This window comes from Rhineura floridana, chromosome 1 (assembly GCF_030035675.1).
Source record: "Rhineura floridana isolate rRhiFlo1 chromosome 1, rRhiFlo1.hap2, whole genome shotgun sequence".
Lineage (NCBI taxonomy): Eukaryota > Metazoa > Chordata > Lepidosauria > Squamata > Rhineuridae > Rhineura > Rhineura floridana.
The window spans coordinates 321,397,210-321,681,031 of record NC_084480.1 but is presented as its reverse complement, the minus strand read 5'-3'; the positions used below and the strand labels follow the sequence as shown (position 1 = coordinate 321,681,031).

General features: G+C 48.4%; 8 protein-coding genes across 15 annotated transcripts in view; 5 read left to right on the top strand and 3 right to left on the bottom strand.

The window, feature by feature from the left end:
- The first annotated feature begins 414 nt into the window (after positions 1 to 414).
- SCRT1 (scratch family transcriptional repressor 1) lies at positions 415 to 2,757 on the top strand. Its single transcript, XM_061612268.1, has 2 exons — positions 415 to 529; positions 1,964 to 2,757. Exons 1-2 carry the CDS (start codon positions 415 to 417, stop codon positions 2,755 to 2,757), a joined length of 909 nt encoding a protein of 302 aa, XP_061468252.1.
- A 58,088-nt stretch (positions 2,758 to 60,845) lies between these two features.
- Positions 60,846 to 87,546, top strand: LOC133377705 (cytochrome P450 11B, mitochondrial-like). The gene is made up of 9 exons (XM_061612254.1): positions 60,846 to 61,105; positions 66,404 to 66,559; positions 67,268 to 67,467; positions 69,022 to 69,225; positions 70,125 to 70,279; positions 78,726 to 78,892; positions 80,833 to 80,911; positions 86,450 to 86,641; positions 87,163 to 87,546. The coding sequence occupies exons 1-9, from the start codon at positions 60,846 to 60,848 to the stop codon at positions 87,274 to 87,276; spliced, it is 1,527 nt and encodes a 508-aa protein (XP_061468238.1). The 3' UTR covers positions 87,277 to 87,546.
- Positions 87,547 to 88,819: 1,273 nt separating this feature from the next.
- Positions 88,820 to 120,347, bottom strand: LOC133375508 (TBC1 domain family member 20-like). 2 transcript variants are annotated; one of them, XM_061607170.1, is made up of 8 exons: positions 120,156 to 120,347; positions 115,261 to 115,449; positions 112,850 to 112,930; positions 96,527 to 96,713; positions 95,170 to 95,271; positions 93,652 to 93,793; positions 93,112 to 93,296; positions 88,820 to 92,280 (listed from the first exon to the last, which is right to left on the bottom strand). In XM_061607170.1, the coding sequence occupies exons 1-8, from the start codon at positions 120,235 to 120,237 to the stop codon at positions 92,022 to 92,024; spliced, it is 1,227 nt and encodes a 408-aa protein (XP_061463154.1). In that variant the 5' UTR covers positions 120,238 to 120,347; the 3' UTR covers positions 88,820 to 92,021. The 2 variants fall into 2 exon arrangements, with proteins under 2 accessions (XP_061463154.1, XP_061463155.1); XM_061607171.1 differs by lacking the exon at positions 115,261 to 115,449 and having other exon boundaries at positions 120,156 to 120,298.
- A 9,244-nt stretch (positions 120,348 to 129,591) lies between these two features.
- Positions 129,592 to 168,584, top strand: DGAT1 (diacylglycerol O-acyltransferase 1). The gene is made up of 17 exons (XM_061607169.1): positions 129,592 to 129,963; positions 144,743 to 144,830; positions 151,209 to 151,249; positions 153,007 to 153,092; positions 153,865 to 153,917; positions 154,210 to 154,315; positions 155,813 to 155,932; positions 156,897 to 156,971; positions 157,262 to 157,365; positions 158,055 to 158,093; positions 158,630 to 158,671; positions 161,909 to 161,953; positions 162,673 to 162,785; positions 163,305 to 163,370; positions 164,967 to 165,054; positions 166,365 to 166,427; positions 167,314 to 168,584. Exons 1-17 carry the CDS (start codon positions 129,701 to 129,703, stop codon positions 167,458 to 167,460), a joined length of 1,539 nt encoding a protein of 512 aa, XP_061463153.1. The 5' UTR covers positions 129,592 to 129,700; the 3' UTR covers positions 167,461 to 168,584.
- Positions 168,585 to 179,990: 11,406 nt separating this feature from the next.
- Positions 179,991 to 221,015, top strand: LOC133375506 (casein kinase II subunit alpha-like). Of its 3 annotated transcripts, XM_061607168.1 has the most exons (15): positions 180,189 to 180,273; positions 180,939 to 181,091; positions 185,283 to 185,520; positions 203,423 to 203,558; positions 203,982 to 204,093; positions 207,245 to 207,346; positions 211,230 to 211,280; positions 212,411 to 212,470; positions 214,442 to 214,525; positions 216,312 to 216,422; positions 216,727 to 216,828; positions 218,944 to 219,044; positions 219,475 to 219,623; positions 220,302 to 220,391; positions 220,509 to 221,015. In XM_061607168.1, exons 4-15 carry the CDS (start codon positions 203,458 to 203,460, stop codon positions 220,622 to 220,624), a joined length of 1,179 nt encoding a protein of 392 aa, XP_061463152.1. In that variant the 5' UTR covers positions 180,189 to 180,273; positions 180,939 to 181,091; positions 185,283 to 185,520; positions 203,423 to 203,457; the 3' UTR covers positions 220,625 to 221,015. The 3 variants fall into 3 exon arrangements, with proteins under 3 accessions (XP_061463150.1, XP_061463151.1, XP_061463152.1); XM_061607167.1 differs by lacking the exon at positions 180,939 to 181,091 and having other exon boundaries at positions 180,183 to 180,273; XM_061607166.1 differs by lacking the exons at positions 180,939 to 181,091; positions 185,283 to 185,520 and having other exon boundaries at positions 179,991 to 180,273.
- Positions 221,016 to 223,642: 2,627 nt separating this feature from the next.
- Positions 223,643 to 232,579, bottom strand: LOC133375503 (fucolectin-like). 5 transcript variants are annotated; one of them, XM_061607162.1, is made up of 5 exons: positions 231,428 to 231,470; positions 230,099 to 230,228; positions 227,220 to 227,311; positions 225,627 to 225,921; positions 223,643 to 224,280 (listed from the first exon to the last, which is right to left on the bottom strand). In XM_061607162.1, exons 3-5 carry the CDS (start codon positions 227,308 to 227,310, stop codon positions 224,070 to 224,072), a joined length of 597 nt encoding a protein of 198 aa, XP_061463146.1. In that variant the 5' UTR covers position 227,311; positions 230,099 to 230,228; positions 231,428 to 231,470; the 3' UTR covers positions 223,643 to 224,069. The 5 variants fall into 5 exon arrangements, with proteins under 5 accessions (XP_061463146.1, XP_061463144.1, XP_061463142.1 ...); XM_061607160.1 differs by lacking the exons at positions 230,099 to 230,228; positions 231,428 to 231,470 and adding an exon at positions 232,404 to 232,579; XM_061607158.1 differs by lacking the exons at positions 230,099 to 230,228; positions 231,428 to 231,470 and adding an exon at positions 232,285 to 232,342.
- A 29,506-nt stretch (positions 232,580 to 262,085) lies between these two features.
- Positions 262,086 to 268,226, top strand: LOC133375505 (fucolectin-like). The gene is made up of 4 exons (XM_061607165.1): positions 262,086 to 262,186; positions 262,519 to 262,610; positions 265,815 to 266,109; positions 268,067 to 268,226. Exons 2-4 carry the CDS (start codon positions 262,520 to 262,522, stop codon positions 268,224 to 268,226), a joined length of 546 nt encoding a protein of 181 aa, XP_061463149.1. The 5' UTR covers positions 262,086 to 262,186; position 262,519.
- A 14,753-nt stretch (positions 268,227 to 282,979) lies between these two features.
- LOC133375504 (fucolectin-like) overlaps positions 282,980 to 283,822 on the bottom strand; it is a 7,623-nt gene continuing 6,780 nt past the window's right edge. The window contains exons 3-4 of the mRNA XM_061607163.1: positions 283,628 to 283,822; positions 282,980 to 283,211 (exon numbers count right to left, since the gene is read on the bottom strand). The exon at positions 283,628 to 283,822 is cut by the window's right edge and continues 100 nt beyond it. Coding sequence (XP_061463147.1) covers positions 283,052 to 283,211; positions 283,628 to 283,822 — 355 coding nt within the window. The 3' untranslated portion in view covers positions 282,980 to 283,051. The remainder of the gene's footprint in view (positions 283,212 to 283,627) is intronic.

Below are 283,822 nucleotides of genomic sequence, written 5' to 3'. Positions count from 1 at the left end.
GGAGGGCAAGCGAGAGGCCTGCCAAGGCGCAGCCTCCCCGCGCACAAAAGCCGCCGCCGCCGCCGCCGCCGCCGCCGCCGCTGGGGGAACAAGGACTCGCGCGGCGCAACAGCCCCGGCTGGAGACCTCCGCGGCAGGCGCCGCTCCATTCAGGGGTTTGGAACGAGCGAGCAAAAAATACCACAAAGCCATAACTGCGCGCCGCGATCGCCTCTCTTGGCTCGGGCCCAGGTTTGCGGTTGTGTTTAGGTTTTAACCCAAATTGACACCCCCCCAATTTTTTATTTTTGTACGTTTTTCCTTCCTTTTTGCTGTTCCTTGGCTGTCTTCTCTCCTTCCTGCCCCCCCGCCCCGTTTGAACCCATCGCCTGAAGCTGCGGGGGCTTCGTCACATTCCGGGGGAGTTCAGAAACCATGCCAAGATCTTTCCTGGTTAAAAAGGTCAAACTTGACGATTTCTCTTCGGCGGATCTAGAGAACTCCTACAGCAGATCGCGGTCGGACTTCAACTCCCGGATCCATGACAAGGGTAAGGACACGGGGGGCTGTTAGGGGGTGGAGGGAGAGGACCCTGACCTCAAACCTAGCGATGAAGGGAGAAAGAAAGAGGAAGGGGGGAGGGATTGCCTAGACAAGGATGGGGGCTCGAGGGGGGGCGGCCAACGGGGCTTCAGCCGTGCCAGTCCGCAGCAAGTCGGGGCAGCATCCCCGGGGGTCCCCGCCACGAGCGCTGGCCGGGCACCGGGGGAGGCCGAGGGCCGCGGCGCGAGCCAGTCCCGGTATGCGGCGCCTTTCCTGGAATGCCGTTGCAGCACCAGCGGAGGCCGCGGCAGCAGAGAGAGCCATCTTGCGTGGGTCTGGCGCCTCTCTCGGTGCCGCGTTGACGGACTGACTCGGCACATTTCAATGCAAGCCAGCGCCAGCTAAAATTAGACCTTGCCGGGACTGAGGCGGGTGGGCGAGCCATTTCCATGATGGCGGGGGGAGAAGGGGGAATGAGAGGCGATGGGGAGCAGAAGGGGCGAGGCACCCCGTTGGGTTGCAGGGCAGCCCTTCCTCGCGAGGGTGGCCCCCTTTTGTCTCGCGCTCCTCAAGTTCAAGGGCAACCGAGCCCCCGCCACCATCCCTCGGGCTCCCCTAGGGACTCTCCATACCCCTCCCGTGTGTGCCTCCCCTGCAATCTGAGGGGGTGTTTCCCATCCTTCGGCCTGGGCTCCCGGTGACCCCCCGCCCCGCTTTTGTTCCGCGCACTAGTACGTCTGCAGCGTGTTGCATAACCGCCAGAATTCTGCTGAAGTGGTTCGAGAGAGGAAGCGGGGGGAAGGAAGGGGAAATTAGCTTCCCAGTCCGCAACTCCCCCCCCCTTTCTCATTTGGTCTCCTGCAGTGCTGACCTTGAGGGAACAGGATATGGGGGGTGTAGATAAAAAGGGTGCCCCTCTCGTCCCCACCTCTCTCCTCCCCCCGCCTCATTCCGTCAGGCAGTTGTCTGACCAAGACAGCCGCAGGCAAAAGGGCCAGGAAATCGCCCTGATGGAGCGGTTGATGAGGGGAGGGAGGCTCCTCGAGCGCCGCGGAGATTAGCATGACAGAGGAGCCGCCTGGCCTGGGGGGGAAAGGAGGGGGGGCCTTCTCCGGGCTCCAGCTTGTTGCATCTATTAGCTGGAGAGCTCTCGAGCGGAGCCTCCAAAGCCCGTCCATTCTCGGCTCCCTCTGCTCCGGGGGCGTCGCTGCTCAGGACACCCCCGCTCATCCCGGCCCTGCTCTTCCTCCTGACTCATCCCCTCTCTGTGTCACTCTATCCACGCGTCCCCCCCCCCCCGCGCACACCATCCATCTCCGTCGCTCCCTGCCCTTTCCAACTCGACCCCCGCATGCCTTTCCCCTCCCTCCCTCCCTCCGTCCCTCCCTCCCGTCTATTCCGTCCACCTCGCCATCCGACCCCCTCCCCCTCCCCCCCGCAGGCGGATACATCAGCGAGTACATCACGCCGTCGTCGGTGTACGAGGGCGAGCGCGACAGCGGCCTCAAGGTGCCCTCGCCGACGGGTGTCATCTACCCGGGCAGCCACAGCGACTACGGTGCGCCGGACTCGGACCAGCCCGACAGCCCGCACTCGGAGTTGGCCGGCGGCTACATCAACGGCGACGCGGCGGTGAGCGAAGGCTACGCCGTCGACGCCTTCTTCATCACCGACGGCCGCTCGCGCCGCAAGGCGGCGGTGGTGGGCGGCGGGGCAGCGGGGTCTCGCCTGGGCCAGCCGCAGCAACAGCAGCAGCAACAGCAGCAGCAGCAGCAGCGCCACACATGCAGCGAGTGCGGCAAGACGTACGCCACCTCGTCCAACCTGAGCCGCCACAAGCAGACGCACCGCAGCCTGGACAGCAAGATGGCCAAGAAGTGTCCGACGTGCGGGAAGGTGTACGTCTCCATGCCGGCCATGGCCATGCACCTCCTGACGCACGACCTCAAGCACAAGTGCGACGTGTGCGGCAAGGCCTTCAGCCGGCCCTGGCTGCTGCAGGGCCACATGCGCTCGCACACGGGCGAGAAGCCCTTCGGCTGCGCGCACTGCGGCAAGGCCTTCGCCGACCGCTCCAACCTGCGCGCCCACATGCAGACTCACTCCGCCTTCAAGCACTTCAAGTGCAAACGCTGCAACAAGACCTTCGCGCTCAAGTCCTACCTGAACAAGCACTACGAGTCGGCCTGCTTCAAGGGCGCCGTCCCGCCGCCCCTCAGCCCGCTGGAAGCCTGAGGCGCCCCCGGCCCGGCTCTGGCGCGCCTCCCAAGCAGAGCACAGCCCCGGAGCCCCCGGACGGACGGACGGATCGCTGGTTCGACGGCTGCAGTTGGAGGGTGGAAGAGGCCTTGCTCGAGGGGGTGCCCCTCCTCCCGCACCCCTCACTCCCAGCTGGGCTCTAGGGCTTCCCCCGGGCCCACCTCAGCCCCCCCGCAGCCCCTTCCAGCCCCCCCGCAGCCCCTTCCCCCTCCTTTGGGCTCTTGGTTTAAAAAACAACAAGGCGACGAGAGGCGCGCGAAACTCCGCAGCCCGCGAGCCCGAAAGGGTTCCACCTGGACAGGTAAACAAGCCGAAAGGCAAACCCCGCCCTGCCCCCTCCCACTCAACCTATGATGATGATGACGACGACGATGAATGATTCATTCACGAATTTCGTCAGGCGAAGGATACTCTTTTTTATTCTTTGATTTGCAAGATGGCTTGCACTTTCTCAAAAGTGTCCATTTCTATTTTCTGAAGTGTTTGCTTTGCTATATATTTATTTCACGGGTTGTTTTTTAAGGAAGAGAAAAGAATATGTAGAAGTATATATTTCACTTGGGGGCTTTCTTATTTATTTATTTATTTGTTTGTTTGTTTGTTTGTTGGAGGGGGGAGCGCCCCCCTTCGTTAAGACGTTTATGTTGCACTTGATTTTTGTTTGTTGAAACGAGCCAACTCTTTGCACCGCTGTTGACTTCCAATCTGTTCGTTTGTTGCCAAGACTTCTTTACTATGCCAAAGTCTACGTCACTTTCTGAGGGGGGGGGAACGAGGAAACAAACACGAGGAAAAAGGATTGAACTTTTTGTCTTTTTGCTTTCTTTGCTTTTTGGGGGGAAGGGGTTGGGGGGTTGGAAGTGGGATGTTGTTGCCATCCTTTCTAACACAGGATTTTTTGCATGCAAGAACAAAAATGTATTTAAAATCTATGCCAATTTGATGATGCTTTTTTAAATTATTATTATGGATTTTCATTTATAAAACAATTTTACGTCACTTTTTTCTTTGCCAAACTTTTAGATAATAATAGTCTATTTGAGGGCAATATTCTCCTACTGAACTAATAGAAGCAATAATTAACGTAATGCATGTTATTTTTAAGACAATAGTATTACTGAGGAATCAGGTACCTTTTAATCCAATATTCTTCATAGCAACGGATATCAGGGACTTTGCCAATGTAGTAAGCTAGAGTTCACACGGCGAATCTTCCTTCTCTTCTCATGAATGCACACTGCCTGCCTTCTGCGACTTACTTCCGAGTAGCTTAGTCACCTCTCCAGGCTTGTAGCGCTTGCCTTGCCTGGAGAACTACGAGCAATTAATTCCCCCCTCCCTTTTTTTCTAGCGAATCTCCCACGGACTGTCCACTTGGGCTCCACGGAAAAGCCCCCATCCTGTGCACGTGTGCGGGAGGGGATCTTCTTCACACGCCCCTGGCCAGCCCTAAGACATTCCCCTTCCTCCAGCAGGATCCTCTGCCGTGTCTGACGCACGGGGAGGCGTCCTGGAACTCACCTGTGGGATTGCCGGGTCTCCTGCCCCCCCAAACAACAACCCCCTCTCCTCCTCCCGCACACCAGCCACAGTTTGGATCTCTGGCACAGCGAGACCATCCATCCCCGCTGCAGATATATTCCAAGTCGCCCATCTGGGGAGGAGGGGCAGAGTAGCCCCCCCTCCATCAAGGCCATTGCCTTCTGTTAGGGAAACAAACAATGGAAGCCACGTGGACAGCCCCCCTTCTCTTTACCTGTAAGGCACCTTCTCCCCGCCCCCTTTAGGTCTTTCCATTTTATGAATAACTTAAGAGAAATAAACAGCACAAAAGAATTAAAAAAAAAAACCTTAATAGAATTCAGGTAGAAGGAACTTGTATTCTTAGCTAGGACCTCCTGTTTTTGTACTTAAGATAATTAATGATGCTACTAGAACGACGACTTCTGATGCTACTGACGCTCCCTCTGCTAATAACTGATTTAAAAGGGAAACGGCGATTGCTGTATATTGCGAGAAGCTTTGTAAATACCGTTTGGAAATTTACATGAATTTTTACAAGCTGTAAAGAATTGTAAGCCTGTTTGTGGGGGGAGAGAGAGAGAGAGAGAGAGAGAGAGAGAGAGAGTTTTCCCTGGGAGAAAAGACGTAATAATACTAATGACGAGAATCATTTTGAGCCAGTATTTGAATGATGTACCAGTAAAGCACAATTAGCACAGTCCTGGAGCACTTCACAATAATAATAATAATGATGATAATGATAATAATAAAAAGAGAGAGAGAAAAAGAACGCCTTGCAATAGATCCTTTTGTATGTCGCTGATTTCTTTCTAACTTCCCATCTTTCCAAACTGCGGTCAAGGCGCCTGGAAGGGAACCTGCTGGGGCGGGGAGGGAGACTATACTTCACCCCCACCCCGCCGCCCTCTTGCCGCAGAGACTGACCCCGCCCCGCCCTCCGGGATCTCAAACTCTTCGCCTTCTCCCCATGTAGTTCAGTTAGAACAGGAGAATCGTCTGTCGAAGCCGGAAAAGAAACTGCAGCCTCCTGCTTACTTAGTGGGAGAAGAAAATGCTCTCTGCACATGCGCTGGGCACCATCCTCTCTGTTATTTCACGCGCTCCGGAGCTGAGCTGAGCCCTGCGCCCTGAAAACAAGGTCCAATGGAGGGGGGTGCATGTGCCTGATGAAGCTCTGCCTCCCCCCCTTCCCTGGGCTCGGCCCAACAGGCTCGCGTGGTACTGGTTCTGATACTGGAGGAGGGCGAAAGGCGTTGCAGGGGGGATTCCTCGCCGGTTGACCCTTGCCGCCTCCAACCAGCTCCTTGCATCAGTTCAAGGCAGCCGAGCTGAGCAGCGCTCTCAGAGAGCCCAGCGGCTCCTGATCTTCTCTAGCCCCCTCCCCACTTTGCATGCGCCTCACGTCCAAGCTCCCTCCCCCCCTCCTCTGATTAAAGGCGTCAGGGAGGAGGTACAAAGGGAAGCCCTGTCCCCTCTCGTCCTCGTTAACCCGGGGCCGAAAAGCGATTTCCCACAAGGCCGGAGGGGAGGGGAGAGGCAGGCGGGGGCCTCCGGCAGCCCCCTCCCCTCTCCTCCCCTCCAGCGCTGCTGCTGCTGCCGCCCCTCCGGAAGAGAGGGCTGCCTGCTGGGGCTTGCCGTGCCCTGGGACAGCTGGAAGGAAAGCGCTTCATCCCCAACCTGTGTTGTCCTCCTGGAGTGCGCACGCAAGAAGAAAGTGAAGGAGAGGAAGGCCCGCGCTCTGCCCACGTCCTCTGAAAGAGGCGCTGCCGCCAGCTTGGAGTTTCCACCTCTTTCCCTGCATTCCACCATGCTGCAGCCTGTCTCTCTGGGGGTTGGCTCGTCTCCCTCTCTGCACGCCTCTCTGCGTATGTGCCTCTCTGTGGGTATGTGTCTATGTGGTCAGATGCTCTAACCACTGAACTACAGCCCTTTTCACTCTTGCCTGTACTACAACAATCAGAGGTGGGCCAAAACACACCCTTCCACTGATTATCAGAGGGCATAAGCTCCGAACGGGTTCTCCTGGGGAATCAGGAAAGACGATCCCTGGCTGTTGGATCAGGCCAAAGGGGGCCCATCTAGTCCAGCATCCTGCTCCCACTTTTGGTTGTCCACTGTGAGAAACAGGATGGGCTTCCTTTGGCTTGATACAGCAGTCAGGGGTTGTGTCATCTTCTTAACCCCTTGAAGTATAGTTTCCAAATCTTGTGAAGTATTGGTTCTCCTCTATTTGGCACTGGTTAGGTGTCATCTTCAGTACTGCATCCAGTTCTGGACACAGCACTTTAAGAAGGATGCAGACAAACTGGAATGGGTTCAGAGGAGGGCGGCAAGGATGATCAGGGGATTGGAAACAGTCCTGTGAGGAGAGACTAAAAGAACTGAACATGTTTAGCCTGGAGAAGAGAAGACAGAGGGGAGATATGATAGCGCTCTTCAAGTACTTGAAACGCTGCCACACAGAGGAGGGCCAGGATCTCTTCTCGATCGTCCCAGAGTGCAGGACACGGAATGGGCTCAAGTTACAGGAAGGCAGATTTCAGCTGAACGTCAGAAAATATATCCTGTTAGAGCAGTACGACAATGGAACCAATGACCCAGGGAGGTGGCGGCTCTCCAATTCTGGAGGCATTCAAGAGGCAGCTGGACAGCCACCTGTGTTGCAGAGTAGCAAAATTAGGCACTTGAGCATCTGAGTGAGCTTTGTGTGTTTGAATCCTTGCTCAATATTACACCTTCCCTGGAATTAGTCAGACTGAGACTTTAAGCTTCAAAATAAGAAACAACTACTTTATTCTGGAAATACATACTTGATAGGAAAGAGTTCTACATCTAGCTAACTAGCTAAGTTGGAGACGCAAACACTATGCCTAGTGTTTGCCCTCATGCTGGGAGGAGACAGACAAAGAGAAGATGTCTGCTCTCCCTCTCAAGAGAACGAAGAAGCAGCTGGAAGATGTAGTCAACATCCCGAGAGTATCAGTCTAACAGTCTAAGAGTCAGTAGGGGATCAAAGGATAGGTATAGCCTAGGAATCAGGAGGTCTCCTCTCTATCTACCCTTTTTAACCCCATGCAGCCCACACCCACCAGTTGGAGTTGAACCACATATTCCAACAACCTGTTGGGTATGCTTTAAGTTGGATTCCTGCATTGAGCAGGGGGTTGGACTCAATGGCCTTATAGGCCCCTTCCAACTCTACGATTCTATGATTCTAAATGAAACTACCATCCTACTGTGCAGATTCCCAGTTGTTTCAATGGGCCTTGCAAGATCTTTTGCCTTAGGCGACTGCACCCTCTGTCTCCCACTTTGCCATCCTCCCATCCACTTATTAGCAACAGGGCACAACCCAATTGTGGGGTGGAGGTGGTTCTTGACAGATGCTCTTGGAGGTCACTGATTCATAGGGTCGCCAGAAGTCGTAATTGACTTGAAGGCACATAACAACAACAACAACAATGGGCTTTCACAGGATCATATCCATCACCCTTCCATTCAGTCCCCCTTAATGTCATCCCAAATGTCATCCCTAAGCTGGACACTTTGGCTCAGGCCAGCCTCTGGCTACAATTAGACACACACATACACCATTCACCCAGCATATATGGCAAGATCCCCCAAGGCTTCTCCATCGCTCTCCTCTTGTTTGCACATCTTGGAGCAACCTGGGCGGCTCTCCTGTGCTCCCTCATGGTCTCAGCTCTGATTTAATTCGATGGAGCTCGCATAGGAGACCTTTCCTGCGCACTGGTGTCTCTGGGTCACCAGGGCAAGTTCTTTTCATTCATTACCTTTGAATAATTCTGTAATATGGCTTTTAAAAGAGTTTATCTCAGCCTTTGACCACCTGGTGCCCTCCAGAGGTTTCGGTCTACAACTCTCATCAGCTGACTGAGCTGGCTGGGGGTGATGGGAGCTGTAGTCCAAAAGAACAAGGGGGGCAGCAGGTTAGGGAAGGTTGCTTCAGCTGATGCCCTTATATTCATTTATGTTCCCAAAATGTGCTATTGGCTGCCACCCTAAGACTTTCTGCATAAAGAGGGGCATATATTTAAATTCCTCTCTGTCTTTGTGTGTTCCTCACTGCCAAATGGGAAGAGCAAGTTTGATACCACCTTTTTTTTATATACATCTGAAGTCTAAACTCCAAATGCACTGAAAGAACTCAAAGGAAGATATCTGACTCTGAATGTTCCTAGTCCACAGAAACCATGGCTATGGGGAGTTCTGTCTAGGGTGCTGCTAGACACTGAAAAGGCTCAGAGCAGAAGCCTGTGACACAAATTTGCTTCTGGGGGAATGCTGATGGCGGTTGATTCGGGTCTCACTGGCACGGCGCTTTGCAAGCACACTCAGCCATCTTGTAAACAGAGTTGTGTTTTTTTTTAAAAAAAAAAGTTAAGGGGGAGACAGAAGATCCAAGGGCCCATACAAGATATCTGGAGCTTGGACCCATCATACATATGCAGAGTAATTTGGTGTTCTGAGATGCATCTACTAGTGTGTGTATTTGTTGGACGTGGGGCAAGAGCAACTCCTGCTTTGTTCTTTTGTTGATGTTCCAGAAGGGAGATAGAGTGAGGGTCCTCCAGATGGCTAGACTTGACTACCTTTACCTGTGCTCTTCTCTACCAGCTTCCTTCCGTTGTAAACTGGTAACTCTCAGGGATGCTGACCACACCTTCTAACTCCTCTTCCTGCTTCTTCTCCAACTCTTAAGAGACATCCTTGCATTTGTCTCTCACCTGTGGCATGAGGGCAAAGGCCACGGGTCCTTGCACCTCCAACGTATCTAGTTAGTTAGTGTTATGGAAATATGTATATATATACGCAGAGCTCCTCAGTGTCTGAGCTGCGTGTGTGCCAGTGTGTGTATTTACCTAAGCAGCAGGCTTTTACCCTGCATTGAGATCACTGAGACTTAAATGTAAATGTACTGACTTCAAGTCGATTCCAACTTATGGCGACCCTATGAATAGGGTTTTCATGAGGCTGAGAGGTAGTGACTGGCCCAAGGTCACCCAGTGAGCTTCATGGCTGTGTGGGGATTCAAACCCTGATCTCCCAGGTCGTAGTCCAACACCTTAACCATTACATCACACTGGCTGTCACGGAGACTTGACTTTGTAAAATAAGAAAAGCTACTTTATTTATAGAAATACATAGTAGATAGGAAAGGCATACCTAGTTCTAACTGTTGGAAGTGGGGCAAGAGCAATTCCTGTTTTGTTCTTTTGTGTGTATTCCAGAAGGGAGATAGAGTCAGGGTCCTCCAGCTGGCTAGGCTTGCCTGCCTTGACCTGTGCTATGCTCTGACTAACTTCCTTCCCTTGTAAACTGATGTGCTCAGGGAAGCTGACCTGCACCTCCTTCCTTTGTCTTCTTCTTGGACTGTCCAAGGAGAGAGGAGACGTCTCTGTCTTTGCTCTCTCTCCTGAGCCATGAGGACAACACCGAAGTCTGGACATTGCGCCTCCAACTTAGTTACAACTAGGTATGCCTTTCCTGTCTACTATGTATTTCCATAATAAAGTAGCTTTTCTTATTTTACTAAGTCTCAAGTCTCAGTGATCCTAATGCAGGGTAAAAGCCTGCCATTTAGGTAAATGCACACTCTGGCACATGCGCATCTCAGACCTTGACAATCTCAGCTCATTTATACAAATTTACATAACAGTATTCACCTAAGAAGCAGGATTTTACCCCACATTCAAATCACTAAGACTTGAGACTTAGTACAGTAAGAAAAGAGGAAAACAGGAAGGAGGGTCAGAAGTGAGGTCAGCTTCCCAGAGCACATCAGTTTACAACGGGAGCAAGTTCGGTAGAGAAGAGCACAGGTAAAAATAGGCAAGCCTAGCCAGCTGGAGGACCCTTACTCAATTGTCCTTCTGGAATGCCAACACAAGACCCCAAACAGGAGTTGCTTTTGCCCCACTTCCAACAAGACGCTCATGCCTTTCCCGAAAAATGTCACTGAGCTCCAACAAGGATGCATCCTAGTACCAGGTAACAAAGGTAATATACCCATGGAGGCAATCCTGACTTCCAGTGGTTGGACTAAATTAGTTCCTTCCTTGCTAGAGGAAATGCCAGTGAAAGTCTGCCTATCTAAAGGTCACACCAAGGTCTTCTCTGGCTTCACTCTGTTAGAGCTGCTGAAATGTGTATTTGGGCAAAAGTTAGGTACAGAGATGTGTGTGTTTTCACTTGGGGATCTGTGATTAAGTGGGTGCTGGAGAGAGAAACTGAACCCCCTGGAGGATAGGAGGGAAGCTGAAAGATGGCCATGCATTTGTTGCTTCGTTTAGAAGCCCCAGGCAAACCCAGCCACCAGCTGCAGTTACTGGCTGTGCATTCCGTTTTGCCCTCTTTTTTTTGCATGTGACTCGCAATACTGATTTGCTATACCTGGGTTTGACCTGTTGTGTGGAAACCTGGTAGAATCCCATCCTCTACATGCGAGGCATGATTCCCTCACATTCTTCCGGGTTTGGGATCAACACCAACAGGCTCCCCAGAGAGGAAAGGCCCAGCTGGTTAAGGCATCTTGAAAGGAACTTACTTGTTCTGGGTCACCCTTCGCTGACTTGTGCCCTCCAGGCGTTTTGGATGACAACTCCCATCAGACCCAGTCAGCATGGCCGTATGATGCTGCGGCTGATGGAGCTGGAGTCCAAAACGTCTGGAGGGCACCAGGTTGGTGAAGGCTGCTCTAGGAGGGCAAGTAAACTGCCCAGAGAGCTTTGGCTTTGGGACGCTATATAAATGTAATAAATAATAACAGTAATAATGAGTGGAAGCTTGGGGGGGGATTCACCTGCATTTCAGGTGACAAAGGTCCTACGACAGAGTTGCCCTGACAATATTCAAATGCTTAAAACACCACAAGTGACATGAAGGTTCAGACCAGCAAGGGGGGGGGAATGAATGTCCACTTCTGATGTCTTTCTCACCACCCCTCACCCCGCCCATCCTAAGCACGTTGAAATATGTGGTTCAACTTGAACTGGTGGGTCGGGGCTGCATGGGGTTAAAAAGGGCAAATAGAGAGACCTACTGATTCCTAGGCTATACCTATCCTTTGATCTCCTGGTCACTCTTCCTTCCTGTGTAAACTGTTATTCTTAGGATGCTGACCCCTTTGGGATTCTTTTTTGTTCTCTTGAGAGAGAGAGAAGACATCTTCTCTGTGTCTGACTCTCTTCACACAACATGAGGGCAAAAACTAGGCTTGGAGTTTGCATTACCAACTTAGCTAGATGTAGAACTCTTTCCTATCAAGTATGTACTTCCAGAATAAAGTAAAAAAAATAAATGTACTGCCTTCAAGTCGATTCCGACTTATGGCGACCCTCTGAATAGGGTTTTCATGAGGCTGAGAGGCAGTGACTGGCCCAAGGTCACCCAGTGAGCTTCATGGCTATGTGGGGATTCGAGTCCAACACCTTAACCACTACACCACACTGTAGTATTCACAGAAAGAATAAAGTAGTTCTTTCTTATTTTGAACCTTAAAGCCTCAGTCTGACTAATTCCAGGGAAGGTGTGATATTGAGCAAGGATTCAGACACACAAAGCTCACTTAGGTACAATAAATAAATACAATGCAATAAAGCATTTGTGGCTGCAAAGCACCAGAAGAACATGAATTTGGCCCAGAGCTGACTCTGAGTGAAGACTTAGGCCCAGAACTTGCAGCAGTGCCAGGACTCCAGGTTTGGAAGAGAGGAAGCCTTGAATTAGGTCGAGCCCATTTTGGCAAGTACTGAGCTGCTACAAGCTAGCGTGTCAGGAACGAGGAACACCAACACACATTTCCCCCACAGGCCTGAGCCCCAGCACCTCTTGACTAAGAAATGAAGCGCTACCTCCCCTGGGATACCCAGTATTGGGATGGAAAAGAGTGAAAGTGGTCCAACTGGGGTCCAAGCCAGCAGCAACACTGCACTCAAACAGGACTTTTTGCATTTTGGGGATGAGGGGCATTTGGATGTGGTATTAACTGGGCTGCAATGAATATGCAGATTGTAAAGACATGACTGTGAATGCTGAAGAAGCCAGACTCCCAGCAAGCAGACTATGTTGTGAAACGTGCAAAGCCAAGACAGGTTCTCGCTCCAGCTAGAGCTGACTGACTGACTGGACTGCCTTCAAGTCAATCCGACTTATGGCTACCCTACGAATAAGCTGTTCATGGTAAGCGGTATTCAGAGGGGGTTTCCCATTGTCTCTCTCTGAGGCTAGTCCTCCCCAGCTGGCTTGGGCCTGCTCAGCTTGCCACAGCTGCACAAGCCAGCCCCTTCCTCGTCCTCAACTGCCAGCTGGGGGGCAACTGGGCTCCTGGGGACTCTGCAGCTTGCCCACGGCTGCACAGGTGGCAGGGCACATCACCCCTGGGCCACTCCCTGTGGGGTGATCTTTAGCTGGCCCTTGACACCCAGGAGACATGAGCAGGGATTTGAACTCACAGACTCAACTCCCAGCCTGGGTCTCCTCCCCACTGGGCTATACCAGCTCCAGCTAGAGCTACTGACCAAAAACATTATTTGTAGAAAAGATTGGGCGGGCTGTGACTGGGTGGAGGGAGAGGCTCCCAGTGGCTGTTTGGCTCCCTCTATGGCCAGCCCGGTGTCTCTTTATGGGGGTGTGGCAGAGAGACCCTCTTTGAGTCTCAGGGTCTGCAAGACTGCTGGTGGAGAGAAACTAGAGGTGGGGAGAGTGGGGGTGTTAAAGGGGCCGACAACAAGTTGTGCAAGGAGAGAGAGGGGAGGAGCATTCCTGCCACATCAGACACTGGCACCAGATGAAGTATGAGGCGCAGGACAGAGCTCTTTCTTTCTGCAGGGGCCTCCAGCTCTAGAAGCCCCCCTCTGCAGGCGGCCACCTCGCCAAGACTGCCTTCCTCTCCTGCAAGTCGTGGGCACGGACGGGCCCCTGGCAAAGGCGCCACTCGGGGATTCCGGTCACACTGGACCACGCGGCCCCCGCCTCCTTCCACGCGTGTCCGGGTCCCGTCCCCTTCCCAAACCGCGCCGGCTCCTCGCCTGCTCCCGCCGGGCTGCCGTACCAGGGAAGCCGGCCTCTGGCTCTCGCTCCCCGCGGTCGGCCCGGAGCTGTCGGTGCCAGTTTGGGCGGGGGGGGGGAAGAGAGAAGGCTTGTGCGCGCGGAGGAGCCCCCCCCGCCGCAAAAGTCTAGCCCGCGCCCTTGGCCAAGCGCGGCCCGTGCGCGGCCCGCAGCCAGAAGCCTCAGGCGGCGCGGGAGGACAGAGCCTTCCAAGGCGACCCCCCGCCGGCTCCTAGGTGCGCTGAGTCAGGAGCCAAGGGGGGAGGGGTCGGCTTCGTCCGGACTGCAGGAGGAGGGGGCGGGGCGGGAGAGGAGCCGGGAAGAAGCCAATCGGCGAAGAGGGCTCCCCCTCCCCTGCCCGCGCGCTGGAAGGCTGCCCAGCACTGCAGGGCCGCCACTCTGGGTCGCAGCGCAGCCGGCCTTGCGCCAGCGAGTTTCGGTGCGGGGGGGGGAGCTGCACCGAAGGGAGGTGGCGGGGGGGGGGACGCTGCGTCTCTGGTTCTGCCACCGCCGCAGGGCTTCAGCCCAAGCAGGTCACCCCCCCCAAGTGAGGCAGCCTGAAGAGCCCCTCGCCGCTGTCCAGAGAACAAGGCGGCGGCAGCGTGGGGGTGTCACGTGCTTAGCAGCCCCCGACTCCAAGTCCCAGCATGCTTTGCCCTCCCGCGGCTCTGAAGAGGGGCGACCCTTTCCTGAGTCATCTGCGCTCGACCCAACGGGTTGCGCAGATCCTCCCTCTCCAAGCGCGCAGCGGGAGGAATCTGGGGCAGAGGAGGGCGCTCGGAAGGCATTGCCACGGGGTCCATCTTGTCATGCAAGGGGCCTGCACCTGGAAGCCTCTCGACCCCGGACGAGCCCGGACATTTGGGATGCGGTGAAAGCTAAAAACAGGAGAGGGAATGCAGCCTTGCAAATGCGTTTACACAAGTAACGAGCCTAACGAAATTCTTACTAGCCTGCCCACCCACCAGAAATACATAAAAAACAAAATCATCATCATCTGTACAAATTTAAGTCCAGAACTTATAAAGACTGGTTAAAAACACAACTGTTTTGGTATATTTGGGGATTGTTTTTATTTTTGTTTTGTAGAAACTTAAAGATTGTATTTTAAAAAAACCCTGCATAATACACAATAAAAACTGAAAACACTGAATCCTCTAATGCCAGAACTTTAAAGGCACAGAAGAATTGTTCTGGGATTAGACAGGACTGAAAAGAAAATATTTGCCATCTCATTTTTATATTTTGTAGCAAAAGAGCAATGTTTTCACCTTCTGCCTCCATCATCTACCTAGAATCCAACCTCAATTTGTGTTCCTAGTTCCTGGATTAAATGTTATGTGTTCACTGGTGTCCACTGGGTGTCTACTGGGTGCCACACAACTACGGGGCTGAGTATAGGAACCTTGTTTATGCCTTCTCCCACAACAACAGACATCCCTAGGAGTCAATCAGCATGGCAGGGGAGTGTGTTAGCTGATGAAAAGATTCTTCTCCGTGGCTAACTCGCCTCCTTCCACTCTGGCTCCAGTCGGCAAGAAAGGAAAAGGAAGCCTGTGAGAAGACACGCCCCCTTCATGCTGATTGGCTCACAGGATGTTGGAGACAGAGGGGCCCTGCTGGGACCCGGCTCCCAAACATGTAAGGGCTCTAAGCCCACCCCAGGTCCTGGACGACTACACCCCACAGGTGCCAGGGAGGCAAGAAAGAGGAGGGACGCCCTCTGCAGATGCCCAGACGCCGGGCCGTCTCTTATTCCGATGGCATCTGCCGCGGGGCTGAAACCTGGGTTGGAACAGAGATTCGGTGCCCAGACACCGGCCGTGATTTAAAGGGGAGCACCTCCAGTCCCGGGGAGTCCCGTTGGCGTATCTCTCGCTTCCAGCGGGGAGCTGCGTTAGAACTATTTCGGCCTTTTCTCGGGCAATCGGTTTCCCAGGCCCCGAAACACAGCCCGGCCTCTCTCGGCAGCCTCTCCCCCGGCCCCCGTGCCCTCTCCCCCTCCAATGCACGCAGCCGCATCCCGCCGGTGCCGCCCTCAGCCCCATTCCAGCCCTGAGCGAGGCTCTTCTTGCAAGGGAGGGGGCGAGGGGTCAAAGAGAGAGCAGCCCGCCCTAACCCACCCCAACCCACCCCGGTTTGGACTGGAAATGAGTCTTTCTGAACTTTCTGGCCTGCCCAGGAGCCCAGGACCGGAAAGGGCCTCCTCTCCTCCGCGACCGCCGTCGGCTTGGGCAACTGGGGAGACTGGAGAGCTGCAGGGAGATCCTAATAATCTCAAAACACGGTAGGGGGCGCTCACGCCGCGAAAAAGTTGGAAACGGAGTGCGCTCTTTCAGAGTTTCAGGGATCCGGTAAAGGGCACCCTGCCACCAGAGTCACCCTGTTGTTGTTGTTGATATGTGCCTTCAAGTTGAATATGACTTATGGCGACCCTATGAATCAGCGACCTCCAAGAGCATCTGTCACGAACCACCCTGCTCAGATCTTGTATGTTCAGGTCTGTGGCTTCCTTTATGGAATCAATCCATCTCTTGTTTGGCCTTCCTCTTTTTCTACTCCCTTCTGTTTTTCCCAGCATTATTGTCTTTTCTAGTGAATCATGTCTTCTCATGATATGTCCAAAGTATGATAACCTCAGTTTCATCATTTTAGCTTCTGGTTTAATTTGTTCTAACACCCAATTATTTGTCTTTTTTGCAGTCCATGGTATGCGCAAAGCTCTCCTCCAGCACCACATTTCAAATGAGTTGATTTTTCTCTTATCGGTTTTTTTCACTGTCCAACTTTCACATCCATACATAGAGATCGGGAATGCCATGGTCTGAATGATCCTGACTTTAGTGTTCAGTGATACATCTTTGCATTTGAGAACCTTCTCTAGTTCTCTCACAGCTGCCCTCCCCAGTCCTAGCCTTCTTCTGATTTCTTGACTATTGTCTCCATTTTGGTTAATGACTGTGCTGAGGTATTGATAATCCTTGACACGTTCAATGTCCTCATTGTCAACTTTAAAGTTACATAAATCTTCTGTTGTCATTACTTTAGTCTTCTTGACGTTCAGCTGTAGTCCTGCTCTTGTGCTTTCCCCTTTTATCTTTCATTGAGATTTTTAATGTTCTAATATAATTATATGTTTTTATTCTGTACATCGCCCAGAGTGGCTGGACAACCAGCCAGATGGGCGACTAATAAATCTAATAAATAAATAAATAAAAATCAGCATTCATTTCAAATCATTACTGCTTTCAGAGTCACCCTAGGGGGTGCAGTTTTGCAAACTCTCCCTTGGAAGGGCAATTGGTTAAAAAGCCTACCCTACCCTCCTGCAAAACTTTCTCCAAGAGGTGGACAATTAAGAACATGTATTTATTTATTAAGTTTCTATTCTCCCCCCCAAAATGGATCCCAGGGGCTGCAAACAGCCAAGCAGTAAAACAACACAATTAAAATAAAATAAAAACCTATTTCAAACTTTTACAAACAGAAAGAATGTCTAAAACAAACAAGCCAGTCACATAAGCTCACAATTTATAATTTAAAGGTTGCCAGGAACCATCACTTTCAGCTCTTATCTGATTTAATGCTTACTTGTTGGAGAATTAGCTATTATATATATATATATTGTGGATTTTATTGCTGTTAGCCACCTCGGATATTTTTTCATGGAAAGTCAAAATATCAATATAACCAATATAAATAAATAAAACAGCAGAGACAAAAACATGCAGTCACCAGAGGGAGAAAATAAAATTGGATTCAACTGATGCTAAAATAGGTCTGGGATGTTTTTTTTCAATATAAATTGTGGGGTTTTTACCTGGCCTGGTGCTGAAAAGGTATCAAGGCAAGCCTCACTGCTTAGAGGATTCTGGCATGGGGGTAGTCCTCCAGTAAGCAACCTCTCTCACCAGTGAGCTACTACCTACCTCACTTCAGACGCCCCCCCTCCCAAGAGAAGAACCCCCAAACTGTGCAGGGCTTTAATGGTAAGTACCAGCAATTTAAGTCATGCCCAGAAACAGACCAGAAACCAGTGGCGCTGCTGAAGCCAGAGCACCACCCTGATCCTCAAGCTGATGGGAACTGTAGTCCAAAACATCTGGGGGGCACCAGGCTGGTGAAGGTTGGTTTAAGCACTGGCAAAATAAAATACATTCCCTAAAGATGGTCCAGGTTTGGAGCCCGGCCACCATGAACTGACCTTTCTGAGAAGCCTTCAAAGTCTGCCTCGTGTTAGAAGTGTGACAAGAACAACTCTCATTTGGTCCTCTTTGCATGGGGAGAGAGAAAAAGAGATAGTCCTCCTAGCTGGCTAGACTGTCACTGACCTGTGCTCATCCTTTCTGGCTGTCTTCCTTCTGTGTAAACTGATACATCTCAGGGAGCCATTCTCACCTCTGACTCACCTTCCTGTTCCTCTCTTCTCTGCAGACCACTGGAGAAGACGGAGCCCTGTTCTCTTTGTCTCTTCTCCTCTAGTATGAGGGGCAATGTCCAGGCATGGCCACTGCATCCTCCAAGTTAGTTAGCTAAATAGAAGTATTACCTTTACTATCCAGTATGTATTGCCATTAATAAAGTAGTCTTTTCTTATTTTGAAACTAAGTCTAAGTCTCAGTGATTCAGAACAAGGTAAAAGCTTGCTTTCTCTCAGGGAAAATCATGTGCAGAGAGCACAGAGCAAGCTAGTCTAAGCTACACTCTGCTAATATGCTAATTTACTAATACTCTGACTGGTCTACCAACCATTAGAGAGCTAACACCTTGCATATAACCCGTTGTAATAATCTAATCTGGAAGTTGCCAAGGCATGGATAATTGTGGCCAGCTGAACTCTGTCTGTCCAGAAAGGACTGCAAGCTAGATGCTGTACCAGCTAGACCTGGTGGAAGATATTCTGTGTCTCAGAGCTCACTTGGGCTTCCAGTAACACAGCTGGATATATCAGCACCTCCAGACTGTGAGCCTGATGCTTTAGGTGTAGGGAGAGTAAGGCAACCCTTTTGGAACAGACTAAATATTCATACCTAGTTTTTTCTTGTTGTTGTTATGTGCCTTCAAGTTAATTACAACTTATGGAGATCCTATGAATCAGCGACCTCCAATAGCATCTGTCATGAACCACCCTGTTCAGATCTTGCAAGTTCAGGTCTGGCTTCCTTTATGGAGTCAATCCATCTCTTGTTTGGCCTTCCTTTTTCTTCTCCCTGCTGTTTTTCCCAGCATTATTGTCTTTTCTAGTGAATCATGTCTTCTCATGATGTGTCCAAAGTATGATAACCTCAGTTTCATCATTTTAGCTTCTGGTTTAATTTGTTCTAACACCCAATTATTTGTCTTTTTCGCAGTCCATGGTATGTGCAAAGCTCTCCTCCAACACCAGATTTCAAATGAGTTGATTTTTCTCTTATCCACTTTTTTCACTGTCCAACTTTCACATCCATACATAGAGATCGGGAATACCATGGTCTGAATGATCCCGACTTTAGTGTTCAGTGATACATCTTTGCTTTGAGGACCTTCTCTAGTTCTCTCACAGCTGTCCTACCCAGTCCTAGCCTTCTTCTGATTTCTTGACTATTGTCTCCATTTTGGTTAATGACTGTGCCGAGGTCTTGATAATCCTTGCTTAGCTAGCTTACCTAGTTTAGCTACCAACAAAACCTCCATCTTGTCAGAACTGAACTTCAGTTTATTAGCCCTCATCCAGTTTTTGCCACTTGGGGATGTTCTGTGGCAGCTAGCTGGGCAGAAGGTTTCCTCTGTCTGTCCTGAGCTGCTGTTGAACCCAAATGAAATGTACTGAGGGGGGCATGAAGGAACTTGGTGCTTCTACACAGGAAACGGACTCTGGCAGAGGAGCTGTCCCCTCGAGCCAGTGCTGACTTCATTGGATGCTGAATCTGCCTTTGCTCAGACAAGCTGCATGGAATCTGAATCTTCCTCCTCTTCCCTCCAGATTCAACATCCCATGCCTCAGCTGGACAGGAGCATCAGTAGTTTAGGAATGTCCTGGTTGTATGGGAATTCTGTAGGATGACAGCAGTTTGCACTGTATGTAACAGGAATGATGGCATGTCTCCTAATACTTGCTTTATGATGGTGATGGCGGCGGCGGTGATGATTCCTAACCACCAGAAAGCTGCAATGTGAAACTGGTTTGTACAGTTTGGCCATTGGCGATATTCAACACAAGTAAGGCACATTTTGTTCTCGGATCAGCTTGAGATCCCCAGTGAAACTGATGGACTGGTTTTTTTTTTGGTTTTTTTTTCAATTAATTTTTATTAAGTTTCAAAAACCAAAACAATACAAAAAGGAAAAACACAAATCAACAACTAACACAATAAAAAAAGAAAAAATATATAAAAATATTGACTTCCGATTTGTCGTAGTTCAGCCATAAATCTATAATATATAACAAGCCTGACTCTAAATAGATTATAAAATCACCTTCCTCCAGCGGTTATCTTAATTGGTTTCAAATCTCATTAATATCATATCATTTTATTCTTCCACAAAAAGTCAAAGAGAAGTTTCCAATCCTTGAAATATATGTCCATCAATTTTTTTTCTAGATAAACATGTCAATTAATCCAACTCATCAAGTCTACTAAGTCCAGTAATTTCAAATCGCTCTTCTTCCATTATCCGTATTAGTTCCATCTTCCAACTTTACGCACCCAATAATCTTGCTGTCATAGTCATATAATAAGAGTCTGATAGGAATTTCCTTTATCATAGATATTTTCTTGCCCTCAATTCCGAACGTATCACTGAAGTATTGTTGCAAAGCCACATCTCTGTTCCTCTTTTTTACATGATACATTAGCACATCTCTTGAAGATTTTTCCATTGACACAAAGCAGGGATTAATTCTGTTAACTTTCTCCATTTCAAATTCCATCAAATCCTTCCAGTCCAGGAATTTTTTTGAACCGATAATATCTTTATCTCCAATCTCTTCAATTCCTTCAGGGACAGCGCTGAGTTCCAAACCGTAATATTTGTCTCCAGGATCCATCACAGCCAGGAAATCCAAATCTTTTTCCATGTCCATATTTAATCCAATCTCCATAGTTTGAACCTTGCCTTTAATTTCTCTTTCATCCTTTTTTGATTTTCCAGATCTATCTTTGTTCTCCTTTTTCATAGAATCCTGAATTTCTTTCAGCTCCTGTCTCATTTCTTCAAATTCAATTCTCAACGCTTGTCTATTATTTCTCAGTTCTTGTTTTATTGACTTAATTCCATTCATTATTTTCTGAAACATGTCTAAAGATAAAGTTCCTTCTTGTACATCCATAATCTTCTTAATTGTCATTCTTAAAGCCAAAGGAACAAAACTCCTTCAATTTTCAATGTCCCAAGCAAAAAGCAGTTTATTTCTTTATCCAGTTACAAAGGAGTTAATCTTTCAAACCAACTTACGTCACACTCTAGACAGCCCTTATCTCTTATATGCCCAGAAGTGCAAAAACAGCTTTAGTTCACAGCGTACAAATAACTAGTAGCAGAAAGAATGAACAGATTCGTCAAAAAAAAAAAACCCCAAAAAACCAAGTAGATCAAAAAGTAGTCCCAGACATATATCACACCAAAGTCTTATAAATCAAAAATCTCTTCCAATCAGAAACCCCTCATCCGTTGAAATCTTTATAAAGCTTTTTTCCATGTCAGCTTTTTGCAATAACAAAAAGATAGGCTATTTTTATTTTCCTCCCCCTTAATTCCGTGAGTAAAAAAGAAGGAAAGTTTTGGCTCACCCAGGTTATCTTAATTGCTGAGTCTTTGACAAATCTCTTTAGCTGTATAGATAAGAAAGTGATAAGCATAGACAGGAGAATTCTTGCCTGTTAATCCGTTCTTTAAAGAAAAAAAATGGGTCACTTTTTCAGCTGAGCCGGCTATAAATCCTTGCTCTGTCCGAGCAGCTGGAAGACCTTCTTTCTCAGACAATTCTGACGAATTCCAGTCTCCAACAATCACAACAAAGCTGTGTGGGAAATCTCACGTTTCTTCCTTATCCGGAAGAAATTATCCCCAGTCAAAAAAAAAACTTTCTGACTGGATTTATTACTGAAAAAGTTTCATCCAAGACGGTGGCCCGTCTCAGAGCTGCACAGGTGGAGGGATCCTCCTGGGAAGTCTAAACTGATGGACTGTTGATTCACAACAAGCAAAAGACAGTCCTTCTTCACATAATGCGTGTGGAGTTCAAGTGTCACAAGAAGTGGGGATGGCCACTAGTTTAAATGGATTTTAAAAGGGGGATTAGCCAAATTCATGGAGGAGGAGGCAACAGCTATCAATGGCTGTTATCTGGCTATGTTTAACCACCATCACGGTGGAAGAGGTCTATTGTTTATGGACTTTCCTTTGGGGCAGCTGGCTGGCTGGCTGGCCTGTGCTGGGAGCAGAGATCCCAGGCTGTGTGGATTTTTGGTCTAATCCAGCTGCAAGGCTCTTGAGATGTTCTATTTTTATGTTCATGGGCAATGCTGGGCCTGTGCAAGGTCACATTCATGGACTCCATAGTACTCAAGAACAGTGAATAGGGCCTGTCTCTTAAGAACCTCCTGAATGTATCCAGTGATAACACAACCTCCTCCTGGCCTTCTTTGCATAGCTGATTGAAATGCAACAAGCCTCTGTGAGAGCTCTTGGCATGGACAGTTACACACACACACACACACACACACCACCACCAACAACAACAACAACAAAACTTTATTGCATATGGCCATAGGCCTTTGCAAAATACGACATAACACAAATACACATTGAAAAGCTAAAAAGTTTGTACAAATTTAAAATGGAGGAGACAAGATGGCGGCATAGGAAGGGAGCTATCTCGGGAGCTCTGTATCTAAATCTCCTAAAACCTCCAGCTAGCACTAATATTCTTTGCTGGTCGAAGATAAACAAACAGTGTCTTTCTTACCTCATCTCCACGTCTCGTTAAGGCCTCATCAAGGCACTCCGTTCGAATGCTGGTCGACTTTGAGCCATAACATGTAAGCAACCCAGCCAGCCAGCAGTTTTAATTAACTGTACTACCCTATTTGTTTTCAGTGGAATTCCAGGCTTTGGCTACTCCCCGTACAGGTTTTATCTTCCCTCCTTTGCAGAAGTTCAAAGACTGGTAGGATGGAGGGGTTGCATATTTTTTTCATGTAATCTGCAAAGTCAAGCTATCAGCCCTGGCAGCTTGCCACAATTGGAGCCTTGAGAAGGAGTTAGGAGGAAGCTAGCCTTAATTCCAACTTCTCTACTGTGGCTGGCTCTCAGTGAACAGGTGGCGCACATTAACTCTGCCGGGAGAAACTTCAGCTTGTATTTGTTCCCACATTTGTGCCCATACTTCTCTGCAAAGAGTTCTCCCCCTCTTTCTGAGGTGACTCTTTTGGAACCATGGTGCTTACCAGAAAGAGATACAGAGAGCTAGGGATCGTCCCCTGTACTGAGGAGGCTCCTTTAAAGCCTTGTGCTCACCAAACTAAAATCACAGAGTTTTTTTCTTTTACTTCAGGAGACTCTGTCTCTGAATCAAGGGAAGAGTCCTTGAAACTATTGCCTTCTCCAAACTTCCAGCTGGATTGGTCCCTGGACCTTAAATACAACCTGGTTGGCCCAAAGGAAGACTCTCCCCTGATGAATCTAGCCGCAGAGCTGGAGGCGGCAAATTTTACCATCTCTTCGCAGACTGGAATTGGGCCAGATCCAGAGGGCTCCCTGAGTAGCAGCCCCATAGTAGACTCAGACACTGCTGATCCCCAGAGAACCCATATGATTCCCTCTGATGCTCCCCCTGTGTCCCAAAGCACCAAGATACCTACTGAAGGATGGTTTCTTGCGATACTGGAGGATTTAGATCGAGTAAAAACCTTCCTGTTGCAGTGTAACAGCCTCCTGACCACATTAGTGGAATTTTTAAAGAAGAACCCCGGGCCAGCATCTGCCAGCCTGAGTTTGGGTAGTGAGAGCTGCCAGACAAATAAGCCTATTTTATCTCATGGAAGGCTACCTTGCCCCACACAATCCATCAAGAGAGGGCGAGGCCAGCGTGGGGGTACTCGCAAGAAAAGCAAAAACATCAAAAAATACAAACCCCCCCGCTTTAAGAAGATGAGGTTTAACAGACTCTTTAATATACTCGATGAACCACAGTCCTATACTCCAGCACCAGAAGCAAGCAGGGGAGCTAAGCTTAGGGTCCCTACCAGTAACCCTACGCCATCTTGTGTTCAGATAAGCTCCCCCTCTTCTCCATCTTTACCGTCGCAACCATCTCAGGACATGCCCCATGTTCTACCGGCCCAAGATCCGAGGCCTATTTCTTTTCCATCAGTGCAACCCTTACAGGACCAGAAATGTATTGCCCATTGGAACTTGGTGCTGAATAGATGTAAGCTGGTTTTGCTGAACTACCCCAAACCTGCAAGGATAGTATCGCAATCCAAGCGTAAATTCCATCTTTTGAACATAATGGAGCCAGCCCTGTCAGGCCAGATACAGCCTTCTGACATTGTTCGCGTGGACTATATGAGCCTCGCAAGCCTTGCACTTGCCTCCAGAAATGCCCTCGTGACCCGGGGGATTATGATTCAAAGATTCTTTGAGAATGTGGCGCCCTTAGTGGCGCTTAGCCCCCCTTGGGAGGATGAATTGGGTACTAATCCCTCTGTTCTTATCGATCGGATAGACCCGGACCCCACCATCGCCTCCGGGCCTTCCCTTCAATGTGTGACCAACTCTCCACCTATGTACAGGGAGGCGTGCCCAAATACTGAACTGATAGTCCCCTTTGTTGATGAAGAAAAACTCCTGGTGGAATCTTTCCGAGCCTTACCTGCTGAAGAACAATCTGAAATTCTGCGCAAGCTGGACCTTTTAAAAACGCACTTAGAAAATCTGCAGGTGAAACAACTTAGCCCCTTATGTAAAAAGGAAGCCCTCCAGAGCCATCCGGTTGCTATATCAGCGCAAGGGGATCCTGAGAAGATCCAGAGCCGAATGGGGCACTCATGTATCCATCAGATCACTGTGGAGCTTAACCAATGCGAAAACTCACTTGGCATTAACAATCTCTCAACCCTCCCTGGAGCTAGCGACAAACTAAGCCCACTTACTGGCCCTTCATGGATTGACATGCGCTTTTTAGAGCCAGGGGAAATGGGCTCCCCTGGGAAAGGAATGGCCTGTTTGGATTTGCCTTCCATCCATTCTGGACTAATTATCTCCAACGTAAGTAGTGTAAGTCCACTCCTAGATACTATCACCTTCTCAGGGGAAGCTTCGGAACGTCTAGGAAAGTGCTCTCTATCCAAAGATACTGGAAAGCATCTTTGACGGGAAACGAGTTTCCATAATCCTTCAAGAGTTGGCCCCAGCAAAAGCAAGCAAGTGCACCCTCTTTTCTTCAAGGACGCCAATTTTTCACACCCGACCCTGGGAACCTTGTTATAGGCCAACCAGACCAACAGGTTAATTATAAACCTCTCACCAGTAAGGGGATATCGCTCAGTAAGGCACATAGTGCACGGATTCTGACACCGCCCCCGCCTCTTACCAGAAGGGCTGCCCAGCGGCCAGGTTACGCCGGGCAAATCCTATAAAATTCTTATCCTGGAACATTGCAGGGTGGGCTAACAAACTAGTGGACCAAGATTTCACCCTTTACCTGCAGTCTTTTGATATTATATGTCTCCAGGAGACCTGGCTCCTGGAAACTAACTCCCTTTTACTGCAGGGTTTTAGGATCTGGGAACAGCCTGCTGTGAAATCCTCTAATCGAGGCCGTGGCTCCGGAGGTCTTGCTATTCTGATTTCTTCATCCCTGGAGGTTAAGGCCTTAGAGGCCCGTGGGCCCACACCAAGCGTGTGCCAGGCCCTGGTGTTGCAGGGACCTATGGTGCCTCCCTTGGTCTGTGTCAATGTGTATATACCCCCATATTCTTCTAGAGCCGATTTGTGGCACTGGCCTGAGCTGGAGTTATTTGTGGAAAATCTTTCAGCGGAGTATCCTGCCCACTCGCAACTTATTTGCGGGGACTTTAATGCCAGAATGGGGAGCAGCTATCCCAGGATGGGCAAAGATCTTGGGTTTGACCCAGATGAATTGACGAGTTTCCCCCGTTTGTCTCGAGACCTGTCAATTAATAAGTATGGGCACACCCTTTTTTCTTTAATTTTTAAACTCCAACTGGTGTGCCTTAATGGATCTTTCCTTGACCATTCTAAGGGCTATTATACGTACATCTCTGGGAGGGGAGCCAGTGTTGTAGGTTACATCCTTGGCTCATCCTCCCTTGTCCCTTTTATCCAGGAGATGCTTTTAGAGGACAGGGCGGATAGCGACCATCTTCCACTAAGACTTATTCTCCACTTCCAGGATTACCGTCCTTCTGTACTGACAGACTCCCAAATGCTAGGTCACCTACAGGGGGTTAGACGTCTTAAATGGTCCCAGGAAATGGACGCCAACATAGGCCAGGTGTTGGCGTCAGAAAAACTTCTTCATCTTCGTCAGCTGGCCATTGAATCCCTGGGGTCTATTCTCTCAATCTACCAAGAAATAGTTCACACGATAAGACCCCTTGTCTCTGCCACTTCAGCTGCCAAACCTCCCGGTAACTGCCGGTCATGGTTTGACAGTGAATGCAGAGCAAAGAAAAAGGAGCTTCGGCAGCTGACTAGGAGGTTATTACAGGTGGGATCCCGTGAGCCTATTTTCCATCTGCAATCCCGCCGAAGAGAATATAAAATCCTTCTCAGGAAAAAAAAAGGGCTTTTTATGTGGATAATTGGAAAGCTCTAGGACTTGCACTGAGCGAACGGAATGATCCCAAATTCTGGGAATTGATTCAGGGAGGTCTAACCCCTAATAATTTCTGGGTAGCACCCCCAATCCCTCCTGATACCTGGGTCTCCCATTTCTCCAATATTTTTGGTGGCAGTAAAAGTCCATTTCCTGACCCATTGGGGAATCTTTCTGTGCTTCCTACACTTCCCCCTTGGCCCCCGGTTTCCACCTCGGAAATATTAGAGCTAATTGTACAGCTCCGCCCTCGCAAGGCCCCTGGCGGAGACATGATCCCTCCAGAGGTCTTTTTGACTGATGCCAACTGGTGGGCTCCAGTATTAGCCATACTGTTTACGCATATAAACTCAACTGGTGACTTTCCCCCAAGCTGGCGATCTAGCATTATTGTTCCCATTTTCAAAAAAGGCAATGCCTCAGATCCTTAGAACTACAGACCAATTAGTCTTCTGGACATTGCCTCCAAATTGTATGGACGGTACCTTCTAAACAAGCTCCTTGAGTGGGAGGGTAGTAATTCTATCCTCTATGAGGAGCAGGCAGGGTTTAGAAAGGGCAGAAGTACTGTCGACCAGGCCTTGGTTTTGCAGCATCTCATCAATAAAACAATCAGGGGTCCAAACAAATCTTTATGTGCAGCCTTCGTAGACTTTACCTCAGCCTTTGACCTTATAGATAGGGAACTACTTTGGCAAAAACTGGCTGAGACCAATATTGATAGGAGACTGTTGTTCCTGATTCGGACCCTTCATCAGGACAACACCCTACAGGTTCATTTAGGCCTGCAGGGCACTCTTTCCCAGGAGGTTAAGATTGCTAGAGGGGTAAAGCAGGGTTGCATCCTGGCCCCCTTCCTGTTTAATTTGTTTGTCAACGATATTGTCCCTGTAATGGCCTCTCCCTCCTTTTTTCCTCCCTCGGTTGGTAATCGTAAGACCCCATTACTCCTTTATGCCGATGACTTAGTATTGCTATCTCTAAACAAAATTGGCCTTCAAAGGATGTTAAACCATCTAGGTGCCTATTGCGTGGCCCAACGTTTAACACCCAACCACACCAAAACTAAGATCCTGGTCTTTGGCAGGAAGAAAAAAATTTCCAACTGGACCTTGAATGGGCACCTCTTGGAACAAGTTCACCTATTTAAATACTTGGGCATCTGTTTCACTGAGAACCTTTCTTGGAAGGCCCACATAAATCAACCAAACTGGTAGGTGCCAGATCCATAGCACAACTCACAAAGTTCTTCTATGCTAGAGGGGGCTAATTGGTTTATCCCATGATCAAGGTCTTTACTGCTAAAATTACAGCCGCTATACTTTATGGGGCAGAACTTTGGGGGGAAACTGCTAAGAGGGAGATAGAGACCCTACAAAACAAGTTTCTGAGGCAGACATTGGGCCTCCCCCCTGGAACACTGGCAGTTCATCTCAGAGCGGAGTTTCGTCTTTCCTCGCTCGCAGCCAGAATTGATCTTGCCTATTTCAGGTACTGGCGCAGAGTCTTTAGGATGGCCGATCACTCCCTCACCAAATCATGCTGGTTAGAACAACTTACAAAGGGGGGGTGGGCCTTTGGCTGCCAGGCAAAGCTAGAGATGTACAACCTCACCATTGGGGAATATTTAAGTCTAAGCCCCCGAGCCCTTAGGAATTGGGTCTTTGATCAGGATGCAAGACAGGATCGGGCATCCATCGTAGCCGCCCCATTTTCTAGCTGGTATCCCTTATTGCATGTTAATCACGCCAAACCACATTATTTTGAGAGGCTAACATTTGCCCCTGTCCGTAGAGCCTTTTCGGAACTAAGGTTTCAGCTGATGCCCTCTGCCTATTTAGACGGGATATTCTTGGGCATTCCAATTGACGAACGGAGATGTATCTTGGGGTGCAATTTAGTGGAAGACATTGTTCATTATTTGTTAAATTGCCCATTGTATGATGAGCCTAGACAGAAATTCTTGGCCCATCATATTTACACCTCGTTGGATAAATCCACCCAGGAACAGGTCGTGGAGCTTTTATGTGATAATCAGAATCACGTGACGTTAGCCGTAGCCAACTTTGCGTTGGCTGCCAGGACGCTGCGGGCGACCCATATTCAGAAATATAAAATCTCCTGAGCACTTTCTTATTTCTGTACTTTGGCTCATTTTATTTGCATGTTGTTTTAACTGTAACTGTTACTATTAAATTGTCGACATTGCAGCCGATCCTGTGTTGGTGGCCAAGAAGTCGCATGTGGCTCATATGCAGAATTTTAATATTCTTTGAGTATTTCTGCACTTCTGTATCTTGGCCTATTTTAATTCTATGCTGTTTTAATTGTTAAAATTGTCGTATTTTGCAATGGTCTATGGCTGAATGCAATAATTTTTTTCTTCTACAAATTTAAAATGATTACAAGATGTTATAAGTCTTAATGTGGTTTGCCCATAATTTCCTTGCAGCAAAGGCGAAGTTGGCTGCTGCAACTGTTGTTTGTTTACTGCTATCGGCCAGTAATTCAACAACCATATCTCGGGGGCTTTTCCCTGCGCGCATAAGCAAGCGGATATGGTAAGCTAGGAATTTCCTTCTTGGGTCCTCATATAGGGGGCAGAATAGCAAGTAGTGGGTGATGTCCTCTAACTGGTTGCATCCAAAGATGCATCTCCGCACTTCCGGGAAGGGTGACTTAGCCTGTGCCTGCTTTTGAGACGGGCTCCTGCCTCAAAAGAAGCTTATTCAGATATATCAGTCAGTTTTTTCTTTTTTTTTTGACTGATTAAACTTCTCCCGGGTAGGGAGAAACGAAGAGATTAACCTCAAAGCCTATTTTTGTTGGGACGACCAGATCTCATTAATTTATGGGACGAGGTCCAGCCGACGAAGGTGGGACGGATTTTCAACAGCAAGCTCTATCTGTTAAAGCGAACGTTCATCTTATCTTCTAAGAGAGAACGCACTAACAGGCAAGCACCCTTCTTTCTATATTTTTCTTTTACTTGACTTAAATTGTTGCTGTTTAAAAGAGATTTGCCAGATTGATCGGTTTTTGACATCTCACTGGGGAGCCGTAACTTCTCTCTGCTACGCACTAATTAATAGCTTATCTCTGTTTTTGTTGCAAAAAGCTGTCCTGGATTTGCATTCTAAAGATACACACAGAAGAGGGATTTCTATTCCAGATTTTTATTTTGAAAAATATTATACTGTTTTGAGACTACTCTCTTTTTGGTCTATTTTATTTTGACGAATCTGTTTCTTGACGATTGCCATTAATTGCTTCGATCCTGGGAACTGCATTTTGTTTACTTAACTATTGGAGAGATAAGGCTGTCTGCTCTGTTTATACTGTGATGTCACCAAGTTTGGAGTATTAACCCAATTGTTGCTGAAATAAGAAGTGGTTTTCCTATATTTTTCTTTTAAAATGGCAATTAAGAAAGTGGCTGAGAATCTGGAAATAACTATGTTTCAGAGAATAATGAATGAGATTGAGATAACGAAAATTGAATTGAGTAAAATGAAGCAGGAGATTAAAGATATAAGGGTCCCTGTGAGAGAGGTGACCCTGGAAGGGGTCCCTGTGAGAGAGGAGACCCCGGAGATTGGAATAGGGGTCCCTGTGAGAGAGGAGACCCTGGAGACTGGAATAGGGGTCCCTGTGAGAGAGGAGATCCCGGAGATTGGAACAAACGTGGAACAGGAACAAGATTTGGAGTCTATGGACTTTAGAAATAAAATCTATTGTTTGGAACTCAATGTTATCTCTGAAGAAATTAATGAAGATTCTAGAGATAAAGTTATCAATGGCATGGATTATCTTCTGGACTGGAATGATGTGATGGAGCCCAATATAGAGAAAATCTATGGAATTAACTGCAGCCATGTGACAATGGAAAAACTTTTAAGAGATGACCCAGTGTATTTTGAAAAAAAGAACAGAGATATGATTTTACAGCAGTATTTCAGCAACTTATTCAGAATGGATGGCAAGAAAATATTTGGGATAGAGGTAATTCCCATCAGACTCTTATTATATGACTATGGCTTTGACAGCAAGATTATTATGGAATACTGATAATGGAAGATTGGATATTGAAATTACTGGACTTAACAAGACTACTGAAGATGGAAGATGGAAAATGGAACTAATAGAGATAATAGAACAATGGCTACTGAAATTACTGAACCTAACAGATTCTGATGTGATGGATTAATTGAAATGTTTATTTTGACTATGGTTATGACAATAAGATTATCATAATTAGTAATGAGATGGATTAATCGATATGCTTATCTGGAAAAAAAAAATTGATAGATATATTTCTTAAAGAATTGAAACCTCTCTTTGACTTTTTGTGGAAAGAATAAAGTAATGTTTATGAGATTTGATGATTAAGTAAGATAACTACTGGAGGAAAGTGATTTTATAATATGACTTAAGAGACAGGATTGCTATATATTATAGACTTATAACTGATTTGATCTTTGACAAATGGGAAGTCAATATTTTACTCTTTATTTTTTATTTTTGTTTTTTTTTTTTTCTTCTTTTCTTTTTTTCTTTTTGTTTAACTATTTTTGATTTTGTTTTTTGTCTTTGAATGTTTTATGATTTTGTCTTGTATGTTTTATGAAAATCTGAATAAAAATTATTGAAAAAAAAAAAACAAAGATGCATCTCCGCTCCTTAACTGGGATTCCCAGGTATCTCCCGTCCAGATAGGCTGAGGGCATCAGTTGGAACCTGACTTCCGTGAACGCCCTGAGCAGATGGGCTTGCTTCAGGACTTCAAAATAAAAGGGTCTAGTGTGGTTGAGTTTGACTAGGGTGAACCAGGGAGAGAAAGGGGCTACTGCAATTACTGCCCGATCCTGGCTCGCGTCGTGATCGAAGACCCAGTTTCTGAGCGCGTGCGGGCTGAGGCTCAGATATTCCCCCATAGAGAGGTTATAGGTCTCTAGTTTTGCTTGGATCATGTGTGCCCGTCCCCTGGTCTTATGTTGCTCTGTCCAACAAAGTTTGGGTATGGAGCATTCATAGAACCTAAGTAGTTTCTGCCAGAATCTGAAATGTGCTAGGTCTATTCTTGCTGCGAGGGAGGGTAAGCCAAGCTCCGCTCTCAGACGGGCTGCCGGGACCCCCTGAGGCAAACCCAAGATCTGCCGTAAGAACTTATTTTGGAGGACTTCCACTGCCTGCTTTACCGACTCCCCCCACAGTTCGGCCCCATAGAGGATTTGGGGTAGGATTTTTGCCATGTAGACTTTAAGCACGGGGTTAATTAGTTGCCCACCTCCGGTATAAAAGAAACGTCTAATTTGGCCGATTGATCTGGAGCAAGAGAGTTTAGTTGCCACCAGGTGGTGTTTCCATGAAAGTTTCTCGCTGAGATGCACGCCCAGGTATTTGAATGCTCTTTACAGAAATTCCCCAGCCTGGTGAGCATCCTTTTTAGACCGATTTTATTCACAGTGAGTAAAACCAGATCGTCGGCGTAAAGCAGGGACGAGATCTTACGATTCCCAGCTGATGGTGGGAAAAAGGAAGGGGAAGCCAACTCTGGAATAATGTCATTGATATAAAAATTGAATAAAAAGGGGGCCAAAATGCAGCCTTGCTTTACTCCTCTCGTGATCTGGATTGGTCGAGATAGAGTGCCCTGTGGGCCTAACTGTACCTGCATGGTGTTGACCTGGTGGAGAGACTGGATAAGCCAGAGCAGCCTTTTGTCAATATTAGTCTGGCTCAGTTTGCACCACAGTAAGTCCCTATCTATTAGGTCGAAGGCTGCGGTGAAGGCTATGAAGGCCACAAAAAGGGACTTGTTAGGGCCCATGACAGTCTTTTGCCGTAAGTGGTGTAGGACATACACATGATCAATGGTGCTCCTGCCCTTCCTAAACCCAGCTTGCACACGCACACGCACACACGCACGCACACACAGGCTTTTGTCAAAATCACTGCCAGTCTCCAAGGCCTGGAAAACCTTTGGTCATCTGCAAGCACAAAGTGCATTTCTGTATTTATTTATTCTTACATTTATATCCCACCTTTCCTCCAGGGACTTCAAGGGGGTGTACAAACATGGTTCTCTCCCTCCCCATTCATAGTTTTGCACCCCTTCAAAGGCAATTCTGGAAAGCTATAAATTGTTATTAGTTTTCGTTTCTCTGGTCTCTAAGGCTTTATCATTGGACAACAAGGCTGCTTGTTGATGGTAAACACCCTATTTACTTCATCTGGCTTATCCTCATAACACCTCTGTGTGGTATTCCCAGTTTACAAAGAAGGAATAGGGATTTGCCCAAGAGCTTTGAAGCTGAACTGAAACTATGCAACACGCTAGTTCTCAAGAATCCCACTAGAATTCCAGCAGTTTATTGATTAGTGTCTACTCCACAACACCTCAAAAGACTTGGAGCACATAATGATTAAAAACAAAATATAAAAGCAAAATCAAGAAGGCCTCCTTCATTACCTCAGAAATTGTGCTGGTCTCTTAGCTGGGCAAGTACAAAACGCAGAGGCACCTTATGAGTTTAGACACTTCTCAGATATTGTTTTTGAGGATGCCCATAGATGTTCCATGGGGGCTTCACCACAGTTTATGTGATTCAAAGATTGCTGCTTACAAACTTTTCAAAACAAATACCAGCAACCACTTAAAACATGGGATGTGAACAATTTACCAGAAGTATAACTCCCTCAAGTACAACCAAGGAGATTTCTGCCTGCGGGTTTTACATTCCACTGGGTGATCAGTATCTGGTTTCTTAAAAAGACATTTGGAAATTCTCAGTGAATAAACAGTGCCAATTTTTGACGGATATCTAGGAAGTACTAGTTCAATGTGGTTTTCTGGTTGCTGTGATGTGCCTTCAAGTCGATTACGACTTATGGCGACCCTATGAATCAGTGACCTCCAAGAGCATCTGTCATGAACCACCCTGTTCAGATCTTGTAAGCTCAGGTCTGTGGCTTCCTTCATGGCATCAATCCATCTCTTTAAAGATACACAAATGTTCACAGAAATGACAATATTAATATAAATTGTCAATGCAATCTCCACTTACTCTGTCTGAAGGGCAGCAGGAAACAGCAGTGGCCAGGAGGACTTGAAAGCCCCTTTTCCCACAGAAGATGTTCCACTGATGTGGTGGCAGCAGCATATTCCCCCCCCCCCACAGTGTAATTGGTGTACAGGAACCTGGAAAGTCATGAAGGGTGGCAATTATGCATTGTCTGCCTGCTTTACACATCAGTCATTATGAATTAAAGAAGCCAAGAGGCTTCCTTCCCTCCAGGGGAAAGGGCCGTAACAGTGGTAGAGAACATCAGAAGAGCCTGCTGGATCAGGCCAATGGGCCATCTAGTCCAGCATCCTATTCTCACAGTGGCCAACCAGAAGCCTCTTCTGGGAAGCCCACAAGCCGGACCAGAGTGCAAAAAGCATTCTTCCTTCCTCCAGTTTCCAGCAACTGGTATTCAAAAGCCTACTGCCCTCATCTATCGAGGCAGAGCATAGCCATCATGGCTAGTAGCTATTGATAGCTTTATCCTCCATGAATTTACCTAATCCTCTTTTAAAGCCATCAAAGCTGGTGGCCAAAAACGTCTCCTCTGGCTGCAAATTCCATAGTTTAACTATGCACTATATGAAGAAGTCCTTTCTTTTGTCGGTCCTGAATCTTCCACATTCAGCGTCATTGGATGTCCACGAGTTCTAGTGCTATGAGAGGGAGAGAAAAATGGTTCTCTGTCTACCTTCTTCATGCCACGTATAATTTTAAAGATTTCTATCATGTCACTAGGGTTGCCAGGTTCATGGCCTGATCCTGTATCTTTAGGAGAAGAAAAAGTCAGCCAAGTGCAGGTGTTCTTGCAACCCTGTAATGGGAAAAACCACAAGGTGGAATTCTCCCTTCTCAATGCACAACTTTTAAAGACAAAAAAGACCTCTTGGAGGCCAGGCCTGGCAACCAAGAGGTCTTCTCTATCTTTAAAGGTTGTGCAGGGGGAAGGGACAATTCCACCTTGTGGTTTTTCCCATTACAGGGTTGCAAGAACACCTGCACTTGGCTGACTTTCTCTTCTCCTAAAGCGCAAGTGGCCTCGGTGGCAAGGAATGCGTTCTACCACCTTCGGTTGGTAGCCCAGCTACGCCCCTATCTGGACAGGGATGACCTCGCCTCAGTTGTTCATGCTCTGGTAACTTCTAGGTTGGATTACTGTAATGCGCTCTACATAGGGCTGCCCTTGAAGACAGTTCGGAAGCTTCAGCTAGTGCAAAACGCAGCAGCCAGACTGCTGACGAGGACCAGCCGGTCAGCGCATATAACACCTGTTCTGGCCCGTTTGCACTGGCTACCTATTTGCTTCCGAGCCAGATTCAAGGTGCTGGTTTTGACCTATAAAGCCTTACACGGTGTGGGACCGCAGTATCTTGTGGAACGCCTCTCCCGCTATGAACCGACCCGGTCACTTCGCTCAGCGTCTAAGGCCCTCCTCCGGGTACCAACCCATCGGGAAGCCCGGAGGACAGTTACTCGATCTAGGGCCTTTTCTGTAGTGGCCCCCGAATTGTGGAACAGCCTCCCCAAAGAAATACGCCTGGCGCCGACGCTTCTATCTTTTCGGCGCCAGGTTAAGACCTGGCTATGCTCCCAGGCATTTTAAAGTGTTTAATGTTACAATTCTAAATCTTTTTTTGTTTGCTGTTTATGTTTACTGTTGGTAGGTTGATTTTATTGTGATATTCTGTATTTTAATCTTTTGTACACCGCCCAGAGAGCCACTCGCTATGGGCGGTTTAAAAATGAAACAAATAAATAAATAAAATAAATAAATACAGGATCACGCCATGAACCTGGCAACCCTGCATGTCACCTATGACTCACCTTTTCTCTAAACTAAAAAGCCCCAAATGTTGCAACTCTTCCTCATAGGGGAGTCGCTCCATCCCCTTGATCATTTTGGTTGCCCTTTTCTGAACCTTTTCCAGTTCTACCAGCTCTATTAGTTAGTCAGCTGGAAGTAGAGCCTTTCTTATCAAGTATGCCTTTCTGTCCCTGAATTAGCCTTTTCTTATTTTACCAAGTCTAAGGCCTAAGGGACTCACAGCAAGGTAAAAGCTTGCTTTCTCTAGGGTAAACCACACACACTCATGCTGCACAAAGACCCTGAGCAAGCTACACTCAGCTAAACTCTGCTAAATTTTACCAGTACTCCAATTTTATCCACTACGATTCCAAGGTCTCATTCTGGTTCGTCTCTGCCAGTTCAGATCCCATGAATGCATATGTAAAATTAAGGTTTCTTGCCCCAACATGCGTCAGTGTACACTTGTTCACACTGAATTGCATTGACCATTTTACAGTTTATTCACTCGGCTCATTCACATGGGAGCTAAACTTCGCAGTAAAGACACAGCTTTTGCCATCCCAATAGATTTGCAAGGTTCACACTTCCTACCTTCAAATCCACTGTTTTACTTTCACACAAGTAGGCATTCCTCTGGAAAGGTTTGGTATTGCTGTTTCCTTGTGGTCCCATCCCTAAGTTTACATATTTACTCCCTCTGGAGTATTGATATTGCTAATGGAGAAGGGGAGAGTTTTTTTGCCATTTCATTGTTTCTTGTCAATTGCACACCTCTCCTGGCACTGGGAGAGTGTTGGGGTGCAATTGACATGAAACCAAATGAAACTGATTAGAGGCAGGAGTGAGCAAAAGGCAAAGTAGGCAGCAGCTGCAGCAGCTTTTGCAGGAGGCAGAGAGAGAAAGAGCAAGTGATATGGCATAAGAGAGCCCACCCACTAAAAAAACATCAAGGCAGAGAGCCTATGTGGAGGAACGTAGTGAAGCTGATATGGTTTTCCCTTTCCTTTTCACATTAGAATTAAATTGGGTTGATATGGGAAAACTGTGATAGCTGCTGATTGCCTGCAACGTCATGTGAACCATGCAAATTAAACAGGGATGCAGGTAGCACCAATCTCACAGTAAATTGCCGTGTGAACCAGCCCTCAGTTGGAGACGTCCTTTTGGGACTCTTCACAATCCCCTTGTGTTTTAACGACTCTGAACAATTTAGTATAACCAGCAAACTTGGTCCCCTCACTGCTCACTCCTAACTCTGGATCATTTATGAACAAGTTAAAAAGCACAGGTCCCTATACCCATCCTTGGAGGTCTCCACTTTCTACAGCCCTCCAAGTGGGAGAACTGTCCATTTATTCCTATTCTCTGCTGTCTATTTCCTAGACAGTTCCTGATCTGCAAGGCCTCTCCTCTTATTCCATGACTGCTAAGCTTACTCAGGAGTCTTTGGTGAGGCACCTTCTTGGAAGCTTTTTGAAAGTCCAAGTGCACTGTGTCACCCAGATCACCTCTGTTGTGCAGAGCATCCGCTTTGCATTCCGAAGGTCCAAGTCTCAACCCCCAACGGCATCTCCAGGTAGGGCCTGGGATGTCTCCAGCCTAAAACCTTGGGGAGCAGCTGCCAGCACTGTAGACAATACTGGGCTAGATGGACCACCGGTCTGACTTCATATATGGCAGCTTCCTATAATCCTTCTGGGCTCAATTCACAGAGCTGTTTCTGGCCTTTAAAGCCTCACATGGCTTAGGGCCAGGCTACCTCAGGGGCTGCTTGGGGCTATATAGGCCTGCTGGGATTGGGGCATTGTCAGAGGCCTTGCTCTGAGATTTGATGGGTGGGCACAAGAGACAGGGCCTCCTCTGTGATGGTGCTGTGGCTCTGGATCCCCCCAAATCCATCAGGTTCCCTCTTTGCCCAGCTGACAAGGAAGAAAAACACTTGTATATCCATGGACTTCTTATGTATAACACCTAGTCCTATTGCAGTGTCTACCCTCCCACTACTGCTGCTAGGCTTTGGTTGTTTATTTATTTATTTAAAATGTTTCTGTCCCGCCCTTCTACCCTATAATAGGGCACTCAGGGCGGCTTACAAAAATAAAATCAAACATGTACATAATAAAATTGTAAACAGTAAAATCACAAAAAGATTAAAATAAATTAAAATAAATTAAAATACAATACACACACACACATACATATATATAGGGATATATATATATGGTTAAGGTTTTAAGTGTTAGCAATAGTTACATTATATGTTCTTGCTTTGAGAAATGTTGTTGTTAGTTGCACATGCACATCTATTATTATATTCCAGTTTTATGATGTGCTGCTCTGGGCACCTTTAGCAGAAGAGCAATTACTGTTGCTGCTGCTGTTGCCACCCTAGACTCCTTCAGGAGGAAGAGTGGGAAATAAACCCAATAAATAAATAAATAAGCAATCCCCTACTGATAGCTTCCCATAACAACACCAAAATAACCCTTCCACATCCCCAAAGCAAGGGGTAGTGAAGGATGATTTGTTTCTGCGCCTGGCGCAGGACTGTAGCTGTCAGCTCACCAGGAAAAACCACCTGGCCTGTTCCTGTGACCTAAACATCCAGGAACCTGAAAGTGACACTTCTTGGGGTCTGGAAACCAGCATTTAATTGCTGGCATCTGCAGATCAAGAGGCTGTTGAAAGACACAACTGCAAGGGTTGGCTGGAAAGCTGGCGGCCCAGCTGCTGTTCCAGGAGGCCCCAAGAGTTCCACTGCAGCTGCCCACATGGCCTGGACCATGACTTCTCCGGCCGCTGTTCACTTGTGGCTATTGCCTTTGCCACCGAGATTGGTCCGCTCACTGTGGGTGAGATTTTCCCCAAAAGGGACACTTGTTCATCAGGGAGAGGAAGGAGGATGGGAGAGAGCTGTCCTTATTCAGGGAATGAGGGATGCCCCCCAACCTCCCTGGCCTTGCCTAAGTGCCGAGATCACGTGCTCCTTCAACATCCCAAGCTTTGGGAAAGGCCACAGCTCAATGGGAGAGAATCTGCCTGGCAGGCTGTAGGCCCCTGGTTCAATCCCTGGTAACATCTCCAGGGAGGGCTGGGAGAGTTCCCGCCTGAAACCCTGGACAGCCACTTCTGCCAGTCAGAGTAGACAATACTGAGCTAGGTGGAGCAATGGTCCAGCTCAGCATAAGGCAGCTTCCTCTGTCCCTAAGCTGAAGAAAGCATAAGTAGAGGCAGGCAGGCAGCATCCTCCCAGGTCAGGCCAATGGTTCATCCAGGGCAGCCTGGTCTACCTGACGGGCATCAGCTCCCCATGGTGCTGGGCAGGGGGCATTCCTAGCCATACTTGGAGATGCTGGGGTTAGACCTGGGACTGTCTGCATGCAAAACAGAAGCTATGGACCTTCCCTGAAGCGATCTCCCCTGGCTCCTTCCCAGGCTGTCAGGCCCTGAGCCCATCTGCTCCAAGGTACAAGCGGGGAGACTTGATTCTCCCAGGGAATTTCTCCTGCAGGGTCTTTTTGTTCCTTGGCTCAGTAAATTTCCTCATAAACAGATATTGGTGAACCAGCCTGCCCGTGGGTGCCTCACAGTAAGCAAGCCTTCCCCTACCTGGTGCCCGCCAGGTATTTTGGCCAACACCACCCATCAGCCCCAGCATCATGTGGCTGCAGTCCAAACCACCTGGGAGGCACCAGGTTGGCAAAGGCTGTATTAGGCACAGTGGCTGCACAGCCAAACACAGGTCGACAAACAGGCTTCTTCAGTGGCCTCCTGACTAATATAGCCCAGTGGGGAGGAGAGCCTGGCTGGGAGTCCAGAGTCTGTGAGTTGAAATCCCCGCTCGTGTCTGCTGGGTGTCAAGGGCCAGCTAAAGATCACCCCCACAGGGAGTGGCTCAGGGGTTACGTGCCCTGCCATCTGTGCAGCCATGGGCAAGCTGCAGAGTCCCAAGGAGCCCAGTTGCCCCCCAGCTGGCAGTTGCGGACAAGGAAGGGGCTGGCTTGTGCAGCTGTGGCAAGCTGAGCAGGCCCTAGCCAGCTGGGGAGGACTAGCCTCAGAGGGAGGCAATGGGAAACCCCCTCTGAATACCGCTTACCATGAAATCCCTATTCAGAGGGTAGCCGTAAGTCAGGATCAACTTGAAGGCAGTCCATTTCCTTTTTTTTTTCTCATAAAGAGCCAAAGATATAAGTATGTTAAGCCAAAAATTACTAAAGGTGAGTGTCTCTGGATGTTTAAAACAACAACAAAACAGCTGATTATTGGAAGAGAATAGTGTAAACCCACTTACCCTTATATATTAGTTTCATTGATAAGGGCTGATACATTGGCAATTAAAAAAGTCAAAATCTCTGCATAAAAATAATTTAAAACTAGAATGTAATAAAATACACTAATAACAATAATTAATAAAGCAAAGATTTTTGTCATTGGTACATACCATTTTCTCCTGTTAGTACATTTAAAAATAATAACAAGGTATCACCAAGATTATGTATCCATCCCACTGTTATTGTCACTGCTGGGCCTAAAGATGTGTCACAGCTGTGGAATTTACTCCTCCAGCCTCTTGGCACACGACATACCTCAGCCGGAGTTGCTCAACAATTTATGTTAACCCTTGATAATCCACCAGAGACACTTCACCATAAAGAAGATAACATGACAATTAATACTACATATGAACCAATAAAATAGCTAAAGAAAAATAATTCAATGTACATATTTCAAAATTACAAATCACAAAAATGGAACCTCATACTCTGCAAAGAATAGGTAAAATAGAAACCCAGAACCATTGTTGCAGCACAGGGGTCCAGTTCAGGTCTTCATTTAGTCCATTTGGTACCATTCTCTTCAAACAGGATATCCAGAAAAGTCTCTTTCTTTTCAGTCTGGCTTCCAGTTGCCTTCCTTCTAAAATAACTTTCTCAAGGGTCCAAAATCTTACATCCTTTTCAATATGTCCACAAAGTATATAATGTTTTACTATAGGGGCATGTAATCTTCTATTTTTAATACAACTCTTATGCTCACTAATTGTCATTTTGATTTTTCTTGTCATTCCTACATATATACGATTACAAGGGCATTGTATAGCATATACAGCCCCCTTGGTGTTACAGTTGTAAAATCCTCTGAGGACATACCTCTTATTATCCACCTGATTGATAAACTGTTTGAGTTTAACACAATTAAAACAAGTCATCTTCATTCATCATTGGCAATCACTCGTGACCGAGTAAAATTGTCTTCCAAGATAAGGTCTTTAACAGTGGGTCCATAAGTGACTGTGGAGGCCAATTCTGGATCCACACAGCCTCCCACAGTGAGCACATAGGTTTCCAGAAGTAAGATGGTCTCGATGAGGTTTTGTTTGACATGCCTTCCTCTTAGCTTGTTTGTCCCATTCTTCAAAGTCCACAGCACCTTTGATAATAGCCAACCTCCATTTGGGACGTTCATGGGCCAAGACTTCCCAGTTCTCGATGCTCATGTTGCATTTTTTAAAATTAGCTTTGAGAACATCTTTAAACCTCTTTTGCTGTCCACCGATATTCCATTTTCCATCCTTAAGTTGGGAGTAATGTAGCTGCTTTGAAAGATGGTGATCAGGCATTCAAACAACATGCAAAGCTGATGTTGAAGGATCATTGTTTCAACACTGGTAGTCTTTGTTCTTCCAAAACACTAACATTAGTCCGTCAGTCTTCCCAAGTAATTTGCAGAATTTTCCGGAGGCAGCGTTGGTGGAATCTTTCAAGACGTTGGGAGTGGCGTTTATAAATGTTCCATGTTTCACAGGCATACAGTAAGGTCAGTAGTACCATGGCTTTGTAAATAAGCATTTTGGTCTCCCTGCGAATGTCTCGATCCTCGAACGCTCTACACTTCATTCGGGAGAACGTGGCACTTGCAGAACTCAGATGATGTTGAATGTCAGCATTGATGTCAGCTTTTACAGAGAGATGGCTGCCAAGATAGGGGAAGTGATCAACGTTCTCCAGTGTCACACTGATGGTGCTACAGAGGGACTAGTTCGCACCTGTTGATGAAGCACTTTGGTTTTTTTAATATTAAGTGAGAGCCCAAGCTTTCTATATGCTTCTGCAAAGACATTTAGGATAGTTTGAAGATCTTTCTCCAAATGTGCAGAGACTACATTATCATCGGCATATTGAAGTTCTACAACAGAGGTTGACATTACCTTACTTTTTGCTTTCAGCCTACTGAGATTAAAAAGCTTTCCATCTGTTTGATATATGATTTCCACACCAGTAGGAAGTTTCCCCTCAATAAGGTGTAGAATCATAAGATAGCAAATAAGGTAGGAGCAATGACACATCCCTGTTTTACACCTGATCCAACTCTGAATGGATCACTCTGAAAGCCATTGTTATCCCAAATTGTCGCTGTCATGTTGTCATGAAGGAGTCGCAAAATATTCACAAATTTAATCAGGCATCCAGTTTTCAGAAGGATGGTCCAGAGCAGTGGCGTCACTGGGGTTGGTGTCACCCAGTGCGGTAACTCCTGGTGTCACCCCCATGGACCTCCTCCCGTACCAGACCATACAGAATCGTTAGTAATGTTTTTTGTACTAATGTTACTCTTAAATCGTAATTCCCGTATATCACTGACTGTAATGGCAATAGTAGTGACATAAATAACTAGCAAAATTAAAATTACACCTTTAAATTACAATATCATATGCACAGCCTAAATGTATTTACATTTATACATACTGCCTAATTGTTTTAAAAATAGGATTGGAGAGGGAGGGAAAGATTTACAACACAAACCCAATTCTTTGTTATGTTTACTCAGAAGTCCCATTAATTTACAGCACAATCCTAACCACGTCTACTCAAAAGTAAGTCCTAATGAATTCAATGGGGTTTAATCCAGGTACATGGGATCAGCATTCCTTTACTCACAGAAAAGAAAGTATTGGATTAAAGCTTTCATATTGGAAAGGTTTCCAAAGCACTGCCCTCTCCAACAGCCCAGGGTCTGACTGCGTGCTACACACAAGAGAAAAAAAACCTTTAACCCATATTCTTACTTACTCAAACTGAAGACCTCAAAACCACCATTTTGACGTTGTAATGAAGCCTAAACACTGCCTGGGTCAACAAATCACAAGCCTGGCTCCCCTTATTGGCCACAATCCTGAAAGGGTGGGATTAGAGGCCAGAGCTTGGAAAAGTTATTTTTTTTGAACTATAACTCCCATCAGCCCAATCCAGTGGCCATGCTGGCTGGGGCTGATGGGAGCTGTAGTTAAAAAAAGTAATATTCCAAGCTCTGGCTAAAAGCTGCTATACATATCGGTTAAGAAACAGATTAAACAGTCGCGGGGGGGGGGCTGATGTTTTGGTGTACATCTCGGGAACCAGACGACCTAGAAACTTAGTTGTTTTTAATTGAAGCTGAGAGTCCGGAGATTAGCTGGAGACCCATAGGGGACCCCAGAAAACTAGAAACTCCAGCCAAAAATCAGACACCTGGTAACCCTACTCCATCTTGCACCCCCGGATTAACTGCACCCCAACTCCCCCTTGGTATGCCACTGGCGCTGCCTCTGTAAACCCGCTGCAGTGCTTGCCTGGGCTGGAGGTTTGAATCTCCCGCTTTTTGGCTGCAGAGCAGTTTTTCCCCCATCCTGCCTGGGAAGCCACTCAGGCACGCAGCCCAAGAGCAGGCAGGGGATTCAAACCTCCCACCTAAAATTCACAGCTAATGAGCGGACAGGACAGGCAGGATGTGGGGAAAAACTGCTCTGCAGCTGAAGAGCGGGAGATTCCCCAAGAGGGAAGTGGCTGGCGAGATGGCTGCTGCAGGGCTGAAGATAGAGAAAAAACCCCACCGCAGCCCAGCTTCTCTATAACGCCAAGCGCGGGGCCTGGGTCAACTGCCCCGCTTCCCGGTGCCTAGGCTGACCTCGTCAGCCACAACAGAGTTACGATTAAGGAGGCTGTGCTTGAAAATGCTCTTTCCAGCGCAGCGCAATAAACTCTTTATCCTTAAGAAGTTTGGTACCATCCACTGAATGTAAGGGATTTGTACAGTAATTTGTTGGTCCATAAATGGCCTTTGTGGCGTTAAAAAAGCCCAGTGCATCGTGAGCATCTGCAAAGTGCTGGATTTCTTGAGCTTTCTTTATCCACCAGGTGTTCTTAAGTTCTTTAGTTCTTCATTGGACCTCAGCCTTTGCACTGGCATAGATGTTTTTCTTAGCAGCACAGTTAATGACTTTGTGCCATATCCGGAAGGCTTTCCTTTTCTTGTCAATATGTTCAATCTCACTATCATTCTCATCAAACCAGTCCTGATGTTTCTTAGTTTGGTATTCAGTAGTTTGTTCACATGCTGCAATAATGGATGTCTTCAGTTTAGCCCACTCACCACTATAGTGAGGGGTAAAACAAGTACTGCACTGATTACAAGGGAAGTTTCCAGTGGCTTTATTTAATGTAATTGCACCCATATTTTTAACCATCCTTTTTTCCATGTCACTATGGACTAAAAGATCTTTCAAGTTAAAAGCACGTTTAAATACAAATAAGGGTTTCTGTTTGCATCTAGGAATATCAGACAGTAAGTGCCAATATGTCAATATAATTTGTTGGATTTGTCCATTGTACCCATCAAATGTTAAAGTGTATTATCATCCTGGTTTCAATCCTATTGTTTTCCTTAGATTTCAGCAGCTCCTCTCCTAGTTTTGTATCTTGCTTGTTTCAGAATTTTTTTGGGATATCCCTTTTCTTGCAATTGCTTCATTAATATTCTAGCTTGTTTTTCAAAGTCTACCAAAGTACGGCAGTTTCTTCATAGCTTTATCATTTGTGAATATGGCAAATTAATTTTGATATATTTAGGGTGGAAACTATCAAACATCAAGGAGTTTCATCAGTTGGTTTCCTGAATGTATCTGTATATAACGATGTTTTATTTTTTATATCTAGGAAATTTATCCTTGATGTATCATAGTTCAACTCAAATTTAATGGAATGATGCTTGTTGTTTATATAGTCTTTAAATTTCAAGATTTTCCACTGATCCCTCCCAAATTAAAAAACATCATCCAAATATCTTTGTATGTGCTTATATACTTCAAGAATTTATTGTTCACATTAGAAAAAGAGGAAGACCAAACAAGAGACGGATTGATTCCATAAAGGAAGCCACAGACCCGAACTTACAAGATCTGAACAGAGTGGTTTACAACAGATGCTAGTGGGGGGTCACTGATTCATAGGGTTGCCATAAGTTGAAATTGACTTGAAGGCACATAACAACAACAATTTGCTCAAACCAGTCCATAAATAGGTTTGCCAGTTTGGGGGCAAATTGCCAGTAGTATTGAGTTTGAAATAAAAAGAATTTTTTCTTTAATGCCACTTCTGCCAGAGAATGGATAAAACTAGTTGGTGGACTTCTACAATTTCCCCTCCTATTTAGAGTTGATTCAGTTACTCCCGTAGCTTGTCCTTGGGGTATATTTGTACACAGTGCTGCTATATCCATAGTGACAAGCAAAGTGTCCTTCTCCAAGGTGTCGCCAAATATTTTTTAAAAATTCCCTGTGTCTTTTATATAAGACTGTATTTCTGGAATGATGGTGCATGTATTCAGACACAGATTCCAGAACTGATCCACATCCTGCTATAATAGGTCTACCTGGCACTGATACCTTTTTGTATTTTTGGTATTCTGTCTTCTGCTTCTAATAAAAAGTCATGAGGTTTTTTTCATCAGTGTAGCCTTCCAACAAACCCTCATCCACAATTTTTACTACATTTTTTCTTATCACCCAGGTGGATCCTCATTGTATGGAACATAATGAGCCCTTTGCCCAAGCCATCTATAAGCTACTGTCAAGTAGCCAAGACAACCAGGGCACCTCCCTTGTCTGCTGGCTTAAAGATTATATCCTGCCTTTTGTTTAAGTTATCGAGGACTTGTCTTGATAAATTATTCCAAACTTAAATGGATATAGCTGCAGAATCCTATGGTTTTTATATTTTGTTTTTTGTATTTTACCTGAAATGGACATTGATTCAATGCCACATGCAGTATTGTAGCAGTGATTTTATGTTGATTTAACAATTTATGTGTATTAAATGTTTATATTTCATTTTGTGTTTTATATTTGCACCTTAATTCCTTTTTGAGCATTGTGTGTTTTCTGCTAAGGTAGACATTCACTTTCCAGTCCTTGCTGTTAGGCGCAGGGGCTCCAGGAAGGAGCTGGTGATCCAGGCAGTCCATGGTTTGCATCTCACCTCTGCCATGAATCCACTACAGACACCTTAGACAAGTCCCTCATTCTCAGCCACCCATCTCCTGCCTCCAGTAGGGGACAGCAATTCTGGCAATAGGGCTGCTGGAAAGCTTGTGGAGATAACATGTTGTTACATGTGGTTCATCCCACTTCCACGTGGGGAGACATCGCAGTGGCTGTGTTGCTCCCTCGGGTTTTCCTTTCCTTTGGAAGGAGGTCACTGGGGGTGGTGAGGGGACTGCATTGAGAGAGATGGTCTCTGTATTGACCCATATGAGCAGAAAAGGACAGTCGCGTTTCGGGTTTTTCAGAGCTCCCAGGAAATCCTCTGGCTCTGTCCGTTGCCTCGGCCTGTCTCCGGAAAGGAACAGCTTTTGTCTCCCAAGGCCTGATGAGATCACCTCCCACGGGAGGAAGGCAGCTAACCCTGACCGCCAAAGGACTCTCTTCTCCTGCCTTTGGGAGAGCCCATCCATTGAGGGGCATCTCCCTAACAAAAGCCAAGCCGCAGCCATCCACACGATCACCTGCCGTCCTGGCTGCATTAACCCTCTCCTGACCAAACCCCAGAAGGCTATTAAGGTGGCATTCAAAGCACCCCCCTCCAAACCGTGTCCCAAACACTCTGCACTATATCTCTGCTCACTTTGGTGCGATGCCTTCTGGCCGATGGACACTCGGCTGCAATTCTGCCTTCCCCAAGGGAGCTCCACCAGTTCCCAATTGCTGGGACTTAGATGCCGCTCTTGAGCTCAGGGCCCCCTTGAGGCCTCCCCAGAAGAGGCACCTGGTTGCCACTCCGAGTACAGGGTGCTGGGTCCCTTGGGGGCTCTTCTGAAACTCCGGGGCTGAGTTGTGGCCTCTCCAAGGGGCCCTGTCGCAAATGGTGCCTCGCTGCCGCCTGCAACCTCAAGGGAGGAAAACCCAGAGGAAGTCTTGCTTGCACCTCGGACCGAAGCCCACACACCTTCACAGGTATCCGTGCACGTCTGAATGTCTTGTATCGGGACTGTGTCTGCGCATACGGCCGCGTGGTGGGGGGAGCTTGCTTCTGCCCTAGAATGGAGGCATCCCCCCCAGCAGCCCGCTGAAGCCCCCTGTAATCTGATCCCCGCTCCCCACACACACACACACCCCGCCAGTCTGTCTGACGCTCACCAGCTGCCGGACGTCCCTCCTTAGCGGCAAACGGGATCAGGCGGCTCCCTTCGCCTCCACCGCAGACGTTGCCGAGCGGCCCCAACCCTCGCTCGCTCGCCTGCCCCCCCCCCAAGCTCGAGGCGGCGGAGGCTGCAGCGGAGGAGAGAAGACCGGCTTTCCTGGCCGTGCGTGGCCCAGCCTGGGAGTGTGGGGTGGACTGAATGAACAGCATACGTTGGCAAACCACGCTGCTGTTCTCAGTACACTATCTCTCAAGACATTGCGATCTGACCAGTGGAAAAACAGGATGTGGTTAACTTTATGGCTGTAAACGATACTGACATCTGTAGTGGTTAAATAACTGCCTGCATATTGCCACGTAGATAATGCTGTTGTACTTTGTATGTACGTGATGTTATACAATAGTTAAAGGTCATAGGCTGTTTATGGAGACAAAATAATCCACGCCTCCAGGCGGAGGTAAAATAAAAGCGGAGACCAGAATTACGAGGGGGGCTCCGAAATTGAACTCTGGTCTCACCGTGTCTCACTGTGTCGTGATATCTACATCTGGTGACCCCGACGTGATTCAGAACAAACACCCTCGTACCCACTGGCAGGATCAGCCAACGGTGCACCTCAGCGTACAGCTCCCATTCGTGAGTATGGGGGGGGAATTGTCAGCTCAGCAGAAGGTTCATGCACAAGAGCTACAAAAAATTTTAAAACAGGATACCTCAGCTTTTGTAAGTCGTTCTCACATTGAATCATTGTTAAAAACAATTCAATGTCAATGTCCATGGTATCCAGAGCAAGGATCGCTACGTCAGTCAGATTGGATAAAGATAGGGAGAAAATTACATGAAGAACCAAGAGCACCTATTCACCATCTCTTATTATGGCAAAAGTGTGCTGAGGCCATTAGTCATTTAGGGATAAAAGAGACATCGCTGTTTGCCAATTCTGACCAGAAAACTCCTCTTTATCCCCAACTTTCTTTACCTACACCTGAAAAGGATATTGAGAAATTTGTAAATGCTCCTCCATATAGCCCTCCAGTCCAACAAGAACAGGTTACTGGGAAGGTTAAAGCAGCCATAGCTCAGGCTGCAGCCTCAGGATTATTATCTATGGAAGAAATGGGAGACTGGGAGGGTACAATTTCAGCTTTTCCCGTTACATATCAGCCAGATCCTAATAATGCTAATAATCGCATAGCAACTTGGACAGCTCTTCCGTTTTCTGTTATTAGAGAAATAAATAAGGCAGTAAGAGAATATGGGATTACGGCTAATTATGTACAAGGGATGTTGGAAGGAGTAGCTACTGGATATAACATGATCCCTCAAGATTGGAAGGATCTCTTTAGGATGATTTTGACTCCTTCGCAATATGTAGTTTGGGACCAAGAATTTAGACATGCTGCTATAGCAGCTGGGGATGCTAATATCATTCCCGAGCAAATTTATGGGTCAGGTAATTTTGCTACCATAGCACAACAAGGGGTATTGCCTGAAGCCGCATTTCATCGAACTGCTGAGTGTATACAGAAAGCATTTAAAAAGGTGCCTGCTGGGAAAGAACCCTTACGTTCTTTTACGAATGTACGGCAGCAAGCAACAGAGCCCTATTTTCAGTTTGTTGACCGTTTGAAAGAGGCTCTGACACGGCAGGTTGATAACCCTCAGGCACAAGGGGAATTATTGTTAAAATTAGCTTACGAGAATTCTAACACAGACTGTAAAAAGATTTTGAAAAACATTATTCATAGACCTCAATATGAATTGGGAGACATGATTCAAGCTTGTGCAGAGGTAGGTACACATGTTCATGCCATGACATTGTTAGCTGGGGCATTAAGACAGGGTAACAAACCTACAGGCAATTGTTTTAATTGTCAAAAGCCTGGTCATTTCAGAAGGGAATGTCGGGCTCCTGGCGGAGGAGCATTTAAAGGTGGGGGCACTGTTACAAACCGGCCAAAGAAGATCTGTCCGAAATGTAAAAAGGGTTATCATTGGGCTAATCAGTGTCGTTCAGCTCCCACTACCAATACCAATGTGTCTTCCCGTCCTATTGAGGGAAACTGAACTTGGGGCAGGCTTCCAGCCCCGAATCTCAAGGAAGTGTACCCACCCCTGCTACTCAAGGAAGCGCTGGAATTGATTTAATACATGCAGAGTCAAAAGATGTTCCTTTGCCTGGAGCAGTTCTTTTAATGCCTACCACACTCACTGGCCCTTTACCAGAAGGCACCGTAGGCCTTGTACTACCGCGATCCTCTGCTTCCAAGAATAATATAATGGTGGTACCTGGTGTTATTGATTCTGATTATCAGGGAATTATTTATATTCAGTATTGGAGTCACCTTCCCCTTCAGTTGAAGAAGGGAGATTCTTTTGCGCAACTATTGTTATTGCCATATCGTCTTTTCACATCGAACACTTCCTCCCAAAAACGTACTGGTGGATTCGGATCTACAAGGACGAAATCGCCGAGTGTGAGTATTTCAGGTAATCCTTTCCATCCACAGGTAGCTGCAGTACTGGCAGAAGTGACCAGGGAGAAACCGGTTCGTAAGTATTGTTTAAACAATGTTATTTTTGAAGGTATTATAGATTCTGGGGCAGATGTCACAGTAATTGCTGAACATAACTGGCCATCCTCTTGGCCAGTAGAAGTGGCCCCTTCTGTGTGGGGAGTGGGCGGAGCTCAGGATTCAAAACGGAGTAAGGATTGGATACAAGTTGTTGCTCTTGATGGTGATCGTATAGCCCACATTCGCCCTTGTATTTTGGACATTTCAGTAAATCTGTGGGGAAGGGATTTACTGGAGCAATTCCAGACCACCATTGTTATTAATGATTAGCCAACAAAAGGCAGCTCTTCCTTTACAATGGAAGACAGACATACCCATTTGGGTAGAACAATGGCCCTTACCCAAAGAAAAATTAGAAGCTCTGCACCAACTGGTAAAGGAGCAACTGGAAGCTGATCAGGCTCTTCGTGCCCTCCTTTGCACACCCATAGAAAGTCATGCCCTTCATCATCAAAATGCTAAAGCACTCCAGAAGCAATTCCATCTTACTGCCCAGGAAGCCTCTGCCATTATTCAACAATGTCCCCAATGCACACAGTTAACTCTATCCCCAGAACCAGGAGTGAACCCACGAGGTCTCATAGTTAACCAGTTGTGGCAAATGGATGTTACACATTTTCCTACTTTCTCCCCATGGAAGTATTTGCATGTTACAGTAGATACATATTCCGGATACATATGGGTAACTCCTCAGAAAGGGGAAAAAACTAAGAATGTTATTAATCATGTCATTCGTTCTATTGCCATCATGGGCCAACCTCAGACGATAAAAACTGATAATGGCCCTGCATATGTTTCACAGCAATTTGCACAGTTTTGCACTAAGTGGTCCATTACACATTTGTTTGGTATTCCTTATAATTCTACAGGTCAAGCTGTCGTCGAACGTACCAATCGTACCCTTAAAGAGCATTTGCTTAAACAAAAACAAAAAGGAGGAGTACCACTGGGATTGGCCACCAAAGAGGAGTGGCTGGCACAAGTGTTGTTTACCATTAATCATTTAAATTTGTCTCAATCTCCCAATACTCATTTTTCCTTTTCTACTCGAGCGCAGCGGCATTTTCAGCAGTCGGAGTCTCTACCTGCCCCGCGGGTGCAGTTTCGGCAACTACCAAATCCAGAGTGGAAAGGCCCAGTTCCGCTTATAACGTGGGGTCGAGGTTACGCGGCTGTGTCTACGCCTGACGGTCCTGTGTGGGTACCTGCTAGGTGTATCCGGCCCTGGAAAGACGATGTCCTGGCACGATAATCTTAAGAATCCCATCCCTAATTTTTCTCTGCAACTTCAGGATACTGGGATGTCTTCCAGGAAGCGTGGTCGGAATGTTCCGCAACCTCCCGTGACTTGGGGCCAAATAAAGAACTTAGCAACACAAGCAGAAAAAGCAATGGAACAAGCCGGGGTGGACAAGACAACTGAGAATACCATTCTTGCTTTAATTGCGTCTTTAAATACAAATTCTATTTTTGTACTTTGCATTTGTTGGATTTTAGGAAGCGCCGGGGCTGACAGGTTGGGGCAGGAGTTGGGGATGCGGTTTCAACACAATATCTGGGTTCAGTTAGCAAGAATGACAAATGTGAGTGACTTTTGCATGACTGAACATGTACAGGAAATGGGTATGTTGGGAACATGTTTAATACCCGTATGCAAAGCACCTGGGGATATTGGGAACATTACAGGACTTGGGCGGTTCATGAATACTTCAGAGATTAAATATCATACTGTTTCGAATTGGGGAACTCCAACCTTCCAGCTGCCTGTTAATGCTTTTCAATTATTTACATCACATGTTGCAAATTCCATTAATAATACGTGTGCTCGGATGGTTAATTGTAGTCGACATAAGGTGCAGAAGGGATGTCTAAAGGTTGGGAGACCCACATGGAATTGTACACAGCACATTAACATATCCAGTATGTACGGACACATTCCTTTACCAGGTGGATGGTTTTGGACATGTGGAGAAACCACTTTTAATTATGTTCCCGCTAATATTTCTGATACCATCTGTTGCCTGAGTCGACTGGTTCCCATTTTCCTTCATAAAAGGGAGTTGCTAGCCCAACGTAGGAAAAGAGAAGCTGTTGCCATGCCGGCTGATTGTAATGACAAGGTGGAATTGCTTAATAAAGCAGAAAGTGTATCACTAGCCATCTCCCTTGTTGGACTTCCTGCATTGGCAGTAAGTAACAGCAATCAATTACATAAATTAGCCTGTAATTATGTTAAGATGATAAATGCCACCTCTCGAGCCATTGCTTTGTTAAATGAAGAGCAGGGTATATTAAGACAAGCTATCTTGGATAATCGTGCAGCTATAGATTACCTGCTATTACAACATCAGTTGGGGTGCGAAACTATAAAGAATATGTGCTGTTTTAATTTAACTGACAACAGTTTTGAAATCAGAGCACAGGTAAAAAACTTGAAGGATCTAGCTAATAACATTTTGCAGGACGCCCCTACAACTTGGTGGCAGTGGCTTTGGAGTTGGCTGCCCACTGGATGGCTAAGTCAGATTCTTAGATATGCTATTCTTTTACTCATTTTAAGTATAGGCTTATGCTGTTTTTTACAATACCTTTTCCAGACGTGTACACCTGTTGCTCCGCGACCATTACGTAGCAATTACTTTTTGCTAAAAAATAAAAAAGGGGGAGATGTGGGGTGGACTGAATGAACAGCATACGTTGGCAAACCACGCTGCTGTTCTCAGTACACTATCTCTCAAGACATTGCGATCTGACCAGTGGAAAAACAGGATGTGGTTAACTTTATGGCTGTAAACGATACTGACATCTGTAGTGGTTAAATAACTGCCTGCATATTGCCACGTAGATAATGCTGTTGTACTTTGTATGTACGTGATGTTATACAATAGTTAAAGGTCATAGGCTGTTTATGGAGACAAAATAATCCACGCCTCCAGGCGGAGGTAAAATAAAAGCGGAGACCAGAATTACGAGGGGGGCTCCGAAATTGAACTCTGGTCTCACCGTGTCTCACTGTGTCGTGATATCTACATGGGAGAGCCCAGCCGCCCCACCCCGCGAGAGAGGCACCGCCGGGACGCGCCCGGACGGGGCGGCCAAGGAGGCGAGCGCATCCCAAGAAGAAATGGCGCTGCCGGGCTCCTGCCCAGGCGCTCCCCCTTCTGGCAGAGCAGGAGATGACACCTCTTTTCAGACAAGGACCCCCGGGGTCTCTCGCTCTCCCCACCGGTCGTTGCCACTTTTTAAAAAAAAAAACTGGCTCAGCTCCTAAACCGAGGAGCAGATATAATTTAGCGAGTGAAGCTTTGGCTTATTCCTCCATCATCTTAATCCCAGAGGAAGCTTCGCTTGCTGAATTTCTGCACGTGGGGGCACAACAGGGCTCGAGCAGAGAAATCTTAGAAGCCTGTACAATTTGAGAAAGGGCATGGCTGTGACCATTATGCCGCGTCCCCGGCTGCTGAGTTAGTCTACACAACGGGTCCCAGCGAGAAAACGTGCAGGGGCTCAAGGTCATTGATGTCGAACTGCAACGACGCATCTGGCCACTAGGTGGGGGTGGCGTCCAGTAAAAAGGCTCGGAAGACTCGAGTGTGAAAACTGACGAGGCGGCGGAACTGGGGCGCGGCGGGCGCGGCGGGGCGGGGGGTCAGAGGACAGAGTCGAGTCGCCAATTTGTGTGTTTACTGGCCCTGCTCTTGTACTTTCAACAGGAGCCAGCTACATACATAGCCGAAACTTTTTCTAGCAGGGAGATGTAGTGATGGGGCAAGATCCCCCCCCCGCCCATTTAACTTCTGCGAGTTGGGCCCGTGTCTGCTGACGTGAGCAAAACCAGGATAGCCTTGCTCGCCTCACACTCTGTGCCTCCCCCGAGAAAGAGAAGGCCGCCTGAGCAGTCTTTGCTTTGTTGCTCTTGGTGTTATTAACATCTATAGCCCACCTTTCCTCCAAGGAGCTCAGTGTGGCAAACATGGTTCTCCCTCGCCTCCTTTTATCCTGACAACAACCCTGTGAAGTAGGTTAGGCTGAGAGAGTGACTGGCCCAAGGCCACCCAGTGACCTTCATGGGCTGAGTGGGGATTTGAACCCTGGTCTCTCAGGCCCCAGGCCAACACTCATGTGGCCCCCAGAAGGGAATGTGTCCCTTGGGCTTAAAAACATTCCCCATCCAAGCTCCAAGTCAAGAAGGCTTATTTTATAGTTCCTCCTTCCCACTCCAATGCCTCTCAAAGTATATTATTAATTAATTACATTTCTATTCTGCCCTTCCTCGCAGAAGGAGACCAGGGCAGCAAACAAAACGACAAAACACTAAAAATATCTTTAAAACATCTCAAAACCAAAACATCTTTAAAAAAGCTTTTACAAAATCTTTAAAAATGCAGTTCCAAAACAGACGCAGACTGGGATAAGGTCTTGACTTAAAAGGCTTGTTTCTTCCCCACTTCACTGGTTCCCTCTTCTGCCAATCTCAGCTGCTGGGTTTTTTCCCCCAATCCCTCCTCCCTGCTCCTTTTACACTAATGTCTCCTCCCCTCTCTGTTCCCACATTGTTGGTGGTGATATTATTATTACAAAATTATTATTATTAACCTTTTCACTCTCTTTCTTGGGGTCCATTTGACCTCTTTTTCTGTCTGTGAAGGAGGGTTAAGGCCCACATATCAAGCCCCACTGAAATCTTTCACTGAAATTGTGCTCCACCCCCAGCTAAATGAATAGGTCAGTGTGTCTTGCATCAATTAGTGGGCAATTCTTGGATTTCCATCTCTCTCTCCCTCCTCCCCCCCCCCCGTCCTGGGCCTGTCCCAGTGTGCATCACCTCTGTCCCAACCCACAAGGGCCTCCGTCCAAGGCCATCCTGATCTCATTCATCACAGCCAGGATGTTGGGCAAAAGCTTTTTTAAACTCCCTTATCTGACAGCAGCATCAGTCACAGATGTCTCTTGTCCGCCCTGGCTCCAGCTCTCTCAGGACCTTGATGTTCTGAAAGCTCAAGGGTGGGACAAACTGAATTAATTCCACATGCTCCATGGCTGGCTTCTGGAGTGAGCATCAAAACACCCACATGCTCAGGGATGGAGGTGTTGTGAGGAGGTGGTTCTCAAGTCCAGGAATTACAAACTGCCTTGTGATCTGGTTGAACAAAGGGTGGAGTAGAAATAATAATGACATGTTTAAAGGCAAGGAAGCCTTTAAAGTCAAAGGCAAGGAAAATTGGGGTCAGTGGCTTGCTTTGGACAGGGTTGCACTCTCCTTGAAGGCTATATAGTGTGGGGACACTCCTAGATCCAAATGACTGAACAAATTACTGTGGTGCACACTACATTAATCTAACCAAAGGTCCCCGGTTCAATTGCCCAGCAGGCATCTCTGGGTTGGGCTGAAAGAGAAGCCAGTTCTGAAATGCTGGAAAGCCACTGCCTGAAACCCTGGTCAGCTACTGCCGGTCAGTGTAGACAATACTGGGCTAGATGGACCAACAGTCTGACTCATTATAAGGCAACGTCCTTCTTATGTTCTGTTGGACAGTTCTGAAACTGCAGGTGGTGCTTCCAGAACCCTGTGTGGGTCACTGAGGTGAGGCCATATGATGCCAGCGTTGAACGTTTCGCTCTGGCTGCCTCTGGCTGCCCATATGTGAGTGAGCTCCGTTCAAGCCATTGACTTTCACATATAAATGACTGAATGACTTGGGATGCAGCTACTTGAGGGAGCACCTCCCACCCTCATATGAATAAGGGGCCCACCTCAAGGGGCAAAAACCCAGAGGAAGTCTTACTCGCCCCTTGGACTGAAGTCCACACACCTGCACAGGTATCTGTGGACATCTGAGCCCAAGCCCATGGTTTGCCCCCCTCATGGCCACAGGGCAGCAACCCAGGACAGCCTTCCCTGCTGGGGAAAACCCCCCCCATTGATATGATTGGCATCATCATTGTTTAGCTTCTGGCTCTAACTAAAACCACTTTTATTCGCTTGTAAATATGCCGCATACCCTGTATCGTTGTATTTTATGATTTGTTTTATTTTATGCAGTTTTAATATTTTGTAACCCTTCCAGGGAGCATGGAAATGATGGCAAAGGGGAGGCCAGAGGTGCCATGAATCCATCTGCTCCACTATGTTGAAGGGAAGCACAAGATGGTCTGCCACAACAGGCAGCCGAGCCGGCCTTTCTTGTAACCCAGCTGTTGGAAAGAACTGGCAGCAGACTCACAACAGCTCGGCTAGGAATAGATCAGAGGGAAAATGGCCTCAGTCCTTGCCCTCTCTGGCTTTAGGGATATTTTTAGCCCAGGGGGAAGTTCAGATGTCACACGTCACTCGGAGTCCTCACGATGAAGATGACGACTGGATCTCATCCCACAGCTCCTCCCCCCCTTAGTCCTGAGTCCCTCCTGGGACTGGCCTTCATTGCTCTGGGAAGAAGCTGTCAAATTAATCAAATTAATGCTGGTGGCTGGGTGAATAGGAGTCCAGAGTAGGAGCTTGGGAAGGTGCAGGGGCCTCCTCTGCCAACAGTTCTCCCTTGAGAAAGACACTAAGGGTGCATATTCAGAGTGGCGTCAAGTAGATGAGTGACTCCTGAATATCCACACAGATATGGAGGGCCGGGATCTCTTCCTGATTGTCCCAGAGTGCAGGACATGGAATAATGGGCTCAAGCTGCAGGAAGCCAGATTTTGACTGGACATCAGGAAAAACTTCCTGACTGTTAGAGCCATACGACAATGGAGCCAATGACCTAGAGAGGTAGTGGGCTCTCTGACACTGGAGGCATTCAAGAGGCAGCTTGTTGGGGATGCTTTCATTTGGAATCCTGTATGGAGCAGGAGGTTGGACTTGATGGCCTTACAGGCCCCTTCCAACTCTATGATTCTATTCCTGTGGCCACTCTGTGATCCAGTCAGAGTTGGCTCCTTTCAACATGGTGTGCATGAAATGGGGATTTTCTTCCATGTTGTTGTAGAAATGGGGCAGATGTGTTGTACGTACTCTAGCCGAGGGATGGGGAACTTCTGGCCTTCCAGATGTTGTTCTACCATTATTTGTTATTCTTTAAACTATTAATATGCTGCTTAATCGCCAAAGTTTCAAAGCATTGTTGGATTACAATCCCAGCAGCCCCAGCCAATGTGGCCAATGGAGCTGGAGGCCAGCAATGCCAGGAGGTCCGACAGAGGTTCTCCAGTGCTGTTCTTGGCAAAAGTAATGCAGAGTTGCAGATGTGGTGCACCAGACGAGTCCTCAGGCTGAGCTACCGGTTGCTGCTTCCCAATCACTTTTGGATCAGAACCCACCTCTTTTAACTCTCCTTCCCCTGCCCCCTGCTCAGTTTTATCCATAGTGCTTCAGAAAGCATTGTCTCTTCATTTTAGGTAACTGGCAAGTTAAGGCAAGATACTTCTGCAAGGCCTGAGGGTGCCAAATCCGAACCGAGCAAATGGTAAGACCTCCACTCCTCCTCAGCACAGAATAAGTCGACCATCAGCCTTCCAAAGCATGAGGCAAATGCAGATCCCACTTTTAAGACCCAGCAGTTAATGGCTACACTGGTGTGTTCAAGGCCTAGGAAATGAATAGCTGCAGAAGCAGTTATGCAGAAACTTTGAAACGTCTGTGGGGAGCCCTAGAGAAAGGGTGGGATAATAAATAAATACATGAATATTTATTTATTTATTTATTGCATTTGTATACCGCCCCATAGCCAAAGCTCTCTGGGCAGTTTACAACAATTAAAAACATACATACACATTTAAAAACACATTTTTTAAAAAGTAATTTAAAAACACATGCTAAAATGCCTGGGAGAAGAGGAAAGTCTTGACCTGGCACCAAAAGGATAACAGTGTTGGCGCCAGGCACACCTCGTCAAAAAGATCATTCCATAATTTGGGGGCCACCACTGAGAAGGCCCTCTCCCTTGCTGCCAGACTCCCAGCTTCCCTCCGAGTAGGCACCCGGAGGAGGGCATTAGATGTTGAGCATAGTGTACGGGTGGGTTTGTGTTGGGAGAGGCGTACCATCAGGTATTGTGGTCCTAAGCCTTGTAAATAAACACAAAAATAAACAGTACATACCCACACATGCAGGCACAAGGAGTTGCCTTCCTTGAATCCGACAGTTGGTGACCTGGACCAGTATTGTTTACTCGGACAGGCAGCAGCTCGCCGAGGTCTCCTGCAGAGGGAGGTGTCAGGCACATGTGCTGCGTCGCCACCGGACATTCTTCCCCCTCTCCCACAATACTTGGACCCAGTGGGGTCATCCAGTTCAGGGCGATTCAGGATGGACAAGAGGAAGTCCTCCTTCACTCCGCTCAGAGTCTGGAATTCAGTGTCATATGCTGAAATGCAGGAACCTCTGGAGCTGCATTATACAGAGTCAGATTGTTGGTCCATCTAGCCCAGTAGTGTCTACACTGACTGGCAGTGGCTCTCCGGTTTTCAGGCCGGAGACTTTCTCGGACCCTGCTGGGAGATGCCAGGGATTGAACCTGGGGCCTTCTGCATGCAAAGCAGATGCTCTCATAGAATCATAGACAAGTAGAGTTGGAACGGGTCTGTAAGTCCATTTAGTCCAATCCTCTGCTCAATAAAGCAGTGACCACAGTGCTATTAAATTAAACATACATGTAACTGGCCAATTGCCAAGAAAATCCAACACGGTCACATTTGACTTCAAAAGAGGAAACTTCACAAAAATGAGGGGATTGGTAAAAAGAAAGCTGAAAAACAAAGTCCAGAGGGTCACATCACTCGAAAATGCTTGGAAGTTGTTTAAAAACACTATATTAGAAGCTCAACTGGAGTGCATTCCGCAGATCAGAAAAGGTACCGCCAGGGCCAAGAAGATGCCAGCATGGTTAACGAGCAAAGTCAAGGAAGCTCTTTGAGGCAAAAAGTCTTCCTTCAGAAAATGGAAGTCTTGTCCAAATGAAGAAAATAAAAAAGAACACAAACTCTGGCAAAAGAAATGCAAGAAGACAATAAGGGATGCTAAAAAAGAATTTGAGGAGCACATTGCTAAGAACATAAAAACCAACAACAAAAAATTCCATAAATACATTCAAAGCAGGAGACCATCTAGGGAGGCGATTGGACCCTTGGATGATAAGGGAGTCAAAGGTGTACTAAAGAACGATAAGGAGATTGCAGAGAAGCTAAATGAATTCTTTGCATCTGTCTTCACAGTGGAAGATATAGGGCAGATTCCTGAACCTGAGCTAACATTTGCAGGAAGGGATTCTGAGGAACTGAGACAAATAGTGGTAACGAGAGAGGAAGTTCTAAGCTTAATGGACAATATAAAAACTGACAAATCACCGGGCCCGGATGGCATCCACCCGAGAGTTCTCAAAGAACTCAAATGTGAAATTGGTGATCTGCTAACTAAAATATGTAACTTGTCCCTTGGGTCCTCCTCCGTGCCTGAGGACTGGAAAGTGGCAAATGTAATGCCAATCTTCAAAAAGGGATCCAGAGGGGATCCCGGAAATTACAGGCCAGTTAACTTAACTTCTGTCCCTGGAAAACTGGTAGAAAGTATGATTAAAGCTAGATTAACTAAGCACATAGAAGAACAAGCCTTGCTGAAGCAGAGCCAGCATGGCTTCTGCAAGGGAAAGTCCTGTCTCAGTAACCTCTTAGAATTCTTTGAGAGTGTCAACAAGCATATAGATAGAGGTGATCCAGTGGACATAGTGTACTTAGACTTTCAAAAAGCGTTTGACAAGGTACCTCACCAAAGACTTCTGAGGAAGCTTAGCAGTCATGGAATAAGAGGAGAGGTCCTCTTGTGGATAAGGAATTGGTTAAGAAGCAGAAAGCAGAGAGTAGGAATCAACGGACAGTTCTCCCAATGGAGGGCTGTAGAAAGTGGAGTCCCTCAAGGATCGGTATTGGGACCTGTACTTTTCAACTTGTTCATTAATGACCTAGAATTAGGAGTGAGCAGTGAAGTGGCCAAGTTTGCTGACGACACTAAATTGTTCAGGGTTGTTAAAACAAAAAGAGATTGCGAAGAGCTCCAAAAAGACCTCTCCAAACTGAGTGAATGGGCGGAAAAATGGCAAATGCAATTCAGTATAAACAAGTGTAAAATTATGCATATTGGAGCAAAAAATCTGAATTTCACATATATGCTCATGGGGTCTGAACTGGCGGTGACCGACCAGGAGAGAGACCTCAGGGTTGTAGTGGCCAGCACGATGAAAATGTCGACCCAGTGTGCGGCAGCTGTGAAAAAGGCAAATTCCATGCTAGCGATAATTAGGAAAGGTATTGAAAATAAAACAGCCGATATCATAATGCCGTTGTATAAATCTATGGTGCGGCCGCATTTGGAATACTGTGTACAGTTCTGGTCGCCTCATCTCAAAAAGGATATGATAGAGTTGGAAAAGGTTCAGAAGAGGGCAACCAGAATGATCAAGGGGATGGAGCGACTCCCTTACGAGGAAAGGTTGCAGCATTTGGGGCTTTTTAGTTTAGAGAAAAGGCGGGTCAGAGGAGACATGATAGAAGTGTATAAAATTATGCATGGCATTGAGAAAGTGGATAGAGAAAAGTTCTTCTCCCTCTCTCATAACACTAGAACTCATGGACATTCAAAGAAGCTGAATGTTGGAAGATTCAGGACAGACAAAAGGAAGTACTTCTTTACTCAGCACGTAGTTAAACTATGGAATTTGCTCCCACAAGATGCAGTAATGGCCACCAGCTTGGACGGCTTTAAAAGAAGATTAGACAAATTCATGGAGGACAGGGCTATCAATGGCTACTAGCCGTGATGGCTGTGCTGTGCCACCCTAGTCAGAGGCAGCATGCTTCTGAAAACCAGTTGCCGGAAGCCTCAGGAGGGGAGAGTGTTCTTGCACTCTGGTCCTGCTTGCGGGCTTCCCCCAGGCACCTGGTTGGCCACTGTGAGAACAGGATGCTGGACTAGATGGGCCACTGGCCTGATCCAGCAGGCTCTTTTTATGTTCTTATGTTCTTATCCCTGACAGATGGCTGTCCAGCTGCCTCTTGAATGCCTCCAGTGTTGGAGAGCCCACTTCCTCTCTAGGTCATTGGTTCCATTGTCATATGGCTCTAACAGTTAGGATGTTTTTCCTGATGTCCAGCTGAAATCTGGCTTCCTGCAAAGTGAGCCCATTATTCCGTGTCCTGCACTCTGGGACGATTGAGAAGAGATCCTGTTCCTCCCTTGTGTGGCAACCTTTCAAGGGCTTGAAGAGTGCTATCCTATCTCCCCTCAGTCTTCTCTGCTGTGCCACTGAGTGACAGCCGTTCCCCAATTGCCCGACTGCAGTGAGGCAAGTTCTTTCCAGGCAGTTTGAATCACTTCCTGCTCCCACACTCCCACCTTTGGGTCTCTGTCTTAGGGGCGGCGGGAGCAGCAGCAACAGCTGAGATATGGGCCAGAGATTGGAAGGCCACCTCTCAGAGATGCTATAGTCCTGGTTTCCTGCTCTGGCAGGGGGTTGGGCTAGATAGCCTTTGAAGCCCCTTCCAACTCTGTGGCTCTGTGTACCAGGTTGGTGCATGGGCAGTCCTGATGGGAATGCCATTTCCTGTGCTGCTGGGAGGAGGGGGCTGTCCTTGGCTGGGGGCGGCTCTGGCAGGGATATAAGACCTGTCGCTGTCCTCCTCAGGGAGAGGCCTTGAAGGGGAAGCAGCAGAGGCAGGCAGTGTGGGGGTGCGGTGTGGGGGTGCTGTGACAGCAGGGAGGGGAGATGGGAGCCTGCAGTCGGATGAGCCCTCGGTCGGCTCGCTGTCGCATTTTTCGTTCCTTCTGCGCAGGGCGGCCTTGCCACTCGGTGGCCCCTGCTGTGGCTACAAAGCCCCCCCTCTCCAAAGCGCTGCCGTTTGAGGCCATTCCGCGCAGTGGCCACAATGCCTGGCTCAACCTCTACCAGTTCTGGAGGACCAACAGCTTCCCAAATTTTCACCACATCATGCAAAAGAACTTTCAGAACCTGGGACCCATCTATAGGTGAGTCCCCCCCCATCCACACTTTGCGACTGACCTCACAGAGACCGCACCCCCCTCCAGACAGCCCCTCATTTGCAGGACGGATTCAAGCGCATGCCGTAAACTTAAGGTTTGTGCAATTCAAGCCTATTAAAAGTGTTCTGGAGTGTCAGCCCTAGCACAACAAATCCACCATTTTAAAAAGCTGACAGACCTTTGGCAGGGAATGTGGGGGGGCACAGTGGGGAGGAGAACCTGCCTGAGAGTCCAGAGTCTGTGAGTTGAAATCCCCACTCGTGTCTCCTGGGTGTCAAGGGCCAGCTAAAGATCACCCCACAGGGAGTGGCTCAGGGGTGATGTGCCCTGCCACCTGTGCAGCCGTGATCAAGCTGCAGAGTCCCAAGGAGCCCAACTGCCCCCCAGCTGACAGTTGCGGACAAGGAAGGGGTGGCTTGTGCAGCTGTGGCAAGCTGAGCAGGCCCTGGCCAGCTGGGGAGGACTAGCCTCAGAGGGAGGCAATGGGAAACCCCCTCTGAACATCGCTTACCATGAAATCCGTATTCATAGGGTCGCCATAAGTCGGGATTGACTTGAAGGCAGGCCATGTCCATTTTCAGTGGGGACATGCACTGAAAAGTGTGAGATGAACTCATGATTAATGGGAAGGTGTGTAGACACCCCACAGGCAGGGCGAATGAGTGCACATTGTCACACTACCTCCCTGCAACCAAGTCAGAAGGAATGCTTAATCAAGACCAGACCTAGTCTAGCCGCCAGCTAAGCTTTGTGCAAGCAAGTCAGGATGCATGCTCAATGAACAGGTTGTCAGGGAGAGCCCACAAGGCTGCCTGCTGAACAGTGGGGTGTGCGTGTGTGACTCGGTAGTCCATTTGGCTTGCACCCAGAGTCTGATCTGGGGGGAATTTCTCCAGACTGTTTTAGCAAGATACACCCTGAAGTGGTGTGTGTGTGTGTACTGGCCCACACTATGTGTCTTGGCTTGCTTGCTTGAGACATCACAGTATGGTCCAGGGTGCATGGGTTGATCTGTGTAGAGTTCTCCCTGTCCTTCCAGCTAGATAGCCCCATTTCTGAGATAGAGGGATGGTCTGGATGATCCCTTGTGTGACCCTAGTGTTTCATTTGTACAATGAGAGGTGCTGGAGAGGCGTTGGGGCTACTTGTTGGTCGAGGAAAAGATACACAGCATAATCTCAGAATTGCTCTCCTCTCCAGCCAGAAGGTGCAGAAAAATAAAACAGAAATTTAAGAAACATTTTGCATTCAGTTGCATTGTGTGGTGTTGCTGGAAGACCTCCATTTCAATATCAGTAGAGCTGCCCCAAAGACATATCGCTGCCTGAGGCAGGTAAACCAAACGGCACACAACTTCAGGCTCAGTGTGTGTGTCTGTGTGTGCGTGTGCACGGACATACACATATGCTCATGTGAATGGTGTCCTTGTACCACAGAAAAGCTGGATAGAAATGTAAATGTACTACTCTCAAGTTGATTCTTACAAGATCTGAGCAGGGTGGTTCATGACAGATGCTCTTGGAGGTCACTGATTCATAGGGTCGCCATAAGTCGTAGTCGACTTGGAGGCACATAACAACAACATGAACAGGGTTTTCATGAGGCTGAGAGGCAGTGACTGATGATGCCTAAGAATGATGCCCCCCCATTCCTCCTATGTATGTTTTGTTGTTGTTATGTGACTCCAAGTGGACTACGACTTATGGCGACCCTATGAATCAGTGACCTCCAAGAGCATCTGTCATGAACCACCCTGTTCAGATCTTGTAAGTTCAGGTCTGTGGCTTCCTTTATGGAATCAATCCATCTCTTGTTTGGCCTTCCTCTTTTTCTACTCCCTTCTGTTTTCCCCAGCATTATGGTCTTCTCTAGTGAATCATGTCTTCTCATGATGTGTCCAAAGTATGATGACCTCAGTTTCATCATTTTAACTTCTAGTGACAGTTCTGGTTTAACTTGTTCTAACACCCAATTATTTGTCTTTTTCGTGCTCTATGGTATGCACAAAGCTCTCCTCCAGCACCACATTTGAAATGAGTTGATTTTTCTCTTATCTGCCTTTTTCACTGTCCAACTTTCACATCCATACATAGAGATCGGGAATACCATGGTCTGAATGATCCTGACTTTGGTGTTCAGTGATATGTCTTTGCATTTGAGGATCTTCTCTCATAGCTGCCCTCCCCAGTCCTAGCCTTCTTCTGATTTCTTGACTATTGTCTCCATTTTGGTTAATGACTGTGCCGAGGTATCGATAATCCTTCACAATGTCCATGTCCTCGTTGTCAACTTTAAAGTTACATAAATCTTCTGTTGTCGTTACTTTAGTCTTTTTGACGTTCAGCTGTAGTCCTGCTTTTGTGCTTTCCTCTTTAACTTTCATCAGCATTCGTTTCAACTCATTACTGGTTTCTGCTAGTAGTATGGTATCGTCTGCATATCTTAAATTGTTGATATTTCTCCCTCCAATTTTCACACCTCCTTCATCTTGGTCCAATCCCACTTTCCATATAAGTTCTGCGTATAGACTGAACAAACAGGGTGATAAAATACACCCCTGTCTCACACCCTTTCCAATTGGGAACCAATTGGTTTCTCCATATTCTGTCCTTACAGTAGCCTCTTGTGCAGAGTATAGGTTGCACATCAGGACAATCAGATGCTGTGGCACCCCCATTTCTTTTAAAGCATTCCATAGTTTTTATATTTACTTGAAAGTAAGTCCCCCTGTGTTCAGTGTAAAAGAAGTCAGACCAGAGGAGTGCCTGCTGGGATTCTGTAGACAACTCAACTTACTAACAGCTGATATTTGAGGTTCAAGAAGACCAGGAGGCACAGAAAGACAAGACAGAGATGCTTAAAGGGTTAAAACATCCTTCTTCAACCTGGTGCCCTCCAGATGTTTGGGGCTACAACTCCCATCAGCCCCAACCAGCATGGCCATGTGGTGCCAGCGCTGATAGGAGTTGTTGTCCAACACACCTGGATGGCATCAGGTTGGGGAAGGCTGCCTTCAACGATGGACCAAGTGAGGACTACTCAGAAGCAGGTGCAGACAGAGATCATGGTTTCGTTTTGATGCAGCATAGAAGACTGCAGTGGAGGCTGATCCATTCGGGCGAACAGGGCACTGCCTGCCCAACCAACCCTCTATCTGCCTTCAGCCAGCCCCCACCAGCCTGCCTTCCTACTTTCAACCAGTCCAGGGGGGCAGCTTTGGCTCCCTCCTCCTGAGTCTTAGCGTTGCCTTTGTTTGTTGTTGTTGTTATGTGCCTCCAAGTCAACTACGACTTATGACTACCCTATGAATCAGTGACCTCCAAGAGCATCTGTCGTGAACCACCCTGCTCAGATCTTGTAAGTTCAGGTCTGTGGCTTCCTTGATGGAATCAATCCATCTCTTGTTTGGCCTTCCTCTTTTTCTACTCCCTGCTGTTTTCCCCAGCATTATGGTCTTTTCTAGTGAATCATGTCTTCTTATGATGTGTCCAAAGTATGATAACCTCAGTTTCATCATTTTAGCTTCTAGTGATAGCTCTGGTTTAATTTGTTCTAACACCCAATATTGGTCTTTTTTGCAGTCCATGGTATGCACAAAGCTCTCCTCCAACACCAGGGAGGAAGAGGGTGGGGACAACACTAGCATGATTCGGCTCCGCCTCTCATTGGCTCTGGATCCGCCTATACTGGGCTCCCTGCCTTCCACCCCGCCAGTTCCAATGGGCACTAGCCTCCACTGGCAGACTGAGATTTTAAAAGTTAGGGAACAAACAAACAAACTGTAAAGGAAAGTGAACATTGTGAGTAATAGGCTCAGGGCCTGAGACTGATCCTGTATCTTTAGGAGAAGAGCAAGTCAGCCAAGTGCAGGTGTTCTTGCAACTCAGTAATGGGAAAAACCACAAGGTGGAATTCTCCCTTTCCCCTGCACAACTTTTAAAGATACAGAAGACTTCTTGGAGTCTGGGCCTGGCAACCAAGAGGTCTTCTGTATCTTTAAAAGTTGTGCAGGGGAAAGGGAGAATTCCACCTTGTGGTTTTTCCCATCACAGTGTTGCAAGAACACCTGCTCTTGGCTGACTTGCTCTTCTCCTAAAGATACAGGATCAGTCTCAGGCCATGGACCTGGCAACCCTACAAACAGCAGAGGGCCTGGAATGGGGTGGGATTCTTCCTTTCAACCAGGAACATTGGGCAGCATCCAACATATTGCACAAGAATTTCCGTTTGTGCAGTGGAACTTTCCCCCTCCCTGCATGTGCCATGAGCCCTCTCAAAATCTGCTGCGGAGGGATGGGGGGGAACCCCAGATCAGACTTAGGGGGAGGAGGGGGGAGTTCCATTGTGCAAACAAAAATCCTTACATCGATGGAAGGAGGCTAGTTGGAGACCGCTCAGTTTGTCCAACCTTGAGGACAGCTTTTACAGCAGTGCAGGCTCCACTGTCTGTAGACTGCTGTCTCCTTGATCCTGTCTCCACAGGCTGCTCCTGGGGGGAAGGGATCAGGACAGCCAGTGCTCACAGCACAGGGGCAGGTGACCAAGCCATCATGGCAGATGAACCCGACGTCAGTCAGGTTTGGTATCCTAGAGGCCAAAGCCAGCATTCCCTCCAGAATCTATTAATCTGAAACAAATAAATGTTTGCTTGTTTTAGACAATGTTCTAGTGATTTTTTTCTAGGAAAATTCAGATAATAAAGTAATAAAAACAAAATAAAAATACACAATTGGTAGCAAGGACAGGAACAAGAACGATAAACTGGCAGCATATTAGTCAGTGGAAGAAAAATATAGCACCGGTAAAAATATCAGCATAAAAAGTGTGCCCCCCCAAAAAAAGCATTCCCCACCCCCAAAAGAAAAAGAAGAAGCTAGCAACTTCACAAAAAGGCTTCTCTCAAAAGCTGCATTGGAGGAAGGCAGCTGAAAGGATAGGAGGGCAGAGCTTCACTTGGGAGGTGACTTCATCACTTCAGCTGTATTAATGCACACATAGTAGCTTGTACATTCGACAGTGAGTTCAAAAACCCACTGACCTTGCGTGCACGTGTGTGTGAGCCTCCTGTTGAGGGCAGAGGTTTGCTCAAGGGTGTGCGCATGAAAGTGAGAGAAATGTTCTGTTTAAGATTATTCCACAGGTTTCAAGGCTGAGTCTTGGCACTGGAGTTTGGTTCCTTTCAGGGTTGAGCCCCATCCCTGGAATATGGCCTGCGGCATTTGGGATTTCTCACATTTTGGGCTTTCTTGTGTCTCAAGGGCCTGACTCTGTCCCATTTGGCAGGGAGACAGTGGGCACCTATGACTCCGTCCATCTGCTTCTGCCCCGCGATGCTGCCCTGCTCTTCCAGTCGGAGGGGATCTTCCCACGGCGAATGGGCATTAACTCGTGGATCGCCCACCGTACACTGCGGAGCCAGAAATGCGGCATCTTCCTATTGTAAGTGAGTCTAACCAGGGTGGGACGGTGGGCTGCCACTTGTGCCCATGTCATCGGTTAACTTTAATCCAAGGGGACAGGTCACAACTTTCCCCAACCTGGTGCCCTCCAGAAGTTTCGGACTATTGATGTTTGGTCTCCACCAAAGCCTGGCCCTCCAGCTGTTGTTAGACTCCAGCGCCCATCCTGGCTGACCCATTGGCTGTGCTGACTGGGGCTGATGAGTCCCCCAACATCTTCAGAGGCCCACAAGTTCCAAACCCCTGCTATTGGCATGTGGTGGGGGTGGAGGTGGGCATGGAGGACATATGAAGGGGATGTTGAGGTCTGAGGCAAGCATGGAATGGGAGAAGTGGCTGAGTCGAGGCGGGTGGACATTGGGGTGCCTGGAAGGAAGAGGGAGCCAAGGGAGTGGCTGGCAAAGGGTCATAGAATCATAGAATAGCAGAGTTGGAAGGGGCCTATAAGGCCATCGAGTCCAACCCCCTGCTCAAGGCAGGAATCCAAATCAAAGCATTCCCAACAGATGGCTCTCCAGCTGCCTCTTGAATGCGTCCAGTGTCGGAGAGCCCACTACCTCTCTAGGTCATTGGTTCCATTGTCGTATGGTTCTAACAATCAGAAAGTTTTTCCTGATGTCCAAGGTGAAGGGTGGAGCTCCAGGTGGTGACAGCATCTCCCTCCTCGCCGTGGGGTCTTCCCATGCAGGAACGGGGAAGAGTGGCGTGCAGACCGGCTCATCCTCAACAAGGAAGTGATTAGTCCCGTGGGCACCCGCAAGTTCCTCCCCTTCCTCAACACGGTGGCTGAGGACTTTGCTGAATTCATACACCGGCTGATCCGGAAGAATGCCCGGCGTTCACTCACAGTTGACCTTTACCACGACCTCTTCCGCTTCACACTGGAAGGTATGGGCAGTTCTGAGATGGGCTCTTCTCTTCCCCCCCCCCAGCATGCTCCACATGTATCCATCCCCTACCCTCAATCAATTAATCAAACAATTGCTCTCTCAGCCAGCAAGTCAAAGCTACTTCTTCAGCAACTTCTCAGCCAAGCCAGGCAGGACCCTTTCCCTTTTCTGGGCATTACCACTGTGGCTTGGGACCACAAGAGCGTGAATGGCCCACTGGGTAGCCCTGAATTCCTCCTGTTCCTCAGAAGGGGCCACCCACACCAAGACCATGGAGAAGGCCCCAGGGTAGGCTGTGAGGTTTCAAGGACTTCATAGAACCATAGAATAGTAGAGTTGGAAGGGGCCTATAAGGCCATCAAGTCCACCTCCCTGGGACTTTCCATTTCCCAGTTTGCACCTGGCTTAGGGCAAAACCAGATGTGACATGACGTCCATTTAATGTGCATCTCTTTTTTTGTGTTATAGTAGCCCAAAGGGGGAGTTTAACCCTTTATCCCCGATGGGATCATGACAAAAATGGACTCTCCTGCCCTGCCCCCCCCCATAGCACTCGGAGGAGGAAAGTCCTGTCAGTGCCACTGGTGGGGTTTTCTCCCAATGAAATTGCAGCATCATTTTACGTATGTGTGTGTGTTGCTGCTTTGAGAAATGGCATGTGTGGTTGTGTGTGACCCACAAAATGCCCAGCCCTTCTCCTCTCACGTAGCAGCAAAGACTTTTGCTGCTCCTCCTTTTGCATTGAGCAGGGGGTTGGACTTGATGGCCTTATAGACCCCTTCCAACTCTACTATTCTATGATTCTATGATTCCCCTCCATCCACACACCCCTTTTTGAATCTGTGTTGGCAACTGGGGGAGCCGGGTTTGGCCAAGGGATGATGAGTATGATGATTTAAACTGACTATCCGCCCTTCACCAGAAGGTCCCAGGGTTTCAGGCAGGAGTCCCTTCATGCGCTACCTGGAGATGCTGCTGGGGGCTGAACCTGGGCCCTTCTGCATGCAAAGCAGCTGTTCTAACTTCCCCATTAGACTTGGGGTGTGGAATCTCAGGTATGGGGGCCTTCCCTCGGGCCATGCTCTCTCCTCAACCACTCCCCTTCTCCCCAGGCCACGCCCCTCACTGGCTGGGATGTGTCCTTCACCTCTGAGCTTGCCTGGACAGAGAGGGGTGTGTGAGCGTATAGAGAAGCTAACCTGCTGTACAAAGGCGACATTCACATGCCTTGCTCTGCTCACTTTTGTCTCTGACCCTGCCCATTACTGCCATGCGGCCCCTGGAAGATGACCTAGAAGGAAACGTGGCCCTCAGAGTGAAAGATGTTCTGCACCCTTGCCTTAGGCTGAGCTTCAGGTGATCTCCTGTACAGGAATCAGTGTGTGAAGTGGCCCAAGGAGAGATTGGGAGCTGTGTTTATGGGTGGAGAGACTTTTTCTTTTCTCCCTTCTTCTGGGGCCAGAGTGTGGCTGGAACCCCCAGCACATGCACACGCATGCACACACAGCAATGCCTGCACCCCTGACCTCTCCTCCTCCTCCAACCCTGGCAGCCAGTAGCTACACCTTGTATGGAGAGCGCCTGGGCCTGCTGGATGAGAATCCCAATCCGGAGTCCCAGCACTTCATCGACGCCGTGGAAAAGATGCTGCGGACCACCCTGCCCCTCCTCTTCATCCCATCCGCTCTCATGCGCTGGGTGAACAACAAGCTCTGGCAAGAACACATGGATGCCTGGGATGCCATCTTTAAGCACGGTCAGCCCCAGAGCCTCCCACCCTGGGAAAAGTGGAAAGGGGAGGCAATGGGGCAGGGCATCCCCCCTCTTCTACCAGGGTGCAATGGGGGTGCTGGGTGGCAGTACAGCTTGGAGGGGGTGGCAAGGGGTGCATTGTTTTGTAGCATTTAACGTTAAGCTAGAATTAAGTACATGCATAAAAGTGAGTCATGGGCTAAAGTGAATCGACCTTAGACAAACCAGTCAGGGGCTGAGAGTGGGTAGTGGGCAAGAGGCTGGTGCCGGCGGAGGTCCAGAGGCCGGCCAGGTTCTCCAGAAGCCTTGCTCAAGAGGAGGTCCTAAGCTGAGTGGCTTGATTCATGCAAAGGGGGAAGTTGTTCTTGGCACAGAGCAGGGCAAGCCAACGTGGTGCCCTCCAGTGTGGGTATATGTGTGTGTGTGGGAGGTTGCAGTTCACTTGCCTTCCACTGTATCAGTCACGGCCTTGGGAATTCTGGGGTCCCAGTGTGCTATGTTCTTGGGTGCCCTACGGTGCCTGGATCAGCGGAGGCTTGTCCATTAGGGCAAATGGAGCACTGACCCACCAGCCTCACTCTGCCCTTGGCCCGCTCCCACCTGCCCGCTTTCTTACCTACAACCCAAACAGGGGGCAGCCCTGCCTGCCATCCTCCGCCTCCTCGTTGCCCTTGTAGAACTCAGCAGGGAGGAAGAGGATGTGAACAAGAGCAGCATTTGTTAGCTCTGCTGTTATTGGCTCTGGCTCCACTTGCTGCTGGGCCCCCTGCCTTCCGCCCCACCAGTCCCAATGGGCATCAGCCCCCTCTGGCCTGGATACGTGCCTGGCTCTAAGGCTGAGAGGGAGGCACTTTTCACTGTGGGTGGGACGGGTTCTCACTCCTCTCTCCTGGCTTCTCCCAGCTGACAAGTGCATCCAGAACATCTACCAGGAGTTCTGCCTGGGGCAGCCCCGCAAGTATTCAGGGATCATGGCGGAGCTGCTGCTGCAAGGAGAAATGTCCCTCGACTCCATCAAGGCCAATATGATAGAACTGACGGCAGGCGGTGTTGACACGGTGAGTGTGTGCCATAGGATCAGGCTTGCCGAGTAGATAAGTTGGGATATAGGAACCTGGGAAGCCGCCTTATACCAACTCATGCCAGTGGTCCATCAAACTCAGTACTGTCTACACTGGCTGGCAGCCGCTCTCTGGGGTTTCAGAAACAGGCGACATCCCCAGCCCTACCTGGAGAGGCTGCTATTGGGGGCTGAACATGTCTCCTCCCTGCACGCAAAGTGGGTGCTCTGCCGCGGAGGAGTGGCCCTTCTCCTGCACAGCCAGGGCCCTGGGTTGCCTTCCCACAATGCATCTCTTCCTTCAACCAGGACTTAGTCATGTGCAGGAGAGCCTCCGGCTACAATCCTGAACCCACTTCCAGGGGAGTAAGGCCCAGTGAGCACAGTGAGACTGAACTTCTGTTCTGAGCAAACACAGAACCGTAGAATCGTAGAGTCAGAAGGGGCCTGTAAGGCCATCCAGTCCAACCCCCTGCTCAGTGCAGGAATCCAAATCAAAGCATTCCCGACAGATGGCTGTCCAGCTGTCTCTTGAAGGCCTCCAGTGTCGGAGAGCCCACTGCCTCTCTAGGTAATTGGTTCCATTGTCGTATGGCTGTAACAGTAAGGAAGTTTTTCCTGAAGTCAGGTCAAAATCTGGCTTCCTGCAACTTGAGCCCATTATTCCGTGTCCTGCACTCTGGGACGATTGAGAAGAGATCCCGGCCCTCCTCTGTGTGGCAGCCCTTCAAGTACTTGAAGAGTGCTACCCTATCTCCCCTCAGTCTTCTCTTCTCCAGGCTAAACATGCCCAGTTCTTTCAGTCTCTCCTCATAGGGCATGCTTACCGTTGGCACTGCCTGAAGCCTACTGCCAATTTGGTGCATGCGCTATATGTTTTCTCCCAATATCTTGCTCTGTTACTCCATAAAATAACTTTTCTTAGCATTTGGGGTTTTAAGATTCTGAACAGTTATTTTGGGACTAGCTTCTGTCTTGTGTAAATAACCTAGGAACCCTTTTAATAAAACACACAGGAAAAAACTAAAAAACAATCTTTTAAGATTGATCATTGGGGCTTGCACAGCCCTGTGCCTGGAAGCCCTGACAATGTGTCCATGTGAAAAATGACCTTCTGATGGCATTGTGATGTCACATGATTGACAGATGGGCAGCTCCAGCCACCTGTCAAACCTGGTCCATTTTAAGGGGCTTTGAATGCAGGATTTCCAGACCTCCATGAGCTTCCAAACCTTGGAAAGAAACTTGGCTTTGGTGCTTGGCTATCGGGTGCTTCTTTCTCAACTCAAGGGCTGACTCACACGGAGGTTTAATATGAGTCTGATGCATCCCTGTTTAATTTGCATGGTTCACATGACATTGCAGGCAATCAGCAGCTAGAACACAGTTTTCCCGTTTAACTCCGTAGTAATCCAATCCTTTTTTAATCCGAAAAGGGAAGGAAAAAACATCTCCACTTTGTATCTCTAGTGCTTGCAGACGCTGTGCTCTGATGCTTTTGGGTGGGTGTGTCAATCATCTCCCTCTCCACGCCCACTCCCTCCTTCTCCTGCTGGACTGTAGCAGTGAAAATACAAATAATCTCACTTCAGGATTTGGTTTTTTAAATTAAATTTACTTTGGAACAAACTGAGCATGCTCTGTTGCCAAGGTAACCAGAGGAAGTGGTATTTTGGCCTTAAGAGGGCATGGTCATTGGGAAGCTGTTGGATTGATCCTTTTCCTTCAGTGTGAATGGAAAACAGCGATTGGAAGGTAGGAAGTATGAACCTTGCAAATCTAATGTGATGGCAAAAGCTTCGTCTTTAATACGAGGTTTAGCTCCCGTGTGAATCAGCCCTAAGTCCATCCAGTGTCTGCCTGTGGCAAATGACAGTGGGAGGAATGAGGTGACTGGGAAGGTGACCAGAGTGGTGGTGGAAGAGGTCATTTCGCAGCAAGTCCAGCCAGACACAGCTTAAGAGTTCATTACTGAGCCTGTTCTGGGGCAATGATGACAGCATAGAAATGTTGCTTTTCCACTTCCACTGTGTCCGGTCAACGCTGTCCAGTGGCGTTATTTAGTGTTGTGAAAGATCTTTTCCAACTTTGTCCTCAAAACTACACAGAGGAGGCCAGAGAAGCCCACTGTGACCTGCTTGTGAACCACTTTGCAGCTAAGGTCACTCTGCCCTGTTCTGACCTGGATTCCCATTTGCATGAGTGGTTCTGAAGGAAGGAAGACAGGGGCTTTTCTCGGCTTTTATTTAGGAGAAGGGGCGTAGCTCAGTGGTGGCGCATCTGCTTTGCATGCACAAGGGCACAGGTTCAATTCCTCCAAGTAGCCCTGGGAAAGACTCCCTGCCTGAAACCTTGGAGAGTTGCTGCCAGTCAGTGTAGGCAATACTGACCTGGATGGACCAATCATCTGACTTAATATAAGGCAGTGTCCTGTGTTTCTAAGATACCTTCCAGCTTGCTGGCCCTGAGGAGGGGAGCGAAATCCTTGCAGTCCGGTGGACAGGTGGGTGCTCTGTGTCCTCCCCACCCACGCTGGCTGGTGAAATCAGCAGGGTCAGTTTTGTGCATGTGGTCCAGGGAATGAATTAATTTATGTCTTCTCTTTGGCATGGAAGGAGGCGGTGATGCAGCCTGTACTGAAAACATAATATTTGGACCCCTGTGATCTGAACATCTGTTCCTCAGTGTCCAATATTCCTTTTGGGGGGAAGCTTTGCAAGTGGCTGTGACCACAGCTTGGTCTACAACTCCCATCAGCCTCAGCCAGCATGGCCACTGGATGGGCTGATGGGGGTTGTAGTTCAAAAAAGTAACTTTCCTAAGCTCTGGCTGTGATGATGCACTTCAAGGTTTTTTGGATGAAACTGGTTCTCTAGAGCCCTTCCAATCTGGATTTCAGTCTGTTTTGGCATGCTGTTGGGCACCCTAGTGGACGACCGGTTCTGGAAGATGGACAAAACCCTGCTGGTTCTACTAAACCTGTCAGCAGTGGTCAGTAGCTCTCCTTGTGGGTCACCTTATTTATTATTTATTTATTTATTTAAAATATTTCTATCCCGCCCTCCAACCCACAATACGGCACTCAGGGCGGCTTACAAAAATAAAATCAAACACGTACATAATAAAACTGTAAACAATAAAATCACAAAAACATTAAAATACATTAAAATACATAATACAATTAAAATACATTAAAAAAATGGAAATGGACTGCCTCCAAGTTGATTCTGACTCATGCTGACCCTATGAAGAGGGTTTTCATGGTAAGTGGTCTTCAGAGGAGGTTTCCCATTGCCTCCCTCTGAGGCTGCTGAGAGGCAGTGACTGGCCCAAGGTCTCCCAGTGAGCTTCATGGCTGTGTGGGGATTCGAACCCTGGTCTCCCAGGCCGTAGTCCAACACTCTAACCCAGCCTTTCCCAACCAGTGTGCCTCCAGATGTTGTTGGACCACAATTCCCATCTTTCCTGACCATTAGCAATGCTGGCTGAGGCTGATGGGAGTTGTGGTCCAACAACATCTGGAGGCACACTGGTTGGGAAAGGCTGCTCTAACCACTACACCACACTGGCAGCTCCTCTTGATGGCCTGTGACCTATGGGATTCCTCAAGGCTCCATTCTGTCTCCCACGCTATTCAGCGCTTACATGAAACCAGTGGGTGAGATCATCTGGCAATTTAGGTTGAGGAGTCATTCGTATACTGATCACACCGCACTTCATCTCTCTTTTTTATCTAGGGAGGCAGGTGAAAGGCTGAACCACTGTTTGGTAGCCATAAAGGACTGGATGAGATGTAACAAGCTGGAACTTAATACAGACAAATCAGAAGTAGTGTTGGTGGGTTTGGATTTGCAGCCTGTTCTGGATGGGATTGCCTTCTCCCTGAAAGATAATGCATGTCACTTGGAGATCATTCCCAATCCAGTGTTTCTGCTAGGTGTGCCGTGGTGTCTGTGGAGCGAGGAGTGCCATCTTCCAGCTCCAGCTGGTTCATCAGCTATGGCACTCTCTGACAAAGCCAGACTTTGCCATTTGTGCCCTAGTGACCTCCAGACTGGACTGCTGTAATGCATTCTACATGGGGCTCCCCTGGAAAGGTGTTTGGAAACTTCAACTAGTGCAGAATGGTGCTGCCAGACACCCAACTACTTTTATGGGGTTTTCACATGTTTACAGTTTGGTTAGTTCCGGCCTCCCACTCCTACCAGTGGTCTACACAGGTTGCCAGTTGAGTTTCTGGGTTCATTGCAAAGTGCTGGCTTTAATGTATAACACCCTTTAACCTTTAAGAACATAAGAACATAAGAACATAAGAAGAGCCTGCTGGATCAGGCCAGTGGCCCATCTAGTCCAGCATCCTGTTCTCACAGTGGCCAACCAGGTGCCTGGGGGAAGCCCGCAAGCAGGACCCGAGTGCAAGAACACTCTCCCCTCCTGAGGCTTCCGGCAACTGGTTTTCAGAAGCATGCTGCCTCTGACTAGGGTGGCAGAGCACAGCCATCACGGCTAGTAGCCATTGATAGCCCTGTCCTCCATGAATTTGTCTAATCTTCTTTTAAAGCCATCCAAGCTGGTGGCCATCACTGCATCTTGTGGGAGCAAATTCCATAGTTTAACTATGCGCTGAGTAAAGAAGTACTTCCTTTTGTCTGTCCTGAATCTTCCAACATTCAGCTTCTTTGAATGCCCACGAGTTCTAGTATTATGAGAGAGGGAGAAGAACTTTTCTCTATCCACTTTCTCAATGCCATGCATAATTTTATACACTTCTGTCATGTCTCCTCTGACCCGCCTTTTCTCTAAACTAAAAAGCCCCAAATGCTGCAACCTTTCCTCGTAAGGGAGTCGCTCCATCCCCTTGATCATTCTGGTTGCCCTCTTCTGAACCTTTTCCAACTCTATCATATCCTTTTTGAGATGAGGCGACCAGAACTGTACACAGTATTCCAAATGCGGCCGCACCATAGATTTATACAACGGCATTATGATATCGGCTGTTTTATTTTCAATACCTTTCCTAATTATCGCTAGCATGGAATTTGCCTTTTTCACAGCTGCCGCACACTGGGTCGACATTTTCATCGTGCTGTCCACTACAACCCCGAGGTCTCTCTCCTGGTCGGTCACCGACAGTTCAGACCCCATGAGCGTATATGTGAAATTCAGATTTTTTGCTCCAATATGCATAATTTTACACTTGTTTATATTGAATTGCATTTGCCATTTTTCCGCCCATTCACTCAGTTTGGAGAGGTCTTTTTGGAGCTCTTCGCAATCTCTTTTTGTTTTAACAACCCTGAACAATTTAGTGTCGTCAGCAAACTTGGCCACTTCGCTGCTCACTCCTAATTCTAGGTCATTAATGAACAAGTTGAAAAGTACAGGTCCCAATACCGATCCTTGAGGGACTCCACTTTCTACAGCCCTCCATTGGGAGAACTGTCCACTTATTCCTACTCTCTGCTTTCTGCTTCTTAACCAATTTCTTATCCACAAGAGGACCTCTCCTCTTATTCCATGACTGCTAAGCTTCCTCAGAAGCCTTTGGTGAGGTACCTTGTCAAACGCTTTTTGAAAGTCTAAGTACACTATGTCCACTGGATCACCTCTATCTATATGCTTGTTGACACTCTCAAAGAATTCTAAGAGGTTACTGAGACAGGACTTTCCCTTGCAGAAGCCATGCTGGCTCTGCTTCAGCAAGGCTTGTTCTTCTATGTGCTTAGTTAATCTAGCTTTAATCATACTTTCTACCAGTTTTCCAGGGACAGAAGTTAAGCTAACTGGCCTGTAATTTCCGGGATCCCCTCTGGATCCCTTTTTGAAGATTGGCGTTACATTTGCCACTTTCCAGTCCTCAGGCACGGAGGAGGACCCAAGGGACAAGTTACATATTTTAGTTAGCAGATCAGCAATTTCACATTTGAGTTCTTTGAGAACTCTCGGGTGGATGCCATCCGGGCCCGGTGACTTGTCAGTTTTTATATTGTCCATTAAACTTAGAACTTCCTCTCTCATTACCACTATTTGTCTCAGTTCCTCAGAATCCCTTCCTGCAAATGTTAGCTCAGGTTCAGGGATCTGCCCTATATCTTCCACTGTGAAGACAGATGCAAAGAATTCATTTAGCTTCTCTGCAATCTCCTTATCGTTCTTTAGTACACCTTTGACTCCCTTATCATCCAAGGGTCCAATCGCCTCCCTAGATGGTCTCCTGCTTTGAATGTATTTATAGAATTTTTTGTTGTTGGTTTTTATGTTCTTAGCAATGTGCTCCTCAAATTCTTTTTTAGCATCCCTTATTGTCTTCTTGCATTTCTTTTGCCAGAGTTTGTGTTCTTTTTTATTTTCTTCATTCGGACAAGACTTCCATTTTCTGAAGGAAGACTTTTTGCCTCAGAGAGCTTCCTTGACTTTGCTCGTTAACCATGCTGGCATCTTCTTGGCCCTGGCGGTACCTTTTCTGATCTGCGGTATGCACTCCAGTTGAGCTTCTAATATAGTGTTTTTAAACAACTTCCAAGCATTTTCGAGTGATGTGACCCTCTGGACTTTGTTTTTCAGCTTTCTTTTTACCAATCCCCTCATTTTTGTGAAGTTTCCTCTTTTGAAGTCAAATGTGACCGTGTTGGATTTTCTTGGCAATTGGCCAGTTACATGTATGTTTAATTTAATAGCACTGTGGTCACTGCTCCCAATCGGTTCAACAACACTTACATCTCGCACCAGGTCCCGGTCCGCACTGAGGATTAAGTCCAGGGTTGCCGTCCCTCTGGTCGGTTCCATGACCAACTGATCTAGGGAATAGTCATTTAGAATATCTAGAAACTTTGCTTCTTTTTCATGACTGGAACACATATGCAGCCAGTCTATGTCCGGGTAGTTGAAGTCACCCATTACTACTACCTTTCCTAGTTTGGATGCTACCTCAATTTCATATCTCATCTCAAGGTCTCCCTGAGCATTTTGATCAGGGGGACGATAGATCGTTCCCAGTATTAAGTCCCTTCTGGGGCACGGTATCACCACCCACAACGATTCTGTGGAGGAGTCTGCCTCTTTTGGGGTTTCGAGCTTGCTGGATTCAATGCCTTCTTTCACGTATAGAGCGACTCCGCCACCAATACGTCCTTCCCTGTCCTTCCGATATAGTTTATATCCAGGGATAACCGTATCCCACTGGTTTTCTCCATTCCACCAGGTCTCCATTATGCTCACTATATCAATGCTCTCCTCTAAGACCAAGCACTCCAGTTCTCCCATCTTGGTTCGGAGGCTCCTAGCATTAGCATATAGGCACTTGTAAGCAGTGTCTCTCTTCAAGTGTCTTTGGCACTTGTGGTTAGGCCTGTGGTAATTTTGCTCATCTGAATTTATATCCTGTGCCCCTGCTCTCACAATGCCTACTTCTAGGCCTACCCCTTTTAAAATTTCATCATTTCTTTCATTTTTATCCCAGGGGGGAGGTTTATTCCGAACTGGACCTTTCTCAGATCCTGTTGGGTTTCCCCCCTCAGTCAGTTTAAAAGCTGCTCTGCTACCTTTTTAATTTTAAGTGCCAGCAGTCTGGTTCCATTCTGGTTCAAGTGGAGCCCGTCCCTTTTGTACAGGCCCGGCTTTAAAGCTGGGACGCAACGTCTTGGCCCCTGTGGCAAAGTAACAAATGAGTTAGGCAGCTGTGCAAGGAAGCCAGGGCAGACTATGCTTCCCCCTCCTCCATTTGTTTGTTTGCTACAAAATAAATTGACCTAGCATGCTGGTGGCAAGCCTACAGGGGTATGTGGGCTGTCCAGTGTTATACAGAATGTCCCATGTATGTCATCAGCCTGCTGGAGGGAAGCTGTGAGTGAGTGGGCGGAATAAGCTGCTGCCCCTCAGGGAATGTGTGCATTCCCTTGAAGCCAGGGTGCCTGACCTGGAGATGCTAAGTGAAGCAGAAAGTTTGGTGGATGAGGCCTCTGTGGATGGGATAGCAGCACATTCCACTCCCTGCTGTCAGGGAGGATGGGAGCCTTGGGAGAGGGAGGGGGGCTTTGGCTGAAGGATCTTTTGCTAGCTTAGCTTAGTGCTTTCACAACAGTTCTGAAATTCTGAATTCTTGCGGAATATGTTTTTATTTTTTATGTTTTGTATTCTGAACATGTGGCTGGGTTTAATTTGGGGATAGTCATTTGTTTTCATACTGGTTTTATCTGATTTGTTAGCTGCCCTTGGGTTCCTTTGGGAAATTAGGTGGTGCAGATTTTTGTTTTTAAATCAGCATTAAAACTAACCCCACAGAGACCCTTAAACTGGCTTCAATGTGTTGTGCTGGTGTGTCCTCCAACTTGAGTAGCTTCCCACTATACCTGGGGCAGGGGCTGGTTCTGCTCTTCCTGACTTGATTCTTAAACTTGCATCTCTCTCTCCCTCTCTCTGGGGCTGCTCTCTCTTCCTCCCACCAGACCGCCATGCCACTCCTCTTCACCCTTTTTGAGCTGGCCCGCAACCCACATGTCCAGACGGCCCTTCGGGAAGAGATCAAGAATGCTGCTGGGGTGCAGTCCAGGGAGCTATCCAGGGTGCTGAATGATATGCCGCTGCTCAAGGGGGCAATCAAGGAGAGTCTGAGGTAAGGGGCCGGCCTGAGAGGAAATGGGTATTGAGAGCTCCTGGCAGGGAAAGGCTCCACCATGCTGAGCTTTCTGGGTAATGCTAGCACCCTCTTGGCTTTAAAGGCTGGGGAAGCCAAATGTAGGCAGACGTCCTTGCAGAGCTGAGAGCCTTTTCACTGCACATTGGGGGGGGGGAGATACTTCAGGTGGCAACCTCGTTTCATAAGGTGTTCCATCATAGTCAGGCTACCACCCCCAGGAAGTGCACCCAGAGCACTCCGTCTAACCAAGCTGCAGCTGCCATGCGTGTGCACGCATACCTAGAAGGCAAGCCCAGTGGCTAGCCCATGCCATAAGATGCTGTCTCAGCTGCACGCAGCCTCCTTAAACACCTGGCCTTTGCCAGCCACTGATTGGTGAACCTACAATATCATTGTGATGGTGTTAAGCCTGGACCTCTGCTCGTCTAGCCTTGAGGATTTCTGTGCCACCCAGTTTATCCTAAAATGTCACCAGACATGGTAATAGAATCACAGAATAGTAGCGTTGGAAGGGACCTATAAGGCCATAGAATCCAACCCCCTGCTCAATGCGGGAATCCAACTTAAAGCATCCCCAACAGGTGGCTGTCCAGCTGCCTCTTGAACACATCCAGTGTTGGAGAGCCCATCACCTCCCAAGGTCATTGGTCCCATTGTTGTACCGCTCTAACTGTTAGGATGTTTTTCCTGATGTTCAGCTGAAATTTGGCTTCCTGTAATGAGCCCATTATCCCATGATCTGCGCTCTGGGATGATTGAGAAGAGAACCTGGTATTTTGGTGACAAAATACATGAGCTAAAACAGTTGTCCCAGAAGCTTGCTTCAAAATGCTTCCCTCTATACCCTTCTCTCCCCTTGGCTTCCCTTTCACAATTGCACAGTTCCTCCCCAGAATTCCCTCCCCATGAAGCATCCCCCAGTTCCCCCATCCTCCATTTTTAGCAGTCTTCCACCAGTGCTACTCAGGATGAGAACGCTCTAGAGCAGCCTTTCCCAACCAGATGCTTAGGGCTACAGCTCCCATCACCCGTAGCCTGCACACCAAAGTGACTGGAGAAGGTTGCAAGGTCAGGGTTGTGAGTTGCACCGGAATCCTCAAGAACATCAGAAGAGCCTGGCTGCTGGGTTAGACCAAAGGGGCCCCACCTAGACCAGCATTCAGTTCCTACAGTGCTCAAACAGATGCCTCTTCTGAGAAGCTCGCAGGCAGTACAAGAGCACAACAGTACTCTTCCTAAATCAACATTTCAGCAGTATGGGTGTGTTTAATTAAGTGTGCCGGAAACAAGGGCCTTTCGTTATATACATTGCTATTTTAAGATGTTTTGTTTTTGAGATGTTTCACAATGTTTTTAGCACTTTGTCTCTTGTTTCATGCCCTGGGCTCCTTCTGGGAGGAAAGGTGGGATAGAAATGATGATGTTGTAGTAGTAGTAGTAGCAGCAGCAGTAATACCTGATGGACCGCCTCTCCCGACACGAGCCCACCCGTACACTATGCTCAACATCTAAGGCCCTCCTCCAGGTGTCTACTCCGAGGGAAGCTGGGAGATTGGCAACAAGGGAGAGGGCCTTCTCAGTGGTGGCCCCCAAATTATGGAATGAACTCCCTGACGAGGTGCACCTGACTCCAGCACTATTATCTTCTCAGCACCAGGTCAAGACTTTCCTCTTCTCCAAGGCATTTTAGCATGTGTTTTTAAATTGCTTTTTTTAAAAAATGTGTTTTTAAATTTGTATATTTGTTTTTAATGTTTTTTATTGTTGTAAACCGCCCAGAGAGCTTTGGCTATGGGGCGGTATACAAATGCAATAAAATAAATAAATAAATAAATAAATAATTGCAGAATATTGGTTGTCATCTTCATCTTTTCCAGCGAGTATCTCCACCAGCCAATTACATCTTTCTCTTGCAGGCTTTATCCTGTGGGTATTACTGTACAGCGCTATCCTATGCGAGATGTGGTGATTCAGAATTACTCTGTGCCAGCTGGGGTGAGTATTCACTGGCTGACTTGGCCATCTTCAGTCAGTTCCCCATCAGCCAGAGTCCCATGAATATTGTGGTTATGGCTGTCATGCTTTGGGCCACACCATTCTTGCCCCTGCAGGGGGACCATTGGTCACTGGTGGAGCATGTGCTTGCATGCTGAAGGTCTTGGCTCCCACCCCTGACATTTCCTATTAAAAGCAGTTTCAGGTAGCAGTGATGGATGGGAAGATCCCTGTCTGAGACCCAGGCCAGTCAGAGTAGTAGACAATACTGGCCCAACCTGTCGAGTGTGCTTTGAGTTGGCTTCCTGCACTGAGCAGGGGGTTAGACTCAATGGCCTTGTAGGCCCCTTCCAACTCTACTGTTCTATGACTCTGTGACCTGGTTTAAGGCAACTTCTTATGTACCTTTGCTTTCTCAGCTTTGTAATGGGGCCTTAGAGCTTTATGTCTACCCAGAGGGATTGAGCTACGGGAGGAATGCTAAATCCCTTGTGTAACAGACCTCCCTACATCCAAACAAAGCTATTCCAGACTCTCCCTGAGTCATCACAGGATGCACAGGACCACCATGGGCACTGGTCCAAAAGATGTCAGCTCAAAAACAACAGACCATGGGAAGAGAGTAACCAACCTTCTCAAACCTGGTGCTCTCCAGATATTTTAGACTATAACTCCCATCAGCCCCAGTCAGCAGGGCTGTGCTGTCTGGCACTCGGGGAAGTTGTAGTCTAAAATACCTGGAGGGCACCTCAAATTAGGGAAATGCTAAGAATCGATGGACAGTTCCAATTTGCTGTGGGAAGCAGGTTACTGGTTTAAAAACATAAGAAGCGCCTGCTGGATAAAGCGAAGGGCCCGACTTGTCCAGCCTCCTGTCCTCACAGTGGCCAACCAGATGTCTTCATGGAAAGTCTGCAAGCGCTATCCCCTCCTGTGGTTTCTAGCAACTGGGATTCAGAAGTGTGCTGGGATGCAGTATAGCTAAGTGTATACTACAGAAAATGGGCACCCCATTAATGGCAAGCAGTCTGGCTCTGAGGGCATCTTCATCCAGCACCCAGGGGCCTTGCCAGTTTGTAATATAGGTGTAGTTTGTTTGTCTGTTTGTTTATTTATTGCACAAGGTATACCGCCCCATAGCTGAAGCTCTCTGGGCGGTTTACAGCAATCAAAAACATTAAAACAAATATACAATTTAAAACACATATTTTAAACAATTAAAAACACAATTTTAAAATTTAAAACAATATAAAAACAATTTAAAACACATGCTAAAATGCCTGGGAGAAGAGGAAAGTCTTGACCTGGCACCGGAAAGATAACAGTGTTGGCGCCAGGTGCACCTCATCACAAACATTGTTCCATAATTTGGGGGCCACCACTGAGAAGGCCCTCTCCCTTGTTGCCATTCTCCGAGCTTCCCTCGGAGTAGGCACCCGGAGGAGGGCCTTTGATCTTGAGCGTAGTGTACGGGTGGGTTCGTATCGGGAGAGGCATTCCATCAGGTATTGTGGTCCCAAGCCGTGTAAGGCTTTATTGGTCAAAACCAGCACTTTGAATTAAGTTTGGAAACATACAGGCAGCCAATGCAAGCGGGCCAGAATTGGTTTTATATGTTTGGACCATCTGGTCCCTGTTACCAATCTGGCCGCTGCATTTTGCACAAGCTGCAGTTTCCGAACTGTCTTCAAAGGCAGCTCCACATAGAGTGCATTGCAGTAATCTAATTTGGAGGTTACCAGAGCATGAACAACTGAAGCTAGGTTATCCCTGTCCAGATAGGGACGTAGTTGGGCCACCAACCGGAGTTGGTAGAAGGCATTCTGTGCTATCGAGGCTACCTGAGCCTCAAGTGACAGAGATGGTTCTAGGAGAACCCCCAAGCTATGAACCTGCTCCTTCAAGGGGAGTGCAACCCCATCCAGAACAGGTTGGACATCCACCATCCGGTCAGAAGAACCACCCACTAGCAGCATCTCAGTCTTGTCTGGATTGAGCCTCAGTTTATTAGCCCTCATCCAGTCCATTGTTGCAGCCTGGAAGTGCCTAGCAAATTCATTACAGCAGGCCTCAGATGGTTCTACCATGTCCCTGGGGCCAGAGTGTAATAGCCCCTGGACAATTCTGAAGAGCTCCACTGGGCGACAGATTGATGATTTGATAGTGGCAGCAAAATATTGTTTTTTTGCTGCCCTCACTGCCCCTAAATACAGCTTACCATAGGCACTTACCAGTGTGTAATTGCATCCACCAGGAGTTCATCTCCATCTGCACTCAAGCCGTCTCCTATATTGTTTCATCGCTCTCAGCTCTGGGGTATACCATGGAGCTATACGAGCTCTACACAGGAGAGGGCGCTCAGGAGCAATCATGACAACCGCCCGGGTCATTTCTGTATTCCACAGTTCAACCAGGGTTTCCACGGGAGCGCCAGCCCTATCAGCCGGAAAACTCCCCAGAGCCCTTTGGAAACCATCCGGATCCATTAGTCTCTGGGGGCGGACCAGCTTAATAGGTCCCCCACCCTTGCAGAGGGGAAAAGCCGCTGTAAGTCTAAACTTCAGCAAGCAGTGATCTGTCCATGACAGAGGGACTGATGTAAGGCCCCCCACATTCAGATCACCAACTCCATGTCCAGTTGCAAAAACCAGATCTAGAGTATGCCCTGCTACATGTGTTGGGCCAATGGCATGTTGGGACAGTCCCATGGTTGTCATGGAGACCATGAAATCCTGAGCCGCCCCGGATAAGGTGGCCTCGGCATGGATGCTGACATCCCCCAGAACCAACAGTCTGGGGGATCTCAGCAGTATACCCGAGACCACCTCCGTCAGCTCAGCTAGGGAGTCTGTGGGCAGCGGGGTGGGCGGTACACCAACAGAATCCCTAGCCTGTCCCGCTGACCCAACATAAGGTGCAAACACTCCAGACCAGAAGTCACATGGACAGGGTGCCTGCAGAGGAAGATGGAGCTCCTATAGATCACAGCAACCCCCCTCCCCGACCCTCAGGTCTACCCTGATGCTGGACCAGGTACCCTGGTGGGCATAGCTGGGAGAGACTGACTCCCCCCTGCTCACCCACCCAGGTCTCGGTTATACATGCCAGATCGGCTGCCTCATCCACAATTAAATCGTCAATGAGGGAGATCTTATTATGCACCAATCCGGCATTTAGGAGCAGCATCCGGAGGCCTGAGAGCTGGCTGATAGGGCAACCAACACACCTGCGGGTGTGGGGAGGACCGGAACAAGGCATAGCCATTAACTGCCTGGGCCGCGTTCCCCTTACCTGGCAAGTCCTCCTCACAATGCCATATCTCCCTCTACCCGTCACTACACTAATTGGGGCCCCCTCAAATCTCCCCACTTGGCTCCAAGTCCTCTCTCCCAGGCACATGACTGAAGACCCAGAAAAAGGCAGACAAAGCAGGAGCCGCCTCAGCCAGCCGGCTTATGTATCTCCTCCAGAGAAGGGACAGGTGGAAGAAATCAGCCACAGCTGGCTGCATACCTGGGGCCTGGTCCTGCAAGGCGTGACCCCCACAGAGCAGAAGTCCAACCGGGAAAGGGTTCTTAGTTTTTAAGTTTTGCTCAGTTTTATTTGAAGGGCAATAATGGAGTTTATTTATTTATTTATATCCTGCCCTTCCTCCCAGCAGGAGCCCAGGGCGGCAAACAGAAGCGCTAAAAACACTTTAAAACATCATAAAAACAGACCTTAAAATAAAATACATTAAAACAAAACAACATTAAAAACATTTTTTAAAAAAGCTTTAAAAACATCTTTTAAAAAAGGGTTAAAAACATTATTAAAAAAACATATTAAAAAGCAATTCCAACACAGATGCAGACTGGGATGGTCTCAACTTAAAAGGCTTGTTGAAAGAGGAAGGTCTTCAAAAGGCACCAAAAAGATAACAGAGATGGCGCCGGCCTAATATTTAAGGGGAGGGAATTCCACAGGGAGTTGAATGGGGGGGGGCTCTAGCCCAAGCCCCTGCTCAATGCAGGAATGGCAAAACTGGAGGACCCTGAACAGACAGCTTGTCCAGCCTCTGATTGAAGACCTCCAGGGCGGAAGAGTGCTCCTCCCGCAAGATAATTGGCTCCATTGCTCTTAGCTATTCTTCTGAGCATTCAACCAGATCTGCCCTCCCATAACTTAAGCCCATTATATCACATCCTACTATAGAGCCTGGCCACTGTGCATCAAAACACACGCCTCGTAGGTGGAAAGCTGAGCGACCTCTGAAGATACAGGCTGGCCCTTCAATGTGGAAGGTCTCAAAAGGGATGTCTGATCAGAAAGACTGGGAGAGAACTTTCTCTGCCTGAGATTTTGGGAATCCGCTGCCAATGACAACAGGCACAGTACTGGAGGACACAGGAAGCTGGCTCAGTATTATCTACACTGACTGGTAGCAGTGGCTCTCCAGGGTTTCAGGGGGGAATCCTTCGAGCCCTACCTGAAGATGCTGCTGGGGTTTTGAACCCGAGACCTTCTGCGCGCAAAACAGGTGCTCTCTACCATCCAGCTACAGCCCTTCTCCAAACGGTCTCACACTGGACCAATATTCATAGAATCATAGAACAGTAGAGTTGGAAGGGGTCTCTAAGGCCATCCAGTCCAACCCCCTGCTCAATGCAGGAATCCAAATCAAAGCATTCCCGACAGATGGCTGTGCAGCTGCCTCTTGAATACCTCCAGTGTCGGAGAGCCCACTACCTGTCTAGGTAATTGGTTCCATTGTCATATGGCTCTAACAGGAAGGTTTTCCTGATGTCCAGTCGAAATCTGGCTTCCTGCAGCTGGAGCCCATTATTCCGTGTCCTGCACTCTGGGACGATTGAGAAGAGATCCCGGCCCTCCTCTGTGTGACAACCTTTCATGTACTTGAAGAGTGCTATCATATCTCCCCTGAGTCTTCTCTTCTCCAGGCTAAACATGCCCAGTTCTTTCAGTCTCTCCTCATAGGGCTTTGAGATTCTTCTGGCCCATCGCAGCACCTCCTTCTATGAGGTGCCTGTGCAGGTGGTGAAACAGCAAAGGCGTCAGATCAGTGAGGAGTGTTAGTGGACAGTGGGGTGAGGAATGACTGTCCAACGCCAGGGAACAACTGGGTGATCTTGTTTGAGGGGCAATGCCAGAAGGGAGCCGCCCTGAGCTCCTGCTGGAAGGGTAGGATATAAATCAAATAATAAACAAATATTCAGGACGCAAGGACAGGAATGAACCGCCGCTGTTGGAAACACCACAGTATGGCTAGTCATATTGTTCGTTTAACTATTGTAAAAGTTTATTATCCCCTGATGAAGGCCTGTGATTACAGGCTGAAACGCATTGGGCTTCTTTGAAAAATGTTCGGCAATAAAACCAGTTTGGGCTTCTTTGAAAAAAATCTCGCAATAAAACTAGTTTTCTACAAAATACTTCAGCATTCTGGTCTTTGACCTCCTTTTTCTACTAGTCACATTTTCACCTGCCGGTGAGGTGGTGCTGGATCGCCCACTCAGGGCTGTGTGTCTTTCCTCCCAGACCCTGTGCCAGGTGGGGCTGTACGCCATGGGCCGGAGCCCCGAGGTGTTCAAGGACCCAGAGCGCTACGACCCTAGCCGCTGGCTTGGCAAGGAGGACAACAGCTTCAAGGCGCTGGCCTTTGGCTTTGGGTCACGGCAGTGCATTGGGCGGCGCCTGGCTGAGGCGGAGATGATGCTTTTCCTCATGCACGTGAGTTCTGGGGGGAGCGGGAGGGTTACCAGCCTGGGCAATGAAAGCAACACTATGGCCCAAGGAAAAGACAAGCAGCCCGGCTGGGCATTCAGGACTTGGGATGCTACACACACACATTCCCTAGAATATTTCATTTGAGTAATTGATTCTGATCTTTGTGGGCACCAATGTGCACACCAGTACCTCCGATGGTGCCTGTGACAGATCTCAGGAAATATCCCCTCAAAAGTCCACAACGCATGAAAGACTCTTTGCTCTTCCCGCTCAGTTCACGTTTGCACTGGCTCTTTCCCTGCACATCCCCGCAACAGCGTCCATTTTGCATTATGCCATGCCTCCATGGCAGCCATTTTGTGGCTGGTGCCCACTGTATTTGCTCTAATTCCAAAATAGCCCAAAAAGGCAGGTGATCCCTCTTTTAAGGCAGCCAGGCAGACAGAAAGGGCCCCCAAGCCGTCTCCTTGCAGGCCAACCTGCCTCCTTCACAGCTCTCAGGTTGGCCACTCTTATTGTTTTAGGTCCTGCGGAACTTCAAGATTGACACTGTCTCAAAGGCAGACATTAAAACGGTCTATGGCTTCATCCTAATGCCAGAGAAGTCTCCTCTGCTCACCTTCCGGCCCATCGACTAGCACAGCAGCATCAGGCACCATCGGGCACCCATCACACCTTTTCTGTCCTTCTGCGGATGGGCTGGACCCTGGAAGGCACCTGGCCTCTTGTTTGGGCATCCATTCTGACAAACCCCATTTCCTTTGTCTCCCAACCACCTTGATCAGGCAGGTGGGGATCACCCCTCGCCTCAGGCTCTAAAAGACATGCTTTTGGGCACCCATTATATGATTTTATCACAATGACTGTACCCAGTGACTGGGAGAATATTGCAGATTAAAACTTGGGAACCTGGAGGAAACACCCAGCAGCAGGTGTCCACTAGCTGTTGGAGAGGCTCAGTTTCTGTAAATGCACAATGGCACCAACCCATTGGGATGTGGGGCTCTTACCTGGGGGACTGGGTTGGAACATCAAAGAGCCCTGCTGCATCAGGGCAAAGGTCTATTCAGTCCAGCATCCTGTTCGCACAGGGGCCAAGCAGGCCCTGAGTGCAACAGCTCTACATAAGAGCAGCCTGCTGGATCAGGCCAATGGCCCATCTAGTCCAGCATCCTGTTCTCACAGTGGCCAACCACGTTGCCCATGGGAAACCCGCAAGCAGGACCTGAGTGCGAGAACAGCACTCTTCCCATGTGTGATCCCCAGTAACTGGCATTCCAAGGCATACCGCCTCCTACCCTGAAAGGAGAACACAGCCTTTTCCTTCTTGAATTTGTCTAACCCTCTTTTAAAGCCGGCTAAATTGGTGGCCATCACTGCCTCCTGGGAGAGCAAATTGCAGTTTATCTATACAGTGTGAAGAGGTGCTTTCTCTTGCCTGTCCTTAACTTCCCAGAATTCAGCTTTGCTGGATGGCCCCGGGTTCTAACATTATGAGGAAAAGAAAAACTTCTCTGATCACTTTCTCCACACCATCCATCCATCCCTTACTCACCATTTCTCTAAACTAAAAAATGCCACATGCTGCAACCTTAACTCAGAGGGGAGTCGCTCCATCCTCTTGATCATTCTGGTTGCCATTTTCTGAATCTTTCCCAACTCTACTATATCCTTTTTGAGGTGAGGCGACCAGAACTGTATACAGTGTTCCAAACGTGGTTGCACCATAGATTTGTCTTAACCGCATTATACAATTTATTGTTAGCAGTTCACAATGCTCTGTGGATGACTGCATGCCAACCAGTAGTTTCAGTGGCAGCTGGTGGTTCCATGGAATCTGTTCCGGGGTTTAGTCCAAACTTTCACCTTGGAAAGCTCCTTGGAAGTTCGGATTAAAACCCAGAGTGGATTCCACTGCCCCACTGACATGGAGCCAGTCACCGCCACTGACAGTGTTCTGATAAACAAAGCTCTCTCTCACACACAGTACTCTGTAAGAAGCCAGTGACCTAGAAAAATCTTAGCAGCCTCTCAGGCATGCTGGTGGTACTACCTTGCAGACTCTTTACCACCCATCCGAAAAGGAAGGCACTGGGAGAAGCAGAGTCTGCCATTCCCTCAAAGGCACAACCTGAAGGGTACAGCCCCACTGATCTCCCAGGGAATGGTCTAAGGCTACTTGAAGTTGCAGCTCTGTGGAAGTCAAGAGGGTGTGGGGACTATCAGTAGCTAGGTGGGCACTGGTTGGAACTTTCCAAGGAAGGAGACATAGGGACATAGTTGATATTAATCAGAAATACAGACCCAGGTCAAAAGCATTTATTTTATGGAATAAAACTTGCCTTTGCATTTAGCAAAAATCTCATTGAACCCAACAAAGTCTAGGCTTCCTTGTCCCTCAAGGCAAGTGATGTAAGTCGGGGGGGGGAGTCTTATGCAGGGAGATCTACACTCCCTCTGCCCTCAGGACTTAGGCTGTGTACATGCATTTAAAGCACATTCCCCTCAAATAATCTTGGGATCTGTAGTTTTCCTCCCATAGAGCTACAATTCCCAATGATCTTAACAAAATTATGTGGGGGAAGGGGGCTGTGCTTTAAGTGTGCCATTCTAATCCATAACTGTAAAGGGAGAGGTTGGACATTCAACAGGGATGGTGGGGTGGGAGTGATCAGGCCAGCAGCTAGGCAAGAGAAGGCACTCTCACCTGGGGTAGGAAAAGGCAGGATAAAAATATGAAATAAACGCTCAGACTCAGCTGTCACTCGCGTCATCTAGTCTGTTTGGCAAATCAGGGTGCCACCACCCAAACAAGGAGGCATGAGCAGAGTTCCTGTGCATGAAAACCAAGGCAGGGCAATGGGAACCATTGCAGAGTTCACAGGAGCCACAGACAAGACTCTCCTGAAACTCAGGAATGTAACCAAAAATGCACACAGGGCTCCACCTATGATTGCACCAGAGAATCCAACGCCTGCTCTTTGAAGTAAGTTCTGGGGCAGCTTAGGCAGTGAGTATGGCATTACCGTTTATTTCGGTTACATGGTTGCGTGCTTGTAGTCACAGTCTGTTTCCTAGTAAATAAACCATTTATAAAGAACGCTTTGTTTTGCCTGGTTGCTTGGAGGTGCTGCCCTGGCTCTCCGAGTGTTGCCTAACTGCTGCTGCGCCTCTGTTACACCACATGCGCGGGGCGAGTTGAAGAAATTGATGGTCTCACTGCTTAAAGTTGGCACAGAGAAACAGACTGCCGTGGCCACAGGAAATATCCCTTTAGTTGGAATTTTGAGGCCATCAGTGCATTGGTGGCAATGGCAATGGCCAAGGTTTGAGGACTCTTTGGCTTGTAACCTCAAGAGAGAGAGGTGACGAGAGACGCAGAAAATGCCGAGATGCTAGCACCACTTTGCTGAAGAAGAGGCCACTGCACCCAAAAGCAGAGGGAAAGGTAACGATTGTGTTTGAGCAATTCCAAGAATGTGGAACGAGGCCACGGCCAGAGGAAGGTGCCTCATACCAAGTTAGGCCACTGGTCCATCGAGCTCAACATTGCCTCCTTTACATGGACTGACAGTGGCTCTCCCAACCCCACTGGAGAATGCCAGGGATCGAAACTACGGCCTTCTGCACTCAAAGCAGTTGCTCTAACCACTGAGCATGCCTTTCCTCAGGCTCAGCAGTAGCTCCTTGCCATGTTCCTGATATCAGCTACTTAAATAACGTACATTAAATGTGCACAGCATGCACTACCCTATGTGCTTCTCAGCCCTGGGGCATGTGCATTTTGCACTTTGCTCAGCCAGCCCAAGACATCCTCCCTGAGTAGGGTTGCCAGGCTCAGGGCCTGAGAATGATTCTGTATCTTTAAGCGAAGTGCAGGTTTTCTTGCAACACTATAATGGGAAAAATGCAGTACTACATTTTGGGACAGATTATCTTTAGGCCTGTAAAGAACCTTGTGGTTGTTTTTTTAACAATGTTAATATTTGTCAGCTCTACACTGCTTCAGCAGTGCCGGGGGGGGGGCTGGAAATTCCTGGGTCTTTGGCAGGGAAGGAAAGTCCTTAGCCGGCAGTCGGGTTGTAAATCTGCCAGGCCTATCCGAAGCGTACTTGCAGAGTCAGAAGTCCAGAAGCGAGGTCAGTGGAGGTCCAGGATCAATTGCCAAGGAGGTCAGTCAAAGAGATGCTGCAGGGAAACTAGGTCTACACCAAGCCACACCTGACGTTGCAGTCAGCAACAAGCTGCAGCCAAGGTGTGCCTTATAAAGAGCAAGGTTGACAGCAGGTGTGAGCCCTCAGCGTTTGGGCCTTAAGGAGACAGGCCTGCCTCTCTTCTGCCTGACCTTCTGCTGTCTACGTTCTGCAGGTGAGGGGGGAGTATCTTGTTCACTGTCTGTGTCTGGCTGCAGGGCCTCTGCTGTATCTGGGGTGCTCTGCAGCTGAGGGGGAGAAGGAGTTGGATTCTCAGGAGGCTCCTCCGTGTCTCCTTCTGAGTCTGCTGCACCTGGGTCTGCTGCTGTTACTCCTGAGTCGTCCTCATCTGAGGAGTCCTCTGACGGGGCCATGACAATATTTTTTATTTAAATTCCTGTGCACTGCATTCTTTTTTTGATGTGTATTTTTTATTTGTGTCTATTTTTTTTTTTGTGAGCCGCCTTAAGGGCCTTTTGGCCAAAAGGCGGCATAGAATAAATAAATAATAAAAACCGCAAGGTGGAATTCTCCCTTCCTCCTGCACAACTTTTAAAGATACAGAAGACCTCTTGGAGGCTGGGCCTGGCAACCAAGAGGTCTTCTGTATCTTTAAAAGTTGTGCAGGGGGAAGGGAGAATTCCACCTTGTGGTTTTTCCCATCACAGTGTTGCAAGAACACCTGCTCTTGGCTGACTTGCTCTTCTCCTAAAGATACAGGATCAGTCTCAGGCCCTGAGCCTGCAACCCTATTGAGTGAGCCGCTTGTCTCTGTACAGCCTTCCTGCCAATGTTCAGAGACAGCCAATTACTGCCCACACAAAGACAGGCCCATAAACACCCCTGCACGGCAGGGGAAAGGCAGTGGTGAGCTGAGGCCTGAGGCACCTGGCAGCACCTTGGCACACAGGAGCCCTGTGCAGGAGCTGGAACAGGAGGCTGAAGCCATAATCAGATATATGCAGCAGGCCAACATTTGTCACTCCCCGGCAGCAATGATTGCTCCGCCCTGTGTTTTTGCACCAGTGGCCCTGAAGGCGTTACAGGAAACCAGGAGTCCTTGAATCAGGCCACAGAACTGTAGAGCTAGCCAGAATCTGGTCAGCCATCCAGCCCAGCCCACTGCTTGAGACAGGAAAAGGAGAGAGAGAGGGCCCTCCAAGTTCCACACTGCAAAGTCCCACCCAGCGTTAGAAGAGCTGCAGGAGGAATTCAGGAGCCCACTCCAAGGCAGTCTGCGTGACAGCAAGCGCAGCAGCCCCCAGCGTGGCTGTGATCCCCCAGACAGCTGCCTTCACCAAAGGACTGTGTTCTCCTGGGGCAAGGAGCCTGTCTGCCTCCCCTGCTCTGCTGGAGGTCATGTGTTGCTGCTGCTGCTGGCGAAGGACGGCATCCGGGCGCTGGCATGAAGTGCCCTGCTGGAACTCTGAGAAACAGCCAATGCTAAGGCTGGAGGAGAGAGAAAGAGAGAGAGGAACGGGTAATTAGCAAAAACAAGAAAAAACATCCTGACAGGGCAGGCACAGGGAGCTGCTGTGTGCAGAAGTGAAGGGAGGGGCATTGAAAAAATTGCAGAAGACCCCCTGCCCCCCTGCCCTAGCCGTGACTGCATGGAGCAGAGGTTGGTAAGATTCAACCAGTGTGACACTATGAGACTCCTTCTCCCTAGATATGCCAGAGCAAGTGTTTGTGTGTGTGTGTGTGTGGGGGGGAAGACCTAGACCTTGGGCAAACAGAATTACTTTATTTATTTATTTATTTATTTGTTTATTTATTTATTTATTTATTTATTTATTTATTTTATTTATATCCCACCCTTCCTCCCAGCAGGAGCCCAGGGCGGCAAACAAGAGCACTAAAAACACTTCAAAACAACATAAAAACAGACTTTAAAATACATTAAAACAAAACATCTGTAAAAACTTTTTTTTTTAAAAAAAGCTTTCAACACTCATAAAAAAAAAGTTAAAAGCTTATTAAAAAGCAGTTCCAACACAGACACAAACTGGGATAAGGTCTCTACTTAATGGCTTGTTGAAAGGGGAAGGTCTTCAGTAGGCGCCAAAAAGATGACAGAGATGGCGCCTGCCTAATATTTAAGGGGCGGGAGTTCCACAGGGTAGGTGCCGCCACACTAAAGGTCCGTTTCCTATGTTGTGCAGAACAGACCTGATACGATAAGAATGCAACACCTCACCCCTACCCCATCCACACACCCCTTGGGACAGCCACCCAGGATCATTCCCTCCCTCCAAAATCCTGTGCTGGCCCTCTCCTCACCTCTTGTGGAGCTGAAGGGCTGCCTGCTTGGCCAGCTCAGTGTGGGGGAGACACTGGAAGAGCTGGTGGGCGTGGGTGACGAGGGCCTCGTAAGGCAGGTCCTGAGGAATCTGGGATAGGAGCTGGTGGATGCTGGGCATGTCGCAGTCACAGGACAGCACCTCCTCTTCACGGTAGAGGACAATCTAGAATGGCGAGGGAGCAGGGGGGGAACAGGGGGGCTGAGGACCGAAGCTGCTTCTTCCTTTGCTCTCCCCTCTGCCTCTTGCTCCCCCAGCGCCTGCAGCAATGTCCCATCGGCCTGGGACCTGGGCTAAGGGGAGCTGCAGTTCAAAATATTTGGAAGGCACCAGGTTAGTAAAGGCTGTTTGGTGAGGTTAAACCCTCAGGATGCTGAACTAGGGAGCTAGACTCTGTATTGGCCACAAGAGAGACACAACCACACCAAACAGCCACGAGCAAGCACTGAAGGTGCCAAGGAGAACTCCTCAAGGAGGAAACCTCCTTCTGACGTGGCATGCTGCCGTCAGTTGGACTTACCGCAGCGGCAAAGTAAACCGCCATGAGCGGGTGGGATGCCAGGAAGAAGTCGTAGAGGCGCAAAATGTGGTGGAAGTTGACCAGGACGTGGCCGTACCAAGTGATCAGCCAGCTCAGGGCAAAGATTGTCCCCACCTCAGCTCTGCAACCAAAAGTGAAAAGAGGGAGTCACCAACGGGAAGCCCCTGGTCTCCAACACTCACATACAAGCCCACTGTGGCATTGCAGATGCCCCCAATCACTTTTTACTATTGCAACTTGAATATTCTTTATCTTTCACCCTTAAGAACATAAGCAGAGCCTGCTGGGTCAGGCCAACAGGGGCCCATGAAGTCCAGCATCCTGTTCTCACAGTGGCCAACCAGTAGCCCCTTCTGGGAAGCCCAAAAGCAAGAACTGAGTGTAACAGCCCTGTCCTCTCCTGCGGTTTCCAGCAAATGGTATTCGGAAGCATATTGCGTCTGACTATGGAGGCAGAGTGTAGCCATCCTGCCTAGTAGCTATTGATAGCCGTATCCTCTGTGATTTGTCTAATCCTCTTTCAAAGCCCTCCAAGTTGATGGCTGTGATGTTCCTGCTTATATTGTAAATATGGTAAGTGCTGTTTATATAGAAGACGTATGGTAAGTGGAGTGAAAGAGGAGGGGGGAGTACATGAGCAGTAGAATGCTGGATGATTGGCTGAGCGTTTGAATGGCTGGGAGTATAAATGGAAGAATGACAGTTGTGGTTGAGGGGGTGTCTTTGAGAGAGGCTGAGAGAGAGGTTGGAGGTTTGGAGGTGGTGGTGTTGAGAGTGAGTCGGAGTTCTGAGGCAATTAGTAAAAAGTCAAGTACCTAACAGAATATAGATGAAACCATACGCTTGTGAAATATTCCTTAAGTAATCTTGTTATTTCTGATATTTAATAAATACTTATTTGGTTTACCAAAGGCCTGATCCTTGGCTGGGGGAATACACAGACCAGAAGGGAGGGCAAGGTAATTACCAAGGCTGAACAGAAACTGTATCTAATGGTGGCAGCGGTGAAGGGAGAGATTGTAACAAGTCAAGTATCCAGAGCAACCCAGAGTTGTATGCTTTAAATATAAAGATACAAGGGGGTTGGGAACAGCATAGGCACACAGTCACAAAGTAACAAGCTATAGAGAGACTTAGGCAAAGTCTCTGGGAGTCTGGGTTACAGAAAGTGACTGGTGCTGTTGCCTAGCAGTGGGATCTAGTGAGATCTTTGCTATAGCGGAGTGAGAAACCATATAAAGGACGGTCCTGACTGGTGGTGTCCCTGGTGGTGCCTAGTGAAAGGCAGCAGCCACAAGCAGGTGGGAACCTGACAGGGAGAACCAGGGAAGGACATCACAATGGCCACCACTGCTTCCTGTGGGAGCCAATTCCATAGCTACTATGTGCTGTGTGAAGGACTTCCTGTTGTCTGTTCTGAATCTTTCCAGCTTTTTCTGATTATATTACTGCCCCATCTTGTATCAGATTCCAAACACACCCTTGGACGCCAGGTACCTTTGCATGAAGTCATGGAGTCGAGGGCTCTCCCGCTGCAGAATGGGCATGAGGTAGTTGAGGATGTGCTTGGTGCTGTCCATAGTGGGGTCCATAAAGTCCCTAGAACAGGCAGCAGAGTTGGGAAGGTGTCCAACCTAAGAAAGGGACCATACGTGTACATCTCCTTTTCCCTGTTCCTACAGTCATTTTCCTTCACCAACCGAGGTCCAGAGAGGACCTCCCCCTTGCCAGACCCACACAGCTACCATAACCATTATCTAGAAACATGGGTGGTTAATCCATGTTCCTCCAGATATTGCTGGACTACAACTGGCCATGATGGCTTGCTGGAGTCCAACAGCACCTGGAGGGCCATACGGTCCTCATGCCTCAGCTAGAATATAAATCAGACCCAATCTTCCTAACTCAGAACTGAGTCCTTTCAGAGGAATAAGCCAGAGATAGGCAATTCACAGGCAAGGTGCCTTCAAATCATTGCAGGTAGTCTACCTTTGATCAAAGAAGATGTGCTTCTGGCTACCAGGGCTAGTAGCTCTCAAGACGCAAACGCCCATCCTCTATGTATTTTCCCAATACCGTTTAGATAATCAATATATGCTCCTTGGAAAGGTTTGTCAATTGCTATTAGTCATGAGAGCGGAATTAAGCCTTCATGTCTGGAGGCAAGATTAGCCTGGTTGCTAAGCTCTGGAGGCCAAAAACGGCAATCGGTGGGTGCCTGCTTTCGTGGCCTGCCTCTGAGTTCTGGACTACCTAGGCTTCGCTGTCATCCAGGAGGGAATACTTGTGGGGCCATCCCAGTAACCTTTGTCAATGGATTAACTGCAGGCAGGCTGAAGGAGCAGTACCACTTCTATGGGGCAGGGTGATGGTCTGAAGCCACAAGATGCAGCAATGACCATGCTGAAGCTAAGCAGGTCTGGGTGTGGTACATGCCTGGATGGGAGACCACTTGGGGACATCACCTTGAAGTCCATGCAAGGAACATGGTGGGACAGAAATGAGACAAAAAAAGTCAATGCTGCCATCGCCCCGGCAACCTGCTAACAGAGGCCTCGGCAACGGTGGAGAAACCCACCCGCAGGCTCCTTCTCCCCACCCCACACTCCCAAACCAGTTTCCAGGGACAAACATCCCTCCACTCAGCTTGGCCATGTTCTAAGCTGCCACTTACAATATAAGGTGGGCGTTTTGCCTGTTTCCTCCTCCACCACGACCCCCACCTCGTTTCCCTGTGCTGGTTCCTGGCCCCAGGTTCAGGTCACAGAATCGTAGAGTTGGAAGGGGCCTATAAGCCCATCAAGTCCACCCCCCTGCTCAATGCAGGAATCCAAATCAAAACATTGTGAAGTACCTGAGGTGAAGCGTCGAGAGCCTCTCCAGCAGAGCAATGGCCATGCGCTCGCCAGAGACCAGCAGCAGCGTCACAGCGATGTCGTGGTATCCTTGGTAGTAGTGTAGCTCAGGGTGCGCCTTGAGCACATGCAGGATGACATCAATCAGTTGCTCCTGTAGGATCTGCCGATGCTCTTCATGCATCCCTGTGTAGGGATGGGCAGGGTGGGGTAGACAGCCAGAGACACAAAGCACACCCCTCAAGCCGCACCCTTCACCCACCCACTGCCGCAGACCCACGGCCACCTGTGTACGGTTTCTAGTACGAGAAGAGAAGCTTTAATTGTAGAAACACTTGTTAGCATTTATTGAAAAGTCTGGTGGAAGCCCTAGTCTCTCCTGATTTCAGATATTTGGGGCTGCCTGTGATCAGGGCAACAGTTGTGTGGCTGGCAATATGGGCACCAGTGAAACATTATCCTGAGTGGGGTTGTCTGGACTTTTGGAGTTCCTCATGAGCAATATGCCAATGACCCACAGCTCTGCTTCCCTTTACATCTGCAGGTGTCGCAGTGGAAGTATGAGACTGATGCCTTGCCTTGGTAATGGACTGGATCAGAGCCACCAAACTGAAGCTTAATCCAGACAAGACTGAGGCACTGTGAGCGGGTGGTTCCCTAGACTGGATGGATGGAAATTGGCCTGTTCTGGATAAGGTTATGCTCCCACTGAAGAAACAGGTGAGTAGCTTGGGGGTACTTCTGGATCCATTACCGTCACTTGCAGCTCAAGTGGCCTCAGAGGCGTAGAGTGCCTTCCATCAGCTTCAACTATGTACCTGCCTGGTAGGGATAGCCTAACTTCTGTTGTTTGTGCTCTAGCAAACTCTAGGTTAGTTTACTGCAATGCATAATATGGAGCTGCCTTTGAAGACAGTTCAGAAACTAGCTGGTGCAGAATTCAGCAGTCAGATTACTGACCAGGGCAAGACAGTCCAAACACATGACACCAATTCTGGCACGGCTGCACTAGCTTCTGGGCCAAATTCAAAGTGTTGTTCTGACCTATAGAGCCCAATACTTCAAGGACTGCCTGTCCCCAGAGGAAGCAACCTGGACCCTCCATTCATCATCTGAGGCCCTTCTCTGTGTGCCCCTTCCAGGGGAGGAGCAGAGGATGGCAACATGAGAACGGCCTTCTCGGTGGTGGCTCCCCATTTGTGGAATGCTCTCCCTATCATCACCTGTTTTTAGGCCTTTGAAATGTTTTTTTTAGTCAGATGGGGAGGAGTTGGATCTTGGTTTTTTTGTATTTTGTGAGTATTTTAGGATGTTTTTGATTCTTGTTTTTATATCTGTTTTTAATGTTGTAAGTCACTTAGAGTTTCTTTTTAAAATAAAGAAGCAACTAACTAACTAACACAGTTCCCATGATTCTTTGGGGGAAGGCATGACTGTTAAAGTGGTACATTACTGCTTTAAATGACTGGTGTGGATGTGGCCTAAGAGAAGTCTTTGGGGGTGGAGAGGCTTCCATTAAACGGGGGCTGCTTTTCCTGCTAAAACAAGGGATGCTCCCGCCACCCATCAGCTGATAGGTGGTTGGGAGAGTGCTTTGTTCCAGAAAAGGAGTCATCAGGAGCCCACTTTAAGGCCCCTATTGGTCCTTTAAAGCCCCGCCCTTACCAGCCTGATGTCATGTATGTTATCATGTACAGTGCGGGTGGGCGCGGCTTCGCCTAAACAGCCTGGCGGGCCAAATGGGGAGGCCTGGGGGCCAAGTCTGGCTTGCGGCCTGGAGGTTCCCCACCCCTGTCGTGGCCCACTGATCACCGTCTGCTCAATAAGCGTCCTGGCTTTGCTATCTGCACAGGAACAAATCTGGCAAGCCCCAAGACACCACCAGTGGTGGACCATGTTCAGCTTGGTGGGTCATCAGCCATGCACACACCTACGAACAAAGGAAGCTGCCTTAGACTGAGTCAGAGCATTGGTCCCAGTAGCTGAGCATTGCTGACACCGACTGGCAGCAGCTCTCTGGGGTTTCAGACTGGGGCATTCCCAGTGTTCCACTACTTGCTTAACTGTAGGACCAGCTTCGACCACGGCGGCATCTGGAGGCAGGCATGGAGACCAGAGACTAAGAGGAGAAAGGGGGTAAACGCACAGCCACAGCAGGGCAGGCAAGGGCAGGCTCTAGGGCTGAGCTGTGATACCTTCCAGTGGCAGGCAATCCCCTGGGGGAGCACCGAGGGGCACAGCAAAGGGGCAAAGGAGGAAGAAATAAGGATCACCAGGATGGTTTGGACGGAGATGTGGCACCTTTGGCCTGATCCGACGAGTACCCGGTGCTGTGATTTCATCATGGCAATTCTGAGCAGCTTGGCCCTGGCTGCCTGTTGCTTCCCAGGCTCAGGTCAAGGTGCCAAAGTTGCCTTTCAAAGCCCTTAAGGCAGGAGTGGGGCAACCTGTGGCCTCCCAGCCACTGTGGGCCTCCAGCTCCCCTCAGCCCCAGCCAGCATGGCAGATGGCCACAGATTAGCTGCCTCAGCCTTAAGGACTTGGGACCTGGGTCCTGAAGGGCTGCCCTCTTCTGTATATCCTTTCCCACATCGTGAGTCCCTGCTCCGGGTCCCCGAGAGGCACAGCTGATGGTAGCCAGGGCTGGGACACTCTCTGTGGTGGCCCTGAGCTTGCAGAAGGCCTTGCCCAGTGAGGCCTGTCAGGTCCTGCAGCAACAGGTCCGCCCTGGGCTCCTCCTCTAGCCCAGTACTGTGTGCACTGACTGGCAGCACCTTGCCAGGGTTACAGGCAAGGAGTCCTCACCAGCCTGGAGATGCTGGGTTCAAGTGGGGGACTGGTTTTTTAAAAAGATATTGTTTTGATATTGTGTGGCCTGTTAGGCACCTTGAGTTCCTCAGGAAGTAGGTGGGATATAAGATTATCTTTAGTTGTAGCAGCATTAAAGATAATAATGACGATATTAACGCAGTGAAATGATCTGCTGTGGCAAAAAAATGGGATGTGAGCCAAGAGGAAGCTTTCATGGCAGAGAAAGCCAAGTGGAGTAATTCCTTCTCCCTGCTCAACAGCCAGGACGCTTGGTGCCCACAGGGCAGTGCAGAGCAGAGCAGTGAGAGGTCAACTCTTTGAGACCCGGTGATGTAGCAGCATGGGTTTTTAGGAGGTAGGCTATATAACCACCGCTTTGTTGCTAACGAGAGCCTCAAAGCCCAGGACTGCTATCTGCAAATCTTCCTCCTCAATCCCAGCTCTGATGAGCCTGGCTGAGATGACTCCATGGCGGTGCCAAGGTACTCTGCCCATGCTCAAAGGCACATCATTATGATTATTCAAGCGTACCATACTAGAGCCCTAGCACTGTTAAGGGATTCCACAGGCTGAGCCCCGGTAAGCCTGAACAGACCAGATTCACATTTGTTCATGTAACTAAAAGGGAAGCCTTTATTCCTACTGTGACTTGCTGCTTTTGCAGAGCATATAGTAATAAACCTTTCGGAGGCAGAATTAGAATGAAAGAGCAAGGAGCAATTCTGGGATGAAGGCCAAGCACAGTCTCCCCCAAGTACAATATAAATCTATATCTAGGTGATGTGGAACTATCAAATGATTTCGTTTGTTGATTAAGAATGGAGGGAAATTACATCCTGAGCTTCTGCTAAAAGATTTAAAGTAGGGCTGTGCGCCAGATTTGTACAATTCACAAACCAAATCAAGCCAATTTGTATCTTGTCCAGATCAGGCTGAAGCAGCTACAAATCTCTACAGAGTGAATCGGCTAGTCCTGAATCTATTTGTACAGATCTGTAGCTCAAAACAATCTCTAATAAACCCAGATAGGATATCTCTTAAATGGAGCAATTACATCACCATATAAGGAGAACACCAGGGCGGGGAGAGAGAGAGGAAGGCTAGAATGCTACCACCCCACCGAGCACTCTCCAATCATAGTGCTTGGAAGAGGTGAAGTCTTAAAATGCAGAAATCTTTTGTAAGTTCTGTCTCTTAGAAATGTTTGGTGGGAGTTGGGTGGCATTTGTTCAGCTTGTGCATGTTTTCTGTTCTTTCTCAATCAATCCAGTCCCATCCTTATTTACATTTGTTTTTAAAAAAAAATGTTGCCTGTGTTTTTTAAATTTTTATTCGATTTTCCTTACTTAGAATTATTATTAAACCTTGTGGGCATATTTAGCCACAGCTTTTTGAATTCAGTATTCTTCTTCTTATTATTTATTATTGTTATTATCCAGTTGCTACCCACAAACAATAAGCAGCAAGTTTGTGTGGTTACACGTTGTTTATTATTATTATTATTATTATTAGCCAGCCAGCCAGCCCGCCAAACCTTGTCATCATATTAGCCAGCTTTCTAAGTTATGAAACATAATCATTATTATTATTTCCAATTGCTAACTATAGTGAATATTATTAATAATAAATAGTATGTTTTATTTTCCCCTCACTCACTACTGATGTTGGAAATCTACCCCTATATAACAGGAAATGTTTTTCCCTTGTAAGGTGCACCACATACCAGTGGGACTCTCCTATTTACCCTGAAGGAGGACAGGACAAAGCACAGGCCATTCCAATGACAATACAAGTAGAAAGAAAGAAAGAAAGAAAGAAAGAAAGAAAGAAAGAAAGAAGGAAAGAAAGAAAGAAAGAAAGAAAGAAAGAAAGAAAGAAAGAAAGAAAGAAAGAAAGAAAGAAAGAAAGAAAGAAAGAAAGAAAGAAAGAAAGAAAGAAAAGGCACCAAAGACTGTGGATGGGAAGGACACTCCAGTGGTGGTGACCTGCAAGATGTGTGTGTGATGTCCTTATATGTTAAAAACTGTAAATATGGTAAGTGCAGGTTTATATAGGGATATATGGTAAGTGAATTGAGTAAGAGGGGGGAGTACATGGACTAGAATGCGGGAGAATGTTGGATGATGATCGGCTGAGTGTTTGAATGGCTGAAGGTATAAATGAGAGGTTGTTGGGGGGAGTTGAGAGGAGAGTGATTGGAAAGGAGTTGAAGCGGGAGGCAGTTGGGATTGAGTTGACAGAGTTCTGAGGGAGGTTTGGATTCTATTAGGCTGATATTTGAACAGAATATATATAACTGGAAACATAAGAGTGACACTATAGGAAACCATAGGCTTGTTGAACATTCCTAAAGTAATCTTGTTATTTCCTAGTGTTATCAAATAAATACTTTTATTGGTTTACCAAAAGCCTGATCATTGGCTGGGGATATACAGACCAGAAGGGAGGGCAGGGTAATTAGCAAGGCTGAAGGGAAACTGTATCATATGGTGGCAGCGGTGAAGGAAGAAATTGTAACATCATCAAGTATCCAGAGCAACCCAGGATTGTATGCTTTATAGAGAAAGATACAGGGGGGTTGTAGACAGCAAGGGCACCCACACAAAGTAACAAACCATAGGGAGACTAAGGCAAAGTCTCTAGCAGTATTGTTTACAGGGAGTGGCTGGTGGTGCTGCCTAGCAGTGGGATCTTGAGAGATCTGTGGTAGAGCGGAGTGAGAAAAAATAAAAACGATGATCCTGACTGGTGGTGTCCTGAGGTGGTGCCTAGTGAAAGGCAGTAGCCGCAAGCAGGTGGGAACCTGATAGGTGGAGCCAAAGGTGGGATCGTCACAGTGTGCAATGTTTGTTTTCTTGCCTGAGAACAATATGGTATACACCTGCAACAAGTGCAAGCTGGTGGCGCTGGTGGAAGAAAAAGTGAGGGGCCTGGAATGACAGGTGGCCACACTGCAGAGTATAAGATGAAGAGTTCTTAGACAGAACTCTGGAACAACAGCAGCAAAGAGAAGTACAGGAGGTGGAAGAACAACAGCATGTTGAAGCAGGAGACTGTTGTCGAGACAACAATGAAGTGGAGGAAAAGGGTGACAGTTAGGAGCAGAAAAGCTAGAACACACCCTTCAACGGTGAAACTATAGAACCGCTTCCAGGCACTTGAAGATGATCCTAAAGGACCGTCTGCAGGGGAAGAATTACAGGAGACCCCATGCGACCGTGAGCAAGAGGCTGAAGCTCAGTCAAGCAAAGGCAATGAAACCACGTCCCACGACAAGAAAGAGTGGTAGTAGTAGTAGTGGGAGACTCCCTACTGCGTGGGATTGAAACCCAAGTATGCCAAGAAACTCCATGGACTTGCCAGGTATGCTGTCTCCCTGGAGGATGGATTAGAGATGTGATGGAAGGGTTACCATCGCTCATAAAGCCCACTGACAGATATCCCTTCCTTCTCATCCATGTGGGCATGAACAACACTGCCAAACGGAGCTACGAAGAAATCATGTCAGATTGTGAAGCTCTGGGAAGGAAACTGAAGGACTTTGGGGCCCAGATAGTTTTCTCATCCATCCTTCCAGTACTTAGAAGAGGAATAGAAAGGGAAGAAAAATACCCCGGGTGAATAACTGGCTATGAAGGTGGTGCCGACGCGAGAGGTTTGCATTCTGGGACCATGGGCTACACTTTCTGGAAGATGGACTGCTGGCAAGTGATGCGTTGCACCTCACAAGGACTGGGAAGAATGTATTTGGCCACAGCGTGGAGAACAGCATGGAGCTTTATACTGAATCCTAAGGGGGAAGAAGATGTAAACTTGGAGGTAACGATTGACGGCTTATTAACAGTAAGAGGAACTGAGGGAACGGCTCTAACAGGGCCCAATAATAGTCTTCATAAAAATGCAGGAACGAAGCCAGGCCATAAATCATATGGTTTTCGATGTCTGGGTACTAATGCCCAGAGTATGGGAAACAAACAGGACAAACTTGAACTCTTAATACAGGAGAGTAAATACGACTGGATAGGTATAACTAAAACTTGGTGGGATGACTCCCATGACTGGAATTCAGCGCCTGAAGGATACAACACGTTCAAAAAGAACAGAAAAAATAGAAAGGGAGGCAAAATCACGCTATATGTTAAATATATATATATCCCTGCACAGAAATACAGGAGGATGAACTTGGTAGCTCCACTGAGAGTATCTGGATTAAAATTAATGGGGCAAGGAATAAAAGGAACATGGTAGTTAGAGTCTACTAACGACCACCCACTCAAGGAGATGAGGATGAAACTTTTGAAAAGCAAATTGCCAATGTTTTGAAGAGGCACGATGTAGTAGTAATGGAGTACAATTACCCCGATATCTGTTGGGAGACAAATTCTGCCAAACACAGCCCCTCCAAGAAATTCCTGACTTGTGTTGGAAATAACTTTCTCCTACAGAACATGGAGGAGGCAACTAGAGGGTCAGCTATCCTTGACTTGATTCTAACCAACAGAGATGACTTGGTGGATGAAGTGGCAGTTACAGGAACTCTAGGAGAAAGTGACCAAGCTATACTAGAGTTCTTGATTTTAAAGGAAACAGAAGCTGAGAGTAGCCATACGTGTACCTTGGAGTTCAGGAAAGCCAATTTTAAGAAACTCAGAACAATGATAAGCAAGGTCCCATGGCAAGCGACCCTAATGAGAAAAGGACTCCAAGATGGGTGGGAGTTTCTAAAAGAGGAAATTCTAAAGGCGCAATGGCAAATAATTCCATCAAGGAAAAAAGGGGGAAGACAGCAGAAGAAGCCAATGTGGCTTCACAGAAAGATTAGAGATGACACGAAAACAAAAAAGGACACAATACAGGAAGTGGAGGGAAGGCCCGACCACAAACGAAGAGTACAGACAGGTAGCACGGAATTGCAGGGATGGCGTCAGGAAGGCTAAAGCTGAGAATGAGCTGAGGTTAATGAGAGATGCCAAAAGAAACAATTACCTGTTCTTCAGGTACATCCATAGTAAAAGGCAGAGAAAAGAAATGGTGGCAGAGCTACTCAAAGAGGATAGCAAAATGGTAACACAAGACAAAGAAAAGGCAGAAATGTTCAATTCTTACTTTGGCTCAGTCTTCTCCCAAAAGAGGGTCTATGACCCTCTTGGCAAATGTGAAATTGAAGGGGCAGGAGTGCAGCTTGAAATGGATAGACAAATGGTCAAGGAATACCTAATACCTCTGAACGAGTTCAGAACTCCAGGGCCCAATGAACTGCATCCTAGAAAATTGAAGGAACTGGCTGAAGAACTCTTGGGACCACTGTCTATTATCTTTGCAAAACTGTGGAGGATGGGTGACATGCCGGATGACGAGAGGAGGGCTAACATTGTCCCTATCTTCAAAAACGGCAAAAGGGAGAACCTGGGAACTACAGACCAGTCAGCCTGACATTGATACCTGGGAAAATTCTAGAGCAGATTATAAAGAACACCTTGAAAACAATGCAATGATTACTAGAAGACAACATAGATTTTGCAGAATAAATCCTGCTAGACTAATCTTATCTCATTTTTTTATCATGTAACCTCCTTGGAATGCTGTTTTGACTAAGTGCTCTGTGATAATCTGATTAGCAAACTAGCTAAATGTGGGCTGGATGGAACAACTATTAGGTGGATCCATAGTTGGCTACAGAATTGTATCAATGCTTCCTTCTCAAACTGGGGGGAGGTAACGAGTGGGGTATTGCAGGTCTTGATCCTGGCCCCAGTGCTCTTCAACGTTTTCATTAATGACTTGGATGAGCAGGTTCGGGGAATGCTTATCAAATTTATTCATTTATTATTTGATTTATATCCCGCCTTTCCTCCCAGCAGGAGCCCAGAGTGCCAAACACAAGCTAAAAACACTCTAAAACATCATAAAAACAGACCTTAAAATACATTAAAACAAAAAAAGTTAAAAATATATTTTTAAAAAGCTTTAAAAACATCTTTAAAAAGGGGGTTATAAACATATTGTTAAAAAAAATGCAGATGATACAGAACTGGGAAGGATATCTAATACCCTGGAGGACAGAAACAAATTTCAAAGGGATCTTGATAGGCTGGAGCATTGGGCTGAAAACAACTGAATGAAATTCAACCTGGATAAGTGCAAAGTTCTACACCTGGGAAAAAGAAACTAAATGCACAGTTATAAGATGGGGGATATCTGGCTCAACAATACTACATGCAAGAAAGATCTTGGGCTTGTTGTTGATCACAAGCTGAATATAAGCCAACAGAGCATTAACAGCTCTGCATTAACAAAAGTATAGTTTCCAAATCGCTTGAAATATTAGTTACCCTCTATGCGGCAATAGTTAGGTCTCATCTTGAATACTATGTCCAGTTCTGGACACAGCCTTCAAGAAGGATGCAGACAAACTGGAACAGGTTGTGAGGAGGGCAACGAGGATGATCAGGGGACTGGAAACAGCCCTGTGAGGAGAGACTGAAAGAACTGGGCATGTTTAGCCTTGAGAAGAGAAGACTCAGAGGAGATATAATAGTACTGTTCAGGTACTTGAAAGGTTGCCACACAGAGGAAGGCCAGGACTTCTTTCTGGTCAATTCAGAGGGCAGGACACGGAATAATGGGCTCAAGTGACAGGAAGGCAGATTTTGGCTGAACATCAGGAAAAACTTCCTGTTAGAGTGATATGACAATGGGACCAATGACTTAGGGAGGTGGTGGGCTCTCCAGCACTGGAGGCCTTCAAGAGGCAGCTGGACAGCCACCTGCTGCATATGCTTTAAGATGATTCCTGCACCGAGTAGGGGGTTGGACTGGATGGCCTTGTAGGCCCCTTCCAACTCTATGATTCTATGTCTTTTTTTTTTATTAAAGAAAATCTTTATTGGGAAAAACAAATTTTAAAGGTGCCTAACATGAAAACCCTGCAGCTAACTGTGATGTTCCTGCTTATAGTGTAAATATGGTAAGTGCTGTTTATATAGAAGACATATGGTAAGTGGAGTGAAAGAGGAGGGGGGAGTACATGAGCAGTAGAATGCTGGATGATTGGCTGAGTGTTTGAATGGCTGGGAGTATAAATGGAAGAATGTCAGTTGAATCTGGGTGGATGTTGGGAGTGTGGAGAAAGAGGGAGTTGGAGTTCTGATTAATAATAAGTCAAGTACAAAACAGGAATAGATGAAACCATACACTTGTGAAACATTCTAAAACTAATCTTGTTATTTCTGATATTTAATAAATACTTATTTGGTTTACCAAAGGCCTGATCCTTGGCTGGGGGATATACATACCAGAAGGGAGGGCAAGGTAATTACCAAGGCTGAACAGAAACTGTATCTAATGGTGGCAGCCGTGAAGGGAGGAATAATAACAATTCAAGTATCCAGAGCAACCCAGGGTTGTATGCGTTATCTATAAAGATACAAGGGGGTTGGGAACAGCATAAGCACGCAGTCACAAAAGTAACCAGCTAGAAAGAGACTCAGGCAAAGTCTCTGGGAGTATTGGTTATAGGACGTGACTGGTGGTGTTGCCTAGCAGGGGGATCTAGTGAGATCTGTGCTAGAGCGGAGTGAGAAACCATATAAAGGACGGTCCGGACTGGTGGTATCCCTGGTGGTGCCTAGTGAAAGGCAGTAGCCACAAGCAGGTGGGAACCTGACACGGAGAACCAGGGAAGGGCATCACATGTGGTGGCTGTAGCGGTGGGATTCGAACCCTAGAGAGTCCCTAAAAGTGGTGTGGCTAAAAGAAATAACAAATAAAGATTACTTGTGAGAGTGACTGTCAAAGAGTGTGTGGCAAAGTACGAGTGAACTCCTAAAAACATGACTGAATATACAAAGATGAAAAGAGAGGAGCTGGTGGAGAAGTGCATAACATTCAATTTACCTCACGAGGGTAAAGGGGTAGATGAATTGCGAGTAGCATTGATAGCATTCGCATCTGTTAAACAAAAACAACCTGTCAGAGAAGAGAACCCAGAAGGGTACTCAAGCAATCCCGCTTATATAGAGTATTTGAGAGAGAAGTTAAAGTTGGAAACTGAGAGATTGAGGATGGAAGGTGTAGAGAAGGAAAAACAGCAGGAGTTGGAAATTGAGAGAATGAGAATGGATACTGAAAGGATGAGAATGGGGTTTGAGGAGAGGGAGAAGCAACGAGCATTGGATGCTGAGATACAGGTGGAAAAGTTAAAATCTGAAAGAGAGAAGTTTCATTTTGATGAAACAAGAAAGGACAGAAATGAAACCAAAATAAAGGTTACACCAAAAGATTTTGCGGTGTTTGAACCTGGACAAGACCCACAGATTTACCTCAACACCTTCGAAAAGGCAGCTCAGATGTGGGGGCTACCGGAGGATAAATATATGCAATATTTATCAAATCTGATCAAAGGGGAATTGGCAGAGGTATACCAATATTTCCCCTCAGACAGGCCCGTCACATATGCCGAGTTTCAAGAGGCAGTGTACAAAAGATTCAGACAGGGACCTGACTACTTTAGGAAGTTATTTTGAAACTGTCAGATCCAAGCAGGGAGGTCTTTTGTTGAACTGGGAGCAAAATTGATGGACATATTTGGAAAGTGGATGGGAAGTGCCAAAGCTCAGTCAGTGGAAGAGGTGAAAAGCCTCATGATACTGGATCAATTATACCATCAGTTACCACCAGAAATAAGGCTTCTTGTCAGAGACCGTTCCCCTACATCTGTTCAAGAGGCCACAGAGTTGGCAGATCACTTTGCCTCCAATAGAACTGGCTGGGTGGGGAAAACATCAAGAGAGTTTAAACCCAGACCATATAATGGTGGCAGAAAGGATGTGGTACCACAGCGAGTGAGTCCTCCAATAAAGTCTGAAGGGCACAGGACACACCAGAGTGGATCTGTGTACCCTAAAATGGAGGAGAAATTATGTTATAAATGTGGTAGACCGGAGCACCTACGTTTTCAATGTGAGGTTGCCAACCCCATTGGTAATCCTGCTCAGGGAAGGGCAGTGAAAACAGAACCAAGGGAGTTAGAAACGAAGAAGGTTCAGTTCTGCCAGATAAACTGGACAAATGTAAAAGACTTCAATTCGAGTCTGAGGGAAGAAGTGAGTGTGCAAGGGGCAAATTATTGGGCATTGCTTGATACTGGTGCCGCTCAGATGTTACTGAGGCCAGATTTGATAAAATCTGAGGAAATATTACCTCAGGAAACTGTGACAATCCAAGGAGTGAGGGGTGAACCAGAAAGCATACCCATGGCCCTGATAAAATTAAAGTGGAGAGGAAAGGAGGAAATATGTAAAGTAGGTATTAATGCCCAACAACAAGAACCAGTGATACTGGGAAGAGATGTTATGGGGGCACAAGGAAAAATATATGTGGTGACCAGACAACAACCAGACAACAGAAACCATGTTAACAGAGGCCGAAGAAAACAGGGTGGAACCTGTTATTGAGCCTAAGGTTGCCATAGCAACCCCTGGCAGGCCTGCTAAAAGAGACAAACTGTATCGAATGGTCTCTAGTGAAGAGGCAGAGCAGTTCAGGGAAGAGCTGGATAAGGATGCAAGTTTGAAGCAAAGTTACTGGTATGATACAACAGCCAGAGAACGTGTGTATGATGTGGGAGATATGGTTATGGCATTCATACCCAGGAAATACGATAAATTACAGGCCAACTGGAGGGACCATATACCATAAGGGAAAAGCTTGACACAGTGACGCATGTGATAACCACAGACCAATTAAAAAAGCATAAAGTGGTTCATGTAAATATGGTGAAACCTTATCACACCAGGGATGCAAAGGTGTTGCAAGTTACCTTATTCCCTGAGGGAAGTGGGCCTGAACTTCCAGATTTGGTACAGGAAAGCAAAGCAAAAGGAGGGGTAGATCAATTGGAATGGTTGGAGGAGGTGAAGGAAGAAGTCAAGAAAGAGATTCTAAGAGTTTAAAAAAATTATGGGGATCTCTTCAGCAATAAACCTGGCCGAACCAGTATAGCCAGACATTCAATTGATACTGGAAATCATGCCCCAATCAGATCTGTTCCGTACCGTGTGAATGGGAAAGTTTTGAATGAAATTAGAAAGGAGGTTGAAGACATGTTGGAACTAGGAGTGATCAGGGAATCCATCAGTCCCTGGGCCTCAAGTATTGTACTGGTTCCGAAAAAAGATGGAACCACAAGGTTTTGTATTGATTATCGTTTAATCAATAAAATTACTGTCCCGGATGCGTATCCTTATGTCTAGGGTGGACGCAGTGTTAGAGCTATTGGGAGCAGCAACCATTATCTCTACCATAGATCTGTGTAAAGGATTTTGGAAGATGGAATTAGACGAGCAATCCAGAGCCAAAACTGCCTTCAGTACACCAGATGGGTTATATGAGTTTGTGACTTTACCCATGGGACTAAGGAACTCACCAAGTTCTTTTCAGAGACTAATTAATACTGTGTTGCGAGGCATGTCAGATTTCGCAGTGGCCTATATAGATGATGTGGCCATTTTCAGCAAGTCGGTGCCTGAGCATGTCCAACACCTGACAGCAGTATTAGAGGCATTTAAGAAAGCAGGGCTAACAATAAAAGCCAAGAAATGCCAGTTTGGGTTGAATGAAGTGATCTATTTAGGACATAAGGTGGGGAGTGGGAAAATAACCCCCTTATGGAGCAAAGTTGAGGCAATACAATCGTGGCCCATCCCCTTAACTAAGAAACAAGTTAGGGCATTTTTAGGTGTGGCTGGTTTTTACCGTAAATTTGTAAAAGATTTTGGGGAAATCGCATGAGCTAACAAGGAAAAAGTGTGCTGAGCGTGTGGTGTGGACGGATGAATGTCAAAAGGCTTTTGACCTTCTGAAGCAAACCTTGTGCCAAGGGCCTGTATTAATAGCACCAGATTACGAGCAACCATTCATCGTGGCTACGGATGCGTCGGACCTAGCGCTGGGAGTCGTCTTGCTACAAGAGAGAGGAGGCACCAGACATCCAGTGGCGTATCTTAGTCGCAAGCTGACATCGAGGGAGAAGAATTATTTGTCGGTCCAAAAGGAGTGCCTAGCGGTCGTGTGGGGACTGAGCAAGTTGTGCCCATATGTGTGGGGACGAAGATTTACAGTGACGACGGATCATCGAGCATTGTTATGGTTACAGACTATGAAAAATCATAACACTATGCTGCAGAGGTGGTCCTGGGCTCTACAAGATTACCAGGAGGACTTCAAGTTCATAAAAGGCAAGGACAATGTATTGGCCGATGGACTTTCAAAGCAGGTGGCCGGGACTGCAGTGACATGACCCAGACGTGGGTGCAAAAAAGACATGTTCCCCAAAGAGACTTGTTTTTTATTGTTAACGCGTCGTATGAATCCTAGAGCAGGAATAATACTTTGCTGTTATTTTAAGGGGGGGGAGATGTGATGTTCCTGCTTATAGTGTAAATATGGTAAGTGCTGTTTATATAGAAGACATATGGTAAGTGGAGTGAAAGAGGAGGGGGAATGCTGGATGATTGGCTGAGCGTTTGAATGGCTGGGAGTATAAATGGAAGAAGGACAGTTGAATTGGGGTGGATGTTGGGAGTGTGGAGAAAGAGGGAGTTGGAATTCTGATTAATAATAAGTCAAGTACAAAACAGGAATAGATGAAACCATACGCTTGTGAAACATTCTAAAACTAATCTTGTTATTTCTGATATTTAATAAATACTTATTTGGTTTACCAAAGGCCTGATCCTTGGCTGGGGGATATACATACCAGAAGGGAGGGCAAGGTAATTACCAAGGCTGAACAGAAACTGTATCTAATGGTGGCAGCCGTGAAGGGAGGAATAATAACAATTCAAGTATCCAGAGCAACCCAGAGTTGTATGCGTTATCTATAAAGTTACAAGGGGGTTGGGAACAGCATAAGCACGCAGTCACAAAAGTAACCAGCTAGAGAGAGACTCAGGCAAAGTCTCTGGGAGTATTGGTTATAGGACGTGACTGGTGGTGCTGCCTAGCAGGGGGATCTAGTGAGATCTGTGCTACAGCGGAGTGAGAAACCATATAAAGGACAGTCTGGACTGGTGGTATCCCTGATGGTGACTAGTGAAAGGCAGTAGCCACAAGCAGGTGGGAACCTGACAGGGAGAACCAGGGAAGGACGTCACACTAACCATCCAAAATTTGGCAGGTTTAATCCCCTCTATAGGGCCTACCATGTCTCCAAATTTCATGTCCCTATGTGCATATCATCTCCATGGTGCTGCCAGCCCGTGCCTGCCTAATTCTACCTACACGTGTTTAGTATCGCAAACCTAATTTTTAAAAACTCTCAATTTTTTTCAAAATCAAAAGAGGGGAAACAGGAAAATGGCATGATTTAACATTCACAGTTTTTTAAAAAATGTTTTTGAAAAAGCAAACTTTAAAGGTGGCTAGCATGAAAATCCCTGGAGCTACCCACCTGAAATTTGGCAAGGTTAATTCTCTCTATAGGAGCTACCATGTCACCAAATTTCATGACCCTGTGTGAAAACACAAAAGCATTATGTCCATTTTAATTTTAAAAGATTCTAAACTTTAAAGGTGGCTAGCATGAAAACCCCTGCAGCTATCCACGTGCAATGTGGCAGGTTTCATCCCCTGTATTGCAGCTACTATGTCTCCAAATTGCATTTCCCCTAGGTCAAAACACAAGATAGTTATGGCTGTTTTGGTTTTGCAATGTAACTCGATGGGATTTCTGGAGAATGAAATATCCAGATTGTGATCCAGATCTGGATTGGGTCAGATCAGGTCCGAATTTGTCCAGACCTGATTGGGCCTATCTGTATTTACAAACTGGTGCCACAAATTGAATCAGGGGGTTGGTGCACAGCCCTAATTTAAAGGGAGTTTTAACAAAAATTTAGCAAAATTAGACCTTTGAGGAGTTACTCTCCAAGTGTGATAAAAAGAAAAATCCTAGATGTTTGTAAATGGAAATTGACAACTCTTGTAGATATCTGAGAGTTTATATTACAAATGATGCATGAACTGATTGATTAAAACTCAGAACTCTGTAAGAGCATCGCTCCCAACAGAGCTGTACACCGGCTCTTTGAATCTCCCTGTGAGGTTTTGTTCACAGACATTGGGCATTTTCTTCACACTGAGGGCCTTTGCATGTGCTCTACAGTCACACTGACGGCATCTCTAGGTTCTCTGAGCCCAATTCAACAAAGAACTTGCCCTGTGCAGTGGCTGATCCAGACATGGGGCTCTCCCCACTCTTGCTCTTACCTGGAAACCACAGCTGGCCAGCCACATCCCTGCACTGACAACAGCACACAGTTTGCTCTGAAAAGCACAGAGATGACTGTGCCCTGTGGCAAATTCAAGAGGAACTTTGTCTGTTTTGCTATATGAGAATGAATGTTATCAGGCGGCCCTGCAAACCCAGTTGCTTGCCCTTGGCCTTTTTTCATTGTGCCCATATTACTTTCACTTTCACTTTCCTCCCTCTGCTCTGAGACCCATCTCACCTGGGGGAAAGCGGCGAGTGGAGCGACGCACATCCAGGAGGACCTGGTGATAATCTTTGTGTTTCTGACGCACTTCCCAACCTAGGGGAGATACACAGAAATGGGCTGTGGGTGGGAAGGCTCAGCAATGGGTACCCACTGCTAGTCAGGCACTCGTGGCCTCTCCAAGACCCCTTGTCACCCAGACCCTTCTTTCATCCCCCAATTTTCAGATAAGAAGTGCCTTGACTGGTGACAGAAGGGCCAGCTCTTCCAAAACACACACAAAAGAGTCCCAGCATGCCGTGCACCAAGGTGTCCTTAATGCAGGTGCCAATAAATTCTCAAAGACACCTCCGTGCGGTAGCAATTCTTTCTCAAGTACCAGGAGACAGCACACTAGATAAGGTGGCCAGAGAGCAGTCACGGACACTATGCATCTTCTTTCCCTGTCACCCCAGACACAAAGAGCAGATCAGGATCAGGTGGCGGAGCCAAGAATCCCACGGCTAATTTTCACATCTAGATGCAGGCTAACATTAGCAGTGCCTGCAGAATAGATTGCTTCTCACCCTAGGTCCAGATAAAATGAAAACCAGACAACAGATTGTGTGAATGAGGCTTTCCCTACATTTAGCCCAGGGCATGTCAGAATGCTGAATAACGATATACACATCTCCAACACCTCTGACAACATAGGCAGCTTGTATGCAGTATATTAGTCTTCCTCTCAGAATTGGGAAAGGGACCCTTGCCCTGACCACCTGCTTCAGAAAACAGTTAAACTACGGAATTTACTCCCACAAGAGGCAGTGATGGCCACCAACCTGGACGGCTTTAAAAGAGGATTAGGCAAATTCATGGAGGAAAAGGCTAGCAGTGGCTACTAGCCATGATGGCTGTGCTCATCACAGGAGGGGAGAGAGCTGTTGCATTCAGGTCCGGCTTGCAGGGTTCTCATTTGGAGCATCTGGCTGGCCACTGTGAAAACAGGATCCTGGACTAGATGGGCCACTGGCATGATCCAGCTATAGGGCTCTTCTTGTGCTCAAAGGTTAGCCATTTGAGAGCCTGTCTATGCAACATGCTCTGTATGAGCCTTTACCAGCTTGGTACCCTCCAGATATTTTGGACAACTTCCATCAGCTCCAGCCTGCAAAACCGATGAGAGCTGACGTCCAAAATACCTGGGTGGCAATAGGTTGCGAAAGTCTGGCCTATACAGATGAATGCAGCCTGTGCTTTGAGGCCTGCCAGATGTTTGACAATCCCTGGGTTTTTGCCGTCTTGGCCAAGCTAGAAAGGACAGTTTTTTTCTCGATCCGTAGATGAGGAGCTGCGTTCAGCCTGGAGACTCACCAGGTGTGCAAGTAGGGTTGCCAGGCTCAGGGCCTGAGAATGATCCTGTATCTTAAAGAGAAGAGAAAATTCAGCCAAGTGCAGGTGTTCTTGCAACACTGTAATGGGACAAACCACAAGGTGGAACTCTCCCTTCCTCTTGCACAACTTTTAAAGATACAGAAGACCTCTTGGTTGCCAGACCCAGCCTCCAAGATGTCTTCTGTATCTTTAAAAGTTGTGCAGGGAGGAGGAAGGATTCCACCTTGTGGTTTGTCCCATTACGGTGTTGCAAGAACACCTGCACTTGGCTGAATTTTCTCTTCTCTTAAAGATACAGAATCATTCTCAGGCCCTGAGCCTGTTGAGCCTGAATGGCTAAACCAGAATGGACAGGGAAGGGGGAGGCATGAGTTTCAGGCGCCTCCGCCGCCAGAGGAAGCGGAGTTGGGAATTGTTGAGTCTGAACAGGACCTTGCAGGTGGGGGTCAGCATGCACACCAGCCAATTCCCACGGTTACCGCACTCTCCGAGGAACAGGGAGCGCCGCCCCCGGCTGATGCAGAAGACGGGGGAAGCTCCAGAGACAGTGCCATCTCCTCCCTTGCCAAGCAGTTCCCAGGAGGATTCCAGTGTGGCACAGCCCCCTGATCTTGAGCCTGTTGTTCAGGAGCAGGTGTCTTCCGATGAGCTGTTGGAAGCACGCCCTCTGTCCCCGCACGCCCGCCGCAGCGAGAAACGGACAGGGCAAAGACAGGAATTACGTAGGAGTCAGAGATTACGTGCGAAAACATCCCTTCATAAGCTTGCCACTTACAGTGTGAAGTCGTTGAGTCAACTTCCTTCACACGTTGCAGAGCATGTCTAGAGTGTAGTTAGGAATTCTAGTGAGCTAGCGCAGGGTTTTCTATGAAGCGCACTGCCTTTGATGTATCCATTACTCTAATAAAACGAGATTTGCTCGCACCTACACTCCAGCCTCGTCCTTCCGGCTCTGAACCGGACAGAGCCTGGCAACCCTATGTGCAAGCCTTTCCACTAGCCCTCCTCCCATCCCCAAGCAGGGCAACATGTTCATGTCCTCAAAGCCATACCTGGCCTGGGTGGGAGGCTGTACACATTCACACCCAGCAGTTTGGGCCACACCTTCCTGCGGATCTCATCCGTGAGGAGTCCCCCCTGGCTCAACGCTGCCACCCGAAGGCTCTCCACATCGACAGGGTCTCTCGTGAGGGCCTGGTGGATCAGCAAGCGCTTCTGCTTCTTCTGCACCCCCAGCAGCTCTGCAGAAAGGAAGAGGGAGAACAGGGGGGCTGATGGCAAGGACCTCTCCCTGCCCCCACATACACACGCATTTGCCGTGCTCCCTGCTGGAGGAATCCTCTTTAGAAGGTGACCTGGAGCTCCCCAAGACAAGTGTCACGGAGGAGCAGCTTGTGTCAAGAGACTGTGAGGTCCTGGGGTGTGTGTGTGTGTGCAGCAGACCAGCCTCCTCCTCAAGGCACAGATAGGCTCATCACAGAATCAGGAGCTGAGCGGCAACGGAATCCCAGGGACACAGGTGCCAAAACGGACAGACTCAGTCGGCTGTCAGACACCAGAATGAGGAACAAGGACTCCTTGGGAGTAAAGGGACGTTTGTGAGTAAGCTACTCATGAGTAGACCAAATTTTCACATTACCCAGATGGCCTACAGCCATGTACTGGGTGGGACTCTGAAAGCTCAGGTTTAAAAGCCTTCAGTTTCAGGCTTAGACTGCTAGAATGACATCTTATTTGTGTGGGTGTAGATTGCAGTGTGTTGCCGGAGTGTGTTTCTTAGGCTGCTGCTGGGTTTGAATATTGACCTGCTGTCAGTCTGTGATTCTGGTGCTGTCCATTGTTCACTCTCAGATGCTCTGACTGTGCACCCCTGCAGCTAGACACCCCTAAAGAAAAGGTGCAAGTAGAAGAGGCGCCCAAGAGGTTGATCCCCTGCCAGGTGCCTCTTTTTAGTTGTTTCTAGAATTTAGACTAACCACCGTGTTATGACTGCTGTTCTGTATATTTCTTTCCTCTGCCACACACATATATCGGACCAGGCCAAAGCCCAGTAGTCCTCACAGTGGCCAATCAGATGCCCACAAGTAGGCCCTGAGTGCACCAGCCCTTGCTTGCTCATTATTCAAAAGCAACTGCTGTTCAGAGGCATACTGTGGAGGCAGAATGCAGCCGTCGTGGCTAGTAGCCAGGGATGTAGTTGTCCAGGGTCACCAGAAGCTGCAGACCTCTTACTTTTTTGGGAGCAGGATCCCAATGTATGAACTAATCAGCGTGAAAGGGATGCGTGTTAGAAACTGAGAAGCATCTTCTCACTTGGCTAACAACGTGCTTCCTTTTCCTTTTGTGCTGATTGGAACCAATCAAAGTGAAATGAGGTGAGTCAGTAACTGAGAAGACTCTTCTCAGTAGCTAACACACACCTCCCCTTTCATGCTGATTGTCTCCTAGGGTAAGTGAGAAGTAGGCTTCATGGCAAAGTACCTTGGCCTCCCAAATCCTAGTCCCACACTTGGCTTCATTTCTGAATTCTTAATATCAAAATGTTTTGGGGCAATGTTTAGCCCCAAGAGAGAGAGAGAGATGTTGGGGCGGGGAGCCTATGCACATAGCACTTTTATTCTGGCTCTATAATTCTGTAATTGCAGAAAAGACAGTGAATCCTGGGGGCATGGTGTGACTATCAGGAAGGGAGCCTGTACTTCTGAATTTGCCACTACGCTAATGCTGGTAGCCACTAATACCCTCATATTCCATGAATTCATCCAATCCTCTATAAAAGCCATCCAAGTCAGTAGCCGTCACTCACCAAACTCTGTAAGGACTCACATAATTGAGCTTCCAGAGGGCAAGCTGCGTTGGCTTCTTGCAACGAACAGTTTTGTGGCAGCTTAAAGGCTTGATGGTGTCAGATGCTTTTGTGGACCACATCTGATGAAGAGGGCTTTATGTCTCTGAAAGCTACTGTGAATCTAAATCTGTTCGACTTTACGGTGCCACAAGGCTCTTCTAATTATTTTAAAATATTTTTAGGTGAATTTGGTTTCAGAGTTGTCATCCAGTATTTTAACGATGTATGTATTTCTGCCCTGACCACTTGGTTAAGGTCAGGCTATAAGTATTGGAAAGTGATTAATAACTTTGTTGGGTTTAACAAACAATGGTTGGCTTCCCAACACACCCACATGTGAAGAAACGTCTTTACGCTTGGGCTGGCCCATGGCTCAGATTCCTGCTACTCAGTGATAAGCTGGATCATTGAAAGCCTGACCGCCACCCTGAATACGCCGAGCGGAAGGGCTCCATTCCAGAGCTGGGAAAAGTTACTTTTTTGAACTACAACTCCCATCAGCCCCAGCCAGCATGGCCACTGGACTGGGCTGATGGGAGTTGTAGTTCAAAAAAGTAACTTTTCCCAGCTCTGCTCCATTCACAGGGCCTTTTAAAAGTTAGCTTCACAGAGATGCCCTTACGACGTCTTTGGTGCCTGGAACCGATTTGAAACTTCCCTGGAAGGTCCCATTCACCTACGGTGGGATGATTGGATGAATATTTTTGTCTGGTTTGACTCAGCAGCTGCTAGAAGATGCTTGGAAAAAGAGCACTGCAGAGGTTTGAATTAATGTTGCTGTGGAAGTAGGAGAGTGTGTGTGCTTGCAGAGGGAGAGATGGGACTACAGGGCCTTGTCGCTGGCTCAGCTGAGAGATTAGAAACTCTTGTCTCTTCCTCTCCTCAAACTGTTTCCTTTCCAGCTTATCATTACAAGAACTCTATCGCTAAGAACTAGTTCATGGGTTTGCTTATTTCCTCCTCCCTCACAATCCCTTTTTCCTTTCGTGTTGTGCCTTTTAGATGGTAAGCCTGAGGGAACACACTGTCTTATTACTGATATCTGTAAGCTGCTCTGAAAGTCCCCCTTTTCCCTCAGAAGATGACAAGGGTAAAAATACTTTAAAAGCCAAATGCACCGCACACTTAAAAAACACACACTCAACGCTAGAAACCCTTGAACTGATAAATTGGCAGCTGTGACAACATCATTAAATACTCCCAATTTAAATGTCTAATTGAGACAGAACTGTTTATTTGATGTTAAATTCAGGTGGGAGCCTAGGCACAGACATGATCCTTAGGCAAACGGCTAAAGGAGTGTCCCTGCCACCAGCCGCCGCAGCCTGATCCTGAAGGTCAGCAGTGGACAGAAGACATGCAGACGGGTCCACCCACCCTGCAGCCTTCTGCGCAACAGAGGATGCCCCATCCATCTCTGCCTGCTAATGTGAGCGCCGAGGCCAGAATGTCAAGACCACGAACCCTGCCGTGCGTCATGGGCGCCAATGCACATCCACCCAGCTGCATCACACCGCTTGCATCAGGGACTTCAAAGGGGCAGAGGGAGGGCCTTGTGTGGCTACTGCCGTTCCTGGCACAAGCCAGCCTTGGAACATCTGCAAGGAGATCCTAAGCTGGGATGAATTAAAGTGGAAGCAGAAGCTAATGGGAGAGAGACAGAGCACCAGCATTGAGCAGGGGCTAGCCTAGAGAGCAGGGCAACTAACCAGGAGACCCAGGTTCAGATCTTCCATTAGCCAGGAAGCTTACTGGGTGACCCACAGCCATAGCCAGTTGCTGCCTCTAACCACCCTCACAGGGTTGTTGTGAAGATCAACCGGAGAGAGGAGAACCGTGCACGCTGCCCTGATTTCCTAGAAGGAAGGGTGGGATAAAAATGTAGTAAGTCAAATAATGGGCCTCGCCTTCAGGGGCCAGAACAGCAGCAGCCCTCCATGCCTACTGAACATTCCGTGCATTCCCTGTTTTTTAATATTGGCTAATAACAGTTCTGAGACTAGCTACTTCAATCACCATTGGAAATGGAAATGGACTGCCTTCAAGATGATCCTGACTTATGGCGACCTTATGAATAGGGTGTTCATGGTAAGTGGTATTCAGAGGGGGTTTCCCATTGCCTCCCTCTGAGGCTAGTCGTCCCCAGCTGGCTAGGAGCCTGCTCAGCTTGCCACAGCTGCACAGGCCACCCCCTTCTTGTCCGCAACTGCCAGCTGGGGGGCAACTGGGCTCCTTGGGACTATGCAGCTTGCCCACAGCTACACAGGTGGCAGGGCACATAACCCCTGAGCCACTCCCTGTGGGGTGATCTTTAGCTGGCCCTTGACACCCAGCAGACACGAGCGGGGATTTCAACTCACAGACTCTGGACTCTCAGGCAGGCTCTCCTCCCCTGTGCTAAACTAGCCTCCCTCTGCTGAGGACTAGCCGCTTGCCATTCTACTTGCTGTCGCTAGTCCACAATCCGGAGCAGAAACACTGGCAGGTAAACCCGCTGTTGTCCGCCCTCCCTTGAGTCAGTGCGGCGGGAGCACAGCCGACGGGACCCAGCAACATCAGCGGCGGCGCCCCCTCGGGGGAACCCAAGCCCCGCCGTGCGGCAGTCTCCTATCAGGGCTCCGTCGGGGAGCATCAGGGTGCCGGTGGCTTCGGGCCCTAGCTCACGGGTAGCCTCGGCTGTTAGGCGCGCAAAAATAGCCCCTCGAGGGCCTGGCGCGCAGAAAGCCCACCCAGGAGGAGGCCTGCCCCATGGCATGGCGTGCCGTACCCCCCCCGGAGAACTCGGCGGGTCCGTGGTTGTCGCCTTTGCAGCCGCCAGCGAGGACCGGGGACTGCGAAAGGAGCACAGGCCAGGCGGCTAGGCAGGCGGGCGCCCCTCCACCCACAGACGGCGCTGCAAACCAAGGCAGGGCGCCGTCCGTTCGGACAGGCGATCGCGGGGCCAAGCATGGCACGGTTGCAGCAGCGCAGGGCACGGCAGGGCCTGGACAGCTGTGCCCGGGCCGGGGGCAGCAGCACGTTGCTAACCCCCTCCCGAGCGCTTCTCCGGCCGCACCTGCGCCACCCACCGACCGACTGACCGAACAGCCCTCGCCTCACCTCCTGCCCGGGGCCCACAGCCCGGACTCTGCCCGCTTCTCCGGCTCCCACTCATCGCCCTGTCCAGTGTCCGCAGCACCATTCCCAGCCGGCGGAAGAAATTCCCCCCTCCTGCCGCCCCTATTGGAGCAGACGGCGACGCCCGGGTGTCCCATTGGATGGTGGCCCCGTCCTTCTGCTCTACGGGGCCGAAACGAGGGACTTCGCCGCGCAAGGCCTCTCGGGAGTTGTAGTTTCTGAGGGGCGGCTTAGCCAGCTGAATCGAAAGCCGCCCCGGTTCAAGAGTGCCACGAACGCATCAAGAAGCGGGGAAACGGCCGCCGCCGGGGTCAGCGGGACGGGCCTGGCGGGCCTTCTGGCGCCCACTCGACTTCGAACGGGCTTGAGACAGGCAATATATAATTGCAGTCCCTTCCTCCCCGCCGTTTGTGTGTGTGTGTGTGTTCGTTCATGGGCTTTGCCTATGGGCTTGGTTGAAGAATCGGAAGCCACCGATGCCAGTCAGGCTATCGGGGATCATAGAATCACAGAACAGTAGAGTTGGAAGGGGCCTATAAGGCCATCAAGTCCAACCCCCTGCTCAATGCAGAAATCCAAATCAAAGCATTCCCGACAGATAGCTGTTCAGCTGCCTCTCAATGAGCCCCAAACCCTTGAAGGCTGTCCAGTTTCCAGCACAAAATATCAGCAGAGGCGACAAAACAATATATAGGCTTCTGAAACCACAAATCGGCAATCTTGACAAAAAAAAGAAGTGAAGCAACCAGTTGCAAAACATTTCAACACTGAGGGCCACAGTCTGTTGGACTTTTCTGTAACAGCGATAGAGATGCCAACAGATCCAGCAGCATTGACCAAAAGGGAAGACTTTTGGATGTACTCTCTGGACACATTGGCACCACATGGCCTGAACCTGGAGGACAGTACCAGCACTACGTAGCTTCTGCAAATGAAGCCCCTCTGAGCAGTCCATCCTCAAAGCTCTATAACTGCCACCTTGGTAGAAGCATTTGTGTGTTAGCAGCTGATGAAGATGGAAGCCGAAATGTTTTGGTGGTACAATAAAACCTTCTGTTTTGTTAATCAGAATTATGTGTGTGTGTACACCAGTTAACAAAGTAGATCCGTTCCTGGCCATTACTTCCTTAACAGAAACGTTGGTACCAAAGGTAGGAATAACATGGAAAGAATAGGGGTAGGTTCCTACACCTGCTCATAGATGGTGCGGGCAGCTTCAACAGGGGCTTTAAAGGGTGCTTGTCTGGCACATACCCACTCAGGGAGTTCAAGGCTGTCTGCACAGGGTCAGCTCATGCTAAGACAGCTGCTCCAGTCAGTTTCCCTTTTGTGGTGAACCACTCCTAGCTACTGTTTTGGAAGGCTACAGAGGCAGACAAGATTTGGCCAAAACTAGGGGAGGGAGTCAGGATTGCGGATTTCTTTTACGGCCCCTTAGCACCCCCCCCATTTGAAAGCAGCCGGTGATAATGATTGGCCAAAGGTCACAAACTGGCTGAATGGGAACTCAGTTTAAGAGACACACATGCACCATTGCTGGCTTCAGTGCACCTCCATCTCTGTTTTCTGAAAGCCGCTATACAGGACTCCAGGCAAACTCCTTCCCCTTTTAGTCCAAAACTTTGGAAGTTGCAGCTCCAGCAAGTTTTACCTTCAAGTCAGCTTCACACTGACTTCAAAACTAATTGGCCATCAACTCTATTGCCACTCCAGGTGTGTCCAATGAAAATGCTTTATATTCCCCCTTCCTCCCAGCAGGAGCTCAGGGTGGCGGCATTTTTTCCATTCTTCCCCAATAATGTCTCTCACCTCAATCCATAGTTCTTCTGGTTCTCTATCAACTAAGTTTAAAGCCTCAAATCTGTTCCTTATTTGCTCTTTATATTCTTCTGGGATGTTATTTAAATTGTATTTTGGCATTATGAGTGCTTTGTTGTTCTTCTTTAGCTTTACTCTAATTTTCAATATTACCAATTAATTCGTGATCTGTACTGCAGTCTGCTCCTGGTCTTGTTTTTGAAGAAAGTATGGAACATCTCCATCTTCTGCTACCAATTATATAATCAATTTGATTCCTATATTGACCATTTGATGATGTCCACGTGTACAGTCATCTTTTTGGTGGCTCATAAAATGTGTTGGCAAGAAAGAAATTACTGGCTTCACAGAATTCAGTGTCTTTCTCCTGCTTCATTTCTGTCTCCTAGGCCCCATTTCCCCACAATTCCTAGTTCTTCTCTGTTCCCTACTTTTACATTCCAGTCCCCCATGATTATCTGCACATCTTGTTTTGGCGTGTGATCCATTTCTTCTTTGTACTTCTCGGCCTTCTAATTACAAAACAGATGAACATGTGTTTGTAGTGCTAATTACTCAACCCCTAATAGCTAAAGATGTTTTTGTGATGATAAGAAAGCAATTTTCTTTGTGCTTCTGAAAAGCTACTATAGATGTGTGTTGAAAACTGCTTGGAACGGAGAACTTTGAGCTTGCATGGAGCCTCCGTGCCTGTCTACACTTCTCTTCAAGCAGCTGCTTGTTGTATTTTAACAAAGTGCCTCTGGCAAGATCTGATTTAAACACAACACAAAGCTCTATTTCTTCCACAGCCCTAAGTAGTCTGTTTTTATTTCTCTCATTCATCTCTCTGGAAGAAAGCAGACAGGTTGCAATACCCCAAGAGTCGACTTGCATGGTCTTGCAGTTGCACTTCTGGTGTCTCCCTCAGGATCCTCTATGCCAGGCTTCACCAACCTGCTGCCTTCCAAATGTTTTGGACTACAACTTCCATCAGCTCCAGCACCAGGTTGGCAAAGCCGGCTCTGCCATTGTAAGCTGTCCCTGGACACAAGGGAGGATGAGACTGGAGGACAGCCTGTGGTGGAAGAGTTACAGAAGACCCCGTGCGACAACGAGCAAGAGGCTGAAGCTCAATCAAGCAGGGACAATGAAACCTCGCCCCACAACAAGAAGAGAAGAGTACTAGTAGTGTGAGACTCCCTACTGCGTGGGATCGAAACCCAAGTATGCTGAGAAGATCTGTGGACTCGCCAGGTATGCTGTCTACCAGGAGGACGGAATAGAGATGTGACGGAAGGGTTGCCATCACTCATCAAGCCCACCGACAGGTATCCCTTTCTCCTCATCCATGTAGAAACAAATGACACTGCCACACGGAGCTATGAAGAAATCACATCAGACTTTGAAGCTCTGGGAAGGAAACTCAAGGATTCTGGGGGCCAGATAGTTTTTTCATCCATCCTTCCAGTACTTAAAAGAGGAGTAGAAAGGGAAAGAAAAATACTCTGTGTGAGTGAATGGCTACGAACGTGGTGTAGACGTGAGAGATTTGGATTCTGGGACCACGGGCTATACTTCCTGGAAGATGGACTGCTTGCAAGTGATGGGTTGCATCTTACAAGAACTGGGAAGAATGTGTTTGGCCACAGCATGGAGAAGTTCATCAAGAGGGCTTTAAACTGAATCCTGAGGGGGAGGGAGACGTAAACTTGGTGGTAATGACTGATGAAGGCTTGTGCACAGTAAAGGGGACCGAGAGATCGGCACTAGTAGGGCCCAGTAACAGTCCTCAGAAAAATGTAGTAAGGAAGCCAAGCCATAAATCACATGGTCTTCGATGTCTGTATACTAATGTGCAGAGCATGGGAAACAAGCAGGACGAACTTGAACTCTTAATACAAGAGGGTAATTACAACTTGATAGATATAACTGAAACTTGGTGGGATGACTCCCATGACTGGAATACAGCAATTGAAGGATATAACTTGTTCAAAAAGAACAGAAGGAATAAAAAGAGAGGTGGACTCGTGCTATATGTTAAAAATATATATCCCTGCACAGAAATACAGGATAAGCTTGGTAGCTCCACCGAAAGTATCTGGACTAAAATTAATGGGGCAAGTAACAAAAGGAATGTGGTGCTTGGAGTCTACTACCGACCACCCAATCAAGGAGAAGACAAGAATGTAACTTTTGAAAAGCAAATTGCCAATGTTTCAAGGAGGCATGATATCGTAGTAATGGGGGACTTCAATTATCCCGATATCTGTTGGGAGACAAACTCTGCCAAACACAACCCCTCCAAGAAATTTCTGACATGTGTTGGAGATAACTTTCTCCTACAGAAAGTGGAGGACGCAACCAGAGGATCAGCTATCCTGAACTAGATTCTAACCAATAGAGATGATTTGGTGGATGAAGTGGCAGTTACAGGAACTCTAGGAGAAAGTGACCAAGCTATACTAGAGTTCTTGATTTTAACAGACGCAAAAGCTGAGAGTAGCCATACGCGCACTCTGGATTTCAGGAAAGCTGATTTTAATAAACTCAGAACAATTGTAAGTACGGTTCCATGGCAAGCCACCCTAATGAGAAGAGGAGTCCAAGATGGGTGGGAGTTTCTAAAAAAGGAAATTCTAAAAGCGCAATGGCAAGCAATTCCAACAAGGAAAAAAGGGGGGAAACAACAGAAGAAGCCAATGTGGCTTCACAAAAAGCTTAGAGATGATCTGAAAACAAAGGAGGGCACACACAGGAAGTGGAAGGAAGGCCAGGCCACAAAGGAAGAGTACAGGCAGGTACCACAGAATTGCCAGGATGGTGTCAGGAAGGCTAAAGCTGAGAGTGAGCCGAGGCCAGCGAGAGATGCCAAAAGCAACAAAAAAGCTTTCTTCAGGTACGTCCATAGTAAAAGACAGAGAAAAGAAATGGTGGCACAGCTACTCAATGAGGATGGCAAAATGATAACAGATGACAAAAGGCAGAAGTGCTTGTGATGTTCCTGCTTATAGTGTAAATATGGTAAGTGCTGTTTATAATAATAATAATAAAATTTTATTTAGCAGACGCCCATCTGTCCGACTGAACGGACACTCTGGGCGACGTACAATATAAAATACAATATAAAATACAATCTGCTCATATACATAATCATCACATTATTAATATCATAACATCTCATCTGAAGACCATCTTACATTAATACAGTGTAAAACCTAACCCACCCCAGAGATCCCATAGGCCTGCCTGAAGAGCCAGGTCTTCAAGGCTCGGCGAAAAGTCAACAGGGAGGGGGCATGCCGAAGGTCAAAGGGAAGAAAGTTCCAGAGGGTGGGGGCCACGATTGAAAAAGCCCTCTCCCTGGTCCGCACCAACCTAGCTGTCTTAGTCGGTGGGACCGAGAGAAGGTCCTGTGAGGCTGATCTTGTTTGGCGGCATATTTGGTGATACTGGAGGCGCTCCTTCAGATAAACTGGGCCGGAACCGTATAGAGTTTTAAAGGTTAAAACCAACACCTTGAATTGGGCCCGGTATACAACTGGCAACCAGTGTAATTCAATCAACACTGGGGTGATATGATCGTGGCGGCGGGTCTGCTTTATTAAGCGTGCCGCCGCATTTTGTACCAGCTGGAGTTTCCGGACCGTCTTCAAGGGTAACCCCACGTAGAGCGCGTTACAGTAGTCTAATCGAGAGGAGATCAGGGCATGTATCACTCGTGGGAGCAGATGTATGGGAAGATAGGGTCGCAGCCTCTGTACTAGATGAAGTTGGTACCAAGCTGCCCGGCTCACTGCAGAAACCTGAGCCTCCATAGACAGCTGGGAGTCCAAGATGACCCCGAGACTGCGGACCTGGTCCTTCAGGGGCAAACTCACCCCATTAAGTATCAGGTCAAAATCACCCAACCTTCCCTTGTCCCCCACTAGTAATACCTCAGTCTTATCGGGGTTCAGCTTCAGCCTGTTCTCTCCCATCCATCCACTTACAGACTCCAGGCACTTGGACAAGGTATCCACAGCCAACTCTGGTGAAGATTTAAATGAGAGATAGAGCTGCGTGTCATCCGCATATTGGTGACACTGCAGCCCAAAACTCCTGATGATGGCTCCCAGCGGTTTCATATAAATGTTAAATAGCATGGGAGAGAGGACAGAACCCTGTGGCACACCACAGTTGAGGGGCCAAGGGTCTGAAACCTCATATATATATATATATTTATATAGAAGACATATGGTAAGTGGAGTGAAAGAGGAGGGGGGAGTACATGAGCAGTAGAATGCTGGATGATTGGCTGAGCGTTTGAGTGGCTGGGAGTATAAATGGAAGAATGACAGTTGAATCTGGGTGGATGTTGGGAGTGTGGAGAAAGAGGTGTTTGAGGGTTGAGGTCAGGAGTGTGGAGAAAGAGGGAGTTGGAATTCTGATTAATAATAAGTCAAGTACAAAACAGGAATAGATGAAACCATACGCTTGTGAAACATTCTAAAAATAATCTTGTTATATCTGATATTTAATAAATACTTATTTGGTTTACCAAAGGCCTGATCCTTGGCTGGGGGATATACATACCAGAAGGGAGGGCAAGGTAATTACCAAGGCTGAACAGAAACTGTATCTAATGGTGGCAGCCGTGAAGGGAGGAATAATAACAATTCAAGTATCCAGAGCAACCCAGGGTTGTATGCGTTATCGATAAAGATACAAGGAGGTTGGGAACAGCATAAGCACGCAGTCACAAAAGTAACCAGCTAGAGAGAGACTCAGGCAAAGTCTCTGGGAGTATTGGTTATAGGATGTGACTGGTGGTGTTGCCTAGCAGGGGGATCTAGTGAGATCTGTGCTAGAGCGGAGTGAGAAACCATATAAAGGACGGTCCGGACTGGTGGTATCCCTGGTGGTGCCTAGTGAAAGGCAGTAGCCACAAGCAGGTGGGAACCTGACAGGGAGAACCAGGGAAGGACGTCACAGTGCTCAATTCCTGCTTTGGCTCAGTCTTCTCCCAAAAAAGGGTCTATGACCCTCCCGGGAAACATGAAGTAGAAAGGGCGGGATTGGAGCTTGAAACTGATAGGCACACAGTCAAGGAATAACTAACCAGTTTGAATGAGTTCAAATCAGCAGTGCCTGATAAACTGCATCCTGGAGTATTGAAGGAACTGGCTGAAGAACTCTCAGAACCGCTGTCTATTATCTATGCGAAATCATGGAGGACAGGTGAAGTGCCAGATGACTGGAGAAGAGCTAATGTTTTCTCTATCTTCAAAAAGGGCAAAAAGAAGGAACTGGGGAACTACAGACCAGTCAGCCTAACATCAATCCCTGGAAAAGCTCTGGAGCAGATTATAAAGTAGTCAATCTGTAAGCACCTTGAAAGCAATGCAGTGATTACTAGGAGCCAACATGGATTTATGGAGAAGAAATCCTGCCAAACTAATCTTATCTTGTTGTTTGATCGGGTAACCTCCCTTGTGGACTGTGGGAATGCTGTGGACATAATATATCTCGACTTCAGCAAAGCTTTTGACAAAGTGACCCATGATATTCTGATTAGCAAGTTAATTAAATGTGGGCTGGATGGAACAACTATCAGGTGGATCCACAGTTGGCTCCAGAATTGTACTCGAAAAGTGCTTATCAATGGTTCCTTCTCAAACTGGGCAGAAGTAACAAGTGGGGTACCACAGGGCTCAGTCCTGGGCCCAGTGCTCTTCATCATTTTTATTAACGACTTGGATGAGGAGATACAGAGCATGGTTATCAAATTTGCAGCTGACACAAAATTGGGAGGCACAGCTAATACCTTGGAAGACAGAAACAAAATTCAAAGGCACCTTGATAGGCTGGAGCATTGGGCTGAAAACAACAGAATGAAATTCAACCTGGATAAGTGCAAAGTTCTACACTTAGGAAAAAGAAACCAAATGCACAGTTATAAGATGCGGAATACTTGGCTCAGCAATACGACATGCAAGAAGGATCTTGGAATTGTCACTGATCACCAGCTGAATATGACCCAACAGTTCCGTTCTTCCATACACACACACTGCAGCTAAGGGGCCAGAAATAATTTATAATCTCTCTGTTTCTCTGTCTCTCTCTCTGTCTCTCGCTCTGTGTGTGTGTGAGAGAGAGAAAGAGAGAGAGAGAGAGAGGAAGTGAGCAGGGAGCTAAATGGGCTGAAAATGCTCTTGAGATCCGTCTCTCTGGAGATGTGGTCTGAGGTAGTGCATCTGATGCCTGACACCGTAATGGGAGCTGGCTTGTGTTCTGCTTATATATTTGTAAATATAGTAATACCTCAGTTAACAAAGTAGATGCGTTCCTGGACATTGCTTCTTTCACAGACACTTTGGTTCCAGAGGTAGGAATAACATGGAAAGAATAGGGGTAGGTTCCTACATAACAAAAGGAGAAGGAGAGCAGGTCAACATATTTCAGCACACTTTTTATTCAAAATTGACAATATGCATGTCTGAAATGAAACATCCACGCCAGGTAAGCCTTCACTTGAAGGCTTCTTCCAAAATGCATCCAGGGATGCCTGCCTTGCCTTTTTTCTTTTATCATTGCATCTTGCTATAGCAAGTTATAGCTTTGAGCACAGTTCTCCTTTCCATACACTCGAGCAGGCAGGCAGGGGGCAGCCGCCACCACCAGCCTGTGCTTGATCTCTCCCTCTCTGCCATCCTCTCCTACACTCGAGCAGAGGCATCTGTAGTAAACAGCGCTTCCAGGGCACCTGAAACAGTATTTACCGTGGAAGCACATGTGCCACTTGGAAAGGAGCACCATTCCAGTCACATGCAAGAGGGCTGCATGCAGCAGCTGCAATCCCGTAGACAAGGAGCCACATTCTGACTGTAGAGGAGGATGGCAGGCAGGCAGGCAGGCAGGGAGAGAGAGAGAGAGAGAGAGAGAGAGATAAGTGTCTGCAGTGATCTCTCTTCTGAAAGTAAGCCAAGCTCTGGAAGTGCTGCCCTCAGAACTTTCCACCAGGCAGGGAAGTGCGGAAGCATGTAATGTTTGAATCTATGGGGCCACACTGTCAAGAGCTTCAAGGGGTGGGTAATAAATGAGCAATGGTGCGAATTTCATGCCAGTGTGGCGAAGTGGTTAGTTTAGAGTGTTGGACTGAGACTGGGGTTCCAATCTCTGCTCAACCGTGAAGCTCACTGGGTGACCTTGGGCCAGCCACTGCCTCTCAGCCTAACCTACCTCACAGGATTGTTGAGAGATACACACCACCTTGAGCTCCTTGAAGGAAAAAAAATGGAAATGAACTGCTTTCAAGTCAATCTCAACTTATGGCGACCCTATGAATAGGGTTTTCATGGTAAGCAGAATTCAGAGGGAGTTTACCATTGCCTCCCTCTGAGGCTGAGAGACAATGACTGGGCCAAGGTCACCCAGCAAGCTTCATGGCTGTGTGGGGATTCGAACCCTGGTCTCTCAGGTCGTAGTCCAGCACCTTAACCGCTAATGCAAAGAGTGGTTGATTGTTGGAACGGTTCCGAAATGGTTAACTCTCTGCAGGGCTGCTTCTCCCCGCCCCCGCCCCCCGGCGCGCCCGTTTAAGCCGGAGGGCGGGCAAGAGACTTTATCTCCCAGCATGCTCGCGGCACTCCAGAGAGGACAAAAGGCGCCCTGTCCGCCGCTTCCCGGCCGTAGAGACTACATCTCCCGTGGTGCCTCACGCGGCGGCTGGGCTACGGTGTCCGGCAGACATGGAGGCTGTTTCCGAGGGGGCGGGGCCCGACTTGCTGGCGGCGGCGGCGGCTGTGGAAGGGCTCGCGGAGGAGCACCCGGAGCCTCCAGCCGCTGGAGAGATGGTCGAGCGAGGAGGAGGAGGGTCCCCTCCGCAGCAACGGAGACGGGCCGCCGGAGGTGGAGGGGATGCCCGGAGAGGCGCAGGAGATGGCGCGGGTCCCCCCGACGGCGCTGTCGTCGCCGCCGATAACGACTTCAGGTGCGCCTCCCGAGGAACGGAGTGAGTGTGTGTGTGTGTGTGTGAGCAGCTGGGAGGGGGCAACTCTGTAGTCCTCCCTCCCTCCCGCTCCATAAATCCGGGGGGGGCGTCGTTGCAGCTCCCCCTCCCAATCCAGAGGGCGCTGGAGGTCTCGTCTCCGATCCAGCCACAGTTGCCCTTTGGACGGGCTGGGCTCCCCGGGTCCAGCCTCGCCTTGCCGGCCCCCACGGCTCTCCCAGGCGGAGAGGGGACAGCAGGGGACCCCGGTCCCGCGGCGGTGTGCCCCTCCCCTTGGGAGGCTGTTGGGCCGCGGTCTCCGCCTCCCTCCTGAGCCCCTCCTCTGTTTTTTCAGCGCCCCCCCCTTCTGTGGGGAAGACGCATGTGGGCGAAGTCTTTGCTGGGAGGGGAGGAGCTGGTTATGCTGGGGCTCTGGGGGTCTCCAAAGCGCCCCGCCCCTGGCGGCGTGTACTGAATAACCTGCGTGTTTGGGGGGAGGGGAGAAATGTGGCACCTGTTGCCCGGTACGTGGCGAGGTGTCTGGGGTCGCTGTCCTTTTCTTTCTTTCTCTCCCCACCCGTGGGGTTATGCCCTTTCACCCTGCCTCGGAGGGGGTGTTTGCAGAGCTCCTCTCCCCCTCCCCCTCCCCGCAAATATGTTTGCCATAGGAGGGGCTCTGGGTGCCTTGCTCAGATGGCTTCTCTGGGGCAACCGTTTTAGGCTGCTGCTGGCCCCCGCTTTGCACACTAGGCAAGCGCCAAGCTGCAGGTACAGAGCGGTGTGGGCCTCCTTGTGGGTCCTGTGTTTGTGCTCCTTGACCCCAATAAAGCACTTAAGGGGCGTAGCAGGGCAATGCAAAGGTCTGTTGGCATGGCCAGGGTGTGGACCCTGGCATCTTCCCTGCATGGGTTCAACTTCTGAACTCTGTCTCCTGCTGCCTGCCTTCCTCCTCTCTTTCTGTGCTTGTCTCCGGCTCTTCTCTCTCCCCTCCCTCCCCCCATGGCAGACTTGCCTGTGCTGGGTGTGACTCATCCTGCCATTCGCTCCTGTTTGAGCCCTGTGGTTTGTTTCCTGCTTGCCCCAGAAACCACATAGCCTTGGGGTCATGTGCTCTCTGTGTGCAGACTTGCCTATTATCTGTAGCTCCAGATTGTGGCTTGGGGGAACTCTGGAAACACGGGTGGGGTTCAGGGGCAAAGAAATGTGGCCCAGACAGTTGCCCAGCTTGACAAAGCTGTGACTGCCCTGCTGGCCCTCTCCTGGGTGTGGGTGTGTGTGCTGCTGCTGGAAAGGCCTCCTTTAGCCACCTTGCTCACCTTGAAAACAGAGCCAGGCAGGGTTTCTGCAAAAAGGGTGCCCCAAACTCAGCAGAGCACCTGTCTTTGCTTGGGAAGTTTCAGGTGTCAGGAGTATGGATCTTTTTGCCGTATGTGGCAGAGGTCTTGCTGGCACACGCAGAATCAAATTTGGGCTGAGTTGTGGCCTTGCTTGGGAGGATGCGTTTGGTTGGATGATTTCCGGCACTGGTGTTTTAAGTGCCTCAAGTCCTCCCATGCTGCTTTGCATCCACTTAGAAGGGGTGGGGGTCTTCTTCCTGCAACCCCAACTTAACAAAGTTTCTGTCTGGTGCTTCGTTTACCAAATGTTGGCTGGGGCTGATGGGAATTGTTGTAAAACCATATCTAGAGGGCCACAGGTTTCCTTGCGCCGGTCTAGGAGAACCATTGAAGTTGCGCTCGCCCTGCTTTCTCCCAGCTTAGATCATCCGTGAAGATGGCCACGGCAATCTGGGTGTCACAAATCAGTCCTGAACTCCAATTTGAAAGTAGAAACTTTGTCTCGTCCAAGAGTGCCTGGACATATATGGTAACCATCTTGCTTAGGAAGGGAATACTGGCAGCTGTTTTTAAATTGTTTTAAATTGTGTTTTTAAATTGCTTGTTGTGTTTTTAAATTTGTATATTTGTTTTTAATGTTTTTAATTGCTGTAAACTGCCCAGAGAGCTTCGGCTATGGGGCTGTATATAAATGTAATAAATAAATAAATACTGTAATAATGAAGATCCTTCAGGTCCAGAGTAGGCTTCTCCAGGAGCACCAACTGCTGCCTGTCTCAAAGCAGATGGCAGGACTCCCTCCGTCTAAAAGGCATTTATATTGTATTTTTATACCTGTGTTTATTTTTCTTGTAAGCCGCCTTGAGGGCCTTTGGCCAAAAGGCGGGGGAATAAATAAAATTTAATAATCATAATCATAATAATTTATCGCCATCTGGACCCAGCTGGTCAGGCCCTTCTGTCTTGATGTCAAGAGGGGCAAGATGCCCAAGGATTTTGTCCATGTGCTTGGGCCCAATCCTGCTTCTTCTGTCTGAGTGAAGAATGTGATTGGGAAACTGTTCATAATCTGCCCCTTTTATCAACTGTTATAGGTGGGGAAAGATGCACTGCAGGGGGTCACACCAGCCAGGTGGGCAGCCAGCCAGGTGATCAGTCTCCCCCTTTCTGGTCTTTCTTTCAAACTCAGTGGCTTTGCCAGCTGTCCGCCAGCCCTGTTGGTGGCAATGCTGAATGCAGTTCAGTTTAAACAAGTGTAAAGGGTTAAGGTGTTGGACTACGGCCTGGGAGACCAGGGTTCGAATCCCCACAGAGTCACGAAGCTCACTGGGTGACCTTGGGCCAGTCACTGCCTCTCAGCCTCAGAGGAAGGCAATGGTAAACCACCTCTGAATACTGCTTACCATGAAAACCCTCTTCATAGTGTCGCCATAAGTCAGGATCGACTTGAAGGCAGTCCATCATCATCATCAAAGGGATGCATGTTGGGACAAAAAACCTTAATTTCACATAGTTGCACATGGGGTCTGCACTGGTGGTGACTTCCCAGAAATGAGACCTTGGGGTCGTAGTGGATAGCTTGATGAAGATGTTGACCCAGTGTGCAGTGGCTGTGAAAAAGGCAAATTTCATGCTACAGACAGGAGCAGAGAATTGCTCTTGCCCCCCGCTCCTGCTTCTGGACTTCCTATGGGTGTCTGGTTGGCCACTGTGAGAATAGGATGCTGGACTCGATGGGCCATTGGCCTGATCCAGTAGGCTTTTCTTATTTTCTCATGTTCTTATTTAGTTGCTAAACTTATGTAGGACAAGCCTTCTTACGTGCAAAGCGACACTGCCTTGGAGGGGCTGCACTTGGCTGGGAATGGTGCATGACGAATGCAGACATGGTCTGGGACTTGCATGTGAGCCTTGCTCGTAAAGCACAGTGGCCCCTGGAGAAGGCCTGAAGGTGTGTGATGATGCAGCAGCGCCCTTGCTTCAAGCAGAGCAGGTCTGGATCTCTCTGGTGTCTGGATGAAGGCCTTCCAGGGAGCCTTGTATATATATATTGCCTTGAGTGCCAGAGAGGAAAACTTTAATTATAATAACTGTAGAGGGGTTTGGGGAGGTATAGTTGGAATGTGGGGGTGGGGAGCTTAGGCTGGAGGATGATGGGTTAGACCAACTTGTTGTGTACATTTTAAGGCATGGGATGGGTGTTGAAACGCAGATGCTTCTGGGCTACTACACGGCAAGAGGCATTCACTGTGGCATAAAAAGGAATCTTCTCCAAGACTGGACTGCCAGTCCCTGGTGATCCTATGCTTGGTTGTGTTAGCTTGTTAGCACCGCAGTACCGGGGAGACCAAGATCCTGTAGATAAGCGGACCTATTCAGCAGGTTTGGATCCTGCCTCTCCTTGGAGTTCAGCCAGCTATTGGCTGCTTTACCAGTCTGAGAATCTGGACAGATACATGTTGCAACAGGCTTCAGCAGTCTGTGCCACACCCACTCTCCAAACAGAGGAGGTGGACGCTCTCTTTCAAGCTGCCTGGACTGTTTGCCGCCCCTGCTTTCTTGGAATGGGAGCACTTTGTCTCCTTGTGCAAGAGCTTTGGGGCCCTGTGCTTGGGTAGAGCAGGCTCTTAGGAGTGTTGGTGTGCTGAGCCACATGTGGAACTGCATGCAGGTGGGGCCTGTTGATCCCCTGAGCTCCGTACGGCCACCTCTGGCAGCTGCTTTCCAAGGTCTTGGACAAAGGCCTTTTGCCACTGAGGGGGCCTCTATCCTCCCCAAGGACACGGATAGGTCAGTGCCTTAGACAGCCACAGGACAGGTGAAGAGTTCATAGAATCATAGAATAGTAGAGTTGGAAGGGGCCTGTAAGGCCATCGAGTCCAACCCCCTGCTCAAGGCAGGAATCCAAATCAAAGCATTCCCGACAGATGGCTCTCCAGCTGCCTCTTGAATGCCTCCAGTGTCGGAGAGCCCACTACCTCTCTAGGTCATTGGTTCCACTGTCGTATGGCTGTAACAGTAAGGAAGTTTTTCCTGAAGTCAGGTCGAAATCTGGCTTCCTGCAACTTGAGCCCATTATTTCGTGTCCTGCACTCTGGGAGTATCGAGAAGAGATCCCGGCCCTCCTCTATGTGACAACCTTTCATGTACTTGAAGAGTGCTGTCATATCTCCCCTCAGCCTTCTCTGAGCCCAGTTCTTTCAGTCTCTCCTCATACGGTTCCTCATAGAGTTTGCTGCCTCTTGGAGAGCTGACTGGAGCGCCTGCAGGGATGGCTTTTGGACCGGAGGCAGGTGGTTGTAGTCTGCCTGGGGGGAGGGGCTGATCAAAAGAGCCCTGTCTCTTGGTGTGATCAAATGGTGTGGCTGAGCCAGAATGGAGCAAGGGCCGTGTTGTGAAGGGGGGGATGAGGTGCTGTTCTGTTCAGGCAGCAACTGGGAGGCTGGATGTGTGCATCTCTGCTCAAAGGGTGCGGAGGATCTGAGATGAGCTTCTCCTGAGCACAGGTGACCCAGAAACTGCTTCCTGAGGATTCTGGGTGCGCCTTTGAGCTCTGTCCCCTCTCACTGTGTTCGTGGATTCTGCTCAGGTGTGCTGGGCTGGCTCTGTACTAGAATCTAGTAGCACAGCATCTAAAAGGGGAAGGTGGTATTTTGAGACATTATGGTTTTTGAATATTATCTATTTCTAGTGATTCTTGTAAGCATTTTTGGGATAGCAGCACAGGTGCATAAAACTGAAAAATGAGCAACTAAATAAAAAAGCAAGATTTTCCCAATACTGCTGCCCTTGGAGGACATCCTCTAAACCAGTCTTCGCCAACTTGGTGCCCTCCAGATGTTTTGGACTACAACTCCCATCAGCCCCAGCCAGCAGAATGATGTAGCTGATAAGGGGAGTAGTCCAGGTTGGCAAAGGTTGCTCTGAGCTGTACAGTGTGTTGGGGGGGTGGGCACTGGCCTGTGCTGCTGCCTCCATAAATAGGAATAGACTGTGTGTATGAGTGGAGTGCTTAGTCTCTGCTGGAGCAGGCTGCATCATCTTGAAGGCATGTTTATTTGGAGCATGTTTTGTGTGTATAAATCCCCTAATCTGCTTTTATGTTTTTATACTGTTTAAGTGGTTCTGCATTGTATTTTTATTTATTATTTGATTAATATCCTGCCCTTCCTCCCAGCAGGAGCCCAGGGTGGCAAACAAAAGCACTAAAAACTGTAAAACATCATAAAAACAACCTTTAAAAGACATTAAAACAAAACATCTTTGAAAACTTTTTTTAAAAAAAGCTTTCAAAACATCATCTAAGATTTAAAACATTTTAAAAAAGAAGGTTTAAGAACATATTAAAAAGCAATTCCAGCACAGACACAGACTGGGATAACGTCTCTACTTAAAAGGCTTATTGAAAGAGGAAGGTCTTCAATAGGCGCCAAAAAGATAATGGAGATGGCACCTGTCTAATATTTAAGTGGAGGGAATTCCACAGGGTAGGTGCCGCCACACTAAAGGTCCGCTTCCCTGTGGAATTTTTGTTTTAATGGATATTGTTTTTATATTGTAAGTAGTGTAGACCACTTAGAGGTCTTTAAAATATTAAGCTGTTTACAAATGCATTCAAATAAATAATGTTTGGAATGAACAGTGGTCCAGAGTAACTTCTGAGCAGATCTCAGCTTACTAACATCTGAGGTATGGTGGAGTCCCCTCAACAATCCTTTAGCTGAAAGATGGAATAGGAAGCTGTTGACCAGGAGAGTGTCATATAAACAGCAATAATAGAAAGCACCAACCATTAAAAGAGTGTTACTAAAGCAATCCCTACTGTCATGGCCCCGTCGGAGGACTCATCAGACGAGGATGACTCGGGAGTAACAGCAGCAGACCCAGAAGCAGCAGACCCAGAAGGAGAAATGGAGGAAACTCCTGAGAACCCAGCTCCTTCTCCCCCTCAGCTGCAGAGCACCCCAGACACAGCTGAAGCCCTTCAGCCAGATGCAGACAGTGAACAGGATACTCTCCCCTCACCTGCAGAACGTAGACAGCAGAAGGTCAGGCAGAAGAGGGGCAGGCCTGTCCACTTAAGGCCAAAACGCTGATGGCTCACACCTACTGACAAACCTGCTCCTTAAAAGTCAAACCTTGGCTTCAGCTTGTTGCTGACTACAACGTCAGGCGTGACCACTGTGTGTCTTCCTATCCCCTGAACCTTGACTTGGACTGATCTCTCGGCAAACTAGACCCGGACCTTCACTGACCTCGCTTCTGGACTTCTGGCTTGGCACGTAAGCTTAGGATGGGCCTTGCCCTTATCATGCTTCATCCTTGTTAGCCTGGTAGATTTACGACCAGGCTGCCAGCTAAGGACTTTCCCGCCCTGGTAAATACCCAGGAATTTCCAGCCCCCGCCTGCACTGCTGTCTCGGTGCAGAGCTGACACCTACAAATTAAAAATCTGGCTGATAGATATAAAGTTGGAATGGAGAAACATAAGGTTTGGGACTGCATCCAATCAGGAGAAATTGTTTAGGGTGTCACATCTCCAGTGGTGGAGCTAAAGTCAGATATGGGTGGGGGCATCCTGTTCACCCTAACCCGCCTGCCCTCCCACTCACACAAGAGCTGCTCTTCCTCCTTTTCTCAGCAGGGAAACCCAGCAAGTTACTGATGGAGGAAGAGAGCAATCTCCTAACTCCTGTGGCAGTTTGCTGTGGGAAGGGGGCCTTGGGAGGGAGGCTGCAGGCTGAATGATCCCCACCCGGGGTTTCTAAAAGCTGGGGATTTAGCTCTGTGCCCAAAAGACATCAGTGTGGACACCAGGCAGGCCTCCCCAGGGAGATAATTCCACAAGGGGGGCGCCACAACTGAAAAGGCTGTCTCCCCATTGAGACCCCCAGATCTTTCCCCAGATGGTGGGGTTATTTGGAGGGGGGCCTCCGAAGAAGATCCCAGCACACAGGCAGTTTGATGACGGAGAAAATCTTGCCTGTGGTACCCACGTGCCATGCAGGACTTCAACGTAGACATACGCACTTTGAATTATGTTCAGAAATAGACGAGGAGCCAGCAGAGCTTGACAGAGAGAGGCACCGGTGAGTGTCTGCCTACGGCCAGTCCCAGTTAGCAGCAGTCTAGCAGTAGCTGCAATTTGAATTAGCCGCAATTCCTGGGCAGAATTCATAGACAGCTTTGCTGTTGTTGTGTGTTGTAGTTTAACCTGGAGAGTGTGGATAACCATTGCATTAAGCACCAGTTCCAGTAATGATATGAAACGAATGCTGATGAAAGTTAAAGAGGAAAGCACAAAAGCAGGACTACAGCTGAATGTCAAAAAGACTAAAGTAATGACAACAGAAGATTTGTGCAACTTGCCTGCCTCAGCCAAGGCAGTGGTGCTTGTTCTGGGCCTAGGGGTCTTCTGGGAGGAGAATGCCGGGGGGCCTCTCAGCTGTGAACACCCCCAAAATGCAGGGAGTTTCAGTTTGCCTGCCCTAGCCCCCACCTCCACTGCCACGTTAGAGGTTGCTGTCTCCTAGAACATGGGGCTTGTTTCCCATTGAGCTGCGTGCTTTATTCCTGCCCGTCTGGGATCCCCCTGCTTTCTCCTTCTGGCCTGCTATAGGTCTGTCCTCTCCATGGGGAAGGCGAGAGTGTTGAAGGATGCCTGAATGGGGCTGCCTTGTAGCCAGGGGCGACGTCTAGATGGCTTTTTGGACCACAGTCTTACCTGTCGAGCTCTGTGGGGTGTTTCTTTCTATCCATAGCTGGTAGCCTGAGGTCTTGGCACGCATGCTCAAGCCTAGGCAGATTGTGGTGGGGCAGCTTCCATGGGGCCTCTCTGGGTGTTCGGCAGCTCTTGTGTGGCTGCCAGGAGAAGCGCCAGTGCAGCACACCACTGCTGAGTCGTCGCTCCTTCCTGGCTGCTGTTTTACTAGAATCAACATGGCCCATTTGACAGCTAAACGTCAAGAAGACTAAAGGAATGACAACAGAAGATTTATGCAACTTTACAGTTGACAACGAGGACATTGAACTTGTCAAGGATTATCAATATCTTAGCACAGTCATTAACCAAAATGGGGACAATAGTCAAGAAATCAGAAGAAGGCTAGGACGGGAGGGCAGCTGTGAGAGAACTAGAAAAGGTCCTCAAATGCAAAGATGTATCACTGAACAGGATCATTCAGGCCATGGTATTCCCAATCTCTATGTATGGATGTGAAAGTTGAACAGTGAAAAAAGTGGATAAGAGAAAAATCAGCTCATTTGAAATGTGGTGCTGGAGGAGAGCTTTGCGCATACAGAGGACTGCGAAAAAGACAAATAATTGGGTGTTAGAACAGATTAAACCAGAACTGTCACTAGAAGCTAAAATGATGAAACTGAGGTTATCCTACTTTGGACACATCATGAGAAGACATGATTCACTAGAAAAGATGATAATGCTGGGAAAAACAGAAGGGAGCAGAAAAAGAGGAAAGCCCAACAAGAGATGGGTTGATTCCATAAAGGAAGCCACAGACCTGAACTTACAAGATCTGAGCAGGGTGGTCCATGACGGATGCTCTTGGAGGTCACTGATTCATAGGGTTGCCATAAGTCAAAATCGACTTGAGGGCACATAACAAGCACCAGTTGCAGGTGCAGCTACCTAGAGCAAGAGAGACGTTGGCTATTGGCCCGGAGAGCGGGCAGCCTGACTGAGCCATATGCTATGAACTGGTTAATGCCTGTTTAACGTCCCTGTGACTTCACACCCATCCCTTCCATTGCAGCGCTGCTGCTGCCGCCGCCCCAGAACTTGTCTCCGTTGGGAAACTCCCTCCTGTGCCAGAGCCCCCTTTTCTGCGCTGGGCTCCACCGTTGCTCATCTTCTGCATCTGGGACCTGAACAGGCATTCAGTTCTGGCAGGCTCCAGGGCTGGTGTGGGTGCCTCAGGCTTTTCCTCTTGGGCATCTGCAGTGGGCCAGGAGACAGCTGGACTTGCACCTCATCAAGGGTAGGGGTGAGCCGGATTGGTATCGCAGTAGCCAAGAAATGAAGCTGCCTCACTGAGGACTCCTTCCTGAAATAAAGGGAAAGTTTGGCAATGGACTGGGATGCTGCCTTATGCAGGGGCAATATGGAGAAATGGCTGGTGTGCTCTGACAGGCGTTGACTCTCCCAAGGACGTGCACAGAGGCTGAGATGCATCCGAGGCTAACCAGGAGATGCTGAAGGTGGCTCCCTCGGGGCTGTCATTGGGCTGAGGGTCTCTCTCAAAAGTGGAGCGCATCAGAATGGAAGGGATTTTGGGGTACTGGTTTGAAGCTGTGCCTTGGACAGTGTTCCCCAGCAACTTCCGTGGGCCTCAACCCTTTGTGGCAGAGGTGCCCAGCCCCTTCATAATCCCAGCATTGGGTTCTTTTTCCCCTGAGGTCTTGAGCCAAGAATCTAGGGAAGCCTGTTGGAGTAAGAGGAGGTGATGAGTAGGTGAGGGACTTGGCTGGACATTGCCCAAGCTGTGGACTCTTGTGCTAAATGCTTGAGAGACGAGACTGGTAGTGCCAGCTCCTCTGTGGTCATGCTGCTTCTGCTGTTAACACCTCTGACTGATTTTGAAATCTGGCCCACAGGCTCTGGCCTCCTGACAGTTCCAGCTTTTCCTCCCTTCCTTCCCCCCCCCTTGCAGATCTCCCAGTGGCAGCTCTTGCCAAATCTCAAAGGTTTGGATGAGGACTTCAAACAGCTCCTTACCCTTTCGGCACGTGGTAGACACAGCCCTGAGTGTAGGAGAAGGTTGCACAAATTACTCTAGTTTTGCTGGTCTCATGCCAGCCGCTTGTACAAGGCCGAACAATTCTGGGCACTAGAGCCCCAAACCCTCGTTGAGTCTTGTGAATCCCAGACCTGTGCAGCAATAGGGAAATGCCGCAAGTCCGTGCGTGGCAGAGCACCTGCCGTGGGTGCAGAAGGTTCTACATCCAGTCACTGGCATCTCCAGTTTAAGGAAATGATCTCGCTGGGAAATGCTTCCCTGTGCCTGAGATCGTAGTAGAGGCACTGCCACTCAGAGTGGATGAGCAGATAAGAGAAACCAATAGGCTCTGGTTTGAGATAAGGCAGCAACATGCGACTTCCGGTATTGGGAGAACCTTCTAGCTCTAGCCTATGTTCGTCCTGTACCAAAACAACCTCTCCTGCCACTTCATGTGAAGAAGAAAAGGGCAAACTCTTATCTGAGGCTGCAGGTGTATTCAACTTGGTTAGTTCCATTTCTTCATGAACGGAGGATCATGGCCTCTGGTCCTGCTCTAGAAGGACATTGACACCGTCATCTTGCGGGAGTGTGTGTAAATGGGTGGGAAGGGAGAGAGAGGAGGAGTGATGGGTATAGAGGCAAGATGAACTGTGATGCAAAGGCAGACAATTCAGCAGGCGCCTTTGGTTTTAACCTTTCAACACCTGCTGAGAACCTTTCATAGAACAGTAGAGTTGGAAGGGGCCTATAAGGCCATCAAGTCCAACCCCCTGCTCAATGCAGGAATCCAAATCAAAGCATTCCCGACAGATGGCTCTCCAGCTGCCTCTTGAAAGCCTTCAGTGTCGGAGAGCCCACTGCCTCTCTAGGTCATTGGTTCCATTGTCATATGGCTCTAACAGTTAAGAAGTTTTTCCTGATGTCCAGTCGAACAAGTTGCTTCCTGCAACTTGAGCCCATTATTCCGTGTCCTGCACTGTGGAACGATCGAGAAGAGATCCCGGCCCTCCTCTGTGACAATCTTTCATGTACTTGAAGAGTGCTATCATATCTCCCCCCACAGTGTTCTCTTCTCCAGGCTAAACATGCCCAGTTCTTTCAGTCTCTCCTCACAGGGCTTTATTTCCAGTCCCCTGATCATCCTCGTTGCCTTCCTCTGAACCTGTTCCAGTTTGTCTGCATCCTTCTTGAAGTGCAGAGAGCAGAACTGGATGCAGTAGTCAAGATGAGGCCTTACCAGTGCTGAATAGAGGGGAACTAATACTTTATGTGATTTGGAAACTATACTTCTGTTAACGCAGCCTAATATAGCATTTGCCTTTTTTGCAGCCACATCGCACTGTTCGCTCATATTCAGCTTGTGATCAACGACAATTCCAAGATCCTTCTCACATGGCATATTGCTTAATGCCCCATTCACATCTACTGTAGTCCCCAATGAGGTGTTCAGTGCAACATCTGCTGCAACTTTTTGGGATCGGTTTTAGTTGATGCAGTCTGATGACGTAGACAAGGTGCTTGCGATAATGCAGTCAGCAACGTGTCCTCTCGACCCTTGCCCTTCTTGGCTTATTAAAGCTTGCCAAGAGGGTTTGACCAAGTGGATCCAAGGTGTGGTTAATGCATCATTGTAGGAGAGAGTGGTTCCAGCCGCCCTGAAAGAGGCGGTGATCCGACCACTCCTGAAAAAGCCCACCCTGGACCCATTGGTTTGTGACTACTACCGCTTGGTTGCAAATACCCCCTTCTTAGAGAAGGTGATTGAGAGGGTTGCAATTGCAAGTACTCTTGGATGAAACAGATTATCTCGATCCATTCCAATCTGGGCTCAGACCTGGTTTTGGGACTGAATTGGCCTTGGTCGCCCTGATGGATGATCTTTATCAGGAGAAGGACAGGGGCAGTGCGACCCTGTTACTCTTACTTGATCTTTCTGGGCCGACTTGGTGAGATGGGTATTGGAGGCACTGTTTTACAGTGGTTCTGATCCTATCTCCAGGGTCGCTCTCAGAGAATAGCATTGGGTAACTGTCTTTCGGCCCCCTGGCAGTTGTGCTGTGGGGTGCTGCAGAGTACCATCTGTCCCCTATGTTGTTTAACATCTATATAAAGCCCTTAGGATCAGTCATCAGGAGATTTGGGGCAAGGTGTCAGCAGTATGCTGATGATACCCAGCTCTATTTCTCTGTAACATCTGAATTGGGAGAGGCCGTGCAAGCCCTGGACCGCTGCCTGGACTCGGTGGTAGGCTGGATGAGGGCCAATAAACTGACTCTGAATCCTAGCAAGATGGAGATGCTATGGGTTGGTGGTTCCCGAGTTTGGATAATTGGTCAGTTGCCTGTTTTGTATGGGGAAGTACTCCCTCTGGCAGAGCAAGTTCATAGTCTGGGCGTGCTCCTGGATCCATCTTTGTCACTAGAGGCCCAGGTGACCTCCGTGGCCACTGATTCATAGGGCTGCCATACGTCATAATGGACTTGAAGGCACATAACAACAACAAGCACCAGTTGTTCGGCTAGTAAGACAGCTGCAGCCATTTCTGGACTTGGATAGCCTGACCACTGTTGTCAATGCACTGGTAACCTCCAGGTTGTATTACTGTAATGCGCTCTAGGGGCTACCCTTGAGGTTGGTCTGGAAGCTGCAGCTGGTACAAAATGTGGCAGCAAGACTGCTCACTGGGGCAGGGTATCGCCAGCATGTCACTCCACTGCTGAAAGAATTGCACTGGCTACCCATTAGCTACCGGGTTAAGTTCAAGGTTCTAGTTTTCTGTACAAAGCCCTATACAGCTCGGGACCAGGATACCTGAAAGACCGTCTTATCCTTTATATACCCAGTTGGTCACTGCACTATGCAGGCGAGGGCCTTCTACAGAACCTGTCTTATCAGGAGGTCTGTTCCGCACAACAGGAAGCAGACTTTTAGTGTTGTAGCACCTACTCATCGGAATTCCCTCCCCTTAAATATATAGACAGGCGCCATCTCTGTTATGTTTTTGGTACCTACTGAAGACCTTGCTCTTTCAACAAGCCTTTTAAGTAAAGACCGTATCCCAGTCTGCGTCTGTGTTGGAATTCCTTTTTTTAAATGTTTTTAAAGGTTTTTAAAAAATGATTTTAAAGATGTTTTGTTTTAATATATTTTTAATGGTTGTGCTTTAATATATATTGAAGTCTGTTTTTATGATGATTTAGACTGTTTTTGTTTGCTGCCCTGGGAGAAAAGGCGGGATATAAATCAAATCAAATCAAATAAATAATAAAAATAATCTAGCCCTGTGCTGTGGTTTAGTTTTGAGACTTGGTAGTTTTCTCAGGAAGGGAAACTTCTTTACACACACCCCAGTGTGAGCACAAGAGTCTTGTAGGAGCCCGACTGCTCCTTGTGCCCTGGATATAAAGGTGGAGTGTGGGGTGTGGGGTGTGGAGTGTGGGGTGTGGGGTGTGTGGTGTGTGTGTGGTAGTTTGAAAGCTTTGCCAGTTCTCTCCCTGAAATCCAATTCTTGGGAAGAAGGCATGCCTGTAGTCTGGATGTTGTTGTCATAATCTATTACCGAAAGTTCCCAGGGCGGGTTTACAACAATTTTCAAATACAACATTAAGAAAAGTTAAAAACAGCCTACAGTTATAGTGATGTCCTGTCATAGTGATGCCCTGGGAAAGAGGTGGCCGTGGAGTAAAAGCTTTGCACGCCAGTTTCTGATGTGCAGCCTTGACAGTTGTGTGGCTGATGCTTGGCTTCTGTTGGCCGCATCCTGCTGAAGGCCACCAGCTGCCTCTGGGGAGGTTTCTTGGCTCATGCCTCTGATTAGGGAGGGGGAAAGTGGAGCTAGAGGGAGGGGCTTGAAGGGTGCCTTGCCCTCCCCGCCCCACTTGCACTAACACGGCATCCTTTGTGGCCAGAGTGGCAGACGAGGGTTGTAAGACAGTCCCAATTGGGGAGTGGTGGTTGTGGCAGCAGCTTCTGAGGTCCTCAGCACCGTTGCCCACTGACTGGCATTTCCTGCACGGCTGCCTGAGGGGTCTTGTTGATGTCCCTGGTGCACAAAGCTGGTGAGAGGAAGCTTTCACCAGAGACCCTTTTTCTGCCTGCGTGCTAAAAGAGCAGAGTCTGCAACCTGCGCCCAGCCAGCCTGCTGTAGCAGAGGATGAGCCGCGTTCCACGCATTCAGGGCTCTTGCTAGCGAGGGAGAGCGGAGCTGCTGGAGGGCTGTAGAGAACCGTGGCGAAGGATGCCTTGGACCTGCAGTTGAGGCAGTGAGTGACCCTAGTTTTTCCTAGCTCAGTAGAGGAGGAGGGTGGTCTCTGTGGAGGAGGGGGAGGGACTGGGAGAAATCCATTCCTCTCCTCTCCCCATCCCACCCCCAGGCTCTGGTATCATTGCTTTCGCTTTTTCCATGAGGTCTAGAAACCTGCTGCTCCAAACATCTCTACAGTTCTGTAGACAGCCTGTCCCTAGCCTGGTGCCCTCCAAGCGTGTTGGTCTAAAACTCTCTTGTCAGCCCCAGCTAGCACAGGGAAGGCTCCTGTGTGACGTTTAAGGATTGGCTGGTGTGTCTGCAGATGTAAACGTGGCTGTGCATTAACTTTTCCTCTCTCCACCTGCGTCTGAAATAGGCTGTTCTCTTGTACTGGTCTTGGGGCCGGGAGCGGGGTTGCCCTCTGCACGCAGCATCCTGCCCTTCTTGTTTTGACCTCTCCATCCTCCTTTCTTCCCTTCCAGGTGCCACAAAATTCAGGACTCTCTGCTGAGCTCTGCCAGTGGCTACAGCAACTACCGGGGGATCTTGAACTGGTGCGTTGTCATGCTGGTGAGTAACAAGAGCCTGCTGCAACCCCCCACCCCACTCTGCCCACTGGCCAGCTCAGCCCTCTTACCTTGCTGCTTGGCAGCCTGCGTTAGGCCTCCTCCAGCACCTCCACGGTCCTGAGCTTCCAGGCGGCAGCTGCCGATCGCTGGGCAGAGATGCAGGCTCCTTGCTCTCTGCGCCCTTCCTGCTGGAGGAGCTGGCCAGGAGCCGGCCAGATGCACTCTGGGGAATTATTATTATTATTATTATTGAATGAATGAATGAATCTTTATTGTTCAGAGCCATAGGCCACCACAATTAAATATATTTAAAAGGAAAATACAAAAAAAAATATTAAAATACAGATCGTATTACAATAAAACGCAGTTCAACAACATAGAGTAGAAAAATATAAATACATTTCAAATAAAATGTCCACTCTTGAGCGGTATTATTATTATTATTATTATTACTTTTTTTTTATACTCCGCCTTTCAGCCAAAGGTCCTCAAGGCGGCTTACAAAAAACACAAATATAAAAATACAATATAAAATACAACAATAAAACGACACAATTTACAAAAGTTAAATAACTGCTCTTGGGCTAACAGTGTAAGATGCACGACACACGAGGGGAAAGGGACAGGGAAGAACAAGGAAAAAAAAAACAGGCTCAGGCACCAGTTCTCAAATTACGGTTCTTATCATGACCAGCCGGAATGGAAGCAGGTAGCCTGACAGCACGGTGGCCACTGGGGAGGGCAAGGGCAGCTAGTGGCTCAGCAGAGGCGATGAAACGGCTCACGGATAGATATTTTAAAGTCTGTTTTTATGTTATTCCAAAGTGTTTTAGTGCTTTTGTTTGCTGCCCTGGGCTCCTGGCCTTCTGAAAACAAGACAGAAAATGAGGCCATGGCCCCCCTGGTGGCACAGAGAGGCCATTGTAGTGTCCATAGCCAGGCAGTCTGGCTTCTTGGCCTCTGATCGTGTGGGCGCGCGTGTGGGCCTTAAGCAACCTGTGCAAAACCTTAGATCCCAGGCTTGAATACATGAGGTGGAAGGATATTCTGCTTCTTCTGGTGGTTAAAGTCCTTGGCCACTTTGGGGTCCTGATGAGGGAATGGAGTGGCAGGTAACTTGTTTGTTTTTAAGCTAAGGGAGGGGAGGTCCATCAGCAGCCATGATGGCTGAATGGAGCCTCCAGGTTTAGAAGCAGTGTACCTTTACTGTCGGATGCTGGGGACAAATAAGAGCTGGCTGCCGCTGCCTTGCATGCTGTGTTTGTGAGCTCCCAGAGACACCCGAAGGGGCGTGGCAGTGGTGGTGGCGGCTGGACATAGGCTAGTCCGTAGGGCTCAGGACCAGGGAAAGGGCCTCGAGGTCTTGCTGCCCAGTTGGCGACCCTTGTGGCAGAGCAGCGGGTGGCTGCTTTCCTCAGTGGACTGGCAGAACCTTCCCCTACTGGAGTGAGTCATCTTCTGGCAGAAATGCAGCTGGAATCTGCATCGGAGAGCGGCATGAGAAGGTTTGTGTTGTGGAGGGCAAGGGCAAGGCTGTTGCTGCCAGGCCTGGTCCTGCAAGTGAGCGTCATGCGCTCTCTCCCTCTCCCACTCATTCCCTGCTTCTCCAGCTTTGCCTCGACTGAGCATGCTGAAGTCATTCGCTCTTGTTAGCATGCACCATGCCCCTGCCTCCTGTGGCCGTCCAAGGCATAAGCTGGGCTGGGGAGTTGAATGCTGGCTGGGGCAACAGAGGCTTCAGCTGTGGCCACAGACTGGCACATCTGGCCTGTCTCTCTCTCTCTGTGGGCTAGAGGTGGGTCTGCAGGTGCGTGTGCAGGCCAAGGTGTGCTCCCTTGGTGCAAGTCGACGCCAGTTAGCGAGTGGGAGGGAGGAAAGGCAGCTTTCCTCTCCCTCTATGAACGGAGAGAAGCTGTCATCACCAGGGGAAACGAAGACCCTGCTTGGTGTGGGGTTGCCCTGAGGAGCTGAGCTGTGGCTGCTTGTGGCAGCACATCCGACACTTCCCCTTAGGCTGTTAAATGACGCGCTCGTTGCGCACCTTCTTCTGAAGTGCTGTCGAGCTCTTCCAAGTCTTGGTGCCCAGTGCAAAAGCGTGCAGGGAGAGGAGAGAGCCGGGTCCTGCTCCTTCCTGGCCCTTCAGGGCAAAGGGAGTGGCTGGACGCAGGTGCCCTGGCTGGACAAACAGGGAACAAGAAGCCCTTCCAGGGAGTAAGGGATCCTTTTGCAATGTGGCCAGCGAGAGGCATTGGCTCTTGGAGCCTCACTTGCGTCTGTGATTGCAGTATTGTGGGAAGGGGCGTAGGTCGGTGGCAGAGCATCTTCTGTGCATGCAGAAGGTCCCAGGCTGAGTCCTCAAGGACATCTCCAGATAGATCTGGGACCCCATCATTTGAGGCAGCTTTCTGCAGCCCAATGTACTGGTGAAGAAGCTGGAGACCAGTTTGGAGCACCCACAAGCAGGGAGCCGGCTGGAGCCAAAAGGGCACGGCCACTGTAGGTGGGAGGATTGTACCTGTAGATCAAATCTCTGTAATTAAATTGTTGGCTGGGTGTGGGGGGCAGAGAGATCCAGGCTCTGGCATTCTTGGCTGCTGCCTTCCTCCCCTGCATACACCCTGACGGGATCCTGGGCACAAATGAGTGGGGAAAGCATGAGCAGCAAGATTAGCAAGAACTGGTCCAACAAAGGTGCATTGAGGCAGTGGCTTAATCCCGGAGTCTTGGCTGAATTAACTTGTGAAAGTAAGCAGGGAGAGATTTGGAAAGACTGGCTGGCAGCCTGTTTTTCATCTGCCTGCTGCAGCGTGAGCTCACTTCTCCTGCTGCCCTCTTGTCTCTGGGTGGGTGGCCTGGCCGTGGTGCTTGGCTGGTTTGGCTCTTCCCGCCAAAGGGTGAGGAGGCAAGAGCAGCACCTGGCATGTGTTACTGAGCACGCTCTCTTCTCTAACCGCCTGCCCACCCCCCGGAACAGGCCAGCCATTGGGTTCCACTCTGCGGCTGGGCCTGGCTGCCCTGCTGGGGTAGAAAGCCGTTTGACATTTCCAGAAGCCAGGCTAAAGTACACAGCTTCCATCCTAAGGCATCTGCGGAAAGCTACCTTTTGGTGTCTCTTTTTTCTACCCCTCTCTTCCTGGGTTGCAGTGCTGTGGTGGCTTTTGAGTTGTAACCCCATCTTTTCTGCTTTGAGAAGCAGAATTACAGGTGCTACGCCCTAAAAGGCCCTGCTCTTTGAACTCCAGCCTGGGCATCAGCCTGTGACAGTCCCCCTTTGAGATCAGGCAAATCCAGCTTCTTTCTGAGTGAATCCGGTCCCCCATTGCAGCACAATGAGTGAGGGGGCTTAATCTTCCTCTCGCTGTGCTTTGCAATAAAAGTCGGGCTTTCTATGCCAAATTAGCAGGGGAGGGGGGAGGGCCAGGTTTTTATTCCCATCATGACACAAGGGGAGGGTTAAGCAGCTGCTCCATCATAAAATCATGGAATAGTAGAGTTGGGAGGGGCCTGTAAGGCCATCAAGTCCAACCCCCCATGTGCAGCACGGATCGGCTGGGGAGGGTGCTGAGGAGGGGAGTTGATGTTGGAGGCTGTTAAGGATGGGATGGCCCGAGGGAATGCAGCCCCAGGAGGAGGAAAGGGTCCAGGGTTGCTGCTGCGGGAGAGAGGCAAGCTCAAGAAGAGACGTGGGGCAGGGCAGGAGGGAGTGTGGCATGGCTGCCGGTGGCTGGGAAGGGCACTTGCAGCTCAGTGGGAGAGCACCTGCCTTGCATGCAGAAGGCCCCAAGTTCAATCCCCCCAGGGCGGCGTCTCCAGGAAGGGATGAGAGAGACAGACTCCTGCCTGAAACCCTGCAGAGCCGCTGCTGGTAGTCAGCGTAGCCTCCTCTCCTGCAAGCCAAAGAAACAAAAGGAGCAATAAAGACACAATTAAAGGTCAATGTAAATACTGAATGTAGAAGTGCCGTGGACCACCTGATTACTGGAGGTCCGTGGACCACAGCTTGGGGACCCCTGGAGTAGGGAATACTGAGCTACGGGTTGTGACTCAGGGTAAGGCCAGGCGCTTCCTGTGTCTGATCTGCCTTTTGTCCTGTGACCTTTGCCTTGCTTGCAAGCCTTCAGTTGAGAAAGCAGAAACGAAGGAGGAAGGGAACAGGCTGTTGGTTGAGTAACTCTCTTTCTTGCAATCCTCCCCCTCTCCAGGAGTGGCTGAGGGAGGCCTTCATGCAGGGGCCCCCAACTGCATGTTGCAAGTCAGAGTGCCCCCTGGAACAGCCCCTTTGTGCCAGGCTCTCATTCTGGGCTGAGGAAGGAGTGTAGGCAGCCCAACCCATGAGCCCCAAGGTGATCTCGTCCTCTGCCCTAGAAGCAGAGTGTGCAGGCCTGCCAGGTTGCAATCCCTTGGGAGTTTCTGCACCTAATTTTTTTCCCCTGGTGCATGGGTGGTTCTCTCTTGCAAGTGGTGTAAAAGGCGACCCTGGCAAAGCCAACCCTTGCCTATGTAGTTGAGCCAAGGGTTATCCGTATGCCAGTACACCCTGCTCATTTGAGTGCTGAGGGGAACACTTAGCCAAGGATCACACGTGCCTCTTGACAGCTTGTGGTCAAAGACCCTTGATTACTGCAACAGCCTCTTTTGCCCCCCTGAACAAGTGGCTACAACAGAAAAGAGAAGCACATCCTGTAGCCTGGCCTTTGCCAACCTGATGCCCTCCAGATGTGTTGGGCTACAACTCCCATAGCCCCAATTATAGCCTTCATAAAATTTAGGAAGGAAGCCAGACCATAAATCACATGGTATTCAATATGCATATACTAACACCCAGAGTATGGGAAACAAACAGGACGAACTTGAACTCTTAATACAGGAGGGCAAATATGACTTGATAGGTATAACTGGAACTTGGTGAGATGACTCCCATGACTGGAATACAGCAATTGAAGGATATAACTTGTTCAAAAAGAACAAAAGGAACAGAAAGAGAGGCGGATTTGTTGCAGGAAGCCAGTTTTCGACTGGACATCAGGAAAAACTTCCTAACTGTTAGAGCCATACGACAATGGAACCAATGACCTAGGGAGGTGGTGGGCTCTCCAACACTGGAGGCCTTCGAGAGGCAGCTGGAGAGCCATCTGTCAGGAATGCTTTGATTTGGATTCCTGCCTTGAGCAGGGGGTTGGACTGGATGGCCTTACAGGTCCCTTCCAACTCTATGATTCTATGAAAGTTGGTCAAGACACAAGGGTACACTCCTGGGCAGCTTTTGAAAAAGTAGCACAAGCTCCTGGCGTGAGAGACAGACTGGGAGGCAGGCGGAGTGGAGAGAGATGACCCAAGTTCCAGTCCCCGTTCAGTGGTGCTGTTACTGTGTGACGCTCTCCTAGAGTTCTTGGGTTCAAAAGGGTGGACCGGAGCAAATCGGAGGAAGGCAGGGCTAAACATCGAGCTCTGTTCCTGCGTGGTGACTTGGAGATGTGGGTGCTGCTCAGCTTGGGACGAGGAGAAAGGACAGCGCCTCCCTCTCGGCAGCAGAGTCTCCTTTTTCATAATCTTACAAAGGTCCTGAGCTGGGCCTTGAGGTACCAAAAGGGCTCTTTGTGCGTTGAGGAACAAGGCCGCCCTGTAAGGAAAGGGCTGTTTTGCAGTGGTGGAGCGTCTGCCTTGCATGCAGAAGGCCCCAGATTCTGAAGGACAGAATCCTGGAGAGCTGCTGCCAGTCAGTGTAGACAGTGCTGAGCTAGATGGACCAACGTCTGACTCCACATAAGGCAGCCTCCTGTGTTCTGCACTCAAGGCTGTGTGGCAACAATGGCTCGGCTGTGGCCTCTCCGGCCTCAAGTGCAAGTCCCAGATCCCACCGCTGACATCCGTGACTTGTTGGCCCTGGGGGTGGAGCTGATGGGAGCCGGGAGTCCCACGACAGCTGGAGGGCCACAAGTGAGCTCCCTGCCCCCCCTCTGTGTAGGGGGATGTAGGTGCATTTCCAAGTGGCAGTATATGTGGGGGCTGAAGAGTTGGCTGTGCTTTGTCCTCCACCGGGCATCAATCTCTTCCTCCCTCCTTTCTATTTGGATGCTCCCAAGACTTTTGTTAGGAAACGTCCTGGTGTTCCAGAATATTATTGTCCTCCAAATCTGCCTGACTGCCCCTGGTGGGTTGTCGAAACTTCAGCTCTGTTGCTCCAGTCGGCCCCCTTCCCCGGCTTGATCAGTCCTGCAGGACCCTCTTCGGGGTGGCTCAGCCTGGCTCTCCCTCCCCATGCACTGCCTTTCCTAATGCACGCTCAGCCACTTGTTGTTGCCCTGTGAAGCAGCTGGGGGAGGTGAGAGGGGTTCTCTTCTGTCTGTGTGCCTGCTCACGTGCACCCGCTCCTTTCCAGATCTTGAGCAACGCCCGCCTCTTCCTGGAGAACCTCATCAAGTAAGTCCTGAGCTCTTCTTTTGCTGGCGGGAGCTGCCTGGGTCTTTGGCGGAGGGGAGCTCTCCCGTGGGGAAGCTAGGATCTAGCCACTGCAGCTCAGAGTGGATCTCGTAGCTCACCAGTTGGCACCTGTTGCTGTTAGTCTTTTGTCCAGGCAGGAGGCTAGTTCCTGGGACCTTGCCTGCATGTACAACACCTTGAGGGGGTGTCGTTATGCCAGCAAGTTCTGTAAGGGATTGCTCTTTGCCTGCTGGCTGCATTGTAGAGACCCGCTAAAGGCCACTGGCTCCTCAGTTGCTAGCTCCCGGAGGGGGAACCGCAGGGCCCGGGTTGGCTTGACTCCTGTGAGACTGTTGAGAGCCCTGTGGCATTTGTGGAGATACGGCAGAAGGTGGCTGTTCCACTGGCTCTGCTTCCTTGGAATGCCCTGCAAAAGAAGCCCGCTGCCTGGAGAGTGGTCTGAGCCTTGGCTCTGCTGCTTTGTCCCTCCAGCGATTTGGAGCCTCTTCTGCAGGTTTGGCAAGGGAGGTGGTACCACCACGCGGCTCAAAGGTGCACTGCAGCCCAGCCATAACTCGCAGATCTCTTGCTTGACCCGAGACCCCAATGGGGCCCACAACAGTTCCCATTTTTAAAAACCAATGAAGAGAGGCTGGTGATGGTGCAGCCGTGTGTGCATGCGGTATCAGTTGCAAGGAGGCAATGGAGGGGCCAAATTAAACCCATTTGATCTACCGCGTTTCGCATTTTGTGATTCACCCCTTTCCAGAACAAGCTATAGGCTGTTTATCAAGCAGACGCTCTAAGTGGGACTGTGCAACAGAAGACTCCGTGTCTGTCTGTCTGTCTGTCTGGGTGGGCTTTGGAGGCATGGACTGTCAACCAGCCCAATCCCCATCTTCAAAGGTGCCCCTCCTCCCCACCTCTTACGTGGCTGCTCCTGCACCAACCCCCTCCGTCTCATGACTTTGCTCACCTTCCTCCCTAGCCCCACCTTCCCCAAAACCTCCTCCCCACACACTTTGCAAGGAGGCGGAGTGTGCCGCACAAACCCTGGCAGGTGCCAGGAGATTTTTTTTTTTATGACAGTGGACCAGGGTGAGTCAAGCAGATGCTGCACACATCCCGTGGGTGGGTGGGGTTGCTCCTATGCTTTTTTGTGCTGCAAACCTTGACGCGTGGCCAAACCCGCTGTGGCCCCCCCTGCATGAGCACTCTTTCTCTCTCTCTCTCTCTCTCTCTCTGCTACATAAATGGCGACAGTCTAGCTTGAACACCCGAGATGGGGGGAGTGATACTCCTCTGGAAAAGCAGATCATGCAGCCCACGTGGCTTCTGTGGAAGCCGAGGGCCACGGTGCTATTAAGCCGCTTCCGCTTGGCTCTTTTGTGCCTCTGCAATGCCACCAAGGGCATCGCTTCAATTGTGCAGGTTCCTCTTTGCCCACAAGGCAGCAAAAGTGCCCAGCACTCCCCTTGCTCTGCCATTCTCCCAAAGGGCAGGGGAGCAGCAGGCAGGGCTCGTGTGTCGGCAGAAGGCCTTCCCCATCAATCAGAGCTGTGGGACTCCAGCAGGTTACAAAAGGAGCCAAGGCATGGGAGTGGAGCAGGGGCACAGTCGCTCTCCAGCGAGGTGTTTTTTGGGGTGGTGGGGCGCACGGAAAGGGCTGCGGAAGCAGGCCGCCCCGTGTGGGTGGGAGGAGAGAGCATCTGGGCATCCAGCAGCCTCACTGGCGATGTGCAATATTCCCACCTCAGGTACGGCATCTTGGTGGATCCCATCCAGGTCATCTCCTTGTTCCTGAAGGACCCCTATAGCTGGCCATCTCCATGCCTTGTTATCGGTGAGTAGAATGACTTCAGAATCTCCCCCTTTTGCTTTTGCTCCCCGAGCAGAGTTGTGTCCTGAGCTTGCTGGACTCTGCTTGCCTACTGACCCCTGCGCATCTTCATAAACTTACCAGTTTTATTGGAAGTCTGTGTGCCTTCCAGGTCCTACAGGTTTTTTGGTCCCTGGTGCTTGCCATCCCGTGCAATTCAGACCTGTTGGCTTTTCTACACAAGGCGTGGGTGTGTGCATGAGAGAGATAAAAGGTGTTTTTTGGAGTGGGGTTGGGGAAAGTGGATAGGCGAGAGATCCTTTTCTGCCTCTGGAGCTGCTTTGCCCCCGTGCGTGTGTGTGGTCTGGAGAGCAACTGTCTTCTAGTTGCTTTCAGTGCACAGCTGTAAGCTGAGGTGAGGCTTTAGCTTAGAGGTGGGGAACTACATCCAGCTTGAACTTAGCATCTTTTTATGTTGCTGTGCAGAGGGGCAGGAAAAAATCCACATTCAAGCCTTGGTTGCAGACCCTCCTGATTCGTCGTTTTCTGGGTTTTTCCGGCTTCAGCTTTGCTATGCTTGAAGGTCTTTGCCCCAGATGGCCTGGTAGGCGAACTCCTGATAGGCTCCTCCCCCACTGTTGCTTTGGCTGCGTTCTGAGGAATGCAAGTTGACCCCAGGCACCTTGCGAAGTTCAGGGCCACCTGAGAATTTTGGCCCAGTTTCCTTGTTGCCAGACTCGGCTGCTGGTTGTCCGCAACATCCAGCGCTCACCGTCATGTTCTTCTTTCTCTCCAGGGGCCAACACGTTTGCACTCGTGGCTCTGCACCTAGAGAAGAGGCTGGCCGTGGCAAGTGTGGACACGCGTGGCTTCCTTGTCATGGGGTGGGGATGGGGGGGAGCAGGCCGTGGCTGCGATTACCTGTCAAAGGGTGTTCAGGGGCAATGTGGTGCTTAAACTGGCAGGCACCCCTTCCTTATCCTCACCACCTTTTGAGGGGTAAACTGTAATGTTGGTTCCAAGAGCCCATTTTAGTCTCTTCCCAGCTGATGAGTGGAGGGTGGGGCTGTGAAGGGGTAAGGGGCCCACCTGGCAAGGGGTGCGGCAGGCAGTGTCTGTGCTGACCTTCTCCTTCCTGTAGGGCTCCTTGTCGGAGCGCAGTGGGACTGTCCTCCACACTCTCAACCTCCTAACAATCTTATGCTTCCCTGTGTTTGTGGTGCTGTCGGTCGACTCCATCACGCCAGGTGAGTGCTCAGCCGTCTGGCGTGGGTCTAGGATGGGGTTTGGCCTCTCCTGTACTGCTGAGGCCCTTAGTGCTGGCCTTGGCAGCTGTGCTAGTTAGCGGTGACAGGTGACTTTCGAGCTGTGGCTGGGGACCTCAGGCAAGGGGAGGCACACAGCAGGTCTCCAGGCAGGCGTCTCCATCTGGCCCCTGGGACTTTCCCCAGGCCCCACACACCCCATGCTTCACACGCTCCTCAAGTCTCTTTGCTTCACTCCAGGATGGGTCCTTGAACTGTGATGATGCCGGGGGGGGTGTGTGTGCAAAAGGAGCCTGTTGTACAAGGCGAAAGTTGCATTTGTGGTGCCGCTTGCTTTTGCCTCTGGAAACCCAGCCACCCCTGGCATGTGGCCCCCGGAAGATTGCCCAAGAGGGAGTGCGGCCCTCAGTCTGAGAGAGGTTTCTTGCCCTGCCCTGGGCAGTGAGCCATCAGGCTTCTGATTTCCACCTCCTGAGAAGATGCTGGTGCATAAAGTAAGCTTGGACTGTCTCCCCACCGCCAGCCTTTGAGCAGAGTTACCTGTGAGGGAGCCCCACTGCAGAGGAGGGCAGGGGGTGGCCCGCCAGTTAGACCTGCTCTGCCTCCTCCTGGCCCTGCCGCCCGAGGTATCTAGCCGGGCTCCTTCTGCTCTGTCAGTGGCTTGCTGGGCCTGTTGAAAAGTCCTCCAAGGCAGTGGCGGCAGCGGCTGCGGCTGCTTGTCTAAGCCCTGGTGGAATGATGGCTCCAGGCTGCCTGCCCAAGAGGTCAGGGCTGGCCCTGTCAGCTGCTGCTTCCCTGCATTGCTGGGCCCAGGGCATCTGGCTGCGAGGAAGAAGGCTGTTTCGGGGCCTCTTGTTTCCTGAGCCCGACTTCTGAGCGGTTCCCTGCCCCAGCTGGGCAGCATGGCCCGTCTCCCGCCAGATAAATCCAACCTTTGAGAACTGTGCTTAATGAGGAGGAGGAGCTTGTGGGGATTCCAAGGGCCACTTTTGGCTCCTGGTGCAGCCGGGACCTCCCTTGCCCTGTGTGTGCATCTGCCTGTCTGTGTCGCTCTCTGCACCTGCACAGAGATTGATTGTGGCCTTCTCAGTGGTTGCCTCCTGTAAGCTCAGGGTCATGGACCGCAATGTGTGTCTCAAACGCACCTCTGCAGCTGCCTTAGGCTCCTGTCTCCGTTGCCCAGTGCTGCCTGTTCTGCCTGCCTGCCTGGCCGTGGCTGTCCTAGCTCCTGACCTTCCTCCTCTCCCGGCACCTGTCTCCTGAAGAGAACCTTACAAGCTGGAGATGCCGGGCGTGGGGCCTGCCTGCTGGCCTTTCTACATGCTAGGCAGCTGTTCTGACTCTGGCTGCCCAGGCAAGAGTGCTTTGCGGGCCATCCCCACTCACTTGATTCCAAGAGAATGCAAGAGTGAATGCGAATTCTGTGGGGCAGCATGTTGGGTCTCTCTCTTGCCCAGCCCTTCCTGTCTTCCTCCACAGTTGGGGCTGTCTTCGCTCTGGCCATCCACACCATCGTCTTCCTCAAGCTCTTCTCCTTCACGGATGTCAACAAGTGGTGCCGGGAGAAGAGGCACTCCAAAGCCGCCCGCGTCCGCTCCGGTGAGCTCTGCCCCTTTTGTAAAGTGGTGAGGTGGTGGGCAAAGGAAGCAAGGCCTACTTGGGGCACCTGAGACCCACAACAGGGTGTGTGTATGTATGGGAATGCTTTGATTTGGATTCCTGCATTGAACAGGGGGTTGGACTTGATGGCCTTTTACGCCCCTTCCAACTCCACTATTCTATGATTCTATGTGTGGGGGGGGGAGTGAGAACTTAGTGTGCAGAATCTGGTGGACGAAGAAACCTCTCCCTCTGCAGACAGTCAGGCGGCACCCTTCGCACTCTTAATGCGGCGAGCTGGCAGACTTAAAGCTGACTAGCAGCCTGGGGTGCACCTGCTTCCTCTGCATTGAAAGGGGTCTGGATTTTAGGTGAGGCTGGACGGGCCTGGTGCTGAAGGCCTTGTTGGGGGAGGCGTGTGTGTGTGGCTGATCTGCTTCCTTCTGAGCTGCGGGTGAAGGAGGGCCCACCTAGCAAGGGGGATTTGAGGACTAAGCAACAAGGGGTGCTCGCTACACTCCCACCATGGGGGCACAGGATTACAAATGGGTGTCGTTCTGCACTCCTGGAAGGCAACCCAAGGAGAGCCAACTGGCCTCAACCAACGTTTGGGGACATTGTGCATCATGGTTTCCATTTCTAGACCTCTCAGATGCAACCACCCTTCCCCTGTGTAGCATTCCTCCCACAAGCCTTGCCGCTGAGCTTCCCATGGTGTTCCATTTGGGGTTGTCTGTGCTTCCTGTGATCCCACAAAAAATATAGGGCCCCAATATCTGGCACATTGCACATGCCGGCTCTCTCTCCGTACTGACACGCACTCTCTGTGGTGGGGGTTAAGCAGCCTCTCGCACATCAGGTTGGTATCAGAACTTGTGCCCAAGGTCGTCAGTGCCCCTTTCTGGCTAGGGCTGGATAAGAGAAGCGGGCCACAAGGCCTGACGTGCTTTGTTCTCTTTTGCAGTTTCTGGGTCACAAAGAGCCAATGGGGACGTGGCCTCGAGCGGCGTGGCTTACCCAGCAAACCTGACCTATAAAGGTAACCTGACCAGAGAAGCTGTCGGTGGTGGGAGGGTCACGACCGGGCAGTCGTGGGAACGCTCTGGCCAGCAGGGGTCTGGCTTGACTCATCCTGGGGCTGAGAGGTGGAGCATCTTCATCCCTTCTGTAAGAGCAGAATTTAGCTAGCGGGGGGGTGCTCACCGTCCCCGGAGTGTGGTGGCTCCAAGGCTGCAGATCCCCAGGGATTCTCCTGCCCCCCCCCGCATTGTGGGAGGCCAGCTCTTGTCCTCTGCTCCCCTTTAACACGCCCCCTCCCTTCCTTTGCAGATCTGTACTACTTCCTGTTTGCACCCACCTTGTGCTATGAGCTGAACTTCCCTCGTTCTCCTCGCATCCGCAAGCGCTTTCTGCTGCGTAGGCTCTCTGAGATGGTGAGCCCCTGCTGCGTGTCTGAATGTTCCTGTTCTCTTTACCCTGCTTCTGAAGGCAGCCTCTCCGCGTTCCCCGAGGCCTCTGCTGCCCTGCGTGGGAATGAGGGTGCAGGCAGGCAAATGTCTCTCTCCCCACACAGGGCATGATGAGGCTTCTGAGGAAGTGTTGTTTTCATTACTGGAATGTTTTTCCCTTTGTAGAGAACATGGGAGAGGTGACAATGGCTGAACATTTAGCACAAATTGGGCACATCTAAAAACTCTTTCCCGCAAGCCAAGAGGGGTAGACGCATGGGAAGCCACCTTAATCCTGAGTCTCTGCCGGAGGTTCTTCAGGAGGGGGGGCAGGTAGCGTCTCTCCCAGCCGCCTTGGAGATGCTGAGACTGAACCTGGGACCTGTGCACTGCCAGTGAGCTTATGGCTCTTGGCGTCGGGCATCTTACCAGATGATCACTGCACTCAGCAGGCTGGAATGCGTCAGCGGTACTTCTGCACCGCTACCTGCCTTCCCCGTGTAGCACAATGTTGCAAGGGAGCGGGGGAAACGTCTGCGCAGTCAGGATCAGTGTCTTGGGAAGCTTGAGAGGCTGGGAGGTGGAAGAAAGTTGGTTGGAGGCTGGGCGGGTCCAACCTGCATGGCTTCCAGTTGCCTTCACTCCTGGCATCTTTGTGTTTTTCCCCCTTTCAGCTCTTCTTCCTCCAGCTGATGGTGGGGCTGATTCAGCAGGTATGTGGGCCAGGGCTGCGGCCAGGTGGCCTTGCTTTGCACGCGGTGCCTTGGAGGAAAGACCTTTTGCTATGTGGGGCTTGCCAGTCCCACGCAGGACTCCTCGGCTGCAAAGAGGGCCGGCGCTGGTGGCTCTGCAACCACGCTGCTGAGGCAGAGCTAGGAGAAGAAACTCCTCCATGTGGCTGTTCAGAATGGCAAGAGTCCAGTTCCTGCCATGTTTGCTCAGAGCTTGTCTCTGCTCAGCAGAACATCTTCTTGCAAGCTTTGGGGGTATATTTTGGGTCCCAGTCCCAACAGCTCAGAGTAGCTGGAGGAGTTGGGGGCCTTTCCCTTGGATCAGGTTGGTGGGGTGGGTGGGTGAATCTCTTGTGTACTACACAGATGGGTGCCCTTCCTCCTGCCAGGGGGTATTTATGTGCCACAGGGCAAGGGAACCAAGACGGCTAACCTGTCTTTTTAGGCTTGGGTAAATGACATCAGGGTTTTCTTTGGGTCCTGTTAATCTGACCTTAATGTGTCTGTCCTTCTTCCAGTGGATTGTTCCCACAATTCAGAACTCCATGAAGCCTTTCCGGGTGAGCTGTGCTCCTGGTACCCCTTTCCCCAACACAGTGCTGAGGAGCTCCCATAGGACCCCCACACACACATGCAGGGCTGGTCTGCAGTGTTCCCTTGGAGCTCCAAATGGAAGTAGGGGGCAGCAAGGGGTGGGGACTTTCTCCAGGTTATGTTCTTACCAGTGTAGTTCATGGCTGACCTGGTAATCTTAAACATCCACCACCCACAACTGGGTAACGGGCCTGCAAGGCACATGGTTGGCCAGCGTCCCAGAAGAGGGTAACTGGACTGCCCCCCACGCCACCCCAGAGACCCCTTTGGGTGGGAGAGAAGGCACCCTGCTGCCCAACAGCCTCCCTAACTGAGCTGACAGAGGTGGTCTCGGATCTATTGTTGCGTTCCCCCAAACTTTTGGTATTGGGGGATCTCAACATTCATGCTGAGGCCGCTTTATCTGGAGCAGCTCAGGACTTCATGACCTCCATGACAGCCATGGGGCTGTCTCAATTTGTTACTGGCCCTACGCATGTGTTGGGGCACACTCTGGACTTGATTTTTGCCACTGGATTAGGGGATGGTGATCTGAGAGTGAGGGATTTTTCATCTACTCCTTTGTCATGGTCAGATCACCGCCTATTAAGGTTTAGACTTACACTGTTTTCTCCCCTCTGCAAGGGTGGAGGACCAATTAAGATGGTCCGTCCCCGGAGACTAATGAATCCTGAGGGTTTTCTGATGGCTCTAGGGAATTTTCCGGCTGATAGAATTGACGGTCCTGTCGAAACCCTGGCCATGCTGTGGAATACGGAAATGGCCCAGGCAGTTGACACGATCGCCCCGGTGCGCCCTCTCCGTTGCAGAGCTCAGTTGGCTCCCTGGTTTACTCCGGAGCTAAGAGTGATGAAGCAAGAAAGGAGACGGCTTGAGTGCAAATGGAGGCAAACTCCCGACGGCTGTAATCATGCACTTGTGAAGCTCTTTACCAAACTCTATGTGAAGGCAGTGAGAGCAGCGAAGAAGCAGTACTTTGCTGTCTCTATTCAGTCATCCCTTAACCGCCCAGCGGAACTTTATAAAGTTGTCCGGGGACTTTTACACTCTGGTCCCCAGGACGCAATAACACCATCAATTGCCCGCTGTAATGAGTTTGCGCGACACTTTCGTGATAAGATCATGAACATCCGCCGGGACCTTGACTCCATTATTGTAGCAGTTGATCCTAATGAGGTGTCCAGAGCACAGTCTTGTCCTGTTTTATTGGATGAGTTTCAGTTGGTGCAGCTCGAGGATGTGGACAAGGTGCTTGGACAGGTGCGGGCGACCACTTCTGCTCTGGATCCTTGCCCCTCATGGCTAATAAAAGCTAGCAGGAATGGAACAGCCGGCTGGGCCAAGGAGGTGATTAATGCCTCTTTACGAGAGGGAGTGGTCCCACCCTGCCTGAAACAGGCGGTGGTGAGACCGCTCCTAAAAAAGCCCTCCTTGGACCCTGATAATTTGGACAACTATAGGCCAGTAGCAAATGTCCCATTCCTGGGCAAGGTTCTAGAGCGTGTGGTCGCTCGCCAACTCCAGGCTCTCTTGGATGAAACTGATTATCTAGACCCATTTCAATCGGGCTTTCGGCCGGGGTTTGGTACAGAAACGGCCTTGGTCGCCCTGTATGATGACCTCTGTCGGGAGAAAGACAGAGGGAGTGTAACTCTGTTGGTTCTCCTTGATCTCTCAGCGGCGTTTGATACCATCGACCATGGTATCCTTCTGGAGCGACTTACGGATTTAGGAGTGGGAGGCACTGCTTGGCGGTGGCTCTGCTCCTATCTCGGGAATCGTCTCCAGAAGGTGATGCTGCGGGAACATTACTCGAGTCCCTGGGTACTCCAATATGGGGTCCCGCAGGGTTCAGTTCTGTCCCCCATGCTTTTTAATATCTATATGAAGCCGCTGGGTGAGGTCATCAGGAGTTTTGGAGTGCGTTTCCAGCAATATGCTGATGATACGCAGCTCTACTTCTCCTTTTCATCTTCCTCAGGTGAGGCTGTTGATGTACTAGACCGCTGCCTGGCCGCGATAATGGGCTGGATGAGAGCTAATAAACTGAAACTCAATCCTAACAAGACTGAGATGCTGTTGGTGGGAGGACCCTCTGCCCAGATGGTTGACGTTCGACCTGTCCTAGATGGGGTTACACTCCCCCTAAAGGAACAGGTACGTAGTTTGGGGGTCTTATTAGATCCGCTCCTGTCACTTGAGGCTCAGGTAGCCTCGGTGGCACGGAATGCATTCTACCAGCTCCGGCTGGTAGCCCAACTACGACCCTATTTGAGCAAGGAGCATCTTGCCTCAGTTATCCATGCTATGGTAACCTCTAGATTGGACTACTGTAATGCGCTCTACGTGGGGCTACCTATGAAGACGGTTCGGAAACTTCAGCTAGTGCAAAATGCTGCGGCCAGAGTTCTCACTGGGACAAAGAAATTTGACCATATAACACCTGTCCTGGTGCAGCTGCACTGGCTACCGATATGTTTCCGGGCTAGATTCAAAGTGTTGGTTCTTACCTATAAAGCCCTAAACGGCATCGGACCGCAATACCTGGTGGAGCGCCTCTCTCGCTATGTACCTACCCGTTCACTACGCTCGACGTCGAAGGCCCTTCTCTGGGTCCCAACTCATAAAGAGGCCCGGAGATCAACAACTAGATCTAGGGCCTTCTCGGTGGTGGCGCCCGAACTATGGAATGCCCTCCCAGACGAGATACGCCTGGCGCCTTCTCTGTTATCTTTTCGGCGCCAGGTAAAAACTTACCTTTTCGCCCAGGCTTTTTAAATTTTGTAAATTTTTAAATATTTTAATTTAACATTTTAAACTTAATATGATCTTAATTTAAATCTCAATGGCAATTTTATTAATGTTTTATAATTGTACTATATATATATTTTTTTTCCACACTTGCTCATATTTTAATTGTGATTTTATTTGTTGTACACCGCCCTGAGAGCTTTCTGCTATAGGGCGGTCTAGAAATGTAATTAAATAAAATAAAATAAATAAATTGATGGGTCAGTAACATGAAGCTCCTGAATCTTGCCCGCTTCTCCCTTCCCGCCAGGGTCAAGCTCTTGGGTGTTGGCACTTTCCTAAACCCGTCTAGGAGGGCAGGCTTGAACTGGCTGGTTGGGGGGTGCGGGGGACACAGCCCGTTCCTGCACAGAATGGAAGCGTGTTGCTGAGCCCGATCTCCTTGTTTGCAGGACATGGACTATTCCAGGATTATTGAGCGCCTCCTGAAGCTGGCTGTACGTACTGCACGCAGGGCTGCCTTCCCAGGCCATCTGGGCGGGGGCTCAGAGCTGGGTTTGGGACACAAGCAGGGCTATGGGGCTGGGATCCAGCAGGGCAAGTCGTCAGCCACAGCTGTGCCTGCAGAGCAAGGTTCTGTTGGTGTACCCAGGTTCTGGTCTTGTCTGCAGCAGTCTTCCTTCACCCTGGTATCCTGCACACGTTCTGGACTATTATTTATTTATTACATTTATGCCCTGCCTTCCTTTCACCATGGAATGTTCCCAGGCAGTCTCCCATTCAGGCACTGACCAGACCCACACCTGCTTAGCTTCAGCAAGGCGGTGACTTTATGGGCCGTCAGGCGTAGCCTGCGACTACAGCTCCCATCAGCCAGCCCTGCTGGAGTTGTAGTCTCATACCCCCTGGAGAGCACCAGCTTGGTAGAAGGCTCATCTATAGACAACTGGTGTCTGGAAAGAGCCCCCACTTATGGGAAAGGGCTGATGCATGGCCTGATCCTGCATTGGGGTGAAAGGTCCATGAATCTCACTGGCCGCCACATTGAAGAAACGTTTGCCCCTGCCAAGATGGCGATGGGCACTTCCTGTTTCTTCTCAGGGCTAGGAGGAAGCAGAGAGTCTGTTCCCGGCTAGGAGTCCTTCTTTAAGAGCCATTTCTGCTAGTGGGAAGCCATGTGCATTAATGTGGGCCTCTGCCTTGTGGCTGCTGACAGGTCCCCAACCATCTGATCTGGCTCATCTTCTTCTACTGGTTCTTCCACTCCAGCCTCAATGTGATAGCTGAAGTCATGCAGTTTGGAGATCGGGAGTTCTACAGGGACTGGTGGTGAGTTGGCCTCTGTTGTGCAGGTAACCGGCACTTGGGCGACCTCCTTCCTTTGGGCACTCGGTGCAAAATAACCAGAGCTTGGATTTCAAAGGCTTCACCACCTCAGCCAAGGAAGAGTTTTCCCCAGACTTGCGTGCGCGTGAGAGAGAGTGAGAGAGAGAGAGATTCCCCCTTGCTCAGGTTTGTGGTTGATAGGATGATGGAGGATGATAGACTGCTTCCTCTTGTAGGTAGAGCATCAATACCTGTATGGCATCTGTGATAGTGATTGGGGTACAGCGTAAATCGTAAATGATAATACAGGCACCTCTGTCTCCCTTTCCTGGTAAAACTCGATGACTGGGTTGCGCATGCAGTCAGGCTGCTCATACTTGAGATTCAAGGAATTGGGTCCCCAAAGTGAGAGCCTCTTTTGTTCTTGATGAGCACCTGTTGGGAGTGAGGAGTTGCAGGGACGGTTGATGTACAACAGCAAAGGAAACACCTGTCATGGCTTCTTCCCTTTTTTTTCTTCAGGAACTCAGAGTCTGTGACTTATTTTTGGCAGAACTGGAACATCCCAGTCCACAAGTGGTGCCTCAGGTATGTCTTGGATGAGATGTGACGATCCCAAGCGTGGCATGCCACCAGCTCTCGACAAGGGACGGCACGGTCAATTCTGCCCAAAGTCTGTTAAGGATTCTTTTCTAAACTGTAGTGATCCCACCATAAGCACTTCATATTTTGTTGCTTTTAAAAAAACAAAACTAGAGTCCTTTATGGGCTGATGTAAGGACAAGGTACTGCTTGCCTGCCCCTAACATCTCCTGCCCCCTTTCTCCTAAGAACATAATGCAGAAGTGTTTAACTAGACCTGCGGCAGCTCATGAAGTCAAGATGGGCTATTCCTTGTTCATCATCAGCTGGCATCTCGGAGCTCTTTTGCAGGGAGACTCGGCTAGCTCTGCTAAAATGACCCCAAGGACCATCCATCCATCCTTGTCTCTCCTCCTGTGCCAGCAGCCTCTGCATTAGCCTGTGCAAACAAGACTTGGGGTGCCTTTACCCACACAATCCCTCTTGCTGCTCTACTGCCACCACTAGCACCCCCCCTTGAACCTACACCTGGCAGTCGTTTCTGCCTTCATGTTTCCTTCTGTATCTTTCCGAGCTCGATTCAAGATGCTCGTTTTAACCTATAAAGCCTTACACGGCTTAGGATCACAATACCTGATGGACCGCCTCTCCCAACACGAACCCTCCCATACACTACGCTCAACATCTAAGGCCCTGCTCCAGGTGCCTACTCTGAGGGAAGCTCTAGGATTTCAGATAGTGCTCTGAGTTTACCCTTACTCTGAAGGACTATTTAAAGGGGATAGTGGCAGTCTGCCTACTAGGGTTGGCATTAAGTATAAACTAACCTGACATGAACCCACCCGTACACTACGCTCAACATCTAAGGCCTTCCTCCAGGTGCCTACTCCGAGGGAAGCTCGGAGAGGGATTTCTCAGTGGTGGCCCCCAAATTATGGAATGATCTTTCTGACGAGGTGCACCTGGCGCCAACACTGTTATCTTTTCGGCGCCTAAGTCAAGACTTTCCTCTTCTCCCAGGCATTTTAGCATTTGGTTTTACGTTTTTTTAGAAAAATTTAAATTGTGTTTTTAAATTTTTTTTGTGTTTTAAAATTTGTATATTTGTTTTTATTGTTTTTAATTGCTGTAAACCGCCCAGAGAGCTTTGGCTACAGGGCAGTATATAAATGTAATAAATAAATAAAAATATTCATGCAGCCAGGCCTGATGGTGCCAGGGCTCTTGCTGTCCTTGGCTCCCAGTTTGGCTACCCCTTCCTGAGTGAAAAGAGTCTAGTACCCTTTCCCTGGGCGGAAGGTGAGGGCCATGAGCTCTGTGAACTGGTCTGTAGCCAAAAGTCTTAAGGCCATAGCACAGGTTGCTGGGGCAGGGGGGGGGATAGAGAGGGACTTTGGCTCTCTGGGTGTTGCTGAACTACGACTCCCATCATCCATGGCCTTTGGCCATGCTTCCTGGAGCAGATGGGAGTTATAGTTCAGCAATGTCTAGAGGGCCAAAAGTTTCCACACCTGCCTTAATGGGTGGCTTTGGCCTACAAGTGCAGCTGTGTCCCTTTGCTGGAGACAGTGAAGTAATGTGTGACTCCCCTGTGCGTTTTAGGCATTTCTACAAGCCCATGATCAAGAGGGGTGTTGGGAAATGGACAGCTCAGACAGCCGTGTTCTTGGCGTCTGCATTCTTCCATGAGGTGAGTACTTCCCCCTGCCCCCAAGTTTGTGTAAGTGAGTGTCAAATTGAGAGCGCAAAGGGATTTCCCCACACATCTGCAAACTTGATTCTCTTCTTGAAGGCAGCATATTTTGTACCTGAAAGCATTCCAGTCCAAAGGGGATGAGGGGAAGAGAGCAACAGTGAATGAAGTAACATCTGATTGGGGAGGGAGTCTAGGCCACCCAAAACTGGGCTGCTCCAATCCTGGCTAAAATGGCACTGGGCAGAGCTTTCTTCCAGACAAGTATCCCAGTCTGGCTACGATGTCCTGGTCCGAGGCCAGTTCTGGGAAGATCAGTGAGGAAAGGCTTGGAAGGCATTGGATTACTCTCCACTCTTTCCTCAAGTCAAGTTTTGCTCCTAGCAAAGATTGTAGGGTAGCAGTTTGTTGCTCTAAGAATCCCGACTGAAAGCATCCAAGTTGCAGTGGATCAAAGTATTAAGATGGATACTTTTTTTGGAACGGAGAGGTGCGGACTCACGTGGGCAAGCTGAACATTGGCCAGTCTGAGTCTGTGTCTGTGTTAGAATTGCTTTTAATATGTTTTCTTTAATGATGTTTTTAACCCTTTTTAAAAAAAAGATGTTTTTAAAGTTTTAAAAAATGTTTTTAACGTTGTTTTGTTTTAATGTATTTTGAGGTCTTTTTATGATGTTTTAAAGTGTTTTTAGCATTTCTGTTTGCCACCCTGGGCTCCTGCTGGGAGGAAGGGCGGGATATAAATCAAATAATAAATAAATAAACAAACAAGCAAGCAAGCAAATAAATAAATAAATAAATAAATAAGGGACATTTGTGGTTCCTGCTGTTGTGAAGAATGATGGATGAGCATCTTGCAGGAGCTGGTGAAAGGACTGTCATTTCACCAGCTGGGGAAACTGGGGGAGGGGGCAATGAGCGGGCCTTTCCTCCCCTGATCAGCATAAGGTTTGAATAGGGAGGGGCAGCTCCCTCTCCTGTACATGGACCCTGCGTGTGCACATGTGCTGAGTGTAGCTTCCACCCTGTCATGTCAATTGGCTGCTTCCCTGGCCCAGTTTAGCTTCTTCCAAGGGATCACACCCGAAATCTTCCATTCAGGAGACAAGAGAGCACCCTTACTTGTCTTCCCTCTGTGTGGACTGGAATGGGGGGGGGAGCACTCCTCGGTGCTTGTTGGGGGCAGGCGTGGGAGTTGGGTGCAAGAAATAACTGGGGATGCAGCAGTTCTTCCTGCCAAGCGAGGCAGCTTGCTTTGTTCATCTTCTCCGTCTGGCCACCTGAGTCTCTCTCTTTGCCCTCTCCAGTACCTGGTAAGCGTGCCCTTGAAGATGTTCCGGCCCTGGGCGTTCATGGGGATGATGACACAGGTAAGGACGAGATGCAGCCTGGCAGGAGGCTTGCTGAGTCTGCCTCTTGCATGAGTGGATTGGCAAAGGCCTTCTGGGGCCAGCCAGGCTTGCTCTTGCCTTGTCAGAGGCTCTTGCCACTCGGTGGGTTGGTAAAGGATGAGGTTCAAATGGAGCTTATTACCAAATGTGGTGTTGGAGGAGAGCTTTGTGCATACCATGGACCGCGAAAAAGACAAATAATTGGGTGTCAGAACAAATTAAACCAGAACTATCACTAGAAGCTAAAATGATGAAACTGAGGTTATCCTACTTTGGACACATAATGAGAAGACAGGATTCACTAGAAAAGATAATAATGCTGGGGAAAACAGAAGCAAGCAGAAAAAGAGGAAGGCCAAACAAGAGATGGACTGATTCCCTAAAGGAAGCCACAGACCTGAACTTACAAGATCTGAGCAGGGTGGTCCATGACAGATGCTCTTGGAGGTCACTGATTCATAGGGTCGCCAGAAGTCGTAATCAAGGCATATAACAGCAACAACAAATGGCACTGTTAGGCATATGGGAAGCAGCCTTATACTGAGTGAGACCACTTGTCCATGTAGCTCAGTATTGTCTGCACTGATTGGCAGTGGCTCTTCAGGGTTCCAGGCAGGAGCGTCTCCCAGCCCTACCTGGAGATTGTGGGGATTGATCCTGTGGCTCTCTGCATGCAAAGCAGATTCTCCCCACTGAGCTGAAGCTCTTCCCCTCACCGTCCCATTCCTTGGGGGCTATTGGGGGTGGCGGGAATGGAGAGGTGGCCTCTCTGCCAACCAGCCCAGCAGGTCCACCTGCCTTCCCGCAGCCCAGCCTGGGGGAGACCAAGATCATGGCCTTTTCTCCCGCTCTCTCTCCTCCACAGATTCCTCTGGCCTGGTTTGTGGGACGATTTCTTCGGGGCAACTATGGCAATGCTGCTGTGTGGATATCCCTGATCATTGGGCAGCCCGTTGCTGTCCTCATGTACGTCCACGACTACTATGTGCTCAACTACGAAGGAGGCCAGTGACCTGGGGCGGAGGAGGTCGCAGCGAAGCCCCTTTTCCTCTTGAGAGCAGCAGGACCCCTGGTGAGGGCGGAACGACTTAGCCTGCCTGCTGTCTCCTGGGAGCCCCAAAACTCACCATAGCACCAGCATGGGCAGAGATGCTACTGCCGTCATCTTTGCTCTGGAAAGTTGCCGTGTGTGATCTTTTTACGTTTGTGTGTGTGTGTGTGTGTACAACGGCTGCTTGTCAGGTACTCTTCTGAGCCGGAAGATTGGATCAATGCAATAACCGTCAGCATACCCAGATTTTCCAGCTGTGCCTCGGGCAGAATTGATGCTTGGGGCCGGTACCTGGGCTGGTAATTTTCCAGGTTACCTCTGTGAGCCTTTGTCGGTGGGGAAGCTCACATCTCCTTGAGCCTGTCCAGTAGAAATGCAGTTTGAATCCTGCTATGCCGTGGGCAGAGGGGGTGGGGTGAGCAGGACTTTGCATTTCCCTTTGCAAAAGGGGGGGATGGTCTGAGCTTCTTGCAGAGCCTGCGTGGCCTCCGAACGTGCAGGCAACGGCAGCTCCCCCCAGTCGGTGCTGCCTACAAGGCACTTTAAAGGACTCTCGTTTGCTTGGTTATTTTTCGTCCACTCCAAGACTGTTGGGCATTCAGTTCTGTCCTCGTTTGTGGTTACTGGCAGCTCTGCCGTAACGAAAGGGGCAGCTTCCCCTTCCATTGGCCTTAAGCCCCAAGGCCTTATGGGAATAAGGAACACTGGCCCACGGGGCTTCTGTGGCCGGTCTTGGTACTGCCTTTAATGGCAACCGCTGGTTGAGGCTCTCTCTTGGTGCACCTTGTTTGAATTCATAGGAGTTTTTTCCTAGAGCTGCCTCAGTTCTCTCCCGTCTCCTACCCCATGATCCGTCCTTGCTGCATGGGAGCAGAGCTCCAGCAGCTCATGAGGCCCTGCCACAGTGTCATGGCACCCTGCTCCTGACAGCAGTGGTGGCCGCTGCTGCTGCCCAACTCTTCTCAGCCAAGATAGTTCTTGGCTGTGTGTGGTCCTTGCCATGCTTTGTCAACCCAGCAACTTTTTAAGAGTTTGCAGACTTTATCTGCCCAGTACAAAGTGATTAAAGCATATTTTGCAAAATAATGTCTCTTGGTGTCATGTTGACAATGGGGGGGGGGACCTAACTGCACTTATCAACATACTTTCTCATCAACTGGATTGTTGCTGATGGGAGTGGCCAGTGTCCATGACCTCCCTTTCCCTCCTCTCCTCAAACAGATTGCTTCCAAATCTGCACGGCTTGGGTTTTGGTAACTTGGTTTTTTAAAATATTTATTTATTATTTGATTTATATCCCACCCTTCCTCCCAGCAGGAGCCCAGGGCGGCAAACAGAAGCTCTAAAAACACTTTAAAACATCATAAAAACAGACCTTAAACACTATAGCTTTATTTTCAATTCTTTTCCTAATGATCCCTTGCATAAACCAAATCTTCATTTGTGTAACAGCTCGTTTTGCCTTTATGGCTAAGTGGGGCCTGCCTCGGATGGTGGCTAATTAGGATGCCAGTCTAAATGGGGCCCTTCTCTGACCCATCAGGCTCCGCTTATCTTGTTAAGGAGGAAGTTCCTGTCCTTACACAGAAATCAAATGAAGAAACAGATTTTATAACTGGCCCTAATATTTTGAGCACACCAGAGCCTCTGTGCTGACCTCTATGAGTTCTCGGCGGTCCCTTCACGGCTTGTGGTCAACATGAGATGAATATCCAAGCAGCCCAAAATAGCCCTTTAGCCCAATCTACTCCAGGGAGACTGTTCCTGTGGTCTAGATGGCCAATGTTTCTTTCTTCTGAGGCGGAGCTGCAGCAATCTGCTTGTACAAATAGAATTAGGACTGCAGGCATCAACATACAGGAGCAAAAAGGAGATAATTTTCCAGTGAACAGAGAGTAGACCAGCTTATGCACCAGACTTGGACCTGAACAGATGGAGGTTCAAATGACAAAAAGGAGTTTGACTACAAACTTGCAGGACTTCCTCACAGCCATTTGACAGTGCCACAGACTGCCTTGGAAGGTGGTGGACTCTCTACTTAAAAACCCCTAAGGTAGGAAAGGCCCCCTTTAGGATGCACACCTTAATGTGGTGAGGAGGTTTGAGAGCTTTGAAGAAGCTGAGAGCAATGCTGTCAGGAGTCTAGACCAAGAGGTTAGACTCCTAGCAGGGGCACCCAAGGCGGAATGGTCAAAGCTGAGACACCAGACTAAGAGGCATCCAAACTCAGAGGAAAACAATGGTAAACCACCTCTGAGTACCTCTTACCACGAAAACCCTATGAACAGAGTATCCAAAACGCAACACAAGATAGTGCTGGGAGATGAGACACCCAGGTCAGAAGGCATTCAGCAAGCTACTGGGGAAGAACAAAGGACAAGTACGAGTAGCGCTGTGACTAATGACGCAGCTGGGTCAAAGCCAAAAGGAAGCCCAGAGGCTGATGCACACAGATGCGAAAGGAGAGTCCAGAGTTGTACGATGCACACAATAGGAACATGGAATGGAGAAGCATGAACCAGGGAAAGTTAGAAATTGTCAAGCAAGAAATGGAACGTATCAACATTACAATACTTGGCGTGAGTGAATTAAAAAGGACGGGAATGGGACATTTCCATTCAGGCAACTACAAAATATTTTATTCAGGAAATGAGAAATCAAGAAGAAAAGGAGTTGCTTTAATAGTGAGAAGTGATGTAGCAGAAGCAATTAGGAGCTACAACGCAAGGTCTGAGCGTTAAAATGGTTAAAGAGAGAAGGAAAGCAAAAGGTGATAGAAACACGACCAGAACCCTAAATGCAACAATACAGCGACTAGTACGCAGGGACAAAGAGAACTATTACAATAGTTATTGTATAGAAATAGAAGAGGACAACAAAAAGGGTAGAACAAGAGCCCTATTCCAAAAGATGAGAGTAATGAAAGGGAAATTTAAACCAAGAGTAGGGATGTTGAATATCAGCAGGGGAACACACTGACTGACCGAGATGAAATAAAAGGAAGATGTAAGCAATACACTGAAGAACTCTATAAAAGAGATGATAGGATGACAGATTCATTCATGGAGGAACCGTATGATGAAGAACCAGAAATTATAGAATGTGAGGTGAAAGCTACTCTTAAAATACTTGGAAGAAACAAATCACCAAGAACAGATGGGATACCAATAGAGTTGCCACAAGCTACTGAGACTGAATCTGTCCAAATTTTGACAAAAATTTGTCATCAAATATGGAAAATAAACAATGGCCCACAGACTGGAAGCCCTCGATATACATCCCAATTCCAAAGAAAGGGGATCCCAGGGAATGCATTAATTATCAAACTATAATAATAATAAAATAATAATAAAATTTTATTTATGAGTCGCCTATCTGGCCGAATGAACGGCCACTCTAGGCGACGTACAGTACACAATAAAATACAATGTAAAAACCAATGAGGACCACACTCAATAATTAATCTAAACACCACCCTTCCAGTTCATAACAGCATTAAAAGCTAATCTACCCCGGAGATCCCGTAGGCCTGCCTGAACAGCCAGGTCTTCAAGGCCCGGCGGAAACCTGTCAGGGAGGGGGCACGGCGAAGGTCGAAAGGAAGGGAGTTCCAGAGGGTGGGGGCCACAATCGAAAATGCCCTCTCTCTGGTCCGTACCAGCCTCACCATCTTAACTGGTGGGACCGAGAGAAGGTCTTGTGTGGCTGATCTTGTCAGGTGGCATAATTGGTGACGCTGGAGGCGGTCCTTCAGATAAACTGGGCCGAAACCGTATAGGGCTTTAAAGGTCAACACCAACACCTTGAATTGGGCCCAGTAAACAACTGGCAGCTAGTGTAGATCTATTAACACCGGAGTAATATGATCACGGTGACGGCTGTTTTTAATCAAACGTGCAGCTGCATTCTGTATCAGCTGTAATTTCCGGACCGTTTTCAAGGGTAACCCCACATAGAGCGCATTACAGTAGTCTAAGCAGGAGGAGACCAGGGCATGTATCACCCGTGGGATCAGGTGGATAGGAAGGTAGGGTTGCAGCCTCCGTATTAGATGTAATTGATACCAAGCTGCCCGGCTCACTGCCAAAATCTGAGCCTCCATGGACAGCTGGGAGTCAAGAATGACCCCAAAGCTGCATACCTGGTCTTTCAGGGGTAGTCTTACCCCATTGAACACCAGGTCAATATCTCCTAACCTTCTCTTGTCTCCCACGAGTAACACCTCGGTCTTATCGGGGTTTAGTTTCAGCCTATTCCTTCCCATCCATCCACTTACGGCTTCCAGGCACTTGGACACGGTGTTCACAGCCAACTCTTGTGAGGATTTAAACGAGAGATAGAGCTGAGTGTCATCCGCATATTGGTGACACTGCAGCCCAAATCTCCTGATGATGGCCCCCAGCGGCTTTACATAGATGTTGAATAGCATGGGGGAGAGGATAGAACCCTGTGGGACTCCACAATTATGAGGCCAAGGGTCTGAAACTTCATCCCCCAATGCCACCCATTGGTGCCTGTCTGAAAGATAGGAACGGAGCCACCGTAGAACAATGCCCCCTATTTCTAATCCCTCCAGGCGATCTAAAAGGATACCGTGGTCAACGGTATCGAACGCCGCTGAGAGGTCCAAGAGGACGAGGAAGGTATATTCTCCCCTATCCAACGCCTTCATATCATCCACCAGAGCGACCAAGGCTGTTTCAGTTCCGTGTCCAGTCCTGAAGCCCGACTGGAATGGATCGAGATAATCTGCTTCATCCAAGTGTGTCTGTAACTGTTTGGCCACCACTCGCTCAATCACCTTGCCCAAGAATGGTAGGTTAGAGACTGGGCGGAAGTTATTCCACTCTTGGGGATCCAAGGAGGGCTTTTTCAAGATAGGCTTTATTACTGCCACCTTGAGGGCTGATGGCATTGCACTCTCTTCCAAGGATGCATTTACCACTGCCTTGATCCCTTCACTCAGCTTCTCTTTACAGCTCATAATGAGCCATGAAGGGCAAGGGTCAAACAGACAGGTGGTTGGCTTCACAGTAGAGAGCACCTTGTCCACTTCCTCAGAGGGAAGAGGCTGAAACCGATCCCACCGTTTAACCGGAATGCAACTGGCCGACTCTGGCTCACTTCCTGTATCCACGGCGTACGGAGTCATGCTCTTCAGGCGCTCGATTTTATCGGCAAAGTGTTTAGCAAATGTGTCACAGGAGGCTTTAGAATGCTCCATGGGTTCCTGAGCAACTGGACCGACCAGGCTTTGGACCAGTTGGAACAACCTCCTGGGGCAGCACTCTGCAGACACAATAGAGGCAGCAAAGAATTCCCTCTTTGTTGCCTTTGTTGCCACCTGGTAGGCAGCTATTGCTGCTCTAACCAGTGTCCAATTGTCTTCAGAGCGAGATTTCCGCCACCGGCGCTCTAGTCGTCTCACCTCCTGTCTCAGACCCCACAACCGTGGTGTATACCAGGGTGCTATCTGAGTTCTATTCAGGGGGAGAGGACGTTTCGGAGCCACCCGGTCTACTGCCCTAGTGATCTCCCTATTCCACTCCATCACCAGGGTTTCGACTGGGCATCCTTCAGCTGGCTCCAAATCTCCCAGTGCATTCAGGAATCCTTTAGGATCCATCAGGCGTCTGGGACGGACCATCCTAATAGGTCCTTGTCCCCTGCGGAGGGTGTGTGGCATTAAGAGGTCCATATTCACCAGCTAGTGATCTGACCATGACACGGGGTTGGAAACAACAGTCCCCATTTCCAGATCATTTCCCTCCCCTCCCGAGACAAACACAAGGTCAAGAGCATGACTGGCTACATGGGTGGGCTCAGTATTACTAAGGCGCAGTTCCCAGGAAGTCATGGTTTCCATGAAATCTCGAGGGGCTCCAGTGAGGACGGCCTCGGCGTGCACATTAAAGTCCCCCAAAACCAATAGGCTGGGGGAGAGCATCCGCACGCCCGAGACCACCTCGAGCACCACGGTCAGGGAGTCTGCTGTGCAGCGGGGTGGGCGGTACACAAGTAGAATCCCTAAACTGCCCTTTGGGCCCAACCTCCAGTACATGCAGTCAACAAACTTGGTCTCATGGAGAGGGGGTCTGGCGAAAACCAGAGATCCCCGATAGATGACTGCCACTCCCCCTCCCCGCCTACCAACCCTCGGCTGCTGTGCGTATCGGAAACCAGCTGGACACATGGCCTCAAGCGTAGGAGCTGAGGCCTCATCCAGCCAGGTCTCCGTAATACACATCAGGTCTGCGTTCTCATCCAGAATCATATCATGGATGAGCATGGTTTTTTGGGCCACAGACCTGGCGTTACATAACAGCAGTTGAAGGTCGGATGGAGTCCTGCGTCCCCCAGTTGTCTTCTGGTGATGGACAGGCCCGGAACAGGGGATGGATATTATGCATCTATCCCTTGTTCCCCTAAACTGGCGTGGCCTGCCACCCGCACCTTTCCAGGAACTGCCACCTAGCCTTTTAATATCGTGGCTCCCCCCCCCCACGGTACTCCCCTCTGGTCTGCACATGCCCCCTCCTTATCTGCCAATCAGGCAAGCCCCCCACCCCAAAACAGCACCAGAATATCTTAAGTCCAACAGACATCCAATTCTCCGCTACAAGTCACTCCTCTCCAGCTGGTAGGTCGGAGCAGTAGATGGAAATTCCTGTATAGCGGTTTTTTTGACTAGCAGCCGATGAAAGGGTTTCGCCTGCTGGGGATGTCTCCTTCTTCCTGGCCACCACCAGATTCAATTCATGGTGTGGCAGCTGTCTTTAAGGGCCTGCGCTGCTCTAAATATGATAATACAATCCTCATAGCAGCCTGGCCAGTCGTGGAGACACCAAAAACAGGGCAATTTCGTGGTTCCAGTTAGATGATTAATATCCACTAGCTGTATCTCTCATATATAGATGTTATTTCATGGGTATCTCTCCTTACAGATGTTCTCGAATATCTGTAGATGGTTATATCTCTTAAAGCCTGAATTTGTAATGGTGAGCCAGTATCAGCTGAAGCAGAGGAAGAGCAGGTTTTCCACAGAATCTCACTAATATAACCCAGCCAAACAATGGCCGCCGTAAAGCAACACAGCTGTCCTGTGTCAGTTCTCTTGTTGGGTAATATTAAATTGGCTTCCTCTTCAACTCAGAGTTGCTGAGGCATAGATGATAAAATACAGGCTTACTGAAAAGTTTCTCACAGATATTTTCTCACAGATATTCACCGGCAGTGTTTACTTCAGAGGACAGGAATAGTTCAACAGTCAAAAGGTGAATAGCAACCTTATATTGTCTTATTTCTCAAATGCTATAACTGTAGTTGTCATTATGACTAATAGTCTTGTCCTATCACTTGAGATACTCCTTGTAATGCTCCTTTTAAGTTGCTTCCAGTTGCAATTGTTTTTCAGTTGCAAACACAGCTCTAAGCTGCTTTGGCTTGCGAGCAAGTTGAAACTCAAATCCCCAGCTGCAGTATGATCTTCAAGGCCGCTCGGTAGCGTTCTCACAATTTCGTCCAAAACAGAGTGCAATTAAGATAAAATTCCCAACTTACACTCTCCTCAGGTGACGCTCACAAGGTTGATAATTTATAGCAGCAGGGCAGCAGAATAACACACAGCAAAAAACATCAGAAGCATCAAACAACACCTCCTCCACTGGAGCCAATCCATGAGTGAAGGGAACTATATGTCTGTAATTAAAGTATTTTCAAGGCCCCCCTCGAACAGAACTAGTTTCTAAGATACATTGAAAACTGGGTAGAACTATTGCCTTAATATCCCATGCAAGTAAAGCAATGCTCAAGATTCTACAAAAAAGGCTCTTACCATATATGGAACGAGAAATGCCAGACGTCCAAGCTGGATTTAGAAAGAGAAGAGGCACTAGAGACCATATTGCAAACATACGTTGGATAATGGGACGGAGCAAGGAATTTCAGAAGAAAATCACCCTGTGCTTTATAGATTACAGCAAAGCCTTTGACTCATTAAAAACTATGGAATGCTTTAAAAGAAATGGGGGTGCCACAGCATCTGATTGTCCTGATGCGCAACCTATAGTCTTGACAAGAGGCTACTGTAAGGACAGAATATGGAAAAACCGATTGGTTCCCAATAGGAAAGGGTGTGAGACAGGGATGTATTTTATCACCCTATTTGTTTAATCTGTATACAGAACTTATCATACAGAAAGCAGGATTGGACCAAGATGAAGGCGGTGTGAAAATTGGAGGGAGAAATATCAATTTAAGATATGCAGATGATACCATACTACTAGCAGAAACCAGTAATTATTTGAAATGAATGCTGATGAAAGTTAAAGAAGAAAGCACAAAAGCAGGACTACAACTGAACATCAAGAAGACTATAAAGTAATGACAACAGAAGATTTATGTAACTTTAAAGTTGACAATGAGGACATTGAACTTGTCAAGGATCAATACCTTGGCGCAGTCATTAACCAAAATGGAGACAATAGTCAAGAAATCAGAAGGCTAGGACTGGGGAGGACAGCCATGAGAGAACTAGAAAAGGTCCTCAAATGCAAAGATGTGTCACTGAACACCAAAGTCAGGATCATTCAGACCATGGTATTCCCGATCTCTATGTATAGATGTGAAAGTTGGACAGTGAAAAAAGCAGGTAAGAGAAAAATCAACTCATTTGAAATCTGGTGTTGGAGGAGAGCTTTGCGCATACCATGGACTGCGAAAAAGACTAATATCAGAACTATCACTAGAAGCTGAAATGATGAAACTGAGGTTGTTATACTTTGGACACATATTGAGAAGTCCTGATTCACTAGAAAAGACCATAATGCTGGGGAAAACAGAAGGGAGTAGAAAAAAAGGAAGGCCAAACAAGAGATGGATTGATTCCATAAAGGAAGCCACAGACCTGAACTTACAAGATCTGAACAGGGTGGTTCATGACAGGTGCTCTTGGAGGTCACTGATTCATAGCGTCGCCGTAAGTCGTAATCGACTTGAAGGCACATAACAACAAAGGTAGGAAAGGAGGGTGGTAGTCTTTCAGAGACGCTGTAGTAGCCATCAGCAGTGGATTGTACTATCTGATCTTTGACGTCCCTCCCAACTGTATGATCCTCGTGCGAACACAGCACCCACTCCAACTTCATGAATTGGTCTGTTTGAGTAGTGATGCTACAGCAGCCTTTGCCAAGCTGGTGCCCTCAAGATGTTTGGGCAAGATGTTAGCCCCAGCCAGCATGCTACAGCCCTACCTCTCCAAACTGAGAGGATGATGGTTATCATTTATTACCCACCTTTCATCCTGAGGTCCCAGGGTGGGTTACAACAGTTTAAAACATATTATTAAAAAAACAATGTATGGGGATCTCTGTCTTGCAGAGGATGCTGTTTCTAGAAGGCAAAGCAAAACTGACTGCGTCAAACACACATGCACCCCCATGAGACCACAGCCAGGGACGTTGGTAAGCAGGGCCTGCTCTGGAGGTAAATCGGGAAGATAGGCCGGGTTTGCCCTCCCTGCAGCAGGGTTCCGGCACAGGCAGCAGTTTATGCAGCCTGTCCGATCAGAAAGGAGTGGAAGCCATTCACTTGTGTGGGCACCTATCTGCTGCACTTTAGGGCAAGGGCCGAGGGGAGGTTTGGAGACCCCTGTGACGTCCTTCCCCAGCACCACCTGTGAAGCTCTCACTTAGGGCTACCAGCAGACAGGAAGGTCAGGTTTATTCTTACCCTTTACAGCTCTACCACAGATCTCACTAGATCTCACTGCTAGGCAGCACCACCAGTCACTTTCTGTAACCCAGACTCCCAGAGACTTTGCCTAAGTCTCTCTATAGCGTGTTACCTTGTGACTGCGTGCCTATGCTGTTCCCAACCCCCTTGTATCTTTATATTTAAAGCATACAACTCTGGGTTGCTCTGGATACTTGACTTGTTACAATCTCTCCCTTCACGGCTGCCACCATTAGATACAGTTTCTGTTCAGCCTTGGTAATTACCTTGCCCTCCCTTCTGGTCTGTGTATTCCCCCAGCCAAGGATCAGGCCTTTGGTAAACCAAATAAGTATTTATTAAATATCAGAAATAACAAGATTACTTAAGGAATATTTCACAAGCGTATGGTTTCATCTATATTCTGTTAGGTACTTGACTTTTTACTAATTGCCTCAGAACTCCGACTCACTCTCAACACCACCACCTCCAAACCTCCAACCTCTCTCTCAGCCTCTCTCAAAGACACCCCCTCAACCACAACTGTCATTCTTCCATTTATACTCCCAGCCATTCAAACGCTCAGCCAATCATCCAGCATTCTACTGCTCATGTACTCCCCCCTCCTCTTTCACTCCACTTACCATATGTCTTCTATATAAACAGCACTTACCATATTTACAGTATAAGCAGGAACATCCCACCCCCCCAAAAAAAATCTTGTGGGCCACGAGGCACAAACATGTTTTCTTCAGGCACTCTCTAATTATAAACTAAGTTTTCTGATGATACTAAATTGTTCAGAGTTGTAAAACAAAAAGGGATTGCAAAGAGCTCCAAAAGGACCTCTCCAAACTGAGTGAAGGGGAAGTAAAATGGTAAATGCTATTTAATACAAAGTCATGCATGTTGGAGAGAGCCAGTGTGGTGTAGTGGTTAGAGTGCTGGACTATGACCTGGGAGACCAGGGTTCGAATCCCCACACAGCCACGAAGCTCCCTGGGTGACCTTGGGCCAGTCACTGCCTCTCAGCCTCCGAGGGGGGCAATGGTAAACCTCCTCTGAATTCCGCTTACCATGAAAACCCTATTCAGAGGGTCGCCACAAGTTGGGATCGATGAGTTTCCGCCGGGCCTTGAAGACCGGGCTCTTCAGGCAGGCTCTTGGGGTGGGCTAGATTTTATCTTCATTGCTTTTAGATTGTCAATGTCTAGGTATTATATGCCTGTGTTGTACGTCGCCCAGAGTGGCTGGACAGCCAGCCAGATGGGCGACTAATAAATTCTATAAATAAATAAATTTATGTTGGAGCAAAAAACCTTAATTTCACATATATGTTCATTGGGTCTGAACTGGCGGTGACTGACCAGGAATCAGACCTTGGGGTCGTAGTGGATAGCTCAGTGATGTCGACTCTGTGTGGCGGGGACAGTGAAAAACGCAAATTCCATGCTTGGGATCTTTAGGAAAGGTACTGAAAATAGAGCTGCTGATAAAATGCCATTAGAGATGGATTGATTCAGCCACAGACCTGAACTTACAAGATCTGAACAGGGTAGTTCACAACAGATGCTGTTGGAGGTCACTAATTCATAGGGTTGCCATAAGTCATAGTCAACTTGAAGGCACATAACAACAAAATGCCATTATACACACCTATGGCATGACCCCATTTGGAATTCCAAGCACAGTTCTGATTGTCTCATTTCAGAAAGGACATTGCAGAGTTGGAAAAGGCTCAGAAAAGGGCAACCAAAATGATCAAGGGGATGGAGTGACTCCCCTATGGGGAAAAGTTGGCAGCATTTGGGCCTTTTTAGTTTGGTGAAAAGGTGAGTCAGAGGCGACATGATTGAGTCATATAAAGTGTATAGAATGATGCGTGGCACGGATAGAATGGACAGAGAAAAGTTTTTCTCCCTCTCTCATAACACTGGAAGTCATGGACATCCACGAAGCTGAATGTTGGAGGATTCAGGACAGACAAAAGCAAGGCCTTCTTCACACAGGAGGCAGTGATGGCCACCAGCCTGGATGGCTTTAAACGCCACAGTCTGAATCTATATGCTTCTGAATCTCAGATGCTGGAAACCTCAGGAGGGGAGAGTGCTCTTGCGCTAAGGTCCTGCTTGGGGGCTTCCTACTGAGGGCGCCTGGCTGGCCATTGTGAACGCAGGATGCCGGACTAGGCGGGCCACTGAAGACGAGAGGCTCCTTCTCTTTCCGCCCGCGTTGTATAGCGCAGCGTCTGAAGGGAGGGAACCCTCGCGTGTCCCGGCTTCCACGCCACCCGGAACCCTCGGAGTCTGTACACGCGAAGGCTCCCTTCCTTCAGACGTTTGGGCTGTACACGTGGATGCCGGGGCAGGGGCGGCAGCCTCCTCCTCCTCGAGTGTTAGTAGAACGTCTGCAAGAGGCCGAGATCTGCGGCGACCTGTCCCTCTTGCTTTGACAACGTTAAGTAGGGCGAGACCTCGAAATAGGGCCTGGAGGACGACGATGGGGCACCTCCCTGCCGCCCTCCTCCTCCTCCTGGTGTCTTGCTCGGGGTCTACCCGGAGGCATCACTCGGTGGGCCACTGCGGGAACTGGGATCGGGATGGTGGGCCCACCCGCTTGGCCAGCTCCTGTGGCCTTAAACAGTGGCGGCGTCGGAGCTCCACCTGTGGAATGCCTGCCCGAGAGAGGCGCAGCCCAGCACGGGGGAGGGGAGTTGGGAGCGGCTCGATGGTAAAGTCCTCGTTCCAGAGCGGCAGTGCTGCTCTCTCAACAATCCCGGCGCCGCTTCGTTCTCTATGGCCTTGTGGCGGAAGCGGGAGGCTTTGCTGGGCGCTGGCCGTCGAGGGCCCCCTGGCGGCCCGGAGGAGGAGGCGCCGCTGCCGCCTTCGCCTTGCCGAGCTCTCCTCGCCTCCCGCCGCCGCCGCCGCCGCCATATTGTCACCCCCCCCCAGCGGACCGGGGAGAGGCCAGCCCCTTCCCTTCCCCCTCCCATAAGGAGCGGACCCGGGAGAAACCTGCTCGTCCCTGCTGCCGCCGCCGCCGCCGCTCAAGCGGCCCGGCGAGGTAAAAGGCCTGCGGGGGGGGCAAGGGAGAGAGACGCGGAGAGGGGCGGCAGGGCGGGGGTGAGGGGAGTGGAAGCCGGTCGGGCCGGTGCAAAGGGGCGCAGAAGGGGGGAGGGAGGAGCCCCCTCTGTGGGGAGGACGCGAGAGGCCAGAATCCGGGGGGGGGCGTTCGTTCAGTGGGGCTTAAGGAGGGGGTTACGCTATGGGGGGCGGAGTGTGTGTGTGTGTGTGAGGGGGGATTGCTATGGGTTTGTGGGGGAGGGGAAGATCTGGCGTGGGTTGGGGACTCTAATAGGGGGCGTGGGGGAGGGGAGGGGGGAGATGAGAGCAAGAGAGCCCCCTGAGGCAGGGGCTTTAAGGGCGCGTGTGTATTTGGGGATGGGGTCAGGATCAGGGCAGTTGTGGGGCCTGGGTCTCTCCTCCCTGGGGATCTGTGGGGAGGGGGGTCCCTCCTGCCATGCCTCCCTCTGCCTCTTTTCCTGTCAGCTCCAATCGATGGTTTCTCCCACTGTAAACTAAATGGGGCTCCTTCTGCCCCCTTGGGCAGGGTCTCAGGCTCCCCTGGGGTGTTCTTCTCGGTGGGGGGGGCTGTGCATGGGCTTCACTCCTAGGTTGTTGTAGCCTGCAGAGAGATGGGCACATTGTGGCATTGCTGTACCCTCACAGGACATCTTGGGGGCCCATTGGCGCTCACAGCTCCCCCCACCTCCTTGGTGGTTGTATCCAAAATAGCCCAGCCCCAGAATGTGGTTCAAACATCCTGATGGCAGTCTGTAACCCTGCCTTAAAGGAACTGACAGCCTCTGAGATGCACAACAGGTATTCTGCAGTTGGAATAAATTCTTCATGTTAAGTCAAATCTGTTTAATTTGTGTGTGTGTGTGTGTGTATCTATCTATCGATCTATCGATCGATCTATCGATCTATATCGATCTATTCATTTGGTAACAGCCTGTGGTATGTCCTTTAAATCATGTTTAAAATGAATGGAGGAGGATTGTAAGCCAGTGGTAGTGGCATCTGTGTTGCTCGCAAAAGGTCCCTGGCCACACCTCCAGGTAAGGTTAGGCATGTCTCCTGCCTGAAACCCTGGAGAGCCATTGCTGCCAGTCAGTGTCAGCAATGCTGGGCTAGATGGGGAAATGGTCTGACAAGCAGCCTCCTGTGTTCCTATAATCAGAGGGACTGCTAAATTTTACTGTGAATGCGTGTAGACTTTTAAAATATCCATTTAGAATTGGGCTGGACAGGTTGTTGACCACCAACCCTGACAACATGTCCCTGTCTACAGGGAGGGTCTGATAAGCCACCTGGGAGGCAGGGCACAACAAATTATCTGGGTCTGCTTTAGGCCTTATGCGTTTATAAAGCCTTTAGCACAAACAGCACAGTGCTGGAAAGGTGCTCTTGGAGCCCCACAAGGAGATCAGGATCTTGCTATCTTTTGTGTGTGTGTTTTACTTTGAGTACTTAATTAGTCACTGAGGTAGAAAGGAACTTGGAGATCATCTACTCCAGCCTCCTGGTCAGTGCAAAATCTACGATGCAAGATGCAACTTTTATTTCATGTATTTTTTCTTGCTTTTCCAACAATTGTTGTCTCCCGAAGCAGCTCACATCAATTAAAAAGATAAGAGCGAGACAGGCACACAAGGCATGAGAAGTGGAGGGGAACGATGGAGGGGCGGTTGAATTATTTCAGGCTGGGGCAAAGTGGCAGTCAGACCAAGCGTTTATGTCCAGTTCTGGCCAGACTGAACTTCCCTCCCTGCACATCTTCCTTGAACACCAGTTCGTGGCTCTTTTTCCTTGGGTGGGTGGGTGGGTGGGTGGGAGGGGCCTTTCCCTTCTTTGCTCCCAGGGCAACTACCTGGCAGTTGGAGCTGAGTGTTCTTTCAAAGGGGGGGGAGTTCCCTGCACCTGCTGCTCCTCTGGACAGTGGAGGAGGCCAGGCTGATCTCCCCCATGGCTTGATAGGATCATAGAATAGTAGAGTTGGAAGGGGCCTATAAGGTCATCAAGTCCAACCCCCTGCTGAATGCATGCTCTTCCTTCCAAGGGCCTTGGTCCCCTGGCCACTGTCAGGAGCCAGAGTGTGCTGCCTTTAGCTCTGGTCAGCCACAGCATCCTCGACAGATGGCCAGCCAGCCTCTGCAAAGGAGAGCCCTCTGCCTCCTGATGGGGTCTGCTCCACTGTCGAGGAGCTCTTACCATAAGGACGTTTCTCCTCATGTTTAGCTGAAGTTGAACTAATAGGGAAGTGACTCTTAAGTTTTAGAAACCCATTTTTGTAAGGGCTAGAACCTGTGCAACAGAACAGACCACGTCTGATTAAGTGTTGATGTTCTGCTTGTAGGATTCATACAAAGCTGCCTTGTGCTGAATCAGTCTGTGATTCCATCTAGCCCAGTCCCTTTGACTCCAACTGGCTGCAAAGGCTTGGAGTCTCCCGGGCTGTGGCCTTTCCCATCCCTGCCACTGGAGATCCTTTCGATAGTGATGCTTTGGACCCAGTCAGGGGCTTTCTGCAGGCAACGCTTGTGCTCAGCCACTGACCTACAGCCCCTCTTCTTTGACAGTCACTTGTACCCTGCTCTTTGCAGAATCCTTATGTTTGATTATGAGAGCCAGTGTGGCGTAGTGCTTTGAGTGTTGGACTACGACCTGGGAGACCAGGGTTTGAATCCCCACAAAGCCATGAAGCACACTGGGTGACCTTGGGCCAGTCGCTGCCTCTCAGCCTCAGAGGGAGGCAATGGGAAACCCCCTCTGAAGACCGCTTACCATGAAAACCCTATTCATAGGGATGCCATAAGTTGGAATCAACTTGAAGGCAGTCCATTTCATTTTCAAGCATGATTGCATGGGAGTAAATCCCATTGAACTCAATAAGTATGCAAATGATCAAACCTGTCCTCCCTCCTCCCTCCCATCACCTCCCTTTTGTCCCTTCCCTCCCCCCTCCCCTTCCAATCCTCTCCTTCCCCCTCCCATTCCTTCAGCTCCCCTCTCCCCCCTTCCTCCCCCCTCCTCTCTCCTCTCCCCCCCATGGTCATGGTTGCTGTCCTATCCTAGGACTATGACCTGGGAGACGAGAGTTCGAATCCCCACACAGCCACGAAGCATACTGGGTCAGTCACTGCCTTTCAGTCTCAGAGGGAGGCAATGGTAAACCCCCTCTGAATACTGCTTACCATGAAAATCCTATTCATGGGGTCGCCATAAGTCGGGATCGACTTGAAGGCAATCCATTTCCATTTTTCATCCTGCATGTTAGAGAGCCAGTGTGGTGTAGTGGTTAAGGTGCTGGACTATGACCTGGGAGACCAGTGTTTGAATCCCCACAAAGCCATGAAGCTCACTGAGTGACCTTGCGCCAGTCACTGCCTCTCAGCCTCATGAAAACACTCTTCATAGGGCCGCCATATGTCAGGATCAACTTGAAGGCAGTCCATTTCCATTTTTCATCCTGCATGTTAGAGAGCCAGTGTGGTGTAGTGGTTAAGGTGCTGGACTATGACCTGGGAGACCAGGGTTCGAATCCCCACATAGCCATGAAGCTCACTGAGTGACCTTGCGCCAGTCACTGCCTCTCAGCCTCATGAAAACACTCTTCATAGGGCCGCCATATGTCAGGATCGACTTGAAGGCAGCCCGTTTCCATTTTATCTTTGATTTCATGCAATGGGGCTCCTGCCTCTGTTGGGCAAGCCTGGCCAGTACTGAGGATGCAGGCAAGGAGAGAGTTGGGCAGATGGGACCTGCAGCCCTTTGGCCTCTCAAGAGACTGGAGTGCTCTCTTCTCCCCACCCCGGAGGTGATGAGGTGCTCTGAGCTGTAAGGCGGGGACGTAGGAAGCTGTCATTCCATCTCTCCCAGCACTGCCTACAGCAACTGTCAGCAGCTCCCCCAGGGGTCAGGCAAGGAGACACCGGGGAGTGGATCAGGGACCTTTTGCGTGGAAATCAGGTGCTGTATGGTCCTTCCTGTCATTGTGGTAGTTTGAGTTGGGCTTAGTGGCTTATTTTTTAAAAAAATTAGAAGATCCACAGATGTGTGTTAATTTACAATGCAAGTTTGCCTGGTCTGGATGGCTGAACAGTGAAGGCAGGGGTGGCTAATATGGTGCTCTCCAGATCACTTCTGTTCCCATCAGCCCTGCCAGCTGAGGCTGATGGGAGTTGTAGTTAACAACATCTCCCAGTTAATTAAGGCACAACTAGTTTGTGATAAGCGATCCTGAATGTGCACTCTTGCTTAATGGTATAAAAATGGCTGGCTATCGAACCAGGGCCCATCAGTCATTGCAAAAACCATTCCTAGAAACAGGTGGCACTGGATTACTTTTGGCTTTCTGTCCACCCTGTCAATATTTTATATATTTATTTATTTTAAAAAGTATTTCAATACTGCCGAATTATTGCTCAGTAGAGGTGCCATTTTCCAAGTGGAGTGAGATTCTTTGTTGCTGAAGCAGACAGTGATATTTACAATTAGAAGTGTTTATGAGCATGGAATTCTTTTCTTTAGAAAATTATTTTTTTCGTTTCCAACTCTAGTATAACCCTTTCCCCATCTATTTAAACTTCATGTTTAGATTTAAATTCTGATGTGGTGCAGGTGGGGAGTTCACATGCACTGGCCTACATGGGACCTCTCTCTGAATGTGGTTCAGGAAAGCTTTTTGGCTGCTGGATTCACTGCTGAGATTTTGCTTATACCAGCCTTCCCCAGTTGGTGCCTTCCAGATGTTCCAGCAGCCCCGACATCATACGACCTCACTTGCTGTGGCTAACAGGAGTTGTCCAAAATATCTGGAGGTCATCAGGGGTGGTGGCAGCCGTTCAAAATCGTCGTATTTAGCCATTTGTGAATTGTATGCTGAAGTTACTGCTTTTATTGCCGTACAAGTTTGTAAGCTGCAGTTCTGTGCTAAGTATGCAGGATAGAAGTGTGGAGGGGGGGGGAAGAGATGGAAATGAGCTACAAAAGTATTTGCTGTTCTTTCAGGGACAGGGCAATGCTGTGAACAGACGCCTGGGTCTTGGGAAGCTGCTTTGCATTTTCTCTTGTTCTGGATGGAGACCTGCTGACAACGTGGGAGCACCTTTCCTGAGCTCTGCCTGCCCAGTCTCCCCCATCTCCCCCCCCCAACTCCTCTCTGCCTGGAATGCTGGACGTGCCTTGCGCTGCCTTTCGCAGGACGGCTCCCAGTTGCTTTGGGGCCACAGATCAACCAAGGCTCAAGGTAGTAGTCTTTGATGCTGAGTAACATGAACTCTCTGTCAGTGACCTGGGTTGTCCACCTTTTTTCTCAGTGTGAGAGGAAAAGAGCAAGCTCCTGGGCTCTGTGTCAACGAGTGACGTTGGTGAATGCCTTCCCTGCCCAGATGGTGGATGCTTACCCTGTTCTAGATGGGGTTACACTCCCCTTGAAGGAACAGGTTCGTAGTCTTGGGGTTCTTTTCGATCCTTCCTTGTCTCTGGAGGCGCAAGTGACCACGGTGGCAAGGAATGCATTCTACCACCTTCGGTTGGTAGCCCAGCTACGCCCCTATCTGGACAGGGATGACCTCGCCTCAGTTGTTCATGCTCTGGTAACTTCTAGGTTGGATTACTGTAATGCGCTCTACGTAGGGCTGCCCTTGAAGACAGTTCAGAAGCTTCAGCTAGTGCAAAACACAGCAGCCAGACTGCTGACGAGGACCAGCCGGTCAGCGCATATAACACCTGTTCTGGCCCGTTTGCACTGGCTACCTATTTGCTTCCGAGCCAGATTCAAGGTGCTGGTTTTGACCTATAAAGCCTTACACGGCGTGGGACCGCAGTACCTTGTGGAACGCCTCTCCCGCTATGAACCGACCCGGTCACTTCGCTCAGCGTCTAAGGCCCTCCTCCGGGTACCAACCCATTGGGAAGCCCGGAGGACAGTTACTCGATCTAGGGCCTTTTCTGTAGTGGCCCCCGAATTGTGGAATAGCCTCCCTGAAGAAATACGCCTGGCGCCGACGTTTCTATCTTTTCGGCGCCAGGTTAAGACCTGGCTATGCTCCCAGGCATTTTAAAGCGTTTAATGTTACAATTTTAAATCTCTTTGTTTCAGTTTATTTATTGTGATATTTTGTATTTCTGTACTTTTAATCTTTTGTACACCGCCCAGAGAGCTATTCGCTATGGGCGGTTTAAAAATGAAATAAAATAAATAAATAAATAAATAAACGAAGCTTGGGTGCCAATGTAAACAGAAAGCTCACCCTGCACTTGTCTCCCAACATTCTTCCTGCCCCTCATGCATGCCCTGTGTCTGAGTGTCTCTGGCTGGCTGCTGTCAAAGATGGAATGCTAAGGGCTGTTTGTCAGGTCATGGATTCAGAAAGTTTGTGCGACGGCCTTCGTCCCGGGTGAAGGGGCTACCTGCATCTCTTTCACTGTGCGTACACGTGGCCAGGCTCTGTGGTTGCCCACCACTTGGCGTGTGCATACTCACTGAGAAGTAGAGGTGTCCAGCCACATGAAATGCAATGGTGTACCACATGGGTGCATGTGTACACATCTCTAATGGCAGCAGACTCAAGAGTTCAATCTGAACTCCATGTAGGAGTTCCTGTGTTGACTTTAATGTACACAAGCTTGGTGCTGGGCTTACCTCAGATTCCCCTTGCAATTTTAAATGCACAGAATCATCGTAAACACAGACCTCCAGTTATATGTTGAAAATCATTCTGTTGTAGGCATAATCAGAAGTGCTAATCCCTGTCAACAACTCAGGTAATGCAGATTTAGATGCTGTGCCTGCATGACCATTTCTGGTTGTGCTCTGAGTCTATACAGACTTCGAAATGTTTCAGCCAGGAATTATTGTCATCTAGGAGGAGGAGGTGGGGATGGCTTCTCCATTCATGGTCACAGGAAGCTTTTCCCAAAGCCCCCTTTTTAGACTTTCAGTAGAAGCTATCTGAATGTGTGTCCACCTGTGCTTTCTCCTGCAACAATGAGAACTAGAAACATGCTGAGATTCTTGGTGTGCCGAATTCTGCTCCAGAGCCTCAGCTGTGCCATGTGACAAGTATATTCAGCAACAATAGTGACAGGTGATGAGTGTTCAGGTGTGTGATTCATCATGATAAAAATCTAATTGCTGTTTCAATTTATGTGCTGCTTAATTATTTAGAAGAATTTGTAAACAACTTGAATCAGATAATTCCTAAGCAATGTATATAAAACAATGATCAATATACAAAAATAATCAGCAAAAAATTAATTAAAAAAACAGGTATGCATAACTCGCTTACATGTCTTGGTAGGCTTGTCAAAAAAGAAAAGTTTTTAGCAGTCATCTGAAACAGCACAATGAGAGTACTGGCCTTATGTAGAGCATTCCAGAGCACAGGCGCTGCCACACTGAATGATTGACTCCGATGTGGAGCAAACCTCATATACTACTTGCAAGTTCCACAGATCAAAGTGGTTGAGTAGTCACATAGGCACATTCATCTGACCTTTGTCCATGCTTGATATGCTTGCTTCTCCCTTTGGGACTTGCCAATATTTGTCTGTTTAGAAGCCAGTATGGTTTCATGGGAGCAAGATCAATAGCTTCCTTAGGCCTCTTCACAAGTCTGTGTTTTCTGCTCCCCCTCCCAACAGACCAAGTGATTGGAGGGGAATCAGGGCCTTACCCTGAGTGCCCACTGGCCATGCCGCAATCTCCATCTGAACATGGGAGCAACGTGGTCCCTCTCCCCCCTCCAAACATTCAGTGAACGCTTGAAAATAATGCAGTGATTACTAGGAGCCAACATGGATTTATGAAGAATAATCCTGCCAAACTAATCTTATTCTTTGACTGGGTAACCTCCCTTGTAGACTGTGGGAATGCTGTGGACATAATATATCTCGACTTCAGCAAAGCTTTTGACAGAGTGCCCCATGATATTCTGATTAGCAAGCTAGCTAAATGTGGGCTGAATGGAACAACTATCAGGTGGATCCACAGTTGGCTCCAGAATTGTACTCGAAAAGTGCTTATCAATGGTTCCTTCTCAAACTGGGCGGAAGTAACAAGTGGGGTACCGCAGGGCTCGGTCCTGGGCCCAGTGCTGTTCAACATTTTTATTAACGACTTGGATGAGGAGGTACAGAGCATGCTTATCAAATTTGCAGATGATACAAAATTGGGGGGCACAGCTAATACCATGGAACCTTGATAGGCTGGAGCGCTGGGTTGAAAACAACAGAATGAAATTCAACAGGGATAAATGCAAAGTTCTGCACTTAGGAAAAAGAAACCAGATGCACAGTTATAAGATGGGGAATACTTGGCTCAGCAATATGACATATGAGAAGGATCTTGGAATTGTTGTTGATCACCAGCTGAATATGAGCCAACAGTGCGATGTGGCTGCAAAAAAGGCAAATGCTATTTTAGACTGCATTAACAGAAGTATAGTTTCCAAATCGCATGAAGTATTAGTTCCCCTCTATTCAGCACTGATTAGGCCTCATCTTGAGTACTGTGTCCAGTTCTGCTCTCTGCACTTCAAGAAGGATTCAGGCAAACTGGAACAGGTTCAGAGGCGGGCAACAAGGATGATCAGGGGACTGGAAACCAAGCCCTATGAGGAGAGACTGAAAGAACTGGGCATGTTTACCCTAGAGAAGAGAAGACTGAGGGGAGATATGCTAGCACTCTTCAAGTACATGAAAGGTTGCCACATAGAGGAGGGCCAGGATCTTTTCTCGATCGTCCCAGAGTGCAGGACACGGAATAATGGCCTCAAGTTACAAGAAGCCAGATTTCGACTGACCATCAGGAAAAGCTTCCTAACTGTTAGAGCCATACGACAATGGAACCAATTACTAGAGAGGTAGTGGGCTCTCCGACACTGGAGGCCTTCAAGAGGCAGCTGGAGAGCCATCTGTCGGGAATGCTTTGATTTGGATTCCTGCCTTGAGCAGGGGGTTGGACTCGATGTCCTTATAGGCCCCTTCCAACTCTACTATTCTATGATTATGTGCTTCTATGAAAGTGCTTATCTAAAGAGCACTTTTGATCCCATAGCAAGATGATCTGTGCTGGAGTTAGAAGGGAAAATAAGGCCTTAGGAGGGAATGTGAACCAATGCTGCTTTATAATTTGATGCAATAATTCAGAATGACTGCAGCATCCATCCTGGGGAGAGGTTGGCTGGTTTCCCCTTCAATAACTTGGCATTCCCCACCAGCACTGGTGCCTTCTCCTAAGTCTTGATGGGACAGCCATGTGGGCTGGACCTGCAAGCGCATCAGTCTAGGTGTGGGGTATTCTTGCAGCTTAGGAGAAGTCAAACTTGGTGTGAACATTCTCTGTAGGGCAGAGTGCTGGGGCCCAAGGCAGTGATGAGCCTTTGATTGCTATGCCTCAAAGGTGTGGAAGGGTGGCTTTGACCCTTAGTGGAATATTTACAAAGCTGGGAAGCGTTCACAAAGAGTCACACTTCCTCTTCTCACAGCTGGTTTAAGTTGCTTTAGTTCTGTTCAATGGCCACAATATAAATAGATGAGATACACTATTTCTTGACAGTTATGAATTTCTTTGCGGCTGTTGTGTAAGTACCTACAAAGGACGGCTTTTGTTTACTTGCTTTTAGATCTGTTTGCAGCTGTGGCTGTTGATTTGCATGGAACTCTGTGCACATTGCTGTGTCCTGGGGCAGTTTGTTTGGCAGTGTGGGTTTGGGGAAAGGCGGTAGCTGAGTGACAGACCACTCACCTTGCGCGCAGAAGGTCCCAGGTTCAATCCCCAGCATCTCCAGGTACAGCTGGGACAGACTCTGCCCTGAAACCCTGAAGAGTGCTGCCAACTCAGTGTGGACAATTCAGAGATAGGTGGACCAATGGCCTGACTTGGTATACAGCAGCGTCCTGTGCAAAGCGGAAGAGTAGTGCACGTTTCAGTCTACGCTCCTCTTACTTGGACTCGCAAGCAGGGCTGTCTGTGGTTGCTGCAGGTAGAAAGAGATTTGTGGCTGCAGAGGATATCTTTGACCTGAAAGTTACCCAGGGCTCTGTGGCTTGCTTGCAAGTGAAAGGAAACCTCAGTGCTGACAGTCTGTGCTTGATCAGTGTTGCACTCATTTGCCAGTCAACAGTGGGCAGTTGGGGATATTAGTGGCCTGGCTCAGTTTCCTTGCACTGCTTCCTGGGCTCCCAGTTGCACTTGGAATGGGTTGGAGTCTGGAAGGACGGACTTTGGAAGTACATACCCCCTTAGCGGCAAAATTCTTTCCCTGTTATAATCCATCAGCGAAGTGACAAAGCGGCCTTTCGTTTAGGAATAAATGGATTCCTCTGTTGTTTTTCGGCAGTGATTCTGAAAAGGCAGCATGTTACTGAGAAATTCCCACATATTGACTTCCGGGAAGGGTGACTTCGCTTGTGCCTGCTTTTGAGACGGGCTCCCGCCTCAAAAGAAGCTTATTCAGATATAAATCAGTCAGAACATTTTTTTTTTGACTGATGAAATTTCTCCCGGGCAGGGAGAAACGTAGAGATCAACCTCAAAAGCCTGTTTTTGTTGGGAGGACTGGATTTCATTAATTTATGAGAAAAGGTCCAGCCAGCAATGCCGGACGGACTTTCGAACAAGCTCTATCTGATTAATGCGATACGTTTATCTTTTCTTCAAAGAGAAAACGGACTAACAGGCAAGCACCCTTCTTTCTATTATTTTTTTTACTTGGTTTAAATTGTTGCAGCAAAAAGAGATTTGTCAAATGAATCAGCTTTAAAGAACTTCTGGGTGAGCTATAACTCTTCTCTGTTATTCACGAAATTAACAGCTTATCTCTGTTTCTATTGCAAAAAGCTGTCCTGGAAGTGCATTCTAAAGATATAAACAGAAGAGGGATTTCTATTCCGAGGAACATTATATTGTCTGGGACTATTCTCTTTTTGGTCTATTTTATTTTGACGAATCTGCTTCTTCACGACGCCACTAACTGTTTTGATGCTGGGAACTAAATTTGTTTTGTATTCTTGAACATAGAGAGATAAGGCAGGCTGCTCTGTTTATACTGTGATGTCATCAAGCCTGGAACATTAACCCAATTGTTGCTGAAATAAGAAGTGGTTCTTCTTTATTTTTGTTTTGTTTTGTTTTTGTGGTTTTAAAAATGGCAATCAAGAAAGTGGCTGAGAATCTGGAAGTAATTATGTTTCAGAAAATAATGGATGAGATTGAGATAACGAAACAAACCCTGCGACAGGGCAGTAAGGAGCTGAAAATGGAACTGAGCAAAATGACGCAGGAGCTTAAAGAAATAGGGGATCCTGTGAGAGAGGAGAATGAGATCAGAGATGAGAAAAGAAAAAATAAAGGGAAGATACAAGCCCTGGAGATTGGAACAAATGTGGAATTGGAAAAAGATCTGGAGTTTATGGATATTAGAAATAAAATCTACTGTTTGGAATTTAACGTTATCTCTGAAGAAATTAATGAAGATATTAGAGATAAAGTTATCAATGGCTTGGATAATCTTGTGGACTGGAATGACGTGATGGAGCTTGATATAGAGAAAATCTATGGAATTAACTGCAGCCATGTGACAATGGAAAAACTCTCAAGAGATGAGCCAGTGCATTTTGTAAAAAAGAAGAACAGAGATATGACTTTACAACAATATTTCAGCAACTTATTCAGAATTGATGGCAAGAAAATATTTGGGATAGAGGAAATTCCCATCAGACTCTTATTATATGACTATGGCTATGACAGCAAGATTATTATGGAATACTGATAATGGAAGATTGGACACTGAAATTACTGGACTTAACAGGACTATTGAAGATGGAAGATGGAATTAATAGGGATAATGGAATAATGGCTATTGAAATTATTGGTCCTAACAGATTTTGATGAGATGGATTAATCAATATGTTTATTTGGACTATGGTTATGACAATAAGATTATTATTATTATTAACGAGATGGATTAATCGACATGTTTATTTGGAGAAAAATTGATAGATATATTTCTTAAAGAATTGAAACCTCTCTTTGACTTTTTGTGGAAAGAATAAAGTAATGTTTATGAGATTTGATGATTAATTAAGATAACTACTGGAGGAAAGTGATTTTATAATATAATTTAAGAGACAGGATTGTTATATATTGTAGACCTATAACTGATTTGATCTGCGACAAATGGGAAGTCAACATTTTATTTTTTTGTTTAATCATTTTTGTTTTGTTTTGTTTTTTGTCTTTGAATGTTTTATGATTTTGTTTTGTATGTTTTATGAAAATTTGAATAAAAATTATTGTAAAAAAAAAAAGAAATTCCCACATATTGTTTCAGTGGCTTCCATATATTAATTATGCATTGGCTGTGTTCAGACACCACCCTAAACCATAGTTTAGCATGACGTGAATGAACTGGAACAAGCTTCAGGCTAGGGTGTGCTCCCTCCGCACTAAGGAAGCACCTGCTTTTCCTTAACCTAGTTTTATATGAACTGACGGATGGAGGCTAACTAGCTATTTTAAATTAAAACCAGCCAACTTCATTGGATGAACCTGCGTTCTAGCGTTGACAAAGCATAAAAACATCTTTTTCTCCACTCTCAACACCAAACTCACGTTTGTATCAGATCTTGATGAATCTGGTTTTAACATATCAGAAGCATCTTAATACAAACTATGATAATATTACACATTGCTTGTGGATTCCAAATGCCCTGCCCAAATATGATTCCAGTTGAACTGAATTCCCAGATACTTAAAATCCTTAACTGGCTGTCTATATATATTCTCTGTTTTCCACTGATGTAGGCGTGGTCTTTTAGCAAACAAAACAATCTTAGTTTTAGCAAAATTCAAGGTAAGCAGTTCCTTTTTACAAAATAATCCATGGTCTCTGCTTCATTCCTGTCGTAGTGGTGGAAACAAGGGCCGTGTCATCTGCACACAGCAGCCTACGGGCAAAACTTGTAGGGAAAAAGTACTGTAGACCCCAGGCGGCTGCAGAATAATCTCTATCCAGAACTGAGGAATTCTTCCTCTCAGGGCAGCTGTGAGACTTTCTTTTTCATCGGACTTCTGGGATTTCTCCCTTGAGGGATTTTCTTTTGCGGGGTGACCTCTGTTTTAGGAGCCCTGTTAGGCTTTAACAGTTGCTTTCATATGATTACTGTGAGCTACTTTTGAACATGAAAAAGTAGCATTCAAAAGCTAACAATAAATAATAAATCTGCTAAAGGGTAAAGCACCCTGCCCCTTGCCACAGGAAGTGTTTGCCTCCCCACCTTCCCTTGCAGGCCCAGCTAGAGGGGAAGAGGAGTGGCCTTTCCTCACAGATGTGCTGTGTGTTTGAGCTGCTCTTTGTGCCACGTGACAGGTAGTCTCCAGGCCTTGGGGACTGAGGGTTGCGCTTCACCTTGGCTTTGGGGTTTTGGAGGCTGGGGAGAAGACCGGCTCTTTTGGGGGGTCTGGTGATGACAAAAAAGCTTTGATTGGGTGTCGAGGCCAGCAAAAACATGTGGACTCGTGGCTAAGAAGCTGTTCTTGTGTGGGGCACGTTGGGGGCCAGGCATTGCTTGATCAGGATTTAGTCGATTGCCATCGCTGGGGATAAGTTGTCCCCTGGCTCAGTTTGAGAGGTGACCCTGGAGCCTTTTGACTTGCTCTCTTGCATGTAGCTTGGCTTGCTTGCTTGAGCCATTTAGAGCTGTCCTCCTTTGTGGTGGCCTCCTGCCTTGCATTGATCTTCCCGGATGTTTGTGTTGGTTGTCTTTCGAGATACGCCTTGTGTATAGATCTTGGAAATCTTGCCATTAGAACATTTCTTATGCAGGCCCTTCTTTCCCAGACATTGTACTCTCTGAAGGTTGCCTGTGCCGTGGCTTTTCTCTTTTAAATGAAAGCTGAGACTTCATAATTCTAGCAAGAACCTCTATGACCCCCTTCCCCCCCCCATACATGTATGCATACGCCACAGCACGTAGGGGAAGGCGGTTCCCATTCACCCCCTGCCTCTGGCCTGGGATCCAGAGTTAGCTCTTTGGGGAACGAGTGAGGGAAGGAAGTGCTTCTGTAGATTCTCACCTTCCGCCTCCAGCTTTTCATCAAGGCAGGAGTGGACATGGTAGGGCACCGTGTTGTGGTGAAAAGTCCACACTCAGTTTCTCTCTGGGGAAACTTTGCTTCACGTCTAGCGTTGTTCCAGGGCTGGATGGACCTTGGGCTCCTGGAGATCCAAAGATTGTTATCCTGGCCCTTGCTGATTTTTGAGCAGCCTTCTCCAAGGTGGTGCCCTCCAGATGCTTTAGACTACAGCTCCCATCAGCTGCGTACAAAGGAGCTTTGTTAGACCCCAGGCCGTGTCCCGCTTGGGTGGGGGTAAGAGCACTCTGCTGTTACTTGGAGGGGGTCCTGCTCTGGGGTCTTTCTTGACTCAGATCCCCACGTTTTACATTGCTTCCCGTCGCCTGTAAGTGGGAGGCACTTCAGGGGCTCCTGCTGCTGTTGTTAAAGGGAGCTTTTAGATGTAGGTGCTGGACTAGGACCTGGGAGACCAGGGTTCGAATCCCCACCTAGCCATGAAGCTCCCTGGGTGACCTTGGGCCAGTCACTGGCTCTCAGCCTCAGAGGGAGGCAATGGGAAACCCCCTCTGAATACCGCTTACCATGAAAGCCCTCTTCACAGGGTCGCCATAAGTCGGGATCGACTTGAAGGCCGGCCATTTCCATTTATTGAGACGTCTTTCTAACGAGAGAGCTGCACAGAAAATGTGCCCAGGAGGCCAGTCAGCTCAGCGCTTCCTCTCTACACTGACTGGCAGCGGCTCGTCAAGGGGGCAGGCAGGAGTTATTCCCAGCCCTTTGTGGAGGAGGAGGCTCCCCCTGGGTCCTCCCTAGAGCCCCTTCTGCACAGATCTTCAGGATTCTGTTCCTGGGTTCTGGTGCCCTGCGGGGTAGTAAATACCTCTTCCATGTGAAGCTACTTTCCCTGCTGTAGTTCATTGCATCTCGAGGATCTGGCCTGTGTGGCTGGCATTTTTTCACCCAACTGATCTGCACTGTGTGTAGGTTGAAGGCATTCATCTGTGTGTTTTCTTCACATCATAAAAATGACGTCCTCTGTTTTTTTTTTTAAAAAAAACACCTTGGAGACTTCTGGGGCCTGGTTGCTGCTGACAGAAGGAAATTTGGTGCCCAAAGAATTGAATGGTACCATAGAGAGCAGTGCTTTGAATGCCACCTGCTCTGTGGCACAGTGTGGCTGAGGTGCTGCTGCTGCATAACATCGTTGCTTTACCTACCCAGTCCACACACACACACACACACAGCCAGCATTGCATTTCCAGCCTGACCCCAAAGGGGAAGGGAAACTGGGTCATGTCCCGGCAGCTCAGAGGTTGGGAGGAAGGGGTGTGTGTGGCTTTTGACCCTCCAGTCACCTCTGCAAAGGTTGACTTGGTTGCTGGTGACTGGCTCAGTCTCCTTTGGACCAGAGTCACATTCAGCTGTGGTGAATTGGAAACCTATCTGTGGTTAATTCTGTCCTCAGATGCTTCTGATTCAAACACAGAAGTATCCGCTTCAGTCTGGCTGAATGCAGAAGACTGTGAGCAGAGCCTGACTGGGCTGGGCCCGTAGCCTATTTAGGCTGGCATCCTGTGAGCCCTTCCCAGCAACTGGTATGCAGAGGTTTCCTGCCTCCAGCAATGGAGGTAGAATATAGCTATCGTGGCTAGCAGCTATTCATAGCCTTACTCTCCATGAGGAGACCTCTTATTTAGGAGAACATATAAAAACTTAATTAAAAAAAACACCTCTAAGCAGGGTATATCAAACAATATAAAATAATTATCAATAATGCGCAGATAAAATCGACAGAATTAAACAAAACTCGATAACTAAATTATATGTTCGGATAGGCTTGCTGAAATAAAATGGGTTTTTAGCAGGTGTCTAAAACAGTATAGTGTGGGTGCCCTGTCTGGTGTTAATACGCGTTAACTGAGAGCCTTGGAGAACCATTCGCTTGTAGTCAGATGGACTAAAGGCAAGTGTGGCTGCCCAGTAGATGTGTAGATGCACCATAGTTTCAGCAGAGGCTTACTGGTTGCAGTTCTGGCCACCACTTCTCAAAAGGAATATTGTAAAGCTGGGACAGGTTCAGAGAAGAACAGCCGAAGATGATCAAGGGGATGGAGCGACTCCTCCCCTCCTCCTGTGCCCTAACCTTACTCAGATTAAACCTTTTGGGAGTTTTATACTGCTGGCTGCGAGTGAAGATGGGGAAAGGCACAAACTGAGGGATTGCCTCTGTGTTGGGACAAAAATCCTTTGAGGCAGTTTGCTCCCCACAAAAGAGGCCGGTGGAAGTTGGTTGGAGCTCCTGCAAGGCCCTCAAGATGGGAGTCCTTGCTTGTGCCGTGCCGTTCTGGCCTCTCGTGTTCCTGCTCCTGGATCCATCTCCGCTGTGCTGTTCCATGCAGGTTCCTCTACCCCTTTGTGGAGCCAGGCTGGTGTGTCTCCATACAATGCTGCCTGGTTTGGAGCTGCGGAATTCCCCCTGGTTTCCTGTTGGGTGACCAGGACAGGACTGGGAGGGCAGCCGAGTCCACAGCAAGTTAGGGTTTGGGGCTGACGTCTGTACATCTGAGCCGGGGCAAGGGAGTGTAAGCATTAAAACCTGGATTGCATCCCAGCTTTCTGGGCCTAAGCTCAGAGGTGCTGCAAGAGAAGGCACCTTAGTCCCAACCCAGTGCATGGGCAGAAGGTGTTGTAGGAACTAGACCATTAGTCCAGTACTGATTGTGCTGACTAGCAGTGGCCCTCCAGGGTTTCAGGCAGGAGCCCCGACCTGGAGACACCATCAGGGCTTGAACCTGGGCCGTTTTGCATGCCAAGCAGATGCTCTAGCCACTGAGCCACAGTCCCTTGAAAGGACTTTGTTATGGTAGGAAATGTTTCCCTGGGGCAGCTTGCAGGCCCCGGAGGAGTAGCCGTGTTCTCTGTGGTTCCTCTCCTGCCCCTGACTGCCTGTGGCCAAGGTGACTTGCTCTTTCCTGGCACTTGGCTCCTGTGTTGCTCCCGGCTGGTCCTGCAGCTGACTGGTTAAGGATGGGCTCTTTGGGGCCTGCTCTTAATTGCTCTGGCACTTGGGAAGCTGGAGAGCTGGTTTCTGTAGTTGGCTTAATTGGCCTCGGGGGGGTGGAGTATTTGGGTCTGGTGCAAGAGGGAGGGAGCATTTGTGCTGGCAAGAGTCAAGAGGGCCATTGGATTAGCAAAGCCCAGGCGCTTGCAGCAAGCTTATCGGGCCTCCTTGCAAGAAAGCCAGAAGCAGCAGCACGGACTGCTTTTCCCCAGCATGAGAGAGAGCTGCTGGTGGTCCCAGATGGGATTTCATAGAACGTAGCACAGTAAAGTTAAGAGGGGCTTATAAGACCATCTAGTCCAGCCTCCTGCTCCATACAGGAATCCAAGTTAAAGCATACCCGACAGGTGGCTGTGCAGCTGCCTCTTGATTTCCTCCAGTGTTGGAGAGCCCACTACATCGGACCGCAATATCTGTTGGAACGCCTCTCTCGCTATGTACCTACCCGTTCACTGCGCTCGACGTCTAAGGCCCTTCTCCGGGTCCCAACTCATAGGGAGGCCCGGAGAACAGCAACTAGATCTAGGGCCTTTTCAGTGGTGGCCCCCGAATTATGGAATGCCCTCCCAGATGAGATACGCCTGGCGCCTTCTTTGTTATCTTTTCGGCGCCAGGTAAAAACGTACCTCTTTGCCCAGGCATTTTAAGCTTAATTTAATTTTAATTTTAAACTTAATTGTATTGTAATTTTTATTTTAATTTGTATTTAATTTTGTTCTTAAATATGTTCTATAATCCACACTTGTTCGTATTTTAATTGTGGTTTTATCTTATGTACACCGCCCTGAGAGCTTGTTGCTATAGGGCGGTTTAAAAATGCAATTAATAAATAAATTTAATAAATAATACCTCTCTAGGTCATTGGCTCCACTGCCGTGCTGCTCTAACAGGAGATTTTTCCTGATGTTTAGCAGGAATCAGGCTTCCTGTAACTTGACCCCATTATTCTGTGTCCTGCACTCTGGCATGATTGTGAAGAGATGAAGGCCAGGGAAGCTACCTGATCAGAAAATGGGATAAGATTAGTCTGGCAGGATTTGTTCTTGACAAATCCATGTTGGCTTCTAGTAATCACTGCATTGTTTTCAGGGGGCTTACAGACTGACTGTTTTATAATCTGCTCCGGAGTTTTCCCAGGGATTGATGTCAGGCTGACTGGTCTGTAGTTCCCAGGTTCCTCCTTTTTTGCCCTTTTTGAAGATAGGGACAACGTTAGCCCTTCTCCAGTCATCCGGCACTTCACCAGTCCTCCACGATTTCACAAATATAATAGGCAGCAGTTCTGAGAGTTCTTCAGCCAGTTCCTTCAGTACTCTAGGATGCAATTTATCGGGCCCTGGTGATTTGAACAAGTGATTAGGTGTTCCTTGACCATTTGTCTATCAATCTCAAGCTCCAATCCTGCCCCTTCAATTTCACATTTGCCAGGAGGGCCATAGGGTCTCCTTTGGAAGAACGCAGAGCCAAAGTAGGAATTGAGCACTTCCGCCTTTTCTTTGTCATTTGTTATCATTTTGCCATCCTCAGTGAGTAGCTCTGCCACCATTTCTTTTCTCTGTTTTTTATTATGGTCATTCATTGGTGATTACTCGTGGCCGAGTAAGATTGTCTTCCAAGATAAGGTCTTGAACAGTGGGCCCGTAAGTGACTGTTGAGGCCAATTCTGGATCCACACAGCCTCCCACAGTGAGGGTGATCTTATGAGGACGGTCTCTGCCAAACTACTCAACTGCCTCGGTCCTTGAGCCAGGACGACTGAGTCTGTATCCACCGCCCATGTGCCAGTCCATGACTAGGGGCTTCTGGATTTCACAGTCCTGCCCCCATCGCCATTCGCTGATCGCCGTGGGACTTTTGGTTTGGTTTGGTTGGAAAACGCCTGTGCGTAAATTTGCTTTATGTGGCGAGATCGGCGCACAATGATCAACACACAGTCTTGACAGAAAAAGGCTTTGATCCAATGGCATGGATACCACGACAATTGGGAGTCTTTTATCTGCTATAGCCTTCATCTGCCTTCACAGCTGTTGTAACATATGCATTGTTATCCTCCGCCTGTTCTGCCGTTGAGGACTTTCTTGGATCGTTCTTTGTCTGGTTCCTCTCCCTTGACCTTACCGCCATGGGTGACCCTGCTGGGAGTGCATGACTCCCGACGGCATAGCTCACAGGGTTCATTGGAACACGCAAGCCCACTCACCAGTACAAGGTGACGATCCAGCGAGGATTATTATGGATGCACTTGAAGAAAGCTTTTTTGTTGCTTTTGGCATCCCTCGCTAACCTCAGCTCATTCTCAGCTGTAGCCTTCCTGACACCATCCCTGCAGTTCTGCGCTACCTGTCTGTACTCTTCTTTTGTGGCCTGGCCTTCCTTCCACTTCCTGTCTGTGTCCTTTTTTTGTTTTCAGTTCATCTCTAAGCTTTCTGTAAAGCCACATTGGCTTCTTTTGCTGTCTTCCCCATTTTTCCCTTGATGGAATTGTTTGCAACTGTACCTTTAGAACTTCCTTTTTTAGAAACTCCCACCCATCTTTTCTCATGAGGGTTGCTTGCCATGGGATCTTACTTACCATTGTTCTGAGTTTATTAAAATTGACTTTCCTGAAGTCTAGGATATGCATACGGTTACTCTCAGCTTTTGCTTCCTTTAAAATAAAGAACTCTAGTATAGCATGGTCACTTTCCCCCAGAGTTCCCATAACCACCACTTCATCCACTATGCCATCTCTGTTGGCTAGAATCAAGTCAACGATAGCTGATCCTCTAGTTGCTTCCTCCACTTTGTGAAGGAGAACGTTATAGAATCATAGAGTCATTAAATCGTAGACTTGGAAGGGGCCTATAAGACCATCGAGTCCACCACCTGTCCTGCCCAGAGCCCGACACAGGAGATGGAGGCGAGACTGGCAATAATTCTTGCTTTATTCGAGTCGCGGTTACATCAAAAGCAGTGTGCTTCATAGATCTTTCTAGGCTGACTCACTACTGATGCTAACTATGCTAACTAAGCATTCTCTGCAGTGTGTGGAGTAAGTTGACTCAGCACCTCAACCAGGGGGGACCACCTTAAGTAGGGAAGGTCTTCGCCTGTAATCTCCAACTCCTGCGTGGTTCTACCCTCTGACTGTCCCGCTTCTCGCGTTGTCTCGTGCGGGGTGAAGGGGGGCGAGCCTCTGATTGCTCATCGGACAGTAAGGCTAGCTAGGTGCCAGCTTGGCTTCAGGGGGCAGGGAGCAAGTTGGTGGGGAAACATTTGAAGGTCCAGGCGGGGAGTCCTAGGGGGGTGGACTTGGTGCGTGTATGTGCGATCCCTCCCCAATGGCTCTGGCGGAGTGCTAGCAGGTGGCAAGGCGCCTTCAGGTGGAGCGGAGTCTAAGTCACCTTGAGGATTGTCCAGAGAACGTGGAAGGCTGCAAGCGCTCCCCCCTCCCTCAATGCCCTCAAAAGTCTCGTCCTCCTCTGCCCACTCTCCTTGATGTGCTTGGGATAGCTGGGGCTCAACACCACCTCCCTAGGGAATTGGTTCCATTGCCGTAGTGCTCTAACAGTTAGGACGTTTTTCCTGATGTTCAGTCAAAATTTAGTTTCCTGCAACTTGAGCTCACTATTCTGTGTCCTGCACTCTGGGGTGATAGAGAAGAGATCCTGGCCGTCCTCTGAACTGGAGGCAGCTCTCGAGATGAGGCCTAATCAGTGCCGAATAGAGAGGAACTAATACTTCATGCAGTTTGGAAACTATACTTCTGTTAATGCAGCCTAAAATAGCATTTATTTATTTATTTATTTAAATAAATAAATAAAATAGCATTTGCCTTTTTTGCAGCCATATCACACTGTTCACTCATATTCAGCTTGTGATCAACAACAGTCCCAAGATCCTTCTCGCATGTAGTGTTGCTGAGCCAAGTATCCCCCATCTTATAACTGTGCATTTGGTTTCTTTTTCCTAGGTGTAGAACTTTGCACTTATCCCTGTGAAATTTCATTTTGTTGTTTTCAGTCCAATGCTCTTGTCTATTAAGAACCCTTTGAATTCTGTTTCTGTCTTCCAAGGTATTAGCCGTCCCTCCCAATTTTGCATCATCTGCAAATCTGATAAGCATTCCCTGCACCTCCCCATCCCAGTCATTAATAAAAACGTTGAAGAGCACTGGGCCCAGGACCAAGCCCTGTGGTACCCCACTCATTACTTCCCCCAAGTCTGAGAAGCAGCAATTGATAAACACTCTTTGAGTGCAATTCTGTAGCCAATTGTGGGTCCACCTGATAATTGTTCCATCCAGCCCACATTTAGCTAGCTTGCCAACCAGAATATCATGGGGCACTTTGCCAAAAGCTTTGCTTACATCGAGATGTATTATGTCCACAGCATTTCCCAAGTCAGAATTTTTTTCAGGAATTTGTCTGAGGCCTGGTGAAGGCCTTGAGCTGTGACTGAACACTTAAAAGTGAGGCCCAAGCCACCAGGGAGCCCTGTTGCTCAGCACTGAGGGAAATGGGCAGGTCTCTCTCTCTCTCTCTCTCTCTCTCTCTGTCTCTCGTGCTTCAGGGTGAGCCTGGTTTTGCCTTACAAAATTACGCATGGGATGGAGAACTAGAACTTGCAGACATCCAGTGAAGCTGGATGTTGCAGGAGAGACGAAAGAAAGTCCTCCTTCACACAGCACATAGTTGTAACTGTGGAATTCACTCCCACCAGAGGCAGTGAGGGCCACCAGCCTGGATGGCTTTAAAAGAGGATTAGACAAATTCATGGAGGAAAAGGCTATCAATGGCTGCTAGCCAGGATGGCTGTACTGTTTCTCCACAGTATCCCTGGATACTTTCCGCCGAGCCTTACTTAAAAACTTGGCGGTTTGGACAGGCCTTTGGGACCGCCGGGGTGGGCTAATTTACATACTGAATGCCTGTTGTTATGTACTGCATATGTTGTTATTTTTGTTATTGCTGAGTATATCATATTTTATTGTATTTACTGTATTTTATTGTATTTTATTGGAATTTAATATGTACGTCGCCTAGAGTGGCTTCGGCCAGATAGGCGACCTAAAAAATTACATTTACATTTACATTTACACAGTCGGATGCAGTATGCTTCCAGATACCCGTTGCTGGAAACCACAGGAGGGGAGAGTGCTCTTGTGCTGAGGTCCTACCTTTCCGGCTTCCCATTGAGGCATCTGGTTGGCCACTGTGAGCAAAAAGCTGCTGGACTAGATGGGCCACTGGCCTGATCCAGCTTTATGTCATGTTCTTCTGGTGAACCTTGGCTCAGATGCCGCTGTGGGTTCCAGTCACCAGGATCGCCCCCTGACCTGCTCTGAAATGACAGGCTACTCCCCCCCCTTGCTGTTAGGAAGGGGCTGCAGCTCAGTGGCAGAGCAGCTCCTTTCCACACTGAAGGTCCCAGGTTGAGTCCCAGACATCTCCAGGTAGGGTTGGGGAAGATTCCTCTCTGAAACCTGGTGAGCGCCTGCCAGTTGCAAAATGGACCAATGACCTCAGCTGGTATAAGACACCTTCCTATGACACCCCTGCCCCAATAATTCTCCAGTAGCCCCAAATCCCAAAACTCCAATAGCCCAGCAGTTGGATTGATGTCCTCCTCCCAGATCAGTGAAATCTCCACAGGCAACCTGGTGACCAACAGGCCTTCCTGAGAACATCAGGAGACAGGGCTCTCACTGTGGCTGCTGCACGCCAGTCCTCTGGCTGCTCGCCTGAAGGCTCGGAAAGCCAAGGGCAAGTCTAGTGGAGGGCATGGGGCAAATGTGTGAATGTGCATGCGCAGATACACATGTGTGGCTTCCACCGTTCCAGTTGCTGGTGCTTCTCACTGCTGCCGCTCCCGCTGGGCGCTCTCTAACCAGCCAGCCAGCCCTTACTAGAGCTTATAAAGATTCCTTGGTTTAGATCTCCTTTCCCTTTTCGTGCTGAGTAAGTTTCAGTTCCTTTCTCCAACCTCTCTGTGATATAGGTCGACTTCTTCCTCTTCTTTTGTCAGAGCAATTGAGGTGCCGAGCATCAGGCTGGGAGAGCATGTCAGGCCCGGTGCCAAGCCGAGCGAGGGTCTACGCAGACGTGAACACGCAGAGGCCCCGCGAATATTGGGACTACGAGTCACATGTCGTGGAATGGGGGTAAGCGGAGTGCGGACTCTGCGCCGGGGGAGAGGGGCCGGAGCCAGCCCCATCTCTCTTCCTTGGCTGGGCCAGGAGTCGGTGCACCACCTTCCCTGTTGCTGCCAGCCCCATCCAAGCCGGGACCATGCGTGGACCAGGGGGGTGGAGGGGAAAATGCCACTGAGAGAAAAGAAATTGATCTTGGTTAGATTTTTTTGCAGAGTGTCTTGCCTTTTGGGTGGAAGACTGGAAAGGCAATGAAGGGGCAGGGGGATGGGCCATCCATGTGCAGCCAGTGGGGCAGGGCAGCCATGCCGAATTCCCCCTCCCCCCGAAATGTGAAGGGCAGGAGGAAGAGCAGACGTTCAAAGTAGGGAGCCCCCAGCAACCTTTTTTGCTTTTTCATCCCTCCGCCCTTCTTCCCTCTTCCTTCTCCGGCAGCAATCAAGACGACTACCAGCTTGTGCGGAAGCTTGGCCGTGGCAAATACAGCGAAGTCTTCGAAGCCATCAACATCACCAACAATGAGAAAGTCGTGGTGAAAATCCTCAAGGTGGGTGTGGAAAAAAGGGACGTTGGCTTCCTGGCTGTCACTCCTTTCGGTGCAGGGCGTCTCTTCCGCCAAGGTGTGGGCTGGGGGGTCTTTGGTTCAGATCCCATTCCAGGAAGGAGCTCTAGCCATGGACAAGCCACCGCTTCCTCAGCTACCTCCCCCTGTCCTTGACATGGGGATGATACCAGCCTACCTTTGAGGGAGGTTGTGAAGACTGCTGAGTTGATGCATGTGAAGTCCTTTGAACTCTTGAAATGTGGCATTTCAGCTGTTGTAGATGGGGCTATTATTGGCGCTAAGAAAACCTGTCACAATTGCTGTGCACAGCCCACTTCTCTGAGTGTACCATGAGTCTGCACTCCTGAGGATTTGGGCTATGTTGTCTTTGTTTATCTTGGTTGCAGAAGTGAGGCTTGGGATCCCATTGAAAGGCTTGGAAACCAGAGGGGGACCCAAGTGGTCCTTCTGTGCCCAGCTTAGCCTGTGTTCTTGGGGCCCTTTGAACTCCCCCCAGCCCAGCCCTCCATCCTCTGGTCCTTGCTGTAAAATTGCAAATGATGTGATCACTAAAAGAAAATTTGTGCTCGGCAGAGACAACACTTCTGAGTGTGCAAAGTCTTCTACAGTTCTGATTGCCTTCATTCCCACAGTGGCTTTGCCATGTGGGCTGGTATTTTTATTTATTTATTTATTTATTACATTTATATACTGCCCCATAGCCAAAGCTCTCTGGGCGGTTTACAAAAAATTAAAAACATTGAACATTAAAAACAAATATACAATTTTAAAACCATACAAGGTTTAAAACCATGGAGCACAGATAAGCAAGTTAAAAGACCTGGGGTCAGAGTTCAGCAGATGCTGCTAGAATGCCTGGGAGAAAAGGAAGGTCTTATCTGGCACCGAAAAGATAACAGTGTTGGCACCAGGCGAACTTCATCGGGGAGATCATTCCATAATCTTTACATTTTGCCAAAGACACTCCTCCCCAAACTTCCTAACTGTTAGAGCCATACGACAATGGAACCAATTACTAGAGAGGTAGTGGGCTCTCCGACACTGGAGGCCTTCAAGAGGCAGCTGGAGAGCCATCTGTCGGGAATGCTTTGATTTGGATTCCTGCATTGAGCAGGGGGTTGGACTTGATGGCCTTATAGGCCCCTTCCAACTCTACTATTCTATGATTCTATGGATTTGAACTATTTTAAGGCCCTCTTTGAACCAAGATGTAGCAGGGGTTTGGCAACACACCCTCTCCCCAAACACCCCCCTTGCGCTTGGTGTGGGTCTGAGCCATTCCACTGTAGAGTTGGGAGGGGCCTCTAAGGCCATCCAGTCCAACCCCCTGCTCAGTGCAGGAATCCAACTTAAAGCATACCTGACAGGTGCCTGTCCAGCTGCCTCTCAAATGCCTCCAGTGTTGGAGAGCCCACCACCTCCCTAGGTCATTGGTCCCATTGTCATACTGCTCTAACAGTTAGGAAGAGGAGAGCCGGGATCTCTTCTCGATCGTCCCAGAGTGCAGGACGCGGAATAATGGGCTCAAGTTGCAGGAAGCCAGATTTCGACTGGACATCAGGAAAAACTTCCTAACTGTTAGAGCCAAACGGCAATGGATCCAATTACCTAGAGAGGTAGTGGGCTGTCCGACACTGGAGGCCTTCAAGAGGCAGCTGGAGAGCCATGTGTCAGGAATGCTTTGATTTGGATTCCTGCATTGTGGAGGGGGCTGGACTTGATGGCCTTATATGCCCCTTCCAACTATTTTATGATTCTGTGAAGTTTTTCCTGATGTCCAGTCAAAATCTGTCTTCATGCAACTTGAGCCCATTATTCCATGTCCTACACTCTAGGACGACCGAGAAGAGATCCTGGCCCTCCTCCGTGTGTCAACCTTTCAAGTAGTTGAAGAGTGCTATCCTATCTCCCCTCAGTCTTCTCTTCTCAAGGCTAAATATGCCCAGTTCTTTCAGTCTCTCCTCATAGGGCTTAGTTTCCAGTCCTGTGATCATCCTTGTTGCCCTCCTCTGAACCTGTTCCAGCTTGTCTGCATCCCTCTTAAAATGTGGTCTCCAGAACTGGACGCAGTACTCAAGATGAGACCTAACCAGTGGCAAATAGAGGGGAACTAGTACTTCACGCAGTTTGGAAACGATACCTCTGTTAAATGCAGCCTAAAATACCATTTGCCTGTTTTGCAGCCACATCACACTGTTCGCTCATATTCAGCTTGTAATCAACAACAATCCCAAGGTCCTTTTCACATGTAATATGACAGCATTGATCAGGTTTCTGATACTTTTGCAAGGCACTGTATATGTGTTAAAAAAAGGTATTCTTGCAATGCATTGGGACTCCCCTACCTGCAAATGTGTGGTTTTCCATAATGGTTTGTTTGCTGCAGTTAAGCACAGCCTCTTTCGTTTGCAGAGACAGGTCAGGCCAGCCCCGGGAGGGAGGGAGGAAATTAATGCCATTTCTTTCTGGTAAGATGGGAAAGTGGCACAAATTGTTTGAGGCATAACCATTTAAGGATTGAGTTGTGCATTTAGGGGAAGAAGCCTTTCTCTTATCAAAAAAATATGTTATCAACTTACACCTGATACACATCTGATGACAACCAGGCTCAATTCAGACCATGATCCCAAGAACTTAAATCAGAGTTTGTCAATTCACACATTATGCCGAACCAGAGTTAAGAGCAGGGAGTGACCTTGTAGGCCTGAAATTGAGAGGCTGCAAAGGAAGAGGAACAAGCCGCTCTGTGCTGTGGTTTCTTCCTCTTGCACATGCAGCTTGAGCTGCGGATGTCAAGACTCGCAACAGTGCAAAGGCTATAGTCTGACGGCACATGAGGCCAGCGCCCTGCCGAAGCTAAGCAGGGTCAGGTCTGGTCAGTGCCTGGATGGGAGACTGCCTGGGAACCATAGGGAAGCTGCCTTGGGTTTCTATCATGGAAAGAAAGGGGGTACAAATGTAATAAGTAAACAAACAAAGTCCTCGGCGGGCCCTGCTGTCATCTGTGGCTGCTCATACACAGCACACCACAGAGCATCCTAGCATGGGGGGCAGGATGAAGCTTAAAACAAATGGGGCTTGGAAGGGTCAGATCTTTGGGCTACCTGTGTGGTTCTTTCTCTTTCTCTCTCAGCCAGTAAAAAAGAAGAAAATCAAGCGTGAGATTAAGATTCTGGAAAATCTCCGAGGGGGCCCCAATATCATCAGCCTTCTAGACATTGTCAAGGATCCCGTGGTAAGGACTAGTGTGTGCCCCGCAACATTCATGAACTCAGTGCTTTATAAAGAAAGTCCTGTTTTAAGCTGGTTCTTAAAAAGGGAGAGGAGGAAGTCCTCTTGTTAGTGGTGCATAGAGACGCCCCCGGCTTCTCTCTCTCTCTGCATCCCAGAGACGCTGCCTGCCTCAGCCAAGGCAGTGGTGCTTGTTCTGGGCCTAGGGGTCTTCTGGGAGGAGAATGCCGTGGGGCCTCTCAGCTGTGAACACCCCCAAAATGCAGGGAGTTTCAGTTTTGTGGCTAGGGCAGGCATCCAGCCCCCCACCTCCACTGCCACGTTAGAGGTTGCTGTCTCCTAGAACATGGGGCTTGTTTCCCATTGAGCTGCGTGCTTTATTCCTGCCCGTCTGGGATCCCCCTGCTTTCTCCTTCTGGCCTGCTATAGGTCTGTCCTCTCCTTGGGGAAGGCGAGAGTGTTGAAGGATGCCTGAATGGGGCTGCCTTGTAGCCAGGGGCGACGTCTAGATGGCTTTTTGGACCACAGTCTTACCTGTCGAGCTCTGTGGGGCGTTTCTTTCTATCCATAGCTGGTAGCCTGCTCTATTCTGAGGTCTTGGCGCGCATGCTCAAGCCTAGGCAGATTGTGGTGGGGCAGCTTCCATGGGGCCTCTCTGGGTGTTCGGCAGCTCTTGTGTGGCTGCCAGGAGAAGCGCCAGTGCGGCACACCACTGCTGAGTCGTCACTCCTTCCTGGCTGCTGTTTTACTAGAATCAACATGGCCCATTTGACAGCTAAACGTCAAGAAGACTAAAGTAATGACAACAGAAGATTTATGTAACTTTAAAGTTGACAATGAGGACATTGAACTTGTCAAGGATTATATCAATACCTCGGCACAGTCATTCACCAAAATGGAGACAACAGGCAAGAAATCAGAAGAAGGCTAGGACTGGGGAGGGCAGCTGTGAGAGAACTAGAAAAGGTCCTCAAATGCAAAGATGTATCACTGAACACCAAAGTCAGGATCATTCAGATCATGGTATTCCCGATCTCTATGTATGGATGTGAAAGTTGGACAGTGAAAAAAGCGGATAAGAGAAAAATCAACTCATTTGAAATGTGGTGCTGGAGGAGAGCTTTGCGCATACAGAGGACTGCGAAAAAGACAAATAATTGGGTGTTAGAACAGATTAAACCAGAACTGTCACTAGAAGCTAAAATGATGAAACTGAGGTTATACTTTGGACACATAAGAGAAGACATGATTCATTAGAAAAGATAATAATGCTTGGAAAAACAGAAGAGAGTAGAAAAAGAGGAAGGCCAAACAAGAGATGGATTGATTCCATAAAGGAAGCCACAGACCTGAACTTACAAGATCTGAACAGGGTGGTTCACAACAGATGCTCTTGGAGGTCACCGATTCATAGGGTCGCCATAAGTCGTAATCGACTTGAAGGCATATAACAACAACAACAACCCGCTGTCAAGAGTTTGCACGACATTTTGCGGGTAAAGTCGCTCAGATTCGCTCCGACTTAGACACTAGGATTGATACAGTCTCAGGGGATGTAACTTGGGCGCCTGCCTGTCCTATATTGATGGATTCTTTTCAATTTGTGCAGCCTGAGGATGTGGACAGGATCCTTGGAGAGGTGAGAGCCACCACATGTCTGCTGGACCCTTGCGCTTCCTGGCTTATAAAAAAGGCCAGAGAGGGACTGGCTGAGTGGGTGGAAGGAGTGGTCAACGCCTCCTTACAACAAGGCAAAATTCCAAGGTGCCTAAAGGAGGCAGTTGTGAGACCTTTATTGAAAAAACTCTCCCTGGACCCCTTAAACATGGATAACTACCGGCCAGTGTCCAATATTCCATTCTTGGGTAAGGTAATAGAGCATGTGGTGCCTCCCATCTCCAGAGATTCCTGGATGAAACGGAGTATCTAGATCCATTTCAATCTGGTTTCAGGTCTGGGTATGAGACGGAGACGGCTTTGGTCGCGTTGGTGGACGACCTACGCAGAGAACTGGACAGGCGGAGTGTGTCCCTGTTGGCTCTGCTGGACCTCTCAGCGGCTTTCGATACCATCGACCATGGTATCCTCCTGGACCGCCTAGCTGGGATGGGACTTGGGGGCACTGTTTTGCAGTGGCTCCGGTCATTCCTGGATGGGCGAACCCAGAAGGTGGTATTGGGGAACTCCTGTTTGACTCCTTGGCCGTTGGCCTGTGGAGTCCCTCAGGGTTCAGTTTTGTCCCCTATGTTATTTAACATCTACATGAAACCGCTGGGAGAGGTTGTTCGGGTGTTTGGAGTTCGGTGCCACCAGTATGCTGATGACACCCAACTCTATTTCTCCTTTCCACCTTCTTCCAAGGAAGCTGTCTTGGTTTTAAACCAGTGTCTGTCATCAGTGGTGGATTGGATGAGGGTGAACAAATTGAGGCTTAATCCAGACAAGACAGAGGTGCTCCTGGTCAGTCGTAAGGCAGATCAGGAAATAGGGATACAGCCTGTGCTGGATGGGGTTATACTCCCCCTGAAGGCACAGGTTCGCAGTTTGGGTGTCCTCCTGGACTCAGCTTTAAATTTGGATTCCCAGGTTTCTGCAGTGGCCAGGAGGGCTTTTGCACATTTGAGATTAGTGCGCCAACTGCGCCCATTCCTTGACCCGTCCGATCTGGCCATGGTGACACATGCCTTAGTCACATCCTGTTTAGATTACTGTAACGCGCTCTATGTGGGGCTGCCTCTGGAGACTGCTCGGAAACTTCAGCTGGTACAACATGCTGCAGCCAGAATGTTAACTGGGGCTGATTACAGGGACCATACAACTCCCCTGTTAAAAAAGCTCCACTGGCTGCCAGTTTGTTTCCGGACACAATTCAAAGTGCTGGTGCTGACCTATAAAGCCCTACACGGCTTGGGTCCAGGCTATTTGTCAGACCGTATCTCCCTCTATGTGCCTGCCCGGGCCCTGAGATCCTCAGGAGAGGCTCTTCTTTTAGTACCTTCATCCGCACAAGTACAACTAGTGAGGATACAAGATAGGGCCTTCTCGGTGGCTACCCCTAGGCTTTGGAATTCCCTCCCTAAGGAGATAAGAATGACCCCTTCCCTGCAGTCCTTTCGTCGACAGGTAAAAACTTTCTTATTTCAGCAAGCCTTTGATTCCGAAGGCGGCTAAGGATAGGCCCAAAAGGAGGTCATATTGCTCTTGCTTGTTTATTTTTTAATTATTCTGATTTTATGAGTATAGTTTTTAATATCAGAAACAGTTTAATGCTATTTTAAATTAGAGTTCATTTTTTAATTATATCTGTCTATATTTATTTACTTATGTATTGTATGCTTTTAACTTTGGTAGGTTTTAATTGTATCTGTTTTTTATCTGGAAGCCGCCGTGAGTTGCAATTTGGAAAAACGGCGGGGTATCAATAAAGTTAATAATAATAATAATAATAATAATCATAATCATAATAATAATGGCCCATCAGTGTGGAATGCAAGGGCGCAGGCTTGGGATCACTTGATACAGGTTCATTGTGTGTGTTTGGGTGACCTTGAGCCTGCCCCCTTGCTTGAGAGCCGAAGAAGGGCCTCCCTGGATCAGACTCAAGCCCTCCCAGCCGGGCATTCAAGTATATAGGTGGTTCCCCCAAAATGTGGCTAGCGGCCTGCCAGGGGGCGCTGTCTACTGTTGGCCCACCCTTGCCTTGGCTCAGGTGCCCCATAGATGCAGTGTGGGGGTGGAGGATGAGGAGGCCACTGCTTGTCGTTCCTCTCCCCCAGTGGTGGCAACTCTGCCATACACGGGTGAGACTCAGTTCTTGTTGTCATCCTTTTCTTTCTCGCTCCTGCCCTGGAATGTCTGGTGTTGCTGCTGTTGCTGTCGCCCTGCAGTCCCGGACACCCGCCCTGGTCTTTGAGCATGTCAACAATACAGATTTCAAGGTGAGCGAGCATCTGCAGTCCTTCTGGATCCCTTCTCTCCATCTGCTGTGGGTGGGGCGTTAGGGGGCCTTACAGTGGGTCCAGCAGAGGCTCCCAGCATTTACCCTTTTGTTCCAGGGCAGCTGGAAAACCCACCTTGGCCTTGGAGTCAGCGGTGACCTGGCTGAGGGGAGGGGTGTGGTGTCAACTTCATGGTGACCATTTCCCTGCAAGCCCTCCTCCTTCTCTGAGGCTGCTAGCAGTAGCCCGTGAGAGGGAGAGAGTGTAGCGCCATACTTAAGGTGGGGAGAGAGGCCCTCCAGAGGCAGATACACAGGCCCAGCTGTTAGCTTTCCTTCCTCGCTCAGTTTCCTTTGGTTAATTTGATTTCCAGATTAAGGCTTTGAGGCCTGTCCTTGCTTGGACCATGTGCGATGCTTCTTTTCCTAGGATGCCATAAACCCCACAGGAAGAACGTTTTAGAGCAGCCAAGCAGGTCCCGGGACATCTCTTTCCTTCCTGATATGCTTGGGAGGCAAAGTGACAGCAGAGCCGTCTCTGGTCTGGGCAGCGGCTGGTTCTTCTCCCAGCTCAGGGGACGGTTTCAGGGCAAGGATGATGAGGTGCCCTGAGGGGGAGGGAGCTTTGCATCCAGCCTGGAGCAGTAGACTCTTGCCTCATCTCTTGCAGGCTGCTCCAGGCTGGATGTGATGCTCCTTTCCCCGAAGGCCACCTCGTCATCTTTTGCACTGGCCTTGTGCCCTGAAACAGATGGATTTCAGGTGGTGGGTAGTGCCCAGGTAGCCGGAGCAGGCCTTAAGGCTGCCTCCTCCTCCTCCTCCTCCTCCCACGTGGTTTTGCAGCTCTTTGAAGAGATCCAGTTTGGGGTGTGTGTGTGAGTGTAGGACATCCAGGACTAAAGCTTTCAAGTGAGCAGTGCAAGGAACAAATCTCAGCCGCAAGCCCTGTAACCTTGAAGCCCCCCACCCTGCTTGTAGATCTGGCGGGTTGTTGTGATTGTTCAGCTGTGTGGAGAAAGGTGCCCTGTGCACAGTCAGTGCGTGGCCTATTCCAGGGCAGAGCCTGGAGCAGGAAGTCCGGGCTTTGCCTCGTTAACGGCCTTTCTGCAATCTCTCTTCTTTCCTGCCCAGCAATTGTATCAGACGCTCTCAGACTTTGACATTCGATTCTACATGTATGAAATTCTGAAGGTAAGGAATCGAGCACAGGGGAAAGGGAGGTGATGAGTTGCTCTGTGCATTGGCTATCCCCACACAGTGGCTTCTCCTGGGGGGGGGGGGATGCTGCTCACCCTTGGCCTGCATCCCAAGGGTCCAAGAGAGGTTTATGGATTGTGTTCAGCTCTGCCTGTAGATCAGTGGAAGAGAACCCACATTGCATGCAGAGGGCCCCAGAATCAGTCCCCGGCAACTCCAGCTAGACTCCCCCCATCTCAGGTCTTGCGGAGCCCCTGCAGTCAGAGGGGGCTACCTCAGAAGGCAGCCCTGTCTGAGACATTTTGGGGTCTTTCACAAAGAGCCCTCTGGCCTCAAGGAGCCTCTGTGATGCCAAGCCCAGCAGCCTCATTACATTTCAATTCCACTCTTTGTCCAAAGACCTCAGGGGTTGTGGATGCATTTCCCTTACAACACCCCTGTGAGGTGGATCAGGCCGAAAGAGAGAGTGCTTGGCCTGAAGTCCATCAAGCACTGTCAGGCGGAGATATGCCTGTGAATCTTCCTGGTGCTAGGCCGGGACACAAAGGGTTGCTCCCCTTGTTCAGATGTAGCAGGGGCAGCTTCTCCAGGCATCGCTCAACCACCTCTGCCACTTTTCTGCTTCTGCTGGTGGAAATTCCATTTAGGCATTGTGGCTAGTCATCGTTAATAGCCCTTTCCTCCATGCATTTGTCTTGTCCCTTTTCGAAACCCACCTGAGCCGTTGGCCATCACCACCATGCTTTATCATAGAATAGTAGAGTTGGAAGGGGCCTCTAAGGCCATCCAGTCCAACCCCCTGCTCAATGCAGGAATCCAAATCAAAGCATTTCCGACAGATGGTTCTTGAAGGCCTCCAGTGTCGGAGAGCCCACTACCTCTCTAGGTCATTGGTTCCATTGTCGTATCGCTCTAACGGTTAGGAAGTTTTTCCTAATGTTCAGTCGAAATCTGGCTTCCTGCAACTTGAGCCATTATTCCGTGTCCTGCACTCTGGGACGATTGAGAAGAGGGCTCAGCTGCATGAGATCAAAGGTCCCTCTAGACTGGCTTTCTGCTTCCCTCACCTGACTGCAAAAAGAATTCTAGCTGCATGGAGGCAGGCCCCTGTTCCAACTCTTTGTCCTTAGCACCTGCGTTAGGGGGCTGGAAGCCAGCCTGAGGCTTGTGTGACAGGGTGACTACATTGTGCAAGAAAGCTCGCAAGTCTCCAGCCCACATTACACCTTGAACTTGAGGCGGCCTGAAGCCAGCCACTCTTCTCTCAGCTTCAGTCCTCCCAGCAAGACAGGAGTGATCAATATTGGCCAGACTTTTGTAAGGATTATTAAGATAATGTGCATGCAGAGCCTCCACCGCCACCAACTATGCCGCCCTACTAGATCGGCCACACAAGGCCTTCTCTCAATCCCGCCAACCAAAACAGTTAGGTTGGTGGGTACTAGGGAGAGAGCCTTTTCTGTGGTGGCCCCCACTCTCTGGAACTCCCTCCCATGTGATCTCCGACATGCCCCTTCCCTAGACGTATTCCGCAAGGCCCTGAAGACGTGGCTATTCCAACAGGCCTATGAGGTCCTTGGGATGGGTAAATCTCCATGATTTTGTCATCTGTCGTATGCTGCTATTATAACTGTTTTTATATGTACCGATGACTGTCCAATATTTTATTTATTGTTATTATGTGATTGCATTTGAATGTTTGTATTTTATCTCATTTTAATGTACGTCGCCTAGAGTGGCTAATTGCCAGATAGGCGACAAACAAATTAAATATTATTATTATTATTATTATTGAAAACTCCCCAAAGGGCGACACGTAACGGTTAAGTCTTGCTACAGCGATTGGGCTTGCTAAGTGGCTAACTCCTGCCCCTGGGCTGCTCCCTGGCATGTGCCTGTTTTGGGGCAAGTACTTCCAAATGCCATTTGCCTGTTGCCACTGCCTGTCTCTTCCTGCCGCTCTAGGCGCTGGATTATTGCCACAGCATGGGGGTCATGCACCGGGACGTCAAGCCACACAACGTGATGATCGACCACGAGCACCGGAAGGTAAGGCCGTGTCGGGTTCAGCCCTTGCTGGAAGACACAGCCTGCGCTGCCAGCTTGCTTGAGGCCACTTGGGTGATCCTCGAATGTTGGGCAGCAGAGTGCTTGTAACTGTTTTGGAGACACATAACCCCTGTGCTTCATTAACTGGGTCATGTTTATTTATGGCTGTGTTATTCCACTTGGCTAAAATAATCCAGACTGGACCCCCTCCTCCTCCTCCTCCTTTTAGGGCAGCGGATGATTTGTCCTGGCATTTGCTGCTTCAGCCATGACTTCCTACACCTTCTGTTGTTTTTTCAAGCCATGGGAGGAGGGAGCCTTGGTGCGTGAAGAACACACTGAGTGTTCAAAGTCGCAAAGCCCCGCCAGTTTCACAGTATTAATTAATTAAAAAGCATTCATCGTTTCCGGAGATGCAGCACCTCAATGGGACCAAATCCAGGCAGTTGGAAAACAGTCCAAAATAATACTTATTTAGATGTCTTTATAACACATTTTAGATTTTATTCCAGTCATATATTTGGAAATAGCAGGCTGTATTTAATTGATAATACGATAGTGTTGAGGACTTGGAATACTGGCATTATGTGTGTGACAGCTAACTGATGGGAGTGGGGAGGGGGCAAATTTCATATGGTCCAAATGGCACAGGGGTTCCTGGGCCACTAAGAGCTTGAATTTGGCAGAGGCATAACCCACTGGAAAATGTGGAAGATGGGATCGTTTTTACACCTGTGAGTCCATGCTTAGGCCTGAAGGGCCTTGTAGCAAAGGACAGCATCCCAGCTCAGAGTAAGCCAGGCTGAACTTTTGCATTGTTGGGGCTCCACTTTGATTTGGGGGAGGGGCACTTGCAGCGACGCCCAAAAACATGCAACGGTGCTGTCAGAATGCATGCCTCACTCACTAGGGTTTAATAACCATTCCCGAAAATGTTAGACTGTTTGTGGTTGTTTTAAAGTGCCTGAAACAGTGCGCAGTAAATGAACAAATCCCTGCCCACAGACCCAATCTCAAAAATAAAACATGAAATGATAGGAAAGGGACTTGGAGTAAAAGGAGGGAAGCATCTCCCCCAGGTGGGAAAGGCTACGAATTCTCATGGGGAGTTATCAGAGGGGCCCTCTTGGAAGAGACTGAAGGTCCAGCTGGTCTCGCCTCCTGTTTGTCCCAGTGGCCACGTGAAGGGGGCATGATGGCAGTTTGCTTGTTGTGCCAAAGGTGGGTGGCCGCCTCTTCTCGGCCTTGCCTTCTGGATACAGGTCTCCAGCCAGGAAATGCTCCTTGCAGGATCCATCTTGCTCCAAAGTTCTGCCTGTGCAGCAGCCATCAGATAAGGGGAGGGTGGGCGCATGGTCTGTGTCAAAGGAGTGGTGCAGCTGACATGCATGTGGGGAGGGGGGCGTAAGGCAGGGGTCGCCCTGGTGCTTCCCCCCGGCACCTCCCACCCTAGGGAAAGGCTTGGTACCAACTGGGCAGCTGTGCCAGGCAGCCGCCGTTTGCTTCTTCCCTGTGTCCTTGGCTTCCATCGGCATGTGGCCAGGGACTGTCCCGCCATGCCTGCCAGCCCTTCAGTGGCTGCTTGTGGGCCAGGCCGTTGTACCTCCTTTCCCCCCACCCCCCATTTTTACAAGAGGCACAGATTTCTGGTTTTCTCCATCCCTGTCCTCAGTCCTGGACCAGCCTTGGGCAGGTTGCTGCTCCTGGCTGCCAGGAGTGAGGGGTCTCCTTCCTGCTTGCCCTGGTGCTCAGGGGCCTTTCCCTTTCCCTCCTCTTCTGGCTGCAGCTGCGCTTGATCGACTGGGGTCTGGCGGAGTTCTACCACCCAGGGCAAGAGTACAACGTGAGGGTGGCCTCCCGCTACTTCAAGGGGCCGGAGCTCCTGGTGGACTACCAGGTACGGCCGCAGCCAGGCCCTGGGCCTTGCTCCCTAGAATTAGGTGGGGACCGTGGGGGAGGAGTTGACCCCAGGCAGCCCCTCCCAGGCACTGCCTCCAACAGTGGCGGTAGAACGTCGCCACAGTGGCTGCGAGCCATTGAAATAGCCTTACAAAAGCTCTCTATCTGGGGGTTCCCTCCTTTTGGGGGGTAGGGGAGGGAGGGGGTGTCCTCCCCTCGCCACTGCCCATGGTGTCATTTCTGCTGCTGCCCCCCCTCACAGCTCTCCACCCCTCCCCTCCTCCTCCCCCCCCGTTTTGCAGATGTACGACTACAGCCTGGACATGTGGAGCTTGGGCTGCATGTTGGCCAGTATGATATTCCGCAAGGAGCCCTTCTTCCACGGCCATGACAACTATGATCAGGTGAGCCCAGCCGGGCCAGCTAGCCTCTTCCTTCCTGCGGTGGGGTGGGCTGGGGTGGGGCACATTCCGTGGGGAGGGGAGTCCAGATCCAGCCACACCCCTCCCCAGCCGTAAGTCCTCTTCTGAACTTTACCCTTCTGGAGGAGGGTGTTCCGCAAGCCTCTGGCTTTCCGTAGAAGGGGATGAGCGTCCCTGGGCTTCCCCCACCCACCAATGGATTGCAGCTGGTGAGTGTTTGACACTAGAAACCCTTCTGGGGATTCCCCAAGGGAGACACAGTGCCAAGGATTCAATTAGACCCTGCACTTTGTAATTGTGAGGCCTTGGCTGTTGTCGTGTGTGTCCCCCCCCCCCATATTTATACATTTCTCTTTTTATTTTATTCATTTATTATTTGATTTATATCCCGCCCTTCCTTCCAGCAGGATCCCAGAGTGGCAAACAAAAGCGCTAAAAACACTTTAAAACATCATAAAGACAGACTTTCATATACATTAAAACAAAACAACTTTAAAAACATTTTTTTAAAAAAACATTTTTTTATATTGTCAAATTTTAATAAAATACATTTCCTCTTTCAACAAGCATTTTAAGTTGAGACCTATCCCAGTCTGCATCTGTGTTAGAATTGCTTATTAATATGTTTTTTATAATGTTTTTAACCCGTTTTTAAAATGTTTTTAAAGCTTTTTAAAAAATGTTTTTAACGTTGTTTTCTTTTATTGTATTTTAACATGTATTTTTATGACGTTTCAAAGTGTTTTTAGTGCTTTTGTTTGCCGCCCTGGGCTCCTGCTGGGAGGCAGGGCGGGATAGAAATCCAATAAATAATAAATAAATGGATAATAGAGAGGAGGAGTGGGAGTGGGTACCAGGTTCCAGTGAAGTTGCTCCATCAGCCCTCTGCAGGAAAAAATGCTCAAAGAGCAGCCTTTGCCAACCTAGCGCCCTCCAAATGTTGTTTCAGGTGAAAGTTTGATGCTTGACTAGTTTGGTTCCTCAGGTGAGAGATGCGGGAAATGTCATTGCCTACTAAGTTGGAAGAAGTGGTTTCTGTACTCCCCCCCCCCCCCGGTTGAGAGCCTGTTGGGGATAGGTGCTGCCCCCTTGAATGAGAGACAAGGGGGAGTGCTGGGTAGGGATAGTTTCTTTCGTGTGTGTGTTTGTGTTTCCTTTCTTTGTACTTAGATTTGACTGGTTCTCATGGTGTGGGCGTGTGCGTGCGTTGTTGTTAGGACATGAGGCTGAGTTAAGCGAGTGCTTGCAGGGTGCGATTTGAGGTGTGCCAAAATAGCAGGTCTGAGCGTCTTGGTTTGGAACGTTGATATGTGTGATTAATGTGAGTGTGTTGCTCTTGGAAGGCGCTTGAGGCGACGGATACCTGTTTCCAACGGCAGTTAGATGAAGTTCTCTTTGCTTTTATGAAGGGCTGGCAGTGTTAATCGTTTGCAATGTTTGTACTGTACTCAATGTTGATACTTCAGAGGATGCTCTCTTCAGTTATTCCTTGTGTCTTACAGATTGCAGACTGTAGTATTTTTAGCATTGGATGTTTAAGACGTAACCCTGAAGTTACTATTATTTCTTTATTATTTGATTTATATCCCACCCTTCCTCCCAGCAGGAGCCCAGGGCGGAAACTTATACAGCACACTTAGAGTTTCATTTAAACATAAGCAGTATATAAATGGACTAAATGTGTGTATGTATGTTCTGGACGGCAGCTCCCATCAGCCTCAGCTGTGTTGCTGGGACTGATGGGAGTTGTAGTCCAGAACATATGGAAGGCACCAGGCTGGTGCAGGCTGTCCAAGGTTTCATTCCACCCAGCTGGGCCTCTCCCTCCTTCCATTACTGCCCCCCCCACTTGTTGGCCACTCCCCCTTCTCCGAGGCAAACCCTTTTCATTTTTCCCCAAGGGGGAGGAGGGCGACAGGTGGAGCCGGCCTAGGTGGGTGTGAGCAGAATCACGGTGGGGGACCTGCTCAGGCTGGGCTGTTCCTGCCTCAGGGCAAGCAGGGCTGGATGCTGGCCCCACCCCTTGCTTGGTGGGTGGGTGGAATCGTGCCCCCCCCCAAACCATCGTGTGTTTTCACCATCGCCATCCCTCTCCAGCTGGTGCGGATCGCAAAGGTCCTGGGCACAGAGGACCTCTATGATTACATTGACAAGTACAACATTGAACTGGACCCCCGCTTCAATGACATCCTCGGCAGGTGAGTGTCAGATGTTCCAGGAGCTTCTTACTAGGCTGGCGCTGACGAGCCGCTCTTGGGAGGAGCGGCTTCCAGTCGGGCACTGCCCGCTCCCCTGGCACAGGACCTTGGTCTCCCGGAGACCAAGTGGGTAGCGGGCTTCTGTGGTCCGCAGCCTTTGCAGCGTTTGACTTCTGGGCCCTGGGGGACAGAGGGAGCTGCCTTATGCCCAGTCAGACCCTTTGGTCCGTCTCGCTCTGTTTCTTCTACACTGATTGGCAGCAGTGGCTCTCGGGGGGAGCCTCTCCCAGCCCTACCCGGAGATGCCGCCATCGGGGACTGAACCTGGGACCTTTTGCACGCAAGGCAGATAAGAGGCTCTCCCATGGAGCTCCTGCGGCCCTTCTGCAAGGCCTCCGAGCCGCTCTCCCTCTCTCCCTCTCCTGCACAGGCATTCCCGCAAGCGATGGGAGCGCTTTGTGCACAGCGAGAACCAGCACCTGGTGAGCACGGAGGCCCTGGACTTCCTGGACAAGCTGCTGCGTTATGACCACCAGGCCCGGCTCACGGCCCGCGAGGCCATGGAGCACCCTTACTTCTGTACGTCGCCGCCCCGCCTCTCCCCCTGTGCCCCATCCCCTCTCCTCTCTCTGACCTCCTCAGACCCAGGGCCCACCGTTTCGCCCAAGCATGCTTTTGGGGACCCATTTCTGACGAGTTTGCCATATACTTGCGTAGGGTGGCAGTGCTGCTGTCACGACCCACCTTGGACCAGGCTGTGGGTCCTAACCCACCAGCTGAAGCCCAGTGATAGTGCCCCCTGCAGCACCCCCTCCCTTTCCCCCCATGCATGTGCATGCTCAGGCCCATGGTCCGTGCTGGGCCTCGCCTTTGCCTATTCTCTGGACTCTCTTCCCTTCTGCTTGCCTGTACGAGTCTCTCTCCAGCCCAGGAGCTCTACTGCTGTGGCCCGACTTCGCTCCCAGTTGTGGGCCAGTCTCCCGGGTCCGCCCTTGTGATCCTACAGCGTGCCTTTCCAGCATCCAGAGGACACACCGGCCCTGCTCTTGCCTTTTGTGAGGCTGGCCAAACGTCCTCCGGCCCCGAGGCCTCCCCCTGTCCCCTGAGTGCTGGCCTCTGAGGGCCCCCTTGACTCTGTCCTCGGCAGAGCTTTTTGTGGTTCTCCCTGTTGCTCCACGTTCAGTGGGATGCTTCGGGGGCACATGGGGAACAGAGGTGGCCCCTGTGAGTCACCGGCGGTTCTGCTCTCCCATCCAGATCCAATAGTGAAAGATCCAGCCAGGATGGGCTCCTCCACGGTGCTCTCGTCAGCTAACACGCCTGTCAGCTCCTCCAGTATGTTGGCAGGTAGGGTTCCACTGGAGCGATGGGTGTTGGTCTTGCTGGGGTGGCCTGGAAGAAACCGGCCTTGTCTTCCCTTCTGTGGCTCAAGCGCAGGCTCTCTCTTCCTTCCCCACTGCACAGGGATTGCCTCCATGTCCGCCTCTCAGCCCATCGGCAGCCTGGCCGCCTCGCCCGTCATCTCCTCTCCAAACGCTCTGGGTTCGCCAGTCCCTGCCACGGCCGGAGCACAGCCTTGACTGCAACATTGCCACCTCTGGCTCCGAGACCTGCCTTGCTCCGCCCTGCCTGCCTCTGCAAGGCTCCGTGCCCACCCACCCCCCGCAGCTGGCAGGAGGGCGGCTGGGATGGGGGATGGGGGCTGTCTCTGGAATCTGATATGATGATTATTATTTTTGTTTCTGTTGAGTATGTCAAAGAGCCAAGCCTAGGCTGCTGCTGCCGCCACTGCTGCTCCTCCTCCTCCTCTCTCTGCGGCACCGAGCACGGACTCTGCCTACGGACAGAGGCTTCTCTGTTGTCTGTGTCGAGTAACGTGAGCTGCATTCTTCCCATGAGGGTCGTGGTTAGTGATGCAACTACAGTGTAGACACCTAAACGGAGAATAAAATTTATTTTCTATGTCCCTAACAGGGCAGTGTGGCCAACGGCTTATTCCGGGCGGGGGGGGGGGGAGAAGGTGATAACGGAGGCAATTGGGGCTCCTTCACCATAAGCCTAACTTTGGAGGCGTCAGAGCTGAGGAACACCCTCTTCTGGAACCGTGGAAGGACAACAGACTCCTGAAGCTGCCTTCTGTCAATGGAGTTGGATTCTCTTAGTCCTGCTGACGTAGGGGCTCCCTCGTGGGTTTTCCTCACCCTGTGACCCAAGATGTCAATCAAAAGGATGGGGGGATCTTCCCAGAACCCTTGAGTCCAAACTGCTGAGGGTTGGGAAGCCGCTGGCAGGCAGAAGGGAGGCTGGGTTCTGGCTGAGGTCTTGAGAGGGGAGGGATGATTCTGATTCTGGGGGGCCCCACAGTGATTCCCTACAAGGCAAAGGTGTGCAGGTACAGTCTCTTGCTGGTGTCCTCTGGGCATGTTAAGTGCTTCAGGAGCGAGACAGGACCACTTGAATAGAGGCCTGGAGTTGACGTGCTTGGTGACACGTGTTTGAGTCCCTGTTGAGGGGTTTGGCTCTTCCACCCCTTTGAGTTGGGACTCTCCTCTAGAGCCGCTTTGGCAGTAGGGTGCAGAAGTTTGCCCCCTCAGACAGCTGCTGGGAAATCAGGGCAGGTGGATGGAGGACCCTGGTGCAAGGGGGTGGGATCTCAGCAGTTGGGGGTGAGATACAAGCTGGGCTTGGCTCTGCCGCTTGTCCTAAGAAGAAGTGGGGGGGGGCAAGATACAAAGGCAAGCCACGGGCCACTTGGCTGGCCCTGCTACTGGTGTGGAGTGGCCGTAGGTGGCTCCTTGCTTCTCGGAGCTGCCTGCGCCTGCTTGCAAGAAACAGACACAAGAGTTTCCCTCTCCTCCGTTCCGTGGCTTCCTGGGGCAGGGGCCATATTTAAGTGCCACTTCCTGGGGCTGTGCATCCGCGAGGTCAGCTGGGTCAGAAAACCTTTCCCATCCATGTTTTGGAAACGGGCACTTTACCAGTGCCAAGTCCTGATCTTAGAGAGCCAAGCACGGGCCTTCGTCTCCAGATTCTACGTCGCGTGCATGGCCACATTTTATCTCTTTGTCTCTCCCCTTGAAATGGCAGCTGCTATTCCCAACCACTGGTCTGCAGACTAGGCATACTCTCTCCAACAGTGGAGGGAAGACATAGCCATTGACAGCCTGATCCTCCATGAATTTGCATAACCCCTTTGTAACGCTGTCCAGGTTGGTGGCCATCACTGCCTCCTCTGGGAGCAAATTCCATAGCTTAACTATGCGTTGTGTGAAGTCCTTCCTTTGTCTGTCCTGAATCTTCCAGCATTCACAAGTTCTAGTGTTATGTGAGGGAGCAAAACTCTGTCTGTGCTCTGGGGCCAGTCAGATAAAGTGGTCCTTCTGCTATCATGTTCCTAAGCTGCTTAGAGCAGGGATGGGAGCCTCAAGCCGCCAGGACCTCTCTGGCGCTTGGGACTCAGAATCAGAGTTGGAAGGGGCCTATAAGGCCATCAAGTCCAACCCCCTGCTCCATGCAGGAATCCAACTTAAAGCATCCCCAACAGGTGGCTGTCCAGCTGCCTCTTGAATGCCTCCAGTGTTGGAGAGCTCACCAACTCCATAGGTAATTGGCTCCATTGTCATACCACTCGGACAGATAGGAAGTCGAAATCTGGCTTCCTGCAACTTGACCCATTATTCCGTGTCCTGCACTCTGGGACGATCGAGAAGAGATCCCGGCCCTCCTCTGTGTGGCAGCCTTTCAAGGGCTTGAAGAGTGCTATCCTGCCTCCCCTCAGTCTTCTCTTCTCCAGGCTAAACATGCCCAGTTCTTTCAGTCTCTCCTCATAGGGCTTTGTTTCCAGTCCCCTGATCATCCTCGTTGCCCTCCTCTGAACCTGTTCCAGTTTGTCTGCATCCTTCGTAAAGTGCAGCTTCCAGAACTGGACACTCCCCAGGCCAGACTCTTCACTGGCCTTATTTCTCACACTCATTGCGTGTGTGTGTGCTTAGCAGTTAGCCTGCTGTACAAAGCTGACATTTACATTCATGGCTCCGCCCATGTTTCTCTCTAGCGTGGGACCTTTGGGACGTTGCCCACCAAGGAACGTGGCCCGGCGGCCAATAAAGGTCCCCCCCCCCGGTTTAGATCCTTGTGGTATGAGCCAAGCTCTTTTTGAGTCGTGCTTTGAAGTGAACAGGGAGCTGGTGCAGCTGTTTCATAACTAGCCAAACATGTTCCACGCAAGCCTTCCCCAGCCTGGTGCTCCCAGATATTTTGGACTACATCCTCCACCAGCCCCAGCCTACATGGCTGTGCTGCCTGGGGCTGGTGGGCGTTGTCGTCTAAAATGCCTGGAGGACACCAGATTGGGGAAGGTTGGTCCTTGTTAACTATTGTGCTGTGTTTTATACAAATTGCAGTTTCTGAACAGTTTTCAAAGACATTTCCCATGCCCATACAGCACCCTGCAATAGTCTAAACCAAGGGTTCTTAACCTGTGGCCCATAGACCCCTGGGGAGTCCGTGGATGGGCTATAGGGTGTCCATGAACCAGCACAAAAAACACCCAAACGAATTTCCAATGCAATAAAATATTTTTTTTATTTATGGGGGTCCATAGTTTTCATCAGATTCTCAGAGGGGTCCATGACTCAAAAAAGGATAAGAACAACTCATCTAAACCATGTTATCAACTTGTCTTTATGAAGGATCATTAATGAAACCAAAGATTAAAACTTAAGGCTTGGATACAGTACTTTTAAATTTGAAAATGAATTAAGCAGTTCTGCGGTTGATCAGGTGGAAAGGTTGCGGACAGGAGAACTCACGGCTGGGACAGGGAGATTCCCCTCTGTGATGAAATTTATCTGGATTGAACAAACACTTGCGAGTCCCCCAATTACTTGCTTAGACTGGAAATGCATTGTTGTGGGGCACAGGCAACATCACAGCCCCTCTTGCTTTTCGGGGGGGGGAGTGGGAGAGAGAAAGAGAAGAGGGCAGTTCAGAGGAAGTTGGTTGGAAAACAATGTATGGATTTCATCACCCCTGCTTCCCTCCCAACTCCCGTCGCCCAGCCTGCACTGTTGATTGTTGACACTGGTCTTCCGCTTTGGCGCCATAGACCTCCACCTCACACACGTGAAGGTACTCTTCCCGTCCAGGGATGTTGATGCTCACATAGCGGCCCTTGAGCCAATTGCAGGACAGCATAGTGATGGAGCCAAGGCTGGTGTTTGTGATGGTCCCGCAGCTGCAGAGAGAAAGGGAGGGTCAGCCACAGGGTGGCATCAGTTCAAGAAGACGCAGTCTGCACATGGATGTGAAAGCACTCCATCATTCCCCAGCCACCCCGCAATCACCAGTGGACTGCCCACATTCCCAGATTTTTGTTGTTATTTTAAGTTTCAGCTACGTACATAAAGGATGAAAGGGCAGGTCACTGTGCCAAGCTGCTTACCATCTAGAACTATATATGTGGGGGTGTGTGTGTGGAAGAATACAAGGTTGGTTCAATCCCTTGCACTTAGGCTTGGTCACAGTAGGACAGGGGCAGCCAATGGGATGCCTAAAACTCCCATCATCCCTCACCACTGGATGCAGCTGATGAGGGCACCAGGTTGGCTACCCTTGCAGTAAAGTATTGGGTCTAGGGGAAAGGTGAGTTTGGAGAAAAGAATTCAAGGAAGGACGGGAGAGGGGTGGTCTTGCAGAGATATTCTGGGAGGCAGTTCCACGGAGGGAGGAAGAGTGGAACTATTTTGACCTTTGAATGGATGAGGGTGGTGGAGCCGGATGAGTGAATGTCACAGACAGGGTTAAAAGTGTGGGGAGATGAGAGGAATTTGAAGGCGGGGGGGGGGGGGAGGAGCTTCTGCTTGGATCTCAAGAGTGCAGGAGTTTAAGGAGGGGGGAAGGGTCATGTGTTCAGAGCACCAAGAGAGGTGAATGGCTTTTTGGCACAGAGTGCTGGGTAGACAGGAGGAGGAGGAGGCAGAGGCTGGAGGGGTCAAGGCAGGTGAGGACCAGGGCACGGAGCAGATCGTTTCATGAATGAGAGTGATTTGGCAACAGGAACAAAATGCAGGGCAAGGGGAAGCCAGGGAGAAGTCAAGGGGGAAACGATGGCTCTGTGCCTGGTCAAGAGGGTGGCTGGTGGTGGTGTCAGTGAATTGTGGGGGCAGGGGCAGAACTGAGAAGTTCAGTCTTGGACATACCGAGCTTGGGACAATAGTGAAGCATGCAAGTGGGAATATCAGAGCAGGAGTTGGAGATGCAGGAGGGAGGATAAAAGTTAGGGAAGTTAGAGGGGTAGAGCTCATGGGATGCTCGGCCAGTTCCCACTTTGTTTCTGGTCTGGGTGAATTATTCTGAAATAATGATCCTCCCTGTTCCTCCCCGGCCTTGAGATACGCCATACTGTCCCTTCCACACAGTAGTAGACCTTGAAGAGGGGGCAGAACCCACCTTTCCCCCAACTCTCCATGATTATAGATACAGAAGGGAACTACAAGGTGACTCATCTGCAGCTTGTGATCTCAACTGGGACCCCTGGGATATATTTGCTGAAGGGAGTGGGGAGAGGCAACTGGAACTTACAGGGGGCTGGACTTGCCATGGTCAGCCACGGAGTCTCCCACATGGACCTGGGCTCCCTGGAGACGTTCACCACAGCAGTCCTCCCGGTTTTTCACCACCACAGCGGAGATGGCGTACTGGCCGCCCAAGTCCACGTACCACCAGGGCTCCATGTCCCACCCAGTGTGGGTGCAGCTGCCATCTTTAAACCACTCACCGCTACAGTTCCCATCCACGGCTTTGCTCGCTGTTCCAACAATTGGATTTGACAAGGTGGAGGACTGACAGGCTGGGCGACCCTTGGCCAAATTGTGAGCTGAGAGTCACAGCAAGATGGAAAGAAGATGGGGAGGAGAATTAAGGATATCAGAAGATCCTGGCTCCTGCATCAGGCCAAAGGCCCATCTAGGCGAGCACCCTGTTCTGATTGATTGATTGATTGATTGATTGATTGATTGAATATCCCACCCTTCCTCCTGACACTGGACACAAGCACAACAGCATGCTCATCATTATTCTGAAATTTAAATTTCTTTTAATACAAAAAACTAGCAATAGCACTACAGATGAGAAACAACAGGGCCAAGAAACATTAAGGCAGAGACTTTGTGGGTGAACTGTTCCCAGTTCTGGGGGTGGGGAGTTTACCAGTTCTGGAAGGGGCTGTACTCTTTCTGGAGGCACAGGTGCATAGTTTGGGAATGCTCCTAGATCTATCTATCTCACTCGAGGCTCAGTTGACCTCTGTGGCAAGGAGTGCCTGTTATCAACTTAGGTTGATACGATGCATGCCTTTTCCTGGCCAGTGATAGCTTGGCCACTGTGCTTCATGTGTTGGTAACCTCACAACTGGACTACTGTAATGCGCTCCAGGTGGGGCTTCCCTCGGGATTGATCTGGAACCTGCAGCTGGTGCAGAATGCTGCAGTCAGATTGCTGAGTGGAGTACTTGGATGTCCACATATTGCACCTGTGCTGAGGGAACTACACTAGCTGCCAATCAACTACTGGACCATATTCAAAGTCTTGTTGTTGACATATGAACAACTCAGGACCAGGTTACCTGAAAGACCGCTTGCCCCTGTACAGGACTGTAAGATCATTTTGATCGTCTAGGGAAACTTTACTCTTGGCTCCACACCCTACAGAATATCAGAGGGCAATGACCCCCAAAACAGGCATTTTCTGCTTTGTGGAATGCCCTTCCTTCGGCCATAGGTTGCAACGCAGCAAGCAGCAGTTGCTTCAGATGGCTTGTAAGGACTCCCATCTTTTTGCCCAGGCTTTCCCAGACCCTAAGACTGAACCTAGTTTTATGCGTTTGAATCCTCTGAATTTGTTTCATGTGCATTTATACATTTTTATAGTGCTGTTTTACTGTTTTTTGAGTTGTGTTTTTGTTTTAGTGATATGTTATTTGTTTTTTTTAGAATCTATGTTACGTGGTATATAAATACTTTTAAATAAATGAATAAAATGGCTTGTAAGGACTTCCATCTTTTTGTCCAGGCTTTCCCAGACCCGTAAGATGTTTTACATGCTTGAATCCTCAATTAGATTTTATATTGCTGTTTAGTTTGGCAGACAAACAAGCCCCCATTTCCCAGGACTTACCAACCCCTTGGAGTTCAGGCCTGCAGCTCTGGGCCTCCCCACGCCCAGCCAGGAGTGCCAGGGCCAGCAGCCAAGTCCGGGCGATGGGCATCCTGCAGGGGGGGAGTGGAGAAGGCAATGAGGGGGAGCTGGGGCTGGAGTCATGGGGAGGGGGTCTGGCTCCCCCTTAGCCACACAAGGTGACTTCAGTGGCGGCTGGCAGTGCTGAGAGAGGCAGGAGGGAGGAAATTCAGATGAATCAAGAGACAGGTTGCCATGAGGACTATCGTAGCCCAAAGTGCTGAAGGTCCCTAAAAGACTTTAACATCAAAAATACAATGTTAGCTATGCCCATTCAAATGCTGGACTTTCATTTTGGGTTGGCGGGGGCTGTGCAGAATGTTCTAGGCTTCAGGCATCATATAAAGTGGGTCCCCCCCACTTACCTTGGCTCTCTGTCTTGGGACCAGCGGAGGTGACTGTTGTCCTTCTCGGTGGGTCAGCGATCACAAATTCTTTCTCAATACTGGCACGAAGACCTCTGTGATTTTGCCCAAATGCTGGACCGCGTCTTGGGCAGTCCTGGTTTTATCCCCTTCCCAAGGGGTGGCTCTTGCCTGGCTCAGGACAACCCAAAGGCCAATCGGAAAGATGTTGACCCCAGGTGGGCTGAGGGCGTCAAGATGAGGATTTCAGGTTGTCCTTCTGACTCTGCTTGTGTGGCTGCAGACTCCCCCCCCCCAAGGGGAAAGGGCACGCCTCCTTGGCAGGTGCCAAAGGATTTGAATAGAAGGGTATATCCTCATTCCATTTATCCCATGTTGAGAACAAATGCACAATAAAATTAGTATTTCTTCTGGAAGGTCCCACACCCTACTAAGCTCCAAAATAAATACTTCTAAGTGTTACGGAAGGAGGGGAACGTGGAAATGCTGTCTTGAAATGGCTTCTGCAACTGCCTTCTGACCTGGAATTGTGTCAATGGGGAGGCCAGGTGGCAGCAGTAAATCTGGGGTGCCCTCAGCCCTGCCTGCCCACTCTCCCCTGTGGTCAGTGCAAGTATGAATGAGGGGGATACAGAGAGGAGAAGGCTATCAGTGCTTCTAGACACAATGGCTATGTTCTCCCTCCTTTGTCAGAGGCAGGATGCCCATAGCTGGGTTATAATGGTGCAATTGCAGCCAAGACAGTGAGCTTTCATTTTTCAAAAAAAGTAAGACTGTTACCCTCTTAAAAAATGGACATTAGGAGGCAAAATGTGCAAGCAAGTGCACCCTGGGTGCTGCCACCTTTCAATGATTTTAGCCAGTGGGTGAATTCAGAGTGTGATGATGAATGAGTGTTTTGGAGAATTGGAATTCCCCTGGGTCCAAAAGAGCTGCTGTTCTCCTTTCTCCTGTAGCATGTGCTTCTTTCCTACTCATTTTCTAGGCCTTGGAATCCTTTCCTCCTAACAACCAAGATGCATCTTTCCTGAGATCGGCTTCTCCCCAGAAGTAATTTTCTACAAATACTACTAACCAGTGGGGAGAGGGGGATGCTAAAAAATGTTTTTTAAAAAGTATCCCCCTCTCCATTATAAATGTGAAAACGTTTCAAAGAGGTTTAGGCAGAATTCATTGTATGGTTAACTTCCAGTACAATTAGGGTTGTCAGGTCCATGGCCTGAGACTGATCCTGTATCTTTAGGAGAAGTGAAAGTCAGCCAAGTGCAGGTGTTCTTGCAACCCTGTGATGGGAAAAACCACAAGGTGGAATTCTCCCTTTCCCCTGCACAACTTTTAAAGATACAGAAGAGCTCTTGGTTGCCAGGCCCAGCTTCCAAGAGGCCTTCTGTATCTTTAAAAGTTGTGCAGGGGGAAGGGAGAATTCCACCTTGTGGTTTTTCCCATTACAGAGTTTATTTATTTATTTATTTAGTATCCCGCCCTTCCTCCCAGCAGAAGCCTAAGGCGGCAAACAAAGCACTAAAACAGTTTAAAATATCATAAAAACAGATCTTAAAATACATTAAAACAAAACAGCATTAAAAACATTTTTAAAAAACAACCTTAAAAAGGGTTAAAAACATTATTAAAAAAGCATATTAAGCAATTCCAACACAGATGCAGACTGGGATAGGTCTCAACTTAAAAGGCTTGTTGAAAGAGGAAAGTCTTCAAAAGGCTCCGAAAAGATAGCAGAGATGGCGCCTGCCTAATATTCAAGGGGAGGGAATTCCACAGAGTAGGTGCCACCACACTAAAGGTCTGTTTCTTATTTTGTGCGGAATGGACCTCCTGATAAGGTGGTATCTGCAGGCGGCCATCACCTGCAGAGCACAGTGATCAACTGGGCATATAAGGGATAAGACGGTCTTTCAGGTATCTTGGTCCCAAGCTGTATAGGGCTTTGTATGCCAAAACTAGAACCTTGAACTTGGCCGGGTAGCAAATGGGCAGCCAGGTGCAAGAACACCTGCACTTGGCTGACTTTCTCTTCTCCTAAAGATACAGGATCAGTCTCAGGCCATGAACCTGGCAACCCTAAGTACAATAGTATACATGTCTACTCAGAAGTAAGTCCCTTTGCATTAAATGGGACTTACTCCCAGGTAAATGGATGCAGTACTGCAGCGTTGGCTTTCTTGTGAGTAAGGGGCAAAAGAGTACAGAACTTAAATATCAGCCGTCCACGATGCTACATGTATTTACAAAAGGGCCATAAAGTCAAATAATTTTAGCATAGTAACATTATTAATAAAATAAAGATTATTCTACAACATTTTAAAACCTGGCAAAATGTTTCAGTGGTTTTGCTGTTGGGGCTCAACACTAGAAATTGGGATCAGTTTTTTGGTTTTGGTTTTTATTAAGCAATTAGGAAAAATACTGACTGCATGCTTTTTGTTACTATCTTACCTGTAAAAGTCAAAAAAAGAGTAAAAAAGATCCTGTCTAAAAATGAAAGGCGATCTCTCTGTTTTCCACGATCCCCCAGTTGAGATAACTCCTCAATCCCTTGAGCACGCTAACCTGGGAACAGGCTCAACTGAGCACAAGTGGAGAATGAGGCCAGGAATGGCTACTAGCCATGATGGCTAGCTCCCTCTCGGATAGAAAAATGGCAACAGAGGTGGCTGCTTTGTTGTGAGCTCTGCGGCTTGCTCTTGTTATCGTTTTATGGTTTTACGGTTTTAACATTTTAACAAATTATCAAGGTCTAGGGCAGGACACAGAACATGAGGGACAATAATTTTAGCTTCTCTGTTTCATTGAGAGGCTGCTAGAGGCTGAACCCCCGTTCACCGGGTCTTCATGAGATTTACTGCGCAACCTGTCAACGAAACGAAAAGCGGCAAGACAGGGAGTGGAAGACTCGGCTGCTGTTTTGGGATTTCTTCGAACAACTGACAAGAGAGGGATAGCGAGCAAGCGAGTGCAAACTCTGCCTGTCCTGCTTCCTCACTTGTTGCTGGCACTGGGAAGGACTATATTTAACAGTCTGGTTGTAGTTGCAGTTTTAGCTCTGTCTGCAGAATAATTCCTGCAAACGTTTGGAGCTGTACCGGTAGAAACCCTGCCTGCTTGCTGAGTATCAGCTTCACGCACCTGGGACTGCAAGGGACAGAGACCAGCTGCTGGCTACAAACTTGCCAGAAGGCTAAGGCAGTCGGGACAAGGTCCTGCACCTTTTGGAGAGTGCTGCCTGCTTGCTGAGTATCAGCTTCATCCACCTGTGCCTGCAAGGGGCAACCATCATTTGGTGCCTTCCAGCAGGACCAGTATCAGTGTTTACTTTGGGATTAGATTTGTTAACTTTGGTTTTTCTTCCTCCCCCTCCCTTTCTCTCTCTCTCTTTTTCCTTTCCTTGGAGTGGGAGGGATCTGTGGTGAGAGGAAAGAAAGGACACAGTTCCTGTAGTGATCTGGTGTCTGAAACACATTTCAAGCAGCGCGGAACTGATGAATTTCCATCTCCCAAAACAGCCCAAGCAGACAATTTGGCCTTTATTATCCCAGTTACAAATAGATTCTCAGCAGTTGCTGAGGTCAATGATCCTTCCCCTGGAGCTAAAGAAGATTCTCTCACACCTTGTAATGATAAGATTACAGCTGGGCCCACTCCCTGTGACTCATCCCTTTTTGAACTCATGGCAAAGCAATGTCTCTTGGTGGCCAATACAAGACAAAATATTTATTCCAAACTAGGAGATATAGCGGGCATTTAAAATCAGTTAGTTGCTCTTACTTCAAGCAGAAGCTTCGACCCCTGGAACTAGCTTCCTGTACTGGTTGAGAAAGCTACTTCTTCAGGTGCTTCTCCTCAACATAACTCATCTGTTGGTCACATCTCTAAAGTAAAGAATGACCAATTCACTGGGGGCCCAGGATACCATTTAGTCCTACAGGCCTGTTGTTGTTATGTGCCTCCAAGTCGACTAGGACTTATGGCGACCCTATGAATCAGTGACCTCCAAGAGCATCTGCCATAAAACACCCTGTTCAGATCTTGTAAGTTCAGGTCTGTGGCTTCCTTTATGGAATCGAGGCATGCCACACTGGTACAGTCCAGCTGGTTAAACATCATTTAAGGCAATTAATTTGGAATCAGATTTATAGATCTGACAGCAGTGGAATTGTGTGCTTCTTAGTTTCACTAAATCAGATATTCCTACTTTCCTAATTAGGAAAAGGTCACTGCTTAACGTATTTGGTATCTCTACTGTGAGAGTTTTTAAAGACTTTTCCCTTAAACCTCTCTTACCCATTAAGAGACAAAGAGATATTATAAAAGGCTCTGGTATTAGTACTAATACAGTACTAAGGGTGTTAGTTGGAAGAGATCTGTTAGTACTAAGAAACAATCTTCTTGGGGCTTTCTGTCTGGTACTGCAGACTCTTAAGTGTTTAAATGCACTAAACATACCACCCTGAACTCTCTACCTACCCAATATTTAGTACCTAATTTACAACAGGATACTTCCTTTACAAATAATGAACCCCTTGACTTAATGAGATGGGATGAACCTACATCTTCACCTTTAAATTCATCCCAGCAGAAACCAGAGAAGGTAAAATCTACCCTTCCTATATCTCACTCACTACCTTAGGCCAGTAGCAATCCTTGGGAACCAGATGAGTGCCATCTCTTTGCTTCCTTCTCTGTGCTTTCACAGGCTGAGCAGACAAACATCATACAGAGACTAAGTATGGTAAAGACTAACCTCTTGAGTCATTCTTCAAATAATGAAAATTTGGCCAAATCCCCTGAGGTTTCATTACCTCCTCTCTTGCCAACCACTAAAGCTCTTTCTCCAATTTGCATATCAAGAAACCCAAGCAAACTGGAGTATTTCAAAATATTGATTCTCTCCTCTGGAAGAAAGAGTGAATAAATTTAATGCTGTTAAAACTAATGCAGGCGCTGTTTGCTCCATGGACTGGACCAGTTGCTAGTTCCTGGAATAGGGTTGCCAGGCTCAGTGCCTGATCCTGATCCTGTATCTTTAGGAGAAGAGAAAGTCAACCAAGTGCAGATGTTCTTGCAACACTGTAAAGGGAAAAACCACAAGGTGGAATTCTCCCTTACTTTTTAAGATACAGAAGACCTCTTGGTTGTCAGCCCAGCCTCCAAGAGGTCTTCTGTATCTTTAAAAGTTGTGCAGGGGGAAGGGAGAATTCCACCTTGTGGTGTTTCCCATTAGAATTGCAAGAACACCTGCACTTGGCTGACTTTCTCTTCTCCTAAAGATACAGGAGCAGTCTCAGGCCCTGAACCTGATAACCCTATCCTGGAACCACATGAATTAGGGTCATCTCCCATCTCTAATTCTTTCTCTGAACCCCTAAATAAGCAGCTCTTACCAATTAAGAGCGGTAGTGTCTTCTTAGACCAGGATGGTGTGCTGGAGAAATTACTATTGATTGACTCCCTGAGACACGTAACACGCCTTCCCTAATTAGGTGTCTCTCTTGGAATAAAGCAGGATGGAAGGGGAAGTCTAGGGACTTTTCATTTACTGAGTATATCAAATCCTTCGATATCGTTCTGCTGCAAGAAACCTGAGCTTGTGATAATATTTAAAGGGTATATTGCCACTTCTTTGGCTGCAACCCAGTCCACAACTAGACGTAGGTCCAGAGCAGGATTACTCTGTCTAGTTTTGATATATCTTAAAGTAGAGGTTGTTGCACTCCCTAGTTGTGGAAAGGTAGCTATGGCAACCTTAATTAACAGTCACTGCTTTCAACTTATATTGTTTAATACTGATATCCCCCCAATTAAAAGTCACTTGGACAAGAATGCCCAGTGGAATGAGCTAGGACAATATATTACCCTTATCAAAGCAAAGTTCCCATCTGCACAGGTCCTTATGGCTGGTGATTTTAATGCCCGTCTGGGGTCTGATGATTCTGCATTGGCAGAATCTCGATATTTTCAAGGAATTGATCATTTGATAGGACAATCTCCTTATATCAGACATTCTAAAGATGTTACAAAAAAGTTTGCTGGTGTGTGTTTAACTCTTTTAGCATGTCAGCATAACAAAATCATTTTGAATGGAAGCATCCCTGGTGATTGGCTGGGTGAGTTCACTTTTACTGGAGTTCACTCGCTGGATCGTCACTTTGTAGTGGTGAGTGGGCTTGTGTGTTCCAATGAACCCTGTGAGCAATGCCGTTGGGAGTCATGTGCTCCCAGCAGGGTCACCCATGGTGGTAAAGTCAAGGGAGAGGAACCAGACAAAGAACGATCCAAGAATGTCCTCAACGGCAGAACAGGTGGAGGATAACAATGTGTATGTTACAACGGCTGTGAAGGCGGATGAAGGCTGCAGCAGATAAGACTCCCAACTGTCGTGGTACCCATGCCATTGGATCAAAGCCTTTTTCTGTCAAGATTGTGTGTTCATCGTGGTGCACTGATCTCCCCGTATAAAATAAATTCACGCACAGGCATCTTCCAACCAAACCTCAGTGTGGGAGGTTGTGTGGATCTAGAATTGGCCTCCACAGTCACTTACGACGCACCGTTAAAGACCTTATCTTTGGAAGACAATCTTACTCGGCCACGGGTGATCGCCAATGTAATGTAGTGAGGTAGACTATGTCCTTGTTTCTCTAAGGGGAATGATTCAAGCCTTTTATGTCAACGATTGAATTGATAGTGATCATTACCCTGTAGCTACTTTAATAAAACCCCTTACCAATATTCGCCTTCTCACTGGACCTCCAGTGCTGGATTCCTCCTCGCTTGTTTGTGAGAAAAGGATTAAAGGGTCCAACAGATCTGAGGGCAAATTTGCTTCTTTTATAGTATCCCCAGCATGTTTGAACTTTACCAAAATATCTTAGTTTCAGCTGATAAAGAGAAGCTACACCATTATGAGGCCCTTATCTCTGACATTCAAAGGACCCTAGTGGAAGCCAGCAATATAGCTGTTGTTAAACGTTTGGTTTGATCATGACTGTGTGTTGCTTAAGAATCAAACCAGGCAGGTATATTCTATCTATCATAGTGAAGGAGCCAAATTCTTATCTGAAGTTTATTATAAATTGAAACTTGAATATAAAGCACTCATTAAACAAAACAAAAAAGCTGAAGAGAGGAGAAAATGGACATTAATATCCGCCACTCAAAAGAACGGTAGTAAATTATTTTGGCAGATTGTCATGGGGGCTATGATACATCCCCATTAGGGTTGCCAGGCTCAGGGCCTGAGAATGATTCTGTATCTTTAAGAGAAGAGAAAATTCAGCCAAGTGCAGGTTTTCTTGCAACACTATAATGGGAAAAACCACAAGGTGAAATTCTCCTTTCCCACTGCACAACTTTTAAAGATACAGAAGACCTCTTGTGCCAGGCCCAGCCTTTGTTGCCCTTCTTGGTAAGTTGGCAACCCCAGATTCCTTTCCCCAAAGCGCCAAGGAGACCTCCATGCTTTCTTCTGAGACTTTGACCTTCCTTTGAGCAGCCCTGGCTGTTTTACCCCCCCCCCATGGGTAGCTCTTGCCTGCAACCTGACTCAGGAAAACCCAAACCAGGCAGAAAGGTGTGGAGCCCAAATCTGTGTGCATCAGGATCATGAAGATGTAGCTTCTGTCTTGCTCCTGGGTGCTGGCAGTTATGGGTCAAGTGGCACAGCCCACGACCTGGATTATTACGGGTTGGGTACCCTCTCCATGCAAACTCCAACTGGGTGCTGACTCTCTGCCACAGGGGAAAAAATGTTTCCTGGCAGGTGCCAAATTGTTTGAATATAAGAAAGCCTTACTGGTAGGATCAAACACTAAAATTAATATTTATTTTGCCCAGCTGCCAACCATACCCATTGAGCTCCATAGTCAATAGTCTGCTGGAGGATTGTGGAAGGAGAGCTCTGAGCCCATCCCAAACGGATGGCACGCTCAGTGGCACCATCAGCCAGCAAAGCTCTCGCCCACTGGGAATTCTTAAATAAAGCGTATCCTGCTTCTGCCTGTTTGGGCCCTTTCAGGGTTTCCTGAACTTGGCCCCTCCCCAGCAAACTGGCTTATACAGAGTGAGACCATCTAGCTCAGTACTGCCTGCACTGACTGGCAGCAGCTCTACAGAGTTTCAGGCAGGGGCCATTCCCAGTCCTACCTGGAGATGCTGAGGGCCGAACCTGGGACTTTCTGCAAGCAAATGCTCTGACCCTGAGCTCTGGCCCTTCTAAATACTCAGAGCCTCTGGATTCTGCATGAAGTGCAACAGCTCTCCAGGATTTCAGGCAGAGTCTCTCCCAGCCCACCTGGAGATGCCATCAGGGACTGAACCTGGGCCCTTCTGCGCGCAAGGCCACCCAGCTACGGCCCCTCCTCCCTTGGCAAACGCAAACCCATCATCTGCTCGTTATTGCAATGTATTCATTTGTACATTAGGGTTGAAAAGAGCCCTGGCGGGACTCGCCTCCCACCCTACTGGCCGGATCAGCACCCACCTCCCCGAGGGGCTCCAAAGCCCAGGGAGCCTGCTTTGCTGCCACCCAGTGGAGATGTTGGGTTCCTGCATCTCTCGCATTTGTCTCTACTCAAATTTGGGTAAAATATACTTAAGGATTGCGATTAATCTCTTACAGGGTCTTGCTTGATTATGTGACAAAGCGGATTGCTTTAATTAATACATAATTAAAAGGTAAACTAGTACCTGTCCAGATGAAATTTTGGGGTATTTTATAAAATAGTCACTTTTATTCTTTTATAGTTCCATTGCTGTGCGGTTGACATCGTATGTTTGTGATGCAAGAGGATTCTGTTTTGTTTTGTTTTAAACATCATCCCTTCCCTGTTTAGAGGTGAAAGTCTTTGCTTGGGGTAGGATTGCCAGCTCTTCAGTTTTTGCCCGGAGACTCCATATTGTTGGGGTCCTCTCTGGGTTACAGGGTGGGTCACCCCAATCTCCAGACTCTCAGCTTTCTTTAAAAAAAGAATTAAGTTTCTGCATAGTCTGGTCAAGAGATATACACCAAATGCCCCTGCAACATCTGTTAAATGAACTTGCAGCTGGCTGCTCTAACCCCACCCTTTCAGGTTTGTAGCCAATAAGTGAGGACAGGGTTGTGATTGACAAGGGATTTCTTGATCTCCAGGCAATAGCTAGAACCCATTGTAAGGGTGTATATCCCAATTACTGGGAACTGCAGGAGCGGTGTTGTGGAAGAAAAATAAGCTTTCTTGTGTTTAAATCAGATCCATTAGAGGCACCTTTATTTAAAATCCAAACAGCTGTTTGGAGAGAACTAAGAATTCCAAAGTTCTCTGTACCTTCATGTTTATAGCACATGTGTATACCATTCCCCAAAGCACATGTAATAAATTACAGTATGTAATAATCTTAAAATGTCATTTTAGCCTGTCAGCTTGATATGTTCTACTGTCTTTCACATAGATCATAGAGAATTAAACGTTCATCAGGGCAAACAGGTTGCAGTCTAAGGATTACATAAACTTGGCTTGCAACTGCTTTCCTAACCTGTTTGCTCTTCTCTTCTCCTATTTACACTGCTTTCATTTCAGCCTAAGCATTTTCCTTGGAACCTCGTTTTGGCTTCTCTTTCAGTACATTAAACAGAACCATTCTACATGTCATCGTTCGCTTTCACAATTCACAATTCTGAACCAAAGCTAGGAAATCTGAAACAAAGTTAAGGCCTAGCTTTTGCTGCTTCCATACTCCCCCATTTGGAGCTATTTAGCTCCAGCTTTCATATTTGCATATTTATTACTTGATAAAATTCTTGTGTCTCCCTTTCCTCTCCTTTCTTTATTTCTACATACATGTTATATGCTTCTCTCCTCCATCCGAGGCATAGTAAGGTGTGCAGTTACAAGTAGGTAATCATGAGGTTCACCATCAGGAGTAGGTAACAAAGATGCAGGATTAACAGTTGAGCATCTAGTAAGAGTTACATGGCAAGCGGACAACAAAAGAATCTCATATTTAGTTAATCTAGCATTTGATAAGTGTTGTGTCTTAGTCTTGAGCAAAAGTGCAGCAACTGAATGTGGAACAGCAACAGTTACAGCAGAACCGAGAACAAGGTTCTCAGATGATTCAACTAGCGCTGCAGCAGCTTCCACTGCAAGGAGACAAGGTGGAAGCTCAGTGGCAATTAAGTCTAAAACAAAACTGTAGTAGGCAAGAGGATGATGCTTATCACCATGCATTTGAGTAAGTACACCTTGAGCAAAACCATCTCTCTCATGGCAATATAAAACAAAAGGTTTAGAATAATCAGGGAGACCAAGAGTGGGTGCATTTGAAAGAGCTTGTTTTATAGTAGTGAAAGCTTGTTCACCCTTGGCTGGCCATGGAAGGGTTTCAGGAACATCCTTTGTAGTGAGGTCTTGCAGAAGTTTAACAATAGACGCATAGCCCAATATCCATTGGTGGCAATAACCTGCCATGCCTAAGAAAGATCGCATTTGGGACACAGTGGTGGGTCTGGGGACTTCAAAATAGCTTGGATCTTGTCATTAGAAAGGTGGCGGGAACCTGCAGAAATGTCATGGCCTAAATAATGAACTCTAGGGAGACAAAGTTGTAGTTTTTCCCTAGAAGCCCTGGCAAGAAAACACTAAAACAAAACTAACGGCTCATGGGTCCCTTCCTCCCCCTGCCTTTGCCCTTATCTTATGTTTGCCTCACTGGCTGGAAGCCTTTGAACACTGAGGATTCTCTTGTCTGGGAGGACTTACGGCCCCTTATTGATTGATTGATTGATTGCCCATCTGGCTGGATTTACCAGCCACTCTGAGCGATGTACATAACAAAACATATAAAACATCAACCACCATAAACCAGAGCTTGGAAAAGTTACTATTTTGAACTACAACTCCCATCAGCCCAATCCAGTGGCCATGCTGGCTGGGGCTGATGGGAGTTGTAGTTCAAAAAAGTAACTTTTCCAAGCTCTGCCATAAACAATAAGAGCTATAACAATAAGTAAACTTAAACAACAAGGTAGAGGCAACTAAATTTCAATAATAAGGCTTCTCGCCTGTATGGTCCGAAGGTGTAACTAGAGTTGGGAGTTCCTGACGTAAGTCTTCCCACCCTGGCATAAAACCAGTGTGGGAGATAGTCTGTTTACAGGATGAAAACCGACCCACCCACCCCGATCCTAGCATCCAGCAGCTCCAACAAGGAGAGGGGCGGAACAACCAGGCCCTTCAAAAACGAAACCAACAGAGCAGTCTTCTTAGATAAGCCTCGGCGAAGGGGCCAGAGTGTAAACGCAGCCGATATCAGGCAAGGTGAACGAAGGCCATATGGAAGGGCGGCGGCCACTGCAGGGGTGCTTCCCGAGCCTCCAAACTGCCTCTGAACTACCAAAAGATCATTGCAGGAACCGGCGTCCTCCAAGGATAGGCCACAGCATCGGGCCCGCCAAAAGGCTACAGCTCATCTCTGGCTCCAGTTCCAGCCAGCTCAGCGCTCTCCACTACAAGAGGCAGTGGCGGAGACCCCTTCTCTATTCAAGCTGGTTTCTCTTCAAGCCAGTGTTGAGGCTTGTTGAGGCTTATCTCCCTGATCTAGGGGTCTTCTATTTATACCCAAAAGACCCTCTGGGAGGGTGCACCCTATACCTATGAGATCATTATCTTCCCAGCACCCAGGTTGCTGGGTTCTCACACAGGTGACTTTTGTTTCTCTCTCCTGACCCTGACTTTGCTACAGTTGTGGCATTAACTCCCAGCTTTCCCCCCTGACCTCCTTTAATGAACTCATGGGCATAACTGCTTTATTTTGACTAACAAGAGTCTTTCTCTGACTCTTGTTTACATAAGCAGGCTGAAAACATTTGCAAACCAATTAAGCTTACTATCTCTTCTCAGCTTGGGAAAGCCATAAACAAGCACACTTGGGCAAGCAGGGGTGTGAGATGAGCTGGATTGTTTTGGTTAATTGAACAACTGTTCCCAAGTCCTGTTTTTGAACATAGGCAGAGTGAAAAACTTCTTTCTCAGCTTCTTATAAACACTGTCAGCAAGCCTGTGCTTTGAGCTCTCCAGGCTCCAATAGTATGCAATTACAGTGTGCAAAGCAATAAGCACCCCAATAAATCAGGGGTATGAGACATGAATTATGGGACAGGGGGCATTGGGCATGCCATACTAAGCCTCCTCGTACACCTAGATTCTTGAGGAGATACCTGGTACTTTGTTGTTGTTGTTATGTGCCTTCAAGTCAACCACGACTTATGGCGACCCTATGAATCAGCGACCTCCAAGAGCATCTGTCATGAACCACCCTGTTCAGATCTTGTAAGTTCAGGTCTGTGGCTTCCTTTATGGAATCAATCCATCTCTTGTTTGGCCTTCCTCTTTTTCTACTCCCTTCTGTTTTTCCCAGCATTATTATCTTTTCTAATGAATCATGTCTTCTCATGATGTGTCCAAAGAATGATAACCTCAGTTTCATCATTTTAGCTTCTAGTGACAGTTCTGGTTTAATTTGTTCTAACACCCAATTATTTGTCTTTTTCGCAGTCCATGGTATGCTCAAAGCTCTCCTCCAGCACCACATTTCAAATGAATTGATTTTTCTCTTTTCTGCTTTTTTCACTGTCCAACCTTCACATACATACATAGAGATGGGGAATACCATGGCCTGAATGATCCTGACTTTAGTGTTCAGTGATACATCTTTCCATTTGAGGACAAGTTAATGCCTCTAATACCAATTGTTGGAAACTGCAGGGGAGCGAGGGAAATTTGCACTAAAAAGTTGAAGAATGTTGATGAAAATTTGCAAATTGCTACAGAAATGTGGAGAATCTTCCATTAATATAAGACTTACATCAAGATTCTGGGTTGTCTTTATTCCTTTAATGTTAACCTTGAATCCGTCAATTTTTCTTTTCAAAACTATGTCATAAATATTGCCCAAGCCAGGAAGAGGAACCTTGAAACCATTTGGCTTCTAGCTGAGGGATTGTAAAAATAACACCACCACCCTGCCACCAAACATCTCTTTCTCGGCTTAAAGCACATCCCCCTCTTTCCCCCAGGAATCCTGGGAAGTGTGGTTTGGTAAGGGGGCTGTGAATTTGCTAAAGAGTTTGCTTCCTTAATCCTTTTCAGCAATGCTTAATTCCTTAAAAGAATATTAATCTGCTGGCACCACAAAGACTGATTTCGTTAAAATAAAGTCATATATATTTATATGAAATATATAAATATAACCTTTATCTCAAACTGTATGTTATGACAGATGTGGGGAATCTCAGCAGCCCTCCAACACGTTCTGCCCGGCCCCCAGGAATCTTCCCAGGCCATGCCCATCACAGGCCCAGCTCCAAACCCTCCTCAAGTGCTTTTGTGTCCTTGAACTGTGATGAGGCCTGTTGCTTAAGTGGACTGGAGAGATGGGAAAGTGCAGAAACCTTTGATTTTTGCATAACTGGAATGGAGCCGAATGTACAAAGATAAGTCCCGGCCGTTGCTCCACCCACACTTGCATTTGGCCACGCCTACTTTTTGCCTCTGGCCCTGCTCCCCCTGGCATGGAGTCCCTGGAACGTTGCCTGCAAGGGAAGGCCATCCTTGGGCTGAACAATTTTCCCCAGCACAGTATGAGTGCAGATGAAGGGTGGGCTATAAAACTTGTAATATGAAAAGAGCAATCAAATAAATCATAGCTGAGTTACACCCACAATTGTGAGGTGTGTGAAGAGAGGAGGAGGCCTCCCCAGCTGTTGCCATGGGCTGTGGACTGCCTGTGACATCACAAAGCACATGGCCACTGATGGCACTAAAGGTGGGCCAAGTGGAAAGCCAGTGGACAGAGGCAAAAGCATGGCCTGGTCTTCTTTCACTTGGAGGAGGCGAATTGGCGAATGCAAGGAGGTGATCATCTGGCTGCGGGATGCCATCATGGAGCGATACTGAGGCAAGTTTACTTGCTGAGCGGGATCTCGGCGAAGGTGGCTGATCCTCACATCTGAAGCTGGCTGATGTCTAGCGATGGACCTGGCGGAAGCTGGCAGTGTGTGTGGAAGCCGGTGGATTTCGCATTCGGAAGCTGGCGGATGCCGCAAGGCTGAAGCAGGCGGATGTTTGTGGAGAAGCTGGTTGAAGGTGGATATTTGGGGGTTGAAGCCGGGCCCGAATGTGAATGGATGGGGGGGGAGGGACGGGCGGATGTTGCCGCTGGCGTTCTTCATGGATGTCGGCTGGCCGTGTGTGTGTGTGAGTGTGAGTGTGAGTGGAGTTTCGGATGCGGTAAAGGGTGGTGGTGGGTGTATTCCTCTCCTGCGGAGTCCCTTGTTTTATTCAAAGACAGATAATGGGAGCTCAAATCCCAGAGTGTTACGGTGTGCCTCTCCCTGGGATCAGTATACATGAAGCCATAAGTATACATGAGGCTAGAAATATTGTAGTAATAAATGAATACATCACTGCTGCGGTGTCCTCACCATTGTCAGGCCGAGGGAGGTTGTGCTGTCACTGTGGGCAAGGGACTGCCTGTGATGTCGCAAAAGGACATGGAGGGAAGGAGCCCAGGAGGAGGGGGAGGCTGAGGGGAAGTGAATCTAGACACGGGAGAAGCTGGGCTGGCTCCCTCCTGTGGACTTGAGTTGCCAACATTTTGCTCCCTCCTACAACAAACTATCAATAAAAATACATTTCAAATGGCCAACAATCATACTCCTTTGTTGTCTCTTTTGTTTATTTCTTTAAGGCTTTCTCTCTCCCCCCCGCCCCTTTGTATGAACAGCTTTTCCTATTCCACTTTTTGTCATGCATGTTTAGGTCTGGTAGTAAAATTAAAGCATGCGAGGGAACACCCTCTGCTCAAAATGGAAGGGGCTGTTAGAGGAGTGAGAAGCCTTCGTTACTTAGTTATTCTGCACTTTCTCTGAGGGAAATGTCCTGTTGTTGGAACATGCGTTATACTGAGTCAGGCCATTGGTCCATTAGCTCAGTACTGTCTACACAGACTGGCAGCTCTTCCTGCAGGGTTTCAGACAGGGAACTCACTACCAGGTATAAAAAGGAGAAGAGCTGCCTGAAGAGCTCTGTGTGTGTGTGTGTGTTTGAAAGGGTTCTGTGAGCTGCTGCAGCTGTTTGCCTAAAACCTTGCTTGTAGGTATAAAAAGGGAAAAGGTCTGAGGAAGGACCTCAGTGTTGCGGAAAGTGCAACACGAAGGTTGCATTTAGCATTGCACTTGGAGTATGTTCCTATCCAGCAGAACTATCACTACACCTTGTAGGTGCTGGAAAGAGTGGGGCAAACTGACAGCCGATATGACTGAAAGCCTCATTATAGGCTTCATTAAGTGTGCCTGGGCGGGCTGACTATTGTTGCCACAAATGCAAGGCTGTTTTCCCCCCTAATGGCTCGTGCCATTGTTCTTTTTATAGAAGTTCTATAGCCAGCAGGGCTGGCACCAAGCATGACTGCGCCTTTGGAAACCAACCTGCCCCAGGCCCAGGGCACCATAACCCAACCCCCCCCTACAGGCGGCAAAAGCCTAATAAGCTCACCCACGTTTCCCAACTACCTCTCCTGTCCCTGAGAATGACGTGCGCTCTGTGGGTGCATGCCTACCATCAACCAAGGTGGCATTAGGGGCATCAGCCCCTTAGGGAAGCTCCACCGCCATCTTAGTTGATGGCAGGCATATACGCACTGTGCCCACTGGCTGCCTATTAGCTACTAGGCTAAGTTCAAGGTTCTAGTCTTGGTGTACAAAGCCGTATACAGCTCGGGACCAGGATACCTGAAAGACTGTCTTACCCCTTATATGCCCAGTCGATCACTGCGCTCTGCAGGTGAGGGCCTCCTGCAGATACCATCTGATCAGGAGGTCCGTTCCGCACAACATAGGAAATGGACCTTTAGTGTGGTGGCACCTACCCTGTGGAATTCCCTCCCCTTGAATATTAGGCAGGTGCCATCTCTGCTATCTTTTCGGTGCCTTTTGAAGACCTTTTTCAACAAGCCTTTTAAGTAGAGACCTTATCTCAGTCAGTGTCTGTGATGGAATTGCTTTTAAAGATGTTTTGTTTTTAATATGTTTTAAAGTGCTTTTAGTGTTTTGTTTGCCACCTTGGGCTTCTTCTTGGAGGAAGGGCGGGATTCACGCACACCCATGAACCCTGCTTGGCATAAATGAGATACAAAAATCAGGGCAAGATGGGATGCCAGCAGGTTATGCCTTCCCAAGCTACTGTTATAATAACATAAAAAAGGCACTACCGGATCAGAGCAAAGATGTATCTACTTCAGTGTCCTGATTCTTGCAATAGTCATCCTTTGGGAAGCCCATCAGCAGGACCTCCTGCATTTTTTGTTGCCTATCCCCCCAAACTGGTATTCAGAGGTACACTATCTCTGAACATGGAGGTTCATTGCTAACAGAGAGTGACAGTTCCATATTCTACAAATGTGTCTAATACTAAGAAATCCCATATGATGCCTGGGCATTCCTAGGGATAATTGTTCCACACTCTTGGAAGTGAGCCTCTGCAGCAGTCTTCTCCAAGCTTGTGCTCTCCATCTGGATACAGGTCCTATCAGCCCCAGCCAGTGTAGCCAATAATCAGGAGTTAAAGTCCAACACCATCTGGAGGGCATTAGGTTGACTATCCCTGCTCCAGGGTAGCAATAAGCAGCCGCTGGCCCAGGCACTCTCCCATCAGTCCAGTCCCCAGTCCCTTCCCATCTGACCCCTCGACCCTTCAGTCTCCAACACCTTCCCTTTGTAGAGAGCTAGCACGATGTAGTGGTTAGAACAGGGGTTCCCAAACGGTGGTATGTGGACTACCAGTGGCCCACGGGATTCATTCAGGTGGTTTGCGGCCTGTCTGAGAAAACCGGTGGGAGCAGCAGCCATAAACAATGGGCATAGGGGGTTAAACATTCATAATTTAATTTATCTTCATCGCTTCTTTTATTTCTTTAATTGTATTTTGTTATTTATTATTGTGTTTTATGTTGCTATTGTTATTATCATTATTAGAATTTCTTCCCCACTCTTCCTCCCAAAAAGACCATGGGGCAATTTTATTTGGAATTCAAATACAATGTAATACAATATATAATAGAATACAATATATAATAATAACAATATATTATACATTATATATATATATATACACACACACACACACATATACTCAGGGCTGGTTGAAAGGACTTCCCAGTGAGCCAGAACGGGTATCAGAACGTGGTTTTCATGGACGTTTTGTGTCTTATTGCATGCATCCCATGTAGTCATGTGGGACTGGAGAATTTCGGAGGTCTGGCTCGCTGGGAAGTCACCGTTCCAGGCTGTTTCATTCCGTTCTGGAGGGCATTTTGATTGTTAAAGGGTTAATAAAATTCTATCAGAATGGTTTTTGTTCCTAAATGTTGTTCTCAAGTGTCTCTAACACATCCCAGTGTTTTTGGCATCAATTTCTTTTATAAAGGGCTCGTTCCGGCCTGTTCTGTTCCGGCTCAGGAAATGTGCAGATTTTGCAATTTTTCCTCAAATTTTCTTTGCAGCTAATTTATTTACTTGTTTATTAAATTTATATCCTGCCTTTCCTCCCAGGAGCCCAAAATTTGTAAGCAGAATTCTGGGGAGGGGAAGGTAAGGGATTAGCATACATCCATTTAGGATCCAGTTGAAAGGATTTAAGAGGTTGACCTTGCCATTGTGGATGTAAATAATCCCAACAAATGACATGTCTGCTGGAAAGGAAACCCCATCGAGTTCAACGGCATTTAAACCCCCAGACAAGTGAGTTTAGGATTACAGATTAAGCTATACCTCCTAAATTATATTGTTCACAAAAAAAGTTTAAAAGGCAACCAGTGAAAGTCAAGCGCTTCTATTTTTGCTTTTACAATAGAGCAGTGTTTCTGAAACTTTCAACATGCGCGTACCCCTTTTGAGACATTGATTTTACTGGCGTACCCAACTTTCACAAAAATAATTGGGAGAGGGGTAAGGTATTATAACACATTCGTAATTCCTATAATTTTATATGAAATGTTTGTAAAAAAATTAATACAAAGTAAGTAATAAACATTTTAATAATAGAAATAATATTTATATAACAAAAATATATATTCAAAAATATAGAAATAATTCATATACTAATAATTAAAATAACTATTATTCAAACAAAAAAACCATTCTGGAAATAAAGAGTAATACTTTTTTGGTATTAAAATTAAAATTGGTATTAAAACAGCTGATGAGCCAGGCAGGATGGGGGGGGAAAGTGCTCTGCAGCCGAAGAGCGGGAGATTCCCCGAGAGGGAAGTGGCTGGCGAGATGGCCGCTGCAGGGCTGAAGATAGGGAAAAAAACCCACTTCCCCACTTCCCGGTGTGAACATTTTTGTAGTCGAGCATACGCATAAATATCTTTGTGGCGCCATCTGTCTGTTTGTAGAAGCGTTTTTTGGTGGCCAAAATCATTGCGAGGGAGTCTGAGTCTCATGAGAAAATGGAGGGGTGCACGAAAAGACAAGGAATCAAGGCATTGAGTGAGAGCAAAAGAGACTATGCGTTGAATAACATCGGGATAAACCACTGTTATTATATTGATCTTCCCTCACATGATTGTGTGAGAAACTGGAGAAATCACAAGAACTGTATTTTCTCTTAAAAGAACACACGCACATGTTTTTTGCCACTAAAACCCAATGATAAAGTACAAAAAAAAACATTTGGCCACGTACCCCTTGAAACCCTTTCGCATAACACCAGGGGTACGCGTACCACACTTTGGGAAACACTGCAATAGAGGATTGCTACATCGCTCAATGTTTGTTGAAAGGGCTGGGGACAAGGGGAAGGAGGGGTATGATCTGAGGAGGGACAAGAGGCTCACTGGCGTCCCGTGCCCAAGGGCCCCTAGAAACCAGGAAGAAGACATTCAGAAACAAGGCCCCGTACATTCAGCCACTTCCGCTATGCTCCCCGCAGGCGACTGTTCCCTTCCTTCGAAATGGCTAGCGTGGACTGGTAAAGGTTTTATTTGTTCTAACACCCAATTATTTGTCTTTTTCGCAATCCATGGTATGAGCAAAGCTCTCCTCCAACACCACATTTCAAATGAATTGATTTTTCTCTTATCAGCTTTTTTCACTGTCCAACTTTCACATCCGTATGTAGAGATCGAAGTAGACCCAATCTGAGTAGACTACTCAGAGTAGACACCTTGAAATGGATGGGCATGACTAACATAGATCCATTACTTTCAGTGGATCTATTGTGAGTAGAGAGAGCCAGTGTGGCGTAGTGGTTAGAGTGTTGGACTACGGCCTGGGAGACCAGGGTTCGAATCCCCACACAGCCATGAAGCTCACTGGGTGACCTTGGGCCAGTCACTGCCTCTCAGCCTCAGAGGAAGGCAGTGGTAAACCACCTCTGAATACTGCTTACCGTAAAAACCCTATTCATAGGGTCACCATAAGTCGGAATCAACTTGAAGGCAGTCCATTTCATTTTCATTGTGAGTTGGACTAGAGCAGGGGTGGGGAACCTTTATCAGTTCTAGTGTTGCATGCTCTTCCGGACAACCTTCCAGGGGATGCATGCAAGAGGCAGGCAGGGCCAGCGGCAGAAGTGGGTGAAACATTGAATGTAAATATTACCTTTCTAGAGCAGAAGGGACACGCTCAAGCACCCCCCTCTGCCTTCCTCCAGGCAAGCAAGAGGCATTATCAAAGTTCAAAGACACATTCCAGCCTGGCAAAAACACCAAGAATGGCATGAAGCATCGCTGGGGAGGGGTGGAACCTAGGGAGAGTTCTGAGTGCCAGACAGAGAGGCTTGGAGGACTGCATTTGGCCACTGTGACCGAGGTTCACCATCCCTGTTCTGGAAGTGAAGCTATAGCAAGGGCCGTGGTGTTTCGTGGCGGCTCCAGGAAACTTTGGATCTCCTGGACATTTGGGGAGAGCAGAATATCCAGGACCAGCTCCGCAGCAGCCACCAGAATATAGACTTTTTTGAATACATTGCCCAGAAGATGACCACGCGGGGTCATCACTGTACTGCCTTAGGATGCCGCTGCAAGACCAAAGTGATGAAGCTGAAGTATAAACATGTGATTGATCACAATTCCAGGGCAGGGAACAGCAAGGTGACCTGTCCATTTTATGAGCAGCTCCACCGGATCCTTCAAGGGAGTGCAAGTATGAAACCTGGACAAGTTGGGCAAACCTTGCGTTTCCACCTTGTGCCACAGCTCAAGCCCCCCCCCGGGAACATACAAAGCCAGGACTGGAAGAATTAATCCCGCATGATGTCCATGTGGTTAGTGTTGGAGAGTACCTCAAACAAGAGGACATTGGTAAGTTTTCCTGGTCACAACTAGCAGTTTACAAGGGAAAGTCCTTATTATATTCATATAGATAGTTGCATTGATTGCACTATTCTGTCATTAAAACAATCACACCAATATGTAGCAATGACGGTTCAATAGGATCATTTCTATGGGGATAGTTTGATTAGTGTTGTACTTGGCAGGCTCCCAATTTTTTTAAAAAAGAAAGTTGCAGCAGTTATTAACATATGCTAAAGAGCAAAATTGATGTTCATTCTACAGTATCTTTTCGAACAGGGATCACTTGCTGGGTTTCACTAGGCCAGCCTTTTGCAACTAGCCAGTGACTGGGACTGATGAGAGTTATAATGCAAACATCTGGAAGGTACCAGGTTGGCCTCGGCTGTTACTTTATCTGCGATAAGGTTCTAATATTTTCACTCCTGCCAGGGATGATAGCCTTAGGGGAGGGAGTGCTCAAGGATTGGCATGGAAGGGAAATGTGGTGTACCATTTTAACTCTAAGCAAGCGGTTTATTTCTGTGTGCTTGTTTTCTCCAGATGACACAGGAGGCGGAATGGTAACTACTAATGACACTGAGGAGGAAATGGCAGAGGCTGGGGATCACGATATTATACAAATGAAGGAGGAGGAAGAGAGCAGTGAAGGCAGTGGTAAGAGTTGCCCCATTGGCCACCCCACTGGGAATGTGGGATGTGTGTCCTGTGGGTTCTGGGAATGCTCTCGTAGTGGCATCCCTGCTATTTGTTGTTGCTATTATTTACAACTTCGGTTGGTGGCCCAACTAAGTCCCTGTATGGACAAGGATAACCTGGTTTCAGTTGTCCATGCTCTGGTAACCTTCAAATTAGAGTACTGCAATGCACTCTACGTGGGGCTGCCTTTGAAGACGGTTCGGAAACTGCAGCTTGTGCAAAATTCAGCAACCAGATTGGTAACAGGGATCAGACAGTCCAAACATATAAAACCGATTCTGGCCCACTTGCATTGGCTGCCTGTATGTTTCCGAGCTCGATTCAAGGTGCTGGTTTTGACCTATGAAGCCTTACACGGCTTGGGACCACAATATCTGATGGAACGCCGTACACTACATTCAAGATAAAAGGCCCTCCTCTGGGTGCCTACTCCACGGGAAGCTCGGAGGGTGGCAACAAGGGAGAGGGCCTTCTCAGTGGTGGCCCCCAAATTATGGAATGATCTCTCTGACGAGGTGTACCTGGCGCCAACCCTGTTATCTTTTTGGCGCCAGGTCAAGACTTTCCTCTTCTCCCAGGCATTTTAGCATGTGTTTTAAATTGTTTTAAATTTTTAAATTGTGTTTTAAATTTTTTAAAATATGTGTTTTATATTGTATATTTGTTTTAATGTTTTTGGTTGCTGTAAACCGCCCAGAGAGCTTCGGCTATGGGGCGGTATAAATAAATAAATAAATAAATAAATAAATAAATATTCAATGTATATCTTGGCCTTCCTTCCAAGGAGCCAAGGGCAGCAAACACATCAATAACAATAGAACATTCTAAAAACACCAGAACGTTCTACCAGCCAATGATTTCAGGATTGCCAGGAACAGTATCTATCAGCCATCAGTACCTGAATAAACAGGAATATTTTTAAATTCCTCCTGACGCCAATAATAAGGGAAAGAGATGCATCTCGCCAGGGAGGGCATTCCACAAACAAGGATCTACCACTGAGAAGGCCCTGTCACAAGTCAATGCCGATCAGGCAGCCTTCAGTGGCAGTACCACTAACAAGGCCTCATCAGTTGATCGAAGGGTCCAAGATGGTTGATACTGGGGAAGGTGCCCTTTTAAGTACATGACACCACCAGATGACCTTTGAAGACCTATCAGTCTCTGTATAATTCTATCTGTGTGGACTTGTTTCCAGAAACCATTGTTTCTCCCCCCCCCTTAGTTCCCAATCCAGCAGCACCACCGTTGGATACTGTGTCCAAACCACCAGCAGCACCTTCTCCTACACCTGATTTTGCCATCCTGAGGCCCAAGAAGAGGAAGGGGGCGGAGACCCTGTTCCAGGAATTACTGCAGCAGTCCAGAGAGGAGCAGGAGGAACTTCTCCTTGAGATGGGCCGTGACAGAGAGGTAGCACTGAATCTTCTGAAGGTCTTAAAGGAGGATGCAACAGAATGCAGAGAGGAGAGAAAGCAACTTATGGAGACTCTGCATGCCCGTAACGAGATCTTGAAGGGACAAGTCATTAACTTGAACAACTTCACTGATGCCTTTGCAAGCCACCCACAGGCCAGGCCTTCTCGCCCAAGTGTGTCCAACAACAGTGGAGCACAACAAAGCTACTCAAGGCCTAAGGATGAGAACTGCAGTCCCCGGAGCCCCCTCCGTCGATGACATTCTAATAACCTGTCCTCCTCATTGTTCTCCACCAATACCCTACACCACACAGCCTAGTGGCCACACATTCGCCAGAGACCAGAGTAATTGTACCTGTGAAGGACAACCACAGAAATATGTATTTTTATAAAGAGTTTTTTTTAGAAAGTTTTTAAAATCAAGTGTTAAAAAATTAACTTAAAATAAACTTGTTACTAAAAGAAATAACATTTTGACTGACTATTCTCTGCAACCTGTCCAACCAACTCTCTGTGTTGGGCTGCCCAAGTTCGTTGCAAGAGGGGAGAAAATCATCCTTTAGTTTGGTCCCATTAGTTTTCTATGCAGTCATCAGGCTGTCCCTGCATGCTAAAACACTTCAGTTCACTTGACCTTTATTTCTAGGTTCTCTATAGCAAGTAGGATACCTCCTAGCCTTATGCTCTTGCCCCCTTTTTATTTTGCTCTTGGGGCTCCCTTTGTGTGCCGCTCATACGCCTGTCCTCCACTTGCCTTTGTTGTGGGTCCTCAGATGTTTGCAAGTTTGTATAGTACAGTACTGCATATTGCGTTTCTTGTACTGTTGTGTGCTGTGCTCCAAGCAGATTCTCTGCTGTGCTCTGCATGTGTCTTCATGTGGAATCTCTGATGTCAGGTGCCACAGAGAAGCAAGGAGGAGCTTGGAAGAAGTGCAGCAATTCAAAATACTTTCCCTGCAAAGTCTCATCGTCTTTAATTTTAAACTGCTTCCATCCTAACTACAAAAACCTCCCCCCTGACACTGGTAATTATATACTGAATGGCTAAACCAGCCTTCTCCAACCTGGGGCTCCTTCAGACATTTTGGACTACCATCAACCCTGACCACTGGCCATTCTGGCTGCAGCGAATGCAAATTGTACTCCAAAATATTTGGGGGGGGTACCAGGTTGGGAAAAGCTGGGTAGTCACAGAACACCCTATATCAGTGTCTTGACAAAATGTACAAAGTGGCCACTGATAGCCCTAGCTTAGCCTCCCTCTGAAAGCTCTCTTACCAAGTCAAAGAAAGAATCCACTCATGGAGCAGGGGGAAGAACTGCCTCAAAGTGCTATATTACCAAACAAAAAATCTGCTTAGATTTGAACTTGTGCATAAAACCCAACCTAAAAAACCTAATGGGGGAGGGGAGATGTATGAGGGCCACGCTTATTTCATACAGTTTAGAACATTGTTCTTCAACCTTGGGTCCCCAGATGTTGATGGACTACAGCTCCCAGCATCCTTGACCATGCTGTCTGGGGGTGATGGGAGTTGTAATCCAACAACATCTGTGGACCCAAGGTTGAAGAACAGTGGTTTAGAAAATCTCACACTGAATTCAGTGGGTCTTATTCTCAGGAAACTGCCTAGGACTGCAGCCTTTGAATTGTCACAATATATAATTATAATTTTTATTTAGTTGTTCAGGGTTAAAATAATATGCTACATGCAAATATATTCTTTAAGGAAGAAAAGGCCAAGCCTTTGCTTACTTCCTGTACCCTATCTGTGCCCTTCCAGATGCTTCTGTACCACAGCTCCCATCATCCTTGACCGTTGACCACACTAGCTGGAACTGATGGGAGACGGAGTCCAAGAATGTTTAGAGGACCACAGGTTCCCCACCCCTAACCTAAGCAGAGAGTGGGATGTCAGTAACTACACTCCCACTGCTGTTCCTCCCCCTTTCACCTCCTGGTTTGCTTCCATGCTTGTGCATCTGTGATTGCTCTTTTGGGAAATTTGTTCCTTTGGAAATATATAGCTCAAAACCAAAAATATTCCAACTTCTTCAGGACAGCAACAGGCCTCTGCACACCAGTTGCTGGGAATCACAGAGAGTGGCTTTGCACTCAGGTCCTACTTGCAGATCAGGATGAATGTCCATTGTTGTATAATCCCACAGACGAATTGGAACGGGTGCTTAATAAAGACTGGATATGATCCTAACCTCTGTGTAAGCAAATCATGATGAATGATCAATAAATGGGTCATCCAGAGGAAGCCAAAGTTCACTATTTCAAAAACTCGGCATATTTGCTGGGTGAGGTCCTGCATGCAGAACAGCAATGTGAATCGAACCCTTCCTTCCCCCTAGCAGACAGCCTCTCTGTTGCTTTCCTTTTCTCACCTTGGTGGGCATCACCTCCTAGATCCTTCCTGCCTTTGTATCCTGTCTTGGAGATGAGCTGTTAACATGTGTGAAAAAAGGTAAAGGTGTCCCCACACTTGTAGTGCGAGTCGTTTCCAACTCTTAGGGTGACGTCTTGTGATGTTTACAAGGCAGACCGTATATATGGGGTGGGATTGCCAGTTCCTTCCCCGGCCTTTCTTTACCCCCCAGCAGAGTTGGAAAAGTTACTTTTTTGAACTGGGGCTGATGGGAGTTGTAGTTCAAAAAAAGTAACTTTTCCAAGCTCTGCCCCCCAGCATATGCCGGGTACTCATTTTACCAACCACAGATGGATGGAAGGCTGAGTGGACCTCGACCCCTTTTACCGGAGATTCGACTTCCTCCTTCTGTTGGAATCGAACTCCGGCCGTGAGCAGAGCTTCGGCTGCGTTACCGCCATTTACCACTCTGCGCCAGGGAGGAACATGTGTGAAGGGATTAATTAATCCTTCCAATTTAGCTCTTGTAAAGTTGAGCCTAGAATCACATCCACAAGATGAGCTCATCTATTATGATAGAGCCCGTCCTTCTCTGGCTTACTCAAATAAGAGCGGTACATCGTTATTCTCAAGCCATAAGTTAACATTTTATGCCAACAGGCCTGTGCAGCTGATTATTTTTTCTTGAGTAGGCAATCATTTTAATGATTGTTAGCTTAATTATTGTTTTGTACTGGTTTTAATAAATGTTTTTATATTGCAGTACACAACACTGATATTTTATGAAAGGGTGATATATGAACACATTTATAATTAAATAGATTTTGGACATCAATTTATCTTGGATTTACTTTCAGCCAATCTTGACTGTGGTCTGGTGACTCATGCAGATTAAAACACAAAGCACAAATAAGGAAGAAATGCACTAATTTGGGTTTACTTTTGTCTCTCAAATAAATTTTTTTTTTACACAGAACTTTGGGAGGTTCTGTTTACTGTGTTCTGCAGTGGAACAGTTGCGAGAAGAAATGCAGTCTGGGCAAGAAAATATATGCATTAATGACAAAAATACAATTTAAAAAAAATCCTAAGTGGGGGGGGGAACCCAAAACAGTGCAGTGAGAACTGGGCACGCTCAGTGTCCACAGAATTTTGGCATATTGTTGGGGGGGGGACCAGGGGGGAATAGATTTAATGACAGATGGCATGAGTGACTGGCATCCTGAACAGAAGTACTCCATGCTGTAACATTTTGTTGCAGGATTCATTTGTCTTATACAGTAATGTTCTGTTATAGGACTAGCGGGCTGGGATGGATGGTGTCTTAGACTGCATTCCAACACACACTTACCTGGGAGTAAGTCCATTGAAGCCAATGGAGCTTAGTTCTGAGCAGATAAGTATTGGATTGCAGCCTTAAGGCCCTCAAACTCTGATTTGGAATCTGTACAGGGGGGACTTGTAGCAAAACCAGCTCCATTCATCAAACTTTTCTTTTTTAGCCTAATGGATTCGGCCAAGTTTGTCAAGTGGCCCCCATTAACATGTGTAAGGATTGGCTGGGCCATAAGAACTGTTTCAGGAGAGAGATCCTCCTCCCCCCATCAACTGGCTGGAGGCCCCGTCATCCTGGAGCCAGAAGTGGCGTGTGAGTTAGTGTTATTCTTGGCAAGAAGCTGAAACCTGGAGACACAAGGAGAGGCCTGCTGTCTGTGTCTCAACCCCAAAGCAATGGGCTTTGGGAAGCAAGATGTGTTAGACTGCTAATGTTCCACCTGATGCTCAGGTTGTATATATGTGTAAAGAAACCATATCTCCCATAAGACAACACAGTCTCCAGTCACCTTCATTCCATGGAAACCAAACCCTGGGTAAGTTCGCGTTGCCAGGAGACTGTTTTTGGGGGTCCTCTCTGGGCAAGTCACCCCAATGTCCTCCGATCTCCAGTTTTCCTGTCTGTCTGCCCATGTGTGTTCCAGCTGCACAATAATATTCTGGTCACGCATGTGCCACCACCTACAAGTATTGCTGGGCGGCTGGATCAGAAAACGGGACTATATGGCTGTGGGGAGCCGATGCTGGCATCACTGGCATGACCATGGTAGGCTCCCACTTTGCTGCACCCGGCTTCTTTGCGTGCCTCTGCCGTGTGTCCCACCTCTTCAAAGTGAGGCCCAGCTGCAGTGCCCAGACCGCACATGCCAGTGTCAAAGTTTCCCCACAGCACTGCTTCTCCTGTTCTCGGGCCCTGGGAGCCTCGCCGGGCTCTGTCACACCCCGATTCCCACTCCTCTTGCCTGCATCCCCCACTCGACAAGGTGCAGAGGCAGCCACCGCAGAGGAAAGTTTATCCCAGACAGGAGGGTGTGTGGGGCAGCTGGGCAGCGCCTGCTCAGCATACCAGGATGTGAGAGGTTCCCCCAACACTCCTCCACAGCTCACTTGCAGTAGCTGCAGCAGTGTTGCCAACAAGAATTTCTTCCCCACCAGATCCATGCCCCAAATCCACCACAATCTGACCTTAACCCACTAGGCACCTCATTTGATAACATCTTTGTATTATTGTGAAACACGAGGAATCACTTAAAAGGTGGACAATAGAATGTAAACATTTCAAAAATGCTTTGTGCACCTGTGTGTTTGGAACAGCACATATAAATATGTGTGTGTGCCTTTTAGGTCGAAGAGAAATATGGAGGTTTTGCATTCCTGTTATTTTAAGGTTTAAAAAAATGTTGTGTGTGGTTTTGGTTGGTTGGGTGGCTCCTCTGAGAACAGGCTGCTGGACTAGATGGGCCCCCTTTGGCCTGATCCAGCAGGCTCTTCCTCTGATGATTATAAGATGTACTGTTTATGCAAAGGACACCTTTTGTGGAATCACCTTATTAAACACAAACAGCCTAACCACAAGTGCCAAAGATACTTGAAGAGAGACACTGTGCCTTAACGCTAATGCTAGGAGCCTGCGAACCAAGATGGGAGAACTGGAGTGCTTGGTCTTAGAGGAGAGCATTGATATAGTGAGCATAACGGAGACCTGGTGGAATGGAGAAAACCAGTGGGATACGGTTATCCCTGGATATAAACTATATCGGAAGGACAGGGAAGGACGTATTGGTGGCGGAGTCGCTCTATACGTGAAAGAAGGCATTGAATCCAGCAAGCTCGAAACCCCAAAAGAGGCAGACTCCTCCACAGAATCGTTGTGGGTGGTGATACCATGCCCCAGGAGGGACTTAATACTGGGAACGATCTATCGTCCCCCTGATCAAAATGCTCAGGGAGACCTTGAGATGAGATATGAAATTGAGGAAGCATCCAAACTAGGAAATGTGGTAGTAATGGGTGACTTCAACTACCCGGACATAGACTGGCTGCATATGTGTTCCAGTCATGACAAAGAAGCAAAGTTTCTAGATATTCTAAATGACTATTCCCTAGACCAGTTGGTCATGGAACCGACCAGAGGGACGGCAACCCTGGACTTAATCCTCAGTGGGGACCGGGACCTGGTGCAAGATGTAAGTGTTGTTGAACCGATTGGGAGCAGTGACCACAGTGCTATTAAATTAAACATACATGTAACTGGCCAATTGCCAAGAAAATCCAACACGGTCACATTTGACTTCAAAAGAGGAAACTTCACAAAAATGAGGGGATTGGTAAAAAGAAAGGTGAAAAACAAAGTCCAGAGGGTCACATCACTCGAAAATGCTTGGAAGTTGTTTAAAAACACTATATTAGAAGCTCAACTGGAGTGCATACCGCAGATCAGAAAAGGTACCGCCAGGGCCAAGAAGATGCCAGCATGGTTAACGAGCAAAGCCAAGGAAGCTCTTAGAGGCAAAAAGTCTTCCTTCAAAAAATGGAAGTCTTGTCCAAATGAAGAAAATAAAAAAGAACACAAACTCTGGCAAAAGAAATGCAAGAAGACAATAAGGGATGCTAAAAAAGAATTTGAGGTGCACATTGCTAAGAACATAAAAACCACCAACAAAAAATTCTATAAATACATTCAAAGCAGGAGACCATCTAGGGAGACAATTGGACCCTTGGATGATAAGGGAGTCAAAGGTGTACTAAAGAACGATAAGGAGATTGCAGAGAAATGAATTCTTTGCATCTGTCTTCACAGTGGAAGATATAGGGCAGATCCCTGAACCTGAACTAACATTTGCAGGAAGGGATTCTGAGGAACTGAGACAAATAGTGGTAACGAGAGAGGAAGTTCTAAGCTTAATGGACAATATAAAAACTGACAAATCACCAGGCCCGGATGGCATCCACCCAAGAGTTCTCAAAGAACTCAAAGGTGAAATTGCTGATCTGCTAACTAAAATATGTAACTTGTCCCTTGGGTCCTCCTCCGTGCCTGAGGACTGGAAAGTGGCAAATGTAACGCCAATCTTCAAAAAGGGATCCAGAGGGGATCCCGGAAATTACAGGCCAGTTAGCTTAACTTCTGTCCCTGGAAAACTGGTAGAAAGTATGATTAAAGCTAGATTAACTAAGCACATAGAAGAACAAGCCTTGCTGAAGCAGAGCCAGCATGGCTTCTGCAAGGGAAAGTCCTGTCTCAGTAACCTATTAGAATTCTTTGAGAGTGTCAACAAGCATATAGATAGAGGTGATCCAGTGGACATAGTGTACTTAGACTTTCAAAAAGCGTTTGACAAGGTACCTCACCAAAGGCTTCTGAGGAAGCTTAGCAGTCATGGAATAAGAGGAGAGGTCTTCTTGTGGATAAGAAATTGGTTAAGAAGCAAAAAGCAGAGAGTAGGAATAAACGGACAGTTCTCCCAATGGAGGGCTGTAGAAAGTGGAGTCCCTCAAGGATCGGTATTGGGACCTGTACTTTTCAACTTGTTCATTAATGACCTAGAATTAGGAGTGAGCAGTGAAGTGGCCAAGTTTGCTGACGACACTAAATTGTTCAGGGTTGTTAAAACAAAAAGGGATTGCGAAGAGCTCCAAAAAGACCTCTCCAAACTGAGTGAATGGGCAGAAAAACGGCAAATGCAATTCAATATAAACAAGTGTAAAATTATGCATATTGGAGCAAAAAATCTGAATTTCACATATACGCTCATGGGGTCTGAACTGGCGGTGACCGACCAGGAGAGAGACCTCGGGCTTGTAGTGGCCAGCACAATGAAAATGTCGACCCAGTGTGCGGCAGCTGTGAAAAAGGCAAATTCCATGCTAGCGATAAGTAGGAAAGGTATTGAAAATAAAACAGCTGATATCATAATGCCGTTGTATAGATCTATGGTGTGGCCGCATTTGGAATACTGTGTACAGTTCTGGTCGCCTCATCTCAAAAAGGATATTATAGAGTTGGAAAAGGTTCAGAAGAGGGCAACCAGAATGATCAAGGGGATGGAGCGACTCCCTTACGAGGAAAGGTTGCAGCATTTGGGGCTTTTTAGTTTAGAGAAAAGGCGGGTCAGAGGAGACATGATAGAAGTGTATAAAATTATGCATGGCAGTGAGAAAGTGGATAGAGAAAAGTTCTTCTCCCTCTCTCATAATACTAGAACTCGTGGACATTCAAAGAAGCTGAATGTTGGAAGATTCAGGACAGACAAAAGGAAGTATTTCTTTACTCAGCGCATAGTTAAACTATGGAATTTGCTCCCACAAGATGCAGTAATGGCCACCAGCTTGGACGGCTTTAAAAGAAGATTAGACAAATTCATGGAGGTCAGGGCTATCAATGGCTACTAGCCATGATGGCTGTGCTGTGCCACCCTAGTCAGAGGCAGCATGCTTCTGAAAACCAGTTGGCGGAAGCCTCAGGAGGGGAGAGTGTTCTTGCACTCGGGTCCTGCTTGCGGGCTTCCCCCAGGCACCTGGTTGGCCACTGTGAGAACAGGAGGCTGGACTAGATGGGCCGCTGGCCTGATCCAGCAGGCTCTTCTTATGTTCTTATGTTCTTATGTTCTTAGAGGTTCCTCATTGGTGTGGCAGGTGCACTCTCTCCATGCTCATTTGTTTCCAAGGCTTATAGTTCCTGATCATCATGTCTCCTCTGCTCAAGTCTGTGGGGCCGGCTGTGGTTTGTGAGGAGGTGTTGGTGGTGCTTAGGCTACATTGCACTTTGATTGGGTAGAATATTGCCTGCACATTTTCCTTCTGAGTAAGCCAATTGGCAAGAACCTCCTTGTCTTTATACCTTTAAAAACAAGCACACCAGAGGATCTGGAAACGTGACTTTAAAATCCTCCTCTCTCTTGCTGGCTCATTGTGTGGCATTGGGTACATTACTCAGGTAGCCTTTCAAGAAAAGGGGTAGCCAACTAGCCATGGCTTACAGCAATAATGAAACAATAGTCAAGTAGCACTTTAGAGACAGAAATACAAACAATGAAAAATACAAGAGAATGTCCTAAAGTAGATTTTTTTTAAAAAGGCTAAATTTTGGCTAGACAGTTTCATGAAATATGTAATGGAGAAGAAAAAGAAAGAAATTGAAATATTTGTTAAAAAACCACCAGATTTTGACCATAAAGTGTTTGACATCCACTACATTTCCCACTAACCACTACACAGGAAAGTTTGCCACAAGACGAGTGCCTAAAAACACTACATTTAGTGGGAAAACAACTCAATTGGCAAGAGTATGCTACAGCTCTCCACCTTGCTGCTGGGGGTTTATGTCTCCAGTTCAGGGGCACAAGCGCCTCCGAGAAGATGGATGGAGGTCCACTCCGAAGTGAGTAAGTGGCATGGCGAGGAGAGCAGGTAAGGAGAACCAAGAGGGCTGGGGCGGCACCTGGGAGGCAGGCTGGGCTTTTGCCATTGAGGACCAGTTCCAAGCCTACTTAATCAAGATTAAACTTCATTCAATGCAGTTGAACTTCTTTCTGTTAATGCATAAGATCTGCTTCCATGTCGGCTTCTGCACCATCGTTAACTGCAGCAGCTTCCCCAAGGATCCCTGAGAATTGCAGTTCTGTGATGGAGAAGCACAAATTACTGTATCAATTTTTCTAAGATATGGCAAACCAGTCATAGTCCAACCACACAAATGGGGGTATTTGGGGGACTGTTCCCTTCCTTATCAAAGGAATAGTAAATCTGAGCTATTTAACTGGAAGAATTTTGTCAGCCAGCTAATGTGCTTCACCTTCATCCTTTGTTCAATTTAAATTAATTGCTGGCAGCAAAATCCTCCATGCAGTTAGTTCTTCAAGACCAAACTATGTAATTATAAAAAAACACCCAGAAATCCCCACCCACCCTTCCTTTATCCAGTTAGTAATAGCAGTAGCAGAGGATTTTGTGTGGGGTGTCCAGTTTTAGTATATTGAGGATTATGGAGTATTCTGTTAACATCTGTACTTTAAATGTTAATTTGGGAATGGGCCTTTTTGTCATTTTTAGTTACATTTTGCAGTGGCATTTGTGTGTTGTGTACAACTGAACCAGTTTGTTGTTATGTGCCTTCAAGTTTAGCGCAACTTAATTTCAGCAACTCAGATATATTTTGAGTTTTAAAACCCCAGTGTGTGTATAAGCATTAACACAAACGTTTTAAGAATTGCTATGGGTTTTGCTGGCTCAAACTCCTTCTGTGGCACTTATGTGCAGTTATTAATTAGATATTGAATCCTGCTTGTGTCATATTTTTACTAACAATTATTTTGAAGAAATTTCTAGTACATTTTGCACAATGCTTGAACACCTGGAATAGACAACTGTTGCTGTGTTGCTGTAGGGATTAGGGAATAAAAATTTCCAAAAGTTAAATATTTGAGTTTTACTGAATAGCCTGATAAAACAGTTATGTGTTAACAGAAAAGCATAAGTCACACTCAGGCCCCATAGACACGTGTCATAGCAGCTTGCATGCCTTTCAGGTTATGCTCGACCCATGTGTGAGCCAGGTGTGGAGAATTCTGGAGGGTCCCCAAGAGGCAGCCCAAGAGAGGTGGTCAGAGACACAGGCACCGGCCACCTTTCGCCCTCTGTAATTTATTCTCTTGGCACATCTCTCCTATTTGTCCCTGACCATCTCCCTCGCAAGTGGAAATACTCGTTAAAAATGAGCACAAGGCTAAACAGCAGGCAGAAAGAGCGCTCTGAGCATCTCCAGCTTACACTGGGGTGGGCAGGCCTGTAGCAATCTCAAATTTCAGGCTGAACATAAACAACCACTCCACATTGCAGTGTGCATCACAGTTTCATAGAATCATAGAATAGCAGAGTTGGAAGGGGCCTATAATGCCATCGAGTCCAACCCCCTGCTCAATGCAGGAATCCAAATCAAAGCATTCCCGACAGATGGCTGTCCAGCTGCCTCTCGAAGGCCTCCATTGTCGGAGAGCCCACCACCTCCCTAGGTCATTGGTTCCATTGTCGTATGGCTCTAACATTTAGGAAGTTTTTCCTGATGTTCAGATAACTTGAGCCCATTATTCCGTGTCCTGCACTCTGGGATGATCGAGAAGAGATCCCGGCCCTCCTCTGTGACAACCTTTCATGTACTTGAAGAGTGCTATCATATCTCCCCTCAGTCTTTTCTTCTCCAGGCTAAACATGCCCAGTTCTTTCAGTCTCTACTCACAGGGCTTTGTTTCCAGTCCCCTGATCATCCTTGTTGCCCTGTTCCGGTTCATGAAGTGCAGAGACCGGAACTGGACGCGGTACTAAAGATGAGGCCTAACCAGTGCTGAATAGAGGGGAACTAATACTCCATGGCTTAAGTTGGACCTGGTCTGCAACAGGTGCCTGGTTCACTTGCCATGGCTTCCCTTATGGAATTGAGGCCACCAAAGGGCTGCAGAGATTTTCACTCCCCATTAATTAAGTTAGGCTTTAAGTGCAACAAAAGCACCTTGCTGAGAGAGACCACTCCTAACTTGATTTAAATTGTAAATTGTATTTTGTAAATTGTATTGTTTTATTGATGTCTTTTATATTGTATTTTTATATTTGTGTTTTTTGTAAGCTGCCTTGAGGGCCTTTGGCTGAAAGGCGGGGTATAAATAAATTATAATAATAAACTAATAATTATAGATTCTCTCATTGGAGCTCTGATTCCAGGGTTTCTTGTGGGGAAAACAGGGGCAGTTTATATCAATTTAAGTGGCACTCAAGTCATACCAACAACAGATAATGTTTGCAGGAGAGTTCTTACTGCTGCCACCTGCACTGACACAATTCCAGGTCAGAAGGCATGGTCAAGGCAGTGACCTTTTCATGTAGAGGCCATTTCAAGACAGAGGTGTCCCCCCTCCACAATACGCAGCACAATATTGATTTTAGAGCTTAGTGGGTGCGGTTGGGAATCTATATTTACCTTAGCATTCATTTGTTCTCAACATGGGATAAATGGAATGAGGATATACCCTTCTATTCAAATCCTTTGGCACCTGCCAAGGAGGCGTGCCCTTTCCCCTTGGGGGGGGGGAGTCTGCAGCCACACAAGCAGAGTCAGAAGGACAACCTGAAATCCTCATCTTGACGGCCTCAGCCCACCTGGGGTCAACATCTTTCCGATTGGCCTCTGGGTTGTCCTGAGCCAGGCAAGAGCCGCCCTTCGGGAAGGGGATAAAACCAGGACTGCCCAAGACGCGGTCCAGCATTTGGGCAAAATCACAGAGGTCTTCGTGCCAGTATTGAGAAAGAATTTGTGATCGCTGACCCACCGAGAAGGACAACAGTCACCTCCGCTGGTCCCAAGACAGAGAGCCAAGGTAAGTGGGGGGGACCACTTGATATGATGCCTGAAGCCTAGAACATTTTGCACGGCCCCTGCCAACCCAAAATGAAAGTCCAGCATTTGAATGGGCATAGCTAACATTGTATTTTTGATGTTAAAGTCTTTTAGGGACCTTCAGCACTTTGGGCTACGATAGTCCTCATGGCAACCTGTCTCTTGATTCATCTGAATTTCCTCCCTCCTGCCTCTCTCAGCACTGCCAGCTGCCACTGAAGTCACCTTGTGTGGCTAAGGGGGAGCCAGACCCCCTCCCCATGACTCCAGCCCCAGCTCCCCCTCATTGCCTTCTCCACTCCCCCCCTGCAGGATGCCCATCGCCCGGACTTGGCTGCTGGCCCTGGCACTCCTGGCTGGGCGTGGGGAGGCCCAGAGCTGCAGGCCTGAACTCCAAGGGATTGGTAAGTCCTGGGAAAGGGTTGAGAAAGAGAGTCTTCTCTGTGGTCAGCTCCAAATCCTGATGTTGGCCCTTCCTCCTGGGAACTTATATTCCTCTTGAAACCAGTCGCCTATGAATTGTTGCTGAGGCAGTGAAAACCTGGGAGACATTTTTCTCAATGTGCAGGTTACATTTTCCCACAATCCATTGCAAAGCCATCGAAGTGAACCAGAGGCTTAATCCAAGATTTTATGAACTATTAAGGGAGAGCAACATTTCCCTCCACCCCACCCACTCAGCAGATCCCACACGCTATGTGTTAGGAACCAGACCATTCCACCTGAGAGCAGAGCAGAGTCCAAAGCAGCGAGACAGCCGCTGTTTCCAAGAGAGAGATCCTGATGGCGCTGCTTCTAGGGGTATTGCAGAGGCTTTGCACCCCGAGATAACTCTGCTCCCCCTCCCAGAGTTCTTATATCACCTGCTGTTTGATAAATGAGACGCATTCCCTGGATTTCACAATGTGGCAAGTGGATTGGACACCTTCTCCGAATGGCAAGGTGTTTGCATTATCTTCAGACCCCATCAGCGTGCCCCAGGCAGCCAGGTGCACAATCCTGAAATGTGACATTTCTTCTCCAAAGAATGCTGTCCTCAGATATTTTAAGATAGGACCGGTTAGTGATGGCTATCTAGTAACATTTGCAAAAGAGCTCACATTCATTTCAAATATCCAGTCAATCATACAATTTTGCATTGATTTTATAACAAACTTTAAGTGTAACAGGTGTATTTATGAATCATCAGACTCATTTTGCAAAATCATAGGTGCTTAACAAGGGTCAGTATAATCATTTGTTACTAACCTACATCCACCAAGCAGCGCTTGAGCTTTTGAGAGCTACACAGAAATCTTCAGGTTCCACTGATGAAAAATGACAAAGTGGAAATGGACCTATTTCTCTTGGCACAGGGCCAATATTCTTCAGTGGAAGCTCTTCCATTATAGTGCCTTTGGCCCTGCACAACTGCAGACCAAAACCTATGGCAGAGCTCAGCAACGGGATGTGCGGGGCCTCCAGCATTTGGCAGAGGAAAACAAATTTGTCTAAGATGTCAAGCGCATTGCAATCATCCAACCTGGAAGTTTGTCTGGGAGTTCTCCTAGATTCCAGCCTCTGTGGCTAGCAGCGCTTAAGCCCAATTTAGGCTGATTCACCAGCTATGGCCATTCCTGGACTGGGATAGTCTGGTCTCAGTTGTCCATGCTCTGGTGTCTTCTTGTGTGGACTATTGTAATGCACTGTATGTGGGGCTGCCCTTGAAGACTATCTGGAGGCTGCAGCTAGTGTAGAATGCAGCTGCTAGGCCAGTACGGGCAGCTCATTGGCAGCAGGGCTGGTTCCAAAGGGCGGCCACGTTGGGCACTGGCCTGAGGGCCCCGCAGCCCCTGGGGGGCCCCTGAGAGGCCCTCCACTCCCCTTCCGCAATCCGTGGCACGAGCTGCACCGCAGATAGCAAGACAAGAGCTTCCGAGCCACCCGCTGCCACTGCCGCCACTGCCGCCCGCCACCCGCCACCATCCCCCCCCGCTTCACCTACCTTTCTCTGTTGTTCTTTGCGGCTGCGTGCACTACGTGCACAGGGTTGCCATCAATCAAGATGGCGGCCAAGGTTTCTGTAAGGGACTGAAGCCTCTGCCACCATCGTGGTTGATGGCAGCAATGCACGTGCTGCGTGCCATCAACCAGGATGGCGGCAGAGGCTTCAGTCCCTTACGGAAACCTTGGCCACCATCTTGATTGATGGCAACCCTGCGCGCGCAGTGCGCGCAGCCGCAAACAACAGCAGAGAAAGGTAGGTGAAGCGGGGGGGATGGTGGCGGGTGGCTCAGAAGCTCTTGTCTTGCGATCCGCGGCACAGCTCGTGCCACGGATCGTGGAAGGGGAGCGGAGGGCCTCTCAGGGGCCCCCCAGGGGCTCCTGTAGCTGCGGGGCCCTCGGGCCAGTGCCCAACCTGGCCGCCCTTTGGAACCAGCCCTGCTCATTGGGGCCATGTACAACCGGCCCTGCACTGGCTACCAGTGATCTACTGGGCCCAATTCAAGGTACTAGAACTAGCATATAAATATAAAACTCTCTCTCTCTGGTGCAGTCTGTGCTCCTCACCCACTGCCTAATCTTATGCAGCCCACTGATTAGTTGAGCAATGGGAAGAACAGGCTCTAGAATAATCTTTCATTCCAGCCCAGCCTCCTGTTCATCACTGTCACCTGGTCTCTAGTCAGATGAGCGCTGGGGGGGGGGAGGTGGTGGTGGATGGAGGGGAGACATGTTGAACCTTCCTTCCCCCTCCCATGATCCTGATGGAAGTTGCTTCCACCCTCCCATCCAACCCAGCGCTGCTATTAAGCATCTTCCTCAGGCATCATCAGATGTAGGGAGGAGAAGAGTTAACCAACCGAGGAAGGGATACGCAGGCCTGGGAGAGAAAGACTGTGAAGTATCGCTGGTCCCACCCACTCCATTTCTAGCCCCGCCCACTGCTGGCAGCTGACCCCCCCCCCCCAAGAATTCTGCTCTTGGTGGAAAAGGGACAGGACACTCCTGCTCTTATTGCCGCTGCAGTCCTCTCACAGCTGTAGGACTGAACGTCAGCAGGTCAGAAACATCGGCTGTGTGCATAGTGCAAAGCCCAGTCAGGGGACATCATAGCTCTGGGGTGGGGAACCTTTGCCGGCTGCAAGGCCAGATGTTCATCTCCCCAACCCCGGGGGGGGGAGCGTTGACAGATTTCCAGGACTCCAAAGCACACCGGGGGGCTTTCAGATGCGGAGGGGGTTAGAAGTTCAGGAAACACAGAGGACGAGGGATAATTAAACTAGCTTCGCTGAAACTTGGAACCCTCCAGACACTCTCCTGCAGCAGTTTGAACTGCTCACTTGAGCAAGTGGATGTAACCCCCAATGAATGAAGCTTTCATGCAATGTGTGCAAATGCTGTTCTGTTATTTGTACCGTTACCTCTAGTCCTTTTTATTAAAGAAACTTAAATTTTAAAATGATGATGGGCGTGCTGTTGCAATCAGGACCTGCTTTTGAGCTTCCCACTGGGGGCTTCTGGTTGGTCACTGTGAGCACAGGATGCAGGACTAGGTGGGCTTTTCTGCCTGATTCAGAATCTTCTGATGTTCTTAATTCTCCTCCCCATCTTGCCGTGTCTCTCAGCTCACAACTTGGCCAAAGGCCGCCCGGCCTGTCAGTCCTCCATCTACCCACATGTGATTATTGGAGCAGCAAGCAAAGCTGTCGATGGGAACTGTGGTGGGGACTGGTTTAAAGACGGCACCTGCACCCACACGCAGCAGGACACAGAGCCCTGGTGGTACGTGGACTTGGGCGACCAGTATGCCATCTCCGCTGTGATAGTGAAGAACCGTGGAGATGGTAGTGGCAAGAGACTCGAGGGAGCCCAGATCCGTGTGGGAGACTCCGTGGCTGACCATGGCAAGTCCAACCCCCTGTAAGTTCCAGTTGCTTCTCCCCACTCCTTTCAGCAAATATATCCCAGGGGTCCCAGTCGAGATCACAAGCTGCAGATGAGTCACCTTGTAGTTCCCTTGTTGTTGTTGTTGTTATGTGCCTTCAAGTCAATTACGACTTATGGCGACCCTATGAATCAGCGACCTCCAAGAGCATCTGTCATGAACCACCCTGTTCAGATCTTGTAAGTTCAGGTCTGTGGCTTCCTTTACAGACTCAATCCATCTCTTGTTTGGCCTTCCTCTTTTTCTACTCTCTTCTGTTTTTCCCAGCATTATTGTCTTTTCTAGTGAATCATGTCTTCTCATTAAGTGTCCAAAGTATGATAACCTCAGTTTCATCATGTTAACTTCTAGTGATAGTTCTGGTTTAATTTGTTCTAACACCCAATTATTTGTCTTTTTCGCAGTCCATGGCAAAGCTTTCCTCCAACACCACATTTCAAATGAGTTGATTTTTCTCTTTACCGTAGTTCCCTTGTGTATCCATAATAATTTAGAGTTGGGGAAAAGGTGGCTTCTGCCCCCTCTTCAAGGCCTGCTTCTGTGTGGAAGGGAAAGTATGGCCTATCTCAAGGCCAGGGAGGAACAGAGAGGATTGTCATTTAAGCATAATTCACCCAGACGAGATGCAAAATGGCAACACCCAGAGCATCACATGAGCTCTACCCCAAAAACCTCCCTCTGCTCCTGCATCTCTAACTCCCACTCTGATATGCCCACTTGGATGCTTGGACTGTTGTCTCAAGCTCAGTACGTCCAAGACTGAACTTCTCACCTTTCCCGCACAAGTCCTCCCCCCCCCCCGCACTCTCTATATCCCCTGGCATCACCGCCATGCCATCACCCACCCTCTAGATGCAGCACAGATCCATGGCGATCCCTTTGACTCCTCCCTGTCCTCCCCTCTGTCACATCTATCCAGTTTGTTGTCAAATCACATCACTTTGCTCTCATTCATGAAATACGGCCTCAATCACTGCCTCCTCCGTGGCTTTCTGTTGTCTCAGCCTGGCCTTCTCCTGCCCCCTCCAGCACTCTGCTGCCAAAAACTCTTCACCTCTCTTCGTGCCTTCCATCCACACCGCCTCTCCTTGAAGCCCTGCCCTGCCTTCCTGCCCACACTCAGATCCAGCAGAAGCACCTTCAAACCTCTCTATGGGCTCGACCCTCTTATCGCTCCACTTTTTAAATCTCCATTTGACTCCCTACTTCTCTGCCTACTGCGGCCTTTCCTCCTCCAGCTCCACCACCCTCATCCCTCAAAAGGACTCTGCCCTTGCCACCTTGCCCCTCTGCAAGTCCACCTCTCTCCCTTTGCTTCCTTGAATTCTCTTCTTCTCCAGACTCACTTGTTCCATCTCCTGGACACCCCATACCTTACTGCAGCCTGCAGGGGTAGCCAACCTGGTGCCCTCCAGCTGTTGCTGGACTTCCAACTCCCAGCAGCCCCAGCCAATGGTGAGGGACAATGGGACTTGCATTCCTCTGACCTGCTGTGACCAAGGCCAAACGCATGAACATGGATTCTTCCACTGTTTTCCTCTCCCTTTGCATCTTTTTTCTGGAAGGTCAGCACTTTGGTGGAATGATCTGTCCCCTCATCCTTCGAAAAGGAATGTGTACATACTTGGTACTATATAAACAACAACAGTTAATAACAAAAACAGTTTGGGAAGGAGGGCAGTCCACCTGTGATGTGGGGAAACAAGCTTGAAGCCTGGCCTGCTCAACTTTTTTTGCCACCCATTTCTTTTACAAAAACTAATTCATTTAATACAGAAAAAAATCTCCCCCCTACTTTCTTTGTCCCCCCCCCAACTTTTAAGCTGGCTACGGGCCTGTGGGGACATCTTGGAGTGCTTTCACATCCACGTGCAGACTGTGTCTTCTTGAATTAATGCCACCTCATGGCTGACCCTCCCTTTCTCTCTGCAGCTGCGGGACCATCACAAACACCAGCCTTGGCTCCATCACTACGTTGTACTGCAATTGGCTCAAGGGCAGCTACGTGAGCATCAACATTCCTGGACGGGCAGAGTACCTTCACGTGTGCGAAGTGGAGGTCTATGGCACCAAAATGGAAGACCAATGTTAAGGATCATGAGCTGTTGGGAGGCAGAGGGAAGCAGGGGTGATGAAATCAATAGTTGTGAATCAATAATTGTTCAACAAAATTCAGCAATTTTGCCTATGGTGCCGAACAGAGCACTTGTGGTCTAAGCATGACTTGAAACAGTCTTAGATCAATATTTGACCCTTCATCACAGTGTTCTCCTCACTGCAGCTCTTCTGCCTCATCCACCATGAAAATGTTTTCTTAATTCATTTTAAAATTTAAAATGATTGAAACCAACCCTTTTATTATAATTGCTGGGTTCATTAATGATCCTCAATAAAAATACCAAGCTGATAACATGGTTTAGACTACTGCAGTGCACTGCACATGGGACTGTTCTTGACGACAGGTGACAAAGAAAAGGCGGAAGTGCTCAATTCCTACTTTGGCTCAGTCTTCTCCCAAATGAGGGCCTATGGCCTTCCTGGCAAACATGAAGTTGAAGGGGCAGGATTGCAGCTTGAGATTGATAGACAAATGGTCAAGGAACACCTAATGACTTTGAACAAGCTCAAATTTCCAGGGCCCCATGAACTGCATCCTAGAGTACAGTATTGAAGGAACTGCCTGAAGAACTCTCAGAACGGCTGTCTATTATCTTTGTGAAATCGCAGAGGATGGGTGAAGTGCCGGATGACTGCAGGAAGGCTAATGTGGTCCCTTTCTTCAAAATGGGCAAAAAGGAGGAACCTGGCAATTTACAGAGCCACTGAGCCTGACATCAATCCCTGGGAAAATTCTGGAGGAGATTATAAAGTGGTCAGTCTGTAAGCACATTGACAACAATGCAATTGCAGAATCATACTCAAAGAGTGCTTATCAATGGTTTCTATCCCCCTCCCTTCCAATGGGCGGCTCCTGCCTGACTCAGGAAATCCCAGCCAATCAGAGAGATGCCAGGGTTGAGGCTGAGGACCCCAATCAGGGCCATGCGCTTGCCTCCCCAGTGAGGGCTTCTAGGGTTGCCAGGTTCAGGGCCTGAGAACGATTCTGTATCTTTAAGAGAAAAGAGAATTCAGCCAAGTGCAGGTGTTCTTGAAACATTGTAATTGGAAAAACCACAAGGTGGAATTTTCCCTGCCCCCTGCACAACTTTTAAAGATGCAGAAGAACTCTTGGAGGCTGGGCCTGGCAACCAAGAGGTCTTCTGTATCTTTAAAAGTTGTGCAAGAGGAAGGGAGAATTCCACCTTGTGGTTTCTCCCATTACAGATGTAGTAGGACTCCAGTTCCCATCAGCCCCAGCCTAAACACCCAACAGTGAGGGATGCTGGGAGTCGAACCACACCTGGAGGACCACAGACTCCCCGTCCCTGAATTAAAGTATATTGAAACACATTTCAGAATCCTCAATTCAGCAGGAGAAAACAGCACAGGATCCCAACAAAAGCACAATGAAAGTAAATGTTACATTGGTCTCTCTCTCTGTACACAAACACACACACACACACCCCACATTAAACATCACAGAGCCAGCACTTGCCTGGTAAAATGTTAAAAAAAGAAAGAAGGAAAAAGGGAAGGTCGGGGGGAAAGAGAAAGTGGGGTGGTGCAGCAAGCAGGGGTGTGTGTGTGTCATGTGGCAACTGAAAGGGCCAGGACAGGGGAGGCGACTGGAGTGGGGGGCAAAGAGATGTATGTTGACCTGCGGGGGGGGCCAGGCCTGGAGCTTGGACTCAGCAGATGAGTGGGAGGCCGGCCAGGGAAGGGGAGTTCTGGCGCCCCTGGGTGTTGGGGGAAAGGGACCTCTCGCAACCCCTGGGATGCAGAGGAAGGGGAGGGGAGCTCTGGTAATCCTGGGGATAATGGGGGTAGAGCTGTGGCAAACCACGTGGGGGAGAGGGGCTTTGGTGACCCTGGGGAGGGGTGGCTTTGGTGGTCTTAGGTGGGGGTGGTGAGCACAGTGAGCAGGGCATAGCCCCATGTATTTTAATCGAAAGATACACTAACCAATTCTTAGCCTTTTTTTTAATGGACCAACGAGAGCACTGTTGCACTCAGATTCTGATTTGGGGCTCCCCAGAAGAGGCACCTGGTTGGCCACTGTGAGAACAGGATGTTGGACTACATGGGCCCCCTTTGCCTCATCCAGCAGCCAGGCTCTTATGGGGCTCTTATCCCCTCTCCCTTGTTTTTCTTCTTGTGGGGACATGGAAACACAACCTCCCCTGCTAAATAGACACCTGTCAATCCTCCTCCTCCTCTTCCATGAAATGTTGTAAAAGAGGATTAGGCAAATGCATGGAGATTAAGGCTATCAATGGCTACAAGCCAGGATGGTTACGTTCAGTCGTTGGAAACCGCAGGAGGGGAGACTGCTGTTCTTGCCCTCAGGTCCTGCTCGCGGGCGTCCCTTTGGGGGAATCTGGCTGGCCACTGTGAGGACAGGATGCTGGCCTAGACGGCCCCTTTGGCCTGATGCAGCTATAGGGCTCTTCTGCTTACGTTCTTATGGGGGGGGTGCTTTCTTAAACACACCAAAACATAAAGGAACAATGAAACCACCCATTCCCCAATACCCCCAGTTACTTCACGGAGCCATTTACAGGCGGAACTGTTGCAGTGTAAATTTGTATATATTTGTTAGCAGAGAACAACAGCGGTCTGAAATGCGAGTGTGCCAGTGTGTGTGTTTACCTAAGAAAGCAGGCTTTTACCCTGCACTGAGATCACTGAGACTTAAGATTTAGCAACATAAGAAAAGCTACTTTATTTATAGAAATATATAGTAGGTAGAAAGGCATACCTAGTTCTAACTAAGTAACTAAGTTGGAGGCTTGGGAGTCGCCCTCATGGCTCAGGAGGGAGAGAGCAGAGACAAAGGTGTCTCCTCTCTCGGACAGTCGAAGAAGAGGAGGAAAGGACGGAAGGAGGGGGAGCAGATAAGCTTCCCTAAGACATATCAGTCTAGAGATGGAAGGAAGTCAGTCAGAGCATCCCAGGTAAAGGTAGGCAAGCCTATCCATCCAGGAGGACCCTCACTCTATCTGCCTTCTGGAACACAAACAAAAGAACAAAACAGGAGTTGCTCTTGCCCCACTTCCAAGAAGAACCAGGCCACCATCTCTGAGTCCGGCTGCGTGACGTCAGCCTTTTTCGCTTCCTATGAGAATGAGCAGGACAAGGGAGTGTCCCTGATCACAAGTGAGGCCAGGGTAAGAATGACTGCAAGAGGTTGGTGTTCCATGCTAGCCCTGTTCAGAGCAGACCCACTGAAGTTAATAGAGATGACTAACTGAAGTTCGTTAATTTCAATGGGCCCGCTGTGAGTAGGACTTAGCTGAATGCAACCCAGAGCATATACCAAAAATTACCAGGGCAACTTCAAGGTCCTAGTCACTTGTGGGTCTTGGGCAAAAGTATAAATAGTTGTTCCCCCCCCACACACACACACTGGTTACCTCTGCTTTTGAAAAAATACCAGGGTATGGTTTGAATCAGGTCTTGTGTAAGGGTACTGTTTCCCATTCCAGAAAGGAGATCAGCTGTTCAAAGACATTAGAATGCCAAAGCAAACGTTACCAGCTTCCCAATAGCACAAAACATAAGTTTCCACACAATTATGGCTTGTGGGGTTGTTGGGTTGGGTGGGGGAGGGCTACATTTCCCTTCAGGGTCTTGTGCAAGAACGATATTTGCCTAACCAAGGCTTCCACAAAAGTGATAAACAGGTCTTGAGCAAAACCTCAGCATTAAGCGGTGGTTATTATTTAAACAGCTCCATGGGTATCTTGCATTCCAGGCTCGGAGAAGGAACCGCCCCACAGACACACACGTACTGTGATGGCGAGAGGGATCTTATTCCTCAGACGCGATGCTATTTACCCTGCCGGCCAGCCCCCCTCCGCTTCCCCAATTTGGGCACAATTTAGCTTCCTGTTTACGCTGGCTTCTTGTAGGTATCCGGGAGGAAGAAGGGCCCTGATTTGCTGGATCCCTGCGTGTTTAACCGGGAGGAAATGGTCCCCACATGGTGCAAGAGGTGGCGAGGTGGCGTAGGAAAAACAGCCTCCTCCTGAGCCAAATTAGGACCCTGGTTGAGCCTAATTCATTCCACAGGCCAGAGGTTCCCCCACGCTGCTCTATCCACTTTCAACACCCAGTGCATTACCTCATACCTCTACCATCCTTTTTTTTCTAAACTAAAAGTTCCCAAACATTGCCTTTCCTCAGACCGAATTGCTCCATCCCATCGATCCTTCTGGTTGCCCTTTTCTGAACCTTTTTGAGTGAGCTGACCAGAACGGTGCACAGTGCGCCAAGTACATCTGCATCATAGATTTGTAGAACGGCACGAGGACATTGGCAGTTTTATTTCCAGTCCCTTTCTCACTGATCCCTTTCTTACTGATCCCTGGACTTCGTCTTTTTCTTCACAGCTGCCACCAACCAGGCTGGCATCTTCCTCAAGCTCTCCTCTCTGACTCCAAGGTCTCCTTCCTGGTCAGTCACCATCAGACCAGACCCCTTGGGCGTATGTGCAAAATTGAAATGTTTTGTCCTGATGTGCATCACCATGGTCAGCCACGGAGTCTCCTACGTGGATCTGGGCTCCCTGGAGTCGTTTACCACAGCAGTCCCCCCGGTTTTTCACCACCACAGCGGAGATGGCGTACTGGTCGCCCAAGTCCACGTACCACCAGGGTTCCATTTCAAACCCAGTGCAGGTGCAGCTGCCATCTTTAAACCAGTCCCTTCCACAGTTCCCATCCACGGCTTTGCTCGCTGCTCCAACAATCGGATGTGGGTAGATGGAGGACTGAGGCTGGGCGACCCTTGGCCAAATTGTGAGCTGAGACACACGGCAAGATGGAAAGTAGGTGGACAGACAAAATGGTCATTGTTGTATGGTCTCTGTGGATCCTCCTTCTTCTGAGAAGAAGAGAGAGCACCAGAAAACTGGGGAGAATATCTATCTATCTATCTATCTATCTATCTGGGGAGAATGTGCCAAGGCATTGGGGACCTCCCCTTCCAGTGGAGATTGTGGGGAAGGGAGCAGAACAGGGGGGTGGAGGCCAGGGTAGATGTCGAGGGGGTTGAGGAGGGTTAGAAGTGGAAATGGGGTGCAGTCACATGTAACTGCTCAGTTTAACACCCAGCCAAGCAGCGAGGAAAGTGAGCAGAAATCCAGTGACGCAGGGAAGTGGTTTGGGCCTCCAGGGGACCCCATGGAAGAGCAGAGGGCGATATGAACAGCAAGAGGTAGTTTGGTGTAATGGTTAGATAATTGTGGGAGTGGAACTGGGAGGTCTTTTTTTGGTATGTTTTACAATTGTCAGTCACTCTGAGATATTTTAGGTATTGTGTGGCAAACAAATGCTATTATTGTTAATATCCCGTTCTAGAACCTGAGAAGGATGGAACAGTCTGTGTCTGAATGCAAGATGTGGGGAATCTGTTGAGTGGGTGGGATGGGTAAAATATGGCTCTCCCACCATAGCTTGGCAGGTCTTGGGTTAAACCTTTGGCTCCCTCTTTGGTCTTTGCAATGGATCAGGGGGAAAGTCACCTGCCATTGAATAAGATGCCTCCCATGTCTTCACTGTCACAGCAACAGCCCACTCATTTGGGGAGGAATAGGAGTGCCCTATGTGGTTGTGTGTGTGTGTGTGTGACCAACCATTTAGAATTGGGGCCGAACACAGAGAACCCCACATTTCCCCCCTCTTTCCCAAGACTTACCAACCCCTTGGAGTTCAGGGTTGCACCTCTGAGCCTCCCCACGCCCTGCCAGCAGGGCCAGGGCCAGCAGCCAAGTCCGGCCGATGGGCATCCTGCAGGGGGGGAGTGGAGAAGGCAATGAGGGGGAGCTGGGGCTGGAGCCATGGGGGGTCTTGCTCCCCCTTATCAGCAGAGGGCAGAAATCTGGGGAAGTCTGAGTGCTGAGAGTGGCATGAAGGGAGAAGCATTCAGATTCATCAAGAGCGCTCTCGAGAGGCTGGCATGCACTGGGAGCAGAGAGGCTGAAATCAGGACAGAGGGAGAGCTAGGCTGGATCCGACCAAAGGTCCATCTGCTCCAGGGTATTAACCTTTTGAGGTCCACGGGCACATCTGGATTGTTGAGTGAGTGCCATGGACACCACCTGCTCTCCCCAACCCTGTTTGCCCCAGAGCTTCATGTGCTTCCTGCAATGGCCAGGGGGATTTGAAATATGGGGGTACAAGAGTGTCCGTGTTCAGTCCTCCTGGGCATCATACAAGATCAGAAGAGGCTGTTGGGCCAGGCCAGTGTCCCATCTAGTCCAGCATCCTGTTCTCACATTGGCCAACCAGATGGCCCAAAGGGAAGCCTGCAAGCAGGACCTGGGCGCAAGAGCACCCCTTCCTCTTGAGCTTCCCAGGAACTGGAATTTGGAAGCATGCTGCCTGTGACCATGGAGGCATGGCACAGTCACCTTGCCCAGCAGCATTGAGACGGGGAGAAACGGAGAGGCGCTGCAAAGATGCTGAAGGCAACTCTCATGGTTAAAGGAGCAGAGTGTGTTGAAGCAACAGAGAAGATTGGCTGACACTCTGAAGAGATCTAAGGAAGTACAAAGGGTGGAGGAAATGAGGATAATCACAGGGTAGGAAGCAGTGGCTTTAATCTGCACCACTGGGAGGTGGATAAGGATTTGGCTATTGGATTTGGCGGCAAATCAGAGTTAAACCTTGGTTAATTCAAATGCAGAATTGCTTAACTACCAAACCTCCAAAGGGCTGGAGGTTTCTGAAAGGGTTTTACATGCCTTCAGAAATATGGTTTTCTGCACTCAAAGCTATGAATGTTAAATTAGATTCAGTCCAGATTAAACAGCCAGTGTAGATAATTCAAACTCTGGACTTAAGGAGTCATGTCCAATGGTCCCCCCAACTTACCTTGGCTCTCTCTCTTGAGACCAGCGGAGGTGTCTGTTGCCCTTCTCGGTGGGTCAGCAATCACAAATTATTTTCTGAAAACTGGCACGAAGACCTCTGTGATTTTGCCAAAATGCTAGACTGCATCTTGGGCAGTCCTGGTTTTATCCCCTTCCCAAGGGGTGGCTCTTGCCTGGCTCAGGGCAACCCAGCAGCCAATCCGAATGGAGATGTTGACCCAGGCAGACTGAGGCCATCAAGATGAGGATTTCAGGTTGTCCTTCTGGCTCCTGAGTGCTGGTGTTTGTTTATTTATTTTTTATTTTATTTCATTTTTAAACCGCCCATAGCGAATAGCTCTCTGGGCGGTGTACAAAAGATTAAAAGTACAGAAATACAAAATATCACAATAAATAAACTGAAACAAAGAGATTTAAAATTGTAACACTGAACGCTTTAAAATGCCTGGGAGCATAGCCAGGTCTTAACCTGGTGCCGAAAAGATAGAAGCGTCGGCGCCAGGCTGATGATTCCCCCCCCCCCCCGGAAATAGGCTCAGGGCAGGTGGGGCCAAATGATTTGAATATAAGAACACTTTTTCCTTATTTAATATTATGACTCAAATGATTGTTGGTTTTGGCCAGGTGCCAAGCACACCCAGCAACCTCCAAGGGTGGGTGCACTTCCTTGATGAAGTGGCCTCCAGTCCAGACCCATGAGAATGTCACTGCCTTTGGAAAATGAAAAGGATCACACCAATAAGAAAGTAAATTTAAAACTGACTAAATATTTCCATCTTCCATTAATATTAGTTGTCTGGGTTGTCTTTATTCCTTTAATGGTAACCTTGAATCTGTCAATTTTTCTTTTCAAAACTGTGTCGTAAATGTTGGAATGTATGAGGTTCAACTCCAACTTGAGGGTTGTGGCTGTGTGGGATTAAAAAGGGTAGTTAGAGAGGAGACCTCTTGGTTGCCGGGCTACACCTGTCCTTTGATCTCCTGCTGTTTTAAAGGTCAAAACCAACACCTTGAATTGAGCCCGGAAAACAACTGGCAACCAGTGCAACTCCTTCAGCACTGGAGTGATGTGATCTTGTTGGTGGCTCCCTTTGATCAGGCGAACCACCGCATTCTGTACCAGTTGCATCTTCCGGACCATTTTCAAGGGTAACCCCACGTAGAGCGCATTACAGTAGTCTAGGTGAGAGGAGACGAGGGCATGTATGGGAGCAGATGGTTGGGAAGGTAGGGGCGCAGCCTCCGTATCAGAAGGAGTTGATACAGCACTGCTCGGCTCACAGCTGAGACCTGAGCCTCCATGGACAGCTGGGAGTCGGGAATGACCCCCAGGCTGCGGACCTGGTCTTTCAGGGGCAATTGTACCCCATTGAGGACTAGGTCAACATCCCCCAACCTTCCCTTGTCTCCCACGAACAGTACCTTGGTTTTGTCAGGGTTCAGCCTCAGCTTATTCCTTCCCATCCAGCCACTCACCGACTCCAGGCACTTGGACAGGGTTTCTACAGCCAACCTCGGTGAGGAATGAGAGGTAGAGCTGCTTGTCATCCGCCTACTGGTGACACTGCAGCCCAAATCCTCTGATGATAGCCCCCAGCGGCTTTATATAGATGTTGAACAGCATTGGGGAAAGGATAGAACCCTGTGGCACCCCACAAGTGAGAGGCCAAGGATCTGAAACCTCGTCCCCCAATGCCATTCTCTGGTACCTACCAGAGAGGAAGGAACGGAACCACTGCAATACGGTGCCCCCTATACCTATCCTCTCCAGGCGGTCCAGGAGAATACTGTGGTCAACTGTGTCAAAAGCCGCTGAGAGATCAAGGAGGACAAGGAAGGTGCATTCGCCCCTATCCAGCGCCCTCCTCATATCATCCACCAAGGCGACCAAGGCCGTTTCAGTCCCATGTCTGGGCCTGAAGCCTGATTGAAATGTATCCAGATAATCCGCTTCCTCCAAATGCACTTGCAACTGCTTCGCCACCACTCACTCAACCGCCTTGCCCAGGAATGGCAGATTTGAGACTGGGTGAAAGTTGTTCAGATCTTGGGGATCCAAGGAGGGCTTCTTAAGAATCGGTTTTATTACTGCCTCCTTGAGAGCTGATGGCATTACTCCCTCTTCCAGTGACGTATTTACCACCATCTTGATCCCCTCGCCCAGTCTGTCCTTGCAGCTCATAATGAGCCACGACGGGCAAGGATCGATGAAGCAAGTGGTTGGCTTTAAGGTTGAAAGCACCTTGTCCACTTCATCAGAAGGAAGAAGCCGAAACTGATCCCACACCACTGGAGCACCACTGGCTGCCTCTGGCTCGCTCTCTGTGTCCACAGTGCACGGAATAGCACTCTTAATACGATCGATTTTATCCGCAAAGTGCTTTGCAAACTCATCACAGGAGGTCTTAACATGTTCCATCTGTTCCGGGGCAACTGGACTGACCAGGCTCTGGACCACTTGGAACAGCCTCCTGGGAGAACACTCTGTGGACACAATAGAGGCAGCATAAAAATCCTTCTGTGCTGCCCTTATCGCCACATGATAGGCTGCTGCAGCAGCTCTAACCCATGTCCCATCATCATCAGAGCGAGATTTCTGCCACTGGTGCTCTAGCCATCTCACCTCCCACCTCAGAGTTTGCAACCGTGGTGTATACCATGGTGCTGTCTGAGCTCTATTCAGGGGGAGAGGGTGTTTCAGAGCCACCCGGTCTAATGCCCTGGAGATTGCAGCATTCCACCCCTCCACCAGGGTCTCAACCGAGTGGCCATGTGCCTGCTCCAGAGAATCCCCAAGCGCATTCAGGAATCCATCTGGATCCATCAGACGCCTGGGGCGGACCATCCTAATGGGTTCTCCACCCCCACTGAGGGTTTGTGGCACCAAGAAGTCCACCCTCACCAAGTAGTGATCTGACCATGACAAGGGGGTGATGGATGTACCCCCAATTTTCAGATCACTCCCCTCCTCTCCCGAGACAAACACAAGGCATGACCAGCTACATGGGTGGGCCCCGTTGGAATAAGGTACAGCTCCCAGGAAGCCATGGTTTCCATGAAGTCCCGAGGCGCCCCTGTGAGGATGGCCTCCAAATATACATTGAAGTCCCCCAATACCAACAAGTTTGGGATTGCACACGGACATCCGAGACCACCTCCAACACCTCGGCCAGGGAGTCTGTTGTGCAGCGGGGTGGACGGTACAAGAGCAGAATCCCTAGACTGCCCTTTGGGCCCAACCTCCAGCACATGCAGTCAGCAACCTTGGTCTCACGGAGAGGAGGCCTGGTGAGAACCAGGGACCTTCGGTAAATAACCGCCACTCCCACTACCCGACGACCGACCCTCGGCTGCTGTGCATACAAGAACCCAGCTGGACACATGGCCGCAAGGATAGGAGCAGCGGCCTCATCCAGCCAGGTTTCCGTAATACACGCCAGATCCACGCCCCCATCCAATATCATATCGTGGATGAGCAATGTCTTTTGGGCAACAGATCTGGCATTGCACAGCAGCAGTCGAAGGCCAGAGTATGGAGTCAAGCATCCCCCAGTTATCTTTCGGCTCTGGACAGGCCCAGAACAGGGGACCGATATTATGCATCTCTCCCTAGTTCCTCTTACCTGACATGGCCTCCCCCCAGCACTCCACCAGCCTCTGCCTTCAAGCCTCCTTATATATCAGGCTCCCACCTTCTCCCCATCACTCCCCTCCAATCTACACATGCCCCAACACTGACTTCCACAACTCAGGCAGGCCACCCGCCCCCACAGGAATCTTGCTTTTATCTGCCAGCCTTTAACTCAGCCTCTCCCAACCAGTGTGCCTCCCAATGCTGTTGGACCACAATTCCCATCTTTCCTGACCATTGGCAATGCTGGCTGAGGCTGATGGGAGTTGTGGTCCAACAACATCTGGAGGCACACTGGTTGGGAAAGGCTGCTTTAACTGCTACAGCTGGAGTAGACGGCACCTGCTGGTGGGGACTGCTGAGTCACAGCCAATGGGGTCCGGATCTGCAAGGAGGAAGGTTTCTCCCAAGAGACCCAGAGGTGGAGTCTTCATGGCTGTGCCATGAGACAGGAATACTATTTAGGTATGTTACATAGGAAGGTATACGTTCCTTAGGAGACCTGCATTTGTAAAGGGAGTCATAGGAAAAATGCGCCCTTTTGTGTTGATTTAAAAAATGGCTGGGGACCTTCCTTCGTTGAGCTACTTCCTGAAAAGAGTACGTAAATTTGGGGCTTTGACCCAAAGTATGCTTGCCCCACTTAAAAGATACATTACTATTTTTAAAATATGAGAGAAAAATCCAAAAAGTTTGACAATGTTCCAAACAGACAAAGGACAATTCAGCTATACCCTTTACTCTCCCATGTCCCCGAGGGTACAAGGCATAACTCCCAGGTCCTTCCTTGGGATCCCAGCAGCAGAAGATAGATCTGCTAATGCTTCTGTACCGTTTTTCCACGAGCCATCCTTCCATTTCAAAGGCCAGTTAAATATGGAGATACAGAAGTCGGTCTTCTCCTGTTCTAATTGGAGAGGCCCTACAGGTTTGTTAGCTGGCTGATTCGGCTTCTTCCTCCGTTCCTCACCGTCGTCTGCAGCTCTGTTCAGACCCATGGGAACGTCTGACTTGTTGTATTCTATTGGGAGCTCCTCATGCCACTCATCCAAAACACTGAGGTTAGGGTCAGAGAGAGTAAGGTGGGAAAGTTCAAAGGTGTCGACCTGCGATTCTTCCACATCTGTCATGTCTGGCCAAGTCGTCCCTTGTCTTTCCCAGTTTGTCAGGAAGTCACTCAAATGATCCCCGAAGACCTGGCCTCAGTGCAGGAAGTGTCGGCCAGTGGCTCTGTTGTGACCTCGGCAAGCACATGGGAAGTGTCATCCAGTGATTCTGTTGAGGTATAAATTTCCTCAGCTTCTTGTCTAGATGGTACTGGTACAGGAGCTGTTGTCAGAATCCTCATCTCAATTAAGCTCACTATGACCTGCATGTTGGCCTTGAGACCGGAGAGTTCTTTTCTTAGATCATCCAAGCTTTGGAATATGTTCTCATTCGCTAGGGCTGTAAGAAAACATTGATCCCTGAGAAATTTATATATTTCAGAGAGGGCCACCTACGTATCCTTGTCTGCATCCCTTACAGGTGGGTTGTTACTGAGACCAATTGCCAATCTGTTCTTGAACACAAGAGTCAGGAGACTCTCCCAGCTGGGGCTCTCTACTGTTTTCATCGTTCACTAAGGCAGTAAAAATCCGAGGATGTGGCAGCACTGAGGTGGAGCTGCCCTTCCTAGAAGTTCCTTTGTTCCAAGTTCCTTCAGTCTCCACAGGGAGACAGTATTCCAGGATAGATCTCTGTATGGATACAGGGGAAGGGAGTCTCTTTTGGTTTTTCTGGGATCTGGTTACAACCATTGTGCCTTAATCCCTCTGAGTTTATTCCTAGAAACAAAAAAGGAGGAAGGAGACGAACAAACAAGAAGGAAAAATAGAACAAGAGAAAAGGAGTGCAGCTCTTCTCCTTTTACAATCTTTCACTGGCGTCAACCACTCTGTGCATTAAGAGCCAGGCAGGGCGGCCATAAAACAGTAAAACGATGACTGCTTCGAAGCAAAACGCTATCTCCTCGGTTCTGTGCTAACAGCCCTCCCACGTTGACAGTTCAGGTTGTAAACTGCAGGCTTTGCCTCATAAATTGTGGAGCACTAGCAGGGCATTGAAATGTTCTGAGTTTTAAAAAAAGCTAAAACCATAAAACAAGAAAATAAATTTTAAAAAGTCGCAGAGTCACGGAGTTCAGAGCAAACAAACCTCCTCCGTCGCCATTTTCCGAAAATATCCACTTTCTCCACACAGTGCATTACCTCATACACCTCTGCCTTCCTTTTTTTCTAAACTAAAAGGCCCCAAACATTGCCTTACTGATCCCTTTCTCACTGATCCCCGGCATGGACTTCGTCTTTTTCTTCACAGCTGCCACCAACCAGGCTAGCATCTTCCTCAAGCTCTCCTCTCTGACTCCAAGGTCTCCTTCCTGGTCAGTCACCATCAGACCAGACCCCTTGGGCGTATGTGCGAAATTGAAATGTTTTGCTCTGACATGCATCACTACACACTTGTTTGCAGGGAACTGCATGTGCCATTTTACTGCCCATTCACCAGTTCGCACAGATCCTTGTGGAGCTGCTTGCAATCCCTTTTTGGTTCATGCACGTTGAAAAATTCAGCATAATTAGCAAACTTGGCTACCTCACAGCTCACCCCTAACTTGTTAATTTATCAATAAGTTTAAAAGCACAAATCCCAACACCTATCCTTCCTACATCATTCAGGGAACTGTCCATTTGTTCCTAGAGCGTTAATGTGCCTGTGGGTTGCACATTTGTCCACCCAGGAGCCCTTTCAACTGAACTCAACATTTCCCATCCACCCCAGTGGGCGGTGCGTGATGGGATGAATTTGCCCTGTTGTTGTTCCCTCCCCTCAGATAGTACTTCCCACCCCCTGGAAGGCTGGGTCCCCATAGGCATGTCCACAGCTCTTTCTTCACCTGTGTCCCCTACACCCATTTTTTTTATTTCTGAGGTGACAAGTTTTCCAACATATCAGACTTGCCCAAAACAGTGGGTTTTATTTTATTTTATAAATGTGTGTGTTGTGCCTGGACCCACCAGCCACCCCACTGAGGAGCACCTCAACCAATGGGAGTAGGGTGTGTGGTGATAGATGCCACCCACACATAAAAAAATACCCACACAGTGAACTTCAGTACGTCCACAGCTGAGTAACGTGACTTCAGGCTGGATCTTTCCCCTCTTACCAGATTATCCACAGATCAGGAAAATTAAATGGGGGGGGGAAGTATGTGCTGCCACTTGGATGAGGATCAATGTCATGTGGATTACGCAAAAATCATGCACACGTGGGATTAATTGACTCCACTTTAAATTTGTGTGTGTACCCAACCCTACTGTCTGCTTCCTGTTCCTTAACAGTTCCTGATCCAGAAAGGGACCTCCCCTCTTATCCCATGACTGCTCAGGAGTCTTTGGTGAGGGACTTTGGCACAAGCTTTTCTGAAGTGTAAGTCCACAATATAAACTGGATCACCGCTATGTATATGCTTGTTGACAAAGGACTTCAATAGGTTAGTGAGACAGGACTTACCCTTGCAAAAGCCATGCTGGCTTTGTTTCAGCAAGACTGGTTCTTCTACATGCTTGGTAATTCTGTCTTTAATAATGCTTTCCACCTCTTTTCCCAGAACAGATATTAAGATCACCAGCCTATAATTTCCCAGAACTCTCCTGGAGCCCTTTTTACAAAAGGGGTTGTTACATTGACCACTTTCCAGTCCTTGGCAACGGAGGCTGATTTTAGGAACAAGTTACATATTTTTGTTCTTAGACGATCAACAGTTTCACATCTTACTTCCTTAACAACTGTCAGTTGGATGCCCTCCACACACGGCGATTTCTCAGTTTTTAATTTGTCAATGAGGCCTAGAAGTTTGTCTCTTCTGTTCAACGGGAGTTGGTTGGTTTTAATTCTTCAAGGTGGCTTTTGCCACCTGAGTTGCCGCACTGCATTTCACATTGTCTTATTCTTTTGTACAGTTTGGCTTTCAGTGTGTATTCTGATTATTTCTAGTTTAAAGTCTTATTATATTTAATTTATTAGTTTACATCACCTAGGGGATATACATAGCGAGGTGATTGGTATATACAAATAAATAATACTGCATTAGAGTTATTGATCCTGCAGCTTCAGGTCTCTGGCATAGGCAAAATCACAGACCCTCTTGGTTTTGAGGGGCAGACAAGTAAATTGGAAAGGCAAAAGAAGTCTCCTCAAAGGACATTTATTGGAGAGGCAAAATCAATTTAACCACCCTTACGCACCCACAAACCCACACAGCCAGTGATCCCTAACATGTGTCTTCCGGCTTGGTGCCGTAGACCTCCACCTCGCACACGTGAAGGAATTCTGCCCGTCCAGGGATCCTGATGCTCACATAGCGGCCTTTGAGCCAGTTGCAGTACAAGGTGCTGACAGAGCCAAGTCTGGTGTCTGTGATGGTCCCACAACTGCAGGGGGAGAAAGAGGGTCAGCTGTAGGGTGGATTCAGAATCCCCACTCTAAATCCTGGGTGAATGCATTCCTAAATAAACCAGCAAGAGGGCGTGGTGCCTGATCTCCACTCTCCCTGCAATGCTGACCTCCCTCAAGCTTCTCATATCACGCACTAATGTTGCTACCTAATTATTGCACATGAGATTAATTAATCTGCAATAATTATCACCCACTGGTTCCATCTCAGCCCTAATATGGATCACAGTCACTATTCCACCCAGAAGCATGCCTTGAAAAGGGGCCAGAGCCCTCCCTTTTGACTGCTCACCCCCTTCCCTATTCATAATACAGAAAGGGTCAGTAATACATCAAGTGATCTTGAACTGGTATCCTGGGATATTTTGTTACGGGGAGTGAGGTGGGAACTTACAGGGGGCTGGACTTGCCATGGTCAGCCACGGAGTCTCCTACGCGGATCTGGGCTCCCTGGAGTCGTTCACCACAGCAGTCCCCCCGGTTTTTCACCACCACAGCGGAGATGGCGTACTGGTCGCCCAAGTCCACGTACCACCAGGGCTCCATTTCAAACCCAGTGTGGGTGCAGCTGCCATCTGTATACCACTCG

Excerpts from the sequence above, each read along its gene's own strand:
- SCRT1 (XM_061612268.1), top strand. The coding sequence starts at position 415 with ATGCCAAGATCTTTCCTGGTTAAAAAGGTCAAACTTGACGATTTCTCT. Across the intron at positions 530-1,963 it reads CTCCCGGATCCATGACAAGG|GCGGATACATCAGCGAGTAC; the intron begins GTAAGGACACGG and ends TCCCCCCCGCAG.
- LOC133377705 (XM_061612254.1), top strand. The coding sequence starts at position 60,846 with ATGGGAGCCTGCAGTCGGATGAGCCCTCGGTCGGCTCGCTGTCGCATT. Across the intron at positions 61,106-66,403 it reads AACCTGGGACCCATCTATAG|GGAGACAGTGGGCACCTATG; the intron begins GTGAGTCCCCCC and ends CCCATTTGGCAG. Across the intron at positions 69,226-70,124 it reads GGATGCCATCTTTAAGCACG|CTGACAAGTGCATCCAGAAC; the intron begins GTCAGCCCCAGA and ends GGCTTCTCCCAG.
- LOC133375508 (XM_061607170.1), bottom strand. The coding sequence starts at position 120,237 with ATGGTGCTGCGGACACTGGACAGGGCGATGAGTGGGAGCCGGAGAAGC. Across the intron at positions 112,931-115,260 it reads CAGCCTCCCACCCAGGCCAG|GTTGGGAAGTGCGTCAGAAA; the intron begins GTATGGCTTTGA and ends TATCTCCCCTAG. Across the intron at positions 92,281-93,111 it reads GCCCTTCAGCTCCACAAGAG|CCTTAGCATTGGCTGTTTCT; the intron begins GTGAGGAGAGGG and ends TCTCTCCTCCAG.
- DGAT1 (XM_061607169.1), top strand. The coding sequence starts at position 129,701 with ATGGAGGCTGTTTCCGAGGGGGCGGGGCCCGACTTGCTGGCGGCGGCG. Across the intron at positions 155,933-156,896 it reads AGCCGCCCGCGTCCGCTCCG|TTTCTGGGTCACAAAGAGCC; the intron begins GTGAGCTCTGCC and ends TCTCTTTTGCAG. Across the intron at positions 158,094-158,629 it reads TGGTGGGGCTGATTCAGCAG|TGGATTGTTCCCACAATTCA; the intron begins GTATGTGGGCCA and ends TCCTTCTTCCAG.
- LOC133375506 (XM_061607166.1), top strand. The coding sequence starts at position 180,006 with ATGGCCTTGTGGCGGAAGCGGGAGGCTTTGCTGGGCGCTGGCCGTCGA. Across the intron at positions 216,829-218,943 it reads GCCATGACAACTATGATCAG|CTGGTGCGGATCGCAAAGGT; the intron begins GTGAGCCCAGCC and ends ATCCCTCTCCAG. Across the intron at positions 220,392-220,508 it reads CTCCTCCAGTATGTTGGCAG|GGATTGCCTCCATGTCCGCC; the intron begins GTAGGGTTCCAC and ends CCCACTGCACAG.
- LOC133375503 (XM_061607158.1), bottom strand. The coding sequence starts at position 232,325 with ATGGCACTCATCTGGTTCCCAAGGATTGCTACTGGCCTAAG. Across the intron at positions 227,312-232,284 it reads AGGATTGCTACTGGCCTAAG|GATGCCCATCGCCCGGACTT; the intron begins GTAGTGAGTGAG and ends CCCCCCCTGCAG. Across the intron at positions 225,922-227,219 it reads GCCTGAACTCCAAGGGGTTG|CTCACAATTTGGCCAAGGGT; the intron begins GTAAGTCCTGGG and ends TGTGACTCTCAG.
- LOC133375505 (XM_061607165.1), top strand. The coding sequence starts at position 262,520 with ATGCCCATCGCCCGGACTTGGCTGCTGGCCCTGGCACTCCTGGCTGGG. Across the intron at positions 262,611-265,814 it reads GCCTGAACTCCAAGGGATTG|CTCACAACTTGGCCAAAGGC; the intron begins GTAAGTCCTGGG and ends CGTGTCTCTCAG. Across the intron at positions 266,110-268,066 it reads CATGGCAAGTCCAACCCCCT|CTGCGGGACCATCACAAACA; the intron begins GTAAGTTCCAGT and ends TTCTCTCTGCAG.